The sequence below is a fragment of the Symphalangus syndactylus genome, chromosome 3 (assembly GCF_028878055.3).
Source record: "Symphalangus syndactylus isolate Jambi chromosome 3, NHGRI_mSymSyn1-v2.1_pri, whole genome shotgun sequence".
In the NCBI taxonomy this organism is placed as follows: Eukaryota; Metazoa; Chordata; class Mammalia; order Primates; family Hylobatidae; genus Symphalangus; species Symphalangus syndactylus.
Window position 1 is genome coordinate 37970619 of NC_072425.2, and position 288358 is coordinate 38258976.

Here is a 288358-nt window from a genome sequence, read left to right on the forward strand (position 1 = left end):
TGATTTTCTCATGGTCTCATTCTGAGTCAACAGTGGAGCATGCATTTCAGGACAGACCCTTCGGGTCCCAAAGGCCCATGTTTCCATCCACCCTCACCAGCTTCCTGAGAAGTAGGTTGGGTAGATATAGGATACAGGCTTGGAAGAGGGGCTGCACTCCCTTCATTGTTCCCAAGCAGAGTTTTCTGGTTCTTTAAAAATAATGAGCACTGAACAGTTTGGGTTGTAAGTAAGATAAGAGCAACAGGTCTGCTAAGCTCCTTTTTAGAGTCAGGGAAATGTTCTGAAATAAAGCGATGTGGTGTTGCTTGCAAAACTCTAGAAATGCTTTCACTTGGCTAGAGAAGTTTACCACTCTCCTCTCCAAGCAAGAGGATGGTTGAGAGAGAAGCATCAGATTGAACATGGTTCTATTGTGCTTACATCAGTTAAAGGTTCCTTAAGTGGATGACATTTCAATGCCAGGAGAGGTGCCATGAGCGCCTCAGCCCCTCCCGCTTTGTTGATGGACTTCCCCATTGGAGTAGTCTCTAGGAGCACCAAGACACACTTATTCGTTCACCAAATAGTTATTCAGCACCTATGTAAAATGTACTCCTGGTTGCTTAGCCTACATCTGTCTCTACTTTCCTCCTCTCTAATTAAACCTATATATTTTTTTATATCTCATTCCTATTCTAGATAGAAATCACAATTTGTCTGAGACAATCAGATGATGGTGATTACCTGCCAAGGACTGTATGGGTGGACCAACATAGATTGACCCAATCAGATTACAAGGAAGGTTTTATAGACTACACTTGGGAAAGAGGTTGCCCTCTTTTCTCTTCTAGATGTGAATCATAAAGTATGTGGTGTTAAAGGTCAAGCTTTAGGGTGGAACTGAATTGATGACGGCCAGAGAAAAAGATCAGAACCCGAACCCTTGATGAGATCATTGAGCTGCTGATGCTACTGCATGGTGTATCTGACTTCTGATTTTTTGAAGTTATACATTTCCTCATTGTTTAAGCCAGTTTGAGTTTGAGTTGGGATCTGCTATTACTTGCAGCACAAAGCATCCTAACTAAATCAATGACTTCTTTGTTCCAGGCACAGTGCCAGGCCCTGGAAACCTAGTCAATAAGACACAGTCTTTGCTCATTGTGGAGTGAGAGAGGCACACAAGTGAGCACAACACTTCAATTCTGACTTATCAGTTCAGTGCAATGATCTCAGTAAGCCCTGAAGGCTACAGGAGCACCTGGGAGGGAAGCTCATTCAATCCTGGGGGCAAGGGAACCCTTCCTAGAGGAGGTGGCATTTAAGCTGAGACCTGAAGGATGAGTGAAGATTCACTGAAGAGATGTGCATTAAGTCTGAGAAAGACAGGCTCAGATTTAAATTCAGAGGAATCCCTCTAGCAGGCCATGGAGTAGACAGTGTTTTACCCTCAAATGCTCATACATATTGGCTCTCAGTGCTCCCTGAACACTTAGGGTCAGGCAGCTGAGTGTGTACTTCATCAGTAAATCTTGGGGAGAGGGAAGCCCCTTTTCTAACCCTCATATACATGTTATGAGGACTAAATAAAACACGTAAAGAATTTAGCTCCATGCCTCTTTCATAGTCTGTGTGCAATTGATGGTAACCACCACCATCATCATCATCATTGTTGTAGTTTTTAATTCTTTAGTAACATAGGACCTTTGTTTCCAAGAACTCTCAAAGTGTGATTTGGAGGTCAGTTAGGATCTTCTAGCATCTTCACAAGATTCATAAGCAAGAATCCCGCAGTGTTTACATTTAAACCAGGACAGTGACTATATTTCTAAATCTAACCATAATCAATAACCAATTTAGGATAATTAATAGAAGCAAGACATCTTCTCACGGCTGCTTAGTTAAACCATGACCATCTATCACTTGGGAAGCCTCTTCACAGGCAGTGTCAGGCGTGGGGTGGTGGGATGCATGGTGGCTGGCTGGAACTTTTTAAGTATGAGAACCCTCTGCAGTGGCAGAAAAGTATTTGCAGAGCAATACTTTTGTTTCTGGAAGACTCAAACAGAGCTGCAGTACAGAAAAAAAGACTAATAAGTGAGGGTGTCACTTGCTTAACCAATTATACAGAGTGAAATTATGAGGCCCCCTTGGACCACACCTCATTTCAAAGATCAGCACTGAGCTTCTGCCTCACTTCTACATTAGTCAGGCTGCAAATGCTTATGGAGTAGCCCTGCAACAAGCCAGGTATGCTCATAGGTGTGGGGACATAACAGGAAGCCTGAGAAAGCCCCTGCCCTCAAGGAGCATGCATTTCACACTCTGCAGCCCTCCTCTGGCCCTGATACTGCTTTATCACATGGCATTTTCACAGTGGATACTTTTATTCCTCTTTCTACGGATTAAAAAAACTAAGGCATAAAAGAGGCTAAATAGCACTCCAGGTTTCAAAGCTCATAAGAGAACTCAAACCTGGCTCTATCTGACCCCAGAGCCTATGGTGTGAGCTCTACCCATCTTCCATCTTCATACTTACGACTGAAGAAATCAAGCCATTTACATTTCTGCAAGGCCAGCAAGAGAAAAAATCAGTGGATGTAGTAGAGATATAGTAAAATCAATGTCCACATATCAAGTGTCTACCATATACCAAGCACATCATAGTCTCTCTAATCTGTTTTTATTTTAAGCCACCTTAAGGAAGGTGATGTTATTGTCCTTTCTTTGCAGATGGGGAAACAAAGGTTCCAAGTCACTAAAGAATTAAGCACAATAACAATGAGAATGATGATGATCAATTATACCAAATGAGCACAAACCATGGGAAAGGCCTTACTTATTGTATTTAATCCCTATAACATGTATGTGACTAGGTACTTTTATGTCAATAACTTTTATGCCAAAAATAGATGGAGAAACTGAAGTGTGGGAAGGTTAAGTGCCCAAGGCCACACTATAAAGGGAGCAGTCAAGATTTGAACTAAGGCAACTTGGCTTCAGAGACTCCACTCTTAACCAGGCTAATGCCCCATCAGGGACAGGACACAGAGGCAGGGCTTCCCTGCTTGACAGGCTACCAGAAGCCAGAGTCTTGGGGAGATGTAGATGGGCCCAGGCCTGCATCTGCAGTCTTCCAAACAGCCCCCTGGAGGAGGTTTTTCCAGCTCTAGGGAAAGGTCAGAATTTCAATCTCATGTTTTCACACATCTTAAATGGATTTCAGAAGCACTGGGGCTGCCCCAGCTCCTCTCTTTAAACAATGTGGTTAAGCTGTTGTAGCGTTGCTAGAGACTGCATTCCTCCTGCATTGTGATGTGGTTTTTGGAAGTCATGCATGCAGTTAGCTAAACCAAACTAAGCTATTTCATTAATGGGAATTTCAAGAGAGAAATTGTGAATAGAAACAAGGCAAGTTTGCTATCCAGCCCTAATTCAAAAAGCCAGATAATTAGGTAGGTGGGGAAAGGTAGTGTCCCCATCAGATTCCTAGAGTGACTCTCTCTCTCTTGTTTTTCTTTATTAGGTGGTGGTGGTGTGTGCATGCTTATGTGCATTTGTGTGTGTGGAGGGATGTTGTGAAGGAAGTCTCAGCAAAAGATCTATTACCCTGGACCCTCTGGGTAAGCTTTCTCTGTCATATGAAGAGCATAATACTGACTAATCGGGTTCAGCTCTGTTCAGCTTCCTTTTCCTTCCACCAGCTCTCTTCTACACAGCCCTCAGCAGCAGCTCCAACCCTTCACCTCTCTGCCTACTCATGCCTCTCCTCTGACTTCGGATCCCACCTCAGCATGAACCCCGTCACTCCCTGAATCTTTCACCTTCATGGAGAGGAGAGCACATTCCCTTTGCACTTCCTTCCCTCTTCATCTCTAAAGCCAATTGTTCTCCTGTGCCCTGTATCCCAGTAAGAGTTTGCTTGTCAGTGCCCCTACAACTGCCATGGCTCCTTCTTTCCAGTGTGATAAATGTGTCCAAGTCATGTGTATTCTAAAAAACAGTCTTCCCTCAACCCTATCTCTCTCAAGCCACCGTCCCACTATTACTCACTTGCCTTCACCACTAAACATCTTGACACAGTCTGCCCTGTTAGTCACAGCCAAGGGTCTCCACTCCCATTACAGCCAATTCTGGCTTTTCTCCCCTCCCCTACGAGTAGTCACTGCTGCCATCTATTATAATTTTCAGGCCGAGGGGACCTCTTCTTCCATTTCCTAGCCACCTCTAAGCAAGGAAGGAGGAGGAGGGTCAAGGTGACCTCTTAAGGGGGAGTGTTGGTATTGAGTTCTCTGGCGTTTTCTCAGAGAGAGCCTGGAGTTGCAGACAAAGACATTTTTCATCTACCAAGCTGCATATTTTTACTTAGATATTTTAAAAAGCAATATCGAGCTCTGAAAGAAAATGTAACATTGATGCCAAATCAGATGAGAACTAACACTTGGTATCAACAGGAATATATTTGAATTTAAAAAGGCTAGCTGCATCTGACAGCAATGTGTCTCAGCTACTTAGAGGCTGAGTGGGGTGGGGGTGGGGGAGAGAAGAACATTTCATCATCCATCCATCCATCCATCCATCCATCCATCCATCCATCCATTTCTTCCACAGACATTTATTGAGTCCTGATTCAGGGCCAGGTTCTGTGCATGGCACTAGGGAGGCAACAATGAATAAGACAAAGAGAAGGGTGTAGATCAGTGGTTAAGGGAATGCACGTTGGCTGCTTGAAGTGCTCCACCCCTCCTGAGCTGTGAATCTTGGGCAATTATCTAACCTTTCACTAAGGGTTCTGATTTATAAAATGGAGCTAATAATAGTAGTCACTTCATATGTGTTTTAGGAGGACTGTAGTGGGTTGAATGGAACTCCCCCCACCCCCAAAGATATGTCTAATTAGAATCTGTGACTTTGATCTTATCTGGAAAAAGAATCTTTGCAGATGTCATTAAGGATCTTGAAAGGAAATCATTCTGGATTAGGGTGGGTGCTAAGTCCAATAACAGGTATCTTTTTAGGTGAAAGGGAAAAGACACAGAAGAAAAGGTGATGTGAGGGGGATGGCAGAGATTGGAGTAACGAGTCTGTAAGCCAAGGAACACCAAGGCTTGCCCACAGCCTCCAGAAACTAGGAAAGAGGCATGAATCAGATTCTCTCACAGAGCCTCCAGGAGGAACCAACCCTAATGACACCTCAATTTTCTACTTCCGGCTTCCAGAACTGTGAGAGGATACATTTCTGTTGTTTTAAGCCACCAAGTTTGTAGTCATTTGTTACAGCAGTCTCAGGAAAACCAATACAAGGTTTAAAAGAGATGATGTGTATAAAGTATTTAGAACCATTCCTGGGACATAATGAGCCTTCCATAAGTGTTTATTAAGATGGGGGGGGGGTAGGTGATAGCTAGGGTGATAGTCTATATCTTGTGACTCATAGGGAGGCAGGGAAGGCTTCACATCAGAAGTGACATTTAGGCTGAGTCTTCAATGGGAGGTAATTCCAGAAGAGAAGAAAAGCTTAGCACTCAAGATACGTGTGGTGTGAGTTGTTTAGAAAGGAACTGACATTTTCAGGAAATGATGAGCATGATATTTCAAGACACTTTATAATTTCTATGATAGAATGTTATTGCCTATCAACTCCCAGGCCTTGCCAGAGAAGCTTACTGGAAGCATTTTATCAACACTTCCTTTCCTATTTCCTTTCTGTTCCCTACCTGAGGCTAAGAGAGAAGACAGTGAGATGGGAGAGGCTGATGTGATTCCTCATATTTCCCACCTACAATTTGGCCTTAAATAGCCCCCTCATATCTCTGTGACATAATGTGACTGCTGGAGTCAAATTCTCCCTTCCGAAGGGCTACAAGAAATCACCAGCCAAAGCTCAGTCAATATAGAACATGGAGGCTTCTATTTTACCATTGCTTTTGGAATTTTTTCACTCGGGAGGTTCAGTTTAAGAATGCAACTGCAGTGAACTTGTCTTGACTTCAGCTGGCTATCACTTTACAGCAGTAGAAACTGCTTCCAGTTATAAATAACAAAAAGCCTAAATAACAGTGGTTTAAACAAATGTCTTTCCCCCTCCCCACTCCATCTCACAAGAAATTTGGGATGAGTCCATTTAGGCTTCTACAGCATAATCACAATGCATTTAGGAACCCAGCCTCCTTCAACTTTCTGGGGCACCAGTAGATCATACTTTAGAAAGCATCACACTTTCACACTCCTGTGGTCTCATGGTTGTAATTTGGCTGCTCCATATTCCAGAAAGAAGAAAAAGGATGAGGGGATGCAAAAGGGGATGTAGAAGGGGAAAAGAATGCAGTGTGGAGAAAGAGGTGATATCTATAATTGGAAAACAAAAGTTTCCCAGAAAATTTCAGCTTACATTTCATTGGCCAGAAATGTGACATATGGTGTTCCTAGCTGCAAGGGAAGCTGAGAAATGTATTTTTTAAAGCTGGGTACATTACCATTCCAATTAAAATTAGGCTTCAACTAAGTAAGAAAAATGGGAGTGATAGCTATTGGGTGGGCAACTAACCAACCACCACTGCCTTTGTTAGTTGAATATAGTCTTTGTTAAACTTAAATCTGATTGTGTCAATCCCTTGCTTAAAATTCTTTATCAAGCTCACAATTCTTACAAGCATCTCCACTTCTTTATATTGAAACTCTCTGGCATGGTATTGAATGCCCTCATGAATTCTCTGATCAACCTTTCTAGCTCTCTCCTCTCTTGGCATTCCTCATCAGGTCATCCAGTACCACCTGCCATCCCCAGAACACCAGGCTTAGCACTTTTTACCTCTATGATTGTATAAATGCCTCCTTTTCCACCTGGAATGTCCTCTCTCTGTCACGTTTTCTTCCTGGCATACATCCCAGACTAGTCATTTAAGGCTATGTTCAATGGTCTAGCTTTTCCAGTGTCAACCACTCCCCATCCCTCAGGCAGCCAGTTCCTCCCTCCTCTTTGTTTCTAAATGACCTTATCATATTGTTTTGTGAATTGTCCCTGTAAGCCCCAAATGAAGTCAACATAAACAATATCATTGCTGCCTGCCATCAGCATTGGCATCATAGTTTTCAGTGGGTCTTGGGCCATACAAAACTGAATAAGAATTCTTCTCTAATTAAGTCTTAACATCATTTTACAGATAACCCAAATCTGAAAGTCTAGCCTCTCAACTGTGAATATCTTGGCTATCCTAAAATTATCTAGAAATTTTTAAATTGCAATAAATGCATGCAAGATGCATGGTTGAATATTGTTATCTTCATTTTACAAATAAGGAAACTAAGACATAACGTGGTTTAAGTAGCTTGCCTGAAATCACACAAAAGTGGGTCAGCTGGGATTTGAATCTAGGTGGGCTGACTTTAGAAACTGCATTCATGATCATGGTATCTCCCTCTCTTTTGTATATCCAAGGGCATGATTAAGTTATTACTTCCATTCATGGCTGGTGTTGGTGCAAATTAATAATACCCTTTTGAATGCTAATTGTACCTTTGAAAATTTAACGAAATTATCCAAAAGTGTGGCTGGGGAGGCCATGGGCAAGATGTCGACTACATCATAATTTATAATATTGCAAAATCTAAAAATCTAAATGTTCAATAACTCATGAGTTACATAGTTATGTGTTTCCATTCAATATGGTACATAGTTCTGAACATTTTTAGTTGTGAAGACTCTATAGCAACATGGAAAATATACTATTAAGTGGAAAAAAATAATGTTTTGAAATTGATTAGAGCCATGTAAAAAGTGCTCAGGAATGAAGCTGGTAGAAAGCATTCCTGGATATGGATGTGGGAGGTAGGAAAGTGACTTTATTTTGATGTCTCCTCTAATGTTGTCACATTAATAATTGTAAACATAAATTTTTAAATTCTGAAGGTAAAGACTTCTCCAATCCTTAAAGCTCCACCTGTTGGCACGAGTGGAGTGTACACACAAGTGTACAAGTGAAAGGAAGTGAGAGGTACTTTTGTTTTGCTAAGCTTATTCCTCTGAGAGCTATGCCATAATGGTGGCAAATAGTGAATCAATAAGGATAGTTGCAAGGAAAAAACATATAGTAATTTTTGTTAAACTTAGGACTAAAAGACTCAATGAATGTATGTGAGTAACCAATTTCTTTTATGCCTCCCTAAGTCAAATACGTTCTTTTGGATTGACAGAAAACACATTTACTATCAAGACCATGTTTCTCAAGGGTTGCCACTATCAATGCAGAGGTACGGTCAAAGCCTCACACCAGGAAGCTAATGGGTCCAGCAAGCCTCAAGCATCTCCAGTGGAAGTCAAGTCTCCAAATGTTGTGTATCTATGCTATTCACGAGCTGTCAGAATACACATCTCACGTCTGTCCTGTTTCTTGCTATAGCTAGCACCAAATATTTGCTCAGAAATCTTGGTTAAGTGCATGGGCAATGCGGTGGGATCAGCATACTGTAACTTCTAAAGAACAGAGTTTCTTTCTCTACCAGTTCCTGACTATGGTGGAGGCTGCTTGGTCACGTGCTCTTCCTAAGACCACTGGAAGCTCACACACTTCCCAGTCCCTTTGTGGACAGGTGGAACAATGTGACCAGATCCAGCCCATAGAAAGAGGCTGAAAGTGATGTGTGCTACTTCCTGGATCAGGCATTTGAGTGGGTGAAACACTTCCAAGCTCTCAGCATTGACCTTGAGATTCATGTATTGAGATGACAGCATCACCAGATGGGGAAACCCAGACTCCTGAGTCAACAGGTCTAGGACACCTCACAGACATTCACAGGGAATGTGTGTAAGAATCAAATCTCTATGGTGCTAAGCCAGAGATTTCAGGATTTGCCTTGTTGCAGCCCCTACCATGACTTATATAGCAATAAATTCCATTTCTTTTACATAAAGTGAGAATATGGATCAGACATGAACTCAGTAAAAGCACTGTTCATAAAATATTTCATGGAGACCATGAGAGAACAGCTGTATCGCAGTGAAGTCCATTAAGTCACTTTCTCTCCTTTCTGAAAACTTACAGGACAAACTTCTCAACCTGCAGTCCTTAGAAAAGGTTGAGTATCTCTTGAGTACTTGAATATAAAATGTTACTCAGAATGTGAGCTTATTGATTGATAGGGATGGAGAGGAGGAAGGGTTTAGAACCAAGTTTTTAGAATGAACACTGAACAAATGATCCCGGAGCCATACTTCTAACACTGGTAGAGGCAGATAGTGCAATTCAGCTCTGAGTTAATAATTAATGCTGTTGATTTTAATTTACTTTTCTTCTAGGTTTCAGGACTATTAATTTTTCCGTTGATTTATAACAGGGTAGCTCAAAGAATAAGTTAATGGTGATAATTATGGCTGCAGGATGTTCAGTAAGAGTTTGTGGTGCAGCCTTTCATAAGGAAGGAGGGCAACACTGAAATAGATCCTGTGCAGTGGGTGTGACTCGCAGTTCAAGTGACTGTGCTTGTGGATTCAGGGTCCCAGATGATGTTTAATCACGGGTGCTTCCTCCTTCTGAAGTTCACACATCACTTTGATTCACATTTTTGATGAAAAGTATTCCTTCCCTAAAACTCCCTCAGTTGGTGATGAATACCTGAGGCAGAAATATTAACATTTGAAAATCCCAGCTCAACCTCAACCTCACCTCAGCTTTACCTTTGCTTTCCGTACCTGTGTAGATTCAATGACTTAAAATATCTCGTATACAAGCATTGAAAGGTAGTGCTGTAATATTTCTAGATTTCATATCTGTAGTCGTATCTGTAAATGATTTACAACAGATGCACATAGACACATGTGAAAAAAATTCTTTATTAATTTCTCACATTTCATTACAAAATGTATGTTGCAAACAACTTGAATAACCTACTTGTGGTTTTTTTGTTTTGTTTTTGTTTTTTTTTTGTTTTGTTTTTAAACCCTTGGCTTCAAGGACTCAGGGTCTCCCTATCTTTTATGAAGTATTGGGAAACACTGAATACTGGAGTCAATAGGTTATCATTTTGCTATTTATTTTCTTCTCTCAAGCTCTGAAAAAAATGTCCTCTGTATAAATTAAACAACAACAAAAAATGTTGTAAATTCTATGTCATTACAGTCAACAGAATTATAATAATGCATCCAAAATGTGCGGCCACAAAATATCAGGTATATGTTTGAAAAAGAAAAAAAGGACATTCTAGCCTTGTTAAAAGGATAATGGTCCCATATTTTTATTAACAGGTTAGCAAAACAAAATCCAATGGATTACAATATTTACATGTTATTTGAAAAATAAAGTAGTGATAAAAGCATGTCACAATTATTTTCTTTTTTTTTTTCCTTTTTCTTTCTTTTTTTGTTTGTTTTTTGGTAACCATTACAAACACCCAATCCAGGTATGGAACTGTTTAATACATTTGAAATGAGGCCAATTAAAAACAAATATAGACACAAAATGAATCTTTGTCTGGATAGTTCACACTTTCCCCATTTTCTGGTTTCCACGTGATGGCCCCCATCCCTTAAAAAAATTAAATTAAAACAAACATCCTACAAATAAAAATTCTTAACAGTAAGAAAATAAAAGAAGAACATGCTTTTCAAGTAAGCACTTATTCCACAAATGCAACATCTTTCCATGGATTTTATTTGAAGCTGTGTGGGACACTGTCATCTCAGCAATTCCCCTTCCCTTTCTTCCCTCCCACCCTCCCACAACCCTTCCAAGTAAAAAAAAACAAAACAAAACATGAAAATCAAAGGACTCACACGTGCACACATGCACACACACACTCATACACGCACACACACATCCAAGCACACACACACACACACACGGGCTTCTAAAACCTAGGCTTCAAGAAAAGTTCTTTTCTATTTTTTGGAACGAAACCCTTTGTTCACAATCAGAACATATTATAAATGTAGGCTTAGATTTAGTCTAAGCTGCTCCCTCCTGAAAAAGCCGATATGGGGGACAGAGCAGCTGGCAGCTAGATTTAAAAAAAAAAAAAAAAAGAAAGAAAGAAAGTAGTTCTCCAGGCTCCTTGTAGGATATACGTTATTTCTTGTCCACTCTCACCAAAGGGACGGGATACTAGTACACCCCCTCGTCCCCTAAATAAATGAAAACCCCCCGCAAAACACAATGCCAGCAGAAACAAAACACAGATTTTAAAATCACACACAAAAGCCAGCCAATCCTAACAGAAATTATTTGTGAGACGGATAATGCGTGAATTTGACAGGCAACAAAAGGGTGAGGAGGACCTCCTCGTCTGGCCCACAAGCTGCATAGCTGTGCCGAAAGTTTGGTTCTTTAGTTAAATTAAAAAAAAAAAAAAAAAAAAGAAAGTTAACTTCTTTGTTATTTCCATGTTTAAAATAAAAACATTCCTATTCACAAAAAACTAAATCTCCCTTGCCCCGAAATTAAAACAACAATAACAACACACACACGAAAAACAATTCATATGAAAAACTGAATTGTGCTGTGTTTGTAACACTCAAATTGATAGAAAATAAACACGTGGCAAACATAACTCCACAATCACCTTAAAATTAGCTCACATGAATCTACCAAATTCTAAATTATAGTTGAACACTAATAAACAGCTTACCTGGAATAAAGGATGACAATTCACAAACAGTTATCTAATAATTAAAGTCTGTTTCTTTTTTTTGTTTTGTTTTTTACTAAAATAATTAAAAAAATCACAGTATTTTAAGAAATAAAACCCACATGGGGATTTTAAGCACAATTTGTGTTCCTTTCTTTAAAACTCTTTTTTTTTTCTCCATTCACCATCTTGCCCAGCAGTTCTCTCTACATTTAACCACAACGACGACAGGTAGTACTGACAAATGCAGAGAGTTCCCTTGGTTAAGATTGAGGTACTAGGAAACAGGTGACTGTTTTATGCAAAGCAGTTTTTTTTTTGTTTTGTTTTCTGTTTTTTGTTTTTTGTTTTTTTTTCCCAAAGCGGCTGCAGTTAGGTCTTGAAAAAGCTTAAGGTATTAAAACTAGAAAAACGCACCAAAAGTTGTGCGTCAAAAAGTTGCTCCCCAATGAGAAGTCTTCTACTGTCATGGAGCTTCTGTTTCCACATACTGTCCAAGACCACCACAGGGTGCACCGTACCCTTGGGAGGTGCTTCCATATTCCGCAACAAATGAAACTTCCATGATGAAGATCCGGAAGAAAAGATGTAGTGATGGAAAAGGAGCCACATATTCCAACCATTTAAATAACTTTAATTTACATACTCACTCACACAGGTACCAGTGCTTTGAAAATAGATTGTTCAGTCCTAAAAAGCAGCTTTGTTCTGTCTTCTCTTTTCTGTCCCTCCCTTCTCAGCCCAAGCCAGCCCTCCCACTTTTTCATCACTGTTCAAGTAAGGTTTGATTAAGAATTTCACCAAACGCTTATTCTTTTTTGGCCTCTGCATTCTCCAGGAGAGATTTGTCAGCAGTTACTACACAGATGGCTACTGTTTCATTCTTTAGGGAAAAGTCTATCCCAATGGCCTCGTCATCTTCCTTTTCCTCTATGGAGGGCATTTTAACACTGTTCTCCATGATCTCTTTTGGGTGGATTTCTTCTCTGCTCATCTGTTTGGTGTCATTCAATGCCCTGGAAAAACATTTATCGAAGAGACAGATGAATATAGTATATATATATATTTCTCTTTTTAAACAAATAAATAATAAAAACCCTCAAGTGTCTTTATTTTCCTGATCCTCAAAAAGCCTTGGGGTTTCCTTTGAACAAATGCCATGGGTGTATGACAAAATACCAAGTGATTCATCCCTGCTATGTTTCGCTTAAGTCATATATTTCTGTATCTTAAGGATTTGAACTTACAGAAGTATCCATTATTATACTATATATTGATTATACCATGTTTTGTTTCTAGACAAGTGTAATCATTTTATGTCACTTCCTCTACTGGGTCATAAGTGGTAACAGCAAGAATTGTCTTATGCTCAAAGTCATCAGCTGAACCCAGAAGCTTGGAGATTGGTTATATTTATTAAGTCTAAAAGAGTAACTCAGGTACTAACGATTTATTTGTCAGGTCCTGAAACAAATCACGAAAACAAACTAAAAGCAAAAACCTGAAGATGGAACCCATGTCTCGGGAAGCTTGGTTATATTCTCTGAGGTCTAGACCCTTGAGGCTTCAGGGACCAAGCTTCAGGCTTCATATCACCACACGAGCCATGTTTCCTCCTGAAAAGACCACATCCTAGGTTCTCTCTGCGTCTGATGGACTAACGTGCCTTGTTGAGGGGCTGATTTTATGTTCAGGGATCTCATAAGTATTTTACAAGTATGCTCTCACCTACCTGGGAGGCAGGAAGAAGCTGGCTCTGTCCCCGAGGCAGTACATGGGAATGTTCAGGGCCACTCAGGGAATGATCAGTCACAGAGGCAGGAACAGAAGCCAGATCTTTTGACCTCGATTCACGTTCTATTATAGAATGTCATGCTAATGAAAACTAAAGGGATATTGGCTGGAGAAAACACTATACTTCTGCACATGGGCTTGAGCAGGACTGGTCATTCATAAAGATGATTTTTTTCCTTATTTGACTTGCGGCTGGGTGACCATTTTAAAAAACAACAGAAAAGGAGAAACTTGGTTCCTCACCATTGCCTCTCCTCCCATGGCCCAGAAATGTGACACAGAGAGGTGTACATACTGTCAGGGGAACCAAAACAAGAGCCCCTCCCTCCCTCCCTACCTCTTGCTTTGGACAAAGGCATCCTTGAGATGGCCCGACTTACATGCCGTGTCTCAGCACATGTCTTTCCCACTCAGAGCCCTGTGAAAATGCCCGTCCACAAAATTCACATGGAAAACGCTTCTCAGTGTTAATAACAGCCCCGTGGTCAGAAAACCTCATCAGCTCTGCAAAGAGAAAGCAGAAGTGTTACCTGTGTGCTGTGGGAATCAGCAGAATAGGTAAGTCAGCATTCATCAGGATACCCTCTCTCCTGCCTTCACTGATAAAGCCATGTGGTGAAAGCAATTTCCAGATTCCTTACTTTTTCTTAGGTTTCCCCCTTAGGGCATTTCTTGAATAGCTTTTGAGAACTGTTTCTGGTTCTTGGGCCCCAAGACCTCATTTCTCCTTACCTCCCCAATGCTTCTATCACAAAATCTGGGTCTTTCTTGACTGAAGAGCCCCTTGCCCGAGATTCCAAAGGAATCTGAGCATTATTTTTTCTGATTTATTCTCTCCCTTGTGTGATGATTTCTATCAGTGCCTCACAGGTTAGCCTCTATTCATTTCCTTTTTGACACAGGTTTATCTTTGTTCACTGAAAAGAACATAGGCTACCGAAAGCCCTGGACCAGGTTATGTGTTGTGGACCTCAGGGTTTCTACTTGTTCCAAGTAAGGCTGAAGGCTCATGACTTGTGGTCATCCATCATAGATATTATAATCAATACCTTACAGGGCGGTTATGTGCACTGAATGAGATCTGCAAGCGAAGAATCTACCATGAACATTTATCTGGATGAGTGGGAACCAGTATGTGAACACATGTCCCCTGCTATTGAGAGATCCTGGCCAGCTGCCTGGCACCTACCCCTCAATTGGTGGTATTCATGAATACGGGGATATGCAGACATTTCTGGACGGTCTGTTGTAAACATCAAATATTGACTTAGTTGTTTTGTTTCCTCCATGGTACTAGGCACATGGTAGAAGTCTGATAAATGTGGATTGGCTGTTTAACTGTTTTCAGGCCACGTCTCCTGGCAAACTCAAAGATAAGAGCTTACATAGCCATTGTGTTAGCCTGAGTTCCTAGCCCATATGTATTTCATTATACCACAGAGGGCCAAGTCTTCATGTGGGTAATAAACAGCAGGACCTTGCCAGTTCTGCAGCCATGTTGCAAAGTGAGGGCATTGCACAGGGAAGTGTTGATGATCTTTACACTCTGATCACTCTGGTCCACACATACAAGACATTACAGGAAGATGCCTCCTGGTTGAAATGCCCCATCTAATAAGATTCTCAGGACGATGTTAACAGGATGGGGGGCTCTGTGATGCCTTAATCTCCAGCACAAACAGCTATGTGACTGGGGCCAGTTTTAACAAAAGATGAAACATTTTCTCACAAATTAAGAAGATCACCACACAAGCCATTAAAAATAATTGCACAGACTATCTTCCTTGATTCTTTTCATTGGAAATGAGACAGCACCATCTGCTCTGCGCATTAATTCCTTAGCAGGGATTATCTTGGGCAAGAAATCAACAGAATGCCTTCCTGACTCCTCCCCAACTGCATAATGAGAGGGGGGTGGGCAGGATTCTGCTTGGGTTAATTTTGATTTCTTCATGCCTGGATTCTTCTCTTTCAAATCTTCCCTGAGCTTCCTAGGCAGGACCTGCAGTGTGTCCATATTCAGTCCAGCACTTGCACTTAGAAAGGAGGTAGGGAGTGGGGTGGCTGCGAGGCTGTGAACCCCCTAAACTGAGGGTGTCTGATAAAAGTCTAAATTGCCAACAAGAGGAATAATGTTCCTGGTACACTTGCTTCTTTACCCTTAATCTGTAAACAGGAAACCAGTCATCTGTCCTTTCCAATGGCACATACTAAGTTCCATCCTCAAAGGAGGAGGCCACTGGGCACTGGCCACACTTCCTAGAGCTCTCCACCAGCCTGAGAGCTGTGCGTAAGCCACCTCCTGCCCTCTGCTCCTAGAAGCTGGGATGTCTGGCAGAAACACCCGAGGCTATTGTGTGTATTTCTTTTTCTTGCCAAGAATATACCTAGATGGTGGAAAGTTGATTCTTGGTCTATTCAAAGGAGATGGGACAAAGGAGGCTGCTCTTTCAAGGATCAGCGAGGGGGAAGGGAAGGTTTAGGCTTGTAATTCCCATTAACGTGACTGGAAGTTACTCATGTAAATCCCCCACCCTCTGAGAGGAATACGTGCTTCTCCACCCTGAGGGCTTTTTTTTTTTCCCCATGTGGTTAAAGCTCATGAATGTGGACACTATACTTTTTCCAGTGAGAAGAGGAGACCCTAAAGTTCTTTCCAGCCAAACCACTCCAGTGTAATGCCACACTGCCAAGTAAAAGGGGGCTGCCAAGTAGGGTAAAATGAGGAGGTCTGCCTGGTATACCACACACATCTCCATCACCATCTTTTAAATTCGAGTTTTCTTTCTTTCCTTTTCTTTTTTATAAGGAGTCATAGGGGAGCAGAAGCCTAGAAAGGTATTTTGCTTTTATAATGCTTATAACCTTTGAAATCACACATGCTCAGCTTTAGAGATTAAAAAGCCATAATAATATCCAATGAGAAATAGTTTATTTCCAGAGGAGAAAAGGCAAGGCCACAGAGCATCATGAAGAAAAAGGAGTCTTTCTGTCAAAAGTATCCTCTCCCAGAAAACGCCGGTAATAGTGCAGAGATGTTAAGATATCATTGTGAAGAACATACTCATGAAGTTGTTTGAAAAAGAAAAAAAAAAAAAAGCCATGCTTCTCCGATCACAACCATTTTCCTTGTAAGAAATGGATTAATACAGCCTCTACTAATAAAAGTAATAACTTTATAAGAACAATCAACCTATATGGTAAGGATGTTTTATTTGTCCATGTATTTTTCAGGTTAATTACAGGCACAGGGTTTTTGAAAGGGTAGTGTACCTTGGCTGTCATTTCCTGCTGACTGTCTTGGTAAGGGGTTCAAGAGCCAAACTGGGGCCCCCTTCGCAAACCCATAGTCTTTAGCCCTGGCATCATGGTAGGAGGGTGAGTGCAAGTCAGGAAAAGGAACAGGGAACACCTTAGAGGGAAGTAGCCCACCAATAGGCTTCCTTAATATTTGCAGACAGAACAAGCAGAAAACACAAAGAAATTCTACAAAACTGCTCCTTAGAGCAAGGTCCCAAGGGCCACTGAATCCACAGATTTCAGGGTCAGGTCCCCTTCAATGAAGATTACACTACTCGAGGCACTGGGAAAGTGGTGTGTAGGGTTAAGAAGAGGGCTTGCCTTTGGAGCCAGAAGATGTAAATTTGAATTGAATTTGATCTCCAGGGTTTATATTTTCTGTTGTTGTTTGTTTGTTTTGTTTTTTACTTTGAACATGCTCTTAAATTTCCTGGGTCCTTATTTTCTCATTTGTGAAATCACAAAAATAACACCTACATTGCAGGCTTATCATTTATTAGGTGATTGCTATATTCTAGGAACTGGGTGAAGGTCTTGTGTGTTATCTCATTTAATCTTTACAACAACCCGTGGAACCACACTCTGGATAGCCAAAGCAATCTTAAACAAACAGAACAAAGTTGGAGGCACCACCCTACCTGAGTTCAAAATTGACTACAAAACTATAGTAATCAAAACAGCATGGTACTGGCATTAAAAACAGATACGCAGACCAACAGAACAGAAAAGAGAGCCCAGAAATAAATCCACACATTCATGGTCCATCGGTTTTCAACAAAGGTGCCAAGAACACATAATGGGGAAAGGGCAGTCTCTTCAATAAATGGTATTGGAACAGGTGGATATCCACATGCAGAAGAATGAAATTAGATCCTTACCTCACACCAGATAAAAAATCATCTCAAAATGAATTAAAAACTTGAATATAAGACCTAAAACTATAAAACTACTAGACAAAAACAAAGGGGAAAAAGCTCCATGACATTGGTCTGGGCAATGATTTTTTGGATATTACCTCAAAAGCATGGGCAACAAAAGGAAAAACAGATAAACAGAATTACTTCAAACTAAACAGCTTCTGCACAGCCAAGGAAACAATCAACATAGTAATAGACAACCTATGGAATGAGTGAAAATATTTGCAAACCGTACATCTGATAAGGAATTAATACCCATGCTATATTAGAAAATCAAGCAACTCAATAGAAAATCATCTGATTAAAAAATGGCAAAGGATCTGAGTAGACATTTCTCAAAAGAAGACATACAAATGGCCAGCAGGCATATGAAAAAATGTTCAACATCACTAATCATCAGGGAAATGCAAATTAAACCACAATGAGCTATCACTTCACACCTGTTATGAGGCTATTATCAAAAAGAGTAAAGATAACATGCTAGAGAGAATGTGGAGATAAGGGAACTCCTGTTGCACTGTTGGTGGGACTGCAAATTAGTACAGCCGTTATGGAAACAGCATGGAGGTTCCTCAACCAATTAAAAGTAGAACTACCACATTGACCTAGCAATCCCACTCCTAGGTATATCCAAAGGAAATGAAAGCAGGATATTGAAGAAATATCTGCACTCTCACGTTCACTGCAGGGTTATTCATAATAACCAAGATAAGTAATCAAGCTAGATGTCCATCAATAAATGAGTGGATAAAGAAAATGTGGTATATACGCACATGAAATACTATTCACCATTAAAAAATATGAAATCCTGTCATTTGTGACAACATAGATAAACTTGTAGAACACTACATTAAGTGAAATGAGACAGGCACAGAGAGGCAGGCACAAATACTGCATGATCTCACTTGTATGGGGAATCTAGAAAAGTCAAAGACATATAAGCAGAGAGTAGAATGGTGGTTACCAGTGGCTCAGGGTTTGGGGAGATATTGTTCAAAGGATACAAAATTTCAGTCAGATAGGAAGAATAAGCTCAAGAGATCTAATGTACAACACAGTGACTACAGTTAATAACAACATACTGTATACCTGACAATTGCTGAGAGAGTAGATTCTAAGTGTTCTCACCATAAAAAATGACAAGTATGTGAGGTAATGCATATGTTAATGAGCTTGATTTAATTTTCCACAATGTATATGTATTTTGAAACATGTTGTTCATCATAAATATATACAATTTTTATCAATTAAAATAATTAAAAAAAAATTTAAAAAGTCCAAAATCTGAAGTCTTAAAGTTAAAAAAAATCTTTTCAACAATCTTAGGAGGGAGGTGATATTATTCTCATTATTATGATTGTGATTGTTTCACAGATGATGAATGTACAAGGAAATACAATAATTTACCCCAAGCCATCTAGACAGTAAGTAGCAGAACTGGAAACCAAATTCAGGCAGGCTAAATGTACAGTCCTCTCTAGTCATGAGATTAAAGAAAAATGTTATATAAAAACCACCAGCAGTGAGGCTAGCACATAATGATGCTCAGTAATGGCAACTAGTACTATTCTCATCTCTGGGTCAATATCTGCAATGTTGATTTCTGATGTTTATGTTATCCACGTGCTTTTGATATATCTGCAATAACTAAAGTAACATATCTCAACCTATATTCTTGTATGTATAGTCTGGGGTTTTCCACAATATTCCATGTTGAACAATATAGAAAACCAACTCTGAATCACATAAATGTATATCTACAACTAAATATACTTTTGAAAACTTTTTAATTTGAAATAATTATAGACTCACAGGAAGTTAGAAAAATAGTACCAAAGTCCCACAAAACCTTCCCCAGTGTATTCTGTAAATACATAGTTGAATGAAAGAGGTGGTCTCTCTTTCTCTCTCTTTACAAAGCAAGTCAGAGCACAAAGGGGGTTAAGAAAAGGGCCACGCAGAGGGACATCAGGGGGTAGGGGCTCAAGTTCTTTGCACCACCCTCCCCTACAGTTCCAGCAGTGTGTGCCCCAGCAGCAATTTTAAATATGCATTCAACTGGAAGTTCATTCTCATTCCTCTAGAGCTCTACAGTGTCATCCATCTTGCTGTCTGCTTGTCCTTATTCTGAAGATTCCCTAGATACCAGTTTTCCTTATTAAAAACAAATCACTGCCATCTATTTTTCAACAAATATATATGTATAATCAGGGAGAAAATGTCTGTTTTCCTTGGCATTTCTATAGCTGGTAATAGTTTACAAAGACACAGCTCTTGATGTGTTTCCTAAGTCAGTCTGTTCTGCTACTTAACTAAGAAGGATCATTCCTTCTGTTACTCCTACAACAACCTCCTGCCTCCCTTCTGTCTCACTATGGACATGCCAGATGCCATCTGGGATTGGGAGGGCAGGATGAGACTAACCTCTGTCTTCAGCCTTGCTGTTCATTTCTTCTTCTTTGTCCTCATCATCACTGCTGGAGCTCTCCATTTTCTCCTTCATCTGTTCCAGCTGATCCAAGTTAACCCGTCCAACCAGCTCAAAGTTACGGCTTACCTGAAAAAGGCCCAAACAAATGATGGAATGATAAACTGCAGACCAAATGGGGTTCTCCCTGATGGAGAGATCTTTCTAACATCATTTTCCTGTGACTGTGGTTTTGCAACCAGGACCAAACAACTCCGGGGCCTAAGAGGTCTTTTTCTTCGTTTTGACTCTTTTGGAGATGGAGCTGCCCTTTGCTCCCACATTCCATCATTTTCACTGGAACTTTTGTACACTGGACCTTCATTACCAAACTTGTGAAGAAACGTGAGCTATAGTATGCAGGAGACCAAAAGTAAAATGAAGCCTAGAGTATAGAGTAAATATCCAAAACACACTCTTTTTGTAGTTGAATTCAGAGGTGTAACTCTCATAAAAACCCAAGTTTCAAATACTTCTGCAGGTGAAGAAGTTCTGCAAGCATGCCGACCACTAGCAATGAGACACAGTACAACCTTCTTTGCCATGATCCCATCAACCAGGGTGTTGCGGGGTGTCCCAGCTTAGGCCAGATGACAGCCACCTGATCCTTAACTCTAGTTTAAATGGAAGATAATATTATTACTGTTAGTGTGACTGCTGTTTTTGAAGCTGACCAGAGCCTATGTGTCAAGGCTGGGATTATCTGAGAAAAACCTAGATGACTAACCCCTAAAAGCCCTTTAAAAGTGTTAATTATGGCTGGTTTTTATTTATGTAAAATGTGGTCAGAATAATGTGGGAATCCAAGCTTTCTTCAAAGTATCATTGGAGGGATACAAAAATCTACACTAAGAAAAGTCTTTAATGATTTTTCCATTTTGGGTTCTCAGATCAATGGCAGCACAAAATTTACCTTCATCATGAATCGATTTTCAGAGCCTCTCCAGTTGCATGCATAGAACGATCAGGCATGACAAGCTGGTGCAGGACTAAAGTCAAAAAATTGCCATGGGCTACGCCTTCTATGTAAGGTGTTATGCTCCCCTTGTTGGAGGCCTGGGGAGGGGACACACAAGATGAACGAGACCTGGTTCTGGCCTCCAGAGGCTCACAGTTAAGTTGAAGAGGGAAGACAGACATCATTAATTAGATTCCAAGGCCGACTTCCCTAGCTGCCACAGTAGAGACAGAGTGTGACGATGAGGACACAGGAGAGGAAAGAGATAATTTACAAGACAATTCCAAAATAGTCTCTGGGACCAGACTGGAACAAAGATTTGCTGAACGCCACCAATTCCATGTGCTTGGCAGATGGGAACATCATCATCGACTGTGACAAATGTAAAGAGCCTCAGAGTACCAGGCCTTAGACACTGAGACTGAATACTGTCCCAACAACATCCTGTAAGAGATAGGTAGCATTCAGGAGGAGGAGAACTCAGGGAAAAACCTCTTTTAAAACAGGAGAAACAATACACTGATCTATCTATAACAATGAAATCCATGAAATTAGTTAACTTTGAAAACAACTCAACATGGGGGTGGACAAGACGCAGACAACAATGCCAACGCTAAACAAGCAGGGAAGGCAACTTCTTGTTTTTCTCAATTAAAAAAACTATAAAAATTAAGGGACTAAGGCAAGATGAGAAAGAGGTCAATTCCGAATCCCGATTTCTCTTTCTTCCCTTCTAAGTCCACAGTAACGGTTTCCAAAGGACTTTCGCTTGTAGCACCTTACTAACTAGGGCTTTAATATTTTCATTGATTTCCTTTTATGACATAAGAGCAAAAAGGGATAGCACAAGAACATGCTCTTTGAAGTCAGACAGACCTGAGTTCAAGTTTAGGATTTGCCATTAACCACTAGATTCTGGATAAATCACTCAGTATATGTCCTTGATATCTTTATTTGTAAAAGGAGGTCAGCATAGTGCTTGAAACACAACAGTCCCCCAAAATGTAATTTCCTTCCCCTTTCTGGGAATGTGAGCCTTTTCTAGTTTTGGCTCCTGGGAATGCTTACAACAAGCATTGTAAATGCATATTTACGAAGTTATGTTTAGCCACAAAGTCTACATTTTAGCCAAATAGCATTCATGACAAATATTTGAATAAAAAGTTTTCTGGCTTGCTAGTTTTTCAGGAAAAGTAGGCAAGGTTCCAATTTGCCTAATTTTTAAACATATTTGAAGAAAAGTATTTTTAAGTGACTAGCACATAAAAGGCAGCCTTTCCTGGGTCACTTTCTCCTGCACTTCTCACCATTAGTAATCAGGGAAACTATAAATACGTGTAAAGGACATGAGGGGTGGGCTGTCACCAGGAAACAAATAATGAAACCAAGGAGACCAAAGAAGAATCCTCAAACATCTGCTTTAATCCAGTTGTTTTAATTAATTCATTCATTCATCAAGGATTCCTGGAGGGGCTGGCTTGCTGTGTGCCAGCCTCTGGGGTCCACACTGGAACCCCTGCTTCTTTTGGAGCTCTTGGTGACAGAAGGAGATCTGTCACCAAACCAAATGTTATTTTTTCCCCCCCTCATTCTGAGTTTTTTTGAAGACTGTATTTGTCCATTTTCCCAGCACCATCATCCCTTCACTGGAAAACTGTTAACATTTTAAATTCTGCATGATTTTAAAATAGTACATGACATTTTCACAGTATGATGTTCATCCCAGGCTAACCCAGGATTTATTTGGTCCTGAAGATTTCTAAAATCTTTGCTAGTCAATTAAAAGATTTAAAAATGAGAACTAAGATTTTTGCCATGTAATTAGAAGATTTTAAAATAAAAACTCTTTATTGTTTTGGGTTATGAAGGTATTTGCAATCCCCAAGCCATCTATCCAAATATTAATCCTAACACAAAAGGAAGACTCTTTTCTGCATTCCTGAGCCCATTATCATCTTTTACCTGGACTACTGCCAGCCCCTTCCCCTCCCATGTTGGTCTCCCAGCACCTACTCTTGTCCCTTCTTATACCTGATTCTTTAGTGTGGTCAGAGCAATCTTTAACAAAATGTAAATCTCTTCATGTCAGTCTCTGCTTGCCCTGAGGATGAAATACAGATTTCTTACTGTCGTTTACACGGCGGGCTCTCATGTTATTCTGGCCCATCTTCTCCAGGCTTCCCCTTGCTCCCACCACCCTGAACTTACTGAGGTCCTGGAATATGTCAGGCCCTCGAGGAGTCTGTGCCTCTACCATCTCACCTGTCTGAAACTCTTATGCCTGCTGGCTTCATGTGTTGAGTCCTTAATCTAGTCCCACTTCTGTCACTTCTTCTGGGAGACCTTCCCTAAACTCCTCCTGTGTTGGATATCCTTGCTCCACGTGTTCACAGCATTCTGCACCCCGCCTTCAAGAGCACACCCCATTCAGTAATGAATTGTTTATGGCCTGCCCCTCCCCAGTCCAACTATAAACTTTGAGGACAGACTTGCTGTGAGTCTTACTTACAGCTGAACCCCCACTGGCCAGCACAGTGTCTAGATTAAGAGAGGGTGTTATTCTCACCTCCTGGCTACTGGATATCTTCATTTTCACTTAAAATAGTTTCTTTTATATAAACATTCACAAAAAATTTATGAAAATAAGAAAAACTCATTTAAAGTCCAACTACCTATACATAATAACTGTTAATGAATTAATGTATTTCTGTATTCCTGTTCTCTATCTGTAGATTATTTACACTGCTGTTATCATTTTAAAACAAACAAGTATATATCCAACTTTTTCATGTCTGGCATAGCGTACGCATCATTCTCTGAATAAATAAAATTTTTAATGACTACATAGCATTTCGTCAAGTGGACATATGATAGTTTACTTGACTGTTCATTCCCGTGTGAATTTACGGTGGATCATTTCTGGCTTTTCACAATTAAAAATGCTTGTTACAAAAAGTAATAAACCTTATTGTATTTAAGCCTTTCTTTCATGCTTAGTTTTAATTTTATAGGCTATATTTCCAGATGTGAAATTACATGGTCAAAATCAAAGGGTATAGACTTTATAAAAGTTCCCATATATTTTGAACTGATTACACTACTTTTGGGGCCCAGAGATTGGTGGGTATTTGAATAACTCCTTGATGATGCAGATCACATATCGAGAGAAACACATTTGTTTCCTCTAAAGATGAGAAGCAGTTTATTATCATTTCCCCAAAGGCCCACAACAAAGGGAGAAGGAGCAAGTTTAAGAGTTTGAGATTTAGAACCCAGCTCCTTCCAGGCTCCTTCTGCAGACGAAAGAAGCCATATATGTTCTTGAAGGGTGGATTGTTCAGATACATAATAATTCAGACTAGAAACCTATATGCAGATCTTTATTTCTGTGAAAGCTATCTGTGAATGCCCATTCACTCAAGGTCCCCTGTGAAGGCCACTAACCCAGAGTTTGGTGACGTCATCTGTCTAATGAGAATGTGAGATGAAGGCTGGGTGCGGTGGTTCACACCTGTAATCCCAGCACTTTGGGAGGCTGAGATGAGTCGATCACTTGAGGTCAGGAGTTTGAGACCAGTCTGGCCAACATGGTGAAACCCCGTCTCTACTAAAAATACAAAAATTAGCCAGGCGTGGTGGCGGGTGCCTGTAATCCCAGCTACTTGAGAGGCTGAGGCAAGAGAATTGCTTAAACCCAGGAAGTGGAGGTTGCACTGAGCCAAGATCATGCCACTGCACTCCAGCCTGGGTGACAGAGCAAGACTTGGTCTCAATAAATAAATAAATAAATAAATAAATAAATAAATAAATAAAAAAAATAAAATAAAAGTGAGATGAGGTGTCACATGTTTCATCCCTTAACACTGAAGTGAGGACACTGCAAAACCACTTCCACATTTGTCTATTTGTTGGCTTTTAACTATTCAGCAAAATGGTTTAGATCTGGTCTTAGCATGTATTTCTTCTGGCATATTCTAAGGTGATAATAATTATATGTGATTTATAAATATTATCAAGTTGAATATGCATTTTCATATTGTATTAGGGTAGCAAACCCAGTCTGATAGAAGACTGATATAAATGTGCTTGCTAATGGCAGAGTGGAACTGGAACCCTTGTCTTCAGATTACATTGCAAGCATCAAATAGGACAGATTGAGATTGAGCAAGTCCACTTAATGTTTCCAGAATTTTTAACTTTAAGGTTGCCCCTCTTACTTAACATTTGTACCTTCAAAAAGAGGCACCCAACCAGGATGCTCATATTACCTAATACTGCATGTTGATGTTAAAAAGAATGTGCAGTGCTGTGAAGATTTTGAATGACTTATAACACAGGCTGGTAAACTTTTTGTGTAAAGGGCCAGATAAGTAAATATTTTAGGCTTTCTGGACTCTATAGTCTTTGTTACAACTATTCAACTGCTGTTGTAGCTCAGAAGCAACCATAAACAATAAGTCAATGGATGAGCATGGCTGTATTCCAATAAAGCTTTATTTAGGGAAAGTGAAATCTGAATTTCATATTTCACATTACAATTTTTTGATACTTTTTCAATCATTAAAACACGTCAAGACCATCCTTAGAGAGTGGACCATACAGAAAAGGAGGTGGGCTAGATTTGGTCCATGCACCATAGTTTGCCAACCCCTAACTTACCAAGTGGTCTACTCAACAGACAGATCTTCTTTGCCTGTCCTTAAAAATCAGAATGGGAATGAGGGAAAGAAAACAGTGGGAGAAAGATTCAGCAAAGTATTGTCTCTACAATTTCTTACAGCAAGATGGTCAAAAGTGCAGGTAAAAAAATCTTGAATTCTTAGATAAGAGCACCTCAATTAGACTTCTTGTAAAAGCTTCAAGGAAGGATATTCAAAGTTTGTCCATACCGTCCCAAATGGTAGAATGTCTGTTTTCCATGGCTGAATAATATTCTACTGTGTGTTTATGTACCACTTTTTAAAAAATTCATCCATCAGTGGATAGTTAGGCTGCTTCCATGTCTTGGCTATTCTATTGTGAATACTGTTGCAGGGAACATGGGAGTGCAGTAGCTCTTTGAGACACTGATTTTGTTTCCTTTAGTTAAATATCCAGAAGTGGGATTGCTGTATCATATGGTAGTTCTATCTTTAATTTTCTGAGGAGCTTTCAGACTGTTTTCTCTAATGGCTCTCCCAATTTACATCCCTATCAACAGTGCCCAAGGGTTCCCCTTTTTTTCACATATATCAGACCATCACATTGTACACCTTACATATATACAATTTCATTTATCAATTATACCTCAATAAAGCTGGGGGGGGCAGGAAAGAAAGGAAAGATATTCAGCCAACCAAACCAGTTAGGCAGTATTAAAGTTCTATGGAGCCAGAGTCATGAAACTATATTTGTTGTGCACTGTGCTCCTCTCCAATTTTAAAACTACCTCTTATCAAGCAAGTAACATGCTGAATTGTGTTTCTTTGTTTAAACTTGTCTCACCTAGTTGCTTATAAACTCTTCTAGGGTAGCAACCATTTCTTATTTAGCTTTATAGGCTCAGTGCAGTCATCCACTTGACACACAATAAATGCTATTTGAATTTACCAGTAACATGAAAACCCATGAGAGATCATAAAGTATAAAGACTTCATAATATTGCCATAAGATCAACCTACAGAATGGGAGAAAATTCTTACAATCTACCCATCTGACAAAGGGCTAATATCCAGAATCTACAAAGAACTTAAACAAATTTACAAGAAAAAGTCAAACAACCCCATCAAAAAGTGGGCAAAGGATGTGAACAGACACTTCTCAAAAGAAGACATTTATGCAGCCAACAGACACGTGAAAAAATGCTCATCATCACTGGCCATCAGAGAAATGCAAATCAAAACCACAGTGAGATACTATCTCACACCAGTTAGAATGGCCATCATTAAAAAGTCAGGAAACAACAGGTGCTGGAGAGGATGTGGAGAAATAGGAACACTTTTACACTGTTGGTGGGACTGTAAACTAGTTCAACCATTGTGGAAGACAGTGTGGCGATTCCTCAAGGATCTAGAACTAGAAATACCATTTGACCCAGCCATCCCATTACTGGGTATATACCCAAAGGATTATAAATCATGCTGCTATAAAGACACATGCACACGTATGTTTATTGCAGCACTATTCACAATAGCAAAGACTTGGAACCAACCCAAATGTCCATCAATGATAGACTGGATTAAGAAAATGTGGCACATATGCACCATGGAATACTATGCAGCCATAAAAAAGGATGAGTTCATGTCCTTTGTAGGGACATGGATGAGGCTGGAAACCATCATTCTGAGCAAACTATCACAAGGACAGAAAACCAAACACTGCATTTTCTCACTTATAGGTGGAAATTGAAAAATGAGAACACTTGGACACAGGGTGGGGAACATCACACACTGGGGCCTGTTTTGGGGTGGGGGCAGGCGGAAGGGATAGCATTAGGAGATATACCTAATGCAAATGACGAGTTAATGGGTGCAGCACACCAACATGGCACATGTATACCTATGTGACAAACCTGCATTGTGCCCATGTACCCTAGAACTTAAAGTATAATAATAATAAAAAAATTGCCATAAGATTTGCATCCCATGAAATAAAGTTGCTTGTTAATGAGAGAATAAAAGTGGGCACTTTCTAAATGATTTTGTTTCAATACTTACCAAATATCTATTATGTGCTACAAATGCCCCCAGTAGTTTTTACGTGTATCACTTATACCTCATGACCATTGTGTAGTAAATGTGTTGCCTTCTATATTTGTAGATGAAGATCACAAAACAGGTAAATGATGAAGCCAGGATTAGTTAGGACTCAGATCTCCAGATGACACAGCTCAAGCTTTTCCCATTATAACGCAAATCATCTGCAGAAATGCAAAATTACTCACAAAATATGTCAAAACTACCATGGCTATACTGGCTGAACACAGGAAGGAGAAAGAAAAAGTATTAACAATAACGTTATGTTGCAAAATGTGATGGGATAGAACAGTAGTAGCATCCTTTCCGAATTTTTTTCAAAATAAAAGCCTAAGAATATTAAAAACAAAGGATCATAGAGTACCCAGAAGGATGTAGAGCACAGAAGTCAAGAAAGATATCTACTTTCTTTTGCAATCACTGTGTCACAATCAGAAAACATATTTCCGTACCCAGAAGGATGTAGAGCACAGAAGTCAAGAAAGATATCTACTTTCTTTTGCAATCACTGTGTCACAATCAGAAAACATATTTCCACCATACCTAACTTAGCAAAAGTCCAGACAAAATCACCTATTTGGAGAAACTCAGCATAACTTCAGACACAAGTACTCAAGGAAGCTAGGTGAAAGACGTAATTAAGAAAGGCTCAGAGCCTTGTGGCTGGCCAGTTAAGCAGCTGTCAATCTCCTGGACCCAAAATACAGAGGGAAAAGATGCTAATGGATGCTGCCACATTTTGCTTATTTGAACAAGATACTTACTTATTTGAACAAGATACTTAAAATTTCATATTTGAAAAATTGATTTCATTTATTGATTTATTTAAAAAACAACTCCTGAGGCTTTACTGTATGCTGGGCACTAGGTTAGATTTTGAAAGAAAGGTGAGATAAATAAATCTGCCTTAAGAAAGGAAGGAGAAAAGTTCTATGGAAGCTTTGAAGCTGGGACAAAGAATTTTGACTGGGGAGTTTAGTGGATGGTTTCGAAGGTACAGGTAAAGAACATCTTCAAATGTCTATTTGAGAAATACTGTTTAAGGTTTTGCCAGACACACCCCTCTGAAAAATGGTCACACCTCTTGCTTATCTAATTCTGGTTTCTCTGTCCTCTACAACACACGGAAGAGACAGAGCTATGGTTAACAAATTAAGAAGCAGAACTACATGAGGGAAAACAGAAACGAAACGGCATAGTCTTCTAGAGAAGCCTTCAGCTTGCAGAAATCATTGTTGTTGATAAAGCTAAAGTTGCTAGCATTTAGTTCAGAAATAAAAAGCAATCCAAAAAAAATGCAGCCAAAGGTGTGTTTTATGATTTGGGAAAAATTCTTATGATTTATTTGGGAAGAATCTTTGGAGAAAGATTCTTCATTTATTTCTCATTTCCTTTTCTGGAAACAAATGTCCTAAGTGACTTTTTTGGCCACTGTGGATTTCACTAGTCCAAAAAACTGAGCAATTTTATTAGAATAACTAAAATGTTGATGATTCCTTCTGAGCTTAATGTTTTGCTGTTTTCCCCAAACTGGCGAAAAGTAAGATACGAGTTTCTTAAGAGTTCAACTGCCTGAGGCTCCATTTATATAAAAAATTAAAAACATTTCAAAGTAAATTCAATTAGTGAATGTGTACTGCCTGAATAGACTATCCTTCTAAATTTAATATACTGAACATGACAATTTTATGAGCAGACCAAGTTAGAGATAATATATTTTTATGTTCCTTAAACTAGCAAAGAGACTTCAGAACCATAAAGAACACTAACAAGGTATTGCATATAAACTTTCTTTTAAAAAAAAGTGTGTGTATTTTTTAAATGTGAGAAGTGCAAGGTTTGTTTTTCTTCATGACTTTAAGGTTCCTAAAGATGTTATCTTAGGCTGGGCACAGTGGCTCACACCTGCAATTCCTGTACTTTGGGAAGCCAAGGTGGGAGGATTGCGTGAGCCTAGGAGTTTGAAGCTGCAGTGAGCTATGATTGTGCCATTGCACCTCAGCCTGGGCAACAGAGCAAGATCCTGACTCAAAAAAGAAAAAATGTTGTCTTCATCTTTCAACAGTATTGCTAATAAAGGGCATTACTGATAAATAATTCACTATATGTGTTGGGGGGTACAATGTCGGGGGACAGAGAATGCAGGGAGTGAAGGAAGGGAGAGGGAAGTAAAGGGGAGGGGGAGGGGAGGGAGAAACTACCCTAGTCAACCTTCTAGAGGACCCACTGAGATTAAAAACAGACAGGGAGTCACAGGATAAAAAAATAAAATTTCAAATAACCTGCACTGTTTACTGTAGATCCTAAGAGATTACAAGTGATGCCTTGCTCACTAGTAACAAAGATAACGATCTAGGAGGAAAGATTGTGTTTATCACCTATAAAATGAGGGTTCTGATGGTTATCCCTTTTGCACTCTGGCTTCTGAGGATAAACATGCAGCCTAAATCAACTGCACTGGAGATTTTGGTTCTTAAAAGGAATGATATATTTGACTTTAAGGACCTTTCTTGCTGGTACCAGGATTCTGTCCCATCTGTGAATGATATAGTCTGACATCTTTATAGATGTTCCTGAGGTTTACAACCTTTGCAGGCAGAATTCAGAAGTCCAGTTTCGAATGTTCAGTTCTTTTTAACGAAATCCTTTAACTGAAAATACAGTCTACGTGTCTTATAGTTCATTCTATAGATTCTCCCCACCACACAAATCACCTAATGCTATTTGTAGAAGAATATAATGAGCAATGCACTGTTTTACTGGGAAAAAAAGTGAATTCCTGTTTGGAACCAATTGCTAAGTCTATTCCACATTAATCCGGATCTTGAGTATCTTGTTGATATAGCTGTTCTCAGGATGAACGTCATAAAAAGACTACAGGAAATTAACATTTATTGAAGACCTACTGTATGTTGGGTTATGGGAAACTTGCATCTGTTTTAGGTATTGAGGTATAATTTACCTACCATAAAATTTATTATAAGTAAACAATTCAGTGATGTTTAAGAACACTCTCATCACTCTGAGAAGCTCCTTCATATCCTTTGTAATCAATCCCTGCTCCCATCTTCCAGGCCCAAGTAACCTCTTCGCTGCTTCCTGTCTCTATCATGTTGCCTTTTCTAGAAATTTCATATAAACAGAATCATAAAATACATATAGTCTCTTGTGTCTAGCTTCTGTCCACGTAACATTTTTTGGATTCCTCAGTGCTGTTAAATGTATCAGTAGCTCATTCTTTTTCATCGCTGAGTAGTACTCCATTGCATGGATATGCCATATTTTATTTATCCATCCATTTTATGTGAAGGTAGGACAGGTCAGATGGCAAGTGTACGTTTAACTTATAAACAAATGCCAAACTGCTCCAAAGTGGCTACGCTATTTTACATTCCAATCAGCAATGTATGAGATTCCAGTTTGTCTACATACTTTCCAACACTTTGATACTATCAGCCTTCTTAATTTTAGCCAAGCTAGCTAGTGGTCGGGGAGTAGAATCTTATTATTGTCTTAATTTATATTTCCCAAGTGGTGAATCAAGTTGAACATCTTTTCATGTGCTTATTTGCCATTTGTATATCTATCTTCTTTGGTAAGGTGTCTATTCAAATCTTGTGCTCATTTTTAACTGAATTGCTTATCTTCTTATTGTTGAGTTGTAAGATTTCTTTAAGTATTTTGGTTAAAGCCCTTTGTTAGATAATTACTTTGCAAATATTTGCTTCTAGTCTGTTGCTTGCCTTTTCATTTTCTTAATGGTGTCTTCTTTTTTCTTTCAGTTGTCCATAACTTTTGCATCATACATAAAATTTTTTTCCCTAACCCAGGATGATAAAATCTTCTATTATTCTTCTAAAAGTGTTATAATTTTAGCTCACATATTTAAGCTTATGGTCCATTTTGATTGTTTTTTTTGTGTGTGTGTAGAGTGCTGTAAAGGTCTAGGGTCATAATTTGCATACACAAATCCAATTGTTTCAGCACCATTTAAAAAAAAAATCATCCTTTCCCTATTACCGTAACACCTTTTATGAAAATCAACTGATCACATATATAAGGGTTTATTTCTTGACTTTTGCTTCTGCACTACTGATCTATGGATCTATCTTATGTCAATTTACAGTGAGTTTTGAAATCAAGATGAGTGAATCCTCTGATTTTGTTGTTTCTCCACACTAGGCTATTCTATAGGTCATTTGCATTTCCATATAAATTTTAGGGCCAGTTTGTCACTTTTTACCCCCAAAGAGCCTACTGGGATTTTGATAGAGATTATGCTGAATCTGTATATGATTATGAAAAGAATTACCAATATTGAGTCTCCTAATTAATAAACATGGTATATATTGCATTAATTTAGTTTTATTTCTCTCAGCACTATGAAAACTATAGTTTTCAGTGTATAGTTCAGTATATAGTTCTCTATACACTATGAAAACTATAGTTTTCAGTGTATAGTTCAATGTATAGTTCTCATGTTAAATGTATTCTTAAGACTTTTATTCTTTTTGATGTTACTGTACATGAAATTGATCTTCTTAAAATTTCATTTTCCGGTTGTCCATTACTAGTATACAGAAACATAACTGATTTTTGTATATTGATTTTATATCTTGCGATCTTGCTAAGCTCGTTCATGTTCTAGTAGCTTTTTTTTTTTGTAGATTCTGTGGATTTTCTACCTATAAAAATCAAATTGTCTATAAATAAAAAGTTGTGTTTCTTCCTTTCCAATTCTCATGCCTTTAATTTCTTCTTTTAGCCTTACGGTCTTTGACTTTTATATTTGAATTGTCAGCGTAATTCTGTTTAGTACATTGTATACTGACACCCCTGTTCCTCTCTCATGAACCCTGAAATCAGGTGTTTGTATATCTTCCCCCTAACAAATGACCATTTTTAGCCAGCACGTAATTCCACTGGCTGTCAGCCAAAAATTCAGTTTCAATAGCACTGCCATCTTTACTTACAAAACAGTGTTTGCAGAATTATTTCAAAAATTCAAATTGCATTTTGTACTCATCATGTAGGGAAAAAAGATTAGAAAATGAGAAAAAAAGTACTGTTATCTCAGTAATAAGCATAAGTCTCATAAAGCTAACAATTGAGACAAACATGAGAATCATTAGGCATGCTGAAAGTCGCAATTCTTTAGCCTCAATTAGGTGCTCATTGGACTTAATAAGCTGGTCAACCATGAGGAAGAGAAAAAAATTAAAGAATCTAATATGGCATAGTGAAAATATTACATTAAAGACTGTGTATAAACTAAGAAATGAGACAGACAGCAATACAATAATAGTGGAGGACTTCAATACTCCACTAACAGCACTAGACAGGTCATCAAGACAGAAAGTCAACAAAAGAACAATGGATTTAAACTATACCTTGGAAAAAATGGGCTTAACAGATACATACAGAACATTCCATCCAAAAACCACAGAATACACATTCTATTCAACAGTGCAGGGAACCTTCTCCAAGGTAGACTATGATGAGCCATAGAACGAGCCTCAATAAATTAAGAAAATTGAAATTGTATCAAGCAGTCTCTCAGACCAGAGTGGAATAAAACCAGAAATCAACTCCAAAAAGGAACCTTCAAAACTATGCAAATACATAGAAATTAAATAACCTGCTCCTGAATGAGCATTGGGTCAAAAATGAAATCAAGATGAAAATTAAATAATTCTTTGAACCAAACAACAATAATGACATCACCTATCAAAACCTCTGGGATACGGCAAAGGCAGTGTTAAGAAGAAAGTTCATAGCCCTAAACACCTACATCAAAAAGACTGAAAGAGCACAAACTGACATTCTAAGGTCACACCTCAGGAACTAGAGAAACAAGAACAAACCAAACCCAAACCCAGCAGAAGAAAGGAAATAACCAAGATCAGAGCAGAACTAAATGAAATTGAAACAAGCAAACAAAAAGTAATACAAAATACAAATGAAACAAGAGCGGTTCTTTGAAAAGATAAAATTGATAGACTATTAGCAAGATTAACCACGAAAAGGAGAGAAAATCCAAATAACCTCATTAAGAAATGAAATGGCAGATATTACAACTGACACCACAGAAATACAAAAGATCATTCAAGGCTACTATGAACATCTTTACGCACATAAACTAGAAAACCTAGCAGAGATGGATAAATTCCTGGAAAAATACAACCCTCCTAGCCTAAATCAGGAAGAATTAGATACCCTGAACAGACCAATAACAAGTAGTGAGATTGAAATGGTAATTTAAAAATTACCAACAAAAAAGTCCAGGACCAGATGTATTCACAGTAGAATTCTACCAGAACTGGTACTCAAAGGATTGGTAGCATTCCTTTTGACACTATCCCACAAGATAGAGAAAGAGGGAACCCTCCCTAATTCATTCTGGGAAGCCAGCATCACCCTAATACCAAAACCAGCAAAGGACATAACCAAAAAAGAAAACTACAGACCGATACCCCTCATGAACACAGACACTAAAATCCTTAACAAAATACTAGCTAACCAAATTCAATGACAGATCAAAAAGATAATTCACCATGATCAAGTGGGTTTCATACCAGGGATGCAGGGATGGTTTAACATACACGAGTCAATAAACGTGATATACCACATAAACAGAATTTAAAACAGAAATCACATGATCATCTCAATAGATGCAGAAAAAGCATTGCGCAATATCCAGGATTGCTTTATGATTAAAACTCCCAGCAAAACTGGCATACAAAGGACATAGCTTAATATAATAAAAGCCACCTATGACAAACCCACAGCCAACGTAATACTGAATGGGGAAAAGTTGAAAGCTGTTTCTCTGAGAACTGGAACAAGACAAGGATGCCCACTCTCACCACTCCTCTTCAACATAGTACTGGAAGTCCTTGCCAAAACAATCAGACAAGAGAAAGAAATAAAGGTTATCCAAAATTGGTAAAGGTTATCCATCATTGGTTGCTGATGATATGATTATTTACTTCAAAAATCCTAAGGACTCCTCCAGAAATCTCCTAGAACTGATAAAGGAATTCAGCAACGTTTCCAGATACAAGATTAATGTACACAAATCAGTAGCTCTTCTATACATCAACAGCGATCAGTGGAGAATCAAATCAAGAACTCGACCCCTTTTAAAATAGCCGCAAAAAAATAAAGTACTTAACTAGTACTTAATAAGTACCTAACAAAGGAGGCAAAAGACCTCTACAAGGAAAACTACAAAACACTGCTGAGAGAAATCATAGACGACACAAACAAACGGAAACACATCCCATGCTCATGGATGGGTAGAGTGAAAATGACCATAGTGCCAAAAGCAATCTACAAATTTAATGCAATCTGCATCAAAATACCACCATCATTCTTCACAGAATTAGAAAAAACAATTCTAAAGTTCAAATGGAACCAAAAAAGAGCCCAGATAGCTAAAGCAAGACTAAGCAAAAATAATAACTCTGGAGACATCACTAATATGGTTCAACTCTGTGTCCCCACCCAAATCTCATCTTGAATTGTACTCCCATAATTCCCATGTGTTGTGGGAGGGGCCTGGTGGGAGATAATTGAATCATGGGGGCAGTTTCCCCCCTACTGTTCTCGTGGTAGTGAATAAGTCTCATGAGATCTAATGGTTTACCAGGGGTTTCCCCTTTTGTGTCTTCCTCCTTCTCTTTCTGCCTGTTGTCATCCATGTAAAACGGGACTTTCTCCTCCTTGCCTTCCGCCATGATTGTGAGGCTTCCCCAGCCACCTGGAACTATAAGTCCAATTAAACCTCTTTCTTTTGTAAATTGCCCAGTCTCAGGTACGTCTTTATCAGTAGTGTGAAAACAGACTACTACAATCACACTGTCTGATTTCAAACTGTACTCTGCTGTTTCTCAACAAAACAGCATAGTACTGGTATAAAAATAGGCATATATACCAATGGAACGGAATAGAGAACCCAGAAATATACCCAAATACTTACAGCCAATTGATCTTTGGCAAAGCAAACAAAACATGAAGTGGGGAAAGGACACCGTTTTCAACAAACGGTGCTGGGATAACTGGCTAGCCACATGTAGGAGAATGAAACTGGATCCTCATCTCTCACTTTATACAAAAATCAACTCAAGATGGATTAAGGGCTTAAATCTAAGACCTGAAACCATAAAAATTCTAGAAGATAACACTGGAAAAACCCTTCTAGACACTGGCTTAGGCAAGGACCTCATGACCAAGAACCCAAAAGCAAATGCAATAAATACAAAGATAAACAGTTGGGACTTAATTAAACTAAAGAGCTTTTGCACGGCAGAAAGAATAGTTAGCAGAGTAAACAGACAACCCACAGAGTGGGAGAAAATCTTCACAATCTATATAACTGACAAAGGACTAATATCAGAATCTACAAAGAAATCAAACAAATCAGTAAGAAAAAAACAATCTCATGAAAAAGTGGGCTAAGGACATGAATAGACAGTTCTCAAAAGAAGAGATACAAATGGCCAACAGACATATGAAAAAATGCTCAGTATCACTAATGATCAGGGAAATGCAAATTTAAAACCACAATGCAATACCACCTTACTACTGCAAAAATGGCCATAATAAAAAAATTTTAAAAACCCAGTAGATATTCACATGGATGCAATGAAGAGGGAACACTTCTACACTGCTGGTGGGATATAAACTAGTACAGCCATTATGGAAAACAGTGTGGTGATTCCTTAAAGAACTAAAAGTAGAACGACCATTTGGTCCAGCAATTCCACTACTGGGTATCTACCCAGAGGAGAAGTCATTATTTGAAAAAGATACTTACACATGCATGTTTATAGCAGCACAATTCACAATTGCAAAATCATGGAACCAACCCAAATGCCCATCAGTCAACGAGTGGATAAAGAAACTGTAGAAACTGTGATTATCTATCTATTATCTATCTATCTATCTATCTATCTATCTATCTATCTATCTATCATCTATCTACCTATCTATCTATCTATCATCTATCTATATCTGATGGAATACTACTCAGCCATAAAAAGGAATGTATTGATGGCATGTGCAGCGACCTGGATGAAATTGGAGACTAGTATTCTAAGTGAAGTAACTCAGGGATGGAAAACCAAACATTGTATGTTCTCACTGATATGTGGGAGCTAAGCTATCAGGACGAAAAAGCCTAAGAATAATACAATGGACTTTGGGGACTTGGAAGGAAGGGTGGGAGGGGGGCAAGGGATAAAAGACTACAAATAGGGTGCAGTGTATACGGCTGGGGTGATGGGTGCACCAAAATCTCACAAATCACCACTAAAGAAATTACTCATGTAACCAAATACCACTTGTATCCCAATACTCAATAGAAAAATAATTTTAAAAAAAGACTGTCTAAGATGCAAAGTATAATTAGTGATTTTGTAATATGTTTTAGGTCTTTGGGAACACAGCTGCCATTATGATAGGTACATCTATTATTATATTTGAACACAATTCAATTAACAAATATTCTAAGGAATGTATTGGGTCTCAAAGTGGGGGAAATACAGGACTTCATTTAATCTTACAAAACTTCTGAGAAAGGTGTAACAATTCCCATTTACAAATTGGAAAAAAGACCCAGAAATTTCAGTAACTTGTTGAAGTATGCACAGTGAATGGTGGAGACAAGATTAAAACCCACATCTTTTTGGTTCAAAAGCTCTTAACTGGGCCCTACTTTCCTGAGCAACTCATTTCCATGATCCATACCTCAAAGCCTCAGCCTTCCGCCCACTGCTGAGGAACCCTCTGGTTCTATGGTTTCTAACATTTTCTGGATTTCCCCAGTGATTTACAAGCTACTGTGCAACAACTAGAGAAGAATCTTCTTCCTGATTTGTTCCGTCTGAAAATATCAGCCTGGAGGCTTAAACACTGTAATAAAAAGGTCTGAGGTAGTTACGTAAATAAGATACATGTGAATAATTATAGAAAGCTTGGTTTGAAAAAGATGAGTAATTTACCCTTAAGTTTGGGGAAGAAATGCCCAGGAAGTTTGAATAAGAAAGGATATGAAAAATTTTAAGTGAGGTAATTCAGCCTTTTCTTCTTTGCTTCATCTTTTCGGGCAGACATATTGGAAAATAAATGCATTCCAAAGCAGAGAAGTTACCATTAAACTGGTCCATTGTGGACAGGTGACAAAGCTCAGCCTTTTCTCTCAACACCCCACAGAGCAATTCTAACCCGTGGGTGCAGATGATTCAGACTAAACTCTTCATAATGTGGGTTTGTAAGGCCAGAAAAGAAGGGCCATATTTCCACTCATGAGGATACAGAGCAAGGAAAAAGCAAACAATATCAAAAGTGCTTCTCCTTGTGCCTTCAGTAAATACGCAGTAGATATTTTGGACTCGTTAGCTAATTAAAAAGCATTTTGATAGGCTCTTGTCATTAAACAAATACTAATTATAGCTCCTCCTGTACTCTGGGCAATACACAAAACCAGAAATGATCATCTCAGTTCATGAGATGCCAGATGAGCCCTGTGCAGAGTGAGGAAGTCGTCCGTGTGATTTCTACCCTCTGATCAGCAAACCTCTGGAAGAGAATTTTTTTTCACAAATCCTCTATTTTATGTCCTGTACTAATGTATTCATTCTCGAGTCTCCTTCCCCCCAAAACATATATTTTACAATCCTTATAATGTTCAGGCATACTGGGTAATGCCTTGACAAATCTTTGCAGTTAGCAAAATATTGGAAACCACCTATACGATTGAGAAACACAGAGGTAATTCTATCAGAATAGGGGTTGGCAACTGTTGGCCCACAGCCTGTTGCCTGTTTTTGTAAATAAACTTTTACTGGAACATAGCCGTGTTGGCTCATTTATGTATTGTCTATGGCTGCTTTCTTTCTTTTTTTTGAGACGGGGTCTCACTCTGTCGCCCATGCTCCAGTGCAGTGGTGCTATCTCACCTCACTGCAACCTCCACCTCCCAGGCTCAAGTGATCCTCCCTCCTCAGCCTCCCAAGTAGTTGGGACCACAGGTGCACACCGCCATGCTTGGCTAATCTTTTGTATTTTTTGTAGAGATGGGGTTTCGCCATGTTGCCCAGGCTGTTCTTGAACTCCAGCATGGCTGCTTTCTTAACTGCCACAAAGACTACATTTTAGGCCTGCAAAGGCTAAAATATTTACTCTCTGGTCCTTTATAGAAACTGCCAAACCTTGTGATTTAAAATGTATTAACATTTCAAATAATATAGCAAAATACTTCTTTTAGAATAAGCTTTAAAAAATGCAAGGTATCATGTTTTATGTATAGTATAATCACAATTATGTAAAACAAATGAAAGTGGGTCTAGAGAACACACCAGAAATGTTCAGCATTTGAACTGGTGTGGTAGAATTATGGGTGATTTCCTTTCCACCCAACCTGTGTTTGGCAATTTTTAAAAATGACCTTACGTTTCTAATAGAAGAAACTAGACCTCACTTTAAAAGTTCTTTGAGTTCACATCTCCATCTGGTACACAGTGGGCATGACTAAATGCAGTGGTGTCTCCCCCTTGGCCCCTCCCCACAAGTGTGCTGAGGCGGGAGCAGGAAGTCCTGGTAAGTACCTTATGCTCATCCCGAAGGTGGCTGTCCAGTTCCTCCGTGTGCTTGGTCTCATAGTAGCAGAGCTGGCATTTGTAAGGTTTCAGTTCATTGTGCTTTTCTATATGTTGCTGGAGGCTCTCATCACTGGAGCAGGTGAAGGTACACTTATCACAGCGGAAAACTACTCCCTGCAAGTATTTGGACAGTTTGGACCGGCAAACTTCAATGGGGACAACGCGCTCTTCTGTGGAAACAAATTGAATGGAAAGATGGGAATTTTTACTGATGGCAAAGCAGAAGTTCTTTCTTTGGAATATAAGAAGAAACTCACCCAGTCTTGCTGCTCCTCATGGATCTGGTTCCTTGAACTGACACACATGCACACTGCCCCTCCCCTAACCCCCAAACAACATATTCCTCAGGAATGAGTGGGTGTTTTTAAGACCAAAAGCTCTTTGTGTACTTAATACCCAGAATGACCTATAAATAGACGTGGGGCGGGCTAGTAGGTGCTTGCTAATTCCTGAATGGAGGTGATTAAGGGGGAGGAATGGAAGTAGCTGCAATTTTTACCAACATTAATGATTACTGACAACAACCATTAGCATGCCTTCCTTCCTCAGCAAGTGTAACTGAGGCTGGACTTACAGATGTCTTTAATGGGGAAAGAAACTGACATTCACCAGGCACCTATGTGCTGGTACCTTTCTATCAGCAACTTTATGAAGCTGGAGTTACTCTCATTTTTACAAATAAGTACAAATGGGCAACTGAGTCTTTAAGTAACTCTCCAAAGGTAATAGACATGGCAGTTGGCAAAGCAGAGATGTGAAACCAGGTCTGCTTAACTGTAAATCTATTATTTCTCACTATTTCCAATTGCATTCTTATTTCCCCTTCTAAGGTATTCTCAAAGAGACTCTTCCCTCCTTTTGAAACTAAGGGGATTTCTCATCTAATATCAAGTCTGAAAGCAAACCTGTACACTTTCATTCACTAAAACTCCAACTATGAAGAGCTCACAAATGAAATGACTGCAGGCAACAATCGGGGGAGGTGGGGTTGTGCAGGAGACAGGGAGGATTTGTGCCTTTTTAGACAGTCTGTAATCTGATTGTCAGATGGAAAAAATAAGAGAGAGAGAGGATTTGGGTGCTTTTCCCGTTAACATACCAAATGCTGTAGGGCTGGAAATGCGTGTGCTTGTTTATTTTGCACTCTCTCACCCTTGTGTTTAACTGCTCAAATTAAATTTCACACCAGTCTGCCCAGAGTATCAGCGCACACGCCAGATATCCATAACTGGGATAAAATTAAAATCTGTGCTATTTATGCAAGAATCAAATATAGAATGTGTTTTCATGCTGTGTCTGGATTTCAGAAGACTCAGAAAGTTTACAAATGGACGCACACAACATATACTTATATTATTTAGAAACAGCAATGTATTATTAAGTCAAGAAAGCATGATTTATTCCCAGAGTCACTGAATAGCAACGTTTCCAGGGCATTGGTACGTTGTGCACCGATGCGACTCACTCTTTAGAGTCCTCCCTTTGTTGCTGGCCAGCGTGCAGGCCCTAGGGAATTTTCCCCACCCAATGTCATGCCTTAGTCTCAACCACAACACTCTGATTGTAGGGCAGTCACTGCCTTGGGAGTCATTGAATGCAGCGATTAATCGGCCAGCAAAATGCTGGGCAGAGGAAGCGTGGAAGGTGGTATCTGCAACATACTCCCTGGAGCTCTAATGCATGTTATTTTCCCTATACAAAGAATCAGTTGCTTATTTAGAAATATAAATATTTTTAAACCCAAGTATAGCAGACAGCTAAGAAACACATGATTATAATGTAATCCACACATTTTTTTAGAATAGCAACTGTTTAAGTCCTCTAACCATTCAGTTGTATGGTTTGGTGTAAACGGAGAAAAAAAATGCTTTGGCATAAACTAGTAAATCTTAAGGAGCTCATGCTAGGATATTCTATTCTTGTAACTCAAGGTTTCTAAAAAGTAGTGTTATTGAAATTTTGGGACAGGATAATTCCTCGCTGTGGGGGGCCAGCCTGTGCATTGTAGGATGTTTAGCAATAACTGTGGCCTCTATCCACTAGGTGTCAAAAGCACCCCCTTCTCTCCAGCTGTGACAACCAAAAATGCCTGGAGACTAACACACTCTGGGGAGGCAAAATTGACCTCTGTTGAGAATCACTGCTCTAAGCAAAGTGCCAGGCATTAACTGCAACTACGCTGGGTAAGGCACTCATGGACAGAACCCATGAACAAGCTAGTGTCCACAGCAAGAGATGGCGCATGCAGGCTGAACCAGGGGGAACTGCCCCCATGCTGGGGATATGCCTTTAGACCTTAGGAGTTCAAGGGCAGTGTTGACATGAACTTTACTGACATCTTCCTTGGGACTGCATCCCCCTTGCTCTCTCTACATTTTTGTTCCTCATTTATATGTTATCATCTCTACTGTTTCTGCTTTCATTCTTTGGCTTTGCCCTGTCCTGCCTGCCTTGGTTCTGTTGACCTCTGTGGCGATGAAGAACAGCCCAGTATCATTTTTCATATAATGATGTCCCACATGCCTCAAAGAGAGTCATTCAGTGACTCTCCAGTCTTCACTTCTCCACAATTAATAATCAGTTCTTTCAAACTTTTTTATGAGTCTCCTTTTCAATTCCTCTACCACTTAGGTTGGTTTTCTTTGCAGTTTCCAATTTCACTATGTGTATCCAAGTGAATTTTACACAAAGTCATGAACAGTCAGAATAATACCCTGAAGTTCAAGTAATTATTCATGTGAACACCACTGCAGTCTATTAAGTGCGCGCTATGGTTCAAGCACCGTTAGGTGTTCTGCCCTTGACATAACTTTTTATTCTCTAACACCCTGCAAAGTCAGTTCTATTTTCTTCGTTTTGTTGATGTGGAAACTGAGAACTGATCAATTAAGCTACTTCCTCAAAGTCACACCTCTGGTTCAGCAAAGTTGTGACCTGGGAACACAGGTCTTCTGATCTCTGCCAGGGCCCTCCTCTTGCACCCCTGATAAGAACTCTCCAGTCTGTATGTGTGTGTGCTTATAAGCCTTTCATTCATAATATTTAAAAAATGCAAAAGCTACAGATTTCTAAGGTAACCCTTTATATCTGAATGTCTTTCAAGCACCTTCTACATTTGAGGAAAGGGTCAAATCCCTGCCGAACTTAATCTGAAATCTAGAACTTCCCATTTCCAAACTAAGACATTGCCAGTCTACCAAATCTCTTAATTATGTGAGTTTTTACTGAGATATTAATTTTAGAAAAAAGTTAGCTTTTTCCCCTTTCTAAAAGCATGGTTAACATGACCAAGATAAAAATAAAAAAAGACAGACTTTAAAAGGTGGGCAAATGACTGACAGTGTTTTCTGAATGAGGTCATTCATTCTTGAGGCAAATGAAAGACATAAAAGTTAAAAACTGGAATGGTTCCAGGTATAGACTGGGCTCTGCCTTGGTTACAGAAGCTCAGTGCTCAGGGCTTTTTCTATGGGGGCAGTGACAACTGTGGGTCTTTTTGACTTCACACCTCTCAAAATTACCTTGGGTGAAAACTCAAGGCCTGAATCACACTCATTGTGACTCAGCTTCTAGCACTGGCTGCAAAAATATTATGACTTCACCAGTTCAACTACAAGATGGATTGTGTCTCTCATCTCCTCCTACTCAAAAGATGCTTGGTGCTGCAGCAGGACATAAAACCGAAGAGGCTGGGCCCGAGAGTAACGTCACATTGAAGCACATGTGTACTAAGGTGCAACAAGAGCTGAGAATAGCATGCTTTCAAGCTTCCATGGAGGTCAGTGGAAAATTCTGCACAGCTGCAATACAGAGGGTTCACTTCTGCTCAAACTGGCGAGAAACCACACCACTGCAGAGCCCAGATTCATCTAGCAAAAATCCTTCCTGAAAGGCACACCACGACATAGGTGGGTTTCCTTCCCAGAACATGCCAAGTCTACATGAAGCAATGAGACTGGAAGTTCTTCACTCCACCAAAACTTTGCGTGCAAATTGCCACTCTAGAGGACTGAGTCCTTCTTTGCCCCAAAGCAAAGAAGTGACAAAGTCTGAGTATTAGAGAAAGCTATGAAGAAAATAACATTATTTTTATATCAATCATCCCAAAACATAGCCATAAATAGACAAACATAAACACAAGCAAAACAGTTCCTGGTAGGAAGTATGAGGTTTTGATGTTAGCCAGGCTGCCATCCTCAAGCTAGAAGGAACTGGAAATGGTACCTCTAATTCTATCAGGCAAAGGTATTTGGAGAAGTTGAAAGGAAACATGTAATTTCACTGAATAAAGTTAAAGATTGGCAATCTCACTGTAGACTTTATTCTCAAGAAAAATGACACTGATCAGATAAATTAGGGGAGATTAGTTCCGTTCCCAAGGCTCCCACTTGCAAGGTTCAGTTAAATTCAGCATTTGTCTATGTATTGGGAAACAGAAACTAAGTTAATATGCCAATTAAAGACGCATAGCAGTGATTACATGGTTCCAAAATTACAATGTAAATATTTGACAAAACTGTGTTTCATCCCTAAAATCTGTGGCCAGTTTTTAAGGCTCACTATGGATGTGCAAGATACATATATATGGGCAAAGCTAAGCATGAAACATTGTGCTTCCAATGGTGATCAGCTCAATAGGAATACCCTCATAAAACTATTTATTCACCTGTTTTTTAGTCTCTCTTCTCATTCAAGTTCAAATTCCTTCAGTGCAGAAACCTTGCCTGACTCTTCATGGCTGTATCCCTACAGCTTAAAACAATGCTAGCGCTGTCTCCTCCAGCCGCCCAAGATGCCAAAAGAAAAAAAGGCCAAGGGGAAGAAGATGGCCTTGGCTCCTGCTGTCATGAAAAAGTAGGAGGCCAAGAGGGTGGTGAATCCCCTGTTCGAGAAAAGGCTTAAGAATGTTGGCATAAGACAGGACCTCCAGCCCCAAAGGGACCTTAGTCCCTTTGTCAAATATTCCCACTACTTCTGGCTATAGTAGTAAAGGGCTACCCTATAAGCAGCTCAAAATGACTCCCGTGATTAACCAGTTCACCCATGACTTGGACCCCTAACAGCTACTCAACTGCTTAAGCTGGCTAGAGACAAAGCAAGAGAAGAAGATTGTTGGCCTGCATTGAGAAGAAAGCTGCCAGCAAAGGGAATGTCCCCACGAAGAGGCCACCTGTCCTTCCAGCAGGAGTTAATACTCTTACCACCTCGGTAGAGAACAAGAAAGCTCAGCTGACGGTGACTGCACATGATGAGGATCCCATGGAGCTGGCTGTCTTCCTGCTTGCCCAGAGTCCTAAGAAGGGAGTCCCCTATTGTATTGTCAAGGGGATGGCCAAAATGGGGTGTCTAGTCCAAAGGGAGATCTGCACTACTGTTGCCTTCACACACGTTAACTTGGAAGACAAAGGTGCTTTGGCTAAGCTGGTAGAAGCCATCAGGACCGATTACAATGACAGATATGATGAGATCCCATATCACTGAGGAGGCAAGATCCTTAGTCCAAAATCTGTGGCTTGTGTTGCCAAGCTGTAAAAGGCAGAAGCTAAAAAACTTGCCACTAAACTGGGTTAAATGTACACTGTTCGGTTTTCTGTACATAAAAATAATAAAAAATCTCCTTCAAAAAGCCAAAAGCAAAATAATGCTGGCATATAGTGGGTGTTCAATAAATATTTGTTGCATGAATGAAAACCTACCGAAAGTCCTACCACTGACTTCATCCTTGAAACAGAAGTTCAGGGCTTATTTTTTCCCTAGTTAAACTCATCAAATCATGGTCAATCTCATCAAATGTTGATCTGACCTAAGTTCACGGTTCCTGAATGAGATGGGTCTACCAATCCTTTGCTTCAACCTTTGCTAAATTAGTATTCAATAAGTGTCTCATCAGTAGCCTGATCAGAATTTGTCCTGGCTTCCCATCTGTCTACTGACTGAAGTTCCAACTTCTATATTAGTATCCAGGCGCTTCATACTTTGGCCAGAACATACTTCTCTGGTATGCTTCCTATTCTCTTCAGGACCCCGGAAATGTCTAATAATATTCTGCAAACATGTCTTGCTTCCACTGACCTCAGTGGTTTATTAAATTGTCTCTTCCCTCGTGTAGTGGGTTGAAGAGTGTCCCCCATAAACTTAAGTCTACCTGGAACCCCAGACTTTATTGGGACATAGGTTCTTTGCAGACGGCAATCAGTTAAGGCCACACTAGATTAGGGTGGGCCCTAAACCCAATGACTAATGTTCTTATAAGAAGAAAAGAGGGCACAAAGTGATACACATAGAGAAGAAGGCCATATGAAGATGAAGACAAAGATGAGACTGATGCAGCTATAAGCCAAGTAGTGTCAAGGAACCCTGGGAGCCATCAGAAGCTAGGAAGAGGCAAATAAGGATCCTTCTCTTGTGCCTTCAGAGGAAACACAGCTCTGCCAACACCTTGATTTCAGAGTTCTAGCTTCCAGAACTGTGAGAGAATATATTTCTATTGTTTTAATCTACACAGTTGGTGGTCACTTGTTACAATAGTCCTTGCAAACTAATATGCCCTGCCTTAAGTCTTCTCTGCCTGTTGAAATGTTGTCATGGCTCAGTTTGAAAGCCACCCCTCTCTACTACAAACAGAAATAAACCTAGATACCCATCACTCACTGTCTTGTCTACACTACGCACATGCTCATCTCTGAGGAGAGTGGGTACTGGGTCTTATGTTCCCCATTTTGCCCAAAGAACCAAGCATAATGTGGCACGTAACAAGCAAATAATGAATGTTTGCTGAACACATGAGTAAACATCATACTCTCTTTTGCTGTGGCCAACATAAATCCCTGATTAGTTCATATTCAGATTTCCCATGAGTGAAGTAGATTCTCTCCCTTCTTAAATATATCAATTCATACCGACAAAAAGCAATGGAAACTCTATTTCTGCCAGCAGTAGCTCTGTCTCTGGGCCAGTTCAGAAGTTGGTTTTCTTGCTTTTCATCCCACATACTTTAATTAACTAAGACCTCAGAAAGATCTTGTACTGTGGACCTGAGAGACCAAGGATGTCATGAGTAGAGCAGGAAGAGGACAGATGCAGAAGGAGCCACATCTTATTACTTTGAGATCAGCCCCAACTCAAAATTGCAAGGCAGACATGCAGCTCTGTCTCTCGACTTGTCAAGGTCAGCTTCCTACTGAGCTGCCATTTTGAGTAGAGATGGACACCAAAGCCAGGCCAGGACACAGATGGTATACACGGCTGTCCTGAGGCACTCCGCTGCCTGTGGATCCGTGGACTTCCCCTCTGACCTCCTCTGATAATTCTGTCTTTGAACCCAGCTGCCACAGCTACTACAACACTCGACAGGGTGACATTACCTCTCTCAGGGTGAGAGAGTGATGCCTGGTGGGTAAAGGCAAGAGCTGTGGGTCAGACAAGCCTGGGTTTAAATCCCAGCTGGACTACTTACTAGATATTTCATGTTCGTCAAGTAGTTAGCCTTTCTGAATCCATTTATTTCCTCATCATGGGGGATAACAGTCATCCACCACATAGGGTTTTGCGAGAATTTTATAAAATGACATACTGTAAAGCACTTAGTACAGTACCAGCTAGGCAAGCAACCGGCAACAGTAACCATTGTTATTATTGTTAATATTGTTATTATTACTATTAATCCTCAAATGCTCACGTTCATTTCAGATGGATGTTTTCTGACCTTGATAAGGACTCTGAAAATGATCTTTACAAGTAAACAGAAGAGACCACAAATAACCAGTGACAGGTAATGTGATGAGACATGGGATCAAAAGACTGTGACTGACTGCTTACCAGTTGGGTGACTTTGAGTGAGTGATTCCAGCTCTCATGGGCCCTGAAAAACTTACTATTGTATTTATGGTGGGCACAATATGCACTACGTCATACACTGTCCCCTTCAGGAAAACCTGCTAGACAAATTCCTCTAGGTTTCAGTGTCTAGGATTCCTGAAAATTTCCTGAACAACATTTCAAAAAAGTCTAACAAGCACTTGAAATCTGGTTGCTTCGTGGTTTTCTTTTCTACCATGGTAGGCAAGGAATCTCAGGGCCAAATCTGCAGCCTGCTGTGAACAAGTGCATGGCACCTCATGGTATCCACTGGGTATCCAAACTCTCAGCTAGCTTTGTCATACTTAGAGGTGAAATTTCCACTAGTTTCTTCTTATTTTGCATTTACCCCAATTTCCTCATTTGTTTTTAAGCCTATAGTTCTGCACACACGTCTTTAAGATATCTTAAAACCTTTGTGAAATGAAGCATATGGCAAATAAGTACATTAAATTATTAAAAAAAGTAGTTTGTCTCAATCTCAAGTTTCACAGGCATACAACGGGAATACAGTAATAGTATCCTTCACAATGTTGCTGGAAGATGAAGTGACCGTGTGTGTAAGCGGCACTTTGTTGAGGGTAGAATGCTATGGGAGTATTTGTGGTCGTAGTGTTTAATCTCTCTTTGCTTCCCCCTTTCTTGTGTTCTCAGCTCAGGGAGGGAAAGTCATTGAGCTTGTTAGGCATCAAAGCTCTGTTCCTGCCAGGCAGCAATATGGGAAAAGAAAGGAACCAACCACAGAAAGTGAAGACTCGCCGGGTCTGCTCGGCAGCAGCCCTGCTGATGGCCCCTTACCAAGCTGTGATAGGGCACAGAGCCACCGCAACACATGGGCTGGGGGACCGGAAGCCAGGTGACTGAGGCAGAACACCGGGCGGGACCACTCGGGCCAAGAATTCCTGCCTAAATGTTCCTATGATGCTTCTCCCAGCTTGCAGGTGGACATCCTAGCCAGCAACGATCTCATGTCTCATTAGAGTGCAAGGGGGAGGAGGGAAATCTGTGCGTGTTAAATGTCCAGTCTTCCAATGAGTTTGCATGGACATGGGTATGTCACAAATGTATTGGCCAAAGGCAATGGCTCAGGGGCAATGTGAGGTGTGTTGCCAATGGCCCCCAAATACACAGCATTTCAGAGTGAGTGACATCTCAGCAAGACAACAGATGACACTCATTGCTTTTGAGGCATATGTGACAAATATTGAAAGGCTTTCTAAGGTCAGAGGCAAAGGAATGAAGATAGGAGGGAAAAGGATGGAAAGAAGGGATGGAGAGAAAGAATGAAGTAGATGGAAAGATGAGTAGAAACACCAATCAAGACTGGCAATGAGCACTCCTGTAATCTTTTTCTATCCACCTGTAGCTTGAATCCTTTCAGGACGAAACAGGTTCTACATAACATATTTTTCCTTCCAATGCAGAGGAAGCCTGTTGTTTAACAATGTTTTAATTGGCCAAGGGTAAATGCAACTCAAAGAAAGACCAAAGTGGACTTAAAAGAAGTATCACTGTTTATCAGCAGGAACCAACGTTTATGGAACAGTCATTATGCATCCATTATGAAAAACCACTGGACACTTTACCCATTATCTCATAGGTACAATCATCTCTTTTAATGGATGGAGAGGTTAAACACAGTAGGCTCTAAAACCAGAATTTAAATCCAAAGCCCATGGATTTTCTAATTATTATTAGAATATATAATAGAGACTATTATTAGAATGTATAAAATACATTATTTTAAAGAATTCTCTCTCCCTCCAACCATTTCAAGGGAAGTTCCACGTTCTGCTTTGGAAATCATTTTGGTCTTCTTGAAAGAATCTCTCACAGCCATAGAGCTCTTCACATTTCACATTTGCTTTCACCCACCCATTTTGTTTCTTGTTCATTCCTTCTATACAGTCTACGCAAGGCTGTGGGTGGCAGAATTTTCAGAATGTACAAATCCCCCATGCTGGGAAGCCCTACAGAAGTGTTCACTGCAGAATCCGTCACCTTTGCCTCCCTCCAGGTGGAGGAAATACTCCCAGCAGGAAGGTGTTTTTGCCCTGTTGGCTGTCACTGTGGTTATCACTGTGGTTTCTTGCCTGAAGATAAGGTGAGGAACAAGGCACAGGTGCTACTGCCACTCTGAGAGAGCATCCCTAGAAGGACATCTCTGCTGCCTGCCCCCCGCTGCATCCAAGAAAACCAAGTTAGAAAGGTTACCTCGGTGCAGCACGATGTGGTCAATCATGTTGCGCTTGTATTTGGTGTGATAGAGGCAGAGAGGACAGCGAAGATCTTTGGGGCCCTCCTCGGGAACCGCTGAGTGCCCAGCTTCCACGTGCATAGTAAAAGCAGATCTAGGAGAGAGGTTGGGAAGAGAGGTGATGTGTGTAACCAGGCATCATTGCATTTTCACATTTCCTGCTGGCAAACGTGTTATATATGTCCAAGTGCAGCTCTCCTGCTTGTGGGGCTAAAAAAAAAAGTCTGTTAATCATGTTTGTTGACCACCCAGAAACTTAGTCACTCAACCGAATCTGAACACTTTCAAATGGTAGTAACTTCCTTCTGGAAACTGTGCCCTGGGCTGGGTTTAGCCTAGTTTGAAAAGAAACAAATTCCCCAAACACCTTATTCTTAAAAATTGTCTATTAAGAGTATGAAAACAAAATCCCAAAAAAGGAACTATTTTTCATCATGCTTGGGAGGACAGAGATTATTTTAAAGCTAGGTTGACTTAGAAACTGCCTGTATAATTCTTCACAGGTAAGGGGGGGAGGACAAGTTGTCCAGGAAGTCAATCATCATGATTGATGATTAGGTAAACTGAGTGTTGTTGTACCAGCTTAAAGGTGGAATGGTACTGCTACCTCTTCCTCCATCCTTTTCAAATCTTCAACATTTGCAAAACCTTAAATGTCTCATTAAGATCGATAAAGCCAAGACTTTAATGGGCAGGGACCCTTTCTTGTGAACCCGAGTGCTGCTTTCTGGAGAAAGTGTCTGCCTGTCTGTCGGCCCTTGCCCTCTGGGGTCCTCTAGCCTTCTCTCAGCACCAAATCACACATGTATTTATCTGAAAAGTAACTGGAGCAAATTAATAGAGATAGAACACATGTTCCATCAAATCCCAGCTATTACGATGCTGGTGGGAAAGAGACTTCTTCCAATTCTTCTTTTTTTTTGACATGAAGCCTAATTTCCATAGCCTCTTGGTGTGAAGCATGTATTGAAGTAGTCTAAGGCTCAGATCCTGATTACAACAGGAACAGAAAATAATAGCTTTTTATCTATGATATCTAATGCCATATTATTATAATAGCTTTCTATCTATGATATTATTACACTTATTAGTGTTTGCTTTGTGCCAGGCACTATTCTAAGTACTTCAAGATACACTGGTTCATTTATTGCTCACAAGAGCCTTATGATGTAGGTACTATTATTATCTTTATGTTATAGGTAAGAAAATAGGGACACAGAGAGTGTCTTAGTGACTTGTCCAGAATCACCCAGGCAGTCAGGCTCCACACTCTACACCTGTAACCACTAACCTAAACACTATCTCACAGGATGAGATTCAATTGCAGAAGTTTAGATTACATCATAGGAAGCATTCCATTCTTTAACTGAGTCCATCAATTCTGTCATCCGCAGGGGCAAGGGTGACTATGGATTCTCTTTTTCTAGACTGGAACAATCTCTCTAAGATTGCTCAAGTGTAGTGTTGGAAGTGCCAGGGTCTTGATTCTCTATGTGTCTTTCAATACTACGGTCTTAAGAATTAAAGAATTTTCTATCGGGGAGCAGGGAAGACACTACTGCCGGATGTTTTCTTTTGGCTTTGACTTTGCTTCCAAGAACATACTTTTTTTTCGAAAGCTAAAAAAAGGAGAGGAGACAGTTCTCTGAAGGCAAACACCACTCCAAGCATGGGAGGAAATCATTTGCTTCAATCTTACACTACTTGAGAGCCCATTTGCTCCAATTTTAAAACTCATTTGTTCTGATATAGCTCTTCATCCCTTCCCAAATTGCAAAGCAGTCTTCTGAAACTATCCTCCTTCCATGAAGCCTGGACCCAACCCCTACATAATCACATGGGCAGGGCCTCCCATAAGCTCCAAGTAGGAAAGCGTAAGGGAAGGCTGCAGTGAGGGGTGGAACAGGGGCAGCCACCTTGTTTTCCACAGCTGTTCATTACATCACTTACTTAAAGCCTGTGTAAAACGAGCAGTCTTTGCACTTGAAAAGCTTCTTCCCACCATGCTTGTCCCGGTAATGGCGCCTGATGCTCTGGATGTAGCCGGAGGAGAATTCACAGAATTCGCAGTGAAGCACGGCTTCGGTTTTCTGCTCAGTGCCAGCAGCAGCCCCAGAAAGAGGCACAGGGCTAACACGGCTGTTGTTCCTTGCCAGGGCAGCTGACTGATAGTGGTTCAACTGCTGCTGAACATCTGGGGGCTCTGAATATGATGAGTCTGTGAAGAGACGAGAAAAATGACACGGGGCACAGAGAACACAGTAGAGGATCAATGCTTGAAAACCCCTAACATCAGGTTTCTTTTTACCCTCCAGCTTTACTAAGGTATAACTGACAAACAGAAATTGTTTATACTTAAGGTGTACAAGATGATGATTTGATATATGTATCTATTGTGAAATGATGACCACAATCAATTTAACGAACGTATCCATCACCTCACAGTTACCATTTGTAATGTGCAGGGAACACACTTAAGACCTACTCCCCCAGCAAATTTCAAGTAAACCACACAGTATTATAAATTATAGTCACTATGCTGCACATTGGATCCCCAGAACTTATTAATTTTGTAACTGAATGTTTGCATCTTTTGACCAACGTTAGTTTTGAGAGTTCTTTTTTTTTTTTTAAGAGGGATGATTATGATTCCATCTTTTATCTTCATTTACATTCTACAACACAGATTTGGGGAATGCATGTCGGGAGGAACTACCACCTCTTTTAATCTGACTTTGAGAGCTCATGGCATTTAAAAATAAAATTTTGAGGTTAAAGGTTTCAAAGCGTAGGAAGAAAGTAAACCGTTTTTTTGTTTTTTGTTTTTTTAAAGGAAATCGCAGCATGGCAACAGGTTGCCACAGAATACCCTTCCCTGTAGGTGAGAAAATAAACCTGCATAATGTACACAGCCGTCTACACGAGAAAGGAAAGGACATGATGCAACATCTCCTCCTTTGCAGCCCAGATTTATTCAAGCCAACCAAATTAAAAAAAAAAAAAATCAGTCTTTAACAGAAATGCTCAAGCACAAGGCACTCACACAAATATAAAAATGTTTTATGCCTTCACACTCAAGTGATTTAAATTTTAAAATATAAAAATCCAATAGCGTTCTCCTGGAATGGATGTTTAAAGCTTAGTCAGCATTAAGATGGAGATTTATTCATAAATCCCATTAAAATGAAAATTCCAAACAAGTTTCCCTGAAAGGTATTTTAAAGTTTGCGATTCTGAGGAAAATGTTGGAAATGACAGGCACAAATCTTAACCCCGAGAAGCTTCAATGGCATGTGGTGGAGAAATCTGATCTAGGAGGGAGGAGGGGAAATCTCAGCGTTTCTTCTTTGAATTAAAAAAAAGAGAGGGAGAAAAAAGTAAAAATAAATAAATAAAGGGGTTGGGGAGAGGAAAAGTAAAAGGTCTTGAACCTTTTCCCAACATGCTGCTTTCAATGTGGAGGTTAGAAATTCAAAAACATTGTCCTATATAACCTACAGCTGCCTATGAATGACACAAATGAAGTCCATGAATACCACACAGATGAATTTCAGTGTAACTTTCCTTGAAAAGAAAACAAAGGGCTCTTTTCTTAAGCCTTTCAAAAAGCAGGGGGGAAAGGGGATAGAAACTGTACAAGCCTCCTCCTGATTTGATGGACACTTAATTTTCCAAAGCATAATTCCCTAAGGCAGGACATGGAGGAATTCTCTAAAACCCATATTTGATGAAACCAGCACCATCCATCCCGTCAGCCTCTTCGAACAGGAAAACAAAAGCAGAGCAGCCTCCCTGATTGCTGGGCCACCGCCTGTCTGCAAAACACTCAAATATCTTCCCCTTCTTGTTCTCCTCCCCGCCTCCTCAATTCATATTCCTCAAGATTGAGAAAAACCCCTTTGGAAATTGTAAACAAACCTGCCACACACAGAAAAATAAAACAAAAGGAAACCTGAACATGTCTCCAAGCCTCCATAGGTTCGTTACCAGGTGTAAACGGAAGACAAAGGAAGAAAGGAATGACAACTCAATTCGTTTTACCCAGTTCTTTTATCTCCTTTTTCTTTATTCCTCTACCCTAGCTGATGAACCCACTCTGGATAATAATAATGCAATTGTCAACTTCTCATTCTTCTCATTCAATAGCAGGTTTGTTTACCATTTCATGGATTGTTTGAGATGTTTTCTATTTAAGCCCTCAAGTCTAGTTTCTGCTTGAAACACATGCACAATGAAGCACAAAACACACTCCACCTCTCTTGTTATCATAGGCTTGAGCTGTAAGTTGAGCACTGCCAGCCAGGATCCCCAGATAGCTTCTGTCCTCTTGGTAATGTTGGTCCTAGTTTTCACTCTTAGCTCTGCAGAATAGAAATTCTATAACCAACAAGGCCAAAGCCAGGTCCTGCTGGCCTGTGATCTGTCTACCATCCACAAATCCACCCAGAGACCAAAAACAAATCTCCCAAGTGATGGTCTAGGTCTTAAAGGAGTCACAGTCCCCTCCATAACAAGGCACATCCCTGGATCTCCCAGAGTAGTATGGATGCTGGTAGTCGTCTCTGATACCAGGTAGCTGACATCTTCAGTCCCTTTCTAGCAGAACAATAAAGAAATGAACGGCTCCTAGCCAGATGATAAGCCAGTTGAATGCACTCCCAGACCTTCCATCCATCCCCAACTCAACACATGCACTGATCTGTCAGGCAGACCCCCTCCAAGGACTCCAATCTCTTTTAGTTAACACATTTTTATCTTGTCTCTAGGGCCTATTGCACATTATTTCACCCATTTCAAAAAACAAATTCTATATTTTAACTCTGATATTTATACAGTATGGAAAACCTGAAGAAATAAAAATGCAAGAAGTCACGGGAAAAGCATTCCAAGAAACAGAGGCTCATTGCCCTTCTCAAATGGCAGTGCAAAAGGAACAGCTGATGCGTCCATATCATAAAAATTTTTTTCCCCCTGGTTAAAATCAGATGGACAGGTTTATTGACAAAAATAAGCAAATCCCATCATTTAGGATACATTTGTAATAATGCCCAGGTTACAACTTTTTGGATTTTCTTAGGGCTTTACTTTCCTCTTTGCTGCCAACATTCTCAATTTCACTCTCGCTCACGTGGAATTTGTGAATAATGTAGGATTTTAGCACTTTGGGCACTAAAGTGATAAAGACATGAGCTTGTATCATTCCACCGATCTTTAAAAAGCCCAATTGCTAAGCTACATAAAATTCCTGTTTGCTCATGAAGCATGGCCTGGAGAGCAGGAAGGAGGTCGTTCTGTGCCCAGGTTAGAAAGGCAAACAGATTGTTCGCTGTGAAGGGCATGTCACATAAGTTAAAAATCATCATTAAGACTATTTTCTTTCATTTTGAGCTTAAGGAAAGAAAGGTTAAAAATATCCCTGTGTTGGGAGAGTCAGACTTCTGGTCATGGGGAAATACAGCAGCTGAATCACATGGATGTGAATTCAGTGGGAAGTTCTGCACCCAACTGCGGCTCACACAAGTTACATCTTTAACACCTGTATGGCCAGTGGTATCTACAATGGAACCAACAGGAAAGACTAAGGTGGTCCACCTTTAAAAGCAGGTCATGGCTTAGCATCACCATACATTCCCAACCAACCAACCAACCAACCACAACCAACCAACCCTGACACACACAGTCTGAGAAAAGAGTTTTATTCTCTGACTTGTGACTTTAATTATATGCGAAGTTTTAGAAATGAAATTATAATGTATAATTGTAGTCATAAAATAAATTTAATTAAGTTATATGGAGTTCTCTGGTTTGTAAGCTATCAAAAGAAATGAATTAAAATCAGGATCAAATTAGAATTTTAGCAATGATGGTCACAGAGCCTGTAGGATTTAGAATTTATTCAGAAGCCAGCAATTAACTTTCACAACTATGGTGTGCGGTCTAATTGGGTTTACATCTCAATTTTACCAGTGAGGTAGCTGAAGCTGAGGATGACTGGTCACACAGACATGAAGAAGCAGCGGTAGGATTTGAACAAAGACCTGTCTGATTATAAAGTCTGAGTCTTGTGTCTTAGGCATCTGTTCTCAATGGTGACCTCTAGGGTTCTGTGATACAAATCAGAGGAGCCAAAAAGAACATGAACGTTGCTTCAGCAATAAACACATAGTAGAGAGGAAAGAGAGAAAGTGGTAGAAAGGTTGAAATAGTTAAGAAAATAACATTAGAACAGATGCAAATGATAACAGAATAGATAGAAAATAACATTAAAATGAATAGGGAAGAAAACACTAACATTTTGAAGCATTATGAAAAAAAATAAAGCAAGACTCAAGGAAAAGAGAAAGAATATCTGAAATTTCAAAATGCTTATATAAACAAAATAAGGGACTACACAGGAGGAGACATTTCTAGAAGCATGTTGTGAAGGTAAGCCCTGCAAATACCCAGAACTGGAAACCTATCTGTCTAAATGTCATGCTTTAGTTAGATGCTTGATAAATTGTCCACAAATAATAACACTCTAACATTCCTCAAGTGGGGTTTGGCTGGGAAAAGAAAGATACACAAATGCAAATGAGAGATGGGTGCTTTTTCGTGGCTCTTGAACAGCTCACGATTTCAAACCAGGTAAGGGCTGAATTCTAAATGGGACATCCTAACCCTCTCATTTTTCACGTTCTTGGAGAAATTGGAATTTTTTTTTGCTAATTCCAGCTCTCCAGAATAACCGTTTGAGTTGTTTTGATTTTTTCCTTTTTTTCTCCAAAACTTAGTAAGCATAGAGACAATCACAAGAAATTTGACTTTATAAAGGCAAATGACAAATAAATGGACTGTAAGCCCAAGAGAATGAGACTTTCTTGAGTATTCACAGTTCCGATTCCACAATATTTAGTTAACATTGTGCTAGTGCCAGGTCATGTGCTGGCTCTGGGGATCCAAAGTCAAAGAAGACGTGAGAGATGTCTTCTAGAAACTCATATTTATTAGGGGAGAGAGCTGAGCAGTTGACTTATGAAAATATAGGCCTCTCTATGTCTAACAAACTTACTCCACTGATTGAAGGAATAAAAGAGGCAAAGAGAACAAATGAACAGTAACAGGAGAGTCCAGCTATTGTAAGATTAAGGAAGACACAAGGAAGAATAAGAGTCAATTGGGCAGGAAATTGTAGGAGCCGCAGAGGACAGCCCCCTTGCATGCTCTAAGTGATACAAAGAGGAAGTCATACCAGAGATCAATTCTCAATTTTCTGTAGCCCTGCATAGAGAGTATGAGTGAAGGTGAAAGGCAGCAAAGGTACCTTGGTGCCAGCAACTACATTTAATTATATTTGAGCTAGATTTTTGTGCAGACTTGGAAGACAGGCTTCTTGGTCAGTGTGAATCAAGTACCAAGAAAAAATAAAAGACAAGGAATTTTAGGCAAGCAAATTTTAGAGGTGGCCAAGGGGCAAATGATTCAATTACACCCATTCATTCAGCAAATATTTACTGAGCATTTAAGTAAATAGGAGACCCTGTTCTGGGACAGTAAGACTTAAGCCTTGACCTCAAGCAACTCACTTTCTCAGACAAAGATGTAAATAATTGATTGTGATACAATGCAAAACAAAATGTTTTAATAGAGGTATTTATAAAGAGGCAGGGGAAGGAAGGAAAAATCAGCAGCACTTTGTGCCTCATAGAATGTGGGAGTGAGAGAGATGGAGAGGGGATGTCAAGAGAACTATGAGTGTCCATTAATAAATATAACTAGTATTAATTAGTGTGCTAATTAATGAAATCAACACTAGACACGCAGCTACCTAAACGTTCAACTCACTACACCCCCACCTTAAGTCGTACATTTTGGAGAAACTAAACAGAAATTCAACAACTACATTATTATCACAATGAAAAAAATGACTTAATTTCCCTAGGGTAAAGAAATGATGAGTCTGAACAGAAAAACATGTACATCAGAGGGTGGGGTAGGTTGTGTAAGGGACAATTTAAAATCGCCAAGTTCTAAAATAGCATAGGAAGTTCAAAATAATACATGGATTATAATTTTCTTCCGAAAAGCAGACTATCTAGCAACTAATGGTTGATAGCATGGGCCATTAGAAACAGAATATTATCTGTGGATAACTTAAGATATTGTAAATGCCCAAAGTGAGGAGGTTGAGGGAGAACCCAAATAAGCTAGACGTATAGACCATTATTTCTAGTCAAGAAATAATATTTCTAGTCAAGAAAATTTGAGAAAGGCACACGAACAAAGGTAAGAGGGCAGCTAAAAATGTACTTTATTTAATAGCCAGGAAACTTTTGGGGTGCCATGCAACTTCTATTATACAACTGCTAATAAACTTAGGCAAAGGACAAAAATAGTTTCAGTATTTTCATGTATGCGACAGTGATCCAGGAATCTGTAGCGACCAGAAACAGAATTCTGCAATGGGAAACCTACTGAGCTTTGTGATCATCTGAGTCTTCATCTAAAGCTGAAAGACTGTTCAAGCTTTGTGTCTGATGGACTCCTGAAACTCACCGTGTTGAGAACTGACACCATCTTTCCCTAAACATCTCCTTCTGCATTCTGAATGTTGGTAAATGGCTCACCACTTTGTTTGAGCTCAAATTGTGAGATTCTTCCTTCAAAGTTTCAGATTTCTCCCTTCCCTGTGGCAGCACATTTAAACAGGTATAACGCATCAGAGACAGGCCTCATGACCCACCGCCATTCATTTTCCTCCCCAGTCCTGCCGTCCCTACCCCTTGTTCATTCAGGTCCTCCTATGACATATGGGCAACTCTTAAAGTCTCCTACCTGGTCTTTCTTCTTCTAAGATCAATTCCAGTTCAGCCAGCATACATATCATTACTCATATATGATGATGATATGAGTGTGCCCTATTGCTCAAGAGTAAAGCTCTTCAGTCTCATCTCAGCCCATGTCTCCAGCCTCACTTCCAGCTAGCTTCCAATTTCTTGCAAATTCTATGTATTGCATCCTTGGGATCCTTGATCAAGGCCACCAGTGCACTTTCTCTTCTTTTTCCCTGGTAAATTCTTACCCATCCTTCAAAACTCAGCTGAAATGTCACACCCTCTGTGAAGATTTTTCGCAGCAATCCAAACAGAACTCTTTGCTTTCCTCTATGCTTTGCCAACACATACACATTGTGATTCTTGCCCTGATCTCATTATACCTCATATTACATTTACAAGTCCTCCTTAAGCAAACTTGGCTAGATCAATGTCTCTGACCTTAAAACATTCTAATCAAAGAAGAACCATGGCAACAGTGGTGTCTAGGCTGATGTTGTACACCATCCTTTAGCAGGTCCACCCATTTCTGCTTCTAGCATTTGACCTAATGCTAACAAGAATCATCAGTTTCATTTGCTCCTAAAACTTTTTTGTACCAGTTATATTTGCTACTGAGCTCATTCAATTTAATTAATATTCTGTAAGATAAAATATAGGTATAAAAGTGTTATTTCTATGAAAGCTATGTTGAATCCTTTGAAAAGACTTGATAAAGTCAAGTTGCTAAAAAAAAAAATACTGTTAAGTTACATTTTGGCAAGACCAACTATAAAAGATTGAGAACATAAAAATCTAGAAGGACTCTGCTCTAAGACTGTTTCACAAATGTCTAAGTTCTCATTCCACTTCAAAGAAATGGAAACTGGAAGTAACACACAACGCAGTGTAGGTGTGGTTTACGCAAAGGAGAAAACAGGGAACTTCAATCAAAGGAACCAGATTCAAATACATAGGCTTTACCCTGTATCACAATACTGGTGAATACATGTATTTACATTTTAAATGAAATTAAAATGCTTAAGGCATTTTGAAAAGGATTCCCTAGTTAGGATGGTGATCATCAAAAAAAGAAAATAAGTGCTGGCAAGGCAGTGGAGAAACTGGAACCCTTGTGTGCTGTTGTTTGGAATGCAAAATGGTATAGTCTCACGGAAAATAGCATGGAATTTCCTCAAAAAATTAAAAACAGAACTATCATATGATCAAGCAATCCCGCTACTGGGTATTTATCCAAAAGAATTGAAATTAGGATCTTGAAGAGATATGTACTCCCATGTTCACTACAGCAGTAGTTACAATAGCCAGGAGGTAGAAGCAACCTAAGTGTTCATCAACATGTGAATGAGAGAAAATGTGATGTATAACACACACACACACACACACACACACACACACATACACACACGAATATTATTTAGCCTTAAAAAAGAAGGAAATCTTGTTATATGCTATAAGCCAGTCACAGAAGGACAAACACTGCATGATGCCACTTCCATGAGGCACCTAGAGCAGTCAAACCCATACAGACAGTAGAATGGTGGTTGCCAGGGGCTGTGGGTAGAAGGAAGTGGAGAGTTGTTGTTCTATGGATATAGAGTTTCAGTCATGTAAGATGAAAGAGTTCTAGAGATCTGCTGTATAACAATGTGTACACAGTTAACAATACTATCCTATATACTTAGAAATTTGTTAAGAGGGTAAATTCCCATGTTATGTGTTTTTTACTGCAGTAATTTTTTTAGGTGCCTTTAGACAAGATAATCTCTGTTAGGTTCTTTACAAACTTCATAAACTTTAATTATCACCATAAATACTTAATGATGGTACTTAAGAAAATATCCATTAGATTGAATTTGTGGACAGCTGTGCTATACAAGCACACAAGGCATTGTTCCTGTCAATCTGAAATGATAACCAAGCAGGTAATGTCAGCTCCACAGGAGCAAGGGTTGGTGCTGTCCTTTTCGCTGATGTATCCCAATTGCTTAGAAGTGCCTGGAAAGGTACTTAAGAAAATGTTTCCTGGATTAAATTTGTGGACAACTTTGTTAAGTCCAGGTACATATATATTGTTTTAAGTTATTAAAATAGTGTGTAACACAGAGATATCAAGATGATTCAGACTCAAGAAGTCTGCTGATTTAAAAAATTGTTCTCGGTTCTATCCGAATTCTTTTGTACCTTGATTTAATTCCCGTTCTCAAAATACCTGTTTCTCAAGTGCTGTTAACACTGAGCAGAATTTGGTATCCAGAGAAACAACAAAAACCACAAATCACCAATGCAACTTTCCAAGTATTTCCTCTGAAGAGCCTCAAAAATGTTCTTTATCTATGGGCTATTCCAAAAGAAAATTATATTTGAAACTAAGCTTTAGAACACAAACCATTTCCATTCCACAGTGTCTAAGGGGGAACATACGCCTCTAAAGGCAGTCACATTATTTTATTTCCTTCTTTGGATTATGCCTTGAAAATCTCCAGGCCAAGGACTCTGGCACCTCCTTGTCTACTGTCATCAGTGGAGCTCTCTGGCCTGGACGCACAAGATTATGATACAATGGCCAGGGGGACAATGGACGCTGGATGACTATATATAGGAATTCTGGACTCCGTTGTCATGGAGGCAAACGGAAAAACAAACGCCTAATCCTGAAAATAAAGTTGAGGCCAAACTTGAAGGAAACACACACTGAAAACTTCCTGTCATTCTGATGAGTAAAAACAAAACCTTGAAATATGATCAGGGAATAGATTGAGAAAAAAAACAAAATATTAGCCTGCAAAATGACACAAACGTGGCAAAAAATGGGCAATCTTTCTCTTTTTTGAGATCTAGTTTCCCATCATACTTAAATTCATTGAAAAGGTTTCTCAAAGGCCTTATTTTATGTGAAGCCTCATGTTTTTTCTTTATATTTTTGAGGAATCCAGGCAGGTCTGACCTGAGGCCAAGGAGGATTCCTGGACTTTTCAATTCACTAGATCTTATACTTGGGAACATATCCATTTGTCTTTCTATATTTTTTGTCAATGACATCACCATTCATTCACCCAGTCAATGAAATCAGAATAAATCCTTGATTCATTTCTCTCTTTCATTCCACACATTCAATGAGTCAAAAGCTCTGTTGGTTCAGCCTCCTGAGAAACTCTGTCTCTGTGATCCACTCACTAGCCCACTGCCATGGCTTTTGTTCAGGCCCTCATGGTTGCTGTGTGAACTTCTACTGCAAAATGTTCCTAACTAGCATTCCATTTTCCAGTTTCTTCTCCCCCTAAGATTCCTTTCTTTTCTAAAATGCAAATGTGATCATGATACTCACCTTCTTACAGAAAAAAGTCCAAACTCTGAACCACAGGGCTCACACTCTCCTTCATCTTCAGGCCGATCCTCACTCCCATGCCCACACTATTCCCACGCTGTGCTTAATGCCAGTCACATACAAGGCTTCTAATATTCACTTTTTATGCCTTTTTTCCCTGCATTGTTGTACATTCTCCATATCCTTCTTACACTTTTCAGTCTGACAAACTCTTACTCATCTTTCAAAACTGTACTCAGTCAAGATATTCCATCACCATGAAGATTTTCCTTGACCCTTCTAGATACATGTATTAAATTCCCCCCTTAGGCTCCCCTACTACTACGTATCATGCTGTATCAAGGTTAATTTATTTTGCCCCTACCAGACTATGATCTCTTTGAAATTAGGCCATCCATCCATTTATCCATTCATGTATCCATGTGTGCATCCATCCACCTATCTATAATTGTTTTAAGTCAATGTACCTCAGAACTTAGTCCAGCAGCTGGCCTAAAGCAGGTGCTCAACAAACATCCAAAAGAAAAAAAAAAGAGTACAAACTGAAAATACTGTTCTGGAAAACCCAGATTTAAAAAAAAAATGCAACTCACCAAATGCCACTCTCTCTTTGGATACTGAGGTTTAAGAGTCTTCCCACTGAAACACTGAACCATGTTAGATGAAATAAGTCTGGGTCTTTTTTAATTACACAGACAATGGCTTCTGAACATTTAAGAACTTGAATGCAATGTAATTCAGAATCCATGGCTGTCTCAAGAAGCCAAAGGCATTAATTTCTAGTCTTGCCCCTAAATCAGCTATAAGCCAAAACTCAAAACACATGCTATCAGCACATCTGGAAGCCACTTGAGATGATTCAGTATGCAGCTCTCTATCCCTCTTTTTTTTCACCCATCAGTAGGCATCGATGTTTGTGAGATGCTCAGATGTAATGGGTACCATGTATTTAAATGCATCATGACTTTTTGATAAATAATCAACACCTGAGACCATACAAATAGAGCCCTTTGCAATCCGTGAGAAGGTACTCATGGATTACCTTCAGGTGTTTAGAACTATATTTTCACTGTACACACTGTTTTACCTATTTTCCTCCATTAGAAATGCACTCATCCCAGATATATAGCACACAGACTATCCATTTTGCCTAAAGACTTGTAGTGGCTTAGAAAAGCAGATATGGGTTTATGTTGCCCAGGTAACCAATGAAGAAACAGAAGCATAACCTGGGGATCCTGAATGCCCAGTCCCAAAAATGTGTGTGTTTGCTTTTTCTGCCACTGTAGCTATTCCTTCTTCATTAAATAGTATTTGTAACTCAAAAGTGTGTGTTCTTAAAAACCCTCCTTGAAACAGGCAGGAAACTTGTAGGGAAACGAATGTGTGGTGAAGGATCCTTTTTCTAATGTTTTTTGGAGGAAACTCTGGGTGGCATCTGCCATTGTTAATTGAGAAGCTCTCACAATACCGAATGCATAATTCACCTGTGACTCTTTTGAATTGTGTGATGAGGAAGTAAGGTTTCCTGCTGTTCGTTTAGATCATATAGATGTCTTTACCACACTGAAAAAATCCAACAAAAAGTGTTGAGCACAAAAGCCTCTTTATATAAATGACTTGGCCTCAACCGTAGAGAGCTTGTGAGCAACCTCAGATGGTATTTAGAGCTCACAGGCCGTGGGCAAGGCCACAGTGCTTCCTCCTCAAGACCTGACTGGAGGGAAGCTGCCTACTGACTTCAAGGAGTTGGTCACAATTGATGGCTTGCTATGAACAGTGCTGTGAGAGCCCGGAGGGAACAACTGTGGAGATTTCTTAAAAGATTCAATAATCAAGAGGAAAGAACACATCTGGGTATAAGCATATATATATATTTAGATACACGTAGAGCTCTAAGTGATGCTACACGGAAATCAGGTGAGAAAGGCTATGGTTGATCAAGAACAAGAATGAGCAGCCACATTTCAAAGCACAGAGCTCTTCTAAAATTGTCCCCGAGCGGGAGTCTCTGAGCCAACAAACCCAGTGGGTTTCTTACCCTTTTTTCTTTTATTTTCACCTATTTCCATGCAGTGTAAGAAAATCCTCGCTCTAGGTTAAGCTATATTTTTAATCACCGTTAAAGCAGTAGGTTGTTCCCTTAGGATATCTCCTCCACCCACTCCAAACTCACCCACAGAAATGCTGCCCAGTGATGCTGGACTCAGGTGTAGGGTATTAAATTTCCAAGAAGCTGGAGGGATCAGGTAGTGAGATCCAGGTTCACCTTTCACTGTCTTAGCCAGCTCTGTCTAGCATCTGTGTCAGGTGCTTTTTATAAAGTCTCTTGTTGCCCTTCACCATGACCTTATGAAATGAGAATTATTACTTCCCATTATATAGATGGCAAAACCCAGGAACAACTGGAAAACAGACAACTTTTCAGCTTCCAGGGTGTGCTGAGGAGCCTCCTTCTAGGTCTGCAGCAACTTTTAACCCAACACACCTCTGTGTCCTCATTTGTCAAGTGGAAAAGATAACATTGGCAACTTCATAGGGTGCTCTGGAGATTATATAAGACCAATGTGTGAAGTCCAGTGACTGGCACATAGTGAGTGCTTGCAAGGGCCTCAGTTCCACAGCAATGAGGTCTGCATTATATCAATTCTGCACCAAATAAGTGTTTATGGAGTGTGTTCTATGGATGGAAGCATTTGGACTCCTTTATTGGACTGCAGAATCATGTGGAACAGGGATCTCTGACATGGCTGTAAAATATGTAGTATTCATCCCAGCTCTAGGCACATAGTAGCTGCTTGGAGGCTACTTTTTGACTGACCAGTTCTGGCAGAGCCAAATGCATTGCTACTTATGGCAGCAACTTGTCCAGTGATTTTGTACGGGGAGATGGCTGAGTGGGGAGGGGATTGATTGTGGGACTCGGATTCGGCTCAAAGGCAGGGCTCAACCTGAGTAATACCGCAGACAGAATGATTCACTCCTGTTTTGTTAGTTAACAATGCACACGGAATGGTCACAAATCAACTTGCTTCAAAAAGTCATCTCAGGGCAAATTCAATTCCCAAACTGGACAGGCTTTCCTGGCAATGATTCTGGGGTCTATTTCCTTTTCAATATTCTTCAAGATTACCTGCAGCTTTGAGCAAGGTTCTTGGTATTCAATTGATAGGCTTGGCCTCAATCATTCCTGTCATCAATGATGCCCTCCCCAACCACCTTACCTGACACTTCAACTCCCATCCTTTCTACACTTCACCTTGGTTTTCTTTCTCTTGATAGCACTTCTTGCCACCTCATCTACAGTGGATGTATTGGTTGACTGTCTGGTTCTCCCTGCTACCCACGAGTAATGTTATTGCAAATTTCTCAGTGTGCATGGATGTTTGGATTTTATTTCATGATTGATAAGGGCATCTCAGCTTCCTTGGGAACTTCTGGCTCAGCTAAGTATGGATTACTCTTTAGGGGTGTTTGCCTACTACTCATTTTGAGAAATCTTAGGCTCTGTGCTAAGAGGTGCTTTCTTCCCACCATAGATCTACAAAATAATTTGAAGAGAAAATAAGTGGAGAAAGGCATTCCAGGAAGAAGGAATAGCAAGGGCTAAAGTATGAGACAATAGGACCCTTTTAAAGACAGAGTATTCAGTGCAGCTACAGCACAAGGGAAGAAGTGGTGAGGAATGATCCCAGTGAGAAATGCAGGGCCCAATGAACAGCTTTCCATGCTGAGCTCGGAATTTACTCTGAAGGCAATGTAGACAGCCACTGAAGGGTTTTAAGCAGGGAGCAGGTGAGATAGCGGCCTCCCAGTTTTACCTTTACTGTATCTGTAAATTGTACCCACAGTCCTGACCACTCAGATGGGAAAGGCAGCTTGGTAGAAATGCATTCCCACTGTGAGAAAAACCAACTGGCAGCACATTCCCTAGTGATGATGGAATATCATCAGCACCCCATGATTCCATACTTTGTTTTGTTAAGTAGAAAACACCATCTTTTCTTCTCGGGATTTTACTAGCAGGTTAGAATTGTTCATCTGAACTGTTCATCTAACTGTTTCTACTGAACTCAGTACACTCACATCTCAAATGGACTATGGCCCTACCTATGGGAAGGAAAGAAAGGAACTTAGTAGGCTACCTTCTCTGCTCCCTACCAACCCTTCATGTGCAAAAATTAATAATAATATAGAACAGGTGACCAAGTGCTTTATCCATGTGCTGCAAACCACAATGTGTAATCATCAGCCACCCTTTGCTCTATTTCCTGAATACAAACTCTCAGCAACATCCAAAATATTTCTAGATCTGCATTTTACTGTTAGTTTTAACATCCATGTGTCAACTCAGATGCTTAATACATATTTCTTAGATTCATTTAGACTTAATGCAGTGATTGAAATATTATTTTGCAAAGTGATGCAATATTCTTCTGGATGTCTTAGCTTTCTATAAATGGTATGATTACTCATGACATATATGTACTATACAGGTATATGCTTTATTGGACTACACAATAATACATTTTTTTCCAAGTTGAAGGTTTAACTCGAATAAGTCTATTGACACCATTTTTCCAGCAACAGGTACTCATTTCCTGTGTCCGTGTCACGCAATATTCTGTAATATTTCAAATGTTACTGTTATTATAATTTCTGTTACGGTGATGTGTGATCTTTGATGTTAATATTTTAACTATTTTGGGGTGTCACGAACCGTGCCTATGTAAGATGCAAACTTAATCAATAAATGTGTGTGTTCTGACTGCTCTACTGACCAGCCATTTCCCCCATCTGTTTCCCTCTTCTTGGACCTCCCTATTCCCTGAGCCACAACAATATTGAAATTAGGCCAATGACTAACCCTAGTAGAATGGCCTCTAAGTGTTCAAGTGAAAGAAAAAGTCACACGTCTCTCGCCTTAAATCAAAAGCTAGGAATGATTAAGCTTAGTGAGGAAGGCATGCTGAAAGCTGAGACACGATGAAAACCAGGCTTCTTGTGCCAAACAGTCAAGTTGTGAATGCAAAGGAAAAGTTCTTGAGGAAAATTAAAAGTGCTACTCCAGTGAACACATGAATAATAAGAAAGCAAAACATGCTTATTGCTGATTATGGAGAAAGTTGTAGTAGCCTGGATAGAAGATCAAATCAGCCACGACATTCTCTTAAGCCAAAGCCTAATCCAAAGCAAGGCCCTAATTATCTTCAATTCTATGAAGGCTAAGAGAGGTGACGGAGCTGGAGAAGAAATGTCTGAAGCTAGCAGAGGTTGGTTTATAAGGTTTCAGAAAAGAAGCTGTCTTCAGAGCAGAAAAGTGCAAGGTGAAGCAGCATGTGCTGACGTAGAAGCTGCAGCAGATTATCCACAAGATATAGCTAAGATAAGGGATGAAGCTGGCTCCACTAAGCAACAGATTTTCAATGTAGGCACCACAGACTTTTATTGGAAGAAGATGCCATCTAGGACTTTCACAGCTAAGGGGAAGTTAATAACTGGCTTCAAAGCTCCGAAGGACAGGCTGACACTCTTGGTACAGACTAATGCAGCTGGTGACTTTATGTTGACACCAGTGCTTTTCCCATTCAAAAAATCCTTAAAAATTATGCTAATTGTACTCTGTGCTCTATAAATGGAACAACAAAGCCTGGATGATAGCACATCTGTTTACAGCACGGTTTACTAAATATTTGAAGCTCACTGTTGGGACTTACTACTCAGATAAAAAAGATTCCTTTCAAAACGTTACTACTCATTGGCAATGAACTTCATCACCCTAGAGCTCTGATGAAGATATACAAGGAGATTAATGTTGTTTTCATGCCTGCTAACACAACATCCACTCTGCAGTCCATGGATCAAGGAGTAATTTCCATTTCAAGTGTTATTATTTAAGAAATACAGGTCGTAAGGATTCAGTTGCCATAGATAGTGATTCTTCTGATGAATTCTTCTGACTTAGGCAAAGTAAAATAAAACACTTTTGGAAAGGAATCACCATTCTAGATGACATTAAGAACATCTGTGATTCATGGGAGGACGTCAAAATATCAACATTAGCAGGAGTGTTGAACAAGTTGATTCCAACTCTCATGGATGACTTTGATGGGTTTAAGACTGTGGTGAAGGAAGTAACTGCAGATGTGGTACAAACACCAAGAGAACTAGAATTAGAAGTAGAGCCTGGAGAGGTGACTGATTCTCGTGATAAAATCTCATGATAAAACTTGCAAAGATAAGGAGTTGCTTCTTATAGAGGAACAAAGAAAGTGGTTTCTTGAGATGAAGTCTACTTTTGATGAAGATGTTGTGAACACTTGAAATGACAACAAAGGATTTAGCATATTTCATAAACTTAGTTGATAAAGTAGTGGCAGGGCTTGAGAATATTGACTCTAATTTTGAAGGAAGTTCTCCTGTGGGTAAAATGCTATCAAACAGCACTGCAACAGCACTGCATGCTGCAGATAAATCTTTTGTGAAAGGAAGAGTCAATCAATGTGGCAAACTTCATTGCTGTTTTACTTTAAGAAATTGACACAGCTACTCCCAGTCCTCAGCAACCACCACCCTCATCAGTCAGCAGCCACCAACATCAAGGCAAAAATCCTTCATTAGCAAAGAGATTATGACTCACTGAAAGCTCAGATAATCATTAGCATTTTTTAGCAATAAATCATTTTTTAATTAAGGTATGTACATTTTTTACACATAATGCTATTGTATACTTAATAAACTACAGTATAGTGTAAACATGACTTTTATGTGCACTGGGAAACCAAAAGATTTGTATGACTTGTATATTGCAATATTTGCTTTACTGAGGTGGTCTGGAACCAAACCCACAGTATCTCCAAGGTATTCCTGTATGTTAGATATCTGATAGATACAAAGAAAATCAGATCTCTTATTTCAAGAGCTCTCAGGTTGTTAGGGGAGATTACAGCATCATACACTAAGATGAGTGAGTGCTCAAACAATCAAACAAATGCCCATGAGTCCATTATCTGTTGTTAGTAGCATGGCCAGAAGACAGTGGGGCTCTGGAGTCAGAAAAGCATTCAAATCTTGATTTACTACTTTACTACCACGACTATTTACAGGACACAACAAATTTTTATTTTACATTTACAGGACATCTACTCTAGGAAGGAAGCAGCCTTATATTCATTGTTTAGAATAAAAAAATAACAAAAATCCTGCTCCTAAAGAGCTCCCTCCTGGTAATATTATGGAGGCAGCAGACTGAACTACATGTTCTTAAGAGAGGTAGGGCACAGCCTTGAGGGATTTCAGAGGAAGAGTTGACTCACATCTCGGGAGATCACTGTTGCATCAGAGAAATGAAGGAATTTGCACGTGGCTTTGAAAGACAAGTAGTACTTGGGCATGTGGAGATGAAGGAAAGGGGACATAATATGAACAAAGGCAAAAGGGTGAGGAGAGAGATGCTCATTCCAGTTAGACTAGAATATAGGGAGAATGAGGCAGCTGATGGAGAGAGGAAAGGCTGGGTATAAACATGGAGAATATTGACTGAGTTTTTTTTTTTCCCCTCTTTTAAACAGGCTGATATGGTTTGGTTCTGTGTCCCCACCCAAATCTCATCTCTAACTGTAATCCCCACATGTCAAGGAAGGGACCTCGTGGGAGGTGACTGGATCATGGGGGCAGTTTCCTCCATGCTATTCTTGTGACAGTAACTGAGTTATCACAAGATCTGATGGTTTAGAAGTATGGCACATACCCGCCGCCCCCACTCTCTCTCTCTCTCCTGCCACCATATAAGACGTGCCTTGCTCCCCCTTTGCCTTCCACCTTGATTGTAAGTTTCCTGAGGACTCCCTAGCCATGCAGAACTGTGAGTCAATTAAACCTCTTTTCTTTATAAATTACGCAGTCTCAGGTAGTTCTTTATAGCAGTGTGAAAACGGACTAATACACAGGCCATGCAGAGCTGTTAAAGACTTCTTAATAGGAGGATGATATGAACTCTTAACCTTGCTTACAATAGAATGAATGGAGGAATTTGCAGGTGGGATAAACATGGTAATTAATGGCTTAGGTAAGAGATGAGGATGGGAAGGAGGGAGATGGATGTGAGAAGAATTAAGGCGATATAAACATCAGGACTAGGCAGACAACAAATGACTGGCTGATGGAACGTGGGTCCAACAAGACTTGGAGTGGCAGAGGATATTAGCTAGGTCCCAAGAGCTCTGGCAAAGGGACAAATTTAGTAGGAAATTAATGAGTTCCATTTTAGAACCTTTGAAATGAAGGTTGAATGAGACCCGTAGGTGGAGAAGGTAGGGAGCAGTTAGAACAGAGGGTCTCAGACTTAACCTGAGAGGTTAGCACTAGAAGTACTGGTGGCATCAGAAGAGGGCAAGTTGACTTCATATGTTTGTAAAGAGAGAGAGAGTGCAGAGAAGAGAACTGAGGACGAGACTCAAGTACATGTATGGGGAGCAGGAGAAACATGGTAAAAACAAGATAAAGGGAAGGCATGATCAGAGAGGCTGGAGGAGAGGCTGAAACACATAGCAGGACCAAAACCAAGGGAACAGAATTTCCCTAGGAGGAAGGTCAGCAGTTTTAAATGCCACAGACAAAAAAAGAAGGATGAGGCAAGAGCAGAGGCAGTGACCTTGTTTGTCTGAAGTCACTGATGATCCTTGTGAAAGCTATTTCATTATAGTCATAGGGATCAAGGTTACGCTGCAAGGAATTCCAGAGAGAGGGAGGGGGAACCAAGGAGGCAGCAGGTGTAAACAGCAAGAAGGAATGACTCCTTCCCAGAGAAAATGCCACTGCAGTTAGCCAGTATTAGATCACTTCATGAAAGTGGTTTCAATAAAATGCTGAAGGCAGAACATTGAGTCTAGCAGTTTACGAAAAGCAAAGAGTGAGTGGTGAGAAAGTAGAAGTTGGGATTATTGGTTTTTTCCTTCCAAGAGATTTGGAAGATAAGATTGCAGAAGGTCACATCCAAGAATGGTTTTAATATTTCAAACACAGAGCACTTTCCTGGGGCTCATGCATAACCTTTTTAAGATTTGCCTGGGGAAAAACAGTACATTTAAGAACTGAGGCTTAGGGAAGCAGTGGCACAGTAAACAGAGTTTGGAGTCAGGCTGATGTGCCCCCTAACCCCAACTCTGCTGGATGTAACTATGACCTGGGGCACACCACTTAACTTGCTTAAGCCTATTTTCCTCCTTCCTAAACAGCAAGGAGCTGGTCATGGAAGTTCCTGTCTCATGGGATTGCTGTATGGCTTAAATAAAATGAAACAATGTTTACAAAGTACTGAATCAGTAGATATGCAGTAAGTGATAGTTATCATTAATTAAAAATGATCGATTAATGTCAGTAATAATTATAGTAATGATGTCTAACACTGGGACTCATCAATGCATTCCACTAGCGCATTAGAGTATCAAGTGCTAAGGAGTTTCTTGTGTGGGTGATTTCGACTAAGCCCTGAAGTTCAGATAAGTTTATATCAACAAGGTTCCAGATAAGCACCACCTTCCAAACACTGAATTGTCTTAGGCTCCCAAGAAAGCTCATGATGTAAGGAAACTTCATTCAGCTTGAGGATGGATGTGAAATTTTTTCCTTTTTTACTTGAACCCATTCTATGGTTGATTAAAAAGGATCATAAATTGACAACAAATTTGCTTCTACTATAGTATTTTAATAATAGCTACTATTTCTACAGTAATTTAGAATATGAAAGTACTTCCATTGCGTTATCTCATTTGATCCTTGAAATAACCCCATAAAGTTGGCATCATTATTTTGCATATTAGAAATTCCAAGGCTCAGAGAGGGTAAATGCTTTAACTAAGGACACGCATGTGTGATACGGAGCTAGACAGGACCTCTGCCTAAGGCTGCACATTTCATTAACAACAATGTGAATGGTACTTCCTGGACTTGAGCCTGCAGCAGCTTTCAAGCCAAATCTCAAACTCAGGGTTCGAACATCTCCAGTGTAATCTGTACACCATTAAGTAAAGATAATCTATATGGAGAACTGGGTTCAAAAAGATCATTTGCCCCTAGATGTTCACTAGCTTCAGTTGGGTGAAAATGATCCCTCCTGGTATGTGCTCAATCAAAATGAACCCAGCAATACACCGAAAGAGTCACACTTGATGCCAGTACAGCACCACGACTCCAAAATTCCACTGGGGAAAAAAAACAACAACAACAACAAAAACACCGTTATGACTTGGGGAAGAGGTTCCACAGAACATTTGGATGCTTCCCCAGGATGAGAGTGCCGGATTGGGGCTGAGGCAAGCAAGAAGGCCTGGGGTGGAACTTGGACAGGCTTATGGTACCCTCAAATGTTGCAGATCCATTGCTGTCAAGAACCCTCCTTCCCCTTTTGGATACAGGAAGCCCAGGAGCACAGTGAAAGCTGCTCCGCCTGGGCTGGTGCTGTGCGGCTGGGCTGCTCTCAGCACTTTGTTAACAGTGGCTTTATATGGCCAGTCCCAGTAGAGTCACCTCTTTTCATTGGGATTATGATAATTAATATAAAAACAACCACCAACGTGTGCAGCACAATATAGTTTTGAAAGCTTCTTTCTTACCCTTGTTTTTGCTCTCAATTTGGAAAAAGATAATAAATAAATAAATAAATAAATCTTAAACCTACACTTGCACAGAATTACTTCTCCAACCTCAAGTTCTCTAACTCTTATTCTGCTCTTGGCAACCCATACTGGGTGATATCTATTTACTCAACGTTCTCTCCTAGGCATGCCGTGATTTAGAAAATACTCCAAAAAATTAGAAGAGAAAAAAGTACAGTGAAAAGTACTATATACCTTTTTTGTTAAGTTATAGGGGTAGAGGCACATAATAATGAAGCTATTCAAAAAGTAACTAAAAAGCTTTCATTTTGAAACAGAAAAAGCAAATCTTTTGAATATTTTATTTAAACCTCAAATTTAAATTTCTTTTTTTTTTTTTTTTTTTTGAGATGGAGTCTCATTCTGTCACCCAGGCTGGAGTGCAGTGGTGTGATCTCGGCTCACTGCAACCTCTGTCTCCTGGGTCCAAGCAATTCTCCCACCTCAGCCTCCCGAGTAGCTGGAATTACAGGCGCTCGCCACCAAGCCCAGCTAATTTTTGTATTTTTAGTAGAGATGGGGTTTCACCATGTTGGCCAGGCTGGTCTTGAACTCCTGACTTCAGGCAACCTGCCTGCCTTGTTGCCAATCTCAAAGTGCTGGGATTACAGGTGTGAGCCACCACGCTTGGCCTGAACTTAATTTTTTAAAGAGTTATTGTTTTCCAGACTTCTGTTATGGAGATAACATAGCTAAGATGCAACAGTATACTGTAACCGTATTAGCAAAAATTATCTTATTTTATTGTCCATAGAACAACACATAGAATTGATCAATTTTAATGTGCTAATAGGAAACTGCACTTACACTTCACTGTCTGCCTGTGGTTTAGTTATGATAATTATTATGTTTCTTCTAATAGACATATTGATGGCATTACTCTTGCTTACATGCAAGGTAGATGTGAATTTCCTCGTCTTTCCTTCTCTCTATCCCTAATTAAAAACTTACCCATAGGCAAAATTTTAAAATAGTATACAATCAGAGTAACAATGAAATCACAACTCACAAGGACAATAATTTGTGATTGCCACAGCTACTAACCACACAGCTGCTCACTCCATTTAGTTTGGGACAAGTAAGATAGACTGCAGCTATTGGCAACTTCTAGCACGTTGGTTGTGGCTCTATTCCTGTCTCTTTCACTTAAGAAAATACCTTGAAATACTTAGGTGTAAACTGACATTACATAGGGATAAGTCTGACTCAGCTCAAATTTATTTTGAAAAGTAAATTGGATTTGTGATTAACAAAGATATCCTGGAAAACAGATTGGAAAAGATGGAGGTTAGAATCAGAAAGACTGGCTAACATCAGAGGAAGGGCAGGAGTGAAGGTTATTCAGGGTTGGAGTCTGGCAAGTTGGAAACCAGAGGACAAGGGGGCGAGAGAAACCAGGATGCTGGAGAAAGCCCCTTTGAAATGGCTAACCCTCTGGTCAGGTCTACGTTGGATGGGGAAGGAGACTACTCACAGTGGTCAGAGTAAAGGCAAATTTGAGGTGCTGGAGATGGAGCTGTTATGGTGAATTTGGCCACAGGTGGGCAGCTGGAGGACAGTCAGGAAGGAGATAAATTTCCCTAGCTTAGGCGACTGAAGTGTCTGTTGAGTTATTACCATTGAGTCTAGTCTATTATAATTCCAGAGCATGAAGTTTACATTTGGATTAGAAAGCAAGGATGTGAGCCAGTCACTGAGTTCATAGAGGAAGACAAAAGAATACTCCAAAAGAGAGGAAGAAAATAAGCAGGAAGCAGGCATTTGAAAAAGGATCATTAAACAAAGGAAGTAGAAGTACTCTCAAGAGGTGGCAGAAAGTAAGGAAGGTACCCACTTGTCTCCTTGGCTGCTTGGAAAAAAAGGAATTGGTTGCTTCATTTGCAGAAAGTTGAAAGGGCTATGCTGTTGCCATTGGGGTGGGAGGAAGGGAGAAGTTAGTTAACTCAAGGACAGGGGAATGATCCATGAAAACTGCAATAACATGGGATGGCACATCTTGCTATACACACAGCCAGACTCCATTGGCTTTTTCCAGGTTCTCAGGCTTGTTCACACATAAATTGTTCTCTTGGCTTTCCTTGTGTGTGGTTGCTTTTGCTGTCCTAATTTAAAACAATTTAAGAAATATCTATTGAATGGCCTACCCAGTGCTAGGGCTCTAGAAATGAATAGGAAATGGTCCCTGACCTCGGAGAGCACACAGTTTAGCTGGAGACACACGTAAGGTAGCTAATAGTTATAAGAATATTTGGCAAGTCCAGGAATGGAAATAAATGCCAAGGGTCACTACCCAACAGACTTTGTATTTATCCTTTCACAAAATCTTATTTCTAGCCCATTACGCTGAACAGTCTAGGCAGTCTGTAATCTTGATTTTTGTCTTTTAAGAACCGTTTACCAATATTGTAAATGTATTAAGTCTCAAGTAAGTAGTGGGGAAACAGACTCTACTTGAGTAATTTTTGAGGAGGTGAGTGAGCCCTAAAATAAAATTAATGAATTTTTGATTGGCAAAATCTCAAAGGCCTTCTGAGAATCCCACCTTAAATATAATATATATATAATTTATTATACATAAAAATATATTTGAGGGCCGGGCGCGGTGGCTCACGCTTGTAATCCCAGCACTTTGGGAGGCCGAGGCGGGCGGATCACGAGGTCAGGAGATCGAGACCACGGTGAAACCCCGTCTCTACTAAAAATACAAAAAATTAGCCGGGCGTGGTGGCGGGCGCCTGTAGTCCCAGCTACTCTGAGAGGCTGAGGCAGGAGAATGGCGTGAACCCGGGAGGCGGAGCTTGCAGTGAGCCGAGATTGCGCCACTGCACTCCAGCCTGGGTGACAGAGCGAGACTCCGTCTCAAAAAAATATATATATATATATATATTTGAAACCTTTAAGTACTCAATATTTATTATTTGAAAAGGAATTATTTTTGAGATATGAACCCTTATATTTCAAAACTATGGTAAGTCATGTGGTGATGGAACCTATGTAGTGAGAGCAAAAACACATGAAAGAAAACTAGTTTGTGTAGTATGATTCAGTTTTGAAGAAAAAAAAAAACTAAACTAAATGACAACCTATGTTTGTATATTCATAGAACAAATATCTAGATGACTTCAACAAACTGTGAATAGAGATTATTCTGGGTAGGGAGAGGCTGGCATGATGGGTGACCGTTAACATTTTGTTATGTATTGCCATAAAGCTGTTCTTTAGTCACGAGTTGGTATTACTTTTGTCATCAGAAGGTAAAAATTCTATGCAGCCATCTTAAAAGAGGATGACTACTACCCATGACTGATTTCATTGCACATTCCTTGTTGAAAACCTATCGATGCTAGCTGAATGCACCTATAGCTCAAATGTACCCTGGCACTTCCAGAGACAAACGAATCTTGCTGCTAGTCTTCCCCATTGAGTCTGTTTCTTAACAAATCCAAAGTCCTCTTCCCAGTGTTAAGTACCCCTGTCATCTGGCTCTACCTCTCCTTCCTTCACCAATTACCCTTCCACTAACCTCACCACACATCCTTTGCTCCAGCTACACTGGATTTTTGCAGTTCCAGGATCCTTTCTCCTGTATCTCTGCTCATGTCTGCTACGCCTTCCTCCTGGCCTCCTTCCATCCACCTGTACACATCCAATCACCCTTCAAGGTCCAGCTTGAGTACCGCCTCTTCCATAAAGCCCTACATGACTCAATTCCTTCTCCTATCCACAGTTATAGCCATTCAAATCCAGATATACAATTTCTCACTTTATTCTATTCTGGTCTTTTAACTTAATATTATCTGTACATCTGTTAACTTAAGCTCCAAATATCAATAAGTAATAAACACTTGTCTTTCATTTCCTGTAGAAGATTCCAGAGCCCACAGACATACAAGCAGTCAAGGCTTCACCACTCTGGATCATTTCTTGGGTATGTGTTTTTGCTATTAGACCCCACTGAGGCACAAAGTTCAAGGGCACAAGCTCTGGAATCGGACAAACCTGTGAATGAAACAGCTCCACCAAGTACACGCTTTGTGATGTCTGACTCACCATTTCACTCCTCATGCCCTTCTCTTTCAAATGAGATTAATCATTTATACCTCCAATTCATTAGACATATTAAAGCAGATGACATATTTAAGGCAATTGGTAGAATTTTAAATAATAATTATTATTATTCATCACTTGAGAATCGAACAAAGAGATATGCAGAACCCTTACGTAAACCAGGATGGATGACTTTCAAACTGGCCAAAGGGGAAAAAAAATAACTAGCAGTGCTAAAAATCAACACATAGGTTAAGAGTTTAGAAGGTCCTGCATCTCTTCGATGTGGCTATCATAGCAGCTCTGGTGGAGGACTCACAGTGCATCAAAATAAAAGATGACATAAGACAGTGACCTGTGCGAGTCATCTAAGAAGTTTTGTGTCCCCATGGAAGCTGAAGAACCTGGCCTTGGAATGACTTCTCCATAAGCAGTGTGCTGGGAAATGAAACTTTAGCTGGGCCCTACATTCTCAGCCAAACACTTCCTTTGGGTTGAACTTGACGACTCGGAAACTGTTTGCAAAGTGGAAGAGCCCCAGTGGCAGGAACATATTTCCTGGGCCTAAACAGAAAGGGACTGAATCCAGCAGAGAGCAAGCAGATTCTCCCACCTGTATACTTGCCCCTCATGTCACTTTTGGCCATTTGCTATTTCACCATTTTTGTTTAATCACCACCACTGGAATTTTTCTGTTGGTTGTTATTTATGGTTAACAAAACATGTTAACAAAAATATGTGTACATCATTTGGACATGCTTTCCTGGGACATACAATCAAAATGTACGTATTTTTTCAACAAAATAATTGTAGCTAAAAAGTTATTTCTGGCATCTTATTCTCACCTCCATACTAATTTATTTTTGTTTTATTTTATTTTTATGTTTTTGTAGAGGTGAGATCTTGCTATGTTGCCCAGGCTAGTCTTGAACTCCTGGCCTCAAGAGATCCTCTTGCCTCAGCCTCCCAAAGTGTTGGGATTACAGGCTTGAGCCACAACACCGGGGCTCTTCACACTTTTAAGAAAATTAATTTTTTACATACCCATCTTTCCGAGGACATACCCTTGACTCTAGCAAGGCTGTCGCAGGATTTCTACCTCTAAATCATGGCTCACTCTTGTGACTTCTCCCAACTCAAATATCCTTCCTTCTGCCTGTGTAAAATCCTCTCACACAGAACAGAAAGACTGGAGAGACCAATGAGTCATAAGAAGTCTCAAGACAGTTTGAGGGATTTCTTTTTCTTTTTTTTTTTTTTATGAGACGGAGTCTTGCTCTGTCACCCAGGCTGGAGTACAGTGGTGCGATCTCGGCTCACTGCAAGCTCCGCCTCCCGGGTTCACGCCGTTCTCCTCGCCGAGTAGCTGGGACTACAGGCGCCAGCCACCACGCCCGGCTAATTTTTTGTATTTTTTTTAGTAGAGACGGGGTTTCACCGTGGTCTCGATCTCCTGACCTCGTGATCCGCCCGCCTCGGCCTCCCCAAGTGGGATTTTTATCTCAAGTAAAATTGGGCCTAAAATACTAGCTTCAGCTCCAGGGACAGAAAATTTGAAATGGGCAATGAGAAGACAAGGAAAAATTCTTTCTTTTAAAAAATAACTGAGATTAGTTGCTTTAGATGATTCAGCTAATGACTGACTATATTTTTCTGCTAAAGAATAAAGTAGATTTCTTCTCTTTTAGATACTTTCCACAAATGAGGTCTGGAAGACTTGAGGTATTCTCCAAGCAGTTCACCCAGAGATGTGAAAGTCAGATCTGGAATTATGAAGCAAACTCCAGAGTTGCTGGGAACTAGTTCTGAGTAAGTTTAGTAGTATGTGGTTATATTTCTGACGAACAATGTTTTTGTTGGCATGAGAACAGGGAGATGCGTTAGTTGACTAAGTTCCCAGGACATGGAAAGCCTATACTTGAAATGTTTTCATCTCTGGCACAAAGGATGATAGTAGCCACAAAACTATGGCTAATTCAAAAAGTCACAGAAATCCCAGGCAGGTTGGTATCTTGGGAAGCGTCTATCATATGACCTTTGAGTTCAGAGTGGTGTTAATATTGGAGGGTTGCCCTTTGCCACTGAGGCAGAGTCTTAACATTTAATCCCTGTAGATTTCCAGGTAATAACAAAAGATTCGGGGTCTTCAATGCCACTTTGCTCCACTAAAGTTGCAGACCTCTTAAGTCTTTACAGTAGAAATATAGAAACGTAGTAAGTGTTAAAATGAACTTTAGGCCAAATTTTGATGGAGAGATGCTGATGTCAAAAAGAGAAGGTTAGTTAGTATCTGGTCAGATAATTTTGAGACCAGCAGAACCCATTAAAAATTATAGTTAAGCCATTAAAATTATGTCTTACATTGCATGTGCTATAAACGATGTAAATTTTTGTACTTTATAATTAATTATTCACCTGGGAGTCTCCATTTCATGATTGTCATTTTTAAAGAAACCATGTCGTCGTTTTTTCTTTCAATCTGATTGCAACTGGAACCTGTGTGGAAGGGCTGATGCCCTAGCAACTAACTGGATCCTCTTAAAGGTTGAATTTTATGTCTGACCTATTTAGAGATCTGAAAAGCTTCTCTTCAAAAATAAAGCATCCCAGATCTTAATTTTTAGTTGTCAAGCATTGCTGCAGCCAAGGTTAAATGAGTTGATAGACTCAACATAATTCCTAGAGAAGGTTTTCCTTTTAAGCTTAAATGTAATTCATGCACAAATATTTTTAAAACTTTATCTAATACCTTACATTTCATATATGAATCTAATAATATATTTAGGTCAAGTTACATTTTTAAATGACATCTAGGAGTATTCCATATGTTAAATATAAAGGCTCAGAATGACATTTATTAAAGACTGGATTAATCTCATGGGTATTGCTGTTTAATTATTCCCCCCAATCATCTCATCTATGGCATGGGTTAGTGAAGTATCATTCATGGGCTTTCCCTTTGTTTTTGTACATAAAATTTTATTGGAACACAGCCATGTTGTTTGTTTACATATTGTCTATGGCGACTTTCATGTTACAGTGGCAGAGTTAAGTAATTGTGACAGAGACTGCATAACCTACGGTGCTGAAGATATTTTCTGTCTGGCCCTTTTTATAGAAAAAAATTGCCAATAAGCTGACACAGAAAGACAAATACTGCACATTCTTATGCCCTATGTAGAAGCTAGAAAAGTTGATCTCATAGAAGTAGCAAGTAGAATAGTGGTTACTAGAGACTGGGATGGGCATTAGGGTGGTAAATAGATACAAAATTACAGCTGGATAGGAGAAACAAGTTCTAGAATTTTACAGCAGCTAAAGATAACTAGAATAAACAACAACTGATTGTATATTTACTAACAGTTTAAAGAGCAGATTTTGAATGTTTCCAACACAAAGAAATGATAAATGTTTGAGGTGATGGAAATGCTAATGACCCTAATTTAATCATTACACATCATATGCATGTATCAAATTATCACACTGTATGCCACAAATATGTGTAATTATTATATGTCAATTTAAATTTTTTTAAAGGAAAAAGTTTGCCAATCTCTAATGTTTAGAAAAACTGAGTCTCACCAAATGAGTCTCTTCTAACCAACATATTGTTTTAAAAGTCTGATGGGAAAAGTTTTCAGGAAGAATAGAAAGCTCTACTCATTGACAAGTTTTGTTGGTCAGTTTATCGCTATATCATCTTTGAATCTGAATTTAACTGCAACCAAACACTGTATATTGACAGAGACACAGAGAACAAATTAGCCCACTCTAAGATCAGTAATTGTGTGCACTTGCTTCAAGAAGCAACTCTGCTAACAGCTGACCATACTAGAAATGTTCATTTCTCCAGCTCCATCATACTTTCTATATCATTCTGAGGGACAGAAGGGTTTATACCCTGTCCCAACCTTCAGCTTCCCACCTATACAGAAGGTCTCATCATGCAGGGAACAATGACAATATTTAAAACGCTCTTTGTCAAGGAAGATCTTTTTATCTTGGCAGAGAAATTGTGTCAGAGAATTAATGTTAGAGCATTCTCTAAGGTTTCATCTTCAGATTGTCTTTTGACCTGCCTCTTAAATGGAAATGAAATAAACTCATCCTGTGTAATTTTGTTAGTGGAGTTAAAATGTATTTGAGGACCCAGTACAATTAACAGAACTGAAAACTGTGATGCCTCCAAGATATCACTAGTCCATGAAAAGAATGAGTATTTAATAAGTACTTACCTAACTGTCCATATTGGAATATTAGGGGACAGAAAGAATAGCATATCTGCAAGTACTAATACCGCACCAGGAAGAGTAATAAGAGTATGTTTGGGGCCAATGAAAATCAATCCTTAAAGGAAGTGAAAGTCATGGACTAGTAGAGAGAAGCAGACAGGAAAGAAATCCACCTAACCTCCCAGCAGAGCTTACTGAAAGTGAGTAGAAGTGCAAAGGAAGACATTAAATGCTTAGGGTGGTTAAGTAGAGAGATGGTAGGAATGTCAGTATTTGCTAGTGACGCCACTGTGCAATGGAGAAAGCATGACTAAATGGTGAACTTTGGATGCAATGCTGAAGACTTTGATATGACAGACAATAAGTACATGTGTTTCCTTGATGAGAAATGTCTTGATAAAAATAGTGTTTGTCAAATATTATTCTAGAGTTTAGGGCAGAAAAACCAATAGAAATTTATTAAAAAATCAGTACAAAAGGAAATTGCCAAGCTCTTTGCAACATTTTTCTATTAATTCATAATATCACAGACTTCTTTTTTGGGAGGACTATATCAAGTTCTATATTATAAATGGAGGTGTATTGTGTTTTCTCTGGGTTGCTAACTAAGGCACCAGCCAAAAAAAAAAAAAAACCACAAACAAGCAAAACAAAACTATGTTACCATCATTCACCTTATTCATTTTGCACCTGGTCTGATTTTTGTTTTTGTCCTAAATGCATCATAGTAACTATTTTCTAAAGCAGGCAATTCCATAGCATAACTGCATAGATAGATGAAACAAAATAACTTATTAGTCCCCGGGAGAAACTAGAGGGAGGAAAAAGATGGAATGTCACACTGGCTTGACTTCTTATAAAACACATAGTTGAATTTTAAGTTACATATCCATTGCCCATGCCCTGTGTAGCTTCTCAGACCTAAAACAAATCTCATAGCTAAACTACGCTGTCCTAGTTTCTTTGTTATTTTACAGCTGTGCCTATATGTGTATTTTTCTGTACTGAAAGCAGAGACTTGGAAATAGCCGGATAAAAGCCAGTCCTGTGTTGTATATGGCAGGAGAAGGAACATAGTAAACACAAACACAGCAGAGCATTTCCCTTTGTTGACAACCTTATTGTTTCCCCTTAATGCATTGTTTAGAATAGCAATTACATGTCATTGCCCATTATCTTACACACAAAACCAACACCATAGAGCCGTTGCTTTTCTTTCCAACAACTGATCATCATGAATATATAGAGGAATCGTGTGCTGGTGAAACATGTCAAGACTGACAGCTCAGAGCCCAAGAGCAGGGCTGAGGCACAGAACATGTGTGTGGCCAGGCAGCTGGAGTGAAATCTCCCCTCTACCTTCTCATTTTTGCTTTCTCCGCTTTCCTCCCTCCTCTGGGTTGGGAGAGAGAGCAGCTTAGAAAGAACCTCCCTTTTCAGGCTGTTTCCCTCTGCCAGAGAAGACTGGCTCACTCTCAAGACGGCAAGCATTTGACCACTGCAAATAACAGGAGCATGTCAACTTGTTTTATTCACATCCCTCACTAGGGAATCAGAAAGCCAAAGACACACTGGTGATTTCCCTGGTTTTATGGATCTTGACTCCCCCCAGGCCTGCAACACATTTTTGGTTGGTGTGTTCACATTGTCCTGGCATCTGCAGTGTGGGAAACCTTAACTGTGAGCCAGTAGCCCCACAGCTTCTCTCTATTAAAATGTGCAATTGGATTTCACATGTGTGTTTCAAACACCATTCAAGGCATAATTTACAGGCTACTATCTAGCCCCACAGATGTTTTTCCATCCTGTAGACTTAGATGTTTCTAGGAATCCACCATCCGGCTCCTTAGCAAAGTCTTCCTACTTTGGACCTGCTCAGCCATTCTTGGCCATGCAAAACTATACAAAATCTATAGTAAGGACTCAAGAAAATATTTACTGAATGAACAACTATTAACTACTCTTTCCACAGAATTATTCATTCATGTGAACAGCCTTCTTTTTGTTTACGTCATCTAATCAGCTTTTACGTCATCAAATTAAACTAATCACTGCTGATCCATTAATATAGGTCATTTATATACATTAAAAACAGTACAGGCCCAATGACTTTTGTGTAGGGCTCACTAAATAGTTACCACGCAGAGCTTTCAGTTACTATGTTCTTTCATAAGGAGAAAAATAAGAATCCCTTTTATATATTACAAATTATTTCCCTGTGGCTAAACAAAAACAGACTATCTATGTTATAGAGAGATCTACTCAATATCACTTTCACATATTTCTGTGACATCCACCCCTCCCCAAAGTCCATCCTCCAAGAATCTGAGATCACTCCACAAATAGATTAGGCCTGAGGCTTAGGGTTATGGTTAGCTCAAATGTAAGCGCTAATAGTATCATCTAAACAGTTGATTTTAAGTTGCCGGAGGGCCAGAAAAATACTATACTCATTTCTGATTCTTCCGTGCATAGTACAGCCCTCAGGAGAGAGTACAGGCTCAAGAACATAACTGAACTCGACCCTTCTTAGTCTATGCAGAGGATGATGATTCACGCCATGGGTGGGTTTAAAGGACTCCCTTGACCTCTGACTGAGACCCACCTTTCAGGAAGAAACACAAAGAGAAAAGAAGGTATGACGTTGAGAAAAATGTCCCAGACAAAGCCTTTGCTAGCAATGGCAGTGAGATGAATGTGTTTCATCCAAACAGCTCCACAAATGTAGCTTCCATGTCAGATGAAAACAATTAATTAAAAATCACATTAATACAGATCTTACAATTTGGGTCAAGTTAGATTTTGCCCTTCTGGTTGCAATATACCAACTTTCCTGGTGAATAGAATATTTCAGGTGAAAAAGGGACATTTTTTTTTTTTTACCCTTCCACAGGTACTCTCACCCAGCCCTAGATGTGTGACTCTAAATTTTCCCAGAAGAAAAAAAAAAAACACCACAGGCTTCCTTCCACATTTTAAACTACTACACAGTAGCTAAGGAGATTGTCTGGTCACTTCATTACAAGTCGTAGCCATCACAACAAGCCTTCTTTGTTAAACAGAAGTCCTTTAAGGCAGGGACACCAGTAAGGAGCTATAGTGTTGAACACTATAAATGATTTGCAAAGGAACGACCACCAAGCTTCAAAAGTTTTTTAAAAAGCAGCTTTTCATCTTAGGACTTACCATTTCATTTCCTCCTACAGGTGTCTGCTCACAGACCTCATGCATAAAGATTACTCATTTACTCTTTTGATAACCTGAGAATTAGACCATGTTGACAAGTTGGGCTGTCAGATCATCAGGTTATCTGAAGAGTCTCTCGTTTTAGACACATGCATTAAAAATAACCAAAATTCGTACTTGTTATAAATGGTCCCAAAGGCCAGAATTGCAACCAAAGGATGAAAAGTACAGAAATAAAATGGCCTTTTATTAAATTCCTACTATGTGTCAGAGGCTGTATTAGGTATTTTATAGGTGTGCACCCTTTCTCACTAATCTCTGAATAGGCTGAGGTAGATATCACTATCCAATTTTACATATGGGTACAAGAAGCTAAGATTGCCCAGGGAAACGTGACCACCATTGAGAGAAGTAGATTCAAAGCCAGGCTTTTGTTCTGCTTTCTTTCCAGTCCACTAAGCTCCTCCCAAGAATGTAACAGTAGATCTTGGGAGACAGTCATTCCTTGACCTGCGAAGTACTCAAGCTGATGGTAGCTAACTGGCTCCCGCAGAAGGGATTCAAGAATTAGAAGGGGTTGGAAGAGAGCAGGTCTACCTCGAAGAATCTGCAGACTTCCTCTACTTCTCTTCTAAGTAGCTGATTCTGCAATCATTTGAGGTGAGATGAGAAATCAAACAGGTCTGCTTCCTGGTCTTATAAAAACAATAAACTATCCCTTTGCTTACTATGCCGTATCTGCAGGCCCCAAGGTCTGGACTCTCTTTCTCTTCCCTACAGCTTTGGTCACGCTGCTAGCGAGGAGACCCTCTCCCTGGCTTCCTGTATTTCTTCTGAAACTCCAAAACTAAACAGTAAAACTCTCCTCCCAACTCATGCCTCCTTAGCATCCTTCAGCTGTAAGAAATCCCTATGTCACCCCTAAGATATCACGTGGCTTAGTCAGACACACTTCCCCACTCATTCACCCTTTGCATTCCTACTCTGAATTTTGTGTCATTAATGTACATACCTGTCACCCCAAACACTTCACAGCACATCTTTTTTAGAACAAGACAGGATATAAATAAAAACAAACAAATTGGCCTGGTACTCCATTCGCTTTCTTGCTTGAAACCACAGTGGAATGATCGAAAACTAATCCATCCCACTCGACAGGCTCTTTCCACCAGCAACACTCCCATGAGCGCTGACTTCCATTTTCATCACGGCGTCACACAGATGCTCAACAAGTTCATTTCCGCTTCCCACTCCAACTTCTACACCATTTAAACCTTTTCACATTTCTTCCTTCACTTGAACCACCATGTTTTCACATAAGATTTTCCTCTAAAAAAATGATTGGCAATGAATCCCAGCCCACCTCAACCCTGAGTGGTTAATTCCAGCTTGGAAGCCCATTTTTACCATTGGAGTCTTCCACTTCTTCAGCCGGGGTAGCTTTTTGGGAGGAGTGGTGGGAGTGTGAGGAGAGGAGACTGACGATCCGTGGCCTGGGGAGGGTCAGGGCTTTTCCGTGGACCTTGAGGGAGTGTTCCTTCAGCTGGCTGATTGTCATGGTGGAGAATGAGCACCAAGAACACTTGTAGGCATGCTCACCTGGAAGAGGATGGTGACAAGAAATAGAACAAGAAAAAGAGGGGAGAAGGGTATAAGGCCGGGATGGAAACAAGATAACTCAGTTAACTCATACTAGAGAAGCGCTTCTCAAGCTTCATGTTCTATGAACGAACCTCACAGACCAACAACCTGCCACAACCACAGTGCTCCTTTGGAGTTGAAATTCTTCCATGAGCTCCAGAATCTAGTGAACTGGTCCTTTTTCGTTTTGGGCTCTGCTTACAGGAGTGAAGCTATGAATTAATTCCCCAATAAGAAGTGAAACCCAACTGCCCAGGATACCTCCTTTAGAAAAATTTCCAATCCCTTTCCCTCCCTCTCTACACTAGAAATGACCATGTCAGTTTTCATTCAAGGTTGCCTTTTTGTCAGTCCCAGAAAATAATATGCTTAATTATTATTCCAAAGATCTATTAGTGGCTTTTTAATCACAAAGTCATTCAGTGCAAGCTCTGTTGTGCTATTCTATTCTGTACTTCCTTGCTAACTATACACGTTCTCATCCCACATATATATATTTTTGGACCAGTTCATAAACCTCAGCATAGAACTCCATTTCCTTATCTAGTCAATAGCACAGAAATGGGTAAAAATTAGTCATTTCTCTAAGGAAGAGAGCTGTATATGTAAACATGGGGGTTTAGGGGGTACAGTGTGTGTGTATGTATGTGTGTTTATCTCCAATATTCTTCAATAAAGACTGCCTCTCAGTAAAAATAAGCACTATTTTTAAAATTAATTTTATGCCACTGAAATACAACACAGATCACCATGACCAAATTAAGTTAGAGTGTGATTTACCTTCGCTGTATATTACCTGTTAAATTAATTACATTTTAAGAACTAAGAGTGTGAAGTGGGCATGCTTAAATTGTTGGACATATATACACTGGTAAGATCAATTCAGAAAGCCATTTTGCTTTTAAGAACAATAGACTTAGAAATGCTCATGTTTCCAACCTAGTAACTCCATTTCAAAGAGTAATAAGAAGATATCCTTTAATAAATATAAAGCTTTACTTAGAAATATACATCATTTATGCTTGAAAAAGGTATGAAATAACCTAAATTTACAACCATAAGAAAACGATTAAGTCAATCTGGGCATATCCTATTGATGATTTATTTTACTCAATTAAAATAAATTCTTGGAGTTTATAATAACATAAAAATAAAAGTAAATACAAAGGCTAAATATATATATTCAATTGCATTAGAATTACAACCGTTAAAAATAATTATAGAGAAAATGACTGAAAGGAAATATATGAAATGTGAACAACAGTGGTGTTTAGGTAACAAGATTATGAATGACCGCATTTCTTCTTTCATTTCCAAACTTTCTCTAACGAACATGTATTTTTAAAATTAATTTTTAAGGTGACATTTAAAAGTCAGAGACGAAAGAAGAGAAAACAGAATCATAAAGTTTTGTGGACCAGTAAAAATGAACAGAGTTGTGGTCTAAGGATTAAAAGTAAGAAAAACAGGTATTGGAAGATCATTCTTTGCCCCTGCTTTTCCGAGATTATTATTTTCCTGCCACCATGAAAATTACTAAATGGGTTCACATGTGAAGTGAGTATAGCATCCAAGTTCTGTAATTAAGCCTTCCTCTCACCACTGATGACCCTCAGAGCTTGCATTTCCAAAGAAGTCTTTTTTTTTTTTTTTTTTTTTTTTGAGACGGAGTCTCGCTCTGTCGCTCAGGCTGGAGTGCAGTGGTGCGATCTCGGCTCACTGCAAGCTCCGCCTCCCGGGTTCACGCCATTCTCCTGCCTCAGCCTCTCCGAGTAGCTGGGACTACAGGCGCCCGCCACAGCGCCTGGCTATTTTTTTTGTGTGTTTTTAGTAGAGACGGGGTTTCACCGTGGTCTCGATCTCCTGACCTCGTGATCTGCCCGCCTCGGCCTCCCAAAGTGCTGGGATTACAAGCGTGAGCCACCGCGCCCGGCCCCAAAGAAGTCTTGAAGAAACCCACATAAAAACTTGAATTGCCCAACATCACAAAGTACAAGGAAGGACAGAAGTTCAAAAAAGTCAGAGGACCCAACCGGGAACACCAGTCAGTTGTATCTCTTTAGGAGTTAGATGACAATGCTGTGTATGATGTTTACTAATATATGTATAACAATATATAGAATACTACTGCCCTCTTTATTCTATTTTTTCATTTTTTTTTTAATGCAAGCTTGGTTACGTGAACCTTGCTGGTGGCTGCGAGCTGCACGACCTGAGAGAGAATTCAAATCCAGATGTTTGGGTTAGCACACATTGCCTTTTCTTCTTTAAAATAAAATAAAATAATCCATCTAGAACAGACAAGATGAGTCAAGAGTCTTTTAGAAAATGTACTGGCTTTTTCCAAGCCAAGTCCCACTCAGTCGCTCAAAGCAATGTCATGGAGGCCAAGGTTCCAAGGCATGTCAAGAACTGAATTACATTGCTCCCAATCTCTCTTACTGGATGCTCTCTTCTTGCCAGCCAGTGAGTACAGGGAGGCCAGTTTGCTGGGTCAGCTCCAAGAGCAGACACTTCAGCTTAATACGCTGGCATCAGTGTGCAGGCTCTGATGCTCTCTTCAAGTCTTTCCCATAGGCCGAATCATCTCTTCTCAGCTCTCGCTGGTACAAGTGCTTTTGACAAGGCTAAGGCCTGTGGGCAAAACTCACCAGGATAGTGTCCCAGCTGGATAATTTACAATATACACAAGTTAGAAAAGAGTGATTTGAACCCCAAAGCCACTCACTTCAAGAACTTTAGTAGAAATTTCCCAGAGACAGAAAAATACAAAAAGATACAGAGAAGCCCCTATAGCTAATTTCCCTGTCCCATTCCTTACTCCTAGTGGAGTTTGGGACAACTGGGAGCCCTGGGTAATCTTACTGCATTAAGTCAGTTCAACAAAATCCGACACTCAGAAGACAGTGAAGAGACATGGTCCTGTTTACACAGAGTATGAGGAGCTGGCAAAAATGAAGGACCCAGGTTCTGAGCGGTTCTCACAACACTGTTCAAAGTGTGACCAAGGGTCACAAGGATGTGACACAATGCCTCCCCTTTAGGACGACTGTAGGACTAAAGAAGATGATGCATATAACATGCTAGTGCACAGCCTGGTGGGTAAGGGATGTTCTTGACACATCAGACGTCAACAACAGTGGTCTTCGGATAAGATTATAGATGACTGTATTTCTTCTTTCATTTCCAATTTTTTCTAATGATTAATGAGATGGAACAACAATATGATAGAGACCAGCACAGCTCCTGGACACTCACAACCCGAAGTCATTTTCTATCTTATGTATGGAAACGTATCTGAGGGTATCTCTTGAAAAATCTCACATATCTTGAGTTCCCTTTGCCCTTTCTAACTTCCTTAAGTTGGTAACTTTATTTTAGCTGGAAAGTCTTTTTAGTAGATACAACAATTCTTGGCAATGGAATTAGAAAGTAGAGGCAATTTAGAAATTTCTGTAAAAATCACCAACAGTCTAATTCTAACTTGTTAGTAGCACGAACGAACTAACCATAACAGGGGTGACATAGGCTTTGTATTATTTTGGATTTAGGTGATTTTGTTTAACTTTTACTTTTTTCTTTATTTTTTCTTTACTAGGTGAAAATAAAACTGAATATACATCCATCCCAACAATAAGGCATCTCAAGTGTAAGGCAGGACAGTATTTAACTCCATAAAGACCATCAGGTTTCAAACTCAGAGAGTGCTAAAGAACTTGTGCATCATCAGTGCACAACTCACCAGCATGAGCTTTGAGTATATGTGTTTTCAGCCGGCTGTTATAGGAGGACTTGAAGGAGCAGAGTTTGCATCGGAATGGTTTATGGTGTCCGTGGTGGGTTTGCATATGGCGATCCAAACTTGATGTAGAAGGAAAACAAAAAGAAAAACAACAAAATTAAAAATTGCATAGAGGATTTGCTCATTGCCTTTTTTCCAGGAATTCTACTTCTAGGTCGTTCAAAGTCCTTTTGTTTACTTTCCAATAATGGCGTTTATCAATTTAATTAATTAATTTTCAAGAGTTGTACCTACTCTAAGAGGACAGGAAGCCAAAGGAAAACATCAAGAGATTTATTTTGGATTTAGAGATATGGCAGTGGTAACAGGTCATGGTAAGAATCTTTATTGTCCCTTCTTAGAGCTCTGATCATTGGAAGAGTGTATCTAAAGAGAGGGTACAATATGGGTGAATTCAAGTTTCCTGCCAAGCCAGTGAGAGTGCCTATCAATTAGTCCTCTAACTTATTCAAATAACAGAATGGGAATTAGAGAAATTTAGCATTTGAAAAGAGCTGACTTTCTTTTTGAATTCTAATTCTACTTTCATTGTGAACACTAGAGTGAGGAAGGGAGGTTTCGAAGTGGCTGACCTTCTTGCAATGGGCTGTCTTGTTGCCAGGGTCTATATTAATATGGAGGCATAGTGCACGCATGTTTAAAGGAGTCACATGGTCAAAAGGCTGTACATCCCTTCTGATACACACAGCCATGTTTGCTGTAAGTCTTCCAGAAGCAATTTACAAGGGAGCTATTTAATTACAACGAACCCCTAGTACTTCATAATAATTATTAGCCTAAAAAATAATAAATCTACCGAACAAGGTGTGGGAAGAAGTTCTAATTTGTATCAGTACTCCAGAGAACTAAATTCCATTCTAAATGCCTCATGTGGGAACGGTACTGCTTACCATTTCAACATATAATGCTCTCCTGAGCTCCAAAGCAACATTTTCAATTGCCCCTGGACAGCTCCCTCTGGGTGTCCTTTAGTTATCTTTAACTCAACCTGTTCTAAACAAACCCATCAGAGAGTTTTCTACAAAACAAATTCTCTTCTTCATTTCCTTGTTTCTATAAATGGCACTAACCTCTCTCCCAGTTGAGTAAACTGAAAACCTAGGTGCCATTTGTATTTTACTTTGTCCCTCATCCCATGCATTAAGTCAATTTTTCCAAGTAAGGCAAATCCATTCCTTCAATCATTCCCAAACTTCTTGAACTAGCTACTATTGTTGCTTCTTAATTCCTTGTCCCCAGCCCCCATGTTTTTTTTTTTTTTTCATCTCAAGAGCACACGCTATGGAGTCAGGCTACCTGGGATAAATCCCAGCCATTACATATAGGCTATGTGTCCTTGGGCAAATTACTTAATTTTTCTAGGCTTTACTTTTCTTATTCATAAGATGATAATAATGGGGCCATACCTTATAGGAGTGTTTTGAGAATGAAATTAAGTAATATTTAAAGGCACTTAGTACAGTGCCTGGTATACAGTGAGATGCAATAAATGTTAGCAATTATAATTATTTTACTAATTTGACTCTTCCTTTTACCAGCAATTTAAATTATGAAATACTATTTCCTGGCATTTAAAACTCCAAATACGGTCTCCTTTAAAGTATTTAGACCTTATCTTTCACTATTCCTTTACATGTAACTTAAGGATTAGTCAAACTGAACCCCCAGCTAGGGCCCCAGTCAGCTTCATGGTCTCCTCCCTCAGCTTTTCCTCTACATCTTATGTCCTTTCCAAACTATTCAAGTCCTATTTTCCTACTTTAAGACTTGACCCAAATGCTCCTTACACCATAAAACCTTCCTGACTCTTCCAAAGTTGATGTAACATTTCCCTTCTTTGACACATCATAGTATTTTACTGATATTTTCAAAGACGTGCTTTATTTTGCTGAGTCAGTGGGGTTTTTTTTTTTTTTTTTTTAACTTCATAAACCAACCCTTGACCCTAAATTCTCTTGGCCACAGACTATGGCCTGTGTCTTTATACTTCCCAAAAGCACAGTACCTAGGACAGGATATATTAATGTATTCACAATTATTTACTGAAGTTCCACTGTGTGTCAGACAATGTGATAGATGCTGTTCAATAAATACTTCTTGAATTGAAGTATTTCAAGTTTTGTGCCAATGTATGGATCTGATGACAAAGATTAGATATTAGGCTCTGTATAATAATAAAGTGTTTACAACCCATCCTAACCTCTGTGAAAACACCACCTCCTTCTTCTGTTCAACAACCACTAACTGGCCCTGTTATCTTCTGTAAGAAGCAAATAGTCCATCATTTATTTCATTAAAAAAATTGTTTTAAAAAGCATGTCAGTCTTAGTCACCTTTATCCAAGACTGTCCAAACGCATTATTGAATATTTATCACTCTTTTATACAGCTGAAAGAGAAAGGCAACAAAAAGTTGTTCTTAAAACCACCCCTCTTTCCGTGGCCCCAAAAAGCCTTACACACCTATTCCATATTTACACTTCCAAAGCTGTGACGAGTAATGGGAAGCTCCCTCTCCTCAATCTCCCTGTATGTCAAGCAACTCTTTGGCATCCATGAACTTCTTTACCTTTCAAGATCTTTTGAAAAATTGCAAGCAATGTTTCTTTGGTCACATGGGTTAATAGCCCTAATTTTACCTCGTTAGCAACTCAGTTTTCCAAATGGACTTTACTTCCTCAAACAATGACTAGATTTTGGCTCAATGTTTGACAGATGAATCAGGAGACTCATCTACTCTCCATAGCTGCATTTTTCCTTTGGGTAAATCATAGCAATTCCTCTAATTCTCATTTTTAAAATGCCTGCATTTGCCAAATCTAACGCCATCTATCAATCTCCTATTCTCAGCCCCATTTTACAGAAAAGGTGACTGAGGCTCCAGGTAACACAGCAGCAGGTGTGAACCATGAGTGGGGCCTTCTTACTCATCCAAGCTTCTCCCAATAACCACTAGTGACCCCCCAATAGCACTTACTTGTGCCTGAAAGCAGAAACAAACGAGCAATACTGGCAGCTGTACTTGTCCTCACGGGTAAACATGGCCAGGGCCAGGTGGCTCCTCTCATGAGAACGCAGCCCCTGCATGGACATCAGGACTCTGTCACATTGACTGCAATGGTATCCCCCCGGCCGGGTTTCATCCTCCAACATTCCATCAAGCAAGCAGTGTTCACCATCCACCCGGCCCACCAGGGCGCCACTGGCGTCTTTGGCTGCTTCCAATTCATCCAGGAACAAGTGGGCAGGGTCATCCGCCTCCTGCTAAGAGAACCACACACACACACATGCCCCACCAACAAAATAAATATCCATCATCATTGCCCCCAGCTTTCTTTTGCTCCCTTCATTCTCCCAAACTCAACAGCACTTCTTGTCAAAGCTTCCTCCCCTGCCTCTCCAGCTACCCCTAGAGGGGAGAGCAAGCCCAACTGCCATTCTTCATGCAGTGGAGGTGATTTTAGGACAACATACCCGGACACAGGTTGCTACTGTCTGCGAAATGTGAACAAGGGCTTCTCCCACTCTGAAGACACTTCACTCACTTCTTCCCCATCTTAAAAGAAAATTCAAACTGCAACCCCATCTAAGATGACACAAAGTTGGGCTAGGGTTGTGGCTCACAGAAAAGAGAGGAAGGAAGGAAGGAGGGAAGAGAAAGAAAAGCAAAGTAGTATGGTCATTGAGGAGCCTTGGGCCATTATCTGGAAAGGAAGCAAAGCAAAAGATCCTGCTGTCTGCCCCCTACCCTGTAGATGGTGACTTCACTCTATGACTGGAGACTGCTGCATAATCAATTCAAAAAATCAAGGAGCAGCCTAGTTTTAAGTCACCTGTTTTTTGAGATAGCTCCTTGGGTTACTGATTACACAGGAAAAGCCCTTCTGTCTCTCTCACATGATCCCAGGAAACGAGCCTGGGACACACCGCAGTGGTGTATGAAAGAAGCCGACTGCTGATATCCCTGGGTTGCCACTGTTCTGCCAAAAGACAGAAAGCTTCAGTCTTCAATGAAGAAAAGTAGAGACTTTATCTTCATGTTAAATTGGCAAAATAGGATGTAAGCTCAAGAAGGGCAGATGACAAAAATATATTTGCATGTACCCACAGAGAAAGGGCAGAACCCTGAAATGACTTCTGTTTTAATAAATAATAGGGCTTAGCAATATCCTGGAAGACCGGGATGGTGGCTTGGATATTGACGTGGTGGCTGCTATTAGGATTATGATGTTCAAAACAGGTGGCCTAATAAAAGTCAGAGGGAAAAGGGAAGACACTTGTCAGCATCATATGGGTTGTCAGCATCATATGGGAGATGGGATGGAGGAGACAAACCAAGGCTTTCCGGGTCAATTGTGACTTGAATGCTTTTAGTTTTAATGTCTCTTGCAGTCCCCAGAGGACCCAGGATAAGAAGACAAAGAGATTCTCCTAGGCTCTCTGCATCCTCAGCCAGATGAGAACAGTAAGAAGTGAGGAAGAAAGAGGAGCAGAAGATGATGGGAACAGAACCCACTTGATTCCTCTCAAGAGCTCGGGCAACTTGGAAGAACGAAGAGCTAATGGCACTAAACGCAGAATAGAAGGACGACCCGAAGCCTCCTAGACCGAGAATCCTGGACCTTCTGTTGCCACCAAACTATCCGCGTGGAAGGAAACCAGATCGAAACTCGACCTTTCCCTGAACAGAAAGATGAGGAAGGTCCAACCTGCAAAGAAATCAAAACAAGCCAAACCAATCCAAGCATAATTCAGGAATGCCCACATTCTGAGATGCTCTTTCCTGAGCTGCTTTAGGCAATGGGGTTAATAAGTAACTCGAATCGCTCACACACAAGAATGCTCATCCAGACCTTCCAGTTCTCACCTTCACAGCAGCTGACACAGCTGGGACATTGCCATACTGGACGTGCTTTCGGAGGTGATTGCAGATGGCTCGGAGCGTTGGGTGCACTTCCACACAGAATTTACATTTGTAGCCCACCACTTTCCTCTCCTTGATCTTTGGCACCTCTTCTAAGTGACCAAAAGGCTGGTAAAATACATTGGTAGCCATCAGTACTCCGAGCCCTCCCTCAATTGTCAGAATTTATTCTTGTAGTTTACTAACATATTTTATTTTAAAGCTGATTAGCAGGTTAAAAACCAAGGGAGATATAGGCGAGTATTTTTATATAACAAATTTGTCAGCATCATGGCACGCTGCCTACTATGCAAAGTCTTTGAAACCCAAATACATTACGGCTTGTGAGTAGAGAAGATTTCTGTGCAGAAGCTCATCGTCACTGCCACTAAGTCATCTGGTTTTCAAACCAGTTTCAACTAGGCAGGTGAAACGTTGCATAGTTGCGCCATTAATGAACTTCTTGATAAAATAAAATCTACTCCTGGAGACGTTAGATTCATGTAGCAAACATTGAAGACCAAGACATGGCTGAGAAGTGCTAATGGTACCAAGAGACAGCCCACACTGCCTTAGGAAAGAGCGAGCGTTGTTGTAAAACTAGGCTTCAGATAAAGCTACTTGGCAGAAAGACATACATAGAAACCACCCCAAACCTCCCCTGGGGAGCCATGGGAGGAGTCAAAGGGAAGGAGGGAGGGGAACGGGACCAAGGAGAGGGGTGAGCACAGAATGGGAGATAATCAGGCTCGAAATGTTTAATTGACTTATTGAGCTCTCTGGCAAGCTAAGTCACTAGGAAGCCTGCAGCAGTTTGGCTGGCAACGAAGAAGTGCATGTGGGCACCAGTGATGAGAGGCCTCCTGGGGGAAGGGAAATCAAAACATATCCTTACCCTCTCTTGTTTGAAATCTGCAAAAGCACCATCTGCATATTTCTGCTTGCTCAAAAGCTGTTTCCTCCTCTCCTGACGTTTGGCACGCTTCTGGAATTCCTCATTGTGAATGTTCAAGTGTGAGGTCAGCTCGGCTGTGCTTTGCAGTTTGCTATCACAGTGCTTACACTGGTAGGTGGAGTTCTGCAAGCGGGGGCCGTTGCCCAGAATGATGAAGTCCCTCTTTAGGTCCCGACTGTGGTGGTCAGTGTAATGCATGCACAACAGCTCTGCAGTGCTAAAGGACAGCTTGAAGCATTTGATGCAGCGGAACGGGAGCCACTCGATTTCCTGAGCTTCACCCTCCACCTCGGCTTTCTCAAAGCTGCCTCTCTCCTCTTCTTCCATCAGCGTGGGCTTCTCATGCTCATCTGCATAGACGGCTGTGAAGTAGCCCCCCAACTTGCTGGCGTGCTGCTTCTTTGGGAACACCCCTGGGTGGCGTTTCATGTAATGGGACACGATGCCCTTCTTGCTGAAAGACTGGAAAGAGCACAAGGAGCACTTTTTCTTCTCCACTGCCCGCCGGAGTTCCTCGCTCAGCTGAGGGGAGTCGTCCTTGGGCGGGGATGGGATGATCACTTTATTGGGCTTGTCGCTGATGGTCCTGGAGGCTGCCAGGCAGTGAGTGTAATACGCATCAATGTCGTGGCGCTTCTGGTAATGGGCTGCCAGACCTTTGCGGATGGGGTTGGTGTAGGCACACAGGGCACACTTGAAGAGGTTGTTCTTGCCTTCTGGCTGGGCGCGGACATTATTGTGCTTGATGCGGTAGTGCCTGGCAATCCCCTTCCTTGTGGAGCAGAAGTACTTGCAGAGCTGGCACCGGAACACAGTGTGGGAGACCAGGTGGGAGGTAGAGAAGTGAGAAGTAGACACGGGCTCCTCTCCCACCTCCTCCTCAGTGATGGAGACTTGGGAGGGGCTCACACCAGTGGTCATCTCGGGCTCGAGGGGGACTGGCAGCTTCGGGGGCGACTGGGAAAAGACATCAAATTCAGGTTGATTGTGATACTTCTCGTAGTGGATTTTCAGTTTCTCCAAAGTGCCGTGTGTGTACGGACACAGTTTGCACCGGTAGGCGCCGTACCCTTGCTTGAAGATCCTGCTCGTCTCCTCCACGTCGTTCTGGGATATGTCAGCGGACTGCTCTACGTCGTGCACAAAGTCCTCAGCGGTCACCTTGACGGACGGGTGTCGCTTCTGGTAGTGGGTCAGTACGCCATGGATGCGGGTGTTGATGTATGGGCAATGCCTGCATTTGTAGACGGCACCTGGGTTGATGTCAATGTCCTGGGCAAAGTCAGCAGCCTTCACTTTCATGCCAGGGTGCTTCTTCCCATAATGAGTGAGAAGGCCATGCAAGTTGTTATACTCAGATTGGCATACCGTGCACTGGTATGGGGTAGAGGATATGGCGGGGTTGGCTGAAGCTAGCTGCAGGCTTTTCTCAGGGGACAGTCTTGCATCCTCTGGACATTCAGCTTCCTGCTCTGGGAGAGGGGTGGGTATACTGTTTTCACAATTCACAGGGCCTGCCAACTCTTCAGATGAAAGAATGGGCTTCTCCACAGCATCCTTGTCCTTGATGATGTCCAGCAGCACTGACTCATCACCATTCATGGCCCAGGGGTGGAATGCTTGGTAGTGATTAGTGATGTCCCAGATGGAGACAGCTTCAAAAACACAGTCCCTGCATCTGTAGGTTTTGGCTTCGGCTGGCATTGTGAGAGAGGGAGGGGATGGGTCTGGCCCAGCCCACAGTTTAGTAGCCATGTAGGTGTAATCAACATAGTGTTCTGGATGCCTCCGTTGGTAATGCAGGAGCAAACCGTTGGGCTCCGTATGGGAGTAGATGCACCACTCACAGTGGTAGCCAGCTTCTATCAAGCCATCTAGAAATGCCCATCGCATGATGGACGTAACTGTGGCTTTCAGGGCGGGGTGGTCTTTCTTGATATGCTTCCTCAGTGCATAGAAGTAGGGGGAGGTATATGAGCACTGCCTACATTTTAGTGCTCGGAGTTTCGTTTTGTCCCGCTCCAGATTAGAGGGGGAGACAAGCACGCAGCTGGCAGGCTTCTTCTGATTTCGGTCGCAGAGGCTTCGAATGGTGGCTGTATGCTGCCGGATCACGTCTGCATTGGCCTTGAAGTCTCGGTGCTTCTTCTGATAATGAATGAGTACCCCTTTGACCGTCCGGTTCCCATAATCACAGTGCTGGCAAAAGAACATCTCATTCTCCACAGGAGGGCCATCTCTCTCAGAGCTGCTTCGGTTCAGCTGTTGTATGGGGGCAGGTGGCCGGGGGGAGCCTTGGGGCCCTTCGACCCCTCTCATCATTGCAGCTGTGGGAGGAGCCTGTCTGATATATTTGGCAGTAACCTTTATTTCTGGGTGTCTTTTCTGGTAGTGGACAAGCACTCCCACAACTGACCGATTGCTGTAGGAACAGTGTTTGCAGTAGTAAAGCTCAGTACTGAGGTCTGGTGGCGGGGGTTGTGGGGGGGGTGGGGAACCCATGTTGGACATTTTGGGAGACATTGGAGCACCCACCTCAAATGATAATTGAGAAAGGGCAGAGCCCCTGTCCACAGACACCATTCGCATAGTTTTCTGGATCCTAAAGTAGGAAGCCTTTTCTTCGGGGTGTTTCTTCTGATAATGAACCAAGACAGAATGCATGTTGGGGCTTGCAAACGAACAAACATCACAATCATAAACAACAACAGTGTTGACCAAAGGGTCCTTCTGATTTTCACATTCAGGAGTAAAGGTCTTAGAAGGAGTGTTTTTGTTGAACGTAGCTGGCAAACCACCACCACGAGCCACAGGTGTGGAAGTCGCCATGTTCTTGGGAGCCGAATTCAGAATCTCCCTCAGGGTCTGGGATTCCGTATTCAGCCCTTCCTGCTGCTCCACGACATAGCTTGAAAATATCATCGCGTTGTTGATCTTCACCGTGGGATGCATTCTTTGGTAATGTGGCATCAGGCTTCTAACATTCGGGCTCGTGTATGAACAAAACCGACACCGGTAGATCAGGTCCGAGTGATCAAAGTTGAGTACATTCATGGCTTCTGGGTGGTGTTCGCCATAATGCTGCTGGAGATCTTCGAAATTGGTGTAATCGATGTAGCATTCCAGGCACCTGTACACTGCACTATGATCGTTGGGGTCCAAGATGTACCTAAAGCTGAATTTAATGTATGGGTGCATTCGTTGGTAGTGGGTGCTAACACTCCGGGCAGATTTGTTGTTAAAGTCACAGTGTTTACAATAGTAAAGCCTTCCAGAGTCACCAAAGTCTGTGTTTTCATTATTGTGCTCAGTCCCATAGATGGGATTTTGGGTATTCAGCAGAGCAGTATTGGAAACTTGGTGATCTTTCAAGTTTGTTGAGGAGCCGTAATAATCCTCTTCATCTTCAGAAAGGGTGAGCTCAATCTCAGCCCCATTGGTGGCATTGTAATCGTGGGTGATGTTTCTGAAGTTGGGCTCCTTCTGGGGCTCACTGGTATCTCTTGCCCATATCTGTTGGGCAGAAAAGGAAGTGGGAACCTCTATGATGGGTTCTGTCGGCTCTTCCTCCCTGTCCAACTCAACCTCTATCTCGACTTCGTTGTCTTCCTCTTCCTCCTCATCATCCTCAACATTGATCACTGCATCTTCCTGCTGTTTGGTTTGGTTAATTTTGCTCTGAAGGTTGCTTGCTATCTCGTCAATCCTGGTTCTCTTCTTCACAGGTGACAAATCTAGGGGAAAGTCATTGGCGAGCTTCCTAGAGGCCTTAGCTACAAAATTGTTCTTGGAGGACAACCCAAGAATTGAGGTCTGACTTTTCTTCACAGTGTTGCTGGAAGAGGGGTGGCTGTCTGTCTCGTTTTCCAATGGTAGGCTTGAGGGCTGCCCCTCGAATTTTGGCAAGTTGTCACAGAATGAATGTTTATGCTGCTGATGGACTCTTAGCCCTTTCAGAGTTGTGGTGGAGTAATTACACATGGTGCATTTGTACGGATGCAGAGGTGCGGCTTGTGTGGGTGGCTGTGGCTGCTGCGTTGGTGGTGGCTGTGTTTGTGGCTGGGGTGGCACCTGATGTGGTGGCTGCAGCTGTGGTGGCTGTGGCTGCTGCAGTGGCTGTGATGGTGGCGGTGGTGGTGGCGGTGGTGGTGGTTGCGGTGGCTGTTGCTGCTGCAAGGGATCCAACATGACTCCTGACTTTCTACCATTGATGCTTGAGCTCTCATAAGACACCACACCTTCATTCAGTGAGGAAGAAACGCTTTCACTCTGGGAATTCACAGCATCCCAATCTGACGTTGTACCCGTGTGACACTGTTTGTGAGCCCCAAGTTTCAACGAGCTCTTGCAAGTAAACGGACATTCGTCACATTTGTAGACAGCTGTCTTTCCAGATAAGTGGATGTTTTCTATGTGACGAGAGATGCTACGTCGATGCATGGTGAGGAAAGGACAAAAGGGGCACTGGAACCTATTCATGAATCTTCTAAATGGAATCCCCTTGGTCTCCAATAATTTGTTGCCATCTGAGCCCATCAGCTGCTCTACAGACAGGCCTGATGTCTGGTGATCCATAGCACTTAAACCATTCTCACTGTCTATTTCATTTAACTCTTCATCAGAACTAGAGTCATTTAGCATGCTGTTAGTTTCCAGGTCAGCAGAAGAATTGGTCATGTCAGTCATTCCATAACGGGATCTCTCTACCAAGTTAACTAGACCAGAATTGTGAGGTGACTTCGGCTTCATCTGAGGGTAAGACATGGGCGAAAACTTGGAAGCTGAAGAAGAATTGGGTCTCATGATGGAGTTGCCCATGGAGCCCCTGAAGTTGGAGACGGTGGTATTGGGTATCTCCCGGCTTGCAGCATTCATGGTCAGATAGGTGGAGTTGGAAGTGGGGCTGGGGGCACTCTTGCTCGGCACATCAGGTAGATTAGTTCCTTCTTGTTGCTGTCTGAGACTGGAAAGGATCTTGACCATACTGCGGTGTTTCTTCATCATGTGGTCACACCAGCGTTCTCGGCGGGGGGTCTGGTAGCTGCACCACTCACAACAAAAGTTGCCTCGAGATTTGGTCAAAGGCTTGACCATAGACTCTAAGATGCTGCGCTCCACAACCTCTGCTGGCAGTTCCTTGCAGGGGTCCTGCAGGGATACAGGCGGAACCACAGGGTCTGGCATTGGAGCAGGAGCAGGTGGGGGAGCAGTGGTCTCCTTCAAATTGTTTTTGTGATACATCTTCTGATGCTTAATTATTCTTGCCCTTCTTGGTGACTTGTATGTGCAAAACTGGCAAGAGAAGACCTTTCCAAATCCCTCGTGCATCATGATATTATAATTTAAGGATCCCGGGACAGGGGGTCCTGATGAACTCCCTTCAGCTTGAGCTCCATGGACCTTTCTAGTGTGTTCTATGAGGAGGTTTTTTGACCTGAAGTAGCGTACACAGAACTTGCATTGAAAAAACTTGTTTGTTGGTTTGGGATTAGCGGCAATATGCTGACCATAATATCCTGAACTGTGGCCATAGTAACCTCCGGTCCCCAATGCAGTTGCATTTTGACCTAAAGAAAAAGCATAAGGAAAGTGACAAAGCAAAAGATAATTAAAATATCCAATCATGCAAATCAGTATCATTCTAATTATTCTCCGTTACTAAACATCACATGCAAAAGGCCTGAAGTCTCAAGATGAGGCCTTGAAGAGTATTCACAAAGCATCAATGAAGATATACGTACTGCACATTCTCATGGATAAAGATGCAGTGTACAGCTTTAGGTATTCTCCTCATCGCCATAAATGAGCCACACAGCTACAAAAATACAAGTTTCATAACTTGTACTACTTTTTCTAGAACTTTCCAAGCAACTACCTTGTTCTCCAAATTAAAAGGTAGGATATATGAGGGAGCTTTTGAAAAGATAACAACCTAAGATACTCAAGAAGAGATACATGACGCCCAAACCACAAAAATGGCTAGCAAAGCACAAGAAACTCTGCAAAAGCCACGTATATTAAGAACCATGGCTACAGGCTAAAAGGAAACGAGAGCAATTAAAATACATCAGCCGTGCCAAGTTTAGTATAGATTTACCTGATAAATCTTCTGCAATGGCAAATTCATCCTTTATAGAAGAAAACTCCACCTCTGTCTGATTACTGGCGTTCATGGACCCACATCGTGGCTCATTCACATTGTCCTCAGCAACATCAGTTGGCTGCAGAAATGCCGTGTGGACATCCTGAATGTGTGCCTTGAGATCTTCATAAGATGGGGCTCTGAAATCACAGCCATCACACTGAAGCACCTCCATGATCTGGGACTACCCTCTCACATTAGGAACCTGTGGCAGAAGTCAGAACAAAACATCTTAAGGAATGCACTAATCGCATACCTCGAGCTGATGGGGCTGTACATCCATTAATGGGAAAAAATTCCAGTATTAGTAGATTTCTCTTATTGGAATTTGCCAATTGGAACACTGGCTAAAGAGAGGCAATCAGACATAATGGAGATGATGTCCTTGACCTCATAACTTCAAAGAAGGAAAAATACCAGATAAACATTTTCTAGCATGGTATGTCTTCCAATGCCATTTGTCAAGGAAATGCTTAATACTTCAAAAGTTTTAGAAGTTTCTGAGCTTCTCCACTGAATCCAAATTTCTTGGTAACTTAATGTTGGCTTTGGTTCTGCCTTGGACTCATTTTCTTTTTAAATTGGAACCATCTCAAAAGTAAAGAGGATGTCCACACAGAAGAAAGGGAAAATTTCAGCCTTCATTAGCTGTTTATTTAGTATTATTACCTTGGTGTTTTATCACCAAATAGTGAAATAGTATTTAAATCTTGGGAGTGGAGGTAGAGCATTTTTATTGTAGCTTTTCTTATTTTAATAACTTTGCTGATATTGGGGTGCACCTCTCTTTCCTCCCTTCTCCAAATAGTTTAGTTGTGGGTTTTTTTTTCCATGAGCTAAATGACTATTTGCTCTTTTACTACCTACCAATTATAACCTAACAGCTTCTTCAATCTAATTAGGTCATAAAATATTCCTCATGAGGTTTTCAGACAACCAACTTTGGATGACAATCCAGTTTCTGTTTAAAGTTGCACCTTGGCACCTCAATTTGCACGAAGACAACAGAAACTTGCATTTTTGAAGAAGGGCTTCTAAGTCATGACTTTATCTTTTTCCACTTCTTTCCTTTACAAACATGAAGTGCATACCTGGATGCAAAAAGTTGTGAAGCTGCCATGGAATAAATCAAAACTTGCCCAGCTACCTTCATTCTGCTATTTACTGTGTGACTGAAATATACAGAAAGCTACACACTAACTCAATGGAGAGTCCCACCATCAAGAAGTCAAAATGTATTAGAAAGGTGGAGTCCTTCCTATCTTAATGTATATCCTAAGTTGAGATACCCTGTTATTATCTAATGAGTAAGTTACTTCAGTAAGATCATCACAAACTCTACTGAGTCATTGTAATCTAGAACCAGATGTCCAAGAACTAACGCTGTAGCCAATGTATTTTATGATGTAATACTCTATACTTTTACTGTAAAAGATAAATTTTTTCTGCAGGAACAAAAAAGTCCAGTAATAATACATCAATGTAGTGAAAGGAGCCATCACGCAAAGATTTTCTATCAAAGAATGCTCCTCCTGATCGCCTGCTAAAATAACTTCTGGCAAGTCCAGTTCTGGACAGACGGAGCTTGCAGAGTGAGCTGCAGATATTTACCTCCTCTTCTTTCACCCAGCAATTTATCCTTTTTCAATAAACATTGAACTGTGCACCAGACTCTTTTCAGCTAAGTCTCAATATTCCAGATACACAAGCTTTTATGTCTAAGCACCAACCCAAATTGTGTGGAAGAGGTTGCTATCAGCTCTGGATCAAATTACAGCAGTCACTGAGGCCCCACCCCACTTCTCCTTTCGCACAGTCCATTAGACCTGAAAACAAATTTTTCCATGGTGCAGACAACTCCTGCATTTAGAACACTTCACAGAAAAAAGCAGATCATCCAGTGTGCACTCCCCATCCCCCAAGCTTAGTCCTTTCATCTCAGCCAAACAAGCCACAGCTCTGCTGAATGTGTTTATCACACTTTCAAGAGATATGAGCTCCTGCGTCACTGAAGCTCTAAGACTCACTAAGCTGCCCTAGTCCTCTGAGCTTCAGGGGCAGCCATTTTAGCTCAGAGCTTCTCCTGCGTGCACAACATGGCTTCTCCTGGATTCTGCTAGGCTAACAATCAGAAATGAATGCTAGAAGAGCAGGCTGGGCTCCTCCTATGCTCTTCTCTTCCCAACAAAGAATTAACTGTTTTCATTTCTCTCCGAAAAGCAGCACCTTTCTCCTCCTCAAATGTCATTCACCAAGATCTCCAAAGGTTCTTTTATTCCATGATTGATATGCTGGTTTGTTAGTCCCAGCAGAGCCCTGGTCAGAGCAGGATGACCCTGGGCCAGATCCTGTTCTACACCAGGATTTAGGGGTGCAGTGGGGGGACCTCCAGAATGCCTTGGCTTCTTGGAAGTCGTCCTTCCACACACAGAAGACATACCATCCGACTCTGCTTGCCAGATTCCAAAGTCTAATGACCTTTGTTAATCACCAGCCAGTCTGTCTGCATCAGCAGACCCTGCCAACAGACACACCCTTCAACACAAAGGCTGTAGCTATTCCTTTTAAAGGAGGTTCTCTGAAAGCTCCATTGTGTAGCAGAGAGGAAAACAAAATCTCTTCCCTTCAAAACTTCAAGCCTTTAGAAATAATGCAACAAAAGCCTTTCTGCTGTGTGTCTTTTGGAAAGTTTGAGCCTGATTTGCACAACATCAACAGAAGTTACGGTTCTGCAGAAGGAAAGCAGGGCACCTTCGGCATTAAGTCATCCACCTAAAGAAGAAATTCATCTCTCTATGTAGTTCTCTAATATCTTGGTGTCTTCTGAAGCTATTATCAAGGATGCTAACTTCACTGGACACAAACATAAACTAACAATCTCCTTGTTCTGCTACAAAGGAGATAAAAGGTTTATGAGATCAGAAAAAGAGCCACTAATTTGGAAAAAGAAGAGATGATGAAAGTGATTTCCTAATGGGTTCTAGCTTTAATGTTGTTGCAGCCTCTGCCTCAAAAATAGCTCAGAGCCTTAGAAGAGGTTAATCTCCAGGCCGCTGAGAGAACCAGCATCAGGTAGAGCTGAATGGCCTTCAATTTCATGTCTGCACCAAGTACTGAAAGGAGGATGTAGCCTACTTTGAAAGCCATCTTGCCTTTGTGTACACATTTCTCCTGAAGATGCTGACAGAAGAAGAAAACAGAAGTTGCTGGCATGGCCCAATCAAAGAGACAGAAACTTGATATGTTTATGAGATGGTGCATGGGCACATGTGCAAAAAGTGACAGCAAGTGGAGGGGAAGAGAGTAGGGAAGGACAGAGACAAAAACACACTGGACATGAAGATGACCCATTCATATGTTTTTGTAGCAGATGGTAATCCTCTAAGAAACCAAAACTGAGAAAAAAAAAAAGATGAGAAATAAGCTCTGCATATCTATTTCATCAATCCTGAAGAGCAGCAACCCTAAGAGGCTAATGTAGTCACTGATCTGCCATAAAATTATGATTTTAAGTTAAAAGCTTTGATCTCATATCTATTTACTTCATTTAATAATACTATGATTATGAAATTAGCGATATTTTTTCTCACCAAAATCAGCAAAATCAAAAGAGGAAGTTTCTGAACTAACTAAAAAGAGTCTATTTCAAAAGGTCATGAGATCAATCTACATATCAAACAAGCACCCCTGTCTTCTACCCCAGATATATGTCCAGGCCCTTCAAGGTCAAATAGACCTCAGATGCTTAGACTTTAAACACCACCCATCATGATCCCTGCAAGGTGAACACAGATTCATTCTAAAGTAACTGGCACCTAATGTGACTGGTCCTCCTAACATGAAACCCTTAGACCATCCTAATTAGTCATTGCCTTTAGTACTACTTATTCGTTGCTGGTTTGTTCAGTTTGCCTTTACAGTTTGAAGGATTTCAAAATGTGGGGTTTTGATGGGGAAACCCAAAATCCAATTGTTTATGTTTGACAAACTCTTGAAGATACAAAGAACATCCAGAGATGATGTCAAAGATTTGAAACATATATACAGAAATGGGGAAAAGTAAATTATGGACAAAGCTTGCTCATTTTCAATCTTAAAAACATCAATTTTAATTTATACCACCTGCCCACCTACTTTCTGTGCTCAGAATTCCAGGGATCCATTATGCCTCAGTTTTCCCTCCTGTGAAGGAGGAAGGAGACAAACCACAGCTTCATCATCCATGCTTCCAACTCACTGGTCAGACGTAACTGGAGCGGGGAGGTGTTCACATTGTACAGCATTCTTACAGGCCCACCACCATCACTTGGTCCAGGTCAGCTTGGCAAACACTGCTCTTTAGTTTGAGGGCCCAGGAGCATAAATGTGGTCCTCAAGTCAAAATCCCAGCTCTCTTCAGGAAGTGATCAAATTAAAAGGCATAGGCCTTGCCTGGATCTAACCTGTTCTCTAACTGAAGGACTGCAGCCCAGAAATAAAGCTGTGAAGCACCACAGCCATGTGATTCAGTAGCAACTAATTATAACCTTCAAAGCCTTTGAGAAATAGAACCAGAAACACCATAAGGTGCTTTTCCTCTGTCCACTCCAGAAACCTAGTTTCATTTATAAGACACTAAACTTCCCAGTTCTCCTCAATCATAATTCTAATAAAAGGCTCTCATTAGCACCTGTTGTTTGAACTCTTCTTAGTTTTCTTTGTTATGAATGGAAAAACCAATTATCCAAGGACAGGTAATAGAATATGTAAATTCTGGAATAGTTCAGCTAGAAAAACAGAAAAATCAAGAGACTAAAGATCATTCTAAAAAATGTATTTGCAGATCAGAAATTGTTGATATGCTGAGGTCAAAGAGTTGTGATGTGTATTGGGAGGTTAATATTTTTAATTGCAAGCCCCAGGACCTTAAGATGAAAAATGATTTTTTTTTTTAAAAAGGCACTAGTAAACTTATAAATGTTGGGTTGCTATTCTTAGCAAGAAGGGCAGTTCCATATCACTACAAATCATTTACACTTGTTATGGCTGAAGTGGAAGTTCTAATAATTTAATAATCATTTAAAGCATCTTTCCAAAGAGTAATGACCTGAAAAGTTGAGGTGAAATCTCTTTCAGGAACAGTAGTTATGGAATCAAAACTACAAATGCAAATACAGAATGTGTAAATATATATATATATATACACACACACACATAATTATATATATAATTAATTACATACAGATATATGTAATTAATTTTCTTGATTTAACTTTAACTCACATATGGGCATATGCCCTCCAAATTTAACAAGAGCTGGGGCAGAATCAGTTCTTTTCTGAATAAATACAAATGATATAGGTACTGTCTCCATGTTATAGTATAAAAAAATAAACCAGCAGGCAGGGCGCGGTGGCTCACGCCTGTAATTCCAGCACTTTGGGAGGCCAAGGTGGGTGGATCACGAGGTCAGGAGTTTGAGACCAATCTAGCCAACATGGTGAAACCCCGTCTCTACTAAAAATAAAAAAAATTAGCCGGGTGTGGTGGCGGGCGCCTGTAATCCCAGCTACTCAGGAAGCTGAGGCAGAGAATTGCTTGAACCCGGGAGAAGAAGGTTGCAGTGAGCCGAGATCGCGCCACTGCACTCCAGCCTGGGTGGCAGAGTAAGACTGTTTCTCAAAAAATAAATAAATAAATAAATATAAAAATAAAAAAATAATAAACCAGCAAAATAAACCAACAAGCAACTTCCAACAACAAGCTACCTCCAACAATCCCATAGCATTTGGTACTACTATAGATTCTGGCTCACCATGTGGTCTTCAAATGTCCTATCAAATGTTTATACTGTTTGCTACATGATCTAAGCAGTTCTGTGTACTCTTGACAATTCACCACACTAATGAAAGGTTTAACATATCAGGGAGGATAAATAATTAAGGAATTCAGAAGGGAGACACAGCTGTTCTTCAAAACCAAATTTTCAGAAGAGAAAGGATTAATTTGCAATCACATATGTAACCCCCAATATGAGACTGAATTTAAATAGTAGCAGGGAAATACCATGAGACCAAGTCCTGCCAATGCATGTGGCCTCTGTTGTATACAGTTGGCCTGTTCCATCTGTGGGATCTTGTACATAAGCACAAAGTCTGAAGCAGGCAATTTGCAGATTAATAACCCAATCACCTACTGGCCAAGGATGCTAGCCTTCAGGTTACTTTTTATTTTAGGTTTGCTCTCCTGCATAAAGTTTTCAAGTACTGCAGAGTATGCTGGAGTACTATTTCTTAATAGATGCCTTTGGGATCATCATTAAAATGAAATGAGCATCTAGGGATGTAATCCAAGTGGCTAAAAATGTTGGATATGTAAATAAGAAGTGATTCCGGCTGAGTGACCTGTTATGAAAGCAGGTAGTAAGTGTCTCATACAGAAAGAGATACTACATACCTTCTGGAGAATTCATGCATTCCTTTGCAATGATATAAGGCTAATTGAGGCCAACAGGCCAATAGGCAGTCTGCCGGCTCTCCTGTCCGTAGAAAAGGAAGCGTGTGATTTGAATAAGGAGATAAAAGGAGAGAAGGGACAAGAAAAGAAAGGGAGGAAGCAGGCTGATATCTCAGTAGCTTTAGACTTCATTGTCTGTAAAGGGGAACTTGCAGTTCACTGGATAATTCTAATTCTGAGAAGAGTCTTGACAATTTTCTTGAGATGTGGTTTAGAAACAAAACAAAACAAAATGAAGACGCCTCCCCCTCACTGAAATTCTCAAAATGCAACCATGATAAATGAGATTCCAGCTCATCATGTCCCTTCAAATGATGGGAATCCATTCTTGGTGCCCTAAGAATGAGTAAGTGAGAAATAATAAGTATTGAGGAATTCTCTGAAATGTCATGGGTTCACGAGGAAGTTCCTTGGAAACTGCAGCTGTTCTTGCCCTTGTACTTAGAACAACAGATAACTGATTTCTCCCCTCCAGAGCTAAACATCGCCCAAACAGCAGAGACAGAAAATCACGGTGTTGCTTTATCGACTCTTCAGAATGCTGGCTGGGTTGCTACAGACACTTTTCACACAAGAACTCTCATTATAAAAATTGTAAAATTAAAGGGAAGTTGCAGATATGCTGCTGGGTCTTCATTACAGAACTGATTAAGACGCAGAGTAAGCAGAAGCTGCAGTAAAAGTCATCTTCCACATCGTGAAAGACAAAGACATGAATTGAGAACTTTCCCTGGGGGCTGGTCAGCCTGACTGACCTTGGGCCTTGGGTGTGTCTTCATGGCCCAAAGTGTTTGTGGCTCACAAGATTCAGCCAAACATACCAAGTCTCAATTCTACAGATTCAGTGAATGAATCCAGAAACCATTTTTAACAACTTACCTTGTTTTCTATTACTATGCAAAGAAAAAAAATGATGTATGGCCATTGGCTTGCGGAGGGTGTGAGGAAGTTTTGCTGAAATAACTTCTTTTATCTGGGGAAAATCTCAATCTAATCTCCCTGAGACTTGCTCACTTTTGTATGCTCATCATTTGCTCAAAAAATTCAGACAATTCACTTGCTTTAGACAAGAATGATTCTGAGCCTGCCTCCATCAGTGGCAGCCCCTGATGTAATAACCCTTCCAGTCTATTTTCTTATAGCAGACAAAACTGATTACCTAAGTCTGGCACCTGGATCTGTCTGTCTGTGTGTCTTTCTCCAAACCATGGTTTCTAATATAACTACCCTGTGAGGATGAAGTCCTAAACCCCTGCTTTCTGAAAAGGCAAACAGTGCCTGAGCCTATATAGACCATAAATGCTTTCAAGTCCTCCTACTCAAGGGGACTGTGATTTTTTGTTTTCCTCTTCTTGACTTCTGCCTGTAGCAGAAGTCAATAGAAGGCTGCCCTTCTTATCAAACTAACCAACTGGCCCATTCAGATCCATTAGTTTTCCTACCTTTGCTTCAACAAATTAATGCAACCTTATAGCAGGAGAAACATCCGTATGTGTTTCTATATGGGACTGGAATATACCCCAAAATTAGAAATTTTCTAAAAATGAAAGCCAAGAAATTTCTTTTCTCTTGCAATCCCCAATATACTTTTAGCAAGTAAGTTTATTCCTAAAACTTCTTACATCCCAAGAACCAAGCAGAAAGCTTAGACATTTATCCACCAACACAACAGTAGACTTTATTACCAGGTGAAAACACTACAGTGCTCAGTTAAGGAGCCAAGCCTCACATTCCATATATCCTTAATGATAAATCCCACTTTTGCCCGACAAGTTAGGTTTTTCAGCATATCCACTGTTGAGCTGTTTCAAAAAAAAAAAAAAAAAAAAAAAAAAAGGCATACAGAAATGCCTATCCAGCCATTAAGGAATTTGTTCTCAGGTCACTAAAACCAAAAAGCGACAGTAGGTCTGATGTCTCTGCCTGCCATCTTCACCTTGAGAGCAAGTCTTTTGAGGCCCTTACTTTGATCATTTTGTTAAATGAAGAGATTAGATCATGATGTTCAACCTTTTTGTACAAAGGACCTGTTTCACATGATTTTCTTCTCATATTTTGTAAGATATTTTTTCCTGATTAAATTCATTCCCTTACATTTTATTATTCAGAGACATACAAATGCCAATCTTCATGTGACTGCCTTCTTATAAATTAAATCCAGGGCCTTTCCTTGACAACTCTATCTTAGCCACCACTCCCAAACCCTACAAAATCTACAAAATTGAAACCCCTACTCACAACACCAACCCACACACAGTTTCTCTCTACCACAATACACTACTTTATTTCCTTCACTATTGGCATGACCCTTGTTTGTTTGTGGTCTTTTCTTCCCACCAGAACACAAGTACCCTTAGAAGGACTCTAGGTCTGTCTGGCTCACACTGGGATCTTCAGCCTTGGGAACACTCAGTGTACTCAACAGGTACTCAGAAATATGCGTTGAATGAAGGAAGGAACAAATGAATGAACTAGAGCTTCTGAATGATAGGATTCCAACCAACCAAAAAAGACTGGTCTTGAGTGTTAGATGACTCTACTAACTGTGTTGTCATAAAGCAGTAGTCCCAACGAGCGGTAATTTTATTCCCTGCTTGCCCCAACTTGGGGCTGTTTGGCAGTATCTGCAGGCAGTTTTAGTTATCACACCCAGCATCTGTGGGTAAAGGTTAGGGATACTGCTAAGCATTCTACAATGCACAGGACAGCCCCCACGACAAAGAATTATCTAGCCCCAAATGTCAATAGTGATGAGACTGAAAACCTAATGATCTCCAGGTATTTTCATTCTCTGCATATAACCCACCTGTCTTTAGAGGCCCTTTATGGGGTCCTGGCTGGGGAGTCTCTGCATCCCTAGAGGGTCAACAACCTGGGAGAGCCCAGGTCCAAGATTTTATAATTGTGTGTTTCTAAATGATCTTAACAGCCCTCATGCTATATGATATCACGATGAGTTTTCAGTTTTATTTTTCTAATTTGGGTATCTTACCAAAAATCTCTCCAGAAAAAAAAAAAATCCAAGGCGAAGGCATGTGACTGGTCTGTCTTTCCTAGTGATACGGCCCTTGTATCACCCTTGCACAGTTGATAATCCTGTGAGTTTTGTAAGGGGCAAATGTCATTAAAAATGGTCAAGTCAGCTGGGCACAGGGTCTCATGCCTGTAATCCTAGCACTTTGGGAGGCTGAGGCGGGCTGATCACTTGAGGTAAGGAGTTCGAGACCAGCCTAGCCAACATGGTGAAACCTCTTCTCTATTAAAAGCATACACAAAAATTAGCTGGGCTTGGTGGCAGGTACCTGTAATCCCAGCTACTCGGAAGGCTGAGGCAGGAAAATTGTTTGAGCCTGGGAGACAGAGGTTGCAGTGAGCTGAGATCATGCCACTGCACTCCAGCCTGGGTCACAGAGTTAGATTCTGTCTCAAAAAAAAAAAAAGTTAAGTCTTTAGCATGTGGCCTCTGACTAAAATTTCTGTGAAAAACAATGCATATGTTCTCCTCTCCAGTGTGTAAAATCTTCTTTCAAAGTGACAGGGCCCCAGGCTACTATAAGTCACTCTTCAGAGGACAAGTAAGGCGTTCTTTTTTATTCTTATATCCCCAGGGCCCGGCATACGTCTGGCTCTGATGAGATTTGGGCTATGAGTACTAACTGTATGCAGGCCTGCTTTCCAGGAGAAAATTAACCAGTGGTACCAAATCGAACTAAATGTTCAAGAAACTAAGGAATTCCAGAAAGCATCCATGAACAGAAAAACAAAACAAAACCTAGTGCTTATGAAGCTAATGGAGCCACATCACAGTGGTTAGTTGACTACTGAGACACTAGCAATTCTAAGTCTCCACTAGCAATTCTAAGTTTCCACTTGTCCGTGAGTTTAAAGTAAATGACCATCCTCCTTTTCCTCATCATCCATGGAGAAGCTGCCTCTGGCTGCATTGTTCCACCTATGTGTTTATAACACTGCTAAGCTACCCTGAACTGATGTGACACCTGGAGTCATCACCTGACTACACTTGAGACCATTTGGTTGCCTTCCCTCCACAAAGCCTTTTTTATTCTTGTTTGCAAAGAATCCTGGAAAGCCTGAGGAACAATTCTGTCCTATAGCTCAAAACTGTATAAACATTTTCAGTGGAGGGAGTGTAACAAAATTAGGTAGAAACAGAATTTTTTCTTCTTAGCTTCCCTGAAAAATATTGAAGTATTATTTGTGCCTTCCTTAAGTCAAAGAGAAGACTCTACTCTAAAAGTTAACCATCAATAGGTTCATCATGTCCAATGGAGAGGAGATCTTAAAGACCATATAGTTCAACCTGGTCCAACATCTTCATTTTCCAGAGAGTGAAACTGAAGTCTCAAGAAAAATAACCTGCCCAAGCCTTCTGGCACATGCATTTTCTAAGCCAGAAAAAAAAATCTTTTGAATATCATAATTTGAGACAGGAACTCACAAGTAAAGACACTCCATACGTGTCAGTTGTTCAAAAGTATTCACGCTTAAGGTCCGTGCCCCATATATTCTCAGTAATGAGTCTTCATCAGGGAGGCAGATTTCAGAATAACCACAAGTGTCTCCTCTACCCTGAATTCACACCCAGGAGAGTAACTGAAAAAGTACAAAATGCATTTTTTGCAGTTTGACTATTCACAGAACTTCTTAGGCATGCAAGCAGTGTGTTTATACTTTGGAAACACGTTTGGAAGACTGAAAGTTGCTGACAAAGGTATACACAGAAGAACAAGAGCTATAACACTGAATTATCTTTAGAATCCAACCTTGTGGAGTCGGAACAACATTATGTAGTAAGTTTATGCCTGCCAAATCTACCCCATGAGAAACATCGTCTTGTTTCTTATGGAAAATGTGCACTGCCAACAAAATCACTGAAGAGGCTAGCTGAACGAGCCTTAGGAGGATCTGGACATAGCAGGGTCGGTTCATGTAAAATGGAAAGGAGAAGAGTAGTCAGCCTTACGAATGTCTGTCAAAAAAAGCCAGCCTCTTTGTGGCACATCTAGTGAGTGAATCAGACTAATGATACCAGAATATTGTTCATACTGGATTTCACTTCAAATTATATACTGCATTCTGAAATCAACTGCAACTTGGAATATTTTTCTCTCTTTACTAATATATTAATTTATCTTTATCTTTTATTTCTTTATTTATCTAACTTTATTCCTAGAGGGTATCTATATCCATTTGTTGGATATAAAAAAATCTCAATGTATCAGAAAGTCTGGGAATCATCTTTAACTTTTAAAATATCTTCCCTAAGGGTCCCTTAGAAGAGTCTGTTGATCATTCTGAAGAGAATAGCTTAGATATCAGGAAGATGTTGAGATCTCTATGTTTGTTCATGGTTTTCCTCCATGTAGAACACCTTTATCTGCTTTTGGAAGGTCTAAGTAATTCCCACCCTTTAAGACAGTGGTTCTCAAAGTCTAGTCCCTGGACCAGTAGCATCAGCATCACTAAAGAACTTGTTAGAAATGCAAATTATTAAGTTCTACCCAAGACTTGAATCAGAAACTCTGGTGTTGAGGTCCAGTAATCTTTTTTTACATATTCTCAGGGTGATTCTGAGGCCCAAGCAAGTTTTAAGACCAAGCTCAAGTTTTCCTTCCTGTATGAAACAGTCCCTGAGACCAGCAGCTAGAACTGTGAGCATTCCCTGCTCCACTGCATTGGAGCCCCATTTTAAAATGCTGCCGACTGGATGAATGCAATAATAGCTACACAGTCCTTGAAGAGCACAGGAGACAACTACTGTTTGCAAATATTTAACTTCTTATATAGCAATTAATGAGAAAATACTAAGTTGCCGACCCAGCATCAGAAACTCACATGAGTACACTCATAAAAGACAATTACTGGTCTCGAAAGAATGAAGACTGTGGCTACTCCAAGTGCTGATACTCATACCCACCTCCCTTAAAAACTTCAGAAAGGTTCATGACATGGTGTCCTTGATATTTCTAAAGCAGGACATGGATCCACAAAGGAAAGAATCAGAGTATTTTACCTAGAAAATACTAAGAGTTGGGTAAATCCTCAGGATCCCAGACTCTTCCATGACAGGATGCTTTCATGATAAATAAAATCTTATTAGAAAATACCTCCAAACTTAGAGTGGTTATTTGATTGTTGCCCTAAAGCTATATTGCAAGGCTAAACTCTCAGTTAAGAACCAACATCTGAAGACACAGATATGTCTGGAAATCTCTCAAAAGAAGGATATATGCTTTAGGCTAACCAAAGAAACTTCCAGAAAAAAATGGTGGCTAATTGTCTCACACTGCTAACAAAGGCTTGGCTGGGGAAAAAGAAAAACAAAACATAGACAAAGAAAAAAAGAGTTTGGCCACACCAAACCAATAAACTGACAGGACCCTAGAATCAAAAGCAAGACTTAAAACTTAGAATCATGAAATTCAGAGAGAAAAATTCAACTGTGTCCTGCCCAGGAACCTAGCCAGAACCCTTTTAAATTGCCGAAGGACTACCGAAGCAAGTCAAGCCATCAAGACACAAACTCAGGTTCTAAAAGCAGAATTAAGCAGGGCTTGAGGAGGGGATTTAAAGAGATGGTTCTCTCATTTTTTGAGGGCCAAGAAAAAGTTCTGCTAGTTATGCCCCAAAGACAAATGAGTTATTAAAAAAAAAAAAAAAAAAAAAAAAAAAAAAAAAAAAAACTAAAACAAGGGGTGGAGAATGACAGAAAAATGTAGCATGGAAAAGACCCGTGAAAAAATCTATTTTGAAGGACAGGACACAGAAGAAAATTATATACAACAATTAACGGAGATTCTATGAAAGAAGAGATCAAAGACAAGATGACAAGACATCAGCACAAGATGAAAGAGAGGCTGGCAGTTGAAGAAAGAAAATGATCACAAAAAGAATATCATTGCAGAAGTAATAAATATATTAAAGTTATAAGAGGTAAAATCCACAAATCAAAAACAATGTTGATGATGTGGAAAACAGTCTTCAAAAAACTGCACAAAATGCAGAGGAAAAGGACAAGTAGATGAAAGCAAGTGGAGAAGATGACAGATAAGAAGGTTTGAAAACAGATCGAACATACAGATAAAAGGTTTTGTAGAAGTAGACAGCAAAACAAAACAAAGGAAAACAAAATATGCTTAAATCTGTGGTAGAAAATACTTAGTTGAAATAAAAGAGTATCTGATATTCCAAGAAAAACTAAGACTGAATCAGTAAAATTGAAACATCTTGGTGAGTTTACAGAATTTCAAGGCTAAATGTTGAATCCTATATACATCAAGACCTTTAACAATTAGTCAATTATAACCGAAAAAGTCAGGTGTCCTCTGACTTTTTCACAGTAACATTTGATAACAGAAAAAAAGTGAAGCTGTGTCTGTAGAGGCTCAAGAAAGAGAGAACAATACCCAAGTATTCAATTCCCAACTAAGTTCACAACCAGTTTTTTAAATATATAAAAGTAATAAAAAATGATTTTCTAATCAGCATAGTCAGAGAATGCAGCACGTAAGTAACTTTTCTTCAAAATACAACCACCCGGGCGCCTGTAGTCCCAGCTACTCGGAGAGGCTGAGGCAGGAGAATGGCGTGAACCCGGGAGGTGGAGCTTGCAGTGAGCCGAGATTGCGCCACTGCACTCCAGCCTGGGCGACAGAGCAAGACTCCGTCTCAAAAAAAAAAAAAAAAAAAAAAAAAAAAAAAAAAAAAAAAAAAAAAAAAAAAATACAACCACCACAAGGTTCAAAATCAAGATCTCAAGAATAGATAATTTAGAGGTAAGCAGAAGCTGTGAGCATTGAATCCACTTACATTTATAACTAAAATTGAATAATTGATAATACTTACAAAATAAAATTATAATTCCTTAAATGTAGTGGTTATAACAATAAATAATTCCATAATAATAACTATAAAAGTACGTAGAATTGGAAAAAAAATCTTAACCATAATAAAATACACAGATAGAAGTGAAAAAGCTTTAGAGGATAAATATTAATGGGCAGCAGTGGCTCATGCCTGTAATCCCAGCACTTTGGGATGCAGAGGCAAGTGGATCATTTGAGGTCAGGAGTTCAAGACCAGCCCGGCTAACAAGGTGAAACCCGTCTCTACTAAAAATACAAAAATTAGCCAGGTGGTAGTGGCATGTGCCTATAATCCCAGCTGCTTGGGAGGCTGAGACAGGAGAATTGCTTGAGCCTGGGAGGCAGAGGTTGCAGTGAGCCAAAATCATGTCACTGCACTCTTGTCTGGGTGATAGAGTGAGACCCTGTCTCAAAAAAAAAAAAAAAAAATGTATATATATGGGCAAATATTCTCAACTTGCATAGCAGGACAGAAATACATACTCATAGTATTTCATTTCTGAAGTTAATGAATTTCCAAATAAAGGTATAAGAACATTAATTTAGTTAGTAATAAAAATAAAAACAGACTATATAGCTTTGAATTACTAGAGGAAAGAACTCAAAGAAAATGCAGATTACATAATAAAATGAAGAGGACAAAGGAAATTGCACAGAAATATAAAAGAGAATGCATAAAATTAATTAGAATTAGGTATATGTGATACATCAATAAATGTGAATTGGATAATTCTTCCTCTGGAAAATATCCCCAGAGTAAATTAAAAAACAATCTCTAACTGGATTTTGTCTATAAGAGACACATATATAGTAAAATGATACAAAAAGTTTGAAAATCTAATATCACTAAACATATACCAAGCAAAAGAAAGAAATCATGATTAATATTATTCATGGTTAAATTCAAGATACAAAAGCTTTTAACATGATAGAGATGAACACTTAATAATGCAAAAGTACAATGCACAATGAAGATTTATTATGAATATTTATGCTCTCTAGCAGCACCAAATAGATAAAGAAATAAAGATGGCAACAGATAAAAGAAATAGGCATAAGCACTTAACAGATTAATTGGAGAAAGACCACCAAGGATATAATTCATATAATTCATAAAAATGAGTTAAGAGGTACATTTCATATTCTATATCTGGAAATAGAAAACATATTTTCATTTCAAGTATCTGTGAGACATCTACAAAAGTTTTCAAGTGCCCATGGAGGTTTACAGAAGTCTTTAATGCCAGAATTAAGAGATAATAAATTACAAATTTAAAAAACAGTACATAATTTCTACTTACAGTGAAATAAAGATATGTTAAAAAAAAAAAGAAAGAAAAATCTCAAACATTTGAGAAAATTTTTTAACATTCTCCTAAGCAATTTCTGGGGTAACCAGAAATAAAACTCACCAGTAGAATATGACTTTTAAAATGCTATGTATTTAAATATGGAATCTGGTAAAAGTAATACTTAGAGGAAACTTCACAGATATATAAAAATTATAAATCAAGAAATAATAATACTAAATGAATCAAACATCTAACTCAAGTACGGGGGAAATGGAAAGACAAGAAGAAAAGTGGAAGAAAAGATTTGACTACAATAAAAACAAACTCAGGAATCAATATATTAAATAATAAGGTAATTTACTCAGTAACTTTTATTTTTTAAAAATATGCTATATAAAATTAAATTAAAAAAATTAGCTAGCCTAATTAACAACAAAAAGGGAGTAGGGCAAAACATAAATATAGAAAATAAGTTATTAGAAGTAGACACTATCCAAAAATGTAAAGGAAAATGTATTAAAATTTTAAAATTACCATGTAAAACTCATGGCAATATATGTAAAACTAATGTATTGTGTCTAGAAACACATATATTACCAAAATTAATCCAAGAAGAAACAATATCAATGAAAGACTAGCAAACAGTCAAATAGCCAACCTAATCACCAAAACATCTTAAGTGACATTAAGGAATCAGTAAATCAGATGCTTTTTAAACTGGTCTAAAGTCTAAAGCACAAGATTGTTACCAATGTATTTCCAAAGCCAGTGTGACATAGATTACAGAGCTTAGACCACAATAAATACTAATAAAAAGCAGAGCAATGTCACTTAAAAATATTAAGGCAGAAATTCAAAATAAAATCCAGGAGCTCATTAAAGAAATATCCCTCCAAGATCAAGTAGGGTTGACTGAGAAAAGTCAGTTTCAATACAAGAAAATCTATCAACACTCCACTATATTAAAAGGTCAAAAAAGAAAATAATAATTTTATCAGTACCAAAGAGGCTGAAGAGCACTTGATGCAATTCAAGATAAACTCAGTGTTATACTTAATGATGAAACATTAGAAAAACTAAAGTCAAAAACCAGACAAGGATTATCACTGGTACTTAGCATTGTTGTGGAAATGCTAGCCAATGCATTTGTACAAGAAAACAAAGTAAGAGAAACAACTACTAGAAAAGAGATAAAGTTTTCAAAATTTACAAATAAGGTAAATTATCTAGGTTTGGGCCCAAGTGAATAACACTTTCATTTTCTACTTAATGATGTGAAAAATTTTCAACAAATTTCAACACTTTAAACATTTAAAAATAATCATCGAATGTAAAACAACTGGGGTGATTGGTAAAGTACTAGTTATCAATAAACTCAACTTTCTTACTCCAGATTACTAAGAATGTTGACTCTTCTGCTGACAATGACATTCTTTTTTCCACCCTGTCTGGGATTCTTGAATGACTACTTCTAAGTCAATAACCTGAGAAAATCCATATTCAGTGATTTGAGAAACTCCAGCCTTAACGTTATGAAGATAATTTTTTATTGATTATATCTGTATATCATCAATTCTCAATCAACATGTTGCTCTACCCATACATTTAAAGGAAAAGCAGGGATTTCTGGTATCATGGCAGAAGGGAGGCAGGACTAGATTGCAGCTCCAGGCAGAGCAACATGCGGAGGCTTGCACTGTGAATTTTAGCTCCAGATCGACTGCAAGAACAAACCAGCAATCCCAAGAGGACCCACAGGCCCTCTGAAAAAAGCAGATTGCTCCTGCAGGACCTAGGAGACACCGCAAATACCGTGAGTGCCCCAACTGCAGAAATGGGAAAGGGAGACCCTCCTCTCCCAAACACACCCCCCAACTGGAGAAGTTGAAGGTCTGTTTGCCGGAGAAGTTTCTGACTTTACCTGGAGCTGAGTCAAGTTAAAGAGCCAAGTGAAATACAGGGGTAGAGGAAGCAGCAGAAAGGCCCTGGGATCTCAATGGGTCCCCAAGCAGCCCATTCCTGCCTGGCATCACAGGGATCCATTGGGAGGGTGGCCAGAGGAGCAGGGGGTAAAACTCCACAGGGAGAAGGAACTCTGTAGCTGAACTTTGTAACAATTTAAACTTAGTGAGAAGCCTCCTGGCCAGAACTCGGGGGAGGGCATAAAGCTAGCGTGCAGACTACACAGGTGTGGAAGAACTAAAACCCTTTTTTCTCGCAGCTGGGAGGTGCATAGCCTCAGAGAAATTTTCAAGCCCATCTCGCCCTCCACCTGGAAACAGACTCAGGGCTGTTGTGGGGGTCACGGTGAGAGTGAGACTGGCCCTTCATGACTGCTGGCTTTCCCCCACTTCCCTGACAACCTGTATGACTCAGCAGAGGCAGCCATAATTTTCCTAGGTACACAACTCCAGAGACCTGGGAATCTCACCCTCATCCCCCACAGCAGCTGCAGCAAGACCTGCCCAAGGAGAGTCTAAGCTTAGACACATCTCTCCCCACCCCACCTGATGGTCCTTCCCTACCCACCCTGGTAGTGCAAGACAAAGGGCATATAATCTTGGGGATTCTAGGGCCCCGCCCACCTCTGGTCCCTCTCCACACTACTACAGCTGACGGTTTTTAGAAAGTGCCACCTCCTGGCAGGAGGCCAACGAGCACAAAAATAGACCATTAAATCACCAAAGCTAAGGACCCTCAGAGAGTCCGTTGCACACTCTGCCGCCTCCCCCAGAACAGCTGCTGGTATCCATGGCTGAGAGACCCCTTAGACAATTCACATCACAGGACTCTGTGCAGAAACCCCCAACCAGCCTGTTGCTGGGTAGACTTGCTGGGTGGCTAGACCCAGAAGAGAGACAACAATCACTGCAGTTCGGCTCATAGGAAGCCACATCCATAGGAAAAGGCGGAGAGTACTACACATCAAGGGAACACCCCATGGGACAAAAGAATCTGAACAACAGTCTTCAGCCATAGACCTTACCGCTGACAGCGCCTACCCAAATGAGAAGAAACCAGAAAACCAACCCCGGTAACATGACAAAACAAGGCTCTTCAACACCCCCCCCAACAAAAAAATCACACTAGTTCACCAGCAATGGATCCAAACCAAGAAGAAATCCCTGATTTATCTGAAAAAGAATTCAGGAGGTTAGTTATGAAGCTAATCAGGGCGAGACCAGAGAAAGGTAAAGCCCAATGCAAGGAAATCGAAAAAATGATACAAGAAGAGAAGGGAGAGATATTCATGGAAATAGATAGCTTAAAGAAAAAAAAAATCAAAAATTCAGAAAACTTTGGACACACTTTTAGAAATGCAAAATGCTCTGGAAAGTCTCAGCAACAGAATTGAACAAGTAGAAGAAAGAAATTCAGAGCTTGAAGATAAGGTCTTCAAATTAACCCAATCCAACAAAGACAAAAAGAATAAGAAAATATGAACAAAACATCCAAGAAGTCTGGGATTATGTTAAATGACCAAACCTAAGAATAATTGGTGTACCTGAGGAAGAAGAGAATTCTAAAAGGCTAGAAAACATATTTGGGGGAATAATTCAGGAAAACTTCCCCAGCCTTGCGAGAGACCTGGACAGCCAAATATAGGAAGCACAAAGAACACCTGGGAAATTCATTGCAAAAAGACCTTCACCGAGGCACACTGTCATCAAGTTATCCAAAGTTAAGACAAAGGAAAGAATCTTAAGAGCTGTGAGACAGAAGCACCAGGTAACCTATAAAAGAAAACCTATGAGATTAACAGCAGATTTCTCAGCAGAAACCCTACAAGTTAGAAGGGATTGGGGACCTATCTTCACTCTCCTCAAACAAAACAATTATCAGCAAAGAATTTTGTATCCCCCAAAACTAAGCATAAAATATGAAGGAAAGATACACTTGTTTTCAGACAAACAAATGCTAGGAGAATTCTCCATTACCAAACCACCACTACAAGAACTGCTAAAAGGAGCTCTAAATCTTAAACCCTGGAAACACATCAAAACAGAATCTCTTTAAAACATAAATCACACAGGACCTATAAAACAAAAATAGAAGTTAAAAAATAAAAACAAAAAACCAAAGTACACAGGCAACAAAGAGCATGATGAAAGCAATGGTACCTCACATTTCAATACTAACATTGAATATAAATGGCCTAAATGCTCCACTTAAAAGATACAGAACCACAGAACGTATAAGAAGTCACGAACCAACTATCTGCTGCCTTCAGGAGACTCAACTAACACATAAGGACTCACATAAACTTAAAGTAAAGGGGTGGAAAAAGGCATTTCATGCAAATGGACACCAAAAGTGAGCAGGGGTAACTATTCTTATATCAGACAAAACAAACTTTAAAGCAACAGTGGTTAAAGGAGACAAAGAGGGACAGTATACAATGGTAAAAGGCCTTGTCTAACAGGAAAATATCACAATTATAAACATATATGCACCTAACACTGCAGCTCCCAAATTTATAAAATAATTACTTAATAGACCTAAGAAATGAGATAGCAACACAATAATAGTGGGGGCTTCAATATTACACTGACAGTACTAGACAGGTCATCAAGACAGGAGTCAACAAAGAAACAGTGGATTTAAACTATACCTTGGAACAAATGGACTTAACAAATATATACAAAACATTTCATCCAACAACTGCAGAATACACATTCCATTCAACAGCACATGGAATATTCTCCAAGACAGACCATATGATAGGCCACAAAATGAGCCTCAATAAATTTAAGAAAATTAAAATTATTTCAAGCACTCTCTCAGACCACAGTGGAATAAAACTGGAAAGCAACTCCAAAAGGAAACTTCAAAACCATGAAAATACATGGAAATTAAATAATCTGGTCCTGAATGAGCATTGGGTCAAAAATGAAATCAAGATGGAAATTTAAAAATTCTTCGAACTTAATGACACAACCTATCAAAACCTCTGGGACAAAGCAAAGGTGGTGCTAAGAGGAAAATTCATAGCCCTAAATGCCTGCATCTACATCAAAAAGTCTGAAAGAGCATAAACAAACAATCTAAGGTCACATCTCAAGGAAACAGATAAACAAGAATAAACCAAACCCAAACCCAGCAGAAGAGAGGAAATAACCAAGATCACAGAACTAAATGAAATTTAAACAAACAAACAAAAAACACAAAAGATAAATGAAACAAAAGCTGGTTCTTTGAGAAGATAAATAAAATTGATAGACCATTAGCAAAATTAACCAAGAAAAGAAGAGAGAAAATCCAAATAACCTCACTAAGAAACAAAACAGGTGATACTACATCTGGCACCACAGAAATACAAAAGATCATTCAAGGTTACTACGAACACCTTTATGCACACAAACTAGAAAACCTAGGAGAGATGGATAAATTCCTAGAAAAATACAACCCTCCTAGCTTAAATCAGGAAGAATTAGGTACCCTGAACAGACCAGTAACAAGCAGTGAGATTGAAATGGTAATTAAAAAATTACCAACAAAAAAAGTCCAGGACCAGATGGATTCACAGCAGAATTCTACGAGACATTCAAAAAAGAATTTGTACCAGTCCTTTTGACACTATCCCACAAGACAGAGAGAGACAGAACCCTCCCTAATTCATTCTATGAAGCCAGTAGCACTCTAATATCAAAACCAGGTAAGGACATAACCACAGAAGAAAACTACAGACCAATATCCTTGATGAATATCAATGCTAAAATCCTTAACAAAATACTAGCTAACCAAATTCAATGACATCAAAAAGATAATCCACCATGATCAAGTGGGTTAAATACCAGGGATGCAGGGATGGTTTAACATACATGAGTCAATAAATGTGATATACCACATAAACATAATTAAAAATAAAAAATCACATGATCATCTCAATAAAGGCAGAAAAAGCATTCGACAAAATCCAGCATCGCTTTATGATTAAAACGATCAGCAAAATCAGCATACAAGAGACATACCTTAATGTAATAAAAGCCATCTATGACAAACCCACAGCCAGCATAATACTGAATGGGGAAAGTTGAAAGCTCTCCCTCTGAGAACTGGAACAAGACAAGGATGTCCACTCTCACCACTCCTCTTCAACACAGTGTTGAAAGTTCTAGGGAGAGCAATCAGACAAGAGAAAGAAATAAAAGGCATCCAAATCGGTAAAGAGGAAGCCAAACTGTCACTGTTTGTTTGCTGACAATAGGATTGTTTACCTTCAAAACCCCAAGAACTCCTCCAGAAATCTCCTAGAACTGATAAAAGAATTCAGCAAAGTTTCTAGATACAAGATTAATGTACACAAATTAGCTCTTCTGGACACCAACAGCGGCCAAGCAGAGAATCAAATCAAGAACTCAACCCTTTTTACAACAGCTGCAAAAAATAAAATAAGTACTTAGGAATATACCTAACCAAGGAGGCAAAACATCCCTACAAGGAAAACTACAAAACACTGCTGAAAGAAATTATAGATGACACAAACAAAAGGAAACACATCCCATGCTCATGGATGGGTAGAATCAATATTGTGAAAATGACCATACTGCCAAATGCAATGTACAAATTCAATGCAATCTCCATCAGAATACTACCATCATTCTTCACAGAATTAGAAAAAACAATTCTAAAATTCATATGGAACCAAAAAATAGCCCACAAGGCCAAAGGAAGACTAAGCAAAAGAGCAAATCTAGAGGCATCACACTACCTGATTTCAAACTATACTGTAAGGGCATAGTCACCAAAACAGCATGGTACTGGTATAAAAATAGGCACGTATACCAGTGGAAGAGAATAGAGAACCCAGAAATAATCCCAAATACTTACAGCCAACTGATCTTCAACAAACCAAACAAAAAGATAAAGTGGGGAAAGAACATCCTTTTCAACAAATGGTACTGGGATAATTGGCTAGCCACATGTAGGAGAATGAAACTGGATCATCTCTTACTTTATACAAAAGTCAACTCAAGATGGATTAAGGACTTAAATCTAAGACCTGAAACTATAAAAATTTTAGAAGATAACATTGGAAAAATCCTTCTAGACATTGGCTTATGCAAAGATTTCATGACCAAGAAGCCAAAAGGAAGTGCAATAAAAACAAAGATAAATCGCTGGGACTTAATTAAAGTAAAGAGCTTTTGCACAGCAAAAGGAAGAGTCAGCAGAGTAAACAGACAACCCACAGAGTGGGAGAAAATCATCCACAATCCATACATCTGGCAAAAGACTAATATCCAGAATCTACAACAAATTCAAACAAATCAGTAAGAAAACAACAATCCCATCCAAAAGTAGGCTAAGGACATGAATAGCCAATTCTCAAAAGAAGAGATGCAAATGGCCAACAAACATGAAAAAATGCTCAACATCACTAATGATCAGGGAAATGCAAATTAAAACCACAATGCAATACCATCTTACTCCTGCAAGAATGGCCATAATCAAAAAATCAAAAAACAGTAGATGTTGGCATGGATGCAGTGAACAGGGAACACTTCTACACTGCTGGTGGGAACTAAACTAGTACAACCACTATGGAAAACAGTGTAACAGTGTGGAGATCCTTAAAGAGCTAAAAGTAGAACTACCATTTGATCCAGCAATCCCACTATTGGGTATCTACCCAGAGGAAATGAAGTCATTATTCGAAAAAGATACTTGCACACATGTTTATAGCAGCACAATTCACAATTGCAAAATCATGGAACCAACCCAGATGCCCATCAATCAACGAGTTGATTAAAAAACTGTGAGATACACACACACACACACACACACACACACACACACGATGGAATACTATGCAGTCATAGAAAGGAATGAATTAACAGCATTTGCAGTGACCTGGATGAGACTGGAGACTATTATTCTAAGTGATGTAACTCAGGAATGGAAAACCAAATATCATATGTTCTCACTGATATTTGGGAGCTAAGCTATTAAGACACAAAGTCACAAAAACAATACAACGGACTTTGGGGGCTTGGGGGGAAGAGTGGGAGGGGGGCAAGAGATAAAAGACTACAAATATGGTGCAGTGTATATGTAGGTGATGGGTGCACCAAAATGTCACACTTCACCACTAAAGAACTTACTCATGTAACCAAATACCACCTGTACCCCAATAACTTAAAGAAGAGTAAAACAATTAAATAAAATTAAAATTAAAAAAAAAATGAAAAGCCACACTATCTCCTCCTAAAGGAATGTAAGCAGGTGGAGGAAAACTGATAATGAGCTGTTGTTATGTAACCCAGCCCTTTGTCTTTTCCCACATAACCATCTGAAAAAAATGTCAACTCTGGAACAATCTTAAATGAGTGTTTTCTCCCAAATTCTTTTTGCATATCCTCAGACTGGTGTCCCTGTAAATTCATGGTCTCAACTCCACCCAGTAATCTGATGTTCACATAGTTAAGTCTGTCTCCCATTGCTCACTGTGTCTAACTGAGAAGAGGAAGAGGATTCCATTTTCTCTCAGGGTTTCCCTTCCTCATCTGCACAGACACCTATCTTTTCTCTCTTATCCTCGTGCCACAGTGGAAGTGGTGCTCCCATGTCCCATCATCTAAGGCTGATTCCTTAACTTGAGCTCTTGAGTCAGTCCTCACCTGCCTCATCTGTGAGATGATCTGATAGTTATCCTTTCTGCATTTTCAATTTATCTTTGACTACTAGCTAAGTCATCCCCACCTTAAACTCTCACCCATCTAGGGGAAAAAACACACATGCAGGCACACACACACACACACACACACTCTCTCTCTCTCTCTCTCTCCATGTCCCTCTGGCCTATCTTCTTCTCTAGGGAAATTATAGACAGAGTTAAAGAGGCCTGAGGTTGAATCCCGACTCCATGATTTGGCTATATGAATCCTTGACAAACTATTTAAATTCTCCAAACCTCTATTCCTCATCCATACCAAGTAATCCATATATCACAGGGTTGTGTAGAATAATCTGGATAAGGAACATAAAGCATTTGGCATAGTTGCTGGCATATACAAAAACTTAACTACAATTGCCATTGTTATCATTAATTCCTCCTTTTCACAAACTGCTTTCGTGTTCCTTACTTCTCCTTCAGTCTTCTATATCTGGCTTTTGTAACTCTCATTCTGCTAAACCAAATTCATCATGGTCAGCAACAACCTTCTTAGGACCAATAATACGATACTTTTGCTTCTAAACCTTACAAAACCATTGTTTCGGTACCATTCTCCACCATGGCCAACTTTTCCTCCAAATAACTCCCTTTCCTGGACACCTATGACTCTCTGCACCCTGACCCCCTCCCCCAGCACCACCAATTTGTATTGATCCCTCAATCTCAACTTACAGGAGGGTTTCTCAAACTCAGGGTGCTATTCACATTTGAAGCCTGATAATTATTGTGAGAGGCTGTCCTGGGCATTGTAGGATATTTAGCAGCAGCCCTGACATCCCCACTAGATGCTGGTAGCATCTTCCCTCATCCCCAGTAGTGACAACCAACAGTGCTTCAACTGTCTCTCTGGAGACACTGCCAAATGATTCCCCCTCCACCTCCAGAAGGGTCAGCGCAAAATCATACCCAATTGAGTATCACTTTCTCTAGAAGGCCTTTTCTGGCACCCCAAGGCTGGGCTGGACCATTCCTAGGTACCCCGGAATCTCCCAAACATTTTCACACAGCACCATCCACTTAGTTGCCTCTTTCCCCACAGTGCATTGTGAGTTTCTTGAAAGCAGGGACTGTGTTCTGTCTGTTCAAACCCATCTCCAGGCAGAGTCCAGAACCCATACATTGTTCTTCCTCTATTTGGAGTTCTACCTCCAAATTTATTATAAGACTTGGTTTAATAACAAATTTTCAAGGGAGGACTCCATGCACACTAAATATAAACTGATGATAACATGCATGTATAAATGTGGGGAAAAGTGCAACTTAGCACTGATGAAATAAGAAATTAAACATTTGCTAATGCTGAGGAACTGCAAGGCTGTATGTGTTTGTGGGGGGAGGGAGAGGGCTGCTGGAGAAGCTGAGGATCAGAATTAGAGCACGGCTTTAGCCTCAGTCCCATATGGCCATGAGCTAGGGACTGGCTTGTGGCTGGGGGCGAATCCATAGATCAGCAGGGCCCTGCTGCTAGCCTCTTTCCCTCTCTATTCTCCTTCCCTAATCTCAATGCCATCCTTGTCTTAAGACTGTCTAGCAGATCTGGCATTTTCAAACTTAAGGATACTTCTACCTTTGTCTTCCTTTTCTCATATGCTTGTGCATATTACTGTGCTCCTTATTCTGTCCCTGCCTCTGGCAATGAATTTCAGACAAAGAGAAGTGCCCTTACAAAACATAATTTTTACTCATAAAACATTACTACATTCCAGAAGACTGGTGTATTTAGGGGATGAGAAGCATCACAACTGAAAAGAACTGGTCTCCAAATAGTTTATTTCCATGGAATTACTAAAAAAAAAAAAGTAAGTCTTCAAAGAGTGACATATTAAAGTAGAATGAGGTCACTGATGGCAAAAGTTCAACAGTGTAGACAAAGTTATCTTGTCACCAAAGCTAAGAACCCCAGGCATCTAGTTCTTTTTCCTGCATACCAAAAACTGTACTAAGGGAATTCTTAGGGGAAGTGTTGCAAAAATAAGTGTTGAAAAAATAAGTTGCAAAACAGAACACATAATCTGTTTCTACTCAAATACTGATAATAATAATATGATGCAAATATATAAATATAGAAAAATGACCAGAAGCCATATACCTTAAACTTTTACTGGTGAAGTTTTCTCTGAAGGGGAGGTCGAAAAGAAGTTTTACTTTTTCTGAATTCCAACTTCTATAATGTTTATGTGATTTTTATTAGTATGTGGGTTTTACAAGTTGGAATTTTTGTTTGTTTGTTTAAATGTTTTCAGAGAAATCAGAAAACAAATTAAATAGTCTCTCTCAAAAAATCCCCAGGTTCATGAATGGTTGGCCAACAAGTCAGCCCACATTTTAGGGAATGTGTGAGTGTGTGATCACTTTGGTGTTTAAATACTTAATATGAATCCACAAAATAATGTTGGCACGTGAAGAAAAGAGGCACAGCCAAGACTGACCACAGAACATTAACTGCCTATTAGCAAGTGGACCAAATGTCAATGCTTTGTGAGCTGTCTTCATAAACTTCAGACAGGAGCAGGTGTATCCCATACAAGAGACAGCAAGGTTTAGCAGAAACACATATTTGAACAAAATATTTCATCAATCAGTCGACCTCACTGATCTAATGTTCAATTTTGTTCTAGGAGGCCCTAAGGAGGACACAGGTTCTGTCCTCAGGGGATTATATACTTTACCTTCTATCCCCCAAACACAAATAAACATCTTAAATGTCACTCCAGGAAATATTAGAACAATATAACCCATTACCTTCTGGAGCTATATGGAATACTAGCCATGACCACCTCATCCCACAACCGAGATTAGGTGGGAAATCTGAGACGCCATGAGGTCAAGTCTGGCTTAGAAGTGTCTTGTCATTGCCAAGGTCCACTCCACCTCACATCTAGACTGGTGAAGAGGGAATCATTGATCTGGAGCTCTCTGCCCTCATTTTTTTAAAAAATCATTTTCAATTGAGCCAAAAACAAATATTTATTGACCAGCTGCCACATGCCAGCACCATCCACTAACTAAACATTTGAGTGCCCACTACATAGCTAGTATGGTTCTAGACATGAGAGAAAAACAAAAACAATGAGGGGGACAGAAGGCTGGTATAAGGCATGTTCTTTCTCATGGAAGTTAGAAATATAGTTGGGATAAGACTAACATAAAAACAATCAGAGAATGAAGAATTCCAAACACCTATAATAAGGCATAGATTGTTATGGTACAGTTTCCAAGTACAGAGATGCAGAGGGAAGTTATGATTAGACCATTGGGAAAGAAAAGGACATGATTGAAGGCTAGAAAGGGTGGGTTAGATAATGAATGTTCTTGTTTTTTTTACATTGCATTTCTTTTCATAAGTAAATAAAACCAGGATGTAGAGGGGAGGTAAACATCATAACCAGACTGAATGGTTTGTCTATGAATAACTCCATGAATATATGTAAGAAAGAGGAACCCAATACATATTCCCAACCCCAAAAAGATGGCATTACAGGAGTTCCAAGTTTTTGTTTCCATGAATGTTCTTGAAAGCTAGCAATCAGCACAGGTCACTAGAACTAGCATAGGTTTTAGCAAAGAAAGACAATAGGACCTCTAACTTCCTGACCTGTATAATGGGACTAAAAAAATATCCATTTCATAGGGATTAAATAACATAAGATCTATCCAGTTTCAAATGTCAGAGCCTTCCCTCCCTCCCTTCATTCGGACAGAAACAGGGATGTCTTACCATCCTTAATCAGGGCAATGTGATATACTGAAAGCTGTGTCCTATCAAGATTATTTTGGTACCATTATGAGGGACTCCTAGAGGTGAAGAGGATGGTGGGAAACAGGCTGCTAAGCAGCTGCTGAGATGGTCCAGGGACGAGAGAAAAGGAAGTCTGGGCCAGACGATGCACTGGGGATGAAGAGGAGGGGTCAAGCCTACATGATATTTAGAAGGGAGCACGGGCAGAAGCTAATGCTTGGTGCACTCTGTCTAATAACCAGGTCACCACTTTCTGACCCATCCAGAGTAACTAATGAGATGTGGTCTAAGCTCAATTTTTTCTAACATATGTCAAGAACAGTCTACTCTTTGTTAATAAATGGAAAATGATACTTTTAACTGAATTTTAAAAGAACAGTGCCAATAAAGGTATGGAATATTATCCAAGAAGCAACAGACCTTAGGTTGGAATAGTTTAAACAAAGGGTACTCAGAGACAGTGCATCAACCTATGATAATGGTATTCCCATAAATTTCCTATTTAACTAGAGAGCAAGGAAATTACCTAGACCAGCAGCATCAGATTAAAATATCATGCCAGTCATGTATGTCATTTTAAATTTTCTAGCAGCTACAAACAAGTGTTGTTAACTTCAATAACATAGTCCACATAGCCTAATATATCCAAAAATATTATCTCAATATTTTTATATTTATCAATAGAAAACTTACAATATTTATCAATATAAAACTTACTAATGAGATATTTCATCCTTTTTTTCTAATAAGCTTCAAAATTCAGTATATTTTAGACTTACAGCAGCATATCCATTTGGACCAGGCACTGTTTCAAGGGCTGTTTCACTGTTTCAAGTGCTCAACAGCCACCTGTGGCTCAGGGCTACCATACTGGACAGCACAGACCTAGAAAACCTTGGAGGATTCCTTTGAACAAAGTACTTAAGAGTTTTCATTGGCACTCACCTTGAGGTAGTTACCTAATGCAGCTGAACATCTGGAGTGAGAGATTTAAAACGCTAATCTAATCACATCTGTTGTCATGCTTACAGCCCTGTAATACCTTTACATTTTCCTTAAGATAAAGACCAAAGAGTTAGAGATCCCTCCCACTTAAAAATGGAAAGTCTGTTATATTGTGTTATGGAAGACTGAACTAATATCTTTATGTCTTCTCTCTGTAATAGAGATACAAAGTTCTTTCTTAAAGCAGCATGTCTCTACTACCTACACTGTCAAACTGATCATTTACAGAATGCACCAACCCCAGAGCTGAGCCAGCTCAAAAAAACCTTCAGCCAACAAGGGCTGTTTTGAACCTCGGCCTAGCAGCACCCAGTATGGCAGTGAGGAGCATGGGCTTGCAGCCCACCTACCGGTTTAAATCCAGTCTTTATCAATTAACAATGGTCAGATCTTGGCAAGTTGTATAACCTCTCTCTGCTTCCATTTCCTCACTGTAAAAAGTGTAAAGATGGTACTATTTCATAGGATTATAACAAGGATTAAATGAGGAAATACTAAAAATCAGTTTACACATAGTCTGTTGCCAATAATTCCTAGCCATATATTTTCACGGACTTCTCTAGTCCTCCAGAAATGTCAGGATCACATTTCTCAATAATCTCAAAGAGGTTTGTAGGCAGCACTTCACAATGGATAGAGCGCAACTGACCTGCGTTCACATCCCAGTTTTTTGACAGTTACCACGTAGTACAAGTGTGCAAGTTACTTAACCTGTCTAAAGCCTCTATTTTCTCATATGCTAAATAGGAATAACAATAAAATTACATCCACTACATGACAATATAGTGAGGATTAAATGAGACAACAGAAATAGCAGGGAATCTGACTCTTAGAAAATATAGTTCCTGCCGTCTCCTGAGTACTGTTTGCATTACCCCTTTCCCTCTCCATCACAGCCTGTTGCTTTCAAGGTATTAGTTTGGGGATGAGTTGGGGGATATCTCTTCGAGTGCAGTTAAGACAAATGGAAACAATTATGATAGTACTGTTTACTATTTCCGTGGGCATTTCTTGTCTTACCAAATATGTACCATGTCCTTTATCATCACTAAAATCCATCCTGCAAAAGCCATAGCAAGCCATCTCAGCAACTGACTCCAAGGACTACTCTATGAAAAGGATGGTGATTTCCTTCCATGATGATACATTCTCACAAGGTTAGAGCATGTCCCCTGAATATCCCCAACTTCCTTTAAAAGACTACAAAGCATTTGTCATTTGCAGGTGAGTCATCCATGGTATACTGGAAAGGGCTGGTCAGAAGACAAGGTTTGGGTCTCTGTCCTGGCAATCAACCAGCTATGATTTTGGGGAAGTCGCTTGACCTCTGTGGGTCTCAGAGAGCACATCTGCTTCTTGGCATTGTGTTGTGAAGAACACATTTATACAATGTATACTGAAAGCTGTGGTCTGATTTCTAAAGAGCTCTGCAAATCAATATAAGGCAAGGATTTGTCTAAAGTTGACTTCCACACTTTTATGTTTTGGTAGTATATTTCAGGAATTTGCTCTGAGATATAGAAGGGGGCTCTTGTTTTATGTCCCCTGTGCCATCTTCCCCCTAGTTCCAAAGTCAGTAACTGGAGATCCAGACCTCTGACTTTGAGAGCAGGAATGGGATGAAGCAAAGGCGAGAAGCCTGGGGCCAGGGTGACTCACAGCTGTGGAATCCATTAAGGGTGAAAGGCTCTCTGCATTCCTCCTCCATGTCAACTCTCTGGGTTAGCAAGGTACACATGACAGATGGAGGAAACAGGCCTATTTCTTTGCAGACCAAATATTATTCATCTATGCATAACATGCGTGTGTGTGTGTGTGTGTGTGTGTGTGAGAGAGAGAGAGAGAGAGAGAGAGAGAGAAAGAGTATATGCCTCCAAATATGAAGGCAAAGATCTAAGCAAATTATTCTTCTGTTAAACTATATAAAACCAGAAACTGACTTGATGTAGTTGTCTTTGTCTTCTTTTCCACTGCCTTGGAGTTTGGCAAATTGAACCCCACAAATCCTTAGATACAGTAAAAAATTTTCAATAAAAAATGTTAAGCGAGAAGAACTCTTAGATGAGCCATTGAAATTCTCCAACACTGTGAGACCCTGAGATCGTGGTGTTATTGAGTAGGGCATGGGGATGTGCAGGTTGTGTAACAAGTTTGATGATGCCCAAAAATGTTTTTAACGGTAAAAACCTAAAGCAAATAAAGCCTGCATGATATGCTTACATATATAGCTACCTAATCTTCTGAGTTGCACTTTCGTTAAATGGATGCCAGGATTATTATAGAACAAAAGGAAAGGACCTCAAAGGGAACATTCCAAATACCTTGTACTTGGATTTTCTCACAGCTGTAGTTATTAAAACTCTATTAAACCAGCTGCTAATAATTTTCAAATGGTCCATTAGCTCTACCAACGACCTTGGGCCACCACCAATTTCAGACCTTGTCTTCATGTCTTAATCAACAGCCTCAAATGGAATCCCCTGCTCTTTCAATAGAGAAATACATTTAAAAGAAAGATTGTTGATTACATAGGTTATTTGTCATTAGGGAATTTGTATAATATGGACTTTAACCTAAGAATCCCAATCCTCCTGAAAGGAAAATGGTTCCTCTGAGATTTCTCTCTCTAAAGCAAGGTGAAAGCTAAACATTATTATTATTATTATTATTATTATTATTATTATTATTATTATTTTCCTTGTTTAACAGAATAGAATGCATAGATGGGTCTCTCAGGACTCTTGGGAAAAAACTCTCTTGAATATGCTTGATCAACAATGGGAACCTATCCAGAGGGGGGAAAAAAAGCCAGGAAAACATACTCTAAGCTACTTCAGATAAATATCAAGAAACGTCACCTTTTCTATAATCAAGGGTGTGGAGAGGGGAAGAACTTGCAAAAGTGACTTTATGTTCAGATGTGATTTATTAATGGCACTAATGATAATTCAAAGAGAAATCAACACCATGAAAACAAGAATGCCAAGACTAAAAGGAATGTCCTTTTCTTAGGCTTGGAACCGAAAATATTTTTCTCTCTCGTGACCATCGTAACTTCAAAAGCAGAAGCAAGGAATGTCAATCCGTATGGAGCTCCTCTGGCCGCTTACTATGTTTCCATTCTTTCCACAGAGAAGGAGAGAGGCAGCCTATTGCGTGTCTCCGCCAACAAGATGAGAAAAAAAATCACTTGTTTTTAAACTTTCAGAGGACATAGATAACTCAGGGGGAAAACAAAGAAAACACAGAGATGAATAAAAATTATTTTGGAATTAAATATTAGATTTTAAAAATCAAGAAAGTCTAAGAATTCAAGACATGTTCAGAATTCCTAATGGCAAAAAGCATGAGCTTCAAGGTTTGTGTACCAGGGAAATGCATTTTTCTTTTTTGTCTCTTGTTGTTATTTATTCAGTACTTTTGTTCCAGGAAGAACTCTTCTTCATTACTGTAAATATACCAAACAATCTCCCATTTCCTAGAAATCAATCATCTCCTTTTTTCAGCCGGTGAATTTTCTGTTCCACCTCTGACTTTTTTACTAAATTAGCTAGAAATCTCCTTGATTTCCTGTACTAGCCATATGATTTGTCCAAAAAAAGAAAAAGACTATCTTATTCTTTACTCAACCAGAAGGGTACAAAGAAAACCATCAGATTTTAAGGATGCCATTTAGTCTTCAAGAATAAAAGTGAGAAAGTTGCTTGGGTCATCTTTTTGTTCACTATTGCTGGCAAGATTCCAGGCAAGAGTATGTGGTAATCTCATGATAATTGAACAACATAGTCTATTATGCACTCCCTACGATGCAATATTGTTTCATGTCACAGCATGATGCAAGTGACATGAGCCTTAGAGCAGAGGACAAAGGCAGGGAATAACCTCCAGAATTCCATATCAAAGCATATGCCCTCTGACCCTAGACACATTTGGCTAACCTGAGACATTTACCCATGTTACGAAGGTAAGCCTAAGTGCATCATCATTGTGAGTGGGGACAAGCTTCAAATGTTTCTCACTACAAATGGAGTTGAGCCTAACTACAGCATACAAGTGTAAAACCATGTTTGTGGACATAAAGAACTGCAGGTGTGTGGATATGATATTTGATTAAGTGGCTTCCAGTGCTAGATTTTTGTATGCCCAAAAAGGACTCCAGAAGGAAATGAAGGAATTCTCTCGACAATGTTTAAGTGACTCCAAACCAAGAGACCAGAAGATCACCAGTGTTCCTAGAAGGGGCACTGCATGCATTGCTGGGTTGATGACTGAAATTCTTGAGGTCCATACACACAAATGATTGTGGAACATAGGCTGACAACAGAATTGAAGAGTGAGGCCATACACAGCTCAGTCAAGGCCACGAAATTCTCACATACAGTTTTTATTGCCAAAAGAGCTGAATGCCGCCACTAGATTTTACAAACTTTTAGGCAGAATATATACAATGATGTATGCCTAGTCTAAGAATCCTGTGGATATGTTAACTGGATGGCAGCCGGAAAGTAAGGTGGAGTCAAGCTCTACACTAGAGCATAAAACACTCAAAGAAATGGTCACACCTATTAGTTGGCCTGGATATGTGTAAGTATCAATGACACTATAGCTTCCTAAGGCAGTTACCCTGCACTCTGATCACCTGGGTAAGCCAACATGTCTGAAAGAATGGATAATAAGAAAGATATCCAAATAGCTTTATTTGGGGGAGCTGATCGTCAGCAAATAAAGATAGCACATAAGCCAAATAAAATGCATTAAAACGCACCACTTCTAGTGGTGGTGGTAATGTGTTAGACCTGTTGACAACTGGAGATGTAAATACTAGATTATGAGCCTCTGAAAGGCAGGGTCTAGGTCTTTCATTTCTGTAGAGCCAACATTTAGCACAAAGCCTGGGAAGCAGTCAAATGCTCAGTAAGTATTTACATGAATGAACAAATGAATGAAAAACAGTAAAAAACAAGTAAGCCCAGGGTCCAACATTCAGTAACAGGAAAACAGGCTGTTTCTTTTCAACCAACCAAGGAAAGTGTGAGCGGGGAAAGGCCGTGTAAACAACAATGGCAGCCACAAATCAAAGAGCAGAGCAGGGGGAATCACAGTCTGACAAAGAGAGTTCTTCAGCCCTGTTCCCTTTTAACCAGACTCCCCCGTACCTATACCACATCCCATCATCACTGGCATTACTTTCAAATCCACAAGACAGCAGCAGTGACAGTAACACCCTGAGCTCGTTAACGATCACAACCCTCTGAGCTACCCAAGCACAGCGAAGCGGAGACAGAAAAGTTTTACAAGATAAATGGGGAGGCAGCATTTCTGAGGCCTCCCTTTTAAAGGGGGTGGGGAAGAAGGGTGTGTACATAGGGAGTGGACGTACTTACTGACTTCCACCTAGGTGCCCCATTACGCCAATATTTTGCAAAACCAGGTGTGTGCAATTTGCTTATTAAAGTTCTCACCCTGGGGCAACTGACAAGACTCATCAGTCCTGGGAGATGTGTGCTATGACCCCAAGGCAAGTTAAAGCATATCCGGAATATTTTAAGCTAAAAAGAGAATCTTTCTGTTAAAGTGAAAGGGGATCATTCTGCTGAAACAACTAAGAGGAAAAGGAAATAAAAGTAGTTTGTTCCCAGTTTTGTGTAGAAATTGTACCATTATCTTCCAAAAACAAAGGCTCAAGGTTAGATTGAGGTTCCAGAAGGAACATGAGAAAGGTTTTTAATCGATGATTCTATAAGTGGTGGCGCTTCAAAAGGAAATATTCCAGCAGAGGGTAAAAGCTCCAAGGTGGCCTACTTTGCCTACTTCCTAAGAGGTCCAAGAGTCAACACTTTTGAACACCAGGATCTTAGAAATCCAGGTTAATTCTCTCTCATTATTAGCTAATACGGTGGGAAGAGTGACAGATGTGGAGTAGCCAATGGCAACAGACCACAGTGGCATTGCGTATAAGGAGCTATCTGATACTGAAGACGCCAAAAAAGAGCCCTAATTATGTTTTCCAAACTGGCCAAGATGGGCAAATGGATGCAACTGAATGGGAAATGACAACAGCTTTTTCTATGCTGTTATCAATCGCATTCATCTCAAATTAGACATTAACGGACTGCTCTACCAGTGAAACATAGCTTCCTCCCTGCTAAACACTAACCCTATTCAGGGCAAAGTATTGTCAGTTCATACATAAAAAGATAACCATGACAGAGTTCTGGTGGTAGATCTAAATCCACATTTGGCCGGGCGTGGTGGCTCATGCCTGTAATAATTCCAGCACTTTGGGAGGCCGAGGTGGGCAGATCACAAGGTCAGGAGACCGAGACCATCCTGGCTAACACGGTGAAACCCTGTCTCTACTAAAAATACAAAAAATTAGCCGGGTGCGGTGGCAGGCGCCTGTAGTCCCAGCTACTGGGGAGGCTGAGGCGGGAGAATGGCGTGAACCTAGGAGGCGGAGCTTGCAGCGAGCCGAGATTGCATCACTGCACTCCAGCCTGGGCGACAGAGGGAGACTCCATATCAAACAAAAAAAAAAAAAAAAAAAAAAAATCCACATTTACAAAACAGCTATCATGTACCTAGCACTGGGCTAGACAACCACGACTTCATGGCATGCTTTAGGCTGCCAGGCACATTTATCTCCCACATTCATCTTCACAACAGCTTGTCTTTGGAAGTAGAAAGGGTTCCAAAATTACACTTGTGAGGGTCGTGTTACGAGAAAATTTATTATCAGTCTTTCCTTCTAAATGGAATACATAAACTATGTAACGATAACCCAAAAAGTCCTTTTTAATCACAGTTTCATCATTCTATTTGAAATCTACAGATTCTAGTATGTTGCAAGGCAATCATGATCCCTGTGAATTCAACAATAAACAGTTCATTTGTCTCATTAAAATAAGAGAGAAAGGAAAGAAAAATATATGTATATACAATGGGGGTTTAGCTTTCAAGATCCAGAGGGTGTTTGCGCTACTAAACAACTTCGTTACCTTGAGCAAGTCCCTTAAATGTTCTTGGATTCAACTTCTCTGGCTATAAGATAACATTAAATAAATAACCTCAAAGGTTCCTTCTAGTTTTATTGTAACAAGTAGGAAACCTGTCAGAAGTATCTTGGAATACTGATGGTCAGGGAACCAAGGTTCCAGTTGGGCTCTGCATTATCCTGGGCAAATTATGACCTTTGTGAAACTGTTTTTTTACTTCCTCCATATGGAAGTAAAAAAACAGTTGTGGAGGGAGAGGATTTAGTAGATTGCCTAGAAGGATGTAGGCAAGGAAAAGCCAGCTGTGGATAACAAGTAAGAACAACATGTTAGAAGATGGTGGTGAAACAGATGGATGAATGACTCCTCAGCCTTATCAGGGTTAGACAATACCAACGATGCAGAAAGACAGCTCTTCATGATAGGTTATAAAACCCATGGTGAAAACCTTATCATTCGTTCAAACTGCTACTCAACAACTTAGTTATCCTGGATAAATCACCTGGACAAGCTATTCTGAATGAGATTCTCTGACCTTGACTAAATATTCTCTTTTTTGTTTGAAAACATTTGGAAATAGGATGTCTTCATGAACACCAAGGGAGAAAGTGTTTTGGTAAAGAGTAAGCCTGTAATTTTAAGTCACATAATTGTAAGGGACAGCAAGTATAGGGAAGTGCCACCGCCTGTCATTTACCCTCTCCCGCCTATTGCAGACTTCTCTGCTTGATCTCCACACTCTTTTCCAACAAGCCTAGACAAGGCACAGAATCCTCAAAGTGGAGCTCCAGGCATTCTCCACCAATCAATCAAAATTGGCACGAGAAATAGAAGCTATCTGCCAACACTGTTGTAGTGGAATAAGCATGGATCACCAGGGCAGAAAACTGAGATTCCATTTCAGGCTTCCTTAACTAACTTCCTATATTGCGGACTTTGGACACATCATTTCAGCCTTTCCAGAGCTGTAAAATGAAGGGGTTAAGTGGGATGATTTCCTAGGTCCATATAACCAGTGACTTCACATTGACTCCGGATGACAGGAACTCCTTCCTTTTCAGACCCTATCTCTTCTATTTTTCTGTAGCTGACATTGTTGTACATTTGAGGATGAAGATTTCAAATGTGCTCACAGTCTATGTCTGGATCCTCAGGGTGGCATCCTGGCATTTTATTTTTAAAACCAGGATCTAGTATCATTGCCAACATGCAGTGGCTTGAATCCTGACAGCTGGATACCCTTGAGTCATTATCAACTTTCGAAATAGGCAGCACATTCACACAGCTAACAGAAAGACACTTCAAACTTTAAAATAATTTTGGATCTACATAAACATACCCGAGTCATGAAAAGACAGAGAAAGTTTAAAGAGTGGTCCAGTGAGGTAACAATCCCAGCCACCTTCTTAACCACCCCACTCCACCCCTACTTTTCTTTTTTACTAAGTCAGTAGTGCTCAATGAGTCATTATGTGGCTACCACCTATCAGGCTAAGGCCAACAAACCCACTTCTTGGGTATGAGTTACCTCTTGATTATTATTTAATAAAATACAAACTGTTCTAGTTTGTTATTTTATTTAAAATAGGCATCACACATTTTTTTTTAAGGCTACCTTGAGCATACGTTACCTTTTCCTGGGGAAAACAAAAGGTCCTGTCTATCTAGATGAGGAAATATCCAAAGGGCAAATAATTATGAGAACATGACTCTCTCTGGCATCCTCCCCTTCTCTCCAAGTGGTTTATGTGAGGACAGGGAATAGGGATAGAGGAACTGGAAACTCTTAAGAATCAGGTGGGCTCCAAAACATCAAGCAGTCCTCAACATCAGTCCCATGTGCAAGATAGCCACTTCAAGTTGTCCTTGTTCTAAAGTCTTGATGGTAGCATGAGCTCTGCACCATACGCCTAAAGGGTGACCTAATGCTGAGTTCCGCTGGGGCAGCTGGAACTGGACAGGATTGTTTGCCACGGTGATCTGAGTCACTTCTCAGCAACATCTCAGGGTTAACAAGATCACATGTTCAGCTGCTACTTAAAGCCTTGGAGGCACTTCAACCTCTTAACTTGGGTAAGCATTAGGAACCTAGTAGGTAGTGTCCAACTCCTCAAAATAACTTTAAAGAGACTATACTCCCTTTCTTGAACCTTCTAAGCATGGCAAGGACACAACCAAGAACCATAGGTTCTTGGGCCATGACTGCTGCTTTCTGTTACTAAAAAATTACTGTCAACCAGACAAATTTTCTCAAATTATTTTCTTTTTCTACTCAATTGTTTCTTCTCTTCTACTTCTAAAACAACATTCTTTTCATTCCCATGAGGCTCTTAAAGTTAGAAGGAAAGTGAAGAAAGATTAAATTCTCTTAACAACATTTATTCTAGAGGCACTTCCTTTAATGTGTATGGAGAGTTTAATGGTAGTAGTGATAGTTGTTTTAGGAGTAGACAACATGTACAGAAAATAAATAAATTCCTTGCATTTTCTCGGGAAGCTGAAGTGTCTGACCTGCCAAATTTTCCAACAGGGCCATTTTCCTTTTTATTGAGATTAAAGCAGAAATCTCTCCAGAAAGGTTATGTTGAACACATACATTGCTTTGAAGCAGAATCTTCACCTCTCCAGGTTACTTCTTATCTTTTGAAGAAACATCTACTGAGCTGGTTCAGTCATTCACTAATAAGCATTGACAATCAACTACACATCAGGCATACTATTAGACCCTAGACCGTGTTGATCCTCTAGCCAAGGTTACTCTAATTTACAACTAGGTCAGTTAGCAGTGGCCCAGTATCAGAAGCAACAGCTTCAAACCAGGCCAGGCAGGAAGCCATATGGAACAAGTCCTTGGTCAACAAGTGCATCCCTTATTGTTAATAGAAAAAACAAACAAACAAACAAAAATGTACTTGGGTGAATTCATGGCAATTTCTTTGTATACAGAAATCAACACAATGTGTTTCCTTTGTTTCTGCCAAATATATTAATATGAAAAAATTGCATCCAATTTAACCGATGAATGACAGATATTCTGTTTCCACTGCCTCCATGGTGGGAGGAAGGGGACAGGGCAGAGGTGGATGGTGGTGGTGGCAGTATGTAGCCTGTCACTGAGATGACATTTCCCAAACCTAAATCACTCAGTATCCAGTAACCACAGTAGTGGGTAAATCACTTAGTATACAGTACCCTTAAGGTGCTCTGAAGGTACTAAATTCCTAGAGAAGAAAAGACGAAAGCCTATTCCATAGCTCAAATTATTAGCAGCCACAAATATCAAGTTCTGACAGCAACTCTTTTCCTTTTCCTACTTCCTGCATGTCAACCCTTCAAGCACAGTGGCTGCTTCTTCCTCCCTTCCTTAATGATACTGCATTCCCAAGACCAGTGGCTCCCAAACCTGGCTTCTAAGAATAAACATTCTAGGCTCTACCCTAGACCTAATGAATTCCTCTCCTGTGGTAGAACCTGAAAGTCTATTTTTAATAAATCTCTTTTTGTTTCTAAGTTCTCAGAATAATTCGGAAGATCAGCCTGGTTTAGAAATCACTGCCGCATACCACAATTTTATGGTGATTTAAAAAGAAAACTTTTTAAAAGGGAGCTGTCCACCCTTCCCCCACCATATATACACACTTGTGGTTGCTTAAACATTTTTTTATGAGCAATGAAGACAGCATAACAGCTTCCTCTATTGCCACCCAAATATCCAGCAATTAGCAGACTAGACCTACAGATTCTTCACATTCTGAAGCTGTTAAAACAAACACTTATGTGCCTGGTGTAGAGTTTGCTCACCAGCCCCCATGACTTGCGTAGGCTCCCCTGTCCATCTAAATGAACAAGCCAGGGCTGCTGATTCCAGGTAAAAGGATAAATAAGCCAAAGGAGCCTCAATCTTAGCTCTGAACTGCATCCAAACTTCAGAGGAAAAGATTTACTAATCCCCTGTTTACAATACAAAAATAATAACACAAAAACAAAATCACCTGCCATTAGCCAGCTCTAATCTAATCTTTCCTTGCAGTAATAATTTTACTTAGGGTACAGGGTACTTCAACACTAAACTTGGCCTAGCATGCACTGAAAAATGAACTAATGACGCAGGCCTTATGTATAAGGTATTCTGGGGAAAATGCAACTCCTTAGAATGAACTGGGATAAAATGTGAGGATTAAAATCAGAATTAGCAAACAGGATCATGAGGAGAAAAGTCTTTTCATTTTCCATCCACACACTATTCTGCCTTCACTGGGCCAGTGTTAATATGGTCTCTGCTTTAGAAAGGCTTTGACTTTCCTGCTATTATCCTAGTCTTGCTTTAACACATACTTTATATTAGAATGCGTTCCAGGAAGCATATGGCATTAGAACTAGGTCAACCATTAACCAAATAACAGGAAACTGCTCTGCAGCGCACACCCTTCAAAAGCTTGCTTAATGAGCTAGCTCTTCAGAATATGTCCTTCAGTGAGGTTGGGACTAACAGGATCCATGGGTTTCTTTAATGCTGCAAGGTCACCTAATACCTAGAAGGCTTCTGCACATAGTAGACTTTCAATGATCTAAATCATTCCATTGAAATGTTCAAGAACTAAAGTCAAAGGTGAAGAAGGATGTTTTCTGAATCTGCTTGACCATCTTCAAAGAACATGACTATCATCCTAGTTCCGTTGCTTCATCCTTCCAATTTTGTTAAATTGATAGGAAACACTATATACTCATAATTTTTTTCCATAACATTTTTCTCTATGTTCCTTGAGGCTTCCATACCACCAATTTACCCTATAAAATACATGCCACCATCCATTTAGACTTAATAGGTCAAAGAAAGTCTTGGAAAAAGACCTGTCTTCCTCTTTCACATAAAACTGCAAATGAGTTTCCTCCAGAACCAATGGCCTTGAATCACTGAATATTCGAGTTCGAATTTTTCTTATCCAATGTTTCAGACTCAATTCTATGAAACTTAACTCTATAATGCACTGAAGAATCATTCAGGATCATACTAGTAAAATGTCATCCTCACATTAGTATCTTTCAAAAGCTACCAACAAACAAATTTTCCTTGGCTTCTTTAACCTAGACTGTTAGACATTCTTACTTCAAAATGTACATAATATGGATTGTAGAGATGGGTAGTTTTCTTTGAGAACTTACATTAACTTTCATTTTTTAATTGAATGCTATAAATCTAGTGATGTTTCAGGCAGCAATGACTGCTCAGAAGCAACTAAGAGACTATTTTGTTTCAGATATGTAGGCATTTTTAAAGAACAGATATTTAGGAGCAATATGACATTTTTAAAAATGCTAGGTTTGGTTTACAGACTCCATACATTTTGACTGTGTACATCTGTTTTAGGCACTGCTCAAGGCACTAGCGAACAAGGGAGACTCAGCCTGCCTTTCTGTAGCTTCTAGTATACTCCTGTTCGGGAACTCATTATGAAACAAATCAGTGGTTGGCCTTCAAAGTTGATCAGCTAAATTTTAACTGAATAAGATCTTTTTCCCTGAAACCAGTCAAAAAGGCTTCCTGCACACCAACATAAAGAGTTGCACACTGGACTAGAGGTGATAGAAAAAAGGCTTGTAAGACATTAAAACTGTTAAGACATTTGGATTCTAGATAATCAAATAGCTTACATCTGTGCCATTCCTGGAAAATTTCAGGTTTACTATAGAGGAGTTAGTCGTGTAGCAATAGTCAAAACAAAAAACCAGAACTTCATCTAAGGAATTTAATATATAATCTATTACAGAATGTTCATGATAGCACAAACAGAGGGTAAGGTACTTCCCTTTTACCAGATTTTGGAGTCATGTTTCATAGGGGAGCACACTGGCTTTGAAAAGCCACCATATAATAAAAAATATTGCTCAGCCTCTTTAGCCAAGAAGGTATACTTTTATCAATCTTACCAGTACAAGCTTCAAGGAGCCCTCAATTGGGATTTCATGTAAAACTCAGGTATATTCCGAATTCTAATCAGATAGTCACTGTTTAACAGTGCTCTACCTATAATAAGTGTTTAATAAAAACTCAAAGATGGGAGGAAAGAAAATTAGGATTTTTTATGTGTCCACTATATGTCAAGCTCTGCACCAGAGATTTATTTTCATGATTTCCTTTATTCCTCATAAGAACTTCACAAAGTGGTGGATTTTTTTTCCAGATAGGGAAATTGGGGATCAAAGATTAAATCATTCCCTCAAGGTCACCCAGTTACTCACTGGCTCTGAGGTCTATGATCTTTCCACTATACACCATGGCCCTCACCACCAAGGTCCTCACAGGCCTACCAATACTGACAGAAAAGGGTCCCCCTTCAATGTGTCCTCTGCGCTAGAATCAAGTGCTCCTCTCTCATATGAGTGCACGCTGCTGCTCCCAACATAATCTCCAGGTCCAATGTTTGAAAAGATGGTCTAGAGTTTCTCAGAGGGCCCAAACACTGATGATGGAGCAGGGTCAAGCCAGTTCCTAAGATACGAAGCAAGATGAACTCAGCAGGTCTTCCTGCCAACTGTCCTCGTCCTTACTCATCTGGCGAAGCATGCCAAGGCCTGCCTGGAATGACGCAGGAAAGGGTCACCATGGGTGATCCTATACCCCTCCAAATTGTTACAAAATAAAAGCTCAGTGCTGAGACAGGCTGGCTCCTTGAAAACCTGCCAATGTGGTTTTGTAGGAATCAGAATTCTTAAAGAAACTATTTGTATCTATCAACCTCAGAGTTAAACCCAGGTACAGAGTAATGTACAGGTCTAAAGGTGAAAGGTCTAGGAATCTGTGGACCCAATCCATGTTGGGAGTCCAGGTCCCCACACTGCATACTAGACATTCCTTTTTAATTCACAAAGGAACCAAAATGTTTTGCTTTTCCCTTATACTGAAGTTCTGACTACAAACACATTTAAATAGAGAAATATAGGTGAGTATCAGTTATAAAAGGCCCAACTTAAACCATTAATGAAAATATATCCCAACAACCGTTCTTTCTATTCTGGCAGCTCCACAAAACTGACACCAGAAAGGCAGGATCACTGAAATTTAGAGCTACTTAACATAAACAAACACAAAGTCCACACTTGGGTTAGGAGATGTGGCTAATTTTAGATGAGTGTTTTACGCGGGATGAAATGGAGCCTTGGACTTCTCACTGGTTTAATGCAGCCCTCGCACCTACATTTAGCCAACACCACCTCAAAGTTTTCTCAACTATGGAAAACAAGTGGTAAGGTAGCTGAAAGAAGGAATTCATTTGTGCACTGTGAAGTTCTCACAGGCAAACTGTCCAGTCTGTCCCAGCTCCTGGACTGCACAGGCTCGGACAGAATCATGAGCTGACGCCGAGAAGATTTCAGCATTCGGGAATATCTGAAGAGTCAGGCTTTGCAGTGCTTCCACTGATCAGCATCTGAGGCAAGTATTCATTCAAGAGAGGCTGTGAAAATCCTCCTGAGCGGGCGGCAGAAATTGAGAGGGCTCTTGGTGATTACGAGCAACTCTGTTTGTCCCATTCCTAGGAAAGCTCTGGAATACTCCATGCCTTGAATGCATATAGAACACAGTCTCAGATATTAGAAACAATTCAACTATCATGTTCAACTGCTACAAGGATCCACGATTCCAAGAGTCAGTGAGTTGCTCTTTCTCCCTTTAACACAGCTGTGAAGTCCACTGAATGTCCAGCCAAGTGTACTTGTGAATTTCTTCCCCTCTCATGCCAATGAGAGGACCTGGTTTCAGCCTAGTGGTACGATGTACTTGCTCATCAGCTTTTAGGTTTAACAAGGGAAAACAATCTACCCCTCAAATTGTAGAAGCTTTCTTTCCAGGGGAACTAGACAATCCTGATGGCTCTCTCCAGTTACATAGCAATTATGTAATTGCTAAGCTTCTGCAGAATCACTGGAACCATTCTGCAGGCTTCTACCGACTACAGCTGCAGCACAATGTTCCGAGATGATTGCAGGCTTTGAATGGATGGCCGGTCTCAAATCTGAGCACAAAGCGACATACAATGGGATTCCATCTCAAGCACAAAGATGCTCCTGCCTAATGAAGCCCTTTCTCCTCCTCCCAGTCTGTGCAGTAAACTCTTTCCTTTGCCCGCCCTACATGTGTGTGGAATGTGCTTTACTCTGTTTATGCTGACAGGTTCCAAAAGAGGCAGAAAAATCAGCTGAAGTTTTGCCATGGACCATGCACAAGGTAATCATTTAACACATAATGTGAAAGCTCCAGAAGAGGACAAGAGACAAGGTGGGGGCGGGGGGGCGGGTGGTAGGTGGAAAGCATCTCTCTAGGCTTCCTGCACTGGCATGAAATGACTGCTTCCCTTCCTTCTGCCAGCTCCAATCCTTCATGTTGACATTACACATCCTGTACTGTAGATCCACCCCCATGCTGCTGCTTGCCCAGCTGAATTATCTCCTGCGTCACAGCGGTGGTAACAGAACTGCTGGCTCGGCAGACCTGAAAGCACCATTTCAATGCTTAATGCATTCAGCAACTGGACACATTACCAGTGCGTCAGGGCTGGTTTGTGGCCCTCTCAGCAGCCATGCAATACTTGACCTAACCTTCTGCTAACCAGATGGTCTGTTTGCCTCTTGGGACCAAACCATTAAACTTTACTTTATTAAATTCTATCCAAATGTGGGGACAGTTTACAGCAGCGTGTCTGGTTCATCTCCAACAGGGTTGCTAAGATGAAAATGACCTAAAAATAACTGGAAACTCTACTTCACACCAACAGAGAACAAGATATTTTGGAGTAAATATTTAAATGATCTGCCAGATTACGAACCACAGCAGCACTGACTATACGGTTAGCAGATTATATTGTAAATATATACACACAAAGATGTAGAAATGAATGCATCTAAACAGGAATCCACTACCCACAGCCTAAGCCACTCTTCACCATCCCCTGGCTCCAGGCTATTTGAATGTGGCTGAGGACACCTATCTCCATCATAATCACTCAATTACCAAAACAAAGAGCCTAACACAACTGTGATAGAGAGATCTCATATCCCCTGGGTTTGACCACCTAGGCATACTGCAGCCCTGCTTAGTACTCAAAAGGAGGAGCTCAGTAAGTGTTCAATGAATGAATAGAGGTATGGGCACATATTCCTTAAATAAACAGCTTCTATAAAACACATGAAGATGAAGACACTAAATTATTTCCAACTCTATCATCATCCCACAACTGCTAACTAAGCATGCAAAACCAGGCATTGGATGAATGGCAAGAGCATGCCATCTGTACCAGAGGCACTGGGTGGCCCCTAATTGATCATTGCAAATGAACTGTAGAGGTGGTCATTTATTGGGCCCCTGGCAGGGTGCTGAATGCTTTACATACATTATGCCTCTCAGGCTTCACCAGAAAGAGAATTCCACTTTAAAGATAAGAAACTGGAGCAGAGGAGCATTATGAGCTTGACCCAGGTTCACAAAGCTAGGAAGTGGCAGGCAGGGGAGTGAATTCAGGTCACACCCCAAAGCCAATCACTTTCCCATTACTCTGTAGTCACAAATAAGCAAGGATCCTACATGTCAAGAACTGAACACATGTGACAGTGGCATTCCCAAATACACCTCTTAAGGAAGTAAACAACTGGACAACCTTCCCACTCCCAGTCTTTTAGGGGTCCTAGGGAGTCCGGGGTTCACTTCCTACTCTTTCATCCCGTATTTCTTACTGTATTGAGGGCATTCTATACTAATAACCACTGCAACAGCCAGCTACATCTCTACTCCTTTACTTCTGAGTTCTACCCTTTGAAGACCAAAAATCTCTCATTTAGGAGAATCCTAGAGATGTGAACACCAGTAAACAAACACAAGGTTTTTCTTTCCTCTTCAAATAGCTCTGGACAAAGTTAGAGTGGCAACTCTAAAGTTTATTTATAATTAAAAAATAATAACATTCTGGCTGGACGCAGTGGCTTACACCTGTAATCCCAACACTTTTGGAGGCCGAGGTGGGTGGATCACTTGAGGCCAGGAGTTCAAGACCAGCGTGGCCAACATGCTGAAACCCCATCTCTACTAAATACACAAAAAATTAGCCAGGCATGGTGGTGCATGCCTGTAGTCCCAGCTACTCGGGAGGATGAGGTGGAGGAATCACTTGAACCCAGGAGGCAGGGCTTGCAGCGTGCTGAGATCATGCCACTGCACTCCAGCCTGGGCAACAGAGCAAGATCTTGTCTCAAAAATAATAATAATAATGATAATAATAACAACAACAACAACATTCCAATGACACCTTTATTTCTCTGGAAATTTCCCAAATGAAAAAAAAAAAAAATCATGAGTACTTTGCTTGTACAGGTGAAAAATCACTATATGGTTTTACCAAAGAACCACTTATATGTTCTTCATCTTTCCCACTAACATTCACACCAACATCACCACACCACCACACCACCACCACCAAAAAAGATACCAATGAATGTCCTTTTGGCCAGACCCAATAAGGTAAGTCTGGTTAGGCCCTACCAACACCATTCCACGTTTTCCACATTTTAAAATATCATCTACCCTTAAAACACTCTAAAATTAGTCTCCTTACCCATGAGGTCTCAAAGCATCTGATATTATAGTACATTAGTATGACCAAGCAGATGTGGACTATTAAAATAAACATTTGCACAGAGAAAACCAAAGCATCTCTAAGCCAGGCTACGGGGCAGTCCTCAAACTGGCTAAGAGATACGTATGTGGGTAGAGCAACAGTGAGGCAGACAACATTTATATAAACAGCACAGCCAATATTTTCTCTGCAATAAGGACAATTTTCTTAGACATATCATTTTTGCCAGAATGATACCAAACAATAGGAACAGCAATAACATCTTTCTTCTCAAAACTCAAAAAACTTCATGTTTATTAAAAATTGTTCCCCTACAACACTCCAGGGAATAGCTCTGCAAGGTCAGGTTGAAGGCGTTGTTACCATATAAATGTACTTTTTCCAAGAGGAAATGGCATCATTCTCGGGTAGTTTACAAGATCCTACTGAATGCACACACAGCAATACAGAGTGCTGCTTCATCCACAGACCATCAGTTGAAGATGTAATAAAGTCTACCTGGGAATGGACAACTGCAGCAAAGACTACTCATCAGTAAAGGGAGACACGGCACAAAATTAAACAAGCAGGATTCCAAAAGCTGAGTTTAAGACCAAGAAAAAAATACCTAATATACTGACCATAGATAAATGGGGCAAAGCCCTGGAGAAGATCTCTGCCTCAGTTTCTCTATCAGTGAGGAAGGAAGAAACTATCACTTTGAGTGGCCATTATGAGCCAGGACTCTTAGACACATATTATTTTTTAATCCTTATGTTAGTTCTACAGATTCAAATTATAATAATTCCTATTTTACTGGGTAGGAAATCATGAGGACAGAAAGGATAAATGACTTACTCAAGTTCCCACAGCTAGTAATGGACAGAGACAAATTTCAGCCTCAGCTTGTGTGGCCCCAAAGAGTATACTCCACCTACTACACATCACTTTCTTAACAGAGACCCCTGCACAGAGAACTGCATTTTCACCCTAGAAATTCTAAGAGATGACTATTTGCACTTTTGATGTTTTAGAGAAAAATAAGCGCCTAGAGAGTATCTATCTTTCTCTATGTATAGAGATACATGTGTGTACATATACATACATATACATATATACACATATAAAGCAATATATGCAGTAGCTGAGTTCCTAGTTGTTCTTTAGACAGATGAATTGCTCTGAAGTTCAGCCATGGTGCGCAAGTTTTAAGTGCATTATTTTCCCATATAACTGCATGTCAGAAAGGGAAGGCTGCCAAATGACAATCTGGCCCAGTGATGCACGGTGTCACACTGACATACCCACACTGTATCACTTCTGATACAGGTTGTTGTTAGTATTTCCTGGAAATCATTGACTTCATTTGGGAGATAAACAGTAAACAATGTCCCTAGTAATGACATGTTCTTTTTTATACTAGAATACACTGGCAGCAAATTTCATAATTTGGAGGAAAGGAAGGGGTGATATAAAGTTAAAAGTTCTCGATTTACAGTTCCCTCAAATCTTAGTGATCATGTTGCTAAGGCATTATCTTAAACACAGATGACTCTCTTTTTCATTTTAAGATTATGCCTTATAAAGTAAAAGATCTATTCAAATGAATCATATTCAATCGACTTAACAGGTTTCATGTGCTGAGGAAAATAACAATCCAGCCAATTTGGGATTTTTATTCTTCAAGATTCCTATTTGCTAATTTATGAGAGCTTTGCAGTTATACTTGACCCCTAAAAACTTAAGAATTTCTTTTTCTGTAGACACCAACACAAGCTATACAATATGTGCATGGTCACAGACAAAATAATATTGCCATGACCTTTCTACTAAGATGGGGGAAAGATCATGGAAAGGGGGCAAGAGGGGAAGAAAGAACAGGCAGAAGCACATTGGAAACATCAGATATTCACCGTTGAGAAGCTGCTTCAAATAAGATTCCTAACACCTGTGCTGGGGTCAATTTTGATAATTGTAGTTGATGTCTAGAAATGGGGTTATGAATATAATTATCATGAAGCAGCAATTGGGCAATCACAACCTAATTAAGCCCACTGACTAGATTATCTTGTTTTCCCCTAATAATCACCTAACATTTAACACTTGCTAATTTCAGGACCTATGGGTGATGTTCATTCATTATTAACAAGCTACAGCCACTGGTCAGAAGAATGGGTGAGGTATTCTGAAACACTGAGTCAACCATGGGGCAGGGATGAATTTCAGGAACAGCTGACATCTGTTCTTCAACACCACTTCAGTTCTCAGGCCTGCAAAATTGCTAATTGGAGGCAAAGCCATGGGAGAAGAAGGAATGAATGATAAAAACTTCCACACAAGTGGAAGGATACAATTCCACCTCCTTAAATACGTGCTATTTTATGTGATCTATACAATGTACTTTTTAAGTTATCATAGAATCTGTCTTTGAAAATGTGGTTTTCTTTTCAAGAGAATGAATGATTCCTTTGCCAGGCCTGCATACATAAACTTTCTAAGTTTACCTCCTTAGAACATATCCCAAGCTTCCTCTTCTATGGAGCCCCTCAAATTGAATGTGTTCACAAATTCCCAGTTCTCACTGTATCCACAAAGATATGTTGACCCAGTTCACCTTGTTTACTGCAAAGCAGTTCCTGAGGGTAGCCTGGGTAGGTTTCCTCAAAGAATTAAAAGGAAAACTGAAGAAATCCATTGAGAACTGGTCTTTGAGACAGGCTGCTCTCTGAGGGATTATCCTAGAATGCTAGGCCCTACTGCCTAGGGTCACAGTTTATGCTGTCCAAGCCTGAATGGAGTCCCTATTCCTCTAAATTAGAAATTCCACCCAGAGAACAACACGCTTCAGTTCCATTTGTCTCTCTTTAACTATACAGTTCAATTGTTCACTTTATATATTTTTTCTAAGCCTTTTTTCTATTTTAGTCCTTTATCTAAGAAAATAACGGTTTTTATAAATTTGGTAGATAATGATATGGATGAGAAGTAAAAACGGATGACTCTGTGGCCTTCTCTAGTACACTTTATAAACAGGACATGTGTTTATCCTTCTACAAAGGTTTTGATTATGGGTCTGTCTGGAGACCAGAGATCAACTGGATAGATCCACAGCAAAGATAGGATTTTATAAAACCACCACTAGTTTCTTGGGGGCTGAAGAGTCTACTCAGCTACTAATGTCCAACCACCATTTGCAGAAAAGCTACTCTCTTGGATACCGTAGGAATATCTGGATCTGCTCTATCTCCCTTAGCACAGTGTGTCACTCTATTAGGGACATTTGTGCTCATCTATGAACTTCCTTACTATCTTGTAATGTATCAGAGAGAGGCAAATAAAACCAAAGCACTCATCACATCTCCATGATCTAAATAGAGCACATGGTGATTATGAAAAGGAGTGGAGGGTATCAGCACCCACACTTTTAAGAGAATCTGCACCATGTTCCAGAAATGACCATTAGAGAGTAGAACTAATTTTCAAACATCTGCATAGCTTTTGAGAACATTTCTCAGGATGATAGTAACCAGAGCCAATACAGGGCACTGAGGCTTCAAAAGGGGCCCAATGAAGAAAAAAAAGTATAACACCTTTGCTACAAAAAAAAAGTCACCAGCAAATCTTTCTATCATAACAGGTAGGTGGCTCCTTCTGAGTTTGATATAATTTTAAAATGTTTATTCCCTAAAGTGTCCCCTACATGGTCTCTTGCTTTTTTTCCCTATCATCTCCTCTATAATTCAGAAAAGAGTGCTCTTCAGTTAAACACACTTCCTCAAGCTATTACAATAAGTTATATCTCTCATATCAAACAATATATTACAATTAATTTTCCATTATTCTCAGATTTCCTTCTAGAACTCCAAGGATATACTCCTGGCATAAGCAACTGGAAGAGATAAACCATCAAGAACATAAGCTATTAGCAGACTAAGTAATAATCAAGGCCAGGTCCCACCAGCTGAGAGCCAGGTCTCTGGAGGCAGTCCCAACTCCATGTGAATCCTGGCTCCCCCACTTTGCAGCCTCATCACTTTGGCTAAATTACTTTACCTCCCTAAACCTCAGTTTCCTCTACCATATGAACAGTCCCTGGTTCATATTAAATGTTAGAAAAAAATAAAAACCATTGTCCAGTATTAACTATGAGTCAGTCCAGGAGGGAAGACAGCATTTTTTAAGGTCCTATGTGGTATTCCCACTCTATAGAGTTGGCAGATTTTTTTGATGAAGCAATCATATTTATTTTCTATTGTTCTTACCCAATATTAGAACAGACAACATTCAATTGACAGTAGAAAGGGGGGAAGTTCTTGCAACTGAACTCTGATATTTAAATTAAAATGGTCTTTTCTGAGGTTGGGCATGGTGGCTCATGCCTATAATTGTAGCACTTTGGAAGGCTGAGGCAGGCAGACTGCCTGAGCTCAGGAGTTCGAGACCAGCCTGGGCAACACAGTGAAACCCCGTCTCTACTAAAATACAAGAAATTAGCTGGGCATGGTGGCTTGTGCCTGTAGTCCCAGCTACTCGGGAGGCTGAGTCAGGAGAATTGCTTGAACCTGGGAGGCGGCAGTTGCTGTACGTGGAGATCGTGCCACTGCACTCCAGCCTGGGAGACGGAGCAAGACTGTCTCCAAAAAGAAAATGGTCTCTTCTACAAAGACTCCCTTCCCACTTATTGTTATTAAATACTAATTAGTCTTCAGAGAAGACTATTTAAGATACAAACCACTGAAGAGAAAAGATTCTGGGTGATAAGTACTCTCAGTGGTTTCTACACAAAGTTAAGTCTTTGGTCATCTTCAGCTATAACCCAGCATTCAAATTGTACCCCAAACGAAGGACCCTCCATCAGGCCCATGGCAATCTGGGTTGAATGATTGGTGCTCAATTGCTGACTAATTAGTCATAACACAGAGGGATGATGTAATTAGGGATTAGAATGGCTAAACATTCTGGACCACAGTGGCCTTATTTTGGATTTTAAAATGCTGGGACTGGAAGGACAGACCAGCCTGTGACGCTTGGCTCAAGCCAATGGCCGAAACCCAAACTGACGCCAGGTAGTAGTCATAGTCCATTCCTTTCCCCTCTGAAAAGGCATGTCTTTGTTCTTCATTTCTTCTGACACCCAGGGTGTAGGTAGAGAAGCTCTATGGATCACTTTAGAGAGGACTATCACATTTTCTGTCCATTAATAATGCAGCTGTTTTCTGCTGTGCTCTGTTCTCTACTTCATTCATTTTCCAGGAGAATCTCCACCTAGGCCTACTTAACCAGTTCCCTTGAGTTTCCATCTGTCCTTTATCAGAAAGGCTGTAATTGTAACCCCAAAGTCACACAAATTGTCCTCCAAACCCAATTCTATTTTTTACAATAGGAACTGGCCAAAGAATGTGTATCTGAGCACTGGTCTTCATATTTCACATGTGTTAGGTACCAAATTACAAGGTCTTTTCCTACTTGCTATATTGCTTTCTTAAAAGCAATGCCTTACTTCTTCCTGTAGGCTCTTCCCAGCGGACAGACTTCTTCAATTTGGCTAGTCAATTATTTTCCTGCTTCTCTTCTTTTCCTTCTCCCATCCAACCAGTCACTCCTTCCCAGCAAATTTCCACCATAAAATTACAGCAATGCTTTAGCCTACTTTCCTGTTAGCTTTAACAACCTTGTCTATGTTCTACTTGTGCTGATGCTACTGTTTGCTTTTCTGACGGGCTAATCCATGTATCCTTTCAAGGCCTAACTTCCCTACCATGATAGCAGCTGGAGCTCTAATTCACAGGTGCCTTCCAAAGCTTTTCATTAGCAATAGAAATGAGAGGGTTTAGAAACTCATTTCTTAATCTGCAGGTGAGTATTGGAACCTTTGTGCAGCAAACATCTTTCAAGTATCCCACATTGTGCCACTGCACAATTATTTTTGGAGTAATAAGTACAATGTTAAGGCACATTTGCAGTGTTAACGGGGAGAATTTTCCCTTAGAGGACATCGGCTCCCACCCCCCAGCCTCTGGCATTTCCCAGTTCAAAAGAGAAACACTCAGCGGACATGAGCAAAACCGAAGAATAATGGCATTACCTTCTTAAATCAGAACAGGAAAAAGAAGAATTCCAAAATTTGGAGGCCTTAGCGTGTGTTCTGGTTCAACTGCTCAGAAGAGAACTTAAGAGTGAGTTTGGCCTTCCCCAGCTGGGCTCTGTGGCGGCTAAGCTCTCTCCACAAATCCTGGGCTTTATTACTTCTGACACAGTTGTCTCACCTGGGCCTACAGCTCCTTTTGTGCTCCAACCAAGCTGAATCCAAAGGTAAGACTTTGCTTAAGTGATCCTAAAACATTTTAATCAGGATCTATTGGTTCCTAGTAGAATTTTCTCCATCTTTCCCAGCGTGGTCTTTGTTAAAACTTGTCTATGTGAAGGTCTAGCAAATAACTTCCTGAATTATACAGTTCTCATCTTCAAGTATTTATTTTTTGAACAAATAAGTACCTGTCAAACTTCCTTTCACCCTAAAGAACAGGGTCTACTCTTTGAATAAGGTTGGGGGTAAGATGTGGACAGGCGCAGCACAAGTATTTTATTAATATCCAGAAGCAACATGCAGTGAACTGAACAAGCAAACACATGAAAGCAAGGAAATCAATACCAAAATACCCATGACCTGGCACACAAAAAAAACCTTCCCTCCAAGAATAACTCAAGAAAAAATGTCTCCAGCTAGGAATTAGGCAAGAATGCTTTGAAGACACCAAGTATTCTGCTCACCAGAAGTAAAAGGCAATGCATTTGTAGGTGACAATACTAGCACCTCCTCACACCACACCACTCAATCCTTTGTCCTTCTAAGCCAGGAAAATAATTAACTTTGTGTTGGAATCACACATCCAAAGACTTTAAAAATCCTATATGTGCTTCAGCTGATGAGAATAGGAGGACTTAGAAAAAAGATAAATTTTATGATAGCATTTCCAAGCATAAAATGTAAATCCAAATTGCTTCCAATGGATTTCCCTTTTATCAGTGTGTGCAGTTCTCCAAATACAAAGTTCAAGGGGAAAAAAAAAATCCAAAAGAGCTTCCTAGCATACTGCAAATACAATCTAAATTCATAAAAAACCATTTTCCCACATTTGGAAACTTCTCCTGGGTCTTATAAATCCAAGAGACAGTTCAACTTACAATTATCTTCTCTCCAATGCCCCCCCAACCCAAACTTTTTTTCCTTCCTTTAGTACTGGCATGCAAACCATGCTGTTTTAACTTCTTTCCTGTTCTCCCAGTTCTTCTGGAACATTTTATTTTCGACAGTCAACTCATTTGGAGGAGTGCCACACTGAGGTTCAACTGTTTACAGCGTTAACTGTGTTTCTGCCAGAAGTCCACATCCAGCACTACCTTCTCCAGACTGCCTCCTGGATTAAAAATTGATGCATTCGTTTGGAAGGAGCTTAGAAAATGTGGAAACTTCCAAACATCACTCTTCTTCTTTACAAAATCACTTTTGCTCATCCAAGAAGAGACAGAAGTGGAAACCCATTGCACCCTTCCTTACAGGACTGTCCCATTGCTCATGGTTAAATGTCTGTGTTGTTAAAAGTCATTTTAAGGATGATTTCATGTATATTGGGAAAATGGGAAAAGGTTAGCCATTGGTCTGCAAGAGAGTTGGGCTCCAAGAAGATACACGGAGGGCACATTTTGAATGAGTAAGAACATTGGAAAACCACCAGTAATTGTTTCAGACTGGATTTCACCCTCTCAGCCATTCATCAGTATTACAAAATGGCATCTCTGAAAGGAGCCAATTTAAATCTGCACCACGTTGCAAAATAGATCCTCAGAGTCCAATTGTGGGCACTATTGTAAGTTGCAATAGACTCACACAAACTTCCAAAGAAGGGCATTTGAAAAGCGCTCCCAAGCCCTTGGATGATGGAATGAGAGATGAGAGCAGGAAAGATGAAAAGAAAAGTACAGCTACAAACCCGGGAGCTAACACTTTACTGAATGTCACATGAACAAAATTGGTCTCTGGATCTATGAATGAAACCACGCTCAACCCTGGGCTCCCCAACATGTTAAATCCAACTAAGAAAAATCCATACTCCTGCCCACTAGTGTATGAGTACAGAGTTTCTCAGAAAGCTGTGGGCCCTGGAGAAGAGAGCGGCTATTTCACAACCCTCAACAATCAAATGCAATGGGGTAGTGGAAAGGGCACTAGGCTGGAGTCGGCCGACCTGAGTTCTAGGCCTGGCTTGGTTACAACTGAACTTTCTGACCTTGTGCAAGTCACTTCATGTCTTTGTGCCAGTTTCCTCTTCAGTATAATGCAAGTGGAGGGAGGAGACAATCTAAATGATCTAGGGCCTAAAACAACTAGCTTCTAAATTGGAAGTTCTGCCTGGTGAGTATTAAATAAGTGATAGTCCTTACTTACAGTGTACATATTTGTCACTTTTAAAATAATTTTATGTTAATTTCTACATGAGAAACGATATTTTTGCTCCTCACCGTGAAACTTCAGTTTTCACTCCCTACTCCCTAGAGTTCTTCCACATAACACTAAGTGCCTCTTTTCCTTTCTTTCTTATTTTTTTAAGCAACCTTCCCCAAACTAAGACTTGTGCTATTAAAAGAGCTTAGAACTTCCCATTTCCTTGCTAGGGCTAAAATTAAACTGTCCATTCCTTAGGGCCCAACATAACATCTGCCAGATGTCTTGGCATATCACACAAGGAGAGGAATTTTCTTCTAGCATTATCTACTCTCCTCTCTGTTTTCTCATAATCAATTAATAGGTCACCAACACCTAGCTAATGTTTCTCTCAAAGCCATCATACTCCATAAGTATGTGAAACTCACAAGATACTTGCTTGTACACACGCTCACACACACTGATTTTTTTTTTTTTCAGTTCACTGCATTTTAGCTTTCAGTCATGGAAATATTCTCCCTCCACTTCTGTTGAATATACCAATCATCCCAGTCATACATTCATGGTAGATCCTTAGCAGTGAGAGTCCATTATGTATCTCCTAATTGTGACTGTGGCATTATGAAACAGCATCTCTGTTCTCCAATTATCAATTTAGAATATCTGATACAGTTTTGTCAATTTCATGATGTAGTGAAGTGTAAGTCTGAAAAAGGCACATACCATAAAGAAGATAAGTAAGGTTACCTTAACCAAGAAATTGCAACATCAAGGAATAATTTAAGACAGACTAGACCCTATTAAACTCCATCACACAGAAAAAAGGACTCTTTCCCATTGCAACTTTACCATTCCTTTCTTTCAGGAAAACCAACCACAAGTACTCTAAACTCCATTAGTAGAGCTGGATTTTTTTTTTTCTGCTGTCTTCCGGAATATTCATTAGGAAGAGTAGATAAGTTTTTTTTTTTTTTTTCTCTAAAAGTTGTCTCCAACTCCAAAGAGTAAGGGGGAAAAACAATTCCTTGGGGAACATGGTCAATGAATTAGACTGACATAAATCCAATATGAGAAATATTATGGAATGTGAGGATCCAACAAGAATTTTTCTTATGGCAGGGTGCATCATAGCTCACAAATATGTCTCCATGATTTCTCCTTGTGATATATTAGAGCCATGGCAAAAAATTTGCATAGTAAGCCACATGAACTTGTCTCATAAACAAAAATGATCTTTGAGCTTTGACATTAAATGAAAATGTCTGATTTAATACTTTTTATTTCTCTCATGGTGGTTTATTCAAAATACTTGTCTTAATTCAAATGAGTATGTCTAGAAAAATTCAAAAAACCACGTCCTTAAATATTATGGTGTTTGCCATGTTGGTGAAGGGCATCAGAGATGGATGTGTCTTAGATAACCAGTTAGAATGCATTTCCAAATTCCAAGATGCCTCTTAAATACCTAATTTTTTCCCTTCCAGAAAAGTTCAACTCTAAGACCCCAAAACATTTGGTTGCAAAGTAAAAAATGTGGAAAGTCAAACAGCTGGACTGACAACCAGATTGTCAGATTTTTCCGCCCTGCTGAAATAAGCAAATGAACCAATTGTCCTGCTATCAATAACAATAAAAAAAGATATCATGAAAGTTTGTTTCAAGATCAATATATAATGTACTTATGTTTACATAAACATACATGGTTAATTAGATGTAAAATTATCTGGTAATTACTTTTCCAAATAACTCTTTATCCATTGCATCTGACCTTCCCGGTTTGGACACCCAGTTTGGTGCATCCATTTATGCATTAGCAAGTTTAAATATAATATTGGTGAAATTTCACTTAAAAGCAAAAGTAACGGTATCAAAAGATAACATTCAAAAATGAATAATAAAAGTTATGATTCCAAGTAGGATTTTTTTTTAAGTGCTCTTGGAGAGGCCTAGGTTTTTCATAAAGGAGCAGAGATCTAACAGAAGTATTTTTAAATGAGCATACACATCAACCGAAACCATACATTTTTGTCTGCACAAACATGGTTTTACTTCATTGACCATGGACAATTATCAGCTAGAGAACCATGTATTTCCCCTCTCCTTTCACACCCCTCAGAAGAACAATAACCCTCAATTAATGACACAACAGTTTGGTTTGAAAAATGTGATGTTGTCATATACAGCACTGTGCATTTACTGAGTGACAGTGCTACCAGCTACTCAACAGAATATAATTACATCTGGAATCTAAAACCACTTCAATATGTACAAAAATATTGTAGACATAAGGAAATTTACACAAAAAAATCTGACACATAATGAGAAAGCAAAGCAAGAAAAATGCTGTTATAAGTTGCTCACCAATGTGTTCCTTATTTCTGTTGAAGCTGGTACCTTTCTATATTTCTTCTTAGTTGAAAGCAAGGTCCAATTAGCCTCCTTAGAATATATTAATTGGTTCTGAATCTCCTCGAAGTTTTCATTCCACCGTGGAGCCCTCCTCACCTATCTTCAACAGTTCATCTAAAATTCTTCCAACATCTTCCCTCATCCTCAAGATGGCTACCTCACCTAATGGAAAAGCAACATCTTCATGGTTGGCTTTTATAAATTCCTGAAGCATTTCAGGATTCAGTTCTTTGCTTGGGTCAATTATGTACATTCTCTAAAATTAATATGTGAAGAGCTCCCATCAATGTCTGTGGACTAGGGTAGGACTGGGTCCTTTTTTCAAATTATCCTCACAAAATGTCTTCCTACATGATTAATAAATTCCTCCCAATGAAAAAGGTGAAGATACCTGGACATAAGGTTTTCTCAACTGACATCATGATTTTAAAATTTGTTTCCATAGCGACATTGTTAAGAAGACATACTGATATTTCTGAAGACTTAAGAGTACTTCAAAACACAGAAAAAAATAGCCGAAGGAAAGGGAAAGGGGAAACAAAGAAACTAAAAGAAGGCCTAACATACAAATGGAACGACCTGAAGAGAAATGGAGAACCTGGAGAAACTGGTGTTAGTCAGTCTTAGAGTTCCCCTGAGATCTTGCAGGATTATTCTTATTATTTTTTATATTTGCAGAAATCAACCCAAATCAGACAATAAAGTCTTGCAATGCATCAAAACATGATGATAACTAAACCCTAGAACTCAAAAAAATCTCAGCTTAGGGCCATCACCATCTTCACAAGGAGGAAATCACATTTCCTGGTGACTTTCAGGAGACCTGGAGCAGCTTAAAGTTGTGTGAAGACCTCAGTGGAACTGTTTTAAGGTTTTCGCCTTGCCTTTCCTGAAGGAGGTCAAAACCCTTCAGGTCCACTCAAAAGGAGAAAAAACATTCCAAAAGTTTACTTTAAAATGGAAACAAACGCCTCAATAACTTGTGAAAGCACTCCTTTGGTGGAGAAAAATCTGAGGAACCCTTAAAAGCCCTCATTTCCTTGCATAATGAATAGATAGTGAGGAACCACCACAAGGTTTCCCTCTGGAAAGAGAGGAGTAGGCAAGCAAGCCTCCTCCTCCTCCAGCCATCACCAACAGAGCTTCAAAATGGAGACATCCATAATTTTATAAACACTTCTCATCTCAGCTTTGTCTCCTGGAAACCCGCTCTCCTCCATTTTCTGGTGGAGTTACAACATGACACGGCTTACCTGACTCAGTTCCCAGCTCTTAACCAAACTAGTCACTTCCTCCAAAAACCCGCAAGCAACCTCCAGAAACAAAACCAAAGCAAACCAAACAACCAACACAGACACTCAGACACAGCCCCCGGGAGCCCTGGGAGAAAGCCCCAACTGGTTGGTCTTTCCCCATCCCAGACGCGTGCTTAAAAATGAAACTTTTTTTTTTTCTTGGTTGGGGAGGAATATAAAAGGAACTCCAGGCAGCCTCCCTCCCTCCCTCTCTGTAGGTTAGAAGCCACAATGAAAAGAAAATGAGGGTTCCTTCAGGAATGGTGAACAGCCTGGAGAATGAACGTGAGAAGGAGCTTTGTGTTTTGGAGTCTGGACTGGAACCAAAGCAGACAGCTTGCAAATGGAGGACAGGGAGATAAAGAAAGGGAAAGAGGGGCTGCTCCAATGGGGGGCGGCTGCGGCTTCCCCTCGTGCCTGGAAGGAGGGCAGACCCCTGGGAACTGCACCAGGAGTGAGACGCCCCCCCAGGCCCCTGCCTTCCTTTCTCCCTTCCTCAGAGGAGAGCCAAGCGTGTGTAATGGCTTCTCCTCTCCAGAAACCGTTGTCCTCCTCCACCAGACGCTTCTGAACCTCCAGCCTGGAGACAGCTCCTCAGCCGCTCCTGAACCTGCGCCCCCCACACGGCCGGTGCCCCCCGCTCCTCGCCTCTCTGTTCACCAGCAGCACCGGCACCAGCAGCTGCAGCAGCCACCCCCCGACACATCCCGACCCCGCATCCCAACTTCGGGGAGAGAGAGAGAGAGAGACAGAGAGCGAGCCAAATACCTGAGGAAGAGGGGGGGTGCCAATCCGCACGGCTTTGCCATCGGGCGGGGGACAGGCAGACAGAAGGGGGAAAAGAAGGAGAGGGACAGAGAAAGAAAGAGGTCAACCCGCTCAGGTCGGGGCCGCTCGCTCGGAGCTCTCCCTCCTCTGACCCTCGCTCGCTCCCTCTGGCTCTCGGCTCAGGTCTCCGGCCTCCCGCCCTCCCGCCCTCCGCCCCCCTCTGTCCCTACTCCTGTCCCCACACTCGGAGCATCCGTCCTAAGCCTCCAGCTCTCTTCTCACTCATCTTTCATTTTCTCTTCTCTTCATAGAACTACACGAAATTAATTAAGCCACCGCGCTCACTCCCCCCAGCAGAAGGAGCAGCCAGCAGGAAAAGCACAGCCACCTCCACTGCCACCACTACCACCTTCTCCTCCTCTTCCTCCTCCTCTTCCTCCCTCGCTTCTCCTCCTCCTCTTCCTCCTCCCCCTCCTGCTCTCCCTCCTCCCCCTCCTCCTCTTCTCTCTCGCTTCTTCTCTTCCAACAGCCAGTCCATGCAGGGGACTTCCTCTCCTCCCCGCTCCTCCAACCCTCCTTGGCCGAATGAATGAGCGCGTTTGTGCCTCCACCACCCCGCGCTCTCTTCCCCGGAGCACTCGGACCACCCCGAGGTGGTTGTTAATTGCAGTAACTTACAGAAGAAGCGTCCCGGCGCCGGGAGGTGCTTCGGGTTCTCCAGCCCCACCGCCTCCTTATCCTCTTTCTCTTTCTCCTCTTCCTGCTCGGGTTATTGTTGTGGAAGTTGTTTGGGAGTCTCATGTGCTTCTGCCGGGTCTCAGCAATGGAGGATCGCCATCTTCCCTGCCTTCCTCGGCTCCTCAGACTCGCTGCAGCTGCAGATGACCTGAGATATCCGTCTCTCTCCCTCTCTCTCTCTCTCTCTCTCTCTCCCTCCCTCTCCCTCTCACTCTCTCTCTCCCCTCTCTCCTCTTCTCTCTCCTCTCCTCCCTCTCCCTCGCGCGCTCTCTCTCTCTCCCTCCCTCTGTGTCTCTCTCTGAATAATGAGCAACCAGGGGGAGAGAGAAAGCAAGACAGAAAGAGAGAAGGAAGACAATCTTCTCCTGCCACACAAAACGCCGGAGCACCAGGGGGTGCGCGAAGCCTTTCTAATAACAACAACAACGTGCAGCAGAGAGGAAGAAAAAAAAGAAAGAAAGAAAGAAATGACGAAAAAGGCTAGGGGAAGAAGGAGGAAGAATTATCCAAGAGCTCGAGAAGAGCAGAAGGAGAAGCTGGAGGAGATGCTGAGGCTGCTGCTGCTGTCCCCCCTCCCCCCTGCTGAACCCCAGAAGGAGGCAAGGTGGTTGCAAAGTTAAGGCTGGGACATTGTCTTTGTCACTCAGAGCCAGGCCAGTGAGATGCAAGAGGAGGAGGTGGCGGCGGCAGAGGAGGAGGAGGTGGTGGAGGAGGGGGAGGAAGAGGAGGAGAAGGAGGCAAAGGAGAAGGAGAAGGGGAAGAGGGAGATGAGATGAATAAAGACCTGCGGAGAAGGCGGTGCGAGGAGCGCGGCCGCCGGGCCGAGGCGTGCGCGCTCGCGTCCCGGTGGCGCCCGGCAGCCCTGGCCCGCAGAGGAAGCTCCCGGTGAGGACCCTGCCCAACAGCTCATAGCGCTCCCACCGTCAGCCCTGCCCGAGGCGCCGAGCCCGAGCCCCAGAGGGTCCCTTACTTGCATCCATCTAGAGGCCAACCTTTGCAAAGAACGTACAGGGGGAACTGGAGGTTGCAAGTCTAAACCCAGATCAACCACGTGGGGCTTTTTAATCCCTTTCCAGCTTGCGGTGTGAGTATTTCCAGTGAAAAGCTCAAATTGTCCATTACTGGCACGTATTTTGAAGTCTTCTCTCCTGAAATAAAGGCTCATTGTGCGTTTTATTTCTTTCCTGATATGGAAGGTGGGGGGTGGAGGAGGAAAAGAGCCCATCATTCCGAGCTTCGGAACCACCACTTTCTTTTCCTAACTTGTGAAATGTTTTGACTGCGCACCAAAAGAAAAAAAGAAAGCCTGCTTAAATAACTTTACACCCTCCAGCCCCGCGTTGTTTGCACTTTCTGGCTGATCATCTAAAGGCTCGGAAAGTAACAATCAGCGCTCTTAATGATAAGGTGTCATGGTGTTGAAGACACGCGAGCCAAGATGAAGCTTTCACACCTTGAATTTTTATTTAGTGTAATCTCCCCCGTATCATTCTGAACTATCTCTTTTGCAAAGGAGTGGTTCCCCCCTCCACCACCAGGTCGAAAGTCTCCTAAGGTTTTAATTGGACTGGGAGCGGTGGGGGTTGGAGGTGGGGGTTCTACAGTATCAGAAAAATCAATGCAGCAAGTCAGGAGCAATTGAAGTTCAAGGGCATGGGCTGATTGTACCATTTCTATTTCTCGGATCTTGGAGTTGGACATCAACAGCCTCAGGAGAGAGAAACGCGCAGCGCGCGGGGCAGAGACCTTAATTAAAGTTTCTTTTGTCCGCGTCTGAATTGGGGGATGTTGGTGGATTCCTTTGCATTGAGGAGCGCGCATCCGGTGAAGGCGCGATGTTAAGGTTCCTGGGCAAGTCTGTCCTCTTTAAATACTCGTCCTTTCTCCTCCCTCCCCCCAAGAAACAGTCCGAGAAGATATATACCTATAAATCCATACAATAAAGGAAGAGGAGGAGACGCGCGCGGAGTTGGTTCCCATCCGATAGCGGGGCTTCATAAACAGATCTAAATCCTCATTTTCCAAGATTTTCCCGACCCTATATTCCTGAGCAGAATCTCTCACCCCGAGGCACGATTTCACCCACTTCCAGTCAACACTTCCTGCCCTTTTCTCCTCCCACTCACATTGAAAAGCTCGGGATCCCTAAAAGGGTGTTGATGGCGGGGGTGATAAATAAATAAATAAATGACACTCTACGCGTGCGGTGGAGAAGAAAAGAGGGTGAGGGAGAGGAAAGGCGAGGAGAGGGAAGAGAAGTAAGGAGAAGAGAACAAGGCGCAGAGACAGAGGCGAAAGGGGAACGGGAGTCACCGAGAAGAGAAAGAAGAAAGGAGAGAGGAGGAGGACGCTGAGGCTGTTCCGGACTGAAATGATCCCGGCTTTGTGCGGCTTTGGGAGGACTCCCCCTTCCGAGTGCCCGGAGGGACCTAGGGAAGTCCTCCTGCCCCGAGCTCCTCCCCGCCGGGACCCGGGGGGTGTCTGAGCGCTGGCCGCCGCCACCCCATAAATTCCTCGTGGCAACCGGAGGAAGCGCGCCAGGTCTCCGCCGTCCCTCCACTGTCCCGGCTGATAATTTACCTCTTTGTCTTTAATAAAAAGCTGACTTTTTCTGTCAAGCTCTGCACCGGGAAAATAACAATCGTATTTCAGGTTGAAAGCTCCTATTACTGCTGGGTTTTGGAGGCTGCGATAAAATCTTCATCGACGTGAAGGTACCTTCTGGGTTGGCTTGGGTCGTACGTCCTAAGATGGGGGCCGTCCTTCCCTGGGGGCAGGGACGTAGGGAACCAGGCGGTGGGGAGGGAGGAAGGAGCGACGAGGTCAGAGGAAACCTTGGGTTTCCAAGGCTCCTGGGGCACCAAAGGGCTTCCCGCAGTCGGGGAATTGAGCCCTGGGGAGGAGCCTTTTGCGAGAACGTGAGCGCGCCCCAACACGCCTCAGACCTCGTAAACCCACTTGGCAAAGACCAGGGAAGAGGCTGGCGGACCGACTGCGGTGAAATCAAGAAATTAACCTGCGCTGCAATTAAACGGGCTGTCGCCCTTTCACACTCACCTCGAGCGACCGAGATAGAGAGAGCTCCCGAACCCGCCGCGGGGGGACCTGGCTCCACCCTCCCGTCCCAGGAGAAGAGGACAAAAAGGGAGATGGACTTGGAGGTGGCCCCGCCCTTCACAGCGCTCCAATCCTTGGAAACCAAACCTCCTCTTCAAGCCTCCACGTCTAGAAGGGACAAAGGCAGCGAGGAGATCCAGAGACCGACGGGGAGATGGTGGCTTTCAGGCTTCTGGTGTGGGTGCGTGGGGGAAAGGTACAATGGTTAAGTGTCCATCCCAAATACGGCGCCACACGATGGTCTTTAGAAGACACACTCGGTGTTCTGGTTTAGAAGCAAATTGACTTCCTGAAGCTGTGAAACGAACTATCGCAAAACTCTCTTGCTTCTTGAATGTGGGGGCGATACATATTCAATTAATGATGCCATGCACGTAATCTTTTCGACTTTTTAGAAGTCACAAACGCTTTAACTCTCCAATGAAAATAATTGAAAGAGGTTAAGCATAAGGGGAATGGGCTTTTTTTTGCTTGTTTTTATTTGGGACAATTTTTCAAATGATAAAACTGTATAAATACAAGCTGGGTCAGTCAAGGAAAGCACTGTGGCTGAAGGTTTTCGTGAAAACCTTAGTAAACTTGGCATTTAAGTAACTAATTATGCTTTGCCATTAGCAGACCATTAAGATAAACAGGAGAAAGTTCACACCTCCTGCTATTTCGTTCCCTAAGAATATTCACAAAGATAATACCAGGCTAGTTGGTGGGTTATCTTCTCCATTAGGAGGGTTAATGTTTAAATTTGTTAATTAAAATACAAAAAACTTGGTTTCCTACACAGCCAACAATGTGAGGGAAGTCTCACGGGGACATCCTGACTCCTTGAAATTTACCTTTTGTTACTTTATCCTGTGGCATTATCCCCTGGAGTCATATGGGGTTTCAAGACTATTAATGTTGCAGGGAATGTGAGTGAATATGTTAGAAGTCTGGACTTTCTTCTCCCTTATCATAGGTGACTGGCATACACACTCCTCATAAAGAGAAATTATGGCTCATCAAAAGAGTGACTTTATGAGCATTAATAGAATAATAAATCTTGCACTTTTAGTTCAAGAAACAGTGAAGTCCTATAATCAGAGTGACCCATGCAAATATGATCCATTCACTTGTCCAACTCTAACAGGATACGGATAGTCTATAAATCATTTTAGTTTTTAAAACCTTAAAAAAGGAAGGCACCCAAATCTCCCAAAGGAAAAGTGTTTATGGGGAGAAAGCGACTTCTAGCAAACCTGCAGGAAGAGATCATGGAAAAAGGAACAGTCGGTCCAGAAGCTGAATTAGATAGAATTTCCATCGAAACAAGAATGCATAGATGTTCTAATGTCATTGTTTCAGTATTTATGTTCTATCATTTAAAAAGAGAAAAGTCTTCCTGCTTCCTGAAAGCTATACAAAAAAAAAAAAAATCCAGTTGATAGCCCCGTTTTCTAAATTCCAGCTGCAAAACTATTCAAGTTGATGATTTTAGCAAAAGAAAGAGTAGGTGAATACAATATGGCTTTTTAACCACATTTTACACATCTCTTGGTGGTATTTCCCTGCCTATGTAGAACTTCCTTTCTATGCAATGCAATGTAGTCTTTTTACTAGTTGAGTTTGCTTGTGATTTTTCAATGAGTTATCTATTTTGAATTCTTGTGATCTTTACTTGTTGGAAATTACTCAGTCTTCAAAAAGTTTTTCTCAAAACTTCAGATTGGATAATTATGGACCCTCTAAATATCAAAAAAGTGAGGTCACTAGCACACCTTCTTTCTAATTTCTTACAGAAAAATCAATATATTGTCATAAACCCATATTTAAACATATACAACTAGGTAACTAGTGTCCATGGCTGGGGAAAAGTGACTAACAGAAGACAAAGGTGGATGATTCATGATTCTGAACAGCTCTCAAAGGAAGAGACATTGCAATAACTTATATTAAACTTACTCCACATGAATCTTTGTATATATGCCTTTGGATATCAAAGATGTTTCGATAGTGATATTCTAAAATTCAAAAGAAAGTCTTTCTTCCATAGGTAGTAGTTAAATTTACAGTTCTATCAAACTAGTTATTGTAATATGTAATGTGTAATTTCATTCAGTCATTGAGTATTTGTTTAGCATCTGTATTACACCTTCTCAGAACTGAGTACTAGGGATACAAAGATGAATAACTGAAATGAGTCAAATTTTTGATGCATGATCAACCACTAGCTTCAATATCACATTACTTGGATATAAAACATAAGATTTTTTACTCAAAAGCAACACCAGGATTTGGCCTATGATGAAACTATAGTTAATTTGAATATTTCTGTTCTCACAATGAAGTTATTAAGGACTAATACTTTGTCAAAATAAAATTTTTGGAGTTCATTGTAAAGCCAATGTGTTGGCTTATCTCATAATTTAACATGAAATTCTCCCGCAAAGAGATACTTTATTTTATTTTATTTTAGGTGGAGTCTCACTCTGTCACCCAAGCTGGAGTGCAGTGGTGCTATCTCGGCTCACTGTAACCTCCACCTCCCGGATTCAAGGATTCTCCTGCCTCAGCCTCCCAAGTAGCTGGGACTGCAGGCGTACACCACCACACCCAGCTAATTTTTGTATTTTTAGTAGAGACAAGGTTTCACTATGTTGGCCAGGCTAGTCCCAAACCCCCAGCCTCAAGTGATCCGCCCATGTCAGCCTCCCAAAGTGCTAGGATTACAGGCATGAGGCACCTCACCTAGCCAATCTTTTAAAAAGTGCAAAATAACAACTTTAGATCAACTAGGGTTAGATTAACCAAATTCTGAAGACAAGACTCAAGTGAAAGATTGCCCATTTGTTGAAGCATCACTTCCAGCAGAAAGACCAGCATTTCCAGGTTCTTACTATTTGTTCTCTATCTGAAGCTTAGAGAAAGGAAGTGATTTATTTCAGGAACGCAGAGCCGGTAAGGAGCAGTCAGCCCTAGAGTCTACACTTCAATGGTAGTTTCTCCGAAGTTACCATTCTCATATCACATTCAAGATTTCTTCTTATTCTTTTTCTTTTTTTCGTGGGGGGGATATATTTTCATGTAACTTGGTCCTGTTATTTAATTAATATGCATTTTTAAAGTCAACTTTAAAAATTTTTTAACTTCATCATAACCAATAATATTGACAAATCACAGGTCTGATGGGCTATTTATACATTTTCAATGCATATCAAAATACATATACTATTATCAAAATTGAAAGAAAGATTTTGGATTAAAAAATGTCTGATAGTATACTTGCTAAACTGTATGCTAATGGAAGTGAGTGAGAGAGATGGGGAGGAAAGTGTTGTTACAATTTGTGTTTGTGTGTGTGTGTGTACAAACATGAATCACTTTTATAATTTAAAAAATTTTAAAGAAAAAATTATGTGGCATAGTAGTGGTTAGTATAGCTCCAAATTAAGTCATTTCTTTGTACATTCTTAGTAGGAAATAAAAATTAGCAAGAATCTTTTTTAGAGCAATTTAACAATATACATTTAAAGTCTTAAAGTACTCACACTTTTGTGCCCTTAATTCCTATGCTTAGAATCTACCTTAACAGAAATGAAAATATATATATATATAAGAAATGATAAAGTAAGTAATCAAAAATAAGTGATGAAGATAAGAGGACTAGTTAGGTAGATAATAATGTATTCCCATTATGACGCTTTAAGTAGCTTTAATTGTTTGAGAATTTGCGATTAAATAGAAAAATGGTCCAATATTAGGTAAAAGACCTGGATACAAAATTATGATCATGAATTACTTTTTTCCAAATTGTATACCCCCAAAATCACCTTGAATGAAAATATACCAGCATGTCAACAGTAAATTGACTTCTCATTATAAAAAATTTAGAAAATTTAGAAGGTATAGATAAGCTATGTAAGTTATATAGTTATATAACAATGTTTATATATATATGCTATGGAGTCAACTGCTTTGTTTGGACTGAATTATCAATTATCTTTTTAAGTATTTAAAAACATTTTAAAGTGACAGAACCTACTTTCTATAAGTCTAGTAATTGTAAATGTGTCTCAAGGAACATATTAATACTGCTAATGAAATAGTGGTACAGTAACCTTTTCACATAGATATTTTTCCCTTCACAGATAATACAGGAAGAAGGTTCAAGTGGGCATTTTAAATATATTTTATATAGAAAAGAAAATTTAGGACCAAAGAGATTGAATGATTTAACCTAAGGTCTTCCAATGCTGATGGTATAAAGACTAAAATCCAGGTCTCTTAATTCTTACTGTTACATTTTGAAATCTGTCATTCCACTGCAATTGAAAAATATTATATACACCATGGAATACTATGCAGCCATAAAAAACGATGAGTTCATGTCCTTTGTAGGGACATGGATGAAACTGGAAAACATCATTCTCAGTAAACTTTCGCAAGGACAAAAAACCAAACACCGCATGTTCTCACTCATAGGTGGGAATTGAACAATGAGAACTCATGGACACAGGAAGGGGAACATCACACTCGGTGGACTGTTGTGTGGGGGGAGGGGGGAGGGACAGCATTAGGAGATATACCTAATGCTAAATGACGAGTTAATGGGTGCAGCAAAACAACATGGCACAGGGATACACATGTAACAAACCTGCACATTGTGCACATGTACCCTAAAACCTAAAGCATAATAATAATAAAAAATAAATAAATTAATTAATTAAAAAAAAGAAAAAAAAGAAAAATATTACCAAATATTAGCAAAATAAAATTACTAATGGCCAATATGAAAAAAGTTCAACATAGCATTTACATTGTATTAACTATTATAAGTAATCTAGAGATGATTTGAAGTATATCAGAAAAGGCATGTAGATTATATGCAAATATTATGCCATATTGTATAAGAGACTTGAGCATCCATGGGGGTCCTGGAACTGATATCCTTTGGATACCAAGGGATGACCACATACTGAATGTTTGTGAGTGTGTGTGTATTTCCCAGTTGTTAAGAGCATATATAATTTCCAGTTGTTGAGAATATGAAAAAATAGACCCTATAATTCTCTACTGGTGAGACTGGAACTATGAAAAGTTTTATTCTTTCCAGATATATTAAAAGCCTTTTACCCAGGAATTTAACTTTTGGAAATTGATTTAAAGAAATATTCATGACTATCATCAAAATTTTATGTATAAGGAGATTCATTGTAGCATCAATATCTAACAGCAAGTGATCAAAGAAGTTATATTCATTTATGTGGTAGAAAGTTGTATACCTATCAAATTCTGTAGGAAATGTCAAATGACACTGAAATATTTAAATGATTTTTTGTTAACCAAAAAAACAGATTTCAAAACAATGTATATAGTATTATCCCGTATTTGTGTGTGTGTGTGTGTGTGTGGCTAGGCACTGAAAAATAATCAGACAAGTATAATCAAAGTGTTAATAGTAATTTTTTCCAGGTGATGTCATTTTTTCTAGCGATGTAATTATGTATACATTATATATTTTTTTCACTCTGGCTTTTCAGATTTTTAAGCTTTTCTACAATGAATACATTGCTTTTGCAATTAGGAAAAGTTCAGAGCTTGCAAATAAATTTTGCCAGCACAAAATTCCTTCCATATCATAAGACTGACCAAATCAAATGTTTTTCTAATTATAATGTTAATTGTGAGGTTTTGTTAATCATTATTTAAACACACACACACATACACACACACACACCCCTACCTTGAAATTCTTGGTGATATATCCATTTGATTTCCCAAACAGCCTTGACTCAGAATTCAGGGTATCCAGTATGCAGTATGCTAGCACAAAGTTGACTTTGCATCTGCAAACTACCAGCCCATGACTGATCCCTTGTAGATTTCATGTTATTTGCCCTTTCACCATTACATGAAATCTACACATACTCTCCTGTCCACTAGGTTGTGGTTTGATTTCTCAGCACATTACCAATAACAGTGTTTCAAAAAAGTTACTCATTGGTTGTTTTTTTAAGTATCTAGAAGGCAGAACAGGTTTATTTTTAGTATCTTTCTGATGTTTATGCTGAAAATTTGCTCATTCCAAACAACAGGTTTTATGTGAACATTTACTGACTTAATGTTTAGAACAAAGATGAAACCAAATCTAGCACTGAACACCTACTCACTGGTTTCCATCTCCTGCTTTTGCTAATGATGACCTTGGACAAGTGTCTTAATGACTCCATGCATCAGTTTCCACATCTGTAAAAGAGGAATAAATTAAATACTGATAGGATTGCTATGAGGATTGAATAACATGTATATAAAATATACGGGAGTCTGTATCTGTAAGCTGATATGCTCTAAATCCTTAAACCTTTACTGTGAGGCAGCATAGATGAAGCAAGAGCTCTAATTTTGGAATCAAGAGAGGTATCTAGCCTAGAAAATCAAAACCATAATATGTAGCCATGGTTTTAGAAAAACAAGCCATTACTATTTAAATAAACAAGGCAACAACAATAATTTAAAAATTTTAAAACCTAAACATAATGAATGGTATCTAAATTCTTCTATTTCTGTTGATTTTCTGCTTATTCGTTTCATCTCTTGCAAGAACTAATCTACCAGTTATGTGACAGTAGGGCAAAAGCTATTATTTTTAAATGTAAGAAAAAACCCTAAAATCAAGAAAGCTTTGTTTGTTGATATCTCAAATACAAGAAACAGTTCAGTATGCTTAGAAAAATCAATATTTTGTAGGAATTGTTATAATAAATATAAATTTTAAAACTACAGCAAATAGGAAATATTTTATTTCACTTCATTTTTTCTGTTAATTGCACAGACCACCACTATTCCTTGGTCTAGCTTCTAGTCAGCAGTGTTCTGCTGGAGCACAACTGGAAAACCACTGATCTATTCCAGATGAGAAAATCATCTCAAGGAAAAGTGATTTGCCCAGGGTTACATACCAAGTTATTGAAGAAGGTAAGATCCAGACTTACTCAATCCCTCTTCATGGCTATTTCCACTACATCCAATTTGCCTATCCTAGCAAAAGCGATTTCCTTGAGCGGGTATTGAACCAAAAGTTCAGTTATCTTCTTTCCTCCCTTTCTCACTCCTTCTTTAACTTTGTCCCTCTGTCCATCTCTGGCGTTTTCCTCTCTCCATTCTTAGCTTCCTTCCTAAGGTTTCTCAGAAATGAAATCCTGTACTTTACGTGACCAATAATAATTAACTGCTTAGTCATTCAGTACATAATTTTTATGTTTTCTCTAAATTATTTTGATGACTTTCAGTTCATTTCATTTTCTTTTCTAACCTCAGAAGTTTAGTGGAATAGCTAATTGTGTTCTCTATATATCAATATCTTCTGTTCTTTGGGAGTATTTGGAGTTATCCTCCACCTTTTTTTTTTCATTTTTAATCTAAAATGATTTTTATAGGCTTAGGATCAGGAAATAGACAAAAGAAACATGATTTTTCACCTGGAAAAATATAATTCTTTTATTTCACGTATAAATATAAACGGAAAATATAGGACCATTCTGCATTATCAGGGATCACATGAAATAAAAATTGATTCTTCTGGTCCTTTTGCATTTATTTTCTAACATGGAACACTCACAAAGGGATTATTGCTATTATTCAAAAAGAAGGACGGTCAATGTTCTCATTTGCCGTATGATGGAACACAGAATTTGAAAGTAGTTGGGACTTTCTGAATGTTATAGACAAGAGATTATAGGATCATTTGTAATCACATTAACTTTGCACATGTTAGAATTGAGTGGCGAAGCAATTGACATGGAGAAAGAACAGCAATAGTGATCTTTATTACAGTTTCCCTTGACTATAGCCTGTAGCTAGCATCTGTCCCATCGACTTAGGAGATGGCAAAATGCAAGACAGCCCCAGCTAACTGTCACCTGGACAACTCAGGAACATAACCCCTCATCAGGCAGAGGGATGTAGTGTTTGCAAGAGACGGTACACAGATTGTGTTTGGAGGCTGGGAAAAGCCCTAACACACTGCATCAGTAACAGGAATCTGAAACATCTGTAAATGATGCTCACAAAGCATTTCCACATACATTTCAAAAACTATTCTCACAACTGTGACATGAAGATTATTTCCTCTGTTTCATATTTGGAGAAACCAAGGCTCAAAGTGGTTCAATGACTTTCCCAAGATCATTCAAGTAGTACTGGGATTTGAACTCAGAACTAATTCCAGATAGCACCCACCAAGCTTTCCTCATTGTCAAGTATTAAACTCCTGATACAGCATGGTAATATGTCTTTTGCATTTATGCGTGTATATGTATATATGTATATATACATGTTTTTTGATTATGTAAGTAATATATATTATAGAAAATTTAGCAAACAGAAAAGTCTGAAAAAAAGAAAAATATTTAGCCTTCAAACACAGAGAGAACTGTTACTCTTTCCTCTGTATTTCTCCCTTTGTGATTTGACAGTTTATGTCCTTTGCTTATTTTTTGTTTGTTTTTTTTTGTTGTTGTTGTTTGTTTTTGTTTCTGAGACAGAATATCACTCTTGTCGCCCACACTGGAGTACAATGGCGCGATCTTGGCTCACTGCAACCCCTGCCTCCCTCAAGCGATTCTCCTGGCTCAGCTTCCTGAGTAGCTGGGTTTACAAACCCCCGCAACCAGGCCAGACTAATTTTTTTTTGTAATTTTAGTAGAGACAGGGTTTCACCACATTGGCCAGGCTGGTCTTGAACTCCTGACCTCAGGTGATCCGCACTCCTTGGCCTCCCAAAGTGCAAGTGCTGGGATTACAGGCATGAGCCACCGCGCCCGGCCCCCTTTGCTTATTTTTTATTGGTATGATGTGTGAGTGTCACACTGATTTATGATGTTAATTTGTAGATTAAGAATTTTAACCCCTTATAATATGTAATAAAATAGTTTTCTTAGTTTTAAATTTTGCTTTTTTGTTGGTTTGTTTGTTTGTTTTGAGACAGAGTCTCACTCTGTCGCCAGGCTGGAGTGCAGTGGCGCGATCTCGGCTCACTGCAACCTCCACCTCCCAGGTTCAAGCAATTCTCCTGCCTCAGCCTCCCGAGTAGCTGGGACTACAGGCAAGCGCCACCACGCACAGCTAATTTTTGTACTTTTAGTAGAGACGGGGTTTCACCATGTTGGCCAGAATGGTCTCAATCTCTTGACCTTGCGATCCGCCCGCCTCGGCCTCTCAAAGTGCTGGGATTACAGGCGTGAGCCACTGTGCCCGGCCTTAAATTTTGCTTTTAACTTAATAATAATGTTTTTTGATATATGGAAGTTAAATTTTTGATATATGGAAGTTAAGTTTAAGCTTACCAATCATTTTCCTTACACTTTCTACCATAAGTATAATATTAGGAAAGCCTTCAGAAACCCTAATAAAACAACTGTTCATTAACTTGATTTTTAATCAATTTCAGGAATTTTATCTTCATATTTAACTTTACAATCTGTGTAGAATTTATTTCAACATATGATATGAGGTAGAGATCAAACATAGTTGCTTTCCAAATTATTAACTGTCACAGCATCATTTAAAAAAACCTTTTACACACTTAGTTGAAATGTCATTTTATTGCACACTAAAATTTTATATATCGTACGATATGTTTCTAGACTATCCATTTGTTTCCATTTATTGGTCCACATTAGCAAGTGTATGTCAATTTTATTTTTATTTACTTTAAACTGAAAAAGATCGCAATATTAAATATTGCTTAGATTTTATTAAATATTTGAGCAAAACTTCCATATATATATACTTATGTATGTATGTATGTATGTATGTGTATATATAAATTAACTTTTCAGTCTGAATTCTGTCTGCATGTACACAAGTTTAGCTCATGACCCAAAACAGTGGTTTTTACAAAATCGCAGATACATTAGTGGGTTACAAATCCATTTAAAACTTTACATGAGCTTTTTTCTTAATATACAGTTGGCCCTTGAAAAACTCAGGGGTTAGGAGCACCAAACCCCCACCACCCTGTCCCCTGCCACAGTCAAAGATTGGTAGATAACTTTTGACTCCCCGGAAGCTTAAGTACTAATAGCCTACCGTTGACTGGAAACCTTACCAATAACAAACAGTTAACGCATATTTTGTATGTTTTATGTATAATATACTGTATTTTTACAATAAAGTAAGCTAGAGAAAACAAAATGTTATTAAGAAAAAAACCATAAGAGAGACTATATTTACGATTTATTAAGTGGAAGTGAATCATCGTAAAGCTCTTCATCCTCGTGTCTTTATGTTCAGTAGGCTAAGGAGGAGGGGGAAGAGGAGAAGTTAGTCTTGCTATCTCAGAGGTGGCGTAGGTGGACCAAAAGCTGTGTGTGAGTAGACCTGTGCAAACTCGTGTTGTTCAAGGGTCAACTGCACTTAGATTCAGGATTCTGAGTTTAATATCTTATGCTACTGATCACTGTTAGATATTGTTTCATCTCAGTGAGAAAGCAGTAAAGATAATAGAGCAGTGGCTTTAAAACTCATGAAAGAAAAGAGGAACAAGAAAATTCAAGTAACATAGTAAAAGAAAAGAAAAAAATAAACAAGATTATGTAATAGAAAACACGAACACAATGCCAGAAATAAGAATAAGATGTCAGAAATAAAACTGCTTGTTTAATATGTTTATGTCAATTTTCAGAATAAATGTTAATAGATAAAATTTTCTTATCACGATATAGAAACTCATACTGTTACGCCCAATAGATAACCACAAACTTTAATCAAGTTTATTAAATGGGTTGTTCAATTCTATATATTTTTTTCCTTTTTCAGTCTGAGAGTCACAGAATCTGTCAGTTTCTGAAGGAGATATGTGAAATAAGATAGTCTCAGAAATGGAAAATGCAAACAGCTCTTTAAATATATCATAAATAAAACTAAATGATCAAAAATGTTTAAAATAAAATAGACTAACCAGAAGTCAGGCAAATACTATACAAAAGAAAGCAGAAAATATGGTAATATCAGACAAAATAAAATCCAAGGTGAAAAACACAAATGAAAATGAGAAGAAAGTTTTAATTGATAGGAGGAATAATTCACCATTTTTATATACAATATGGCTTCTTAGTATGTGAAGTATAATATGTTATATATACAAGGAAGAATTGACAAAACTACAATGATAATTGTAGATTTTTGACATGCCTCATCAAAAAATGACAAATTAAATGATCCTCAAATACAAAGTTATAGAGGAGTTGAATGATACATTCATTAAACTTGATTAAATGGAGGTATGTACAGAACTGTGTATCTGATAGTCTTTTCTAGTACGCTTGGAATATTTTTTTAAATGGCCGATTATTTAGTCACACATAAAAAAGCTCTACAAGTTCAATAAACATCCAAAGTAGATAACAAACATAATGCAATAAAACTATAAACTTAAAGGACAAACACACAAACACAAAATACGCAAAATACTAAAAACTTTAAAAAACCTCTTAAAAAGAATACCAAGCCAAAATTGCAGCCTTTTTAAGTAAAAACAATATTGAGAATACTACATATCAAAACCTATGTAATGTGACCCAGTTGTAGTCACGTAAAAATTAATATCCTTAAATTTATTATTTAGAAAATAGAAAATATTAAAAATACACAACCACTTTCAATTAAAGGAGCTAAAATTAGACAAAAATTTTAAGTAGAAAGTATTGAGTTTTAGAAACAAAATTCTATGAAAATGAACAAGTAAACTTTATCAATTAAACTATCAACTGAAAATCAGGTAAGTCTGATGACGAAAGAAGAAAACACAAATATACAACATTAAACTAAGAATAGAGACATAACTCCACAGAGGAGATTAAAAAGTTATGAGACTATTGTATCAATGAATTTAGAAATATTAGGTGAAAAGAATAATTTTTTAAAAGTCTACATAATAATGAAAATTGTCTTAAGAGGAAGAAGAAAGAAAAAATCAGTGTTTATAGAAAAAAGAAAACATCCCCTAACCCTCACACCACAAGTGCTAGGTAGATTGTAGTACACTTTACAGAAACCAATAATTTCTGTGTGTATGTATATATATTAAGCCTCTTACAATAACCCTTAGGTAAAAAGAATACCAAGCCAAAATTACAGCCTTTTAAAGTAAAAACAACAGTAAGAATACCACATATCAAAACTTACGTGATGTCACACAGTCGTAGTCATGTAAAAATTAATATCTTTAAATTTATATACATATACTCAGATATATATATATATTCACTTTATTATAAAAGTAATGAATGCTTATTGGAAAATCTAAGAGTACAGAAAGTCTAGACATTAAAGTAAAAGTCCTATACTATTTAAAGATTTTGTGCTCATTCTTTGCGTCTAGTATTATTCTGTCATCTCACCATCCAACAAAGCAAATCAAATGCATAAACAACTTTATAGCAATATTACTTGTAAATATGGACTTGAAACTCCTGTATAAAATATTTTATATAAAAAATCTAATGTTGTATGAAAGAAATGATTCTTCATGAATAAATAAGGTTATCCCAGAAAAGCAAGGATGCTCAAAACCAGAAAATCTATTGATGTTCCTTATTACATTAATTGAATGCAGTAGACCTACCATGTGATCATCTTGATAGATGCCAAATAAGTAGTTGATATAATACTTATTTCTGACTTAAGAAAAAACAACATGAAGCAAAAGTAAATTTTTAGTAAGCTAGGACTAGAAGAATGCTTTTTTTATTATCACAGTATCAACCAGAAATTTATAGCACAAAACTTACTACTGAAATATTACAGGCATTCCTATTAAGGTCAGGAATTAAAAAGAGGAATACCTGCTATTTACTGATACAATTCAACACTTCACTGAGATCCCAGCCTTTTAGATAATGCAAGAAATAGTAAGAAGTATTAGAAAGATCGAAACCAAAATTCATTATCTGCAAATGCAAATTCAAAACTCTAAAACCTCTAAAAAATTAGAGTTCGGCAAGGGAACTGAATACAAGGAATATATACAAAAATCAACAATTTTTCCATATGTCAGTAATATCTAAATAGGTTTGGATGCATTTAGCTGTAGTTAGAGAAACTGAATTAACCGAAAATTAAACCTTGTTTCCTTAAAAGGAAATCTCGAAAAAGGTGGTTTATCTGTATGTTCAGTGGCTCTGTAGTATCTTCAAAGACTTCAGCAGTTTCCATATTTCTACCCCATCATTGCAACTCATTGCCTTTTTGTCTTCATATTTGTAGCCTCATGGCTACATTATGGCTATTTCAACCAGATATAATGCCAGCTCGTCGGCATTGAAAGTAGGAAGAAAGAATGGAGATAGGAGCAAAGGGGCTTTCCTTGTACCAGGCAGTAAAATTTATCAGAATTTCCCTTATTACACATTTTGTAAAGGTAGGTGGCAAGTGTAGTAGGGAAAGTGAACATGAAGGAAATTACACAATCATTTGGATTGCTATATGACTGGCTTATACCAATCACGATTCATCCTCTGGGAATGGGCACATTGCTACTTCCAAACAGAATCAGAATTCTGTTAGCAAGAGAAGTGGTCAGAGGGCTTCTTGGTAGATGACTCTCAGTATATGTCACTATACGAATTATGACGCAGGTATAAGATATATACCAAAAAATCAATAGAGAGATAAAGTCTCATTTACTCAACTGACAATTTTTTAAAACCCATAAAATATCTAGAATAAACAATAAAGTATGCAAGACCTATATAATTATATATTTTAAATTTACTAAAAGACTATAAAACATGAAAAATGGAGAGACACATCATGTTCCCATATGAAAAGCCTCAATATGGTAAAATGTTGATTCTCCATATAATTATCTACAAATCCATAGCAGTCCTAATCAAAATGACATCTTTTTATTACCTTGATAATTGATCCCAAAATTTATCTGTAGAAGGAAATGAACATTTAGAAAAATAAGACTACTATGTAAACTAACTCCCCATCAGATGTTATAAATATATAGTGATAAAAACAATGTGGTATTGGCACAAGAACAGAATACAATAGCAGAACAGAGAATGGGGCACAATACAGAGTATAAAGTCCAAAGGCAGACTATGTACATATAAGGATTAGTGTGCAGTAAATATGGTATTTCAAATCAGTCAGAAATAATTGATTATTTTCCATTTAATTTTGAAGAATTATCTCTACTTGGGAAGGAATAGTTATATTTCTTTTTCACACTGCATACATAAACAAATTGCATACAGACTAATATAAACATAGAAAAACAAAATTATGCTAGAAGTCATGGGACAGTATTTTTATAGTCTTGGGTGTGAAAGGACTTTCCTAAGATGACATAAAATCCAGAAGATTGACCAGTTAATCTATAAAATAAACTCTATAGGTGAAGAAAGTTAAAGACAAATGACTGGCCCAGTGCAGTGGCTCACGCCTGTAATCCCAGCACTTTGGGAGGCCGAGGCAGGTGGATCACGAGGTCAGGAGTTCAAGATCAGACTGGCCAAGATGGTGAAACCGCATTTCTACTAAAAAAATACAAAAAATTAGCCGGGCGTGGTGGCAAGCGCCTGTAATCCTAGCTACTCTGGAGGCTGAGGCAGAGAATTGCTTAAACCTGGAGGGGCGGAGGTTGCAGTGAGCCGAGATCATGCCACTGCACTCCAGCCTGGGCAACAGAGCAAGACTCCGTTTCAAAAAGAAAAAAAAAAAGACAAATGACTGACCTGAAGAAAATGTTTACAATATATATAAGAAAGGATAAATGTTATTTGCAAAGTGTTCCAATAATTTGTTTAGAAAAGTTAAATCTACATTTTAAAAAACAGGCATAGGGCATCATCAAGCAGTTGATCTAGGGCATCATCAAGCAGTTGATCTAGGGCATACAAAATGAGCAAAACACACATTAAAGAAGACACTGTTGGCCAGGCACGGTTGCTCATACCTGTAATGCCAGCACTTTGGGAGGCCGAGGCGGGCAGATTGCTTGAGCTCAGGATTTAAGACCAGCCTAGGCAACATAGTGAAATCCTGTCTTTATTAAAAACACAAAAATTCGCTGGTGTAGTGGCACACACCTGTGGTCCCAGCTACTCTGGAAGCTGAGGTGGGAGGATAACCTGAGTCCAGGAGGTCAAGGCTGCAATGAGCTGTGATGGCACCACTGCACTCTAACCTAGGCAACAGAGTGAGAGCCTGTCTCCAAAAAAAAAAAAAAAGGCACTGTATCTTTAAGTACTACATCTTCCTATCATTATTATTGCATTTATATTTTGTCTTGTTTGTTATCATATAAGTGTGTAAATGCATACAACAGCATGTAACAGGATGTTTTTACAGATCATTTTTTATAGGTTGGAGGATGGAAGAGAGTTGAAGGGGGTGAACAAAGAATAACTATAAAAAGAAGTTGTAATATTTTGGTCTATATATTTCTAACTGCTCAAAATTTTCAAAATAATCATATATCATGTTGCTTTTGCAATTAAAAATATTTGTAAAGGAATCGTTTAGCATTTGGATTAGTCAGACTAAGGTTCAAATCCTATATATTACCACCCAATGGCAGTGTGACTTTAATATTTTTAAGTTCTCAGACACTACGTTTCTTGGTCAACAAACTAGGTCGAACATTACTTACTTCATAGATGTGTTAACAAACCAAATAGAATTATTATTAATATTATTATTATTATTTTGATATGGAGTCTCGCTCTGTCCCTCAGGCTGGAGGGCAGTGGCGTGGTCTCGGCTCACTGCAAGCTCCGCCTTCCGGGTTCACGCCATTCTCCTGCCTCAGCCTTCTGAGTAGCTGGGACTACAGGCGCCCGCCACCACGCCCGGCTAATTTTTTTTATTTTTATTTTTTGTATTTTTAGTAGAGACGGTGTTTCACCGTGTTAGCCAGGATGGTCTCGATCTCCTGACCTCGTGATCCGCCCGCCTCGGCCTCCCAAAGTGCTGGGATTACAGGCGTGAGCCACCGCACCTGGCTGTTGTTATTTGTTTTAGAAACAGCCTTGTGCTGTCACCAGCCCCGGCCCCAAATGGAATTATTATGAAAAACACCTGGCCTGTAGTAGGTGCTAAAACATGTTGGTTTCTTAAATAGCTATTTAGAGACAAATAAATTATAATCTTTATCATTCGCTTTGTTTATTTGGGCTTAAAGGAAGCAAGGTTTGATTAAGCGAATTTAATCAAGCATTTGTACTTGAAATTTTCATTGAAAGATGGCAGACATGGTCTATGTTTTCAGATGAATTAAATATTTAGTTATTTGATCATTCATTCGTTTATACAGTGATATAGTATTATTTACTATATGTCAATCAGTGTGCTAAACACTTGGAGGTGTGAAGTTAAACAAGAGATAGTCTTTTTTTCTGGAGGAGCCTGATAATTGCTCTAACTTTATGCTTTTAACTTAGTGAGATAAATGCAATTCTAGAACCATTCATAAAATGCTAAAGATATAGAAAAGAATAATGTTGAGAAAACACAGAATTAGAGAATCTTTGAATTGAGTGGGACCAAGTGATCATTTTTTCAACTTCCCATTCCATGCAAAAATCCCTTCTATAACATTCTTAGAAGACTGTCAAATACTTTCTGCTGGAATAATTATTACAATTTATTGAATATTTACTGTTGTTTCAGGTGATGTACTAACTCCTCATAGAAATTATTTCAATTCTGTCTATGGCTACACTACACTGAACGTACTCGATCTTGTCTGATCTTGAAAGCCATGTAGGGTCAGGTCTGGTTAGTACTTGGATGGGAGAAATTATCTCAGTTCAAACGTCACAAAAAATCTGAAAGCCAGCTACCATTAGACACAATTTACAGACAGAAAGTAATATCCAAAGAGGTTAAGCAACTTGTCTGAGTTCCTACAGCTAATTAACAGGGCTAAAATTTGAATCTAGGTCAGCCTCATCTCAGAACTCAAGTTCTTAATCTGAACTAATACACTATTGTCCTCACAGCCGCAACGCTTCCAATGGTAAGAAACTCAATATATCAAAAGGCAGCTGTTTTGCTTCTTACAAAGTTCTTCCCTATAGAGTGCTTGAATCTGTCTTGTAACATCGTTCCACACCCCAACAAGCATCAAACGACACCTCTGTTTAACTGAACCTACTAAGAGTACAAAGATGCTTAAGACATGGTTTCTACCCTCAAACAGTTTATAATCCTGATTTTTCTCTTTGGAGGAGCATGGAACACCTGCCCCTTCTACAGGAGAGCCCTCCAAAGATTTACAAACAGCCTACCCCCACCCTCTTCCAAATAAAAAACACTTTACCTCCAACTGAATTTCTGATATTGTTGTGCATCAAATAGCCTCAGTTCCTTCAATTGTTGCTAAATTTCCAGAGGTTTTGCCACCTCAATTTTCTTTCTTCAGATGTGTACTTGATACTGTCCTTAAAAGACAGGGTTTTCAAACAAAACAATACAATGTCATGGTAGTACAGAGAAACTTTAGCAGATTTTCATTTGAATATTGACTTCAATCAATATTTGCAGTGATAGTTCTAGCTTTTTCTAACAGTGTTATTTATTTACTTACATTAAATGAACTTAACATGACTCTACCACTCTGTCGACCCCAACTTCTGTGGGTTTGTTTTTGTTGTTGTTGTTTTTTGTGTTTGTTTGTTTGTTTGTTTTTATAAATACTGGTATATCCAGTATTTGTAAATTACTGGTCTATCCAGATCTTGGTTTTTCTCCTTCACTTTGAACTTATAAAATCAATTTTTTTTCCCTAGGCTTAGCTCAGCTGAAGAGTGAGATTAAATGTTAAATTCTTAAATCAAGACTTTGTTACTATCCTTGTTCAATACAATCTTTTAAGAAATGTTTGGTCTATCATTTCAGACTGCCAAACTTTTTTAGTATTGATAGTGTTTTCCATTTTATTATATATCTCCCAGTTGTATGAAATCCTTAATCCTCAGAACCCAGTGTTTTTGTGATCTCTTTGAAGGATCAAGGCAAAGGAGGGAGTTTTGAATTGTGTTACTAATGATCTCTTTCCAAGATGGAATGGGTTCATTATTCAAACCTTTTTGGTTATCACTGTTAAATTAGGGACGAATTCACCTAGCTAAGTTAGCATCTGATCTACTCTAAGAAACAAAAACATGCTCTTGTAATTAGAATACACTTTTTTTCTGTATTTGTCAATTTGAGCTGGTTTATTCTTAATGAACCCATACTAGATCCAACTACCACTGCATTTTTTTCCCTAAATGCTCACAAATTATTTATTTCATGTGTCTACCTACCATCTTTCTTTTTATTTCTTTTTTGGTTCTACAAAGGATTCAAGTCAAATTATACAAATAAATTTAATACAAAATATAAAAAGTAGTTAAAGAAGTCTGAGCAAAGGGAAAAATGAGTAGAAAAATAACAGTAGCAGATGTAATATGGGCACACAGAAGTGTGTGGCACAGAGTCCTACGGTTGCCTTCAGAGTCAGCCAGAACAGATAGGACATATTACTAGTGACATGGCATGGTGTTCAGAATATAAAAGCAAAACTAACTTTTGTTTGTTTGTTTTGTTTTTTAAAACAAGAAGCAGAGCTTTTTCCTGAGGCACATAAGTAAGGGAGCCATTATTTCTGTGGATTCATCCTGTGAATCCACAGGTCCTCAAAAGACTGATTGGGATAACACAAAATTCTGATTGAGAATAGTTCTAAAGAGTCAAAGCAATGAGTCTACGTGGGTGTGTTTATGGCCTGACCTTATCCAGGATGACCCAAAGGATCTAGAGGAAAGAATATACTGCCACGTGTCAGGCAAGCCTCTACTAATCCTGTTTTTTTAAAAAATTAATTTGGAATAGCTAGATATCCAGCGAGAACATAAAGTTCAGACAAGTTGTGTTGCCAATTAAAGGCATATCTATGTGGATAAGTTCCCTAGAGAAAGTTATGAAACTTTACTAAGACAAATATCTATCATCTATTTAATAAAGCCCCATTGCTTATCAGGCAGAGAAATACAGTTTCTTGAGACAATGGCAGTAGTTCACGGCATGAACTAATAAATAATTTCCTTTTAATGAGCTATTCATATAGACATATCCACTATTAAAACACATTAAAAATTAATATTTATTTTAGCCAGATGAAATCCTTTTTGGTACTAGGTGGATCTAAATAATACATTTTAAAAATAAAAACAAGGAAATAATACCACTTACAATATTTATATTTCAATAATTTTCTTTCTGTTTTCTCTACACAGCAGAAACTAGAAGATTTTCCAGAAATTTATAGATATAAAAAAATGCGAGCAGAATGTTATATCTTCTAATATTTGTCAGATTTTATTACTCTTAGGACATGATAAATACTGTTTAAAAGCTCTCACACATATATATTTTCCTCAATCTATCATGTGCTCAAAAGAATGCTACCTCATCATTTAGCTAAATATCTTAGTTCATAGTCTAAAAATAAAGTTCTCACAGTCTGCCCTCAGGTGATGGTGAACAAATTCTACCACAATCAGATTCGCGTTGTCCTCAACAGCAGATGCTCGTACCAATTCAGTCCACCTCTGGATTCATCTGCAGTTGTGATGAGCATGCTTCTCAGTTTCTCTGCCTGGGAACTTCTGCCACCACCACAGGACATGCACAGGAAAATGTGGAAATGCTAAGTATTTAAAGCCCCAGGTAGGCAACTCACAGCCAATGAGTCTATGAACAACTCTTCCTGACAATGCTGAAGCATATTCTACATGTTTCCTCAGAGGATTCCCATTAAGCTGAGGCAGTTGCCCAGAGTAGTAGCATGCTCATTAGTACATCTTTGGCCTCTGTCAAAGCCTTTTTTCTGGGTTTGCTTTGGAAAAACACAAGCCAAGTCATTCTTCTTCACCATTTCTGTTGACATTTCAGTGAACTTCAGTATGAATGAGCAGCTCCCAAGAAGTCCTCTCTATAGCTCAGGCAAGGATAGTGTTACGGAAAAAGCGTGGAAATGAGAAAAAAAAAAATCTAATCTATGACCTCTGGTCAAATCTACTCAGACTCGATCTTTGTCTCACTCAACTGCTTCCTCCGTGAACATGCTCTTCATTTGGCCTCCAAGACTGAGCTCTTGGTTCTCCTCCAATCTCACAAGCCATACGCTCTCAGGGTCCTTTGCTGGAACCTCCTCATTTTCCTACCTCTATTTGTAGGAGAAATCTAAGCTCAGTCCCCAGACCCCTTCTCTTGGCTATCTAAACTCTCTTCCCATATAATTTCACCCAGTCATGTATTTTAAGTACCATAAATATAAAATGACCACCAAATTTACACCTCCAGCCTGAATGTCTCTCCTAAATTCTAGAACCCTTATGTCTAAGTGCTATGCAACATATCTGCTTGACTGTCTAATAGGCATCAACTGAACATATCCAGAACGGAATCCTTGATTTTCACTTCCCCAGTTTTCTCTAACAGCAAATGGCAGTTCTATTTTTTTAAAACCTCAAAGCCACATCTCACGTATGCCCAAAATAGATACACCTACTATATACACACATTTTTTTAAAAATAAAAAAATCTCAGAATCGTTCCTAATTTCTTACTGTATCATGCTCAATATTCAATTAATAATCAAATCATATCCCTTTACTTCAAAATACATTCTCAGTCTAGCTACTTTTTACTTCCTCTATTACTGATCTGTGCCAAGACACCCTCATGTCTTGACTGGTGATTTCAATAACCTTCCAATTGACCTCTCTGCTTCTACCCTTGACTACTTAAATTTAATTCTGAGTAGCCTTTTTAAGACATTAAGTCAGAGCAAGTAACTGATATGGCATGGCAGCATAACTTGTACAGTATAACATCCAGTATATATTGGATTATCTTGGACTGTGGGGCCTGATATAACCTTGTCTTCACTGCTCTTTAGACTTGCTCCTGCTATTCCCCTGCTTGCTCAGACTGCTTCAGCCTTAATGGCCTCCTTTTTTTACTTCATTGTTTGCACCTGCTGTTCCCTTCTTTGGCATTCTCTGCAATCATCTTTCTTCAGGGGCATTCTCTCTTCAACCAGGTCTCTACTCAAATATCAACTTATTGAGATGCTTTCTCTCACTACTTTATCACACTCACCTCACATGTCAATACACACACACCTGAGTGCACACATACACACACTGTACATCCTTGTTAGCATTATCAAACATATTACTGATTTCTTTATTTGGATATTGCCTTTCTCCCTTAATGAGAATATGGGTTCTATGAGATCAGAGACTCTGATTTATTTCCTGTTATATGCCCAACACCCACCATAGTTTCTGGTTCAAATCAGAAACCCAACACATATATTGTGAGTGATACAATAAACCAGCCACAGATCAGGAGATGTTAACCTACAAGATCTTTAATCTCTCTTTCATTCGAGTACAGCATGATCTTAGTTGACTTTGAAAGCATAAAAGATTGGTTTAATGAGACACAAGACTTGTTTTTCACTATTTTTGTTAATCTTCCAAGGTTTCCTGTCAACTCATATTTCAATACACAATGGGGAATGTCTATTAGAATGTTTAGTTAAATTGATTTTATAAGGTTATATACATATCTAAAAGCACTTTTAAGCCAATATCATTTCTGTGGGTTTTCTTTCCCTAACTTGGTTACTTTTCTATGAACATTCTAATTTTCTCTGAGTACATTGTATTTCTAGTAGAATTTGGATTTAGGAGCAGAAAAAAATCAGAATTCTTGTTCTGTTCATGAACAGCCCCTTCTTCCTAAATATTTCCATCCGGCCATTTGCTACTTTTAGAAAACCAAGAGAAATAGAGGAAGGAGCAATAATACCAGTTTTGCATCTATACAATTAGCCCAAGACACAGAGTCTCATCCTTTCATCTTCTCTACCCAAACCCATATGTGCTCATTGCCTTATATGTTCTCCACCTATCTTGACTAATGTTTCATTTTTAATTTGATAAATTATTTTGGAAATTATAAAATATTTAAAGTTTATAAACACATAGGTCTTCTTTTTGATACTTGATTGAAATCTGCTGGGATTAAGACCAGATTCTAGCCTTTCACAAATCTCTTTTCAATATCAAGTACAGTTGGTACATGATTTTTCAACTTTACTCGTTAGTATGTTCCTTTTCCTTTGCATGGTTTTGACCTGGTCCTTTCTTTTGTAAATCCTATCTTTCCCTTTTTGGGTAGTTCAGAAATGCTTTGTAATTATTTGCCAAGCAGAAATGAGATCTTAGTGATTCTTTCCCTCATCACTCTATCACACCCACCTCACATACAAACACACACACCTAAGTGCACAAATACACTGTTCATCTCTGTTAGCACCATCAGATATATTACACGTTTCTTTACATCCCACTATTTCTAAATATCCCCATAGGTTGCACATTTAACATGCAGAAAATAGCAAAAATTAAATACATGTTAAAAATGAAGAAACTCTGAATAATAAGAATGCATTTGTTGGATAGCCTGTGAAAATAATGATTGTTTCCACTTGTTGAGGACCTCAATGTGTCGCCATTACTGGTGTAATTTTGGTGCAAATAGCCACCTGTGGAGACTTCTTAGAAAGTTTTAATGATCTTTGTGTGTGGATTATCAACAGGATGGAAATAGAAAGGGTAAGTGGAGGAAAGGAAAATAACAGTGACAAAAAGAAAGATTAGATTTATTCATTGATGTGTAAAGACTTATTAAGTACTTGTTTTGTGTCAGGCAATGTCCTACACAATGAGAATACAATGGTAATCAAGTCCAGACAATATCACAGAACTCTGGAGGTCAGCATCTAATAAGGTACAGTGGAAAGAGGCTGGAGTTAGAGAAATGATTCCCTATGAAAATTGTTAAATTGCAGCTGCGATACATGTGAAGGACGGTAGGGCCACTACAGTGGTTCAGACTATGCCTCACCTAAAACACCAGACCAACGTGTAAATGATGCCTGAACACCAGTCAGAGTTCTCCCTGCTGAGTTTCTTGCAGGAAACATTAGAAGGGACACCTTTTTGAAATTCCCGCAAAGGTGGCTTAGCAGGGACTTTGAAGGAAATGTTCATGGGAGCTTGTAATAGAGAGATCAAGGAAGGTTTCTTTGAGAAAAAAACAACCAAGGACAAGAGATCTGAAAAAAGTTTTTAAAAAAATTAACTGGGGGATGAAGGCAGTAGTGGTTGGGGAGGGCAATGAGAAGGAACTCAAGGAATGGTTTGTGCAGAGAACTTGTGCAAGGTGTCCTGGAGAAGCTGAAGAAAGGATGCTGGACTGGAGTGAGAAATGGAGAATGAGAAAGCCAAGAGATATTTAGGGGCCAACTATGTAAAATGGATCATGTAGGCTGTATTAAGGATTGAGTTTTCATGCGGGGTAAATGGCTGGTGTTGTATTGTGGAGTGCCAAGGGCAATACAGATGAGTTAGGAGGCTACTGCAGTGATGGGTAAGAGACGGTGACAGCATCATCTATGGCCATGGCAATATCTACACAAACGTTTAATAAAAATACATTAACGAGTGACAAACATACTTATTGGAAGCATTGTGGAAGGAAAAACTGTATATAGTGTGAAAAGTAGAATTAAGAACCTTTAGGACCCAAGTCATGATTTTCTGCCTTAGTAAACAGAGCAACACAATTACAATTTGCTTTGTTCTTGATAATGAAGGTTCTCAGTCAAGATGAATTATATTGATTTTTTATGAGAAGAATCTGCAGTGACGAATTGACTCTACCCTAGTCTTAGCTGTGCCTTGAATTCATTCCTTAAAATTGTTGACATCAGACTTATTTCTTATCCTTTATTTGCATAAACTGAACTGCTATATGAACTACTCAATGCAACATAGCTACTGTAATGGAAAACTAATGATCTAACTACTTTAGCAATCTAATGTTGTTGAATAGTTGGCTGTTGCCAAACTCTAGTTACTTTCTTGTGATAAATTCTGGAGTGATAATTTCTGGGTTATAGAATATACACGTATCTAAGGATTTTGACAGACATTGCCAACTTCTCCAGAAAGTTTTGATATTTTGCTCTCTCACTAACAGTGTAAGAATGTTTGTTTCTCCATACTTGCACCAACATTGAATATTTTTATTAAGAAATTAAGCTTTGCCAATCTTGTAGATAAGACAGAACCTTATTATTTTGATTTTTCTTTTTCTTTTACAATATATAAATTTTTTCAAAACTAAATACATGTTAATAATGAAGAAACTGAATAATAAGAATGCATTTGTTGGATATCCTGTGAGAATAATGATTGTTTCCATTTTTTTGGAATGGAAGAATTTAGACATGTATTTTTTCATCTAAAACAGAATAATTTAGACGTGTAGTTTTTCACCAAAATTTCTGTTGAGGTTCATGTTTTTTACTTATTGATTTTCAAGGATTGAATATTCAATTATAGAGGAATCATAGGGAAACAGTAAACTTCTTCTAACCTTTTTAACAGGATTTAAAATATTCTGCCATTTCAGCATGTTTTATTGTTTTGCACACTTTTAACTTAAGGTAGATTTTTTTTGTTCTAAAAATTCAGAAAATGATTACCAAAGAAAATTAAAATCAGGTTGAATTTTTGCAACTTTAAGCATGAGTAAAACTCAGACTTTGGTTATTCATTCATTCTCCGATCTATTATGCTGCTACATATTTGAGAGTGTACATTTTAGAATGTGAATTGTATAGGAAATTTATAATTAAACCTGTAATAATGACCTAGAAGTTAGTGGTGTGTTGGTAAATGTTTAACAACTTGTTCCCGTTGTAGAATTTACTGCTTTCTGTGTTGTAAAGACTCCCATCCTGGCTGATTTCAAGCTACCAGTGTGAAGTTGCATAGTGAACTCTTGAAAACTGGTACTGAAGCAATGCAGGATTCTAAAATGTCATCTGAGTCATCAGACAGGTTAAATTCTGTAGCACAGAGTTTTGTTGTTAAATGTATTTCAAATTTTTAAAATATCAAATATATGGAGAATGTTTGATTAATCTGAAAATCCCATTCACCAAATTAGTCAGCCAAATAAAAAACTTTTTAGTGTAATGTTTTTTCTGTATTTTTTTATTATGACTTTTAGGTTCAGGGGTACATATGCAGGTTATGTGGGTAAACTGTGTTTCACGGGGGTTTGATGTACAGATTATTTTATTACCCAGGTAATAAGCATAGTACTCAATAGCTATTTTTTCTTACCTTCTTTCTCCTCCCACAATCCACTGTCAAGTAGGCCCCAGTGCCTGTTGTTTTCCTCTTTGTGTCTATGTGTTCTCATTGTTTAGCTACCACTTATAAGTGAGAACATGTGGTATTTGGTTTTCTGTTCCTGTGTTAGTTTGCTTAGGATAATGTCCTCTAGCTCCATCTATGTTGCTGCAAAGGACATAATCTCATCCTTTTTTATGGCTACATAGTATTCCATTGCATGTATGTACCACATTTTTAAAAATCTAATCTACCATTGATGGACATTTAGGTTGATTTAGTGTCTTTGCTATTGTGAATACAGCTGCAATGAACATATATGTGCATAAGTCTTTATGGTAGAGCGATTTATTTTCTTTTGGGTATACACCCAATAATGGGATTGCTGGGTGGAATGGTAATTCTGTTTCAAGTTCTTTGAGGAAGTGAACACTGCTTTCCACAATGGCTGAGCTAATTTACAGTCCCACTGGCAGTGTAAAAATGCTACCTTTTCTCCATAGTCTCTCTAGGATCTGTTACTTTTTGAATTTTTTATTTTATTTTATTTTATTTTATTTATTTTATTTTATTTTTTGAGATGGAGTCTTATTCTGTTGCCCAGGCTGGAGTGCAGTGGCAGGATCTCGACTCACTGCAACTTCCACCACCCGGGTTCGAGCAATCCTCCTGCCTCAGCCTCCCAAGTAGCTGGGACTACAGACACCCACCACCACACCCTGCTAATTTTTGTATTTTTAGTAGAGATGGAGTTTTCCCATGTTGGTCAGGCTGGTCTCAAACTCCTGACCTCAGGTGATCTGCCTGCCTTGGCCTCCCAAAGTGCTGGGATTAAAGCTGTGAGCCACCACTCCAGGCCTTGACTTTTTAATAATAGCCAATCTGACTGGTGTGAGATACTATCTCAATGTGGTTTTGACTTGCATTTCTCTAATGATTAGTGATGTTGAACATTTTTTCATATGCTTGTTAGCTGCATATGTGTCTTTTGAAAAATGCCTGCTCAGGCCGGGCACGGTGGCTCACACCTGTAATCCCAGCATTTTGGGAGGCTGAGGCGAGTGGATCACCTGAGGTCAGGAGTTTAAGACCAGCCTGGCCAACATGGTGAAACCCCATCTCAGAAAGAAAGAAAGAGAGAGAGAGGGAGGGAGGGAGGGAAGGAAGGAAAGAAAAAAAAGGAAAGAAAGGAAAGAGAGAGAGAAAGAAAGAGGGAAAAGAAGGGAAAGAAGGGAAAGAAGGAAAAAGAAATGTGCCTGTTTATGTCCTTTGCCCACTTTTTAATGGGGTTGTTTGGTTTTGCTTGTAAATTTGTCTAAGTTCCTTATAGATTCTGGATATTAGATCTTTGTTGGATGCAGAGTTTGCAAATATTTTCTCCCATTCTGTAGATTGTCTGTTTACTCTGTTGATAGTTTCTTTTGCTGTGCAGAAGCTCTTTAGTTTAATTAGGTCTCATTTGTCAATTTCTATTTTGGAGTTGCTTTTGGCGACTTTGTCATAAAATCTTTGCCAGGTCCTATGTCCAGAATGATATTTCCTAGGTTATCTTCCAGGGTTTTATAGTTTTAGACTTTACACTTCAGTCTTTAATCTATCTTGAGTTGATTTTTGTATATGGCATAAGGAAGGGGCTCAGTTTCAATCTTCTGCTATGGCTAGCCAATTATTCCAGCACCATTTATTGAACAGCATAAGGAAGGGGGTCCAGTTTCAGTCTTCTGCATATGGCTAGCCAATTATTCCAACACCATTTATTGATCAGGGAGTCCTTTCTTCATTGCTTATTCTTGTCAGCTTTGTCAAAGATCAGATGGCTGTAGGTGTGCAGCATTATTTTTGGGCGATCTATTCTGTTCCATTGGTCTTTGTGCCTGTTTTTGTACCAGTACCATGCTGTTTTGGTTACTGTAGCCTTATAATATAGTTTGAAGTTGGGTAATATGATGCCTCCAGTTTTGTTCTTTTTGCTTAGGATTGCCTTGGATATTTACGCTCTTTTTTGGTTCCATATGAATTTTAGAATAGTTTTTTATAATTCTGTGAAGAATGCCATTGTTAGTTTGATAAGAATAGCATTAAATCTGTAAATTGCTTTGGGCAGTATGAGCATCTTAATGATATTGATTATTCAGAAGTAACCAAAATCAGAGCTGAACTGAAAGAAATTGAGACACACAAAAAACCATACAAAAGAGGAATGAGTCCAGGAATTGTTCCTTTAAAAAATTAATATACAGATATACCACTAGCTAAACTAATAAAGAAAAAAAGAGAGAAGATCCAAATAAACACAATTAGAAATGACAAAGGGGACATTACCACTGACCCCACAGAAATACAAAACACTGTCCAAGACTGCCATGAATACAAACTAGAAAATCTAGAAGAAACGGATAAATATTTAGACACATATGACTTCCCAAGACTGAACCAGGAAAAAAATGAATTCCTGAACAGGCCAATAACAAGCTCTGAAATTGAATCAATCAGTAACAAAAAGCCTACCAATCAAAAAGAAAGCCCAGACCCAGACAGATTCACAGCCGAATTCTACCAGATATATAAAGAAGATCTGATATCATTTCTACTGAAACTATTCCACCACACTGAGGAGGGACTCCTCCTCAACTCATTGTCTGAGGCCAGTATCATTCTGATACCAAAACCTGGTAGAGACACAACAAAAAAAGAAAGCTTCAGGCCAATATCCTTGATAAACATTGATGCAAAAATCCTCAACACAATACTAGCAAACAAAATCCAGCAGCACATCAAAATGCTAATCCACTACGATCAAGTAGGCTTTATCCCTGTGATGCAAGGTTGGTTCAACAAATCAATAAATATGATTCGTTACACAAATAAAACTAAAAACAAAAACCATGTGATTATCTCAATATATGCAGAAAAGGCTTTTAATAAAATTCAACACTCCTTCATGTTAAAAACCTTCAACAAACTTGGCATTATTGGAACACACTTCAAAATAATAAAAACGATCTGTGACAAACCCACAGCCAATATTATACTGAATGGGTAAAAGCTGGAAGCATTACCCTTGAAAATCAGAGCAAGAGAAGTATGCCCTCTATCACCATTCCTGTTCAATGTAGTGCTGGAAGTTCTGGCCAGAGCAATCAGGCAAGAGGCGAATAAAAAGGCATCCAAATAAGAAGAAAGAAAGTCAAAGTATCCGTGTTTGCAGATGACATGTTTCTATATCTAGAAAACCCCATAGTCTCTGCCCCAAAGCTCCTTGATCTGATAAACAGCTTCAGCAAAGTTGTACAAAAATCAGTAGCATTCCTATACACCAACAACACCCAAGTTGAGATCCAAATGTGGAATGCAATCCCATTCACAATGGCCACAAAAAGAATAAAATACCTAGGAATACAGGTAACCAGGGAGGTAAAAGATCTCTATAATGAGAATTAAAAACACTGTTCAAGTAAATCAGAAATGACACAAATAAAAGCCAAATAAAATTTACTTGTAATTTTTCCATTTAAACCAACACATCATAGGAAGTTCTAGGAGTCTTTAGGTAGGAAATAATGAAAAATTTTAATTCGAAGTTATTTTCTAACATACCAAATAAGACCCGTGGGGATGTTGGTGGAGGGAGGGTAATTATAAAAATTTGAGTTAATTCATCTAGAAACGAAGAGGTTAAGGGTTGCATTAATAATGATATTCAAATGCCAGAGTGGTAATGGTTAACCAAACCAAACCATCACTACCACCAACACACACACACACACACACACACACACACACTTTTCTTTATTTCTGTAGAGTTAAGAACAAAATAAAAGAAATACACACTAAAAGGGGAGGGATTTATCTTGAATTGAATAAAGACTTGCTTGGTTGCAAAGATGACAAAGAATGAGTTAGTTTTGTAGTCTTCTTTTGTTCTGATATATGTTTTGAAATAATAGAATATGTCTGCCTGGGATCATTTTGGTGTGATTTGTAATATATCTGATGAATTTCATACATTGGATACACTAGTTTTGTTTTTCGGTACAGAGGAGGAGAATGTATAAAGCACAAACAACTTAAAATATCTAGCAACGTGGAGCTCTTGAAATCCAAGCATTTGTAATGACACTGAACATATGAATATTGCCCTTGTAGCAGGGAGAACTCAGTGATTCAGGGAGGAAAACCTCAAGTTGGGGGTAGAGTGACTGGAAAATGCATTCGGTTGCTTTAAAAGATCATCTTAACTCTGGCTCAAGATTCACATTTCCCACTTGTGTCTTGTCTTCAAAAATAAAAAAGAGGAAACCACCAATGAGAACATGTGGCATTATAAATCATTCTGACTATTGTTAGAAAAATGAGTAAGGGTTCTAAACAGTTTCAAAGTGCCCTGACCAGCTCTTTTCACTCACCTTGAGAAGAACCATAAAAGTTAGAAAACAAAAGGAATTTTTTTTCTTTTTGGACACCAGTCATCAGCAGTGTTCTCTTTGGGCTGCTGGCATCTGGGCCCAGTTGCTGGGTTACAGGCAAATATAATCAAAACAAACACTAAAAGGTACTCTTTTGGCTCTTAACATGTTGGAAAGGTCTTCTGCCTTCCATCCTCTGTGCTAGCCAATTCTCAATGCAGAAGTGTCTTTCCCACTTCTCCTTCCCTTTTCTTCTTGCAGGACAACTTCTGATTATAAACTTGTTGTGGAGTAGAAGCCCTTAATGAGGCCATTAGACCTTTAGACCTTTTCTCCAACTTCCTGCTGAATGGCACCAGGAATTTAACCTGTTTCCAGTCACCCTCTCTTAGTAGAATTTACCACCCTACCCCCTCCTCTGAGAATTGGTGAGTGTGGAGCTTCTACAGTAGCATTAACCCTTTGCTCCCCACTTTTTCTAGTTACCAAGGACAGATTGCCAAGGAAACAAATGGTATTTTCCATTCAGGGCTGTGGTGCCAGATTCAGTGATGGGCTTCCTGCTTCTCAGCACTTGTGATGTGTTATACTATATTTGAACTTGGACAGGAAAGCTCCAGGCATGCAGGCATGTTTAGAAGTTTGGCAAATAAGATCTATGGCAAAAGTCAACCCATTAGCCAGTTTGTGTAGAGTATTTTATTAAGGTCCACGGGGTGCTAGGCACTTTAATAGAGTCAGGGCATTTCAGCATGCTCTGCAGAAGTTAAAGGCACCAGGATGATTTGTCCTGGAGAAGAGAAGAGTGAGAAGAAGCAGTTATAAATCCTCCAGGATTGAAAAAAGTTTATTTATTTATTCAGAGGATAGTAACCAACTGTACTCCAACTCTGCTAAAGCTAGAACATGATGAAATACACTTGAAACATAGACATTCTACATACATTTAAGGAAGAAATTCCCAACAGTGGAAAAGGCTAAGTATCTTGATGAGTTCCCTAGAAAGATGGTCACATATCATTTCTGAAAACCTATACTGAAAAGGCTTGCCTCTTATCTACCTGAAATGGTTTGGTTGTTTGTGTGTGGTTGTATGTATGTGTTTTTCTGAAGACAAGAGCTGGACTGACTTCTAATAAGGGGAAAATTCTAACCATGACTGATCTTTTAAAAGCAAATATTCACTATATTTCTGGAAAGGTCAGAGGTAAGTGTTTTTATCCTGGTGTTTTGCAAAATCTGAACGAAAGAAGACAAGATATCTTTTCCAGGGTCACCCAAAATATGAATGTTAGAACCAAACTTACATTTTTAAAGTATATATTGTGTTTAAAAGTTTGGAATCTCCAGAATGAATTTTACCCTCATGAACTAAATAAAATCACTATATTTTTCCAAGGCGGGCTTATAGTGTGTGTGTGTTTTTTTTCCTTTATTCTCTTTCATCATCACAGCTACTATTCACTGAACTTCTGCTATGTCAGGGATTGGACTCAGATCCTTATATGCATTTTTATCTCTTAATCCTTACACCTATTATATGAGGTAGGTATTGTTATTTTTATTTAACAGGTGATGAAACTGAGCTCAGATAAATTCTGCTGTGACTTGCCCAGTTGCAGTTACCAAACTAGTATGTGGTGGAACCAGAATGAAAATCCTGGTTTTTCTAAATCCAAAGTTCTCCTTCCACTGCACTTGTCTGCAAGGGAGAATCTGACTCAATTGTGTTACATCACAAAGATTAAACTCTTGCTAATACAAAAAATAATTTATACATACTAGCCTTTCTGAATTGCTAAAACATATATGATTTATATTCATTAACACCCTTAAAATTGTTGAAAACCCTTTTCTGCCTAAGAAAATACAAAACAATCCTCAAAGCAGAAAACATTTTAATTCCCTTACTATCCTCTTTCTGCAATGATTTTCCTGAGTGATTATAAAGCCACAAGGTTGAATTTATTTGAGCTATATTTCATAATATAACTAGCATCAAATTATGGGAACCTTCTCTAATGGCCTAGATCTTATATTTAACAGTTCAATACTATTTTACAATCTGACTAAGGCATGCCTTTTACTCCTGGCTGCTGGAATATTCTAAATTTCTTTTAGAAATGACTCTTCTACTTGGATCTCCTCAGCCGGAGATTTCCTCTCTCTTCTCATGATCAGATCACATTTACAGGCTCACTACTTAATAAGAGAGGCTGCTGTCTAGAGCAGCCACTGGCGAAATGCATCAGACAAAAAAGTAATTTTGCTTTTTTTTTGCCCTAGCCACCAAACCACCAGAGACCAAATGTGATTTTGAACAAGACTCTTAAACTCTTTGGGTCCAGGCTTTTCACCTGCAAAATGGAGGTAATGACCCTGATATCTCCCAGGTGCTGTTATGAGAAGGTAAGTGAAATGGTCAACAAGAAAACTTGGTTAAATGTATAATAGGTGTTGTTTGCATTTGCCATGTGAATGGAGTTATACCTTGGTTCACTCTAGATCTAGAAATGTGTAAAAATTAACCGATTCATCACGTGGCTCAATTGACCTTCATGTTCTGCTTTCTTCTGTAAAAGATAGAAACACTTGATGGAAATACGGAATGCCTTTTTCCTTTTGCTTTAAATTTTCTCTGACCTGGACCTCTACCAAAACAGAACTCATTATTTTCTCCATAAAATCTGTTCCTCTTCCCATATTTCATATCACCATTGATGATGCCACAATACACCCAGTTTCAATCCCAATCTCCCAAGTGGAAATGCTAGGAGTATTCTCTTTCTCTCTCTTCTCCCTCCTCTGCCTTACCACTTCCTTCCCTTCCCTCCCCAATTCAACTAGGCTCAAATTCAGCTGATCCCATCAGAGATATGTCTATTGGATCTCTCCTTCACTTAGCCTGGATTATCTCTTACTGGCACTAGTGAATCCTTTTCTGCGACGATAGATAGAAACATGACTTCCTTCCAAAGCCACGGCCTACAAAATTGTGTCTAAGGAAAAGTATGTCAACAACAGTCTACCAATTTAATGTCTTTTTCTAGTTGATGTGGCCTTTGTTTCAAATTCCTACATTAGGAATTAAATTGGATAATATGCCAGCTAAAAATATTTTGTTGGCCTACAAAGATTTTGTGTTGGTCTTGTTGGGATATGGTAGGTTGGCAGAAGGTGAGAACAAGACCCATGCCTGTCTTATCTTACTGGCTATTTGGGAAACAATTTATAGGATCAAGAAGCCTTCCATGGAAGAAAGCGAGGCCAAGGGAGAAGATCTCTCTAAATATTTTTCCACATGGGATCAAAGATGTTTCCCCCTTGGCTTCTTTCTCAGAAAGCGCCAGCTCCTACTACCATGGCCCAGCTCCAGGTTCTTGGTCTCAATCCATCGCTAGAGCTTGGTCTACTACTCAGGAGTAGAGCTGGGAAGAGAAAAGGAAGATTTGGGTTTTTCCCAGAGCAGTACTGTCACATTAGGTGTCATGAAATCATTTTTGTGGGCTGTGACCAGCACTTAAGAAAAAAAAAGTAATTTTATAGAGTGGAAAAAAATAGGAAGCAACAGAATAGAAAGTATTAGAGTAGATGTCATAAGTTAAGGGTATAGCCTTTTCATGAAGCTTTTATTTTAGTCATATGTGAGGGTAATATGGGTTTGTGTGTGTGTATGAGTGTATTGGGTCACAATATGAAATATATCATTACTCTGGGTCAAGGTCTAAACAGTTTGGACACTGTTAGTTTAGAATATATAAACAACATTCTTTCTGCTTGTAGTTTTCCCCCTTTGATCCATCCTCCATACCTCAAATGGTCACTTGGATAGTATTTCTATAAACCAATGGGATTGGGCCATGTGCGGTGGTTCATGCTTATAATCTCAGCAGTTTAGGAGGTTGAGGCAGGAGTGTTGCTTGAAGGCAGGATGTTGAGACCATCCTGGGTAACATAGCAAGACCGACCCCCGCCATCTCTACATATAATTTAAAAATTAGCTGGGCATGGTGGTGTATACCTGTAGTCCTAGCTACCTGGGAGGCAGAGGTGGAGGATTGCTTGAGCCCAGGAGTTCAAGACTGCAGTGAGCTGTGGTTGCATCATTGTACTCCAGTCTGAGTGACAAAATGAGACCCTGCCTCTAAAGCAAAGCAAAACAAAACAAAGCAAACCAATGATCACCCTGTGTGAAGAGCTCCACTACTCATAGGACCAATTCATGAGCATGACATTCAATATCTTCAATAATCTGATTCCAACCACTTTTCCAGTTTCATTTACCCTGCATCCTTCCTACTCATCTACTCCATCTTTTCTGAAAGTGCCTTTCAAATTTGTCTTTTTGTCTGTACTCATATTGTTCTTTAGGCTAAAATGACAGTTTCCCTTCTTCACTTCTCTAAATCCAACTCATTATAAATGACGTTAAAATTTAAAATAACATTACTTAACATAACATTAAGATAACATTATTTTTCTGACTATAAATTTTGGATATTACAGAGATTACTAAATATAAAATAAAATCACATAATCCCACAATCCAGAAATAGTATGATATCTTTAGATGTATTTTCTGATCTTTGCTTCAAAGTACATGTACATACTATGTATATATACATGCATATATATATTTATTTAGAACCCTTTTTATTGAGTATATTATGAAAATTTTACAATGTCATTATATATCCTTCTAAAATATATATAATGGACGTATTATATTTTGTTATATTATTATATTTTACCTTTATAAGTAATGACCTATGTCTTTACTACTTCCTCTGATTTTTTCTTTCCCTTAGAATAAATTATTAGATTTGAATTTACTGAGTAAAGTCATATTAACATTTTTAAGGGCCTTGGTATGTATATTGCGTGATCTCTCATAAGAACTATAAAAAAAAATCCCTGTGTTTGCCAATATTATAGGAATAAAAGTTCACATTACTTTAATTTGCATTTTCTGAGTATTAACAAGGTTAATCTTTCTTTTTAATGTTTATTGGTTATTTATATTGCATTTTGAAGAAATTGCTTTTTCATGGCTTTTGTCTATTTTTTTTTAAACTGGGGAGGATTTTTTTCCCATGTTTTCTTTTTTTTTTCTCCTCATTATGAATCCTGCTTATTCCTCAAAGCTCAATTAAAAACATATTTTTCATGGAACTTTCTTCTAGTGTTTTAGTTTGAATCCTTGTTTTTTCATAACACATTATTTGTACCTCTATTTAGAGATAAATTTAGTCTGCCATATTGATTGCTATCTTCCCCATGTAGTTACAAGATATTTGAAGGTAGAAAACTTTTTCTATTTGTTTTTGTATATCTCTCTAGTAAAAGCCACAAATCAAGTATTCAGTATGTTTTTCCTGTATGCTTTCAGAATATTCCATCTGAGGCTGCACTCACGTATATTTTGGAAGATTTACTGAGCACCAAATGCCTTCTTCTTGGGGTGCTGGGGAGGAGAGACCCATGCCCTTTCTGAAATCTACTTGGTTATGTTTCCTACCTCCATTTAAAATAATTTCTCCAGCATTAGAGGCTTTGCACTCTGGCTGATGTGAAGTTTTTTTAAATCCCTTTCTCTCAACACCATGGTGTTCTGTTCTGCCTTTATACATTTACAAGACATGTGAGATCATTTAAATGATTTTTACAATTGGTCAATAGTTAAAATCATAAAATGCAATTGCTGGATAAAACCTTGGAGATCATCTATTCCAAACCTTAGATCCTCTACTAGTTTCTTCTTCCAAGTCTTCCTTCACTTGAGCTGGCATTGGCTTCTCACAAAGTCTAAAACTCAGGCGAAACATCAGGAGGCAATTCTCCCTTTTCATTCTTTTTTTTGTTAATTATTATTTTTGTGTGTGTGTATCTTTTTTAAAATTATTATTATGCTTTAAGTTCTAGTGTACATGTGCACAACGTGCAGGTTTTTTACATATTATACATGTGCCATGGTGGTTTGCTGTACCCATTAACTCGTCATTTACATTAGGTATTTCTCCTAATGCTATCCCTCCCCCTGCCCCCGACCCCACAACAGGCCCCAGTGTGTGATGTTCCCTGCCCTGTGTCCAAGTGTTCTCATTGTTCAATTCCCACCTATGAGCGAGAACACTCAGTGTTTGGTTTTCTTTCCTTGTGATAGTTTGCTGAGAATGATGGTTTCCAGCCGCATCCATGTCCCTGCAAAGGACATGAACTCATCCTTTTTTATGGCTACATGGTATTCCATGGTGTATATGTGCCACATTTTCTTAATCCAGTCTATCATTGATGAACGTTTTGATTGGTTCCAAGACTTTGCTATTGTGAATAGTGCTGCAATAAACATACACATGCATATGTTTTTATAGTAGCATGATTTATAATCCTTTGAGTATATACCCAGTAATGGCATGGCTGGGTCAAATGGTATTTCTAGTATCTCTAGATCCTTGAGAATCGCCACACTGTCTTCCACAATGATTGAACTAGTTTACACTCCCATCAACAGTATAAAAGCGTTCCTATTTCTCCACATCCTCTCCAGCATCTGTTGTTTCCTGACTTTTTCATGATTGCCATTCTAACTGTGTGAGATGGTATCTCATTGTGGTTTTGATTTGTATTTCTCTGATGACCAGTGATGATGAGCATTTTTTCATGTGTCTGTTGGCTGCCTAAATGTCTTCTTTTGAGAAGTGTCTGTTTATATCCTTTGCCCACTTTTTGATGGGGTTCTTTGTTTTTTTCTTGAAAATTTGTTTAAGTTCTTTGTAGATTCTGGATAGTAGCCCTTTGTTAGATGGGTAGATTGCAAAAATTTTCCCCCATTCTGTAGCTTGGCTGTTCACTCTGATGGTAGTTTCTTTTGCTGTGCAGAAGCTCTTTAGTTTGATTAGATCCCATTTATCTATTTTGGCTTTTGTTGCCATTGTTTTTGGTGTTTTAGACATGAAGTCCCTGCCCATGCCTATGTCCTGAATGGTATTGCCAAGGTTTTCTTCTAGGGTTTTTATGGTTTTAGGGCTAACATTTAAGTCTTTAACCCATCTTGAATTAATTTTTGCATAAGGTGTAAGGAAAGGATCCAGTTTCAGCTTTCTACATATGGCTAGCCAGTTTTGCCAGCACAATTTATTAAATAGGGAATCCTTTCCCCATTTCTTGTTTTTCTCACCTTTGTCAAAGATCAGATGGTTGTACATGTGTGGTGTTATTTCTGAGGACTCTGTTCTGTTCCATTGGTCTTTATCTCTGTTTTGGTACCAGTACCATGCTGTTTTGGTACCAGTACCATGCTGTTTTGGTAACCGTAGGCTTGTAGCATAGTTTGAAGTCAGGTAACATGATGTCTCCAGCTTTGTTCTTTTTGCTTAGGATTGTCTTGGTGATGCAGGCTCTTTTTTGGTTCCATATGAACTTTAAAGCAGTTTCTTCCAATTCTATGAAGAAAGTGATTGGTAGCTTGATGGGGATGGCACTGAATCTATAAATTATCTTGGGCAGTATGGCCATTTTTACAATATTGATTCTTTCTATCCATGAGCATGGAATGTTCTTCCATTTGTTTGTGTCCTCTTTTATTTTGTTGAGCAGTGGTTCGTAGTTCTCCTTGAAAAGGTCCTTCACATCCCTTGTAAGTTGGATTCCTAGGTATTTTATTCTCTTTGAAGCAATTGTGAATGAAGTTCACTCATGATTTGGCTCTCTGTTTGTTATTGGTGTATAGGAAAGCTTGTGATTTTTGCACATTGATTTTGCATCCTGAGACTTTGCTGAAGTTGCTTATCAGCTTAAGGAGATTTTGGGCTGAGACAATGGCGTTTTCTAAATATACAATCATGTCTTGTGCAAACAGGGACAATTTGACTTCCTCTTTTCCTAATCGAATACCCTTTATTTCTTTCTCTTGCCTGATTGCCCTGGCCAGAACTTCCAACACTATGTTGAATAGGACTGGTGAGAGAGGGCATCCCTGTTTCGTGCCAGTTTTCAAAGAGAATGCTTCCAGTTTTTGCCCATTCAGTATGATAATGGCTGTGGGGTTGTCATAAACAGCTCTTATTATTTTGAGATACATTCCATCAATACCTAGTTTTATTTAGAGTTTTTAGCATGAAGGGCTGTTGAAAAGCTTATCTACCACAATGAAGTCGGCTTCATCCCTGGGATGCAAGGCTGGTTCAACATACACAAATGAATAAACATAATCCATCACATAAACAGAACCAACAACAAAAACCACATGATTCCGACATGGATGAAACTGGAAAACATCATTCTCAGTAAACTATTGCAAGGACAAAAAACCAAACACCGCATGTTCTCACTCATAGGTGGGAATCGAACAATGAGAACTCATGGACACAGGAAGGGGAACATCATACTCCGGGGATTGTTGTGGGGTGGGGGGAGGGGGGAGGGACAGCATTAGGAGATATACCTAATGCTAAATGACAAGTTAATGGGTGCAGCAAAACAACATGGCACATGGATACATATGTAACAAACCTGCACATTGTGCACATGTACCCTAAAACCTAAAGTATAATAATAAAAAAATATAAAAAAGAGAAAAAAAAGAAAAATAATGCACACCAAAAAAAACAACAAACAAACAAAACACAAAAAACACATGATTATGTCAATATATGCAGAAAAGGCCTCCAACAAAACTCCCTTTTCACTCTTTATCCTGAGGAACCATTCCTCTAAGTACCTTCTCTGGAGGAAAGCATGAGTTTGACTCACCAGTAAACCAGGGCAAGAAGCAGGTGCCACTCCAGAAGTCACCCAGATTAACATTTCTGCCTGCCTTCTTGGTGAGGTTCTCCAGGAGTGTCATAACTACCAGACACAAGGATTTTCAGTCTGCTTCTGGAAATTTCAGTAGCTCTCATACTTTTATCAGGTTTCTTATTGATTAAGTCTCTTCCATGCTACTTGCACTAGGAACTTTGCAGATATTATATCATTATTTCTTTCAGTTGTTCTCATTTTACATTTAAAGAATTGAGGCTTGCAGTATTTAAACCCTCAAAGTCACACAGCTGGTTAAGTAGGAGAGTGCGACCTCGAGCTCAGGTTTGCCTTATCCGGAGCTCCTGTTATTTTCACTATACCGGGTTTCAAGACATAAAAAGGTGATTTGGATTACTGAAACCATATATGCATCCCTGAGAGGCTTCCACCCTCTTGGCAATGCAACCATTGAATTTTAGGTGTGAGAGGGAGAGGAGTTGTTTTAAGGAACACTTATTTTGAAAGATATTATGAGTGTTCAGAATAATGAATGAATTAGGTGCTTATAGGTATGGAATGAGAAATTAAAAACATAATAGGTGAACAAAAATACTTACCAAATGAAAGATAATTATATGCTTATTTTAATCAAGAATATGTTTGATTTAATGAGGAAGTGAGATTTGGGACCTGCAATGCTAGAAGTTTTGGGGGCAGAGTGGTTATAACCACAGACCTTGGAGTCAATCAGAACTGGATTTGGATCCTAGTTTAGCCATGAATACTTCATCTGTCTATAACTAAGTTTACTCATCTGTAAAAAGGGGTAATCATTCATACGTCTTGGTCACTCAATGAGATAATAGATTCATTCATTTGTCTATGTATTCCTTTGACAAAGATATTTTTGAATATTTACAATTTGCATGATTCTGATGTTACCATGAATGAGATACATACATGATTCCTGCTCAAAGAAAGCTGATAGTCTTATGGTTAAATGTAAAGTGTTTTTTTTTCATGGTGTCAGACACATGCTAAGCAGTAATTCATGACAGATGTTATTATTATATTATTATCATTATTATTATGAGTGTGTGTTTCTACAACTGCTTGTAATTTTGACATATCTTACATTTGATAATAGGTGTGAGACCTAGTTAACATTTTCCTGTATTGGCATTTCTAATTAAAGGATAGCATCATAAAGTAACAAGCAATTATTGTTAACAAAGAAAGTACTGTATAATCAGAACCTTGCCTCAAGAACGTAGGGTTTCTTCTCTCCTCCTTATTTGACTGCTCTTCCATCTTTAGCCACATGAAACACTCAGAACAGTGTCTGGCATGATGAATAACTATTAGTTGAAAAAAAGAATGTATGACTGAATGAGGGTTGCACAAACTCTAAACACAATATCTGGCTGTTGCCTGAAAAGAGATGTTATCTATTTATAAGTCGTACCATGATAGTCTCCATGCAATAAAAACCTAAGACCTTTTTGTAAACTCAGGCATCTTAACTTGGGGAAAAATCCAAGGTGGGAGACTCTAATCAAGAAAGTTATTTTTAATGTCACTACACTACAATAGGGGTAGAAAAAGTGAAAAGGCTGAATATATAATAATCATTTCCTGCAAATGAAGGAATCTAGTCTGAGGGAATTAAATGCTGAAGTAGTCATTCAGGTATTTTTCCATGCACCCATACATTTTACAATGAGTTCCTTTAAATGTAATACTTTGAGTTCATATTTTATAATAATTTACTACATTTTGAGATTCATATGTTAGAATTTAATGCCTTATTCAATGAAAATAACTTTTACATGCACTTAGTGCATATCCTTGAAAAGTCTTTAGTAATGAAAAAAACATGTGGCATGCAGTTTTGAAAGAGTTTCTGCCGTATCAGATTCACATTCATAAAGATAAATTTGTTTACATGGGTCAGATTCCATTTCAACAAATACCTGTTTGCAAAAGATGAAAAAGTCCCAGGTTATAATCTATTCACTTTATGTTATGAGGTCTGCCCATTTAATATTACATTAATCAGCTCATATAATATTATATGAAAAGCAGCATAACAAAAAAATACACTTTTATTGAACTTAAGATCGTGGAATTTGACCCATACATTATTTAGCTATGATTTAACGGTATAATTTCTAGACCATCTGGAGAAATCTTCTGTTCTTAATAATCTCTGGAAGAACATTAGTGGTTATTTAGTTTCAATGTTTTCACATTGTAATTCAAACTCATTACCACCATAAGGAAGTTAATGTGATCAGTATGAGCACATTTTTACCTTTAAAGACATAATCATAATAATTTTAATACGTAGGCCAAGTGATGTTGATAATGAAGTCTAAAGGAAGTTATAGCTTTCTCTCCCTACCCCCACCTCTTCTTTCCCCCAACACGCACTATCATTTTAGATAAACATTGCAAGTTACAAGTATAATACTCATTTATTGAAATATTCACTGAATTAATATTTGACCCCTAAATTCCAACCTCCATCAGCTACTGTTTTTTCTCCTTTCCCTTTCCCTTTTAAAAGAAATATGCTTTCATTCTCTATGTATTGAATGTAAATCAGAGAACCAATGCATCAGAGATGATCATTACTTTTCAAAATCTATCTATACACAAATGCTCATGTATCTCGAGCCCTAATTGTATGCATGTGTGCATGATGATTGCACACAGTGTGTAAAAACATTGTTATGGTGGGTGAGCACTTATGAAAATAGAAATCAGTCAGCACTAGTTTAAGCCAGACATGGTGTGGGTAGGTAATATAAAAGCTTCTTTCTGCAGACCTCCTCAGTTGTCTGTAGCATCCCAATTCTGAGCTAAAACCTTCATTGCTATTCTAGTCATATAATTCAAAGATGGAAAACACCTATTAGGTTACTTAGTTTATCTCCCTAGGGCCAGCACTGAAGATTACTCTGATAGCATATTTTATTCCTTCTTCTACTTCTCCTTTGGTATTTGGTCCACCCTCATTCTAAACTGTCTGTGCTGACAGTGTTTCAGTATGTTTCCTTAGGTAAGTATATTCACCTTGATTTCTTTACATTCCTTCGATATTTAGATACATCTTGTAGTTTGCAAATACTATTGTGTGCTTTTAATCAGATCAAGGCAAATGACTTTTCCCTCTTCACGGTATTAATCATCTACTCATGGATCATAGTATACAAAACAATATGGGGGTAGTAATAACAATAGCTTTGATGCATTTTTTGCTTCTATGCATAAATGTTCGTGTACATGTACATAACTGGCCACCAATCTCTTTCTCAGATTGCTTATCAACAAAGGCTTATGAAAAAGCAAGAAGATCATCTGAATTATGTAAAATTCTGCATAGTAACGAGCCACAAAATAGAACTGCTCCAAATCTCATTATTAGAGCAAATAGGGTATGGCAAGAGACTTTGATTCAGTTCAACTGAATATATCTGGACTTTAAGAGTAAATCTAAGTTGCTGGCCCTTCTTAAATCAGAAATCCAGTTGTATATACCAAAGTGAATGGTGAAGAGCTTAAGATGTGTCAGGATTTTTTTTAAAGCACTTCACATATGTTAACTCAACCCTTCTAACAGCTTTTGGGACTATGTTCTAAATAACTCTTATTTTACTGAAAACACTGAGGTGCAGGTTCACTTGTACCCTGTTGTAGGACTGGTTAGCAATCCAGTAGGTCAGCTTCAGAGTCTGTGCTCATAACCGCTATGCTGACTAGAGTCAAGGGGGAAGTGAGTGAGCGTGTGCTTTGGAGTCTGATGGACCCTGCTTTGAATATTGGTTTTGTCACAGCTGTTGAAACTTCATACAAGTTAGTTGTCCTTGTTGAGCCTCGGTTCCTTTGTCTGGATAATGGGATTAACAATGTTCTCCTCTTAGGATTTTATGAGGATTAAGGAATCCTCAGGCCTTTACCCTGGTACCAAAAAGAGTGGGGACTAATGTTCTAAGACAGTCATCTAACATTCTTGAATTATTTTCTAAGTGAATGGCCTTTATTCTCCACATAAAGGGCATATGTTTGTGCTAAACTGTGTTAGAGATTTTGTGGTATGCAAGTATAACCTTGTATGTATAACTTGCATGTCCAACACTTGGTACAGTTTGTGACATGTGATTGACATCAAACAAAAGTTTGTTACCTCCTTTTGAAGTTCTCTCTAATGGCATGGAGGGAGCTTGGCCACTCCACTTTCTTCTAAATTGGGGGTTCCCAACCCCCAGATCATGGAGCAGCACCAGTACATGGCCTGTTGGGAACTGGGCCACACAGCAGGAATTGAGCAGCGGGTGAGCAAGTGAAGCTTCATCTATATTTACAGCCGCTCCCCATCACTTGTATTACCATCTGAGCTCCATCTCCTGTCAGATCAATGGCAGCATTCAATTCTCAAAGAATCATGAACCCTATTATGAACTGCACATGCAAAGGGTATAAGTTAAGCACTCCTTATGAGAATTTAATGGCTGATGATCTGTCCCTATCTTCCATCACCCCCAGATGGGACTGTCTAGTTGCAGGAAAACAGGCTCAGGGTTCCCACTGATTCTACATTCTGGTGAGTTTCATAATTATTTCATTATATGTTACAATGTAATAATAGGAATAAAGTATATAATAAATGTAATGTGCTTGAATCATCCTGAAACCATTCCCCCACCCTGGTCCGTGTAAAAATTGTCTTCCATGAAACTGGTCCCTGGTACCAAAAAGAGTGGGGACTAATGTTCTAAGACAGTCATCTAACATTCTTGAATTATTTTCTAAGTGAATGGCCTTTATTCTCCACATAAAGGGCATATGTTTGTGCTAAACTGTGTTAGAGATTTTGTGGTATGCAAGTATAACCTTGTAGAATCAAGTTGAGATAGAGTCTGACCAGTTTCTTCACACAGTGTCTACCAACTAAACCAACATGTTTGTTCACACAGTGTCTACCAACTAAACATGTTGGATAGCCCCCAATTTAAAAGTAGATTCTGCTCCAAAAATTTGTTGCAATTTGTGACTTGGAGCATTTTTTCTTCTAAAAGCTATGTCATAAATGGTTAGTTCACACATCTTTTGAATCCATAAGATATCTAAAATGTCCTAGTAGCCTGTAGCAAAGACTGTGGTTGATTTGTTTGCCATAAGTAAATTCTTCCATTTAATATCTAGTATAATCTATTCAACTTAGAGTCCTGAAAGGACAGAACTGAGTACTACAAGTTCTATTGGCCTCTGATAACTGGAGAAATTTTAGAAAACATACAGCTCCATCCTCTGGCTGGTGGTCAATGAAGAGTTCTCCCTATAATTTAAAATGAGTCACAAAAACTAACTAGGGCACAGAGACACTATACTCATGAAGAGGTAGGGACAGAGTCCATGCAATGGCCATGTTATGTATAGGGCAAGAATGGCCAAGCTGGTATATAGGGAGAAAAGAATGAAGCAGATGTATGCACAGAAAGAAGCCATGTGGTTCAGAGAGTTAGATGGAGTGAATAGGTACCTGATGACCTTCCAGGTCCCATAAGGCCTGGCTATAGTAATCTACAATTGGACCTCATAGGATCCTCTTGTGTTATTTTGATAAATCCTTTTTACTTAAAAAGTGGATTTCTTTTATAGGCAACAAAATGATTCTTGGCCAAACTAAAGTTCTCAGATCAGAAGCCTTCTGAATTCTACTTGTTGCCATTCTGGATGGCTGTCTAGGAGTGAATGGATAGGGGCTCTGATGTCTTGATCTGATAGTATTAATGAAAGGCTCTGGGTTGGAAGAAATGGGAAATGGAAGTCCTGGTCTTGGTCGCAGTCTATTTTTGTTAACTCTGAATCTATAAGTCATTGCTGTCATCCCCTCAGGGTCTTCCCCACTACATGCAGTCTACCACTTTCCTTCTGATTCACACTGTTCCTGTCTTGAATGCCCTTTTGTTCCTCTTTATTTATACAAAGTTTATTCGGCCTTCATTGTATCTCAAGATGAGATATAGAGAGTTGTCGAGTTTTATGGCAGGAAGGGGGCAAAGCCATCTAGTTTAAAGGCTCAAAGAGGTTGCCAAGGCCACTCAACTAGAAAATAATGCTGTCAGGACTTGAACTTAGGTTCTGACTTCAGTATGTTTTCCATTAGACAACTCTGCCTGTGGTCCACAGGGTCTTACCCTCTTCTTAGTGTATCAGAGTGACCTCTTTACATTACAGTATTAAATTATATATTCCCCTGACTTATAAGTATTGCAAATACTGCATTGTCCAATGTATCTTGTGTAACTTACATTTTTCTTAATAGACCACAAGCTTGTTGAGAGCAGAAATAGTACTTTCTTTTATTGTAGCTCCTCATAGCTCTTCATGGAATGCTTGGCATATAAGTGATCAATGCATTTCTACTTATTACTTAAGTGATTGAAAATATCACATGAAGATAAATGATGAACTTCAAAGGTTTCCAGAGCTGACATCTTTAAAAGATGAATAATGTTTTTAACATAGATAAGTCCCATGAAAATTGTTTTATTTTACAACCACTGATGCCAGAGAATTTTGCTATGAAGGGTAGGGATTGGACCTTTGCACATTTTGAGTGGGAGCCAGATTTTGAGGCTGGAAGCTGCATTAGTTGCAGAAGTTAGATGGTGCTTAGATAAGGATAGAGACAGGGTATATATAGCAGACATTCCCATGTAGGTGTGGTTGGGGGAGTGATATATCCAATTGGAGTAGATAAGATAATTCATGGATTAACTTGTTTACTTCAAGTGATGATCATGTATCTTTCAGAACAATATCCTAGTGGTCCTCCTCTAAGATTTTGTACTTCGTAGGGAGCATGGATAAGAGGGTGAGTTAGCTCGTTTTTTGCTGATTCTAGGCATGTCTTCTTGCTTTCTGATTTTCCTACTGACCACTATCTTCATGGTCCTAGGTTTCATTGTTCACACTTGTATCTTAATGCATTCTGACTGTATATTGTGGGGAGCATAGACATAACATTCAGTTTGGGTTATGGGGACCAGCAAGCAGTAGTTAAACTTTCTGAAATCTTAGACTCATGAAGAGAGTTCATCTTTGCTGGGACCACAAAACTGTGATTTTCTTTAAGATCATGTCTCAAAGCGACCTTCTTACCATTCACTTTGTTATATCCAATTGGTATTCCTGGGTTTGAGAAAGACCAGCAACTTAGATATGCTTTTTAAATTTTTTTTTATTATACTTTAAGTTCTAGGGTACATGTGTACAATGTGCAGGTTTTTTACATAGGTATACATGTGCCATGTTGGTTTGCTGCACCCATTAACTCATCATTTACATTAGGTATTTCTCCTAATGCTATCCCTCCCCTGCCCCCGACCCTACGACAGGTGTGTGTGGGTGTGTGTGTTGTTGTGTATATAATGTTCCCTGCCCTGTGTCCAAGTGTTCTCATTGTTCAATTCCCATCTATGAATGAGAACATGCGGTGTTTGGTTTTCTGTCCTTGTGATAGTTTGCTGAGAATGATGGTTTCCAGCTGCATCCATGTCCCTGCAAAGGACATGAACTCATCCTTTTTTATGGCTACATAGTATTCCATGGTGTATATGTGCCACATTTTCTTAATCCAGTCTATCACTGATGGACATTTATGTTAGTTCCAAGTCTTTACTATTGTGAATAGTGCCACAATAAACATATGTGTGCATGTGTCTTTATAGTAGCATGATTTATAATCCTTTGGGTATACACCTAGTAATGGGATGGCTGGGTCAAATGGTATTTCTAGTTCTAGATCCGTGAGGAATCGCCACACTGTCTTCCACAATGGTTGAACTCGTTTACACTCCCACCAAGAGTGTAAAAGCGTTCCTATTTCTCCACATCCTCTCCAGCATCTGTTGTTTCCTGACTTTTTAATGATCGCCATTCTAACTGGCATGAGATGGTATCTCATTGTGGTTTTGATTTGCATTTCTTTGATGAACAGTGATGATGGGCATTTTTTCATGTGTCTGTTGGCTGCCTAAATGTCTTCTTTTGAGAAGTGTCTGTTCATATACTTTGCCCACTTTTTGATGGGATTGTTTGTTTTTTTGTTGAAAATTTATTTCAGTTCTTTGTAGATTCTGGATAGTAGCCCTTTGTCAGATGGGTAGATTGCAAAAATTTTCTCCCATTCTGTAGGTTGCCTGTTCACTCTGATGGTAGTTTCTTTCGCTGTGCAGAAGCTCTTTAGTTTAATTAGATCCTGTTTATCTATTTGGCTTTTGTTGCCATTGCTTTTGGTGTTTTAGACATGAAGTCCTTGCCCATGCCTATGTCCTGAATGGTATTGCCAAGGTTTTCTTCTAGGGTTTTTATGGTTTTAGGTCTAAACATTTAAGTGTTTAATCCATCTTGAATTAATTTTTGTATAAGGTGTAAGGAAGGGATCCAATTTCAGCTTTCTACATATGGCTAGCCAGTTTTCCTAGCACCATTTATTAAATAGGGAATCCTTTCCCCATTTCTTGTTTTTGTCAGGTTTGTCAAAGATCAGACAGTTGTAGATGTGTGGTGTTATTTCTGAGGCCTCTGTTCTGTACCATTGGTCTATATCTCTGTTTTGGTACTGTACCATGCTGTTTTGGTAACTGTAGCCTTGTAGTATAGTTTGAAGTCAGGTAGCATGGTGCTTCCAGCTTTGTTCTTTTTGCTTAGGATTTTCTTGGCGATGCAGGCTCTTTTTTGGTTCCATACGAACTTTAAAGTAGTTTCTTCCAATTCTCTGAAGAAAGTGATTGGTAGCTTGATGGAGATGGCATTGAATCTATAAATTATCTTGGGCAGTGTGGCCATTTTCACGATATTGATTCTTTCTATCCATGAGCATGGAATGTTCTTCCATTTGTTTGTGTCCTCTTATTTCATTGAGCAGTGGTTTGTAGTTCTCCCTGAAGAGGTCCTTCACATCCCTTGTAAGTGGATTCCTAGGTATTTTGTTCTCTTTGTAGCAATTGTGAACGGGAGTTCACTTATGATTTTGCTCTCTGTTTGTCTGTTGTTGGTGTATAGGAATGCTTGTGATTTTTGCACATTGATTTTGCATCCTGAGACTTTGCTGAACTTGCTTATCAGCTTAAGGAGATTTTGGGCTGAGATGATGGGGTTTTCTAAATATACAATTACGTCATGTGCAAACAGGGACAATTTGACTTCCTCTTTTCCTAATCGAATACCCTTCATTTCTTTCTCTTGCCTGATTGCCCTGACCAGAACTTCCAACACTATGTCGAACAGGATGGTGAGAGAGGGCATCCTTATCTTGTGCCAATTTTCAAAGGGAATGCGTCCAGCTTCCAGTTTTTGCCCATTCAGTGTGATAATGGCTGTGGGGTTGTCATAAACAGCTCTTATTATTTTGAGATATGTTCCATCAATCCTAGTTGATTGAGAGTTTTTAGCATGAAGCTTTGTTGAATTTTTTCAAAGGCCTTTTCTGCATCTATTGAAATAATCATGTCGTTTTTGTCGTTGGTTCTTTTTATGTGATGGATTATGTTTATTGATTTGCATATGTTGAACCACACTTGCATCCCAGGGATGAAGCCGACTTGATCATGGTGGATAAGCTTTTTGATGTGCTGCTGGATTCAGTTTGCCCGTATTTTATTGAGGATTTTCGCATCGATGTTTATCATGGATGTTGGTCTAAAATTCTCTTTTTTTATTCTATCTCTCCCAGGCTTTGATATCAAAATGACGCTGGCCCCATAAAATGAGTTAGGGAGGATTCCCTCTTTTTCTATTGATTGGAATAGTTTCAGAAGGAATGGTACCAGCACTTCTTTGTACCTCTGGTAGAATTCGGCCGTGAATCCGTCTGGTCCTGGACTTTTTTTGGTTGGTAGGCTACTAATTATTGCCTCAATTTCAGAGCCTGTTATTGGTCTATTCAGAGATTCAGCTTCTACCTGGTTTAGACCTGGGATGGTGTATGTGTCCAGGAATTTATCCATTTCTTCTAGATTTTCTAGTTTATTTGTGTAGAGGTGTTTGTAGTATCCTCTGATGGTAGTTTGTATTTCTGTGGGGTTGGTGGTGATATCCTCTTTATCATTTTCTATTGCATCTATTTGATTCTTCTCTCTTTTCTTCTTTATTAATCTTGCTAGTGGTCTATCAATTTTGTTGATCTTTTCAAAAAACCAGCTCCTGTATTCACTGATTTTTTTGAAGGATTTTTTGTGCCTCTATCTCCTTCATTTCTGCTCTGACCTTAGTTATTTCTTGCCTTCTGCTAGCTTTTGAATGTGTTTGCTCTTACTTCTCTAGTTCTTTTAATTGAGATGTTAGGGTGCCGATTTTAGATCTTTCCTGCTTTCTCTTGTGGGCTTTAGTGCTATAAATTTCCCTCTACCCACCGCTTTAAATGTGTCCAGGAGATCCTGGTATGTTGTGTCTTTGTTTTCTTTGCTTTGAAAGAACATCTTTATTTCTGCCTTCATTTCGTTATGTACCCAGTAGTCATTCAGGAGCAGGTTGTTGAGATGCCATGTAGTGGTGCGGTTTTGTATGAGTTTCTTAATCCTGAGTTCTAATTTGATTGCACTGTGGTCTGAGAGACAGTTTGTTACAATTTCTGTTCTTTTACATTTGCTGAGGAGTGCTTTACTTCCAACTATGTGGTCAAGTTTGGAATAAGTGAGTTGCAGAGAAGAATGTATATTCTGTTGATTTGGGGTGGAGAGTTCTGTAGATGTTTTTTAGGTCCACTTGGTGCAGAGCTGAGTTCAAGTCGTGAATATCCGTGTTAACCTTCTGTCTCATTGATCTGTCTAATATTGACAGTGTGGTGTTAAAGTCTCCCATTATTATTGTGTGGGAGTCTAAGTCTGTTTGTAGGTCTCTAAGGACTTGCTTTATGAATCTAGCTGCTCCTGTTTTGGGTGCATATATATTTAGGATCATTAGCTCTTCTTGTTTAATTGATCCCTTTACCATTATGTAATGGCCTTCTTTGTCTCTTCTGATCTTTATTGGTTTAAAGTCTGTTTTATCAGAGATGAGGATTGCAACCCCTGCTTTTTTTTTTGGTTTCCATTTGCTTGGTAGATCTTCCTCCATCCCTTTATTTTCAGCCTATGTGTGTCTCTGCACATGCGATGGGTCTCCTGAATACAACACACTGATGGGTCTTGACTCTTTCTCCAATTTGCCAGTCTGTGTCTTTTAATTAGGATATTTAGCCCATTTACATTTAAGGTTAATATTGTTATGTGTGAATTTGATCCTGTCATTATGATGTTAGCTGGTTATTTGGCCCATTAGTTGATGCAGTTTCTTCCTAGCATTGATGGTCTTTACAATTTGGCATGTTTTTGCAGTGGCTGGTACCAGTTGTCCTTTCCATGTTTAGTGCTTCCTTCAGGAACTCTTGTAAGGTCCACTCAGACTGTTACATGACTGTGGTCAATCCCTGTGCTTCCCAAGGAATTGAGAATGTTCTGAACCGCTCTGAACATTGTAAGCCAGACCTGGTGGTGACACAATCTCGTAGCATTTGCTTCTCTGTGAAGGATTTTATTTCTCCTTCACTTATGAAGCTTAGTTTAGCTGGATATGAAATTCTGGGTTGAAAATTCTTTTCTTTAAGAATGTTGAATATTGGCCCCCACTGTCTTCTGGCATGTAGAGTTTCTGCTGAGAGATCCGCTATTAGTCTGATGGGCTTCCCTTTTTGGGTAACCTGACCTTTCTCTCTGGCTGCCCTTACCATTTTTTCCTTCATTTCAACCTTGGTGAATCTGACAATTATGAGTCTTTTTGTTGCTCTTCTCGAGGAGTATCTTTGTGGTGTTCTCTGTATTTCCTGAATTTGAATGTTGGCCTGTCTTGCTAGGTTGGGGAAGTTCTCCTGGATAATATCCTGCAGAGTGTTTTCCAACTTGGATCCATTCTCCTCGTCACTTTCAGATAAACAAATCAAATGTAGATTTAGTCTTTTCACATAGTCCCATATTTCTTGTAGGTTTTGTTCATTTCTTTTTACTCTTTTTTCTCTAGACTTCTCTTCTCACTTTATTTCATTAATTTGATCTTCAATCACTGATACCCTTTCTTCCACTTGATCAAATTGGCTATTGAAGCTTGTGCATGCGTCAGTAGTTCTTGTGCCATGGTTTTCAACTCCATCAGGTCATTTAAGGTCTTCTGTATGCTGTTCATTCCAGTTAGCCATTTGTCTAATCTTTTTTCAAGGTTTTTAGCTTCCTTGCAATGGGTTCGAACATCCTCCTTTAGATCGGAGAAGTTTGTTATTACTGACCTTTTGAAGCCTACTTCTGTCAACTCATCAAACTCATTCTCTGTCCAGCTTTGTTTCACTGCTGGCAAGGAGCTGCGATCCTTTGGAGGAGAAGTGCTTGGTTTTTAGAATTTTCAGCTTTTCTGCTCTGGTTTCTCCCCATTTTTGTAGTTTTATCTACCTTTGGTCTTTGACGTTGGTGACCTACAGATGGGGTTTTAGTGTGGATGTCCTTCTTGTTGATGTTGATGCTATTTCTTTCTGTTATTTTTCCTTCTAACAGTCAGGTCCCTCAGCTGCAGTCTGTTGGAGTTTGCTGGAGGTCCACTCCAGACCCTGTTTGCCTGGGTATCACCAGCAGAGGCTGCAGAACAGCAAATATTGCAGAACAACAAATATCTGGAATCTTTGTCCCAGAGGGGCACTTGCCTGTGTGAGGTGTTGGTTGGCCCCTACTGGGAGGTGTCTCCCAGTTAGGCTACATGGGGGTCAGGGACCCACTTGAGGAGGCAGTCTGTCCATTCTCAGAGCTCAAACACCTTGCTGGGAGAACTACTGCTCTCTTCAGAACTGTCAGACTGGAACGTTTAAGCCTGCAGAAGTTTCTGATGCCTTTTATTCAGCTATGCCCTGCCCCCAGAGGTGGAGTCTACAGAGGCAGCAGGCCCTGCTGAGCTGCGGTGGGCTCCGCCCAGTTCAAGCTTCCCTGACCACTTTGTTTACCTACTCAAGCCTCAGCAATGGCAGATGCCCCTCCCCCTGCCAGGCTGCTGCCTCACTGGTTGATCTCAGACTGCTGCACTAGCAGTGAGCAAGGCTCTGTGGGCATGCACCCGCCAAGCCAGCTGTGGGATATAATCTTCTGGTGTACCATTTGCTAAGACTATTGCAAAAGCACAGTATTTGGGTGGAAGTTTCCTGATTTTCCAGGTAAAGTCTGTCACGGCTTCCCTTGGCTAGAAAAGGGAAATCCCCTGACCCCTTGTGCTTCCTGGGTGAGGTGATGCCCCGCCCTGCTTGAGCTCACCCTCCATGGGCTGCATCCACTGTCCAACCAGTCCCAGTGAGATGAACCAGGTACCTCAGTTGGAAATGCAGAAATCACCTGTCTTCTGCGTTGATCATGCTGGGAGCTGCAGACCAGAGCTGTTCCTGTTTGACTGTCTTGGAATGGTGACCCACCAGATATGCTCTTAATATTTAGATATCTTCAGTTGAACAAGGTCTCCTTGTTATACTCTGTTGGCTTCAACAGTGAGATTTGGGGCAATCCTAGCTTCTGGCTTGTTCAGCCCGAAGTATTTTATATAACTAACATGGTTTGCTTGTCTTTTCTTCTACTTCTGTTGATGAGCAATCAGAGAAAAAAATCGTTGGCTCATGAGGTAAATACATACATATATATATATGCATAGAAACAAAAAATGCATTAATGAAATATCAACAGATGATTAAATTAAAGTGAGCTTTCACCCCCGAAATTTTATAAAATGAGTATAAATTACTTTACAGTCAAGAAAGCAATAAGTACTCTTAAATATGCAATACAGAGTAATTTTGAAATATAGAGAGATATCACCATTCACATCTCAGATGCATTCACTATGTTCCTAATTTTTATTTTTAAATTATAAGACCACAGTTTGGGAAATTATAAGCTAGAAAGAAAAAAATGTAAAATTTTCCCCAATGCATGATTTACTCAATAATTATGCTATGCTCATTGGCATCAATGAAAATATGCATGTTAATCTCCCCATGGTCTTGAGCTTACAGATACTCAGAGGTGATGCTGGTGATCTGATGGAAAGACCATTTTGCTTACAATTTTAGCTGAATATTTGCTGTGTAATCATTGGCAAGCCAGCCAATCTTTCTGAAATTTGGTTTCCTCATCAGTAGAGTGTAAATAATAATAAGAGCTGTTGTAAATGCCAACTTAGATAATATATGTAAAATTTCTTTTAAATTGTGATATGTGTTATATGTCTAGAAGCAATAATAATTACCGTAATTCTTACCTTAAAGTTCATAGACATCCTTATCAAGCTCTCATTTCTCTGATGAGAAGGGACTGACTGAGTTTCTCTCCTAGTAGAAGCTCTACTCAGCTTCACTGGGAAACCCTAATCTGTGACTACAAGAAAAGTCATGTCACTGTGCCTCTGCCCATATTTTTCCCTCCACCTGGAATCCCCTCCTCCATATTTCCTGCAACTTGCCTTCTTAGATAGGCTTACCTCAACTCCTCTTTCACAGACAAGCTCAAAAGCCCCCACCTCCATGAAGCTTTCTCTCTCTCTCTCTCTTTTTGTTTTTGACACATCCTTGCTCTGCTACCAGGCTGGAGTGCAGTGGCACAATCTTGGCTCACTGCAACCTCTGACTCCCTGGTTCAAGCAATTCTCCTGCCTCAGCCTCCCAAGTAGCTGGGATTACAGGCACGTGCCACCACGCCCAGCTAATTTTTGTATTTTTAGTAAAGACAGGGTTTCACCATGTTGGTCAGGATGGTCTTGATCTCCTGACCTCATGATCTGCCTGCCTCGGCCTCCCAAAATGCTGGGATTACAGGTGTGAGCCACCACGCCCGGCCAAAGCTTTCTCTGATAATCCTTCAAGAAGAACCCTCATCTTGAATTTCCTTAGACATTACTGTAATTAGTTGTTGACAAATCCGTCTCTTTAACCAGATTTGTATTTGACTATTGCATTAAAATTGACAGCTACATCCTACACCATGAACCCTTTCCTGGTGTACTATCAAGCATGGGTCCAAGTGTAAAGTTTATTTTTGCTGTAACTGAGTACACTCTCTTTTTGGTTGTCGTTTTGTTTTTTGAGATGGAGTCTCACTCTGTCATCCAGGCTGGAGTGCAGTGGCACCATCTTGGCTCACTGCAACCCCCACCTCCTGGATTCAAGTGATTCTCCTGCCTCAGCCTCCCAAGTAGCTGGGACTACAAGTACGTGCCACCACGCCCAGCTAATTTTTGTATTTTTTTTAGTAAAGATGGGGTTTCACCATATTAGCCAGGCTGGTCTGGAACTATTGACCTCCTCCTGCCTCAGCCTCCCAAAGTGCTGGGATTACAGGCGTGAGGCCACTGCCCCTGGCCTTACACTCATTTATTACAATGTGTAAGAAGGTACATTGAGTTGAATAAGTGTACTAGTTCATTTTCACACTGCTGATAAAGACATATCCAAGACTGGGTAATTTGTAAAGAAAAAGAGGTTTAAAGGACTCACAATTCTATGTGACTGGGGAGGCCTCACAATCATAGCGGATAGCAAAAGGCGTGTCTTATATGGTGGCAGACAAGAGAGAAAATGAGAGCCAAACAAAAGGGGTTTCCCCTTATAAAACCATCAGATCTCATGAGACTTATTCACAGCCATAAGAACAACATGGGGGAACCACCCCCATGATTCAATTATTCAATCTCCCACTAGGTCCCTTCCACAACACGTGAGAATTATGAGAGTTACAATTCAAGGTGAGATTTGGGTGGGGACACAGCCAAACCATATCAGTAAATTATGCAATGTGGTCTAAAGCAAGGTGTTAGTTGCTGCAAAGAGAGCTAAATATTGTCAATAGCAGACCAGAAATGGACAAAGATCAGAAATTTCTGTCACTCCAGAGCAGCCCATGCTTTACCCAACAGTTCAACAATGCTTTGTGACTGATGGAGGAAACCTAAACCCTCCATGCCCAGATTTCTAGTATTTAAAAATATATTCAGTATTTAAAAATATATTCTTGTGTTTAGAAATAAAAAATACAAAAGGAATTGTGAACTGCTGCACTCACTGTATTTGATGTTGAGTTCCTTGAGGGTGTGCATGAGTATTTGAATAGGAAAATAAAGAGTAATACATGAGAATCAGGATTAATAAATCTAAAAACATAATTAGTCAAATAATTTTTTGTTAAGTCTGGCACTTTTCTACTGTGAATTAAAAAGATTTTTGGTATGGTAGTGGCCAACAATTTCTGGAAGCTTAAGAAAATAGGTCCAGCTCATTTTGTGGTTAAGATCTTGGGCTTTGAAATCAGATGGATCTGTTCTCAAATCCCAACTTGGCTATTTACTACCTATGTGATTTGATTGCTTAATGTCTCCAAGCATCAGTTTTCTTTTCTTTAAATGAGGCTAATAGAATATATGAGTTGGGATGATTTTGGCTATAAATAACAGATGTTCTGATAATAAAATAACTGATTATTTTACATAGTGAAAAGTTCAAAGGCACAGTGGATTCCAGGGTGGTTAGAGATTCAATGACACAGTGATGTTCTTTCCATCTTTTAGTGTTACCATCTTCAGGGTTGACTTCTTTCAGAGGAAAACTCATTTTCAGAGGGCCACATTTTCCAGTGTCTCTTAAGAGTGAAGGAAATTTTATTTCAAGACCACCGGTATGGCTGGGTGTATTGGCTTATATCAGTAATCCCAACACTTTGGGAGGCCAAGGTGAGGATCACTTGAGGCTAGATGTTTGAGACCAGCCTGGGCAACATAGTGAGACCCTGTTTCCACAAACAAAAATAAAATTATCTGGATGTGATGGTGCATGCCTATAGTCCTATCTACTCAGGGGGCTGAGGTGGGAGGATCACTTGGGCCCAGGAGTTTGAGGCTGCAGTAAGCTAGGGCTGGTGACAGCACAAGGCTGTTTCTAAAACAAAAAACAACAGCCAGGTGCGGTGGCTCATGCCTGTAATCCCAGCACTTTGGGAGGCCGAGGCAGGAGGATCACAAGGTCAGGAGATTGAGACCATCCTGGCTAACACGGTGAAACCCCGTCTCTACTAAAAATACAAAAAATTAGCCGGGCAAGGTGGCGGGTGCTGGTAGTCCCAGCTACGCGGGAGGCCGAGGCAGGAGAATGGCGTGAACCCCAGGGGACGGAGCCTGCAGTGAGCTGAGACCGTGCCACTGCACTCCAGCCTGGGTGAAAGAATGAGACTCCGTCTCAAAAAAACAAAAAACAAAAAACAAATACAACACAACAAAACAAAAGGCTATCGGGTTAGCAGCTTATTCACAAAGTAATGACGAGTAGTGAGGATAGAATTATCATGACTGTCGCAAATCAGTCATCTCAAGAGAAATAAATGTTGGAGAGTCACCATAGCTACTACAGAATCAACTTTTAATTTTTTTATTTTTTGTGAAAACTGCTTATAAAACTGAGCTCATTGTGCCACATGTAGTAAGAACATGGTAGCTTTTCTTATCAACCACTCACTAATTTGGACCTAAAAAGTCCACTTCAGATTTTTGATTTGTAACATTTCTTGCACCTACTTTCTTTACTTAACAATCGTTCTGTTCTCTCCTCTGGCCAACATTTGGGAGATGTGTGCCTCATATAAGAGTAAACTCGACAGTGAGTATCTAAAGGCATTGATGCCTCTTGACCTGCCTGATTTTCAGGTATTGTATTGTGGAAACTTTCCTTTGGCCTGAGAAGTATGAATTCTGCTGTGTTCATGGTCTTGAGGAAGGAAACAGTCAGTTCCTTACAAGTCAGGTCCTGGGTTAAGTGCATTCATGTAGGATTTGGCTGAAGGAAACCTGGGCTGCTCTTGTCCATCATCTGGGCAGCCTTGTGCAGACCACCATATCTTGTAGGTCTTAGTTGTCGTTTTGGCAAAATAAGGAAGATCTGGGGATCATGGAGCTAATTGCTGTGGAAAGGCTTTCTAAATGTTTTAACTCATTGAAGATACCAGTTATTTTTGCTCCACTGGGTAGCTTTTTTGTATAATACGTAAGCATAATAGTCAGATAGGCATTGCCTACATAAGGGGAAGATGCAAAACAAGCAATGCAATGACTTAGTCTGGGAGCAACTTCCCATGTTTAAAGAAAAAAGAAAGCCTGTTTCTTCTGCTCTTCTTCTGGAGGTACTTCCCCTCCCTTGAAGTTTTTAAAACTTCAGTGGAGTCTCCCAGTGTTCAGAAAAATGTCTGTAACTGAACAGGAGAAAAGTGGATTGGTTTGTTTGGTTTACGCACTTGTGTTAAGAGTTCCCCATTTCATCAATGAGAAGTGAAGCTATTTGCTTTTCTGTGTATGTATGGGCAAAATGCCACAAACATCTACAGTCAGTAAATCAATGAAATGCAATAATATTCAAGGATGAATATTATTTCTTGTTATAAAATTTATTTATTTTTTAATTTTAAAAATTGGTATATACAAATTGTACATATTTATGGGGTACACAGTGATGTTTCAATACATGTAATATATAGTGATCAGACTGGGACAATTAGAATATACATCATCTGAAACATTTATCTTTTTTGTGTTGGGAACATTCAATATCTTCATTCTAGCTATTTGAAACTATAAAATATATTATTGTTAGCCATAGTCATTCTACAGTGCTATAGAACACTTGAACTTATTCCACCTATTTAGCCATAGTTTTGTATCTTTTAACAAATCTCTCCCTATCCCTCTTTCCCACCCTATGGTATCCTCTGTTTTACTTTTTATTTCTATGAGATAAAGTTTTTCAGCTTCTACATGAGTTAGAATATGTGGTGTTTAACTTTTTTTTTTTTTTTTTTGAGACAGAGTCTCACTGTCACCCAGGCTGGAGTGCAGTGGCGCAATCTCGGCTCACTGCAAGCTCTGCCTCCAGGGTTCACGCCATTCTCTTGCCTCAGCCTCCTGAGTAGCTGGGACTACAGGTGCCCACCACCATGCCCAGCTAATTTTTTGTACTTTTTAGTAGGGACGGGGTTTCACTGTGTTAGCCAGGATTGTCTCGATTTCCTGACCTCGTGATCTGCCCACCTTGGCCTCCCAAAGTGCTGGGATTACAGGTGTGAGCCACCATGCCTGGCTGGTGTTTAACTTTTTGTTCCTGGCTTATTTGACTTAAAATAATGTTCTCTAGTTCCATCCATGTTGTTGCAATTGACAGGATTGCATTCTTTTTTATGGCTGAATAGTATTCCATTTTATGTATATATATATATATATATATGTATATATATATATATATATATATATATATATATATGCACATTTTCTTTATCCATTCATCTGTTGTTGGACGCTTTGATTGATTCCATATCTTGGCTATTGAGAATAGTGCTGCAAGAAACAGGACAGTGCAGATGTCTTTTTGATATACTTATTTGATTTCTTTTGGACAAATGCCCAGTAGTAGGATTGCTGTATCATATGGTCTTTCTATAATATTTGTAGTTTTTTGAGGAACCTCCATACTGTTCTTCATAGTGGCTGTACTAGTTTACATTTCCACCAACAACAGTGTATAAGAGTTCTGTTTTCTCCACATCCTTGCCAGCATTTGTTAATTTTTGTCTTATTTTTTGGACTTAAGACCCAGGTAGTCAGAGTTGTCTTTCAAAGAATGAGAACTGCCATTCCTTAGAAAGTAGCATCAAATAAAGTGACTTGTAGGGATATTCCTTGGCCCAATCTAAAATTGAAACAGACAGTGCACATGGCTTTATTTAGGATCCTAGAAATTGAACATAGAAGGAATTCTTAGCTCAACACTCTTCCAGATTTTAGAAAAGAGGTGATGTTTCCTGACAAAGCCTCTTGCCAATCTCACCTCTCCTAGCTAAGCTCTTTTAACTCCGGTCTTAGGTTTATCTATTTCCTGGCAACAAATCTTCTTTTAAATAAAAACAGATCTCCTAGATGGTCTTGTTCACTCTTTCCTTCTATTGACTACCTTTGTTGCCCATTCTCATCACTTTCTCAATTTAGTCATTATTTTTCTTTTTTATTCTCTTCCTTCAACCTCATTATTTAATTGTTTTCTCTTCATTCTTTTAGATGATGATTAGGTTATCACTGTCCAATACGGGAGCCACTAGCCACATGTGTCTATTTAAGTTAATTAGAATTAGAGAAAATTAAAAGAAAATCAGTTCCTCTTCAGTCACATTACAAGTGCTCAATAACCACATGCGTCTAGTGGCCAGCATAGTGATTGGACAGGGCAGATACAGAAGATTTCCGTAATCACAGAAGGCTCTATAGACAGTGTTGACCCAAGTATTCAATTTCTCTACTTCCTTAAGTGTTTTTTCCACTTTCAGGAAATTTCTACCCATTTTCACCCTTATTACTATAAAAAAAGTCAAAGATACATACTGGAAACAAAGGGAATATCTTCATAGATTGTTCACATACCCGGAGGACAGGTTCTTCTATCCTCTTGGTCATAGTCATTTCATAGTCTCTGCACTTGTTCCAGCACATTAAATAGAGGAATAGAGAATCAATGTAGTCTTTAAGATTTTCATCCTTAAAAATGTAATTTCATATAAACTCGGAAGACATGCAACTTATCATGCTTTTGGGTGGCCATCACCACAATTCAGCAATGATTGCTGAGTGGACTTTGTCGTCAAAAGAGGTGGACCTCAGCAGAGAGCTGTCTGCACACTGTGGCCCTAGCTTTCAAATTTTATTTTTCTGCCGTCTTCCCTTTTAGTTCCTGCTAGCTCTGATCTTGACTTTTTCCTTCCTGCCTTGTGTCCTTTTCAATCCTTTGATTAGTGTTGGCATCTTTTTCACAGGAGTCAGATTCTGATCTCAGCCATCCTTTCTGTCATTTCCATGCTAATCTTACTAAATTTGATGACTCATCTGCCTTGTTGCCAATGTATGATCTTTCCCTGCACTCACATTTTGCTTTGTTTTTCAGAATTTGAAGGCACACTTAGAACTTGAGGAGACTCTACCCATTTCTTCCTTAGCAAGCATGAGTTCTCATGTCTTCCATTTCCCTTCACTCAGCTTGGAGAGTGAAAAGAAGAAACAAAGAAAAATTTTTACCTTCAAAGAGTTTACATACTAGTAGGGGATACAAGAGATAGTTAAGAAATTAGGCCAGAAGATTTGTAGAGAACTCAATGACTGATGTCAGCACAAGAACTATCAGAGTTAAAATAAGGGTTTGGACTATTTCATTAGAAAGGTACAACATGGCTTGATGGGAAAGTTTAGACAAGGTTTGGACTGGCCAAGGGAGGGCATCTCAGTTCGTAAACTGGGGCAGGCTATATGAGGCAAGAATTGCTTAGGTCTTGCTTTTCCTCTACATTATTCTCCTTTCTTCTTCATTTTCTACTGACAATTATGTCCACATCTGTCTGGTCCAGGGTGTCACCATCCTTCATTCTGATGCTTTCTTACAATTGATTTTGCTTGGCTGTCCATAGTAGGGACTATTATCACAGGGAGCTTAAAATTCATTTACTTTTTATTTTTATTTTTGGCCATAGATTAAGACATTATGGATATTTCACTGGGGATAATAGTCATTCATTCTAAGAGCTGAGTTTAAATCTGTAACTAACTGTGCCCACATCTTCTACAAAGAAGGGGGAAAAAAAAAGAAAAATTGCTTGTTGGTTATTTTCTGGGGGCTTCTGAGTTCTGAGATTTTAATCATTTGGAGCATTTCTGTTGAGTTCTTTTTTTTTTTAAGTATTATTCTTGAGAATAGACAGGTGCCAGGGGTTTATACATTTTATTTTTCACATGAAGAATCTGAATTTCCAGAATGGGAAATGATGAGCTCAAGATGTGAGCTCCTCTAAAGGTTGGGACTGTTGTTTTTCTTTGTGTCTCCAGTGCCTGTTGCGGTCCCTAGAACATATCAGATCACCAGAAAATGTTTCCAGGGCACATACTTAATGAATATCTCAGAAAAACAACAATGATCCAGAGTGTGTGCAGAGCTCAGCTAAGCTGAGGAGCTGAGGATGCAATCCTTCATCTTTTCACAATGTTTTCAAGTTCTTCTACTTGTTCAAGAGCGTTTGATGCTTAAGATTATGTTCTCTTTGGGCTGGGCGTGGTGACTCATGCCTGTAATCCCAGCACTTTGGGAGGCTAAGCAGGATGGATCACTGGAGGACAGGAGCTCGAGACCAGCCTGGCCAATGTGGTGAAACCGTCTCTACTAAAAATACGAAAATTAGCCAGGCATGGTGGTGGGTGCCTGTAGTCCCAGCTACTTGGGAGGCTGAAGCAGAGGCAGAGAATCACTTGGACCTGGGAGATGGAGGTTACCATGAGCCTAGATTGTGCCACTGACACCTGGGTGACAGAGTGAGACTCCATCTCAAAAAAAAAAAAAAAAAATTATTATGTTCTCTCTGAAGTTTTTCATGACATCCCCTCTTGGCTGTTACATGGTTTCATAGTAGTTTTATCTTTGAAAGCACCAAACACATTATATTTTAGGGACTTCTTTATATCCCATTCCTTCTACTAGGTGTTGAACTTTTTCAGAAAATAATTTCTTGTTCACTTTAATAAGCCTAGTACTTGGCCCAGAACCTGGCACACAGTAGGCACTAAATTATTATTTGGTGAATAAATGAAGGTCATATGTCATAGTGGATGCTGTTGGTGATCCAGACAAATCCCCTTGGATACCATCCTACAGCTTCTGGCTGTTTTGCCTCTAACAGCTTATACCAGTGACCTTCTGAAGAGGGCCACTTTTGAGCTGTTGGATAATTTTTGCTTGGACCTCCCGAGAGCCAAAGTGCTTGGTAGTTTACATCCCTTGAGGGCATCTGAAGCCAATGTTTTACTGGTGCAGCAGTATGAAATTCCAGTTCCTTTGCCCCAGTGTAGACCAAACTGCAACATTAAGTATCCTCCAGAGTTCCCCACAGATTCAGATTGAGGCTGGAACTTCACCTGATATTACGTCATGTTCAGCTTCTTCCTTTTTCCTATTCTGATTTCCCGACGCTTACCAATTTCTCCAGAGAATCCTTCTTTAATAGGTCACCCAAGAAAGAATCCTCATCTCAGGTTCTGCTTCTGGGAAACCCAAATTAATATCTCTGTTGATTCTCAGTGCTAGAATTATACATGCAAACTTATTTATTTATTTATTTTGCCATTTACACTGAGGTAATAAAAATGTTCCAAATAGCCAAGTAACTTCAAAAAGCATTAGAGATAGAACCTCTGTAATGATTTTCCAATTTCATTTCTATAATGTAAAATACCTTTTGTGGGGAGGCATATGCATTGATAACAATATTGACAGGAAAGATTGGCTTTCTTCCTAACAAAAAGAATTGCGTCTTTCTAAAACAAAAAACAAAAAAACAAAAAAACCCAGGAAGCCAGCATTGATGTTAAATCAGAACACTCATATGCTAGAGCTGATGAGATGGGACCCTAACATATGAGTCACAGAAAAAACACAGCTGGAATGAAGCAAGACATTCCAGCACATTCCGGAATGTCACTAATTTATTTCTGAATACTTGGGAAAATGTAGTCAACTGTGTAACACATACCTCTCTGTTTGCTATTTCTCATTTCACCTCTTGCTTTCTCTATTTCTGTATCTCTCCATATCTGTTTCTCTCACTGTCCCAAAATAGCCCGTCAAATTTCCTTCCATCCTCTGGTGACTGTAGCTGCAGTGAAACTGAGGTGCCAATGGAAGGAGCAACAGCTGAAAAATATGGCTTTCTTATGGCTGTGTATATTTTCCAAAAAGAGTAGATCACTGGGATTTTAAAAGGATCATAAATAAATCATTAATGAAACTGGAAGCCATCATTTCAGCAGCCAGATTAGTGTCAGGAGTTGACATTGTTCCTAGAGGAGGGAAGAGCACTAAAAGAAAATTATTCAAGTCCAAATATCTCTATGATGCACAGGCATTGGGTGAATGACACTTGGGGAAACACACACATCAATATCTTTTAAGTGTAAACTGTCCTTTCTGAAACCCTTGGGCTGGTGACAACTTGACACAGAGAAGACATAACTCTGCATAGGCTATTTAACCAAGCAAGGATGATTGTCAGTTTTCTCCAGTTTTTTTTTGTTAATAGCCTATAAACACGGATGTCCCTATTAGGTGTAGCTTCCTCTCTTTATTTGAAATCACCATTAAATTGCTCTCCAAAAATATTGTAGAACAGTCGCAGACCTCACTGAACAATAACTTTATAAGCTCTCCCTCTCTCCCTTGAGCTTTCGTCTGCTTAGCTGCCCATCCTCAGGCTCCGAGTGTGTAATCAGGCCCAGCCTCCTGCAGAGCACCATCAGGAAAATGGCAGCTCTCACTGAGAGACAGCAGAGCCATTCACAGTCATGGAGCTATTGAAACACTGACAGATATGACAGACATTTCCAAAGCTGTGCGAAGCATTAATTTTAATGTATGCTGTGTGTCCTTACTTAGTAAATATTTATTTGACTGTGAAAGATAGGAGAGGTAATCACTGCTTTCCTTCAAATACAGTTGCTGTGTGATCCCCAGCCCCCTTTTCTTGAGGGATCTGAGGACTCAGTCCTGGAGTTTTGAAACAAAACATGGGAGAAGAAAAAGAGGCAAGAGACAAGACTTCTATTCCAGAGTTAAATTTTAACATTCTTCTGTGTTTTATTCAAAGTGTTTCCTTTGGTCACATGGATACAGCATAATCACATTAGCTCAGCAACTAACAAGAATCGTGCTTAGCTAGAAAATAATTTCTAGGAAGTCTGGATTGGCAATAAGATTTTATCTGAAGATGGGTCAACCTGGCTGACATTGTCTTCTATTCCAGCTTTCCCGTCTGAATCTCCTATTGTGATCTTCTCAGTTAACCTCTATTGTCGTTGACCATCTGATCTACATAGAGGGTCACTCTGGGGCCACCATATCTTCAGATATAGAACAGACAATTTAGACAATTTCACTCTTCAAATTAAATGGATGGAGAAGTGGGAAGGCAGCAGACTGGGCCACGACAATCATCATTGAGCACCTGCAAAGGGGTAGTTATGTTTACATGTACTATCTCAGATAATCCAAACAACTCCTTGTGAGGCAGGCAGCATTAGCACTCTTTCCGGTGTCACGTAATGGCAGGATTGAGATGATCGATATACAGACTCGGGTCTTTGAAATCCAAGGTCTGGTGCTTTGTCTGCTGCACTGCAACAGAGAGAATTGCATACATAAAATCACTTTGTAAACCTTACATCTTTATAAAAATGTTAGCTACTGCTACTGTGGATAGTGGAAAATGTGCTTGTTAGTTTTGTCTGGCTGGTTAGTCATCCAGGGCTTTTCTAATGAGGCAATGAACCCAACAGGGGTGAGAGGATGAGTTGCCAAGCCTTTCACATCGACTTTGTGTGCACTAATTAAACATCATGCCTGGATAAATGGCCCAGGATGGCAAAGTCCACAGCTTCTCACAGAAGTTTCCAGGAAGTCTCTTGGTTGCCTGAAGACGATTTGGTCATGACTGAGGTGCAACCTCAAGCCTCCTTCACTGGCTTTGTGTGACTGGATACATTAACCTTTCTTTGTATCAGTAGCAAACTGTGGTGTGAATGTCCAGTGGGCCTCCAAAATCAATTTCTCCTTGGTGAGTACTCGTTAAATGTATGCTTATTTCATTCTAATATACAAGGAGAGTGATATATATTGGATTCTAAAATATTAATTTATTATAAGTTTTTTTTCTTTGAACCTATGCTGTTTATCTTGGCAAGCTCTCTTAAAAATCCTTTGACCTTTTCCAAAATGGCTTATTTGTTAAGTTTGCTCTTTTCAGTTTTTTGTATTCAGTGAAACTCTTTGGAATTTTCCTCAGATAAAATTTTACACTGGAGAGGGAGCCACACATACTCAAAGTTTATGGGGAATAGATTTATGTTTGAAAACTATGCCAGATATTAGTCATGCATACTATGTTATAATATCAAGGCAGCTCTAGTCTAGTGTCTTAAAATCAGCTAGTTCCCTACCCAAAACTTTACTAAATCTGAGGGATACTCTACCTTTTCTGTGTGAAGTTCTGCATTTTTTTTTTTTTAATTTAAGCAGTTGTGTGGTCAGATTTTTATGGCTTTTTTACATTGAGGTAAAGATATGTTCTCTTGTTGAGCACCTAAAAAAAAATCACAATCAGAAAAGCAACGACTTCTAAAAAGTCCTGAATTTTCTAGTCACTCAGATAAGAATGCATTTGCTGATGGTTAATATAATGATGGGTCATGTATGGTCTCCAACTAATATGACTCAGGATCTATAAGTTCAACAGAGCAAAGACTCTTTCATTAGAGCTACGACTCATTCTACTGTATCGTTAGAACAAATACTCAACATCTGGCATAAGCAGACCATGATCTTATTTGGAGCCCAAGCTGTTTTTCTGATCCAGTATTGATGTTTGGGAACAAGTCTTTATTTACTTGGTTCTATGATATATGTTTTCACATATATTATCCCACTGATGCTTAAAAAAAACCCTGTAAAGTGGTACTATTTTCAATGTTTTACAAATAGGGATAATAAACCCCTAAAAGTTTAATTGATTTGCTCAAGATTGAAGCTGGGATGTGAACCTAATGTTTCTAAATTTCAATTCTGTGCTCTTTCATTGATGATTTGTTATAATTGGCTCCTATTGTTAAGAAGACGTGGTATATTGAGCAACGAGGAAACCACCAAGCCATTCTGGTTAATTATATCCACCAGTCAACTCAAAGGCATCCTTAGTCTGCAACTTCTTTTTAGCCCAACATTAAGCTTGAGAATGATGAGATATGATGGCTCTCTAATAATGGCCCTGCCCATAATTCTTTACATTCATCCAAAGCAAATGGTGAACTATTGCCCAAAATGAAAATGTTCGGTCATTCATTTGCTTCAAATAACTGGCCTGGGGCCTCCTTCTATCCAGCCGAAACTAGGATTCTGGTGGAAAAAAATGTTCTCTCTCTCCTGGTAGATATCTGCTTCATAAACCCTTAAGATCATCGTTAGCCCTTTAGAGACATCTTCTGTGATCAAAATTTCTTATTTTAGAAGAGTCATGCAATTTATTGTGGACCTGGGACGTGATAAAGGGCTTAGCCTTATTTGTAGAGAAGAATCTGCCTGCTAAGACTTCAGAGGAAGAAAAAAATGTAAAAGGTGGAAGGGCCTTTGAAACATTGATTTGTAATAAAATTATGGGTTTCTTGGTAAATTTGTATGCAGCTACTTCCTGAAGATGAGTATGCATTGTAAAAAATGGTCAATTTAGTCCTCCAACATTTTGGGGCTGAACAAAGTTGAGGCATAAATTGTTTATGGTAAGAGGCTGGTTTCTGTCAAGAAAACAGTCCCAAAAATCCAAGGAGCAGTTTTTTTGTTGATGAATTCAATGCCAAAGGATGCTTCTTCTACATGAGCAAATGAGGTGACTTAACCATGGCTGCAGTTTGTGGCATAAAAATGTGAAAGGTGAATAGCTCTAGGATGGCTTGAAGACATTATTTTTGGAGACCATGTGACACGGATTGCGCTTCATTTCAGAAGAGTGAATAGCAGGGAAAGTAATGCAACAGACCAAGAAGAAAGCACGTTCAACTCATCTTTTTGGAATCAATCCCAGAGTTTTCACTGCTCGCTATTCTCTGATGACTCCCAAATTTATATCTCTAGCTCGGAGATTTGCAATGAACTCTAGACCCAGTTTCCAACTACCTGTTCAATAGTCCTACTAGCATGTCTTGCATACACATACTGCTCATCTGAACAACAAAATCTACTCTGCCTCTGCTTCTCTTGTCTTTATTCTAGCTTGAGTCATTGTAGATTACAGACTCCTCCTTCTCTCTTGTTCCTTGCATTCTATCAATCATTATGGTCTGCTCATCCCACCTTAGAATATTCCTCCAGTCCAATTCTTCCAATTCATTTCTCACTCATTATCACTACCTTAGATTTTTCTTACCGAGATTATTGCAAACATTTCCCACTGATATCCTTGCCTCTGGACTTGCATCTTTCCAATTTTTCATACACTCTTCTGCCAGGATTTTCTTCCTAAAAAAATGTCATAAGGTTACTTCTCGGCTTAAAGACTTCCACTGTCGGCCAGGTGCGGTGGCCCCAGCACTTTCGGAGGCCAAGATGGGCGGATCATGAGGTCAGGAGGTCAAGACAATCTTGGCTAACACGGTGAAACCCCATCTCTACTACAAATATAAAAAAATTAGCCGGGCGTAGTGGCGGGCGCCTGTAGTCCCAGCTACTCGGGAGGCTGAGGCAGGAGAAGCCTGAAACCAGGAGGCGGAGCTTGCAGTGAGCCAAGATCGTGCCACTGCACTCCAGCCTGGGTGACTGAGGAAGACTCCGTCTCAAAAAAAAAAAAAGACTTCCATTGTTTACTCTTTGCCCGAGGGATAAAGTTCAAACTTGTTCATATGGTTTACAAGCCCTTTCACAATCAGGACCCAACTTATCTTTCCAATCTCATTACTTGCCGCTCCCTTCAATCACATACTCTTCACCAGCTTTCTTAATTGTTTGTTTTCATAAGTGTTTTTGTCTCCCTAGAATCCCCTTCTCTACCTTTTCTTGGCCCCCCGCCCCCGATCCCCCCTCCCGCACCCAGGAATCCTAGTCATCTTTAAAAACTTAGCACAATGATTGATGGCAGTTGCATTTATTGGCCATTTATTTTGCTTCAGGCACTATACTAACTACTTTACATGGATCGTCTCAATCAGTGTTTTTTTTTTTTTTTTTTTCCTGGGATGGAGTCTCGGCACTGTTGTCCAGGCTGGAGTGCAGTGGTGGGATCATCGCAGCTCACTGCAACCTCTGCCTCCCGGGTTCAAGCGATTCTCCTGCCTCAGCCTCTCAAGTAACTGGGATTATAGGCGCCCACCACCATGCCTGGCTAATTTTTGGCATTTTTAGTAGAGACGGGGTTTCACCATGTTGGTCAGGCTGGTCTCGAACTCCTGACTGTCTCCTTATATTAATAAGAAAAATAAAATGAAATAGTGGTAAAGTGTTGGGACAGTGAAAATTTTTGGGGGGTGGTATGGAGAGACAATGGGCGATGTTTCTCAGGGCTGCTTCGAGTGGGATTAGGGGCAGCGTGAGAACTTAGAGTGGGAGACATTAAGCTGAAGGAAGATTTTGTGGTAAGGGGTGATATTGTGGGGTTGTTAGAAGAAACATTTGTCATTTAGAATTATCGGTGATGGCCTGGATACAGTTTTGTATGAATTGAAAAACTAAACGGAATAAGAGAAGGAGAAAAAAAGCTATTAAAGGACTAAGAATTGGGAGAACCTAGGACATCAAATTTGAGAATAACTAAGGAGGTTCAGGATAGCCTTACCAGCAAACATTATTTATTTACTTTAAGAGTTAAGAGTGGCGGTTTGGGGATAGCACCAGGAGATATCAGCTGTGATGGCTTGGAGAAACAGTGTAAACTGGCAGTGTAAACAAGAGCAGGGCATGTATGAGCAGTTGAGAACAGTGAATAGGAGTATGACTAGACAGAAGACAGTAGGGATGAGAAGTTTTTTGGGGCATAGTCTAAGTTGGTCTGGTGTCTGGAATCAGACTGGGGCTTAATAAAAAGGAGCATCTCTACAGGAGCTTAAAAGGGCTGTGCCTTGTAGCATTCTGAGGACAGGCCTGAATTCTGAAAAGGGAAAGTAGTAAAAGTATTGTCCAGTCCTTTTTAAGTTGGTGGCTGAGCTTGGTGAGGTGTGTTTTTAAAAGACTATTAGTTTGTTCTACTTTTCTGAAGACTGAGGACTGTAAGGGATATAAAGGTTTCACTGAATACTAAGAGCCTGAAAAAATGCTTGGCCGATTTGACTAATAAAGGCCAGTCTGCTGTCAGACTCTATAGAGGTGGGAAGGCCAAACCAAGGAATTAGGTCTGACAGAAGGGAAGAAATGACCGTGGTGGCCTTCTTAGATCCTGTGGGAAAGGCCTCTACTTATCCAGTGAAAGTGTCTACCTAGACCAAGAGGTATTTTAGTCTCCTGACTCGGGGCATATTAAGTAAAGCTAATTTGCCAGTCCTGGGTGGGGGCAAATCTCTGAGCTTGATGTGCAGGGAAGGAAGGGGGCCTGAATAATCCCTGAGGAGTAGTAGAATAGCAGATGGAACACTGAGAAGTTATTTCCTTGAGGATAGATTTCCACGATGGAAAGGAAATGAGAGGTTCTAAGAGGTGGGCTAGTGGCTTGTACTATAGCATAGCCTGCCTTTGCTGGTGTGTGGCAATTAGGCATGGTGGAACTGCCATCAATAAACTAAGTGTGATCAGGGTGAGAAACAGGGAAGAAGGAAATGTGGGGAAATGGTGTGAACGTCAGGTGGATCAGAGAGATGCAGTCATGAGGGACAGGTGTGGTATCAGGAATAATGTGGGAGGCTGGATTGAAGTCCGGGCCAGGAACAATGGTAATTGTGGGAGACTTAACAAAGAGTGAGTACAGCTGAAGGAGCCGGGGAGCAGAAAGTATATGTGTCAGGTGTGAGGAAGAAAATAGATTTTGGAAATGATGAGAGCTGTAGAGAGTGAGTTGAGCATAGTTTGTGATTTTAAGGGCCCTTAAACGTATTAGGGCAGCAGCAGCTGCTGCATGGAGACATGATGGCCAGCTTAAAACAGTAAGGTCAAGTTGTTTGGACAAAAAGGCTACAGGATGCGATCTTGGTCTTTGTGTAAGAATTCTGACTGCACAGCTTTGCACTTCGGCTGTGTTTAATGAAAAGGGTTGGGATGAGTTAGGGAGACCTAGGATGGGGGCAGTCTTTAAAGCTGTCTTCAAGGAACGGAAAGAGGAGTGGGGAAAGGATTTAGGATCTATGGGGCCAGCTAGGTTTCTTTTTGTGAGTTTATATAATGGTTTTGTTAGGATGGCAAAACCAGGCATTTAAAGGCGAAGGTATCTAATGATGCCTAGGATGTAGCAGGTGTTGGGGTTTGAGAGATCAGTCAGACACGATCAGCAGGGAGAGCACGTGTGTTTTTATGAGAATTACACCGAGGTAGGTAATGGATGGGAAGAAATTTGAGCTTTGGAGGGGGATACTTGATATCCTTTGGAGAATAAATGCTGAAGGAGCAGAAGTGTGTCTTGTTGAGAAAACTCAAAGGAGGGGCTACAAAGAAGAAGGTCATCAATATATTGAGTAAGGTGAGAAGCAGAGGGGTGGAAAGAAAGTAAATCATGAGAAAGAGCTTGGCTGAAGTAATGAAGGCTGTCCCTGAAACCTTGCGGCAGCACAGCCTAGGTAAGCTGCTGGGACTGATGGGTGTCAGGGTCAGTCCAGGTGAAAGCAAAGAGGCTGGGACGAGGCGTGCAGGGGTATAGTGAAAAAAAGCATCTTTAAGATCGAGAACGGAATAGTGAGTTGTGGAGGAAGGTATTGAGGACAAAAAGAGGGTACGGGTTGGGCACCACAGGGTGGATAGGCAAAACAATTTGGTTGATAAGGCTCAGATCTTGAACTAATCTGTAAGGCTTGTCCGGTTTTTGGACAGGTAAAATGGGGGAATTGTAAGGAGAGTTTATAGGTTTTAGAAGTCCAGGCTGTAGCAGGCGAGTGATAACAGGCTTTAATCCTTTTAAAGCATGCTGTGGGATGGGATATTGGCGTTGAGCAGGGTAAGGGTGATTAGGTTTTAATGGGATGGTAATGGGCATGTGATCGGTTGCCAGGGAAGGAGTAGAGATGTCCTATAGTTGTGGGTTAAGGTGGGGGGATACGAGAGGAAGACGCAAAGGAGGCTTTGGATTGGGGAGAAGGGCGGCAATGAGATGCGGCTGTAGTCCAGGAATAGTGAGGGAAGCAGATAATTAAAGTGTCTTGGCCTAATAAGGGAACTGGGCAGGTGGGGATAACTAAAAAGGAGTGCTTAAAAAAGTATTGCCTAAGTTGACACCAGAGTTGGGGAGTTTTAAGAGGTTTAGAAGCCTGGCTGTCAATACTTACAACAGTTATGCAGGCAGGGAAACAGGCCCTTGAAAAGAAGGTAATGTGGAGTGGGTAGCCTCCGTATTGATTAAGAAGGGGACGGACTTACTTTCCGCTGTGAGAGTTACTTAAAGCTCGGCGTCCGTGATGGTCTACGGGGCTTCTGAGGCGATCAGGCAGCGTCAGTCTTCAGCCGCTAAGCGGAGAAGATCTGGGAAGGAAGGAGTCAGTCAGAGAGCCTTGGGCCAGAGTTCTAGGAGCTCCGGGAGTGGCTGCCAGGTGAGTTGAACAGTCCGATTTCTAGTGGGGTCCTGCACAGATGGGACATGGCTTAGGAGGAATCCTGGGCTGCGGGCATTCCTTGGCCTGGTGGCCAGATTTCTGGCACTTGTAGCAAGCTCCTGGGGGAGGTGGTTCTGGAGGAACGCCTGGCCACTGTGGTTTAGGCGTTTGGAAGTTCTTGTGTGCTGGAGATGTGGCTGGGGTTTGTCTCACAGTGGAGGCAAGGAATTGCTACTCAAAAATATGTTGCTACTTGGCTGCCTCTATTATTGTACACCTTGAAGGCAAGGTTAATTAAGTCCTGTTGTGGGGTTTGAGGGCTGGAATCTAGCTTTTGGAGTTTTATTTAATGTCGGAGCAGATTGGGTAATAAAATGTATATTGAGAATAAGACGGCCTTTTGACCTTTTAGGGTCTAGGGCTGTAAAGTGTCTCAGGGTTGCTGCCAAACAAGCTATGAACTGGGCCGGATTTTTATATTTGATGAAAAAGAGCCTAAACGCTATCTGATTTGGGATAAAGAAAAAGGAGCATTAACTTTGACTATGCCTTTAGCTCCAGCCACCATTTTAAGAGTAAATTGCTGGGCAGGTGGGGGAGGGCTAGTCACAGAATGAAACTGTAAGCCAGACTGGGTGTGAGGAGGGGAGGTGATAAAAGGATTAAAGGGTGGAGGAGCGGAGGCTGAGGAAGAATTGGGACCTAGCTCAGCCTGGCGAGGAGGGGAGAGGTCAGATGGGTCTGTAGAAAAGGAAGATTAGAGGCCGGGCGCGGTGGCTCATGCTTGTAATTCCAGCACTTTGGAGGCTGAGGCGGGTGGATCAGGAGGTCAGGAGATCGAGACCACAGTGAAACCCTGTCTCTACTAAAAAAAAATACAAAAAATTAGCTGGGCATGGTGGCGGGCGCCTGTAGTCCCAGCTACTTGGAAAGGCTGAGGCAGGAGAATGGCGTGAACCTGGGAGGCGGAGCTTGCAGTGAGCCTAGATTGCGCCACTGCACTCCAGCCTGGGCGACAGAACGAGACTCCATCTCAAAAAAAAAAAAAAAAAAAAAGGAAGATTAGAAAGACTCAGTCATGCTTGGGGTTGGGACTGAGGGGACAGGTGGGAGGGAAAGAAGGAAGATTTGGGACAAGTTGCATTGGGAACAGACTAGGGAGGACTGATGTGTAAAAGAATGCCTGGATGTCAGTCACCTCAGACCGTTTGCCTATTTTACGCCAAGAATTATTTAGATCTTGTAGGATGGAAAAATTGAAAGTGCCATTTTCTGGCTATTTTTTTTTCTTTTCTTTTTTTTTAAATTATTATTATACTTTGTTTTAGGGTACATGTGCACAATGTGCAGGTTTGTTACATATGTCTCCATGTGCCATGTTGGTGTGCTGCACCCATTAACTCGTCATTTAGCATTAGGTATATCTCCTAATGCTGTCCCTCCCCCCTCCCCCCACCCCACAACAGTCCCCAGAGTGTGATGTTCCCCTTCCTGTGTCCATGTGTTCTCATTGTTCAATTCCCACCTATGAGTGAGAACATGCGGTATTTGGTTTTTTGTCCTTGCGATAGTTTACTGAGGATGATGGTTTCCAGTTTCATCCATGTCCCCACAAAGGACATGAACTCATCCTTTTTTATGGCTACATAGTATTCCATGGTGTATATGTGCCACATTTTCTTAATCCAGTCTATCGTTGTTGGACATTAGGGTTGGTTCCAAGTCTTTGCTATTGTGGATAGTGCTGCAATAAACAATAAACATACGTGTGCATGTGTCTTTATAGCAGCATGATTTATAATCCTTTGGGTATATACCCAGTAATGGGATGGCTGGGTCAAATGGTATTTCTAGTTCTAGATCCCTGAGGAATCGCCACACTGACTTCCACAATGGTTGAACTAGTTGACAGTCCCACCAACAGTGTAAAAGTGTTCCTATTTCTCCACATCCTCTCCAGCACCTGTTGTTTCCTGACTTTTTAATGATCACCATTCTAACTGTTGTGAGATGGTATCTCATTGTGGTTTTGATTTGCATTTCTCTGATGGCCAGTGATGATGAGCATTTTTTCATGTGTCTGTTGGCTGCATAAATGTCTTCTTTTGAGAAGTGTCTGTTCACATTTTCCGGCTATTTGGAACTACTGTCGAGTTTGTATTGGGGTTAAGTGGCATTGCAAAAGAAAATAAGATGCTTAGATTTTAGGTCAGGTGAGAGTTGAAGAGGTTTTAAGTTCTTAAGAACACAGGCTAATGGAGAAGACGGAGGAATGGAAGGTGGAAGCTTGCCCATAGTGAAGGAGGCAAGCCCAGAGAAAAGACAGTAGAGACACAGAGAAGGGGTCAGGGGTTCTTGCCATCCAGAAAAGCAGAGAAGGGGTTGGGTCATGGAAATAAGGGGTTGGGGCACAGAGATAAGAGATTGGGGTGTGGAAATAAGGGATCGGGGCACAGAGATAAGAGGTCGAGGTTCCTGCCCCTCCTCTAGAAAAGCAGGACTTGCTGCTAAGGGTGAAGAAGGGGTTGAGAGGTTCTTGCCCCTCCTCCAGAAAAGCAGAGAAGGGGTAGAGACATGGAGAGAAGGGGTTGCCTTCTCCAGTTCGTGCCTCTCCCCCCAGTTCTTGCCTCTCCCCCAGAAAAGCAGGACTTGCCGCTAAGGGTGCAGGACCAAGGCAGGTGTCCTTGCATAGTCTGACACCTCTGAAACCTGGGTGAATAATCAGAGAGGCATCCCTGCAATGATTAAACACCAAAGGAAGGCTGCCTCCCCTAGTCTGTGACCCGTGCCAGAGTTTTGGGTCCACGGATAAAACGTGTCTCCTTTGTCCCTACCAGAAAATGAAAGGAATTGAAATTAAGAGAAGGGAGAGATTGAACTGTGGCGCCAAGATTCAAAGGAGAAAGAGGTTGAGGGATAGTGAGGAGATTGGAGAAGAGAGTAAAAAGAGGCTGCTTACCGGATTTGAAATTGGTGAGATGTTTCTTGGGCTGGTCGGTCTGAGGACCTGAGGTCGTAGGTGGATCTTTCTTACAGAGCAAAGAGCAGGAGGACAGGGGATTGATCTCCCAAGGGAGGTCCCCTGATCCGAGTCAGGACACCAAATTTCACTCGCGTCCATGTGAAGAGACCATCAAACAGGCTTTGTGTGAACAGTAAAGCTGTTAATTTCACCTGGGTGCAGGCAGGCTGAGTCCAAAAAGGGTCAGCGAAGGGAGATAGGGATGGGGCCATTTTATAGGATTTGGGTAGGTAAAGGAAAAGGGGGCGTTGTTCTCTGGCGGGCAGGAGTGGGGGTCACAAGGTGCTCAGTAGGGGAGCTTTTGAGCCAGGATGAGCCAGGAGAAGGAATTTCACAAGATAATATCATCAGTTAAGACAGGAACAGGCCATTTTCACTACTTTTGTGGTGGAATGTCATCAGTTAAGGCAGGAACCGGCCATCTGGATGTGTACGTGCAGGTCACAGGCGATATGATGGCTTAGCTTGGGCTCAGAGGCCTGACACTGACCTCAAGTGATCCACCTGCCATGGCCTCCCAAAGAGCTGAGATTACAGGCGTGAGCCATCATGCCCAGCATCAATCAGTTTTCTAAAATCACAAGATGTGGGTTTGTAATGGTTACTGTTGCCAACTTGATTGGATTGAAGGATGCAAAATATTCTTCCTGGGTGTGTCTATGAGGGTGTTACCAAAGGAGATTAACATTTGAATCAGTGGACTGGGAAAGGCAGACCCACCCTTAATCTGGCTGGGCACCATCTCATCAGCTACCACCATGGCCAGAATAAGAGCAGGTGGAGGAACGTGGAAAGACTAGACTGGTTTAGTCTTCAGGTCTACATCTTGCTCCTTTACCAGATGCTTTCTGCCATCGAACATGGCAGAAAGCTGAAGTTCTTCAGCTTTGGGACTCGGACTGGCTTCCTTGCTCCTCAGCTTGCAGATGGCCTGTTGTGGGGCCTCACCTTGTAATCATGTGAGTCAATACTCCTTAATAAACTTCCCTTCATATATGCATCTATCCTATTAGTTCTGTCCCTCTAGAGAACCCTGACTAATACAGAGTTCTATTCATGTTTTACAGAGAAGGTAATTAAGCTTTAGAGGGCTTGGGTAATTGTCAGATTTGCAAAGGGTATCCAGGCCAAGTAATTTCAGACCCCACACTTTAACCTCTATAGCTTAGTGCTTGAAAAATTGACTGAATGAGTGAATGAATGAGCAAGTAGTACGAAGAGATTGAAAACTTTGTTTTGGGAGAAAACATAGCATGAAATGCATGTTGCTTACCTTTAGAGTAGGAGCTACTAGGCCGATTTTTGCACTAAGAATTATAAATTTATCATCAGTGAATCTCTTCTCAGAGGCTTCTGTAACTTCTACCATAACTTATCCAGGTGGGATTAATAAGGTCTCCCACTATGTTCTCATCAATTCATGCCTACACCTCTGTTGGTGTGCATATAATGTTGCTGAATTGAATGATCAATATTGGCCCAAACGTGTATCTTTCCCTCACCCAACAATGAGCTCCTGGAGGATAAAAAATATGTTTCATTGCTCTACGTCACTGCTGCAGTATCCAACCTGATGTTTGGTACAGAATAAGCCTATGGTGTATGTTTCTGAAATAGATGAATTAATAAATAGTTCAAAGAAGACTTAACACCCCTGCTTTAGTTTAGGAGTAGATACATTATAGCTACTATGATGCATAGATATTTCTGCTTATATTTCCACTCAGTGAGCTTGTACCCCAGAGTGAATGTGGGTTGGAAGCTGTGATTCTGGTGCTTCTATGTCTCCAAGTTACCATGCGACTCTCCTACTGGGAACATATTGACATGTTGATCTAGAGTTCAAATCATAGTTTACATTTTTTATACAACACGGCCTCTAAACACATAATGATTTTCTCTAGGGCTCAACTGAAGCCACTAGTAATGTATTCTAACACTAGAGAAAAACCTGGGTTTGCGGGCTTTTAGAATTATTGAAGAATTACATAAAACTTTTTGGGCTATTTAAGGGATTTTTAAAAGTTTTTTTTTATGATACACAGTTTTAACCAAAAAGCAAACACTGGAAACTAAATTTCAAATAAAATATGACTCTACTCCTATTAAGTGGTGGGAGTGGGGGTGGGTAAAATATTCATGTTGTTACTTAAGGGGGAGTTGAAATTCCAACTGGACTTCCACATTTTTTCCTGTTTTATAATTTGTGAAAATATCAGGCAATCAAAAGATTTTTATGAATGTATCTTCCCTTGGTTGTGTGATTGGTATGTTCTCTCTGCTGTATAGACTAGTGCTAGCTGCCTAGGCCAAGCTAATATTACTGAGCCAAATCAGGCAGGGCTGGCAGTGCTGTGGAAGTGTGTATAAGATGGATAAAATAACAAAGCTCACACTACAAGGAAGAGCAAAAATAAGGGGTGATGACTGGGGACAGTGATCAGGGCTTCAGTCAATACCAGGATAGCAAAATCTTCAAAGTCATCCAGATTCTAGATTCCCCAAGTAAAAGTCAGAATCTGGGGTGGGGTTGGGGTGGGATAGGAGAGGACCCAGGGTCAAAGTTGAAAGCAGCATGTCAGCATATGAACCATATGAGCTTTGGTGAAGACCCAGTCAATTCAGAATGGTTTCCTTGGAAAATATTTATATAAGTTAAATATAGATCACTCACCTTTAGACCTGTCCCCAGTAGATAAGACATAAAAGAGCCCAGTAAGAACAGCTCTCTGTCATCTCACACTCCACCTCAAACCACTGAAAGTTTAACTCCAGAAGACCGGTAAATGGGGATATAGCTCAGTGGTGGAGCATTTGACTGCAGATGACCAGAAAACAATGGGAATCTTTACAATCTTTTCTTAAAGAGCTAGTCCAGGCCGGGCACGGTGGCTCACGCCTGTAATCCCAGCACTTTGGGAGGTATAGGCGGGCAGATCACGAGTTCAGGAGATCGAGACCATCCTGGCTAACACAGTGAAACCCCGTCTCTACTAAAAATACAAAAAATTAGCCGGGCGTGGTGGTGGGCACCTGTAGTCCCAGCTATTCGGGAGGCTGAGGCAGGAGAATGGTGTGAACCCGGGAGGCGGAGCTTGCAGTGAGCCAAGATTGCACCACTGCACTCCAGCCTGGGCAACAGAGCGAGACTCTGTCTCAAAAAAAAAAAAAAAAAAAAAGCTAGTCCAGGAGTTTACATAGTAGTATATCATTGAGCAAAATATGTTAAAATTTTTTTTCAGTCTTACAACTATCCAAAGACATGAAAAAAGCTCTCTTCTTTCTGTTTCTAGTTCACTCTCTGATTCTCCCTCAATCTCTGACCCTCTCCCTGTGTTCCTCCCTCCCCCATCTTCCTTTCCTCAGTCAAGACAATGCTCCTATTTTCCTATTCTGGGAACATTACTTCTACTTCACAACCCAGACAAGGATTCTGGTGGAGTAGTGTTATCTCTCTCCTGGCAGATATCTCCATTAGCTCTCTCTCTCTCTCTCTTTTTTTTAGACTCAGTGAAGTCCTAATTGCATGTCTTTTAAGGTGTATTTCTTCAAAGTTACCCAGACATTGAAAAATTTTATGAAGGAAAGAATTTCCAAAGGGAAGCCTTGTAACCTGAAATAACCTTTCCCAAGTGACAGTTGCTTCATCAAAGATCAGCTGTTGACCAACTTGGACAAGGCTAGGCTTTGCAAAGTCCCCAACACCAGTGAAGTCATCCAGAGTCAGATTGTCCAAAGATACTGCATATGGGTGCTGCTTAAGCGTTTGTGGTTGCAGTTACATTCTGCCCAGTGCCCAGTTATAAGGCAATAATGAAGTGGCTAAAGTATGGCTAAAAGGCAGTGATGGTTTCAGGACACTTTTATTATCTATAGAAGTGTCTTCAATTTCTTCTTTGGAGCCAAAGATTATTTTTAACATGAGAATGAACTAATTAAGTGGTTAAATTCAGAATAAATGACACAGATTCATATAGGTTTTTAGAGAATACTCTGGGAAATATTCTGTCACTTTGCTGAAATTGGGATATTCAAATGATATTAATGACATTTCAAGTGGGAAATACATGCATTTACAAAAATAATTTGACAATATCTACTCAGAGTCTTAAAAATGATCATTAATTTTATTTCTGAGCATTTATCCAATGCAATAAGCCTAAATATTGGACAAAGCATTTATGGATCAAGACCCATTGCAAAGTTTTTTATAACAGAGATTAATTGGAAAAACTCAAAAGGACTATTGTACTGAGAAAAAAATATACAAATCATGACAATCATGGTCCATAGAATATTAGTAGCTAGTAACCTGGTGCTTGTTATTCACATGTTACAATGTTCAATGAAAAAAGTAAGACCAAGTTATATGTATAATATGATGATGACTTTATAAAAAATACACAAAGGTATATAAAACTATAAATATTAAAAAGAGCAAAAGAAAAAAAAAAACCCAAGCTGTCAGTTGTGGTGGACTTGGGATGCTAAAAACTATACATTTCTCCCTGTATTCTTTCTACTTTTTAACTCAACAATTTTTTCTATAAAGACCATGTAGTTTGAAATAATAATAATAATAATAATAATAATAATAATAATAATAATAATGCTAGTAAAGATCAGTGAAAATATTTAAATATAATCTTAAGTGGAATGATTGTCTTGACTACTGAATCTTATTGCCATAGACTAATTTTTTTGTTTGTTTCGTTTTGGTTTTACTCTTGTAATGACACCTCAAAATGCAATTTCCAGCATCGTCAGCTGTGAGATTGTTGTAATCTCAAGGAATGCATGCTGGTCTTAACAACCATGGCAACAGACTTTGAAAAAAGTTAAATGGAATGTGTCTGATTAAGGATCTACCACAACTCGGTTCAATTTGAATCTTACTCTCCTGGTCGATGATGGAGTTCTGTTGCTAATTCTTGGGGAGATGCATTGTGGTGTTATTGGAAGAGAATTACCACTTACTCCCTGTATGGCTTTTGGTGCCATTTATTTTCTTGAACCTCAATTTTCCTGTCTTTAAAACAAGAATAGTAATACCTATACCAGAGGGCTGTTGACTAGAGCGAATGAGGCAATTAATATACAGAAAAGCACCACACATACATTAGTGAAGTAGTTCAATATGTGGGGAAATGCATCCGGTTTGGTGTTAGGCAAACCTGTCTTTGATTCCTGGTTCAACCAGTTACTATCTCTTAGGTTTTCAGACGATGACCCAACACTCCTGATCCTTAGTTGTTTCATTTGTAAAATGGAGATAATGATACTCAACTTGCAAAATTATTATGAGGTTTGAAAATGACATTTACATAAAAATGTTTCATATGAAGCCTGTAGAATTAGTAGCCACTGTTAAGTATTTGTCAAAAGCTGCTTAACCTATCTTCTCTGAATATGCTTCAACCCTTTTCATTTACGATACAGTCATGCGTCATTATACAGACAAGAATACATTCTGAGAAATGCATCATTAGATGATTCCATCATTGTTTGCACATGGTAAGAGTGTACTTAATGAACCTAGATGGTACAGCCTAGTATATACCTAAGCTATATGGTATAACTTATTGATCCTAGGCTATGAACCTCTAAAGCATGTTACTGCACTGAATACTGCAGGCAATTGTAACCTAAAGGTAAGTATTTGTATAGCTAAACAGATATAAACATAGAAAATGTACAGTAAAAATAAGGCATAAAAGATAAAAAATGGTATACCTGTATAGGGCACTTACCATAAATGGAGGCTGTGGGACTGGAAGTTCCTCTGGGTGAGTCAGTGAGTGAGTGGTGAGTGAATGTGAGGGCCTAGGATGTCACTGTATGCTACTGTAGACTTTATTAACACTGGACACTTGGGCTACACTAAATTTATTTTTAAAATTGTCTTCCTTCAAAAATAAATTAACCTTAGTCTATTGTAGCTTTTTTTTTTTTTTTACCTTATAAGCTTAATTTTTTTCAATCCTTTTGACTCTTTTGTAATAACATTTAGGTTAAACCACAAACACATTGTAGAGCTGTCAAAAATATTTTCTTTCTTTATATTCTTATTCTATAAGCATTCTTTTATTTTTAAAATTTCTAGTTATTTTTACTTTTTAGATATTTTTGTTAAAAATGAAGAAACAAATACACATTAGCCTACGCCTACACAGGGTCAGGATCATCAAAACGTCACTAGGTGATAGGAAATTTTCAGCTTTATTATGATCTTATGCGACCACCATTGTGTATGTGGTTTATCATTGAAATGTCATTCTGTAGCCCGTGATTGTATTTGAATAATCAAGAAAACTTGATGACAGATTAAGGGTGCTGATAATAATGTTGCTGGATTCCAGTTTAATGGATTCTGGTAAGCAGGCTCTGTCAACATTATCCTTCCTTTTGGAGAACTTGCATTTCAAATTGATAAATTTGTGAGTAGAGTTTTAATGTTAATTTCTGCAGCTTGGTTATTTTGTTATATTTGGAGTTAACTATAGAAATTCTGGAATGAGAGCTTTTCTAGGTTTAATAAGTTGGTTGTTTAAGGATTTTTGTTTATGCTTTGTGGAAAGTGCTTCTCAGGGAAGCTACATCCTTAATTTCTAAGAGACTTAGTTATGCAGCCTATTGATGATGTAGAGATTTTTCCTGAGTCATTAAAAATGACCATAACTTCACTTAAGTGGGTTGGTTCATCACGGTCTTTTCAAACAGGATCATCTTAAAATATGCATAATAATAAATTCCAAAATTTGTAGTTTTGGAGAAAAAAGGATACCTCTATGAAGCCAATAGATTTGCTTTTTCCAGGACAGTGATTTTATTTGTAAAATGTCGGTTTCTAAACAATACTTAATGGTTTGAAAATAAGTGTTGCACTAATAATTTGTTCATTTAATTTCATACCTTCACCTTGGGTGAAGCAGAATCTCTGAGAATTCTTACCACAGCCTATGGTAATTAGTTACTACTCTCTAACTGGAAGTTCTCTGGTTGGTTGAAGTTTGAATGAAAGCATCCTAGCACGAGTTCTGTGAAGAAGGATGCTTGATAAGGACTCTTCAGTATGGTTCAGAGTAACTGTTTGAGCACAGGAGGTACTCAGTTTGAAGGTGATGTTGGGATTAATTTGCTTAGCCAGAGAATAGGAAAAGGGATTTGCAATGCATCTTGTTCAGTTTTCTCCATTTTAATAAGAACTCATCCTATCATTCAAATGAAGGCAGGATTTGAAGCCATAGTAAGAAGCTCTGATCATGATTCCAACACTGAAATATATTACATTTGAAAACTATGTAACTACATAATTGCATCCTTGTCTGTAGCACATTTATAAAGAAATCCTATAGCAGCAATAACAGTAGAAAATCTTAAGCATTTTCCCCTGGGGCTTTTCTTTATCTAGCATCCACCAGACCAGTCAGTGAATCCTAGATGGCCTGTTTGCTTCAGAACAAAGATTTTCATCCAACCAGAAGCAAATGTTCTATTTTGAAATTTGGACAGAAAGTTAGTGGTGTGAAAGTGTAAATAAGGGAAGAATGACATCAACCTTTTTGATGAGCATTCCAGGGCTTCTCAAACGCTTTCCAGGTAGCAGAGAACATGAGGAGACTCATACAGCTCATTTCAGAATACTATGAAATAATGATGTATTTCTTTCTGTTATATGCATTGGGGAGAACTTTACAATAAGGAATACTGATGAAAAATAATAATAAGTAATATTTATTGATAAATAAATCAGTGCCTGACACATACTAAGTTCTCAAAGTGTTAGCTATTATTGTCATTGTTTTTATTGTTACATTTTTTGTCATTGTTCCTAATGGTAGAGTTGTTTCTAATGTATATACGCACTTAATTCTCACTTCAACCCTGCCATATGGTGTTATAAATATCCCCACTTTACAAGTAGGACACCAAGGCTCTGAAGGATTAGATGATTTGCCTAGGGAATGACACACAGCTTATGAGGGGCAAGATAGAGGTGTGAATTCAGGGAGAATAGCTCCCAGTCCTGGGCTTCCCCCTCCATGAATACTAGTTCATGAAAAACAAACAAATAAACCAAGGAAAACTAAGAGTACATACTGTTTCTCATTTTCCCCATAGTGTTTATTTGCAACTTGTTTTGTTATCAACAAAGAAAACTCGTGTGAGAGGATTGAAAAATTTAGAGAAGACTCAAAATTGAGCAAATATTATTCGTGAATATCTTTTCTCAACAATTAGAAAAAGACCAGATCGTAGAGGCAGAACCCATTAGTCCAACTCATGACAAACTGTTGGCTTGTGGTATCACCATTGGAGAGCTACTGGGAGATGAAAGAGTCTTGGGGTTGAGATAAAAACACTTGGGTTTAATACATATTTTGCTTTTTTCAATTGTTACATGACTCTAGGCACAGTAGACTAGAAAGAGACAGGACGATGGGATGAAGTGTCGCCAGCACACACCGTTTGGCAGTAGAAATGCTCTTCTTAAGAAGAGCACACACACTTCTCCCAGCTGGTTTTGGCTTACACTCTATCACTTATACCTTATCCACTCTATCCACTCTCCTTGGACTCTATCATGTATATGCTATCCACCTTATCTTATATAGCTACCAATCCCTGCACATAAACTTCCTATCTGAAGTCCCAGTGTCTTTATGAGGCCTCACTTGAACACATCAGTCTTTACTAAACTCTTGTTGCCTTCATAAATCATATTTTGTAGGCAAGGCCTTGGGAGGTTTTCAAGATGTTTCGTGTATAATAATCATGGGTCTTCAGTTTGAAGGTAAACATCTTGAGGTCTGGATCCAAGTCTTTTGCATCTCTTTCTTTGCTTGGCAGAAGTCTCAGGATATGTTTGATGGTAGATGGCATCGAGTAAGAGAATCGAATAGGCATTGCCTTAATGCTGGTTCCACATTCATATCTGAAAGGGCTATTTTATGGCTTATATAACAGAAAAAAAGTACTTTAAAAACCACAATCAACTGTTATAGAGGGTAGTTTTCATTAAATGGAAGGTTGACAGGTTTGGCAAGTTTGACTCCTCAAGTCAGAAAGTAGGAACTAGAGAGAGCTGACTCATTCTGAATGGTTGAGGAAGAGGAATTCAGAGTTGCAGAGAAAATCTAGGAGGTTGGTGGGAGGAGCAAGGGGAAAAAGGAACCAGGGGCCAGGCAGGAATTTAGGTGTTCTGTGGGGCATGGATCACAAAACAAACCTCTCTAGAGGTAGGTGGTCTGAAAGAACCTTTGAAGACTAGAAATGTCTAACATGAGATTTTCAGTTGTTTGAGCTACAGTGTGCTCTTAGACTCCCTTACCTGATATTTTTTTGTGTATAAGTATGTGTGTACATGCATTTTTTGACTGTCAGTTTGTTTTGTTTTGGTGGAAATGGTGAAGGGGCTCAGTGTCATCTCTGGTTTCACATTTTGCAGGACAGATTCAAATGAGGATTCCAGGAGGCAGGGAAGAGCTTGGGCTCATAAACCCTCTGGGCATTTGCAAAATTCTTGGGAAAAGATTTGGTGTTCCATAAAACATCAATATGGGATTCAAATCATATGTCTAGGTCTTGGAGATTGAGATTCATGTGATAGCTAGGTTACATTTGATGAGACCACATTATGCCCTAGAAATAGTAGGAGAGGTCATGGGGTATAGTGAAAGGGAGGCCAATTTTCTAATGAGAGGATTTGGTTTGCATTTTGACTCTGCAACTTACTGTTCTGACCCTGTTTTATCATTTATGAAATACACCTACATCATTTATCATTTATAAAATATGCCTATAAAATCTACCATCCAGGAGGTATGAAAATAAAGGTAAAATATGTAGCACAGTGTGTGTTTTGTGTGTGACACTTGAATAATCATACTTTTAAAATACTGTATTGTTGATTCAACTCTCAAATAGGTAGAACTTACCAGTCAGCAGATGCTATATTATGCCTAGTAACAAATAATTCCCACATTTTAGTGGTTTATAGCAACAAAGGTTTACTTCTCACTTACTTTGTATGTTCATTATGAAGTGTCTGGTAACTGCTTTGTCTTGTTCCCATTCTGGAACCAGGCTGATCCTGATCAAGCAGCTGTTATCATTGGCCATCAAGATGGAAGGGAAAAAAAGCTTTGCAGTATCTGGAATAACATCTTGAAGGAAATATAATGCTACCATGTACCTGGAAGGCAGAAAGATAGAATTATGTGTCAAACAGAGCTAAGGCTACCAAAATAATATGTTTATTCTTTGTTTCCCTGATCTCTTTATGAAGGACTGGCCATGAAGTTGTTGGACAAGTTTCTGAATGAGTGCTAGGAAGCTTCTTTAGAGCACTGTACCTTCTGTGATCCATTGTCATCTGGTTCAAAGTAAAAGATTGCTTTCCATCTACCACAATGAATTTGAAGCAATAGATTTTAAACATCATATAATTGAGTCAAAGATTTTGAAAGTACAAGTGCACAGTCTTTGATGCAAGTTCTGATGTGCTCAATTTTATGTCATCTAAGGCTAATTCTTATACCTTAGTAGGAAGTAAGATGTTTTATATCCCAAGTCAAATTTGAGTAACTATTGGTAAAATCAAATTCCCAATATGTTGAGTAAAAAGCAACTCGGTACTTGTATGTCTCATTATGATAACTTACAAGCTAAAATATGTATCTGTATACGTATATGTATGTATACTTTGAGAAGACAAGCATTTATAGAGGTAAATTTTATTTACGGTTCTCTGTGCCATTAAGTTATGAAGGTGTGGGAGTTGAGTTTATGGAAGGATCTTAGAAATACAGAGAGAGGCTAGACCTGGTCCTTTAACTTTTCCTGCCTGCCTAAAATTCTCATCAGCCATGCTGATTTTTTTTCCCTTCTCCTCAAATGCCATATGTCTCTAGTAATACAGAGACATAGACTAATTCATTTTCTCTACCTGGATAGTACTTGTTCCTCAATCACTTAGCTCAAATTTTATGTTTTATATGAAGCTCTCTACATTTTGTCAAAGAGACCAAACTGCTCCCTCCTTTGTAATTCCAAAGCATTTTGATGGTGATTCTTTCATAGCACTTAGCACATTGCATTGTAATGGCCTGTCCCTCTCCCCTAGTAATTTCTGTACCACTAGAACCAAGCATAATTCCCGGTACATGGTGGATGCTGCATGAGAAAATGAAAGACATGAAGCTAGGGCTTGAAACCATTTAATCATGAATGCAGATCACATTACATTTTTTTCACAGTGATTGTGATTGATTTGGCAATAGAAATGCTCTTCTTAAGATAAAGGCATAGCCATCTCTGAGCCTTCTCTGTTCACAGGTTCTAAGAATGTTAAGATGCTCACAATAATATACGAAGTGCCTTACAAAGACACTCGTACTTTGAGGACACTATTCACTTATTCACTATTCTATTGCTAGTGCCTAGAATAATATCTGATTTATAATGGCGAAGAAATAAACATGTGGCGAATGAATAAGTGAAATACCCTTAGAAGACATTTTAGCCAGCATGTGTCAGGCAGAAGGAGTAGGACACTGGAATAGGACAAATATATTGAGATGTTAGGAGAGAAAAGGAAAAGTCTGCAGAGCAGGCACGATTTGGGGTAGGCAGATCTGTTTGTCGTAGTAATAAGAAGTACTATGCCGTCCATGGCTTAAATGATACTTACGTGTATTGAAAGGTATAGGTGACTTTGAACCACAGCCTACTTGCTTTGCCACCATTTGTGTGGCCATCACCAAAACTCTTGGGGTCTCCAGAGTCTGGACTATAATGTTTTTTCTTATTTAGAATAATGCAAATAAAACTATCATCTCTCTTAATAAATTTAGATCCAGGACCTCCAATTCTGGCAAGGGACAGCGAAGCCCATGTAGGGAAGGCTGGCAGAACCTGGTTGTCATGACTGTAGCCTTGCTAAGATGTTCTTTTCACTATAGATTTCTTTGCCACCATCACTCAGCCTGATCCCCTATTAACATGTTTGTCGAAGTATACACACACATTAATTCACTACAATGGTATAAATAAAGTGCATAGAGACATATTTCTTCCATCAGACATCCTGGGTTCCAATCTTGCTTTTTAACTATGACAAAAATCACTTTTCTGAGCTTCAGTTTTCTTAGGTGTACAATAGGGAAAATAATAGTGTTAGGGGCTGAATATTGCGCCCCTGACCAATGGCAATCCATATGTTGAAGCCCTGACCTTCACTGTGACTTTAAGGAGATAATGAAGGTTAAATGAGGTCATAGGGGTGGGGCCCTAATATGATGGGATTGGTGTCCTTGTAAGAACAGGAAGAGACACTAGAGATCTCGTCCTCCTAGCAGGAGCAGAGAGGAAACGCCAGGTTAGGACACAGCAGGAAGGTGGCCATCTATAAGCTAAGAAGAAAGCCCTTATCAGAAACTGAATTTGTTGGCACTTTCTAGCCTCTGGAAGTGTAAGAAGATAAATGTCTATTTTCAATCTGTAGTATTTTGTTATGGCAGCCTAATACTAATACTAGCAAACTAATACTCATAGTGTCTAATAAAGCTTTTGTGAAGACTAGGTGAATGCTGAACAAATGTGACTTCTTATTTGTTGTACCAGTATTCAACCAGCTGAAAAGAGGATGATTCACAAACAAGACTTTACTGGAAGTTCAGAGATAACCAGAATAACATAGTAACATACAAATGGGCACCTGGTCTATAAGACATCGTTTACTCATCTCTAGCCGGGGGCCTGCAAAAGGATGTTTTCATGAGCTAAAGTCCTGTTGTCCATACCATAGAGCTATGCTCACATGGTCTCATCTCCAGATTCCAGAACCAAGACACTGAGATGCATGCAGAGAAGGGTGTGTCTTCTGCCAAAGGCCTGCCTTATAAATTCCAGTTTTCTGTTTCTGTTTGCTTACAGGATGATTGACTATTGAGATGTCACTTGCTTAATGGCAGACTCTTTCACCATCGTTTAAGACTTTACCCTATGGCTCTTACTGAAGACATCAAAATAAGCCCATGAGTCATCGAAGAAATACATATATAGCATAGTGGTGGACAGGGATGTCCTTTCTTACCTTCTTTTTTAACTATATGAAGAAAAGGTAGCTTTTCAATTTTTCAAACAGCATTATTGAGATATAATCCACATAGCATACAATTCACCCATCCAAGTGTGACATCCAATAGTCTTTTGTATATTCACAGATATATGCAACCATCAGCAAGGTCTTTTTATTTTTAATGTTTATCAAAGTCTGGGTTTGCCATCCTTATATAGCACCATGCATAAGATATTGGTACATCAGTCTGGGGAGTTTCGCTAGTCCCAGTCAGCTCATCTTTATGGTTCCTTCTCCAATCTAAGAGGGAAATGTCACAGTGGCTTCACTTATATTCCTTTAGGAGTTGGTTCTAGACTCTGTTGTGAGCATGAGCCCATGAGAACAAGCACATCCCCATGAGGACAACAACAGTCAAATGCTGCTTGAGCTATTAAAAAAAAAATACTCCAAGGAAGCCGTCACCATGGCACACACCTGCTGGAAATTCAGAATTCTCTTGGAAAGCTAGTTGGTGTCAGCTCTTTCTTTGAATTTTCTGGCATTCGGAGACTTCTGTCTTAAGCCCTGCAGTAAGGGCTTTATAGTTCCTGCCTATTTTTGCATCTGAGACCATCCCAGCTCTTGTTTGGGAAACCAGCTCCAGGGAAGAAACACTTGTAAAGAAATAGCAGAAGGACTGCAGAAACACAGCTCAGCCTAAAGATACCCCAAATTTACATTATTGCACAGAACAGGATAGATGATTGCTTAGATCATAGAAATCAGTTTTGCTTTTAAAACTTACAACTTTTAAGCATCTCCATTTTGTATGCTGGCTAATGAAGCCACTGCAAAATGGGTGTCCAAGAACAGTACCCAGGTATTTGCATTACATTTGCACGAACATATCAGCTTTTGTGGGCTGCTCTGCCAGAGGAAAGGGAAACACTGCAAATTTATTCACACATTTACCTCTCACAAGACAGACAGCTACTTACAGATTTGGAATATCTCATTCTTCCAACATCTACCATTCTATCAACGCCTCACAGCCTTAGCACCCAGTCTCAGCCAAGGCTACACTCAAGGTTCCTGGTGCTTTCCCTCATCCTGGCAGTGCCATCAAGATTAAACTTTCTCCCAAACATGTAGTTTTCTAGTTGAGATTCTTGATATTTGACAATTTTAGAAGATTTTCTTTCATTCTAATTTTCAAAGGTTCTCAGTCAAGGTTTCTTTTTCCCATAAATGTTCTTGGCCATCCACGGAAGCAGTTGTTCACATTTCCTTGTTATTCACTCTCTTGAGGACTAAATGCATCCTGAAAGTTTTCTGAATCTCTGGGTCGCAGGGCTTATCTTATTCCCAGTTTCTCAACACCCACTCAAGGATCCACTGCTCTTCTTCTTTTCTTTGCAAGATATGACCAAATGGCTAAAGTACTCGAGACATAGAGCCATACATTTGGGTGGGAATTCTGGAGCTTCCACTTAGAAGCTGGCTAATTTTGGGGAAAACTATCTTCTGAGCTTTATTGTATTGCTTACACAATGGAAATGATAACATCTACCAGACAGAGTTATTGTAAAGCCTAAATTAATGAACATGGAGTTAAGAACTGACACAGTCCAGCACTGTCCAACAAAACCTGGATCCCACTTGTAAAGCTGTGTGTCACTTTATACAAACAAAACAGTAGAACAGGGTATCTTGCTTGCAAGAAAGACATGCCCGTCAGAAACCTATTTATTTACAAGAATCAAAAATAAACTATGCTGACATTATCATTTTGTCTAGGGCTTGGTAGGGGAGACTTTTAAGGGTCTTGGTTTCAGTGAGAAGTTTTGTTATTGTGATGGTTGTTTTTATATTTTATGACACGACTATGAGACACTATATTTTCCTGTCTTATATGGGAAGCAGTGGACTGGGACATCTTGCAGTGAACGAGCTACATCATGTGCCCTCTTGCCGTCCGTCTTGCTGATGTTGTTTCCTACCGTTCTTCCCGGCTTTCTTCGCTCCACGGCTCTCTGGCTGCCTTGTACCTCCCTGACTGTGCAGAGCATGCTTGCACTTGTTTCCTCTGGAATGTTCTTTTCAGGTCTCTGCTCAAATATTACCATATTTCTGAGACCTTCCCTGGCCACCTTGTATAAAATCACAGCTCCTGACATGCCCACTCTTGTGTGACATATTAGATATTTACTTCCTCACATTGTCTCCCTGTCTCCATGAGGGTGAGGACTTTACCTATTTTATTGATTCCTGTGTCCCCAGCATTCAGAGCAGTGTCTGGAACGTTGTAGGAACTTATGGCACAAGTATTAAAAGAATAAGTGGATATTCTTCATATTATTATCATCATGAATATTATGATAAAGAAAGTGTTTCCTGGAGAGGTTGTATGATGTCTGCCTCTTTTAAGCTCACCCTGAATTTGGTCATATCTGGCTTACTTAACCAACCCTGCCTCTTGGAAGCCCTTGGCCTGATCCCATTTTTCTATTGCCTACTATATTATCCACTTTTTTCACGTGGAAAACAATGGAATTGGCATGTCTTGTAGTGAGAAAGTTACATGAAGTGACCTCCTGCTGCTATGTTCCTCCCAGCCTGCCTTCTCAAGTGGTTTGCTAGAAGCCAGCTTTACAGCCCAATGAATTGCTAGACGACTTGGTTCTCCTTGTTGCAAAGAGTGCCAGTGTCACCGGGAAAGGTGAAACTCGGAGGTTAGACAGTAATTCATTCTTGCTTACTTAGCACACATTTATAAAGTGCTCAATGTGTGCTGGGATTTGTTAAATGGAGTGGACACAAACAAGAGTGGCCCCAGTGGAACAGCCAGTGAAGTCTGTGGCTAGCCTTTGATGTGGGACACAACACAGGGGTGCCCTCAGGGGTCTCAAGATCGCAGAGAAGGAATCCCCTCTTTGCCTAAATTCCTGTTTGTTTGTTAGAACTGGGCCAATCATGCTATGCCTGGTTATGAAAGTGAGTCATCATGCTGTTGAAATAAACAGGCAACATCAAAATGCTGAAGACAGTCAAATGTAATGGATTTTTCATAAGACGTGTTGAAGGTATGCCACTGGGGTAGCTTCCAGTGGTTTCCAGAGATTATTCAAGGTTTCTTCATGCCTTGTAGAAGTGGCCAGTTGTTTGTTTGTTTGTTTTTGTCATGGCCCTATGGCCCTTTAAAATGCTCATTATACCCAGGGATTAGGCTATCTCACTGAATCTGGTAAGGGTCTTCACAGAGTTTGTATCAGAACACGTGCTATGTCCAGAAAGACAAAGTCATATGAGTGTCTTCAGAGGCCAAGAAGTGAAATAGTAATCCTGATTTTTGTGCCAAAGGCTAAAAATAATTCAAGCCCAGAGCACAGTGTATCACAGAGGTCTCATCAGCTGAGAAATCTTATTTTCCTTCAAAGTCCTGTGCTTTTCATATGCCTCCTTTATTTAAGTTCATTGGTTTATACTTTATGGAGGCAAGATCAAATACTGCACTTCTCAGTTCCTAAACTAGAGACATTATTTTACCCTCAATCACTTAAGGAAAACACAGTCTTGGAAAAGTTTTACTTCTGGAGTTAATAAACAGGTTTTGATGTCATGCTTCTGAGGAGACTGGGCTCAGATTTTACCTAAGCACATTTCAGAGGCTCTTTGGGACTGTGAGATTAAAGGGGACAGCCAGGAGTTTCCTTAAACATGTTAGGTCTTACATATGGTTCTAACTATGGTCATGGTTTCAAGGTACTATGAGATAGACTTCATGAAGAATTGTTCTTGTGTCCATGTTAGGAATTGGCTGTAGCTAGCTTGGCTTACAGACATACTTAATACTTTGAAAGTTTGAAACACTTTGAAGTTACTTCCAAAACTTCTGCTGCTTCTCCCTATTCTTTCTGATTTTCTCTTCCCACCTATGAGTCAGAGCTGGAAGTGAATTTCTTTGAGAGGGGTGGCTTGATCCTTATCTCTGCCACTCACATGCAAGGGAGGAACTCAAAATATTATGAGGTGTTTACCTGTTACCAGGTTTGTAAACAATCCCAAACATGGTGGCTCTCTGTCTCCAGAGGGCTCATCCCTGCCCAGTGCAGGTCCTGAAGCTCATGGCCTTAGTCCCACCCATTCACAGACTTGGCCCTTTGTCTGGGGCTCCTCCCGATTAGGAGGTGAGGTAAGATATGTATACTGCTCCTGTCATTGTCATCTCTGTTTTCAGAAGGCCTGGGCCAAGCCCAAGTACTGGCAGGCCTGTATGTTAGCTTGGAACCCTGCCTGGCTTGGCTTTTTGGTTATGCTCCACTTCTAACACATGCAAGCTGGATTCCTGGCTTGGTCTGTTTGTGCTACTATAACAAAATACCTGGCCAGGCATGGTGGCTCATGCCTGTAATCCCAGGACTTTGGGAGGCTGAGGCAGGTGGATCACATGAAGTCAGGAGTTCGAGACCAGCCTGGCCAACATGGTGAAACCCTGTCTCTACTAAAAATACAAAAATTAGCTGAGCGTGGTGGTGGGGACCTGTAATCCCAGCTGCTCGGGAGGTTGAGGGAGGAGAATCACTTGAACCTGGGAGGCAGAAGTTGCAGTGAGCCAAAACTATAGCAGCCTCTGAGTCCAACCCATTGGCTGGGACACTTGCTTGCCTAAATGAACATGGTCCAGCAGAAATGTAATGTGAGCCAGGCTTATGGGCCCTGGGCCACACATGTAACTTTAATTTTTCTAGTAGCCTCATTAAAAATATAAAAAGAAACAGGTGAAATCGGCTGGGCGTGGTGGCTCATGCCTGTAATCCCAGCACTTTGGGAGGCCGAGGCGGGCGGATCACCTGAGGTCGGGAGTTCGAGACCAGCCTGGCCAACATGGAGAAACCCTGTCTCTTCTAAAAATACAAAATTAGCCGGGCATGGTGGCACATGCCTGTAATCCCAGCTACTAGGGAGGCTAAGGCAGGAGAATCACTTGAACTTGGGAGGCAGAGGTTGCGGTGAGCTGAGATTGCGCCATTGCACTCCAGCCTGGGCAACAAGAGTGAAACTCTGTCTCAAAAAAAAAAAAAAAAAGATATTAAAAAAAATATATAAAGAAACAGGTGAAATTAATTTTGGCGGTAGTAGGGAGAAAATGGGGAGATATGGGTCAGAGGATACAAAGAGGTAGATATGTAGGATGAACAGTTCTAGAGATCTAATGCACCACATAAGGATGATAGGTAATAAAATTGTTCTGTGTTTGGAAATTCTGCTAGATGAGTAGATTTTAGCAGCTCTTGCCAGAAAAAAAGGGTAACGATGTGAGCTGATGGATATATTAATTTGCTTTACTGTAGTGACCATTTTACTATATATATGTGTATCCCAATAACATCATGTTATATACCACAAATATACACAATAAAATTTATTTAAACATAATTTTAATAATTTATTTAACCCAATGTAACCAAAGTATTATCACTTCAATATGTAGGCAGTATAAGAAAGATTATTGAAATATTTAACTTTTTGTGCACTAAGTCTTTCAAATCCAGTGGATTTTACACTTCACATCTCAATGTGGAACCACTTGTGACTAGCGGCTACCATATTGGACAACGCAGGCCCTGACCCAATTCTGCTTAATTTGAACATTGTTGTAACCTGGTCGTGGAGCTGCCATTCTCTGTGAGGGCACCTCTGATGGGAGGTTACTGTGTACCAGCCAAGACCCCTTTGTCCCCTAGAGACCAAAATCAGTCTGGAAAGAGCATTACTTACAGTTTACCATTGACCAGACCATGTGCTAAGAACTTTACACGCAGTATCTCTTTCTAACCGCAGAACAATTTGGAGGTTCTTTTATTACTTCTAAGGCATGGCATAAGAAGTTATGTAAATTGCCCAAGGTCAGAAAGTTGCTAAGGGGCAACTCCAGAATTCCAAACCAGTTTTATCTGACTTTGGAGTCTGAGGTCTTCCCTGCTGTCCTGTAGTCCCTCTTTTGCCACTTTGAACATTAGGATTTGGATGGCTGCTCTCTCCCTTGGAACCTGTCCCACCGCCGGGTCAGCCCCTCTCTCCCAGCCATACCTGTTCTTGTTTACTCACCTTTCTCAGTTGCCTCAGCAGGGATGTCTCAGCAGGCCCTGCAGCTAGGTCTGCACTGGTTATGGTGGTGACAAGCCTCTGTAATACAGGGTCCTAAAAAACACATATCTGTGTGAATATATGTAAGGCACACTTCCCTCTTTGCTTAGAAAAGCTGGTGCCCTGCGTTTCTGGCAGGCTTATAGTTAATGAATACGGGAATATGGAATTAGAAAGCACACCCAAAGATGGTTGCTTGGCTAATGGAGACATATTGCACATCTCAGGAGCTTGTCTCAGGTCTCCAGGGACGGGGAGCCTCTTGTGTTAAACAGCTGGTTTAGCACATTGTCTGCCCTGTGAGCGGGTGCAGTGGAAAGCTCTTATGACGAATCCTTAGGGACTGGAAGAATGTTTGCTAAGAGATGGATTTTTCTTGGTGCAAACACTCCCAGCCGATCTGGTTTTCTCCTGGGAGAAAAGAAGGGTTGGAGGGAGGTGTGTTGAAGATGCAGAGAGCTATGGGTGCACTCACAGACCTTCGGAACCCTTGTGGGCATTCAACATGATGGGACCTTCAACTGTGTTCTAGCAGCATTTCTTCCACACCCCAGGAGTAAAACACAATCCCTGCTCTCAGCTAGCTCACTGCAGACCTGGGGAGGCAGAAGTCTAGGACAATGTGAAGCCCTAAATGCAGGAAGTGTGCATTGAAACATCATGCATGACATTTGGGTCCAGATTGACTAGGAGCTGTGTGTTCTTAGATGAGTCATTGAACTCCGAGTCTCAGTTTTTCCCCCTCTAAAACTGGCATTTCACTTTACAGGAATTACTGGATATGTAAAAGTGACTAGCATATCCCTGGCTCACAGAAGACACTTAATGTATGCCAGTTTCTATTCCTTTAAATAAAGTCACAAATGGTAAGCAGTAGTTAATGGAGAAAGGAGGGATGAATCTAGACAGAGAAGAATCAGAAAAGGCTTTATGAAGGAGATAGTTTGGGGGCTTGACCTTGGCAACTGAAGAGTTAGAGAGAAAGTGTTTAGAAGCTATTGGTGGGTGTCTTTAGGCAGAAGGGGTGAAGTTGTCCCTTGACAAGTAAACTCTTGGTCTGAGCATTCACCAACTCACTGTCTTCCTAGATTCTGAACTTTCTTGACTCTTCCGAGTCTGAATTAGGTCCCAATTCATGTGCTGCCATAGCCCCCTGTATTTCCTATCTGGCACTTGTTGAGTTTTGTTGAATGTGTATGTGCTTGATTCAATAGTGTTCCCTCCAAATCCATGTCCAGTAGGAACCTCAGAATACTACCTTATTTGGAAATAATAGGGTTTTGCAGATAGAATTAGTTAAATGGAGTCATATTGGATTAGAGTGGGCCTTAAATCCAATAACTGGTATCCTTATAAAAAGGCCCTAGGAAGACAGAGGCAGAGATTAAAGTGATACAGCTACAAAGAATGTAAAGGATTTCTGGTAACCACCAGGAGCTAGGAAAAGGCAAAGAAAGATTATTTCCTACAACCTTCAGAGGGAGTAACGGAGTGCACAGCCCTGCCAAAACCTTGTTTTGAAAGCAGGTCCTCCAAAACCGTGGGACAGTAAATTTCTATTGTTTTTAGCCATCTGGTTTGTGATAAGTTGTATGGCGGCCCTACCAAACCAATACAGTGGGAATATTTAGTTTCTTCTCTCTGAGACTAAGAGTTTTCTTCATGTTGGCTCAGTTAAACCAACACTCCCTGGTACTGTGGCCCAGTGAAATGTCTTGGAATTTGGACAACTCTTTCCTTTGGGATAAAACTGAAGTCATTAAAAGGAGAGATAATTCCAATCTCCCTCATCCAGAGTCAGCATTTAACAGACAATATGACTTTATTATTAAGGATCAGGAATATATTTAAGATAAAATTGTCTATAACTGAAAGAATGACTGTTGATCAATCCAAATGTCACTATTTTTGATACATAAATCAATTTTAATCTCATTTTTCATGAATAATCTATACAACAAATGGCATAAATCTGTTAGGTTGTGGATATTTTGTAGTTAGTTACTCTTGGCAAGTAGACCAGGAAGGTGAGTTATTTAAAACCGTTTATAGATGTCATCTGTGTGTCAATACTTCTAATGAACTTTTACTTAGACTGTGGGTGTGCATATGTATTTGTGTATATATGGCTAATAGGAACATTACTATATACCTGCGTGGAGTTTTTTTTCTTATACCTAGGGCATGTCATATTTTGATGCCCCTTCTCCTGCCTCTGTTCACTTATTTTTAGTCGAATTGTTTTTGGTGTGATGAAATTGCTCTACATTGAAGAACACAAATTATACTTATCACTGACATATTTTGAGAACAATGTTGAGGGCATTGCTCATTACATGATATCATTTCTTCTTAATGAAGATTAGTAGGTGAAAGTAAATTCTGATTTCAGCATCAGGGACAGATAAAATTCTTTAAAAAAATCTGAGAATCTGATATAGTCTTACATTGTGGATACAGTGAATGGTCCAGTTTGTTATTCTTGCTTCCTTTTTAGCATTTGCTGCTAGGAAGCTCAGGATCAAATTTTAGAATCACTTTTCTTGTGATACATAGGATTTTCTGTACTATATTTGCTAAACTAACCTTACCTTTGAATCCACTATCTATATATCTTCTCCTAAGTGCTTCTAAGAGGATTTATTTTTAATTCAATTTATGGAACAATGTTATATTCATCTTCATAATTTACCTTAAGTACCTCTTTGGAGCCAGGCAGAGTTGTAAATAGAATACTACTACAATTTTGTTCTTTAGCCTTTGGATAGAGGGAAAGATAAGGATTTACAATCTGTAGACTTGCCACAACTCACTTCATTTCCATGATTCTCAATGTCCTCACTTATAATATAGGGCTAACAGTAAATTGTATCTCAGAGAACTCTTGTGAAAAACCAAATGAGACAATGGATGTGACAGTGCTTTGTTATATTATTTGTAATAGTGAAAACAGGAGACATCCTTCCTTTTACACTAAAAATCATGAGTGTGACATACATAGTTTAAACATAAAGTAGTGCTAAAGCCATAAATAAAATATGACAGCTGCTTGCCCCAACCCTTTCCATACCCATTCTGCTCCTCAGAGGGAGCTACTTCAAATTTTTTCGCAGTTTCTTCTGACATTTTCATTCAAATGTCTACTTTTTACAAATTACATATTAAATGTCTATTAAGCTACTGGAGGATTTATATCTCTTATAAACCCATGTATTCTTTTTCTCATCCTCCAGCCTCGCAATACAATTATGTAACATTTTCTGCCCAAATCTCTAGAAAGAATAACATGATCACGAATATTTAGTTTAGTGCCTAGCCAAGTGTGATAGGAACTCTTTCTCATTTAACTTTTTGTTTTTTATGCAGTTATTGTCTCATATTTTATTTATTCAATTTTCTATTTACTTATCGCACTAACAATTTTCTAAACACACCAACAAATATGTCAAACAGATTAACCAGCAGTAATTCTTCCAAATGCTTAAATACATTAGATAAAACCTATCAATTGTATATATTTTTTTTTCCATAGGGATTTCTTTCTTACGGTTTCTCTCTAGGCCTGGTGCACATCAGAAAATTCCATTTGCCATTCTCCAGTGTTGAAGCCTTTAATTCGTAAGTCTTTTGACTTCCATTTTCTTGACGCAGTTTTTCTTTTGCTGAGGTACATTTTTGTTAGTAGCTTCTAGAGAAATTTGCCTAATAAGTAAACATTTTTGAGGCCTTCTATGTATCAAAAATTTTCTATTTTTCATTTTAAACTGAATGATAATTGAGCTTGATATAAAATTCTACCTTAAAAAAAAGTTCTCTCCAAATTTTTAAGACCATACTTCACTGACTAAAAATCCATGCAGATGCTGATAAGTCGAATGCCTCTTATATCGGTTCCTTGTCTGTGACCTGCAATTTATTTCTGAAAGTTTTTGTATTTTCTTTTTATCTCTGGTGTCTTAATTTCTTTTCTTTTCTTCTTTTCTTTTCCTTTTTTTTTTTTTTTTTTTGAGACAGAGTTTCTCTCTTGTTGCCCAGGCTGGAGTGCAATGGCGTGATCTTGGCTCACTGCAACCTCCGCCTTCCAGGTTCAAATGATTCTACTGTCTCTGCCCCCCGAGTAGCTGGGATTACAGGCATGCCAGCACCATGCCCGGCTAATTTTATATTTTTAGTAGAGACAGGGTTTCTCCATGTTGGTCAGGCTGGTCTCGAACTCCCAATCTCAGGTGATCTGCCCGCCTCAGCCTTCCAAAGTGCTGGGATTACAGGTGTGAGCCACTGTGCCCAGCTTAAAATATTATGATAATTTGCATTTTGTGAATCTGTTGCAGTTTTGGTCCTAGGCCTGCATGGGCCCTTTTAATGTCAAGCTTTGTATTCTTTATTTCTTCCCTTCCTTTTTCTTGGTTCTATTTTTCTTTAACTATCATTATTGGGATGTTGCTCCATCTGATGGATCCTCTTTCCCATCTCTGTGTCTTTCTGTTTTGCTTTTTGTGAGACTTTCTTTACTTCAATACTTGTAATGAACTTTTACTTAGGCTAATATATTTTAAACATTTCAATGTTTTCTCTTTTTCTCTGTTCCCTTTCTATATCATCCATTTCTTATTTTATGGATGTAATGTCATTTCTTACCACTCTAAAGATATTAAATGTAAGATTCTTTTTAGAAAGAAAGAAAAAAACCTTTCTTAAGCTCCCTCTATTCATCTCTTTTTCCAATTTTTTTTTAATGTTTAACAAACGGAAAAACATTCTATGTTCATGGATAGGAAGAATCAGTATCATGAAAATGGCCATAATGCCCAAAGCAATTTATAGATTCAATGCTATACCCGTCAAGCTACCATTGACTTTCTTCACAGAATTAGAAAAAAATTACTTTACATTTCATATGGAACCAAAAAAGAGCCCATATAGCAAAGACAGTCCTAAGCCAAAAGAACAAACCTGGAGGCATCATGCTACCTGACTTCAAACTACACTACAAGGCTACAGTAACCAAAACAGCATGGTGCTGGAACCAAAACAGATATATAGACCAATGGAACAGAACAGAGGCCTCAGAAATAATGCCACACATCTATAGCCATCTGATCTTTGATAAACCTGACAAAAACAAGCAATGGGGAAAATATTCCCTGTTTAATAAATGGTGTTGGGAAAACTGGCTAGCTATAAGCAGAAAATTGAAACTGGACCCCTTCCTTACACCTTATACAAAAATTAACTCAAGATGGATTAAAGACTTAAACATAAAACCTAAAGCCATAAAAACCCTAGAAGAAAACCTAGGCAATACCATTCAGGACATAGGCATGGGCAAAGACTTCATACTAAAATGCCAAAAGCAAGGGCAACAGAAGCCGAAATTGACAAATGGGATCTAATTCAACTAAAGAGCTTCTGCACAGCAAAAGAAACTATCATCAGAGTGAACAGGCAACCTACAGAATGGGAGAAAATTTTTGCAATCTATCCATCTGACAAAGGGCTAATATCCAGAATCTACAAGGAACTTAAACACATTTACAAGAAAAAAAACAACCCCATCAAAAAATCGGCGAAGGATATGAACAGATACTTCTCAAAAGAAGACATTTATGCGGCCAACAAATATATGAAAAAAAGCTCATCATCACTGGCCATCAGAGAAATGCAAATCAAAACCACAATGAGATATCATCTCACACCAGTTAGAATGGTGATCATTAAAAAGTCAGGAAACAACAGATGCTGGAGAGGATGTGGAGAAATAGGAATGCTTTCACACTGTTGGTGGGAGTGTAAATTAGTTCAACCATTGTGGAAGACAGTGTGGTGATTCCTCAAGGATCTAGAACCAGAAATACCATTTGACCCAGCAATCCCATTACTGGGTATTTACCCAAAGGATTACAAATCATTCTGCTATAAAGATACATGCACACATATGTTTACTGAAGCACTATTCACAATAGTAAAGACTTGGAACCAATGCAAATGCCCATCAATGATAGACTGGATAAAGAAAATGTGGCATATATACACCATGGAATACTATGCAGCCATAAAAAGGATGAGTTCATGTCTTTTGCAGGGACATAGATGAAGCTGGAAACCATCATTCTCAGCAAACTAACACAGGAACAGAAAACCAAACACTGCATGTTCTCACTCATAAGTGGGAGTTCAACAATGAGAACACATGGACACAGGGTAGGGAACATTACACACCAGGGCCTGTTGTGGGGTGGGGGACTAGGTGAGGGATAATATTAGGAGAAATACCTAATATTGATGATGGGTTGATGGGTGCAGCAAACCACCATGGCACGTGTGTACCTGTGTAACAAACCTGCACGTTCTATACATGTATCCCAGAACTTAAAGTATAATTTTTAAAAAAGTTTGTTTCAACTAATTTATTTTAAAAAACAATGTTGATGGTATTTCTTCGATGCCTAATGCTCGCTTTTGTTTAAAATGAAGTCATTATTTGGATGGTGTGTATGTGTTTGAGTGTGTGTGTGTGTGTGTGTGTGTGTGTGTGTGTGTGTGTGTGTGTGTTGGGTGACTGCTTGTGAACCTGTGGGCTTCAGTCTGGGGAGATCAAGGACCAAGACAGCTTGACCATTGGTGAAATCACGGAATTTTTCAATGGTCAAGTTGCATGGTCTCCAGAACTACTTCATTTTTCCAGAGATAGATCTTTAAAACTTCTACTTGAAACATTTTAGATGACTGCCCTGTGGTGGTAATCTGAAGTGGGCTGAAGGGGTTACGGTTCAGGAGGTCAGCTTACTTGTAAAGGGCCTGTCTCAGTCGGCCACCTCAGCTTTGCTCTCCACTGTGCCTGGTGCCTCTGAGTCTGGGGTCGCTCTGAAATAAGCCTCTGCCTGACCACTGGGGAGGATAAGAAGGGGTAATTATCTGACTGCCTATACTGAAGGAGGGCTTGGGGAGTCCCATTCCTCTCCATATAGACTTTTAGCCAATCTCTCTCTCATTTCTATGTTTCACTGCTCCCTGCAAGTACTAAGCTTCCCCCACTTCTTTTTCCTAAGTGTTCTGCAGGGGAAACTGCCCACTAACTTCTCATGATTTTTTCATCCATCTGTCGGCACTGAGTTTGTAATTTCCTCTGCTAGGCTAAGTTCTAAAATCTGTTGAATTCTCATGTTCTGAAAACGTTTTTCTCTTCTTTGTCCTTGGATGTCTTTCATCCATTCCTTTACTGCCATTCTAGTGAGGCTATGAGAAAGAGAAAAGTCAAATAAATTTAACATATTTAGCTGGGAGCCCAATTTGATTTTCCTAATAAATATATCAGTATTTCTAAAATTTTAATCAATTTTATTGAGGTATAATCTACATCTCGTAAAATGTACCCATTTTAAGTGTATAGTGTGGTGACTTTTGACAAATGAATATAGCCGTGCAGCCACCATGATTGAGATATGGAACGCTTTAATTGCCCTGAAAAGTTTCTTCTTCCCCCATTCAGCCATTTCCCCTATTCTTGGGCCCAGGCAACCATTGATCTGCTTTCTGTCATTAGAGATTATAAACGTATTGTTTTTGCTTAAGAAATGGTAAGAGGGGTTACGTGGTTTGTGGAGTTATAAATAAATGGTTTTTTTCTTTGTATTAAAAAAATGAATACATTTTAGGAAAAATGTAAAATGCAAATCTGATAAAAGAGTGCTTTGTAAACCATAATGTGCTTGCCAAATATTGCTTAACAATTTTTTATTTTATTTTATTTATTTATTTATTTTTGAGACAGAGTCTCTCTCTGTCGCCCAGGCTGGAGTGCAGCGGCGCCATCTCGGCTCACTGCAACCTCGGCCTCCTGGGTTCAAGTGATTCTCCTGACTCAGCCTCTTGAGTAGCTGGGATTACAGGCATGCACCACCATGCTCAGCTAATTTTTGTGTTTTTTTTGTAGAGAAGGGGTTTCACCATGTTGGTCAGGCTGGTCTCTTGCTCCTGACCTCGTGATCCACCTACCTTGGCCATCAAAAGTGTTGGGATTACAGGGGTAAGCCACCACTCCCGGCCAACAGTTTTTTAATATCAGTTTACATGTCACTGAAAATTGACTGGAAGATGAGTATTTTGCTATGAGAAGGTGGGTAGAGGCTGGGCCAGGGAGAAGGGTATGGGAGTGACAACAGGACCAGCTAGAGATTTCCAAGTAAACATCTACCACGTGTGTTTCTGTTTGGAGAAACTGGCTACTAGAGAACAATTATTAACTCAGAGGTGAGCAGCCAGTTAAATGTCTGTTAACCCCTTCATATTTGGAGCAGAGAAGGATTGTGTGCTCAAGGAATATGTAAAGAAGAATTGACTAGGTAACATGTTCAGATGGTATTTTCCCAATCTGTTAGCAGTACAAATCCAGATAATCTAATTATTCAACAGCAATAAACATAAGCAATAGTTTACAGATCTGAATTAGCGAAGCTTAAATTAATAGCCACTGTTTCTCATGGACATAAACAGAATGGAGGGTTGAAATGTTCCTAGAGCCGGGAGGGATTTTCAAGTCCTTGAACTTCAATGTTTTAAAAGGGCAGAAAAGTATGCTTCTTTATGATGAAGGTGATTAATAGCTGATTGGAATTATATGACATATAAAATTTTCTTTTTATTTTAAATTTCAATACAAATGCTTGAACTTTAAAAAAATGAAAGAGTGTTTCTTTTTAAAGCTTGAAATTTAATACCACAAATATTCTTTATAGTTAACATACATTCTTAATGGACAATAGAAATGAAGAAACAAAGTGGAAAGGGGAGAGAGGAAACAATTTTCATCTCTCCACACACTTAAATACAGTTTAAGAAAAATCAGTAACCATATTCAGGTTATTGTGGAAAAATGGAACAATTAAAATTCACTTTACATCTGAAGCTGCCTCCTAAGAACATTTTTTAAAAAAATTTTGAGACTAAAAGGGAAATGTAATTGGGAATTTAACATTTTAATTTATTGAAAGCACTTCATAGCTAGGATTTCTGATAAATCTGAACATTACTAAAAAGACAAATCATGTGTTCTCATTGTTCAGTTCCCACCTATGAGAGAACATGCGGTGTTTGGAAGGGGTACATCACACACTGGGGGCTGTTGTGGGGTGGGGGGAGGGGAGAGGGACAGCATTAGGAGATATACCTAATGCTAAATGACGAGTTAATGGGTGCAGCACACCAACATGGCACATGTATACGTATGTAACAAACCTGCACGTTGTGCACATGTACCCTAAAACTTAAAGTATAATAATAATAAAATTTAAAAAAAATCCCTGCAAATAGAGGATACTTAATAAAAACTAAAAAAAAAAAAAAAAAAAGACAAATCCGTTTTATCAGCAAGAATGTTGCTGAAAACAATACCGTAAGGTGTGAAGCAGAATAATATATGTCAATTTAGAATTATTTGATTGGAGTTGGCGATCTAGTTTTTGCTGTAATCCTGTTCTACAAACCTTAGTGTTTTTCTTGCCCTTCTCTCTTTCCTAACCCTTGACTAAGGGAAGTAGACACTGAGTGAATGGTCAAACAGCCATGATAAATGACATCCATAATAGTCTTATTTGCCTTTGCAAGGCAAGTGTTAGCATGGTGTAAACAGTTTCTTCAGTTGCCAAACAAGTATCCATCTGACAGTGGGAAGGGAAAAAGAAGAGGAGGAGGAAGAGGAGGCCAATGCAGCTCCAGCCCTGAAACTGTAAATATTTTCAGGTACTTTCTTGAATTCTGTCTTTTAGAAATACATTACTACAAAGGGATCTGAAGAGAAAAAACGCAATTAATTGGGAGATCAGTGGCTTTATGACTGAGTTTTTACTTAGTCCCATTTTACTACAGTAAAATAAAAGCAAAGCCTAAGTGTGTTTAGTAATGGGCTTGGGATATTTTTATAGTTAGAGTATAGGGTTCAGGGCACTGAGTTAAATGCACTTTGGCCCATGCCTCAAGGCATGGAAGGTTTGCTATCATTACAACTATCATCACCACCCCCACCAATCATATGTTTTTGTTGTGAGTTTCTTGTTTTATTCAGAGAGTCTGGGGAAAACAGTTTGTGATGAGTTTGGTTCATTTTGTTTAAGATACTTGATATTTAACCGTGTTTACAAATACTCTGTAACTGTAAGCCCTATTTTAGTTTACAGCACAGATATGAATAGCACTAGACTGGGCTTCAGGAACCTGGGAATTCTAGCGTAGGCTGTGCCAGTAGCATGCTCACTGTGTGACCTTGAGCAAGTCTTCCCATCTTGGTTTTAGTTGTTTTTTTGTTTGTTTTTGGTGGTAAAATATACATAACATAAAACTTGCCATTTCAGCCCCTTTAAAGTGTACAGTTTAGTGGCACTAGGTACATTCACATTGTTATGCACTCATCACTATTATCCATCTCCAGAGCTTTGCTGTCATCTCAAACTGAAACTCTGTACCCATTAAACAACAATTTTCCATTGTCCCCTTCCACAAGGCCCAGGCAACCGTCATTCTACTCTTTTTCTCTATGAATTTGATTATTCTAGGTACTTCATGTAAGTGGAATCATACTGTTTGTCCTTTGGTGTTTTGCTTATTTCACTTAGTATAACATCTTCAAAGTTCATTGATGTAATAGCATATGCCAGAATTTCAATCCATTTTAAGGCTGAATAATATTCCATTGTATGTGTACTACATTCTGTTTGTTTATCTGTCAGTGGACATTTAGGTTGTTTCTGGCTTTTGGTCATCGTGAATAATGCTGCTATACACATGAGTGTGCAAATATTAATAGCAGTTTGAGTTCCTGCTTTCAATTATTTTGGGTATATATCTAGAAATGGAATTTGTGGATCATATGGTAATTCTATGTTTAACTTTTGAGTAAATGCCATATAGTTTTCCACAGTGGCTGCACCATTTTACATTCTCACCAGCAATGCACGGCGGTTTTCATTTCTTCACATCCTCACTAACACTTAACAGTTGTCATTTTCTGTTGTTTTTTTTTTTTTTTTTGGAGGAGGGTTTGTTTTTGTTTTGTTTTGATAATAGCCATCCTAATGGGTGTAAAAAGGTAGCTCATTTCGGTTTTGGTTTGCATTTCCTGAATGACTAATGGTACTGAGCATTTTTTTCTTGTGCTTATTGGCCATGTGTATATCTTCTTGGGAGAAATGTCGATTCAAGCCCTTTGCCTATTTTAAAATCGGGTTGTTTGCTTTTTTGTTGTTGTTGAGTTTAAGAGTTCTTCATGTATGTGAATGTCAGTTCCTTATGATTTGCAAGTATTTCCTTCTATTCTATGACTTGCCTTTTCACTCTGTTTATAGTATCCTTTGATGCACGAAAGTTTTTTATTTTCATGAAGTTCAATTTGTCTATTTTTTCTTTTATTGCCTGCACTTTTGGTGTCAGTGTATTCCCAAATATTTTATCGTTTTTGATTCTATTGTAAATGGAATTTTCTTAATTTCCTTTTCACATTGTTCATTGTTAGTGTGTAGAAATGCACTGGATTTTCATGTTTTCGTCTTTGATTTATGAGGATAATAACAACCTGACTTGCAGGGATTTGTGATGATGAAATTTATGTCTAAGACAGGCCTTATTGAATTGCAGGTGCTCAATAAATGGTAACTATTATTAATAATATTATTACTGATTGATTTGTTATTGGCATTCTGGGCTAGATTCCTATAGAGAAAGTGTAGCTCAACTCTAAACTTTCAGGTCATGGAGAGGTATCAGGCATTGGAAAAACAGCTTGATCTGGGGTTAATCCAGCCTCTGACATTTCTTATCCTCATGATCTTGAACAAATTATTTCGCAACTCTAAACTGGAGTGTGCCCATCTGAAAATTGGGAATGGTAATATCTGACTCATAGTATTTCTGTAAAGATCAAAGAAAGTAATGTGTGTGGTATATGCTAGATCTGATATCTAGCACAGTGCAGTAATTATTACTATAGCTAAGAATCCTGCAGCTAGACTAGTTGGGCTTAAAGCTTGACTCTTACACTTACTAGCTGGTGAACTTCAGCAAGTTATTTCCCTCCTCTGCCTCAGTTTTCTCATCTACAAAAGGGAGTTGATAGTGGTACTTACCTTGTAGTGTTGTTTGGAATCAAATGAGTTAAGATATGTAAAGTGCCCTGTGCCTGGCATATACAAGCAGTATGTGATGGCTATTATTATTATCATCATCGTCATCATTGTAGCTACTATAGTCGCCTTGCTGCCCTCTATCAGAAAGTCTATAGATTGCCTTATAAAACTATAATCTTTTCCCCCCACATTAAGTGAATGAGGTCTTTTTAAAAAAGAAAAAGGAGAAGGAGTCTCTACCCACAGCCAAGAACTCCCCCATTGGGAGTGCTTCCTCTGTCTCCTGCTTGCAGTGACACCACCTGGAGGGAACCCACCACACCCCCAACACCACCCCCAGCAGCTCCAGCAACAGGCCTGCCAGAGATCTGAGCAGATGTTTCTGCTTTTCAGACCCAGGCATTTCCTCTCTTCTAGGAGCACATGCCAGCACAGTCAATATCTGGAGACCCGCTGCTTCACAGTAGGGCTGAGAACTAAACTGGTACTTTACTAGAAAATGGTAATAAAGCAATTTGAATTGCTTTTCATCCTCTTTGCTCTTAACAGCTTTTAGGTTCATATGAGACCAATCAATTAATCCTGCTTCAGAGCTACAGGAATGGGGTGTTTTCCAGCCTCTGAATAGGAGATGGGCCCATAACAGAGATTTTTCCAGCCCTATTTCACAAGGACCATTTAGCCTGGCATCTAGAGCAATGGTGGGCAGAGGTGCCACTTGGTTGGCACCATATTCTTACAGCCTGGCCAGTTCCCCAGGTGCAAAAGAATGGCTTCTACCCCAAAGGCAAACCATAAATGTGATTCTTCTTTGTATAGTCTTTTCCTTCCATTCTCACTTCCTTCAATCCCAGGTTTCTGTATGAAAGAGTTAATAAGGTAGAGAGGATGATTCACCTGCATGGAAACTGATATGTACATTAAAAAAGGAGCTGCCATTTCCTTCCTGATCAAGTGTGATGTAGTTCCTTTGAAAGCCTCTTCTCTCACCTTGAGGAAGTTCTTACAGATCTCAGCATCCGTAGATCTGTGTCCAGCACACAGTAACACTCAGGGAATAATAGATGAAGTGGATTAAAATAGAAATGAAATGAAAATTTAAAAGGAATGGAGGTGAGGGAAAGATTTTTTCCTCTTTTTTCATGACCAAGTATTGAATGTTATTATTTTAAGAATTAATATATTTTAAAAATCTTCACATTAAAAGATAAATGGGGCTGGGCATGGTGGCTCATGCCTGTAATCCCAGGACCTTGGGAGGCCGAGGAGGGCAGATCACTTGAGGCTAGGAGTTCGAGACCAGCCTGGCCAACATGGTGAAACCCCGTCTCTACTAAAAATACAAAAGGTAGCTGGGCATCATGGCAGGTGCCTGTAACCTCAGCTACTTGGGAGGGTAAGGCAGGAGAATTGCTTGAACTTGGGAGGTGGAGGTTGTAGTGAGCCGAGATCTCGCCACTACACTTCAGCCTGGGTGACAGAGCAAGAATTTCTCTCAAAAAAAATTAATAAAGACAAATGGTTATTCCATAAATGGAAGGTAACAGATTAAAAGTGGTCAATGCCAGTGGACGAACACATTTACTCTGGCACACAAATTGGTGTTGAGAGAAATTTATGTTCTTCCTTCATTGTGAAATTAGTGTAGGGTATTTATCCACCTCAGCACAGATATTTGCCAGAAGTTGTCTCAAGACCTCAAGCACAACTTGTTTAGACATTTTCCAGTTGTAATTTTTTTCTAGGCTGTTAAAAATATTGACTCTGACAGCTTCAAAATGATGGCCTCAAAATTGGAATAATTTACATTCTGGAATTAAGATAATTCAAGCATTTCTGCTGGCAAGGACCGAGGGTAGGAGCTAGTTATATAAATCCCAGATTTGAGGGAGACTGAACCATTAGCATAGATTGGTCATCTGTGGATATTCAGAGCAGTCACCTTCCCATGTAAATGAATCTTTATGTCTCTTCCAGGCAGGCCCAGATTCTGAGCTATTTTCGTAACTTCTTTTGGATCAGGTGATCTGGAAGAGGGTGGTCGAAGGCGTCAGACTCAGGCCACACTCATGTTGCCGGCCTCTTGGTGTTCTGCAAGAGACACAGAAAGCCTGAGGAAAAATTCTAGCCACTGTCTGTCTGTTGTGTGTTTACCTTAGACGTTTTCTCCTTTAACTCCTGAGTCTCAGTCCCAGAGAGTCAACATAGAAAGCATTCAGACCAGCTCAGTGGTCCTGGACCTGACCCAGCTCTCTCTGCCAGATTCCAAACACACCTGCTAAACAGATTCTTTTCTCCCAGCACTCTGCTGACATTTCAGCTGGAACCAAAGTCACTCTCTTAGTCCACAGCATTCCTCTGACTGCTAACGGGACCATATGTCCTCTCCATTCCTCAGGAGCTTCTCTTTGACTCTGACTGGAAACACCTAAGTCAAAAGAAAACTTGGTCCAAACCCTGAGCCTATGGCTGGGAAATAATTGAGTGGTAATCATATTCGATAGGAAACAATGAAAGCAACAGCTTCCCTCAAATGGATTCCTCCTCATCCTTGGTACCAGGTACACTTGTGCTTGTCACATTTTGTCATTCTCGAATGGCTCTGAGGTGTCATCCAGATTTCACATGTGAAAAAAAGATTGGAAAAACTAAAGAATTTCCCCAGAGGCACCTGACTGGTGACTAGGTCAAATGGACCCCAAGCCCATGGTTTGGATATTTCAACTGTCACCTCTAGCAAAGATGTAGATGACTGAGTCAATCATCCCTGTGGAAATCAACAGGTGGAGGAGGCACTGGAGATGACAAGGGCTTATCCCAAATATGTATCATGTGCATGAGTGTAAGTTCAAATCAGTCACAGCATCATGGTCATTTGGAATTCTGTGATTGGAAGATGTATTAAAGCCCTTCTAAGTCAAGTCTTTAACACTCAAAGCCTGACACCATTAAGCATACGGCAGATTATTAACTGGGGATGATTTTGACCCTCTGGGAACATTTGGTGATGTCTGAAGGTATTTTCAGTTGTCACAACTTGGGTGGGATGCCTGTGGGTAGTAGAGACCAGGGATGCTGCTAAAACTCCTGCAATGCTCAGGACAGCCACTCCCCACCCCATTCCCTTCAGCACAAAACAGAATTATCTGAATCAGATCCTGTCAGTAGTGTTGAAATTGAGAAACCCTGAAAAATGGAAAGGCAAGATGAGAGAAACATGGACACTGGAGATCATCTGGACCAAGCCCCTCAATGTTATGAAAAAAAGAGACCCAAAATGGTGAAGTCACTAACCCTTGGTCACACAGCAAGATTTTGGTAGAGTTGGATTTGAACTACACTGGACATGAGCATATGAATAGCTATATTAATAAATATCTATAATATGAACAATCACAATTGCAATGCATTAATAGAAAAATGTAAAAAGAAAAATATTGACAGTTATTATCACCAGGCATAGTCACATTTACTCTGCATATGTAGGTACAACAAGTATGACAGGAAGATACTGCCCATATATATAATTCCTGTTTAAAAGAAACTTTTTTTTTTTTAAACAACAAGACAGGAATGAACCAGCTTAAAATCTCACAGCTCATGAGAACCTGGAATTGAACTCTTTTCTCTTAAATCAAAGGCCTTTGGGATGACCAGCAGGGCCTTGGTTCGTTCCATGACTGAAAGGGCATTAAAAAGAGAAAGTTTATACCGATATACGTGAAAACTGCAGGATATTCAAACATCTTTTATAGTATCACAGTCATCTGCATTTGATATATCTTTTGAGTCTATTGCTATGAAGGATGTTGCATTTACTCCTGCAGGCTCTGCTATTGGGTATATAAATCGCTCTAAAATTTCTGGAGGATAATTAAGCACTATGTATGAAGAGCCACCCTTTGATACAGTGCTTTTACTTGTTGGAATCTGTCCTAAGAAAACAATCAGAGTTGCAGATAGATTTATGCACAAAGATATTATGATAATAATAATGGCTGGGATTTATCGAGCTCACACCATATGCCAGAGTCTGTTTTAAGTGCTTTCCATGCATCATCTTATTTGCTCCTCATAACACTATGAGGTAAGTATTATTCTCATCCCCATTTATACACGGGAAGCTGAGGCTTAGAGCGTCTCAGTGATTTGGCCAAGGTTACTTGGCTACTGTATGATAAAGGGAATTCAAGGCCAGGCAAACTGATTCACAGGGTTTCTTCATTTTAATTGCTATACAATACCAAATTACAAATTTATCAGGAAACATTGGAAAGAATCTGATGTCTAACATGAGTGCACTTGGTTAGGGGAATTATGACCTGTTTCCTCTTTTGGTATCTTGGCCTGAAGTAAACCTGGACTATGTCTTCCTTGGGTAAAAAAGGACAGCAGATCTGCTTGGAGGCTTTGCAGATAGTTCACACTTGTGCAGTCTGTCATTTAATAGAGCTTAACTCTGGTCACAGGAAGGAGAATGCAGCAGACTGGAACTCAGACAGACCTCAGTTTGAATCCTGGCTTGGCCACATCCTAGAAGCTCAGCCTTTGATAAGGCACCTTTTCTTCACCAAACCTCACTTTCCACATCATTAAAATGGGGAAGTCACATCCACCTGGTGGGGTGGCTGCATGAAACCCTTGACTTGCAGAAGTGCTCAGTGACACACAGTAGGTGCTCACTAAGAGTTAGGTGACTAGAAATAGGCAGAGATGGAGCCCTGCATTGGTGACCTGAGAAGGAAGGCTTGCTGCTGTCTGAGGGAAGGGGATTCCCAGCTGGGCTCAGGGAAGAGGAAGTCAGCAAAAGCCACTTAAGAACGTTGAATTCTTGTGGACAAGTCCTGTAAACAGCTTTAGAAAAATGTAAATAGGATAACTGACAAGTCCTGTGAACAGCTTTAGAAAAATGTAAATAGGATAACTGGCTGTGAAAATTAACACAAGCAGGAAAAACAGACTCTGAGAAATCCAGAGACCTGAATGCCTATGGGAGAGGGCTCTTCCTTCTGTAGAAGCCCAGGCAGGGTCTTATGGCCCCCCATCTGGGTGAGCAATTGAGGGGCAGAAGCTTGGAGAAGAATGAGTAATCAAGGAGCTGCCCTAGCCTCAGATCAGACCTACTGGACCCTAACTCTGGAGAATAAAACTTGGGATGTTACTGCAGTGACTGGATTCACATTTCTTGGTCAGCCCCCAGAATAATCCCTGCTTCAGAGGTGACTCAGCTTGGGAAAGGCCAGCGTTGGTGGCCCCTTATCACAAGTGTTTGACTCACGGAGTGTGACAGCTGGAGGGGGCCTTGGAGATAAATCATCTCAGCCAGCCCCTCCATTTGAGGGACAAGAGAGACTCAGAGAGGAGAAGGGACTTGTCTGATGTCCACACAGTTACTAAGCAGCAGTGTTAGAACACCAGCCCATGCACTGCTGACTCAGAATCCAGAAGAGATTTTTTTTCGCCTAGCACCTTAATGCTGTTTATTTGTAATCGTTGATGATCTATTCATTGAATTATGTGTCCTTACTCATGCATTTAGAGAGCTTATGCACATTTTGTACACTCAAAACATGTATGGTGAAAACACGGAAGTATATATCCATTCTGTCAACAAATGTTGTCAACTCTTATCCAATAATGTCTCTTGAATCCATTTCCATCTCTCTAGTTCAGACTTATCACCTTGCTTCTGGATCCTTGTAAATGTCTAGCTGATTGTCTTATCTTCAGTAACTGCTTCTCAGACATTTTTCAACCCTGCAGACAGGATCATTTTTCAAGGAAATATTTCCATGGTTGCATTGCTTACTGGACAAAAATAAACTTCTTAGGAAGACATTCAAGGCCTGTTATGATCTGAGCCCATCCTCCCTTACCAGGCTTATATCTAATGCTTTTGCCTACCCATGCATGACATCCATACCTACAGAAGCCACTTCAGGACTCCGTGCTCTTTTTCACAGTGTTCCCTCTTCCTAGAAGGCCTGTCTCCCATACTCCAGCCCTGGAACTTTTGCTCATCCCTTAAGCACAGCTCAACTGTCACCTTCTTTATGAAGCCCTTCATCATATGCCTCTCCAGGCAAAACCCATCACCCTTTCTGCTCTGTTTCTCCCGTGCTTTGCACACGCTTGCATTACAGCTCTCCTATTGGATTGAGACGAGTTATCTATTTGCCTGCCTGCATCACCAAGGAGGCTGCGAGTGAGCATTTTCACAGCAGCGACTATGTCTGTCACATTCATTCGCAAGTCCTAGCATAGGGCCTGACACAGAATAGGTGTTCAATAATGTTTTATGAGTTAATGAATGCATAAATTACTGAATTAACACACATAAAATTATTTATTGCTTGTAAGTTGCCCCATCAAGCAAATAGCTAGATAGATGTTTACCAAAACTGGAGGGTATATTTGGCATGGTCTGAATTAAATTACAGCTTATGTAGGACAGAGAAATGTGCATGGATAGAGAAAACATGAGTGATTTAAATATAGCCCCAAATAAAAATCCTAAGAGAAGACATGTTGAATTGCAGGTGTGGAATAGAAGTGGGAGCTGCTTCTCATGTGGGCAACTTTACATCCCATACTCTACAGTGAGTAGTGGCAGGTGTTTATTTGGATAATGAAGATGTGATAATTTCCGAATGCAGAACCAGCTAGAATGCAATAAATTTTTTAAGTGAATCTGATGAACGCTAAAGTGTTGGTTATGGCATAATGTTTTCTAGGCAGTCAGTATAAGAGAGCTGGTTCTTTATCAAGGACAACTCCTTGCCAAAGTTAAGTCCTGAAATCAACTCCCTTCCACCATTACCACCAAACATGGACCCACGTATTTAATCCTCATATTTAATCCCTCATGGCTTTAGACATAATCTTCTGACTTATGTATGTGTTAGATCTGACCTCCTGTGTTTTGAACTTTTGTGTTTAAGATAGTAATTCTTAGGGGGACTTGATGTTCTTCAGTCAGTCTATGTTCAGAGGAGAAATGAAAGCTAGGAAGTTTTCGCCAGCATTTTAATAGAGCTTAATTGTAACTCTCAGGTGACTTAATTGACAATGAAATCTTTTAAGTCCGTGTCTTGTCATTTGCTAATATTTTATATTTGCCCAGAAGAGGGGTGGAAATAGGTTTAGAAGACAGATGAGAAATGGTTCCATTGAATTTTTAAAAATTACATTGTTGTGTTGTGGAAGGTTGAAATTTTTAGCTAAAAAGAATAGGGTTAGTTATTTTTAACTATCCATCTACACTTTTTTTTTTATTTACATGAATAGGTTGAAGGAAGAGTGAATTAGGCAATATTTCTTTACAGTAAACAGTACAGGATGCTTTCATATTTGACATCCCATGGTATCTTCCTAACAACCTGGGATGTACGACTTAACAGACCTATTATACAGATGAGGAGTCTGAGGTGCAGGGAAGTTAAGTCATTTCCTAAAAGAAGTGAAGTGGTGCCAATGGGACTTAAACATAGATTTTTGTGACTTCCATTGCAATACTCTTGGATGGTTGAGAGCTCCTGAATTCCCATCTTATCTCCACCACCTCTACTAAGTGATATGACTTGGGCTAAGTTACTGTACTCTCTGCACTACATTTTCCTCATCTGTACAATGGGCATAAAGGTCTCCCTCTCTCAGGATGCTCAGAAATCAGTTCAGGAAACACACAAAGTAGGGAAGGAAGTAAGATTGGCAAATCCAACAAATTGCAATTGAGTCCCTCTGTGTGGTTGAAATGCAGGGTAGGAAGTGGGAATGGTGAGACTTAATGACTTTAATATATTTGTCCAATCATTCAAGATCACAGGATTTGCATTTTATCCCAAGGGCGGTGGAGATCATTGAAAGTTGTAAGGTGATCATTTAAGAAAATGGGAAGGTTTGCATTTTCTAGCAGAGTCTGTCTAGCATGAGCTCTTGCAAGAGTGTTCTAATTGGTCCCCAATCCTACATTCTCTCCTTCTGCAGTCCAGCCTCTGCAAGATTATCACAGTGATACTTCTGCAACAAATCCCATCATCTCCATCTCCAGCTTACAAACCTTCACCAACTCTGCATTTCTCGTAGGATAAAAGTATAAACTAGCATTCAAGGCTCTTCACTGCATTGTCTCTGTCAATTCTTCTGGCTTCATGTTGCTCTCTCTTCCCCCAGATTCTGCATATTCTCTGCAGGGGCTCATCCTGATTAAAACTCCATGACTGTTATAGGTGTTTCTTACCTTTGTACACACTGCACCTGGGGGTGGAATACTTTGTTCTGGTGTGTTCCAAGATGTATAATCCTAATCATCAAGACCCAGCTCAGCCAGCACTGTTGCACCTTACTGTAATGATGTGCCTATCTCCTCCATCAACTGTGAACTCCTTAGGAATAGTGGCATTCCTTATTCATCTCTGAACCTTCACATGTGGCACAATGCTCAGCATACTATGGATGCCACAAATGTGCCACAAACCCATATGGGCTTCAGGATTAGACTGCCTAGTTTTAACTCCAGCGTCATCACTCACTAGTTATGTAGATTAATGTAAACTATATGTATCTTGGTTTCTTTATTTGTAAAGTGTTCCTACCTTCTGGGGTTGATTATATGTATTTACATATTTATATGTAATAGTAGTATATAGTGGTATCATACATTAGTATATGTACACTAGGTATACATTAGTATACATACACTAGGTATACATTAGTATACCTAGTGTATGTAAGTATATAGTATACAGTATTTGTGTATATATGTGTGTGTGTGTATATATATATATATGCCCCTTTATGTGTGTGTGTGTAGTATATGTAGTGGCAATAAAAGAGCCTGTTACATAGTAAGTCCTCAATCAATGTCAGGTGTTAGTATCTTGACGACAATTGGAAACCATAAAATGTTTAATGACTTTCTCCTCCTGGATTACTGTTAACAATGGAGATACAATGAGACTTGGCATACAGCAATCTTTGAAGTCAGAAGTTAAGTTTATGTTAAATTTCCACTTTTAGCAGAGCGAACATCTACATTTTCCCAGTTTCCAAAAAAAAAAACACAAAGGTTATCAACCAAAAAACAAAAACTGAAACAGTATCCTGGAATGGGAGATTAACCCCATTCCCCCCAGGTTATTATTGATGGACACATTCACTCTGAACCACTCTAATGACACATGCCAGTAGCATCCAGAGAGAGACGGCTCTGTACCTAGTGGTGAAGTGGCTAAAGTCTGTCTTTGGTAAATCCTTTCTCTTGTTCTTTGTCTACTTGCACATCTCAGAGTTGTTCTAGCTTCAGATGATGCTCAACCCTTCTCACATTTCCTCGCATATCAAAGCTTTTTGTCTGTGTTCTCAATCTCTCAAGATGCTATTCTATTTCTGCAATGGTGTGATAGTTCGTGGGAAATGGCTTTTCAGATTAATGTGTTCAAATTGCCATGTCAGAATCATCCCAGATGAAAATAATCCCTTACCAAGTGCTTTGGTCTGAATGTTTGTGTCTCTCCAAAATTCAGTTGTTGATACCTAATCTCCAATGTGATAGTGTTAAGAGGCAGGGCCTTCTGGGAGGTAATTAGGTCACAAAGGCAGAGCCTTCATGATTGGGATTAGTACCCTTATGAAAGAGGACTGAGGAAGCTTGTTCTCCCTTTCTACCATGCGAGGACACAGCTAGAAGGCACCATCTTTGAAGCAGAGAGCAAGCCCTCACCAGGCACTGAATCTGTGGGCACTTTGATCTTAGACATCCCAGTTTCCAGAACTGTAAGCAATACATGTATGCTGTTTATTAATTATCCAGTCCAAGATTTTCTTTTTACAGCAGCTCAAACAGAGCAAGACAGCAAGTCATAGAAGACTGATTGGGATCATGAAATATTTACATATCTAAGCCTCTTAACTGATAAATTTCTGGGGATTTCAATGTCCAGCTCTATGTTGATGTTTCCAATGACATATTTTTATATATATATGTACACACATACACATATATATAATTATTTTCAATGACATATATAATACACATTATATGTTGCTGCAAATAGACTTATATATATATATATATATATAAATGGAGTAATATATATGTCTATTTGCAGCCATATATAATAGATATTGTTTCCAATGACATATATTATATATAATTATAATATATAAATGGACCAATCCCTATGTCAATATATATACGTGTGTGTGTGTGTGTGTGTGTGTGTGTGTGTGTATATTCTCAACCTCAGGGCTAAACTTGTTCCACTTTTTTGAAGTCCCAGTTAATAGCTGAATGCCTTGTGGGTAGATTCAAGGATGCTTGGGAAAAGGCTCATCTCTGGTGGTGGTGGGTGGTGGGTAGCAATGGGGAAAACAAGAGAGAAGGAAACCTAACAGAACCTCTGGGAGAGATGCCTGTACTCCATTTGGCCAACTTCCAGCTCAGAAAGAGCTCTGGATGGGAAATAAGATGAGTGAATGTATTATATTATGAAACTAATGGCCCAATCTTTAATAAATTGAATGATTGTATTATAAATAATATATAACATATAAAGCCAAAAATGCTTGTTCTGTAGACCTGTTTATTCAGCTGCTAAGATATATATCCTAGGCCACTTTCTCTTTTTTCCATTAAAAAATCTATTTCATTGAAAAAATACAACATCCTCCTGACATAAATTCTGATGTTATTTCTTAGATATGTGAAATTTGATGAAAATATAGAGCTCCCTAAAAAGGCCTGGCAAACCAGCTGGTTAATACGTATCTGAAAGAACAAAAAGGGATATAATGTGAAACTGTGTGTGTTTGGGGATGGTGACATAAGAAACTGTGGATTCTAGTTCCCCATCTTGAGCTAACTAACTGTATTACTTTGGGTAACTTACTATTAAATCTTTTGGACCTAGATTTAACTCATTAGAAGACAACTCTGAACTATGTTAAATATACATTCTAATGTAATTATGTGTTCAAATGACTGGAGGATCACTAAATTCCTTTCTTGATCCCTGATGAAAACATACAGCAGCCCCCGAGAGCTGGAAAGGTCTTCAGAACCCATCTTTCCAGCCTCCCGCCAAAAACGGGTCCCGATGCACACTGCGCTTCTTAGAGCTTTGTCTGGTGTTTTTCTTAAAAGATCTCCCATGAGAAAGATTTCTACAGCTTGCCTCTGTAAGTCAGTCCACTGTTTAACAACACTTACCGTCATCCTGGAGTTTTTCCTCTTATAGTGAACATCATAGAATGCCTTAAAGAACACACACGAACACACACACACACACACACACACACACACACACACACACACACACACACCCTGGCTGCGGAGGACTATTCAGATGCAACAGGTGCAATGAGTTATAGATCTTACAAAAAGCACAAAGAAGCACCCAGTCAGCAGGAACAGCAGTTGCCAAGAATTTAATTCATCAGGACAAATCCAAATTTACAAAGAACTAATCCCACATAATGGATAAAGGACAAAAAGGAAGGATTAATGGGGGAGAAGGGACTTTCTAAAAATTCACATCTCAAGTCCACTAAACTCCTCATTTGGGCTGCTTCATTTTCCTTCTTTTCCCAGCAAACCTTTGTTGAGTTTTCTTAAGAAAAATAAAGTTGACTGTGATGAATAATTGCAACCTAAGAACATGTATGTGTTCAACCGCCTTGAAGTTAGTTTGAGTGTTTCTGGGTGCAGAATAACATTTGTATCGGAACTATGGAAAGACTGCAGTTGAAAATAATGAATCCCTTTCCCGTGGACTATGTTGTCTTCGCAGTCACAGCAAAAATCTGTTTCTTCTCCAATGAAAAGAAGCCTTCTTTCTCTCAGCCATGGAAAGAGTATTCTCCTGGTGACAATCCAAAATGAAAGGCTCAGTCTACCACCCAACAACATTCTCTACAAGACTTACTATCAGCACTTCACTGGTAGGAATTCCTGCCCAGGTTGGAAATCAGCCTTGTTGTGCTGGTTTTAGAGATTACATTTTTTTCCCCTGGTATTTGTACCTTGAGGATGACCTACATGTAAAGGAATGGAAGGAGAATGAATTCTCAAGAAACATACCTACCTTGGCTTCAAGGACTCAGGTCTTTCCCTGCTTTCAAAATATTCTTTTTAGTTAACTTTGTTGGACTTTCTTACTCCCTATCTGTTCCTTGCCTTCTAATATATGAGCCCCCATTCTCTATTATTCTTACTGTGTACTCTCCCGTTTGTTGAATTCATTCACATCCATAACTTGAAACCTTATACCTCTGTAGACGACCCCCAAATCATCATCTCTTGTTCTCATTTTTCTTCCAACCTTCCAACTCCATGATGAAATTGGTCAATTACGCATTGCTTTCTGGATGTCTTATAGCCATATCCAGTGGAACTTGTTCCAAACTGAATGAATCATAATTCTCCTCAAACAAAAACTACTCCTCTATCTAGTTGCCCTAGGGAGCAATTCAATATATTTTTGAATATAGACTTAGGTCTATGTTCACCTTTTCTGGAAAGTCACTACCTTTCTTTTCTATTCTTCGAATATCAGTTTGACTTGTTATTTTCATGCTTTATGACTGTCCTGAGCTCCTTACTAGGTTTTCCATCTCGTCCTTTGTACTCCCACAGACATTGAGTGTATATTTTTACATTGATTTCACACTAGTCTTTCGTTCTTTCTTTGTTTTGCCATGAAATAGCCTCATTTACTGTTGAAGACAACCCTGAAATATGCTAAATGTACTTTATGATGGAATTATGTGTTCAAATGCCTGTCTCCCCATAAGAGTGTAGGGTTTCTCAAGGTCAGCTTTATCTTTCTTACCCCAAGCATCCTGTAGAGTATTTAGTGTCAAGGCTCAAGATGGTGCCTGAAGGTTGACTCTAAACCTTCGATGTCTTTTCTTGGGCCTGCATGTTTTGTTTTGTTTTGTTTTGTTTAATTTGTTTTCTGTTTTTGTAAACAGAATTATTTTTCAACTTAAAAATTCAAGATATTTTATACAAAATTTGTTTTTCAAGTTTACGTTGAATAATCAGAATGGTTGATAATGCTGGACTCCATTCTTACTCAGCAACAATGGATGGGGCGGATAATTGGGTATTCGCTTTAGACAAAGCTCCAGCATGTCCCTCTCTCCACCACTTCTCAGTGATACCCAATATGCATCCCCCTTCCTGATGAAAGTCACCTTCCTCACACATCACCTGTAAGCAATTGAGCTTGTGTTCCTTTCCTTTCCTCTCCTCTCCTCTCCTCTCCTTTCCTTCCTTTTTGTTTCGTTTCGTTTCTTTTTTCTTTTCTTTTCTTTTCCTTTCTTTCCTTCTTTCTTTCTGTCTTTCTTTCTCTCTCTCTCTCTCTTCCTTTCTTTCTTTCTTTCTTTCTTTCTTTCTTTCTTTCTTTCTTTCTTTCTTTCTTTCTTTCTTTCATCTCACTCTGTCATCCAAGCTGGAGTGCAGTGACATGATCTCAGCTCACTGCAATCCCCCCTTTCCAAGTTCAAGTGATTCTCCTGCCTCAGCCTTCCAAGTAGCTAATATTACATGCACTCGCCACCACACTTGGGCTAATTTTTGGTAGAGACGGGGTTTCACCATGTTGGTCAGGCTGATCTCGAACTCCTGACCTCAAGTGATCAGCCCACCTAGGCCACCCAAAGTGGGTAATCCCAGCCACTACGCCTGGTCGAGTTTGTGTTTCTGATTGGAGCCCAAAGTAGGTGCTCAGAAGATGTTTATAAAATAAATGCTACCTTGCTATATATAATCCAGAATTTCTGAGTGATACAGGACTTCAGAGATTTTTCCAGACCCACATTCCTATTAGATGTTAAAATCTTCACAGCAGGTTTGGGGATTCATTTCAATTTCCTGACAATTACTGAAATTGCACCCAAGCTTAGTGAGGATCAGTTCCCTGCCTTCACAGGCAGCTCTTCCCTCATAGGCAGTCAGAGACCTCTAATTGTTGGAAGGCCTTCCTTGTACTGAGTTAAAATCAATTAGAGAACCCCATAAAAGCATGTGTCAAAGTGCTAAGTGGTATGGCGTGAATTTTTAGGTACAATCTGAGTGTTTGGAGAAGCTAGAGATCACACCAATTTGGGAAGCCAGAAAAGATTATAGATCATTCTTTGAAATAGGTGGTACTTAATATGAGCATTGACGGAAGATTAGGATTTTGTCAGAGGAGAATAAGAGGAAGGCTATTCCCAGGGATGAAAACACCAAGCAAAGAGGCATTGAAAAGGTTAGCCTGGAGTGCATTGCCAACACTTGGGTGGTGCAGGTTGACTGAGGCATGGCACTTGAGTAAGGGAGGGAAGATGGAAGAGGGTTTTCGGGGAAAGCGTGGGGGAGTTCTGAGGAGGGGTTCAGCACTGCCAGGCCTTTTATCCAACTCCTACTTACTTGTTCATTCCCATTTCCAGCACTTCTGCCAATGCTCTTCTCCACTGATCCAGCTGCACATCTGAAGTACAAATGCAGCTTCCTTGGATCAACTCTCCACCTAGGTACTTCCTTGCTCCCTTGTAATGCATCTTGCCCACCAAGGCCAGGACAATTTTCCTAACATAATATTCTGATTAGGTATTAGGTAATTCTCCTGCCAAATGTACCTACTTTTTTGTTTTATCTAATTTTAAATCCCCTTTCCTGAATTTTAGTGACATAAACCCATGCTATCTACATAAGCTTGTTTGGTAGAGATGGGGTTTCACCATGTTGGTCAGGCTGATCTCGAACTCCTGACCTCAAGTGATCGACCCACCAACAAATTTTGAGAAACAAAATTTGTTTCTCAAGTTTCTTTTGAATAATCAGGATGGTTGATAATGCTGGACTCCATTCTTACTCAGCATCAATGGATAGGGCAGATAAATGGGTATTTACCCCCACACATGTCTCCCTATGGCTAACATGGACTCCTTGTTGCTGTAGACACACACACATACCATGAGGGACAAGCGTTCCTACACCAAAAGATGCCGGTGTGAAACATGCCTTCATCTTTTACTAGTTGTGTGGCCTTGAGTAAGTTCCTTAACTGAGTCTCGGTTTCCAAACATTTTTAAAAATGGGCTAATAAGGCCAATCTGGTAAAATTTGTGAGAAGACTGACATCCAGTAGCTTCTATTTTTTAAGCCTTTTCTAATCTCCCAAACAACTGCGCATTCCCCCCATTCAATATATGTCTTGCCCAGAACTTTAATACACCTTTTAGTAGACTATATTTTAATTATTTAATAATAAGAAGAACTAAATTTTTGGAATACTAATTTTCATTTTTCAGGCACTGAGATAAACACTTTACATGTATTTTTCCCCCATTTAATCCTATTCATCTAGCCCTATAATCTTGTGCTTATCATCCAATTTATAACTTTTTGAAGACAACACATCAGATTATTGTTTAAATTATTTCTGTCAATTATTTGCTTGGCAGATAACAGATGCTTGTGGTAGGCAGAATTATAAGAAGACCCTCAAGAATCCCACCCCATAGTGTACATACTCTATATAATCTCTTGCCCTCGAGTGTGGGAAGGATCTGTTAATATGATGGATGCCAATCTTGGGAGTAGGTTACATTATTTGGTAAAGGTGAAGAGATTTTTGCAGATGTAGTTAAATTCCGTAATTACTTGGCTTTGAGAAACTTATCCAGGGTGGGTCTAACCCAATCAGATTAAAACCCTTAAAAGAGGGACTGAATCCTCCTGAAGGGAGAGAGATCTTCCTGATGGCCTTGAAAAAGGAAGCCTTCACGTTGTGAGAGGGCCTGTTGAAGACGGCCATGTGGCAGGAATATGACAGTGGCCTCTAGGACCTGATAGGGGTCCCCAGCTCGCAGCCAGCAAGAAAATGGGACTTCAGTCACAGAGCTGCAAGTAATGAATTCTTACAGTAATCTGAATGAGCTTGGAAGTGGGTTCTCTTCTAATTGAGACTCCAAATAGGAATGTAGCCCAGCAGCATCCTCATGAAACCCCAAGCAGAGAAGCAAGCTAAGCCATGACTCGACTCCTAACTCATGGAAAGTGTGAGATTATAAGTATGTGTTTTTTCAAGATACTACCTTTGTGGTAAATTGGGACACAACCATAGAAAAGTAATACAGCACTTGATAAATGGTTGAATGAATAAATGAACCAAAGTCTTGATGCATATGCTCCAGATGCCCTTGTTATACATTCCTACAAGGCTGAATCACACCTTTCCACATTCTGGATAGCCTTCTCTTCTTTAATATTTACCCATTTAAATTCTACCCATTCTTAATGGTCCAAACCCCCCCATGAGTCCTCCATGGCACTGACCTCCAGGGAGCTCACCATCTAGGTGAAGTGGTACCACTTGGGGCTTCTCCATGATGTGATAATGTTCTGCTTGGTGCTGCTCCTTGGTGGTCTCCTGACTCCCTAGCCTTCAGGGTAAGTTCGTGAGATATTTGTCTGAAGCTGACAGTAGTAATAATGCAAAGAGCTGAGCTTGACAGGAGAAAAGATGTAAGGAGAGAAGGGGAATATAGACAGAGCACTGGCCATCATCTACACCAGAGGAAGAGAGAAAGAATCCTTGAACAAAAATAAATGTAAATACAAGATAATTTCTTGATACATACATCAAAAAAGTAACATTTTAGCAGTTAGAGTACCCATCACTCAATAGGTCCTAAATTCATATTAATTTTGCACTACCTTTCTTTCTCTGTACTATCATGTCTAACAATTAAAATATTTTTGAGGAATGTCTCATATTTTACAAAGTATTTTTATTTATGTAATCTTATCACAGGTCCATGAACTAGGTGTTATATTTTCATTTAACAAACGTGTAAATCAAGTTTTGGGGACATGGAATAACTTGCCGACAACTCAGTCACCTAAACTGTGATGAAATCAGGATTATACCTAAGTTCCTTACTCTCGATACTCTCTTTTACTAATACCCACAAGACAATAATGAAGTGTCAACGTCTGTATAAATTTATTTCAACCATATTCTGAGCTGCTGGCTGGCCAGGCTGAGAGGAGGGCAGGGAGGCTCTGACGAAGGGACTCAGAGAGGAAGACATAGTTCTTCATGTCACAATAGCTGGGAATTCTTGTGTTCATAAGAAGCATTTGAAATTGGAAATTATAACACCTAGCAGTAAAGGGAAGTATGTGTGTGTGTGTGTGTGTGTGTGTGTGTGTACAAATGAAAGAACATGCTTCTCTAAGCTGCAAAGGGATTTAGAAATTCCCTTCTTTAAAATGATCAAGTCGGGTGGTAGTTGCCTACAAAAAATACAGCACATAGCAATGAAGGTGGAATGAGGAGATTAAATGACTCAGGGCTGGTGAAAGAAGAGAATGAGAGCAGAATAATCTAGGAGGCTTTGGGTTCTTCAACTGGCAAGTCAATGAACTTCTCCCCAGGAAGCTGGAGATGTTGTTCTTGCCTCTGGGGGTTGCAGTGTGACATGGAAGACATGACAGAGTTAACATTTACTCATCTATTCTTGCAGAAAATCGAGTAAAAGCTTTCCTATCTCCAAATCAAGTATCAGTTATCAGTAAATTGCCCTTTCTGCTGTTGACAATTCTGTGTTCAACCCAAAAGACTTTCTTCTTTCTCTTTAGGGACACAATAATAATAAGAGTAATAATAACAATGATGATAATGATGTACAATCAATGCTTTTTAAGTACCAGACATTGTGCTGCATGGTTTACAGATCCGATTTCATTTTGCCATGAAAATAATCCTGGGAGATTTTAATTTTTATCTCCATTTTGCAGATGAGGAAGCTGCAGCTTGGGAAGGTTTAGTGGTGTGCTAAAAAGCTGACATCTGGGAGAGGATAGAGTGAAGTTTGGGGAAAAGACCTGATTATATGCCCTCTGACTCTGAACCATTAAGCTATATAACGATTAAGGTCATTGAGATATATGACTTCTGAGTTATATGACTAAGGAGCTATGTGACCACTGGCCTATATATATATCACAACTGAGCTATCTGTTCATAGACCTCTGTAGCACTGAGCTATATGATCACTGAGCTCACTACTGAGTTACATGACCATGGAGACATATGACCACTGAGGCTTATGACCACTGGGCTATGCAACCACTGAGCTATCTGGCCATAAAGCCATATGATCACTAAGCCATATGCCAAAGCGCTGTTACACACAGGTGGTTTTAGGTATAAAAATAAATATTTTATGGTATAGAAATAAACATTCCCAGTCTACCTGTCTCACTTGGCATCTTCTTCTTCTAATTTTTATGAGCCAACAGTAACAATAGGTAAATAAAACACAGCTAAGCCTTTAAAAGAAGAAGTGACATGGACATCTGACATCATGTCTCCATGCCTCACTAGTTGTGGGAACTTGATCAGTTCAACAAATGGTTATGGAGCACATAACTGCACATCAGATGCTGTGCTAGGACCTTGTTTCCATGAAACTTAGAGAGGAAGACACGTCAAGTAATCAGACACAAGTGAGTGTTAGAGA

At 39.5% G+C, this 288358-nt stretch overlaps 1 protein-coding gene and 1 pseudogene across 10 annotated transcripts; one reads left to right on the forward strand and one right to left on the reverse strand.

The window, feature by feature from the left end:
• Positions 1-9793: 9793 nt before the first annotated feature.
• ZNF462 (zinc finger protein 462) lies at positions 9794-162434 on the reverse strand. Of its 10 annotated transcripts, none has more exons than XM_063636156.1 (14): positions 161535-162434; positions 158746-158955; positions 101207-101456; positions 95050-100676; positions 94119-94283; positions 92229-92515; positions 89193-89311; positions 85217-85408; positions 51499-51766; positions 49506-49642; positions 39381-39604; positions 20037-20169; positions 13776-13899; positions 11307-12617 (listed from the first exon to the last, which is right to left on the reverse strand). In XM_063636156.1, the coding sequence occupies exons 3-14, from the start codon at positions 101424-101426 to the stop codon at positions 12410-12412; spliced, it is 7704 nt and encodes a 2567-aa protein (XP_063492226.1). In that variant the 5' UTR covers positions 101427-101456; positions 158746-158955; positions 161535-162434; the 3' UTR covers positions 11307-12409. The 10 variants fall into 10 exon arrangements, with proteins under 10 accessions (XP_055127560.1, XP_055127563.1, XP_063492226.1 ...); XM_055271581.2 differs by lacking the exon at positions 161535-162434 and adding an exon at positions 160857-161047; XM_055271585.2 differs by lacking the exon at positions 158746-158955 and having other exon boundaries at positions 9794-12617; positions 92229-92332; positions 161535-162433.
• On the forward strand, positions 44227-45125 carry LOC134736232 (large ribosomal subunit protein eL8-like; annotated as a pseudogene).
• Positions 162435-288358: the final 125924 nt, after the last annotated feature.

Coding starts and splice junctions, on each gene's coding strand:
- ZNF462 (XM_063636156.1), bottom strand. CDS start 101,426: ATGGAGGTGCTTCAGTGTGATGGCTGTGATTTCAGAGCCCCATCTTAT. Junction 92,516..94,118: donor CTGTGTCAGCTGCTGTGAAG/GTGAGAACTGGA, acceptor TGGTTCTCTTAG/CAGGAGGCGGATGACCCTGC. Junction 89,312..92,228: donor GTTTCTGCTTTCAGGCACAA/GTAAGTGCTATT, acceptor TTCTACATCAAG/TTTGGATCGCCATATGCAAA.